Source organism: Pipra filicauda, unplaced genomic scaffold (assembly GCF_003945595.2).
Source record: "Pipra filicauda isolate LSUMZ 115617 unplaced genomic scaffold, ASM394559v2 scaffold250_size1122263_pilon, whole genome shotgun sequence".
NCBI lineage: Eukaryota > Metazoa > Chordata > Aves > Passeriformes > Pipridae > Pipra > Pipra filicauda.
In genome coordinates this window covers 767,232-1,048,026 of record NW_024104366.1, presented here as the reverse complement: position 1 = coordinate 1,048,026, position 280,795 = coordinate 767,232, and the positions used below count along the sequence as shown (strand labels likewise).

General features: G+C 51.4%; 8 protein-coding genes and 1 long non-coding RNA gene across 13 annotated transcripts; 5 read left to right on the top strand and 4 right to left on the bottom strand.

Annotated features, from left to right (window-relative positions):
* Positions 1 to 13,514: 13,514 nt before the first annotated feature.
* On the bottom strand, positions 13,515 to 26,034 carry SNTA1 (syntrophin alpha 1). Of its 2 annotated transcripts, none has more exons than XM_027729044.2 (8): positions 25,746 to 26,034; positions 23,243 to 23,428; positions 16,858 to 17,056; positions 16,558 to 16,765; positions 16,356 to 16,486; positions 14,863 to 15,059; positions 14,601 to 14,788; positions 13,515 to 14,324 (listed from the first exon to the last, which is right to left on the bottom strand). In XM_027729044.2, the coding sequence occupies exons 1-8, from the start codon at positions 26,011 to 26,013 to the stop codon at positions 14,232 to 14,234; spliced, it is 1,470 nt and encodes a 489-aa protein (XP_027584845.1). In that variant the 5' UTR covers positions 26,014 to 26,034; the 3' UTR covers positions 13,515 to 14,231. The 2 variants fall into 2 exon arrangements, with proteins under 2 accessions (XP_027584845.1, XP_039237959.1); XM_039382025.1 differs by lacking the exon at positions 25,746 to 26,034 and adding an exon at positions 23,913 to 25,653 and having other exon boundaries at positions 23,243 to 23,872.
* Positions 26,035 to 52,099: 26,065 nt separating this feature from the next.
* Positions 52,100 to 112,015, top strand: CBFA2T2 (CBFA2/RUNX1 partner transcriptional co-repressor 2). Of its 4 annotated transcripts, none has more exons than XM_027729037.2 (11): positions 52,100 to 52,217; positions 96,322 to 96,465; positions 99,590 to 99,831; positions 101,455 to 101,544; positions 102,256 to 102,437; positions 103,048 to 103,301; positions 103,942 to 104,027; positions 105,390 to 105,582; positions 106,980 to 107,048; positions 107,391 to 107,581; positions 109,464 to 112,014. In XM_027729037.2, exons 1-11 carry the CDS (start codon positions 52,190 to 52,192, stop codon positions 109,749 to 109,751), a joined length of 1,767 nt encoding a protein of 588 aa, XP_027584838.2. In that variant the 5' UTR covers positions 52,100 to 52,189; the 3' UTR covers positions 109,752 to 112,014. The 4 variants fall into 4 exon arrangements, with proteins under 4 accessions (XP_027584838.2, XP_027584840.2, XP_039237956.1 ...); XM_027729039.2 differs by lacking the exon at positions 52,100 to 52,217 and adding an exon at positions 74,305 to 74,671; XM_039382022.1 differs by lacking the exon at positions 52,100 to 52,217 and adding an exon at positions 91,205 to 91,320 and having other exon boundaries at positions 107,394 to 107,581; positions 109,464 to 112,015.
* Positions 112,016 to 114,447: 2,432 nt separating this feature from the next.
* On the bottom strand, positions 114,448 to 140,611 carry NECAB3 (N-terminal EF-hand calcium binding protein 3). The gene is made up of 13 exons (XM_027729040.2): positions 139,913 to 140,611; positions 135,265 to 135,289; positions 134,174 to 134,282; positions 128,178 to 128,203; positions 127,761 to 127,858; positions 119,424 to 119,560; positions 119,128 to 119,249; positions 118,626 to 118,705; positions 118,215 to 118,268; positions 117,509 to 117,621; positions 115,868 to 115,945; positions 115,497 to 115,588; positions 114,448 to 114,674 (listed from the first exon to the last, which is right to left on the bottom strand). Exons 1-13 carry the CDS (start codon positions 140,003 to 140,005, stop codon positions 114,646 to 114,648), a joined length of 1,056 nt encoding a protein of 351 aa, XP_027584841.1. The 5' UTR covers positions 140,006 to 140,611; the 3' UTR covers positions 114,448 to 114,645.
* ACTL10 (actin like 10) lies at positions 119,777 to 122,007 on the top strand. Its single transcript, XM_027729041.2, has 2 exons — positions 119,777 to 119,886; positions 120,697 to 122,007. Exon 2 carries the CDS (start codon positions 120,737 to 120,739, stop codon positions 121,853 to 121,855), a length of 1,119 nt encoding a protein of 372 aa, XP_027584842.1. The 5' UTR covers positions 119,777 to 119,886; positions 120,697 to 120,736; the 3' UTR covers positions 121,856 to 122,007.
* A 5,073-nt stretch (positions 140,612 to 145,684) lies between the features above and the next one.
* On the bottom strand, positions 145,685 to 149,894 carry E2F1 (E2F transcription factor 1). Its single transcript, XM_027729032.2, has 7 exons — positions 149,691 to 149,894; positions 148,992 to 149,082; positions 148,227 to 148,446; positions 147,650 to 147,802; positions 147,423 to 147,537; positions 147,123 to 147,327; positions 145,685 to 146,908 (listed from the first exon to the last, which is right to left on the bottom strand). The coding sequence occupies exons 1-7, from the start codon at positions 149,892 to 149,894 to the stop codon at positions 146,664 to 146,666; spliced, it is 1,233 nt and encodes a 410-aa protein (XP_027584833.1). The 3' UTR covers positions 145,685 to 146,663.
* Positions 149,895 to 159,189: 9,295 nt separating this feature from the next.
* Positions 159,190 to 161,888, bottom strand: PXMP4 (peroxisomal membrane protein 4). The gene is made up of 4 exons (XM_027729042.2): positions 161,743 to 161,888; positions 161,331 to 161,393; positions 160,577 to 160,775; positions 159,190 to 159,553 (listed from the first exon to the last, which is right to left on the bottom strand). Exons 1-4 carry the CDS (start codon positions 161,871 to 161,873, stop codon positions 159,290 to 159,292), a joined length of 657 nt encoding a protein of 218 aa, XP_027584843.1. The 5' UTR covers positions 161,874 to 161,888; the 3' UTR covers positions 159,190 to 159,289.
* A 190-nt stretch (positions 161,889 to 162,078) lies between these two features.
* ZNF341 (zinc finger protein 341) lies at positions 162,079 to 184,396 on the top strand. The gene is made up of 15 exons (XM_027729034.2): positions 162,079 to 162,330; positions 166,016 to 166,126; positions 167,195 to 167,382; positions 168,483 to 168,635; positions 169,530 to 169,766; positions 171,010 to 171,205; positions 172,396 to 172,480; positions 173,518 to 173,708; positions 174,605 to 174,798; positions 175,800 to 176,008; positions 177,816 to 177,912; positions 179,795 to 179,927; positions 180,850 to 180,961; positions 181,738 to 181,808; positions 183,323 to 184,396. The coding sequence occupies exons 1-15, from the start codon at positions 162,300 to 162,302 to the stop codon at positions 183,829 to 183,831; spliced, it is 2,517 nt and encodes an 838-aa protein (XP_027584835.2). The 5' UTR covers positions 162,079 to 162,299; the 3' UTR covers positions 183,832 to 184,396.
* A 4,447-nt stretch (positions 184,397 to 188,843) lies between these two features.
* On the top strand, positions 188,844 to 210,661 carry CHMP4B (charged multivesicular body protein 4B). Its single transcript, XM_027729035.2, has 5 exons — positions 188,844 to 189,164; positions 205,442 to 205,619; positions 206,321 to 206,435; positions 206,956 to 207,082; positions 209,821 to 210,661. Exons 1-5 carry the CDS (start codon positions 188,969 to 188,971, stop codon positions 209,886 to 209,888), a joined length of 684 nt encoding a protein of 227 aa, XP_027584836.1. The 5' UTR covers positions 188,844 to 188,968; the 3' UTR covers positions 209,889 to 210,661.
* Positions 210,662 to 236,779: 26,118 nt separating this feature from the next.
* LOC120323395 lies at positions 236,780 to 238,017 on the top strand. The gene is made up of 2 exons (XR_005563784.1): positions 236,780 to 237,616; positions 237,926 to 238,017. It is a non-coding gene; the product is annotated as an uncharacterized LOC120323395 (long non-coding RNA).
* Positions 238,018 to 280,795: the final 42,778 nt, after the last annotated feature.

The following is a 280,795-nucleotide window of genomic DNA, read 5'->3' as shown; positions in this document are numbered from 1 at the left end:
GATGATACATGGAACTGCTGCTCCCATTGCCCTGGGAATCAAAAGTTTCAACCAAAGGTTTCAACCAAAGGCTTGTGGACTTTTATGCTTGGAGGAACACGATGACACTCTCCCAGGCAGGTCCCAACCTCATGCCCACAGTGCAAAGCAGGTGTAAGTGGGGGCCAGTAGCTCTGTGCCCCAGGAACAGGCACCTCCTGAGGGCAGAGGGAAGGAAGGAAGGAAGGGAAAAGGATCATCTGTGTGGTTATGGTGACAACATGGCTTGAAAGAAGGCACATCAGCTCCAGGGACCTGGGAGTGCAGGAGCACCTCCCTGAGATGGAAACCTCTCTGGATTTGCCCTCCTGGGCCTCGAGAAGTTTTGTACACAGAGATAGATGTTTGAAGGGAGCTGGGAAGAACACAAAACTCCCTCTTTGGGGCCTGTTTTCCGTGCTAGCCATAAATGTTTGTTGGATGAAGACCACGCTCCCAGAGCTGTGTACCTAATGGCTCTCAAGGAGCCACCATCTCTTTGCTGATGGTTTATAAAGCTCAACTATTCAACCATCAGAAAAACATGAACAGGGACTTAATAAAGGCATATTTCCAATATACAAAAAATTAATGAATTTGTACTGTATCCTGCCTGCAAGATACATTAATTTCAATGGACAGCACTCAGGGCTTTAAGAGCCGGTGCTGCAGAGGGTGGACAGAATGAAAGCAAAGGAGAGTAAACAGAGGAGAGATTTCTAAGTGCCCATGACATTTGTTCAAATACTTTATTTCAATCAGCTTAAAAGGGAAACATAAAGCTGAGGTTGCTCCTAGGAAAGGCAATGAAATTGAAAACCGAGTAATGCACTGAGAGCAATTCAAAGGGAGCAGGGAGGCAGCCATCTGCTGCAGAGAGGGCACCAGCCGCCCTGCCGAGGGCTGCTTTGGCTCTTCTGATGATATTTTTGTCTCCCAAATGCCATCTCATGTTGTCTTGTCAGGAGAAGAGAAGCCACTCCAGCGCCTGAACAACGCTGGGAGAGTTTCACCTGCACAGACTAAGTGATTTCATGTTTATTTTGCCAAGTCCTTGGGGTGGGAGGTCCAGACCGGACGGAGGGAGCTGCCCTTCAGGAGACCATCCAGGGTTCAAAGCTCATGTTTAATTTGCTTTAGGAACACCAAGGACCATTAACAGGAAAAAGAAAAAAAAAAAAAAAAAAAAAGGAAGAACCAAAATACCATGTTGAAAAAGGTGTGAAATTCCACTTCATGGCTAAAAATTCCTCTTTCCGCTTCTCCAGCCTCTTCCACGTGAGTTGGGAGCGCACTGAGAGGAGGAGCAGTGTGTGATGCCTGAACTGGGTGTACTTTCCTGGGCAAAATCATCTGTTTCCACTCTGAAGCAAGACTTGATGAAAGCTGCTCTGATCCCCACCCCAGCCCCACCACGTCCCACGGCGAGGCAGGCGCTGGGCTGTCCTGCTGCCTGCACGGCATCAAACCACAGCTCCAAGGGGGATATTTAGGTGGAAAAGTGGATTTGGGGCAAAGTGATACTTGTGGCTTGGTTTCCAAGGAAAGTTGTGATTTTCTTACTTTAAAAATAGAAACCCATCAAGCTGGGAGGGAAGGAGAGAAGGCTCTTTGTGACCACCTTCTACAGCAGACTGTGGGGTAAAAAGTGTATTTGTTCAGCAATGTAATTTACTTTTAGTAACAGAAGAAAAAGGTGAGGCTATTGATTTATCACTATTTTTTATTTGTTTTCTCCTTTTTTACATCCATTAGCTCGCTGGGTTTCTTTTATCTGGGAGCTGCCTCTGACAGGATTCAATACGTTCAGCATTTCTATAAATATGTAAATATAAGATCTGTATGTGTAAACACACCCGCATAAATAAAACGGTAATGATGTGTGTATCTATATTTGTGTACATAGAAAAGCTAAATTATCTCCAATTTATCCAATGCCCTTTATAGCTCCTATGTGCATTATGTTCCTATGTACATACAATCTTCATATTTATATGAAAATGGCACCAATGAGGAATACAGATAAAATACTAAAGGGTGTTTCTGGTGGATAAGTCACTCCTAATTCCTTAATTTCTTTTTGCTTGTTCCCCTGAGCAAGCAGTGGAAGATACATAAATAAGTCTGCACATATTTATTTAACCTCCTTGTTTAGCCAGTTTTCGTGGGGTTCGTGTCCAAGATACCTGCACTGATGCCAAGGGGAGGGAGAGACTTTCCCAGGAGCTGGTACTTTGGTCCTGATCCAGAGCAAAGCTTGGAATTATGAGCAGGAAAATAAGGATGCACCAAACAAGGTAAAGGCTGAAAGAAATTAAAATACCCCAGGGAGACCTTGAGCTGAGTTTTCCTTGAGCAGAGTGTTCCCTGAGCCCAGGGAAGATGGGAGGCTCCCATGATCTCCCACTGATCCCAACCCAACTGCAGCATCCTGGGGACCTTCCCCTTTTCCCCCACACACCTGAACCATCTCTGGCTGGTAGGAAAGTAAATCAGATGGGAAAATTCTCCATCCATGTTAAAAAACGTGAGATTGCCAGGCAGTACCCTGAGATCCAGACTGTCTCCCAAAGGCTGATGCCTCAGAGCCATCACGGTCTCTGCTGCCACCTCCACCCTCTGCCCACTCCTGGGAAGTCTTTGCTGGGAAAAGGAGGAAAGATCCTCCAGTAAAGAGTAGCCCACGGTCTGGGGTGTTTTGTGAGTGTCACCAAGTGGAACTCAAAGGGCCAAACAGAGATTAAAGGGCCAGCTGTTGCTCCTGACATCAGAGAGATCAGTTCAGAGGGTGCATGAGCAGCATAAGCCCAAAAATTGCAGCTCGTTCTGGCTTGTTTCAGGATACAGCAGTGCAACCTGTGCAGTGTCTCACCACCCTCACAGGTAAAAATTTCTTTCTAATATCCAATCTGAACCCACTCTCTTTCAGTTTAAAGCCATTCCCCCTTGTCCTGTCACTCCAGGCTCCTGTAAATAGCCTCTCCAGATCTTTCCTGTCAGCCCCTTCAGGTACTGTAAGGACACAGTTAGGTCCCCTGAAGCTTTTCTTTTCCAGACTGAACAATCCCAATTCTCTCAGCCTTTCCTCACAGCAGAGATGCTCCATCCCTCTCATCAGCTCGGTGGCCTCCTCTGGACTCGCTCCAACAGCTCCATGTCCTTCCTGCGCTGGGTCCCCCAGAGCTGGAGGTGCTCAGGGTGGGCTCTCAGCAGAGGGGAGCAGAGGGGCAGGATCCCCTCCCTGGAGGTGATTCCAGGTAGTTGTAGGTGGCTTGCTGTGGGTGTGAGATTCTCGAGCCCCCCTGTAGGTGGGAGCTCTGTTCCTGGCCCCTGCAAACCCCTCTGGTTTCCCCGGCGAGTCGCCCACTCCGTGTTTCCAGGGCTCTGAGCACAGACGTGTTTATGTAACTTTGCCTCCCAATCCTCACAGGGAAGAATTCCTTCCTAATATCCCCTCTAAACCTACTTTCTTTCAGTGTGAAGTCATTCCCCCTTGTCCTGTCACTCCTCGAACTTGTCCAAAGTCCCTCTCCAGTTCTCCTGGAGCCCCTTTAGGGACTGGAAGGGTCTCTAATGTCTCCCTGCAGCCTTCTCTCCAGGTTTTCTCAGCCACCGGCTATCATTGACCTCCCAGAGGGGCTGTCCCAGGCGGCAGCGGGATCATTCGAAGCGAGGCGTCCTCATCCTGAATTTCTCCTCCGTTAGCTTGCAACACAGGGGACTTGGGCTCGGTTGAAGCAATGTTCTCTGAGCAGGAGGACGAATCCCATCGGGATGCGGAGGGATGAAGCTGCCGCACGGCACGAGCTCCCCCTGCAGCGCCCTGGGCAGAGCAGCTGCGCCCGGGCGAGCGATGAAGTTAAACCAAAAATCGCCTGTTTGAAGCCAAAAAACAAAACAAAAAAAATCCCCCTTGCCATTGGCATGATGCCAGTCCGGAGCACGAGTGACCCCCGGGGGGAAGGGGGACAGGCGATGCCCGCAGGATCTCCAGTCCCTCCTCTCCCACTTCACGCCAATTCCCGTGCCCTTTTCCCAGCATCACCCGAAGGAGAATCACAAGGTTCTGCTGGGAGGGTCCCTGTGGGGGGGTGGGCGGGGGACTGACCGAACCACCGCATCCTCCCTCTGCCACCCCCCTCCAGCGTCCACCTCCCTCCTTTCTGCTCCAGCCAAGTTTCAGGAATACTTTGACCAACTGCACTCGTTTTGTGAGTCTGGGGACTCACAGAAATGTGTATTTTGACTCCATCCTTTCCTGGGCTTACCCCAGCAGTTCCCTGTGCCTATAGATCTAATGGAAGAGAAAAAAAAGCCACTGATATTTTGGGATACCTGAAAGAGACATTTCCTAAATTTCCAGCGCCCTGGGATAATTTTGGCCTAGAGAGCCACACTCCAGCCTGGTGCTGGTGGCTTTGGATGCAATTTTGGATTTGCTCTCTAATGGAGCAGGGAAGTATTTATGTATTTATATATTTATAGTTCTGCTGGGCTGTGCTGGGCATTAACACTTTCCCGGAGCCAAGAACTTCAATTCCTGCTTTAGGCTAAAATAATCTCAGCGCCAGCCCACGAGGGAAAAGGGGAGCCTGAGGATGCTGAAAATCCTGCTTGGTGGGATCCAGAGCAAATCTCCCCTTGGCTGCAGGATATGGAGTTGGGGGCTCAGCCCAGGTTTATGGAGTTATAGGGATTCCCCAGCTCCCTGTTCCCAGAGTTTTGGTGGGAACATGAGCAAAGGCTGGCAGGGGGTGCTGCACTTGCCACTGGCCACAGTGGCACTGCCAGGGGCTCTGCAGGCAGCTTGTGCTGCTCTCCAAGATGCCTGTGGGATGACTGCTCCCTGCTGCACATGGATGCCCACGGAGGGCAGGTTATGTGAGCCCCTGCTCTGTGCTCTCCTCTGGAGAGGGAGATCTGCCAGGGGCACAGAGCACCAGCAGAACCCAGGGATGCCTTCTCCCTTCCCTTGGTGCCCAGGAGGATCCAGAAATATTTCCAAGTGTTTCATCAGGAGAGGTTTCCTGGGACGGGTGCTGTCAGTGTGCCCTGGGTGTCTGCAAGTGTGGAAGGGGTGGGTCACCACAGTCAGTGTGCAGCAGGAGGAGGGAGAAAGAACAGTTTGCAGAATCCTAGAATCATGGAATATCCAGTTCACAGAATCCTAGAATCATGGAATATCCTGAGGTGACAGGGACCAACAAGGATCATAAAAGTCCAGCTCCTGGTCCAGCACAAGACAACCCCAAAAATTCCAATGTCTCTCATTAGGGCATCTCAGCAGGCAGAGAGGTCACAGCAGGGATGACACAGCCTAAAACCCTTCCAGGGTCTTTCCCAGGCAGAAGGTGAGGTTATTCCCACCAGCAATCACTAATGATCCTACAGAAACATCAATGGCCAGGGAGGCAAGTGGGAAATACTTGGATCTGCCTCTGGGGATATGGTCATGGATGTAAGCACAGCAGGGAGATGATGGCCAGGGAGGAGGGGGGCAGTGAGATGGGAGTCTCCATGTCCTCCTCCTCCTCCAAGCCCTGGTTGCCCAGCTTCACTGGGGACTCACAGAAATGTGTATTTTGACTCCATCCTTTCCTTGGGCTTATCCCAGCAGCTCCCTTACCCATGGCAGGAGTGATGCCAGACCAAAACACCAGCTGTGGCAGGGCAGGGCCAGGGAAAGACACTGGAAAGAGGAGAACCAAGAGCAGGAACATCCCTGGCCAGCTGCCCTCACCCAGATGGGCACACAAATGCCAAGCCCCTGGCACTGCCCTGGGTGGGAGGGAGCTCACTCACAGGGAGGCTGTTTCCCCCCAGATCTGTGGGAAGCAGCACAAGCTGTGAGCTCCCCCCAGCTCTCAGTGGGCTGTGAGGGGGGACACAACTGACCCCCAAGTCTCCTGCCACCTGAGGTGCCTGGGACAGGGCCACTCCTCTTTGCACTTATATTTTTGGGTCAATTTTTTCCCTTAATCTCTCCATTCCCAGATCAGCTTCCCTGCTCCACCCTGCAGGGAGTACCCAGAGAAAGGGTTCAGGCTGGGGTTCCCCAAGGGGGTGTTTTTACCCAACACCTTGGTGCTGTCAGCAGTCAGGACCCCAACATGCACCAGACTGAACACCCCAAAACCCAGAGAGAGCCACGAAACAGCCCCAAACTGCTGAGCAGTCCCAGCACCTGTGGCTACCAGGACATCCCTCCTTCCCCTGTGCTGCAGGATCTGCTCCTCCACTGACTGTCCTGCAGCCACCAGGACAGGAGATGTCCCTTGTCTGGGGATGCCAGGGCATGGGCACGGGGACATGGAGGTTCAGCCAGGTGCTCCACACCTGGAGCAGTGTGTTCTCCACGGGATGTTCCAACCCTGCTTCCCACCCCAGGATACCTGGACTTTTACACTGAGCAGCTCTCTCCCACCCCTGCTTCTCACTGGAGACAAAATCCTGGGTATCCTATGGGGGAAATACAGCTTTTTTTTTTAACTCACCCTTTTCCCAAAGTTTCCTGCGAACTTCAACACATCCCTTTTTCACCACTGGGGAAATGCTGACTTGCCAGCACCTGTTTTTAGCTGCTTTACAAAATTCAAACCCAGGGAAAGTGCAGCCAATGTGCTGATTCTTCACAATTTTCTCTTTGCCAAAACCTCCAAGCCTTCCCCAAAAAGCTGCTGTAGCTCATTGCTGGCCACACGTGTCCCGTGCAATCCGGGGGGATGTGATGCCATGAGGATGCTCAGTGCTTACTGACACTGGGGCTGGGGCTGCTGCCACCAGAGCTCCCCTGCACCCCACACTGCCCTGCACCAGCACAGCCCCTGCATTTCCAGCCTTTGCCACTGGATTTGCACCACTCCAGGTACAGGGTTCACCTTCTCCATGGTGGTCTCCAAGTCATGTACACAGGAGATGGAGGCAGCCAAGTCCTGGATGGCAGAATATCCTGAGCTGGAAGGGACCCACAAGGCTCATCAAAGTCCAGCTCCTGGATGTGGCCATGGGATGCCCCCCCCTCCTCCTGCTGGGGCTGCATCCCCATCCCTACCTGCTGCAGGAAACAGAACTGCCAGGATCACTTTCCAGACTCCTCTGGCTCTTTCTTCACTTTGCTGCACAATATTTCATCACCCACCTCAGTGAAATCTATATTTCCCTTTTAAGAGCTCTCCTAGAATAATATATTTTTTTATTATCGTGACAGTGAGGGCTCCTGTTGCTATGGCTACGTGCCCTTTGCTGGAGCAGGAGCTTTCTGGGTGTTGGAAACTCCGCTATTTTTCCTGATCTATGTGATTTGATTTTCTTTCTTTTTAATTTGATGTTTACTCCCATTATCGTCTTCTGAAACAACAGGTCATTTATATTGCGTATGAATATGTCACCAGTACAGCAAAGCCTTCAGAAACAACCTTCTGCTTTCAGAAGGATTTTTTTTGGGGGGGAAAAAATCTGCTGTGCAGCATTCATAATATATATAGTATAACAAAAACATGGGAACTCTGAAAGGGTCTCATCTGTATCTCACCACATCATACATTAAATCCCAGTTTTGAGTTCAGGACTCTTGAATGAGTGTTATAAAACCAAGTCCAGTTTTCTGTGGTTTTCCATCCTGTTGCTGTAAAACAAACCTTTATATTCTGGTTGTCAACTGAGCTGCCTTCCAGTCCTGAGCCTCTTGAAACCTCATCTATTTGAGAACACACAGAGGTAAAGGAAATGGATGTATTAAATTGAGATATGGATGGCTGGGTAGATAGATAGATAGATAGATAGATAGATATAGATAGATAGATAGATAGATAGATAGATAGATAGATAGATAGATAGATAGATAGATAGATAGATAGATAAAACAAATCAGCTTTTTACTCCAGCATTTCCTTACAGGCGAGTGCTGTAACATTTACATTTGGAAAGGGATCACACATGCACAGAGACATTACAGGAACTTTTCCAAAGCTTTTCATGCCTTGGGATACTTAATGGTGAAGGACTGTGCTCTGATTCTGCTGTCAACACACACTGGGAGGAAGCAGGAATGGGCCTGTTGTACAGGAAGGGAAACTGAGGCACGGAGCCAGCCCATCCCTGCTCCCGAAGCAGGTGAGTGGCAGAGCTGGGATGAAAAACTCTGGCTTTGTGCTGAATTTGTGCTGTGTTTTCAGGGACAGCATCCACACCACTGCCTCCTTGTTTTATGGGGAGGATGATGATCAAGGCATCACCTGTGGGCTCATTTCCCTCTGTCCCATCAGGACCAGAGATGCTGCATGAGACCCATTTGCTTCCCTCTCCCTGCACTCCTGCCTTTTGTTGTTATTCTGTTTTTAACTAGAAATAGTAGAAATGAGTGAAAGCAGACCAACACCACACAGAAACTCCCGAAACAGCAAATACTCCAGAAAACCTCCAAGATTTGCCTACAACAAGGCAAGAGGTTTGCTCCTGAAGTTTTAAAAGGCAATGGTTGCAGTGAGGTGCCAAGTGGATTAAACAGTTCATATGAACTTGCACGAGCAGATGCTGATGCAGATTGGGTTCACAGGTTAGAGCTGAGTGGGAGGTGGTTTAGGTGGTGTCCCCAAGCCCCAGTGAAGCCCCTCACCCTCCATGAGGCACAACCAGCAGCCATGCAAGGGACCCCCTGTGCCCAGACTGGGCATCTCCTCAGGCATCGCCCACCACCTGGGTCTCTGCAGCATCCACAGCCCCCAGAGACAGCAAAGAGAGGGGGGAGGATGAAAACGAGGAGGTACCTCATGGTGGTTCATCCTGGAGGGCTCAGGAGGCTGCTGGAAGAATCTCTATGCAGTGGCTGGGACACAGGAATGCCCAGGTGATGCCAACAGGGAGAGAAAGGAGGCTCAGAGCCCCTTCACCTGCAGCTGGAGCACACAGGAGCATCCTGGGAAGGGATGCCAAGCTCCTGGAGAGTATGTGATGGCAGGGAAAGAGCAGATGGGAAAGGGAAATAGGGCCCAGCCCCATGGAGAAACTGGGGGAGTGGGAAACCAGGTAAAAGGTGTTTATATTCCCAGCTACAACTCGTGATGCTGCCAGAAACAGAGGCATGGAGAGGTGAAGGGATGGCCCAGTGGTGCTCAAAGAGATGCAGGAAAAGCTCCAGATGAACTAGAGGGTCTCACCTGGGCACAGCATTTCCCTTCCCACACCAACCAGCTCCGTCCCCACTCCCCAGACAAGCAGGTTCCCACCCAAGGATGTAGCTGAAAACTTCCACCAGCGGCTGCCCCGAGGGGTTCTGGGGGAGATTCTCCCTGAGATCATCACATGTTCAAACATCCCCCCCAGTTTGATTTACCTCTGACCAAGGGGAGAAGGGGGTGGTGACCCACAGCTCATTTCTGCCACCATCTGTGTCATTCCACACTCTGTTCCCACGGAGATGGCACAGGAGGTGGCTGGAAGGGGACTCAGCAGCTGGCACAACACCCAGCACCGGGGATCAGGGAAGGAGGAACAAGTATTTTCCATAAGGAGTGGAAGGAGGAGGAGCATGGGAGAAAGCAGCAGCCCAGCAGGCACAAGGGAAATTATTAATTATCAGGATGCAGCAATGAGGAGCCTGCAGGCTGGAGGCACATCCTTGCCTCCCATCCCTGGCCTCCAGCAGCACCCATGGAGCAGGATGGGGTGTTTGGGTGCCCCAAGCATCACCCCACATGTGAGAGCTGACCACATTCAAAGTGCAATTTTTAGGTGCAATTTGATAAAAGTGAGAAATAAGCATTTAAATATATATGAATATATAGATATACATAGCTTTTTCATAGAATCATAGAATATCCTGAGTTGGAAGGAACCCACAAAGATCATTGAGTCCAAATCCTGGCCCTGCACAGGACAGCCCCAAGAACCTGTAGCTGCAGACACAAATGCTGATCCCAGTTCTCATGTCAAATCACAATGGGATGTCCCCACACAGGAGGGGCTTCAGGAAAGCAGCACATGGAGCAGCACTGGGAAAATACAGCAACAAGTGTTTGGGACAGCTGAAGCTCTGTTTTCTGTAATTTAAACAATATATTAATTTATTCAAACCTCTTATCAGCAAAGGGAGAAAAGAACCCTGATTCAGAGTATTTTGGACTGTTTAAGCCTATTTATGGGACAAGGCTGTTCCTGGGAATGGCGAGGGGAAGCTGTGCTGTCCTGGTTTGCAGCCCATCTGCTTTGGCTGCTCTTTGCAGGAGGCAGGACGAGCACCAAACATGGTGAACTGCAACGTGGGAAACCTTGTCCAGATTTTTTCTTAATGGATTTAACTTAATCAAGTGGCTCCAATGGGAATTTATCACACGGGAGGAGAAGACACAGACACTGCTGTGTGAGGACGAGCTGGGGGAGCCACAGTGGGATGGGTGCAGGACCTGGGGGCTGCCATGGGTGTTCTGGCTCCCAGTATCCCACCAGCCCTATATCCTCACCAGGCAAACACCAGTAGATACTCAGGGCTTGGATGCCTCGGAGACAAGGCTGGAAAAGCCCATCCTTGTGCAGGGATTTGCACAGGGATGGCACAGCCAAGCTGCCACTGCGGGGCACGTGTGGGGCTGTGGAGGCACCAAGGGATGTGCCAAGGGATGTGCCAAGGGAGGCACTGAGAGGTGAACCCAGGAATGCACTGAGGGATGCACTGAGAGGTGAACCAAGGCCAGCACTGAGGAATGTGCAGAGGGATGCACTGAGGGATGCCCCAAGGGATGCACCAAGGAATGTGCCATGGATGTGTCCAGGGATGCACAGAGGGATGTGCCAAGGGATGTGCCACGGGATGCACCAAGGAATATGCCACAGGATGCACCAAGGGATGAACCAAGTGCTCGCTTTTCAGGCAAGGATTCCAGCCGAGGCTGAACGAGAGAAAACATCCTCATTACTGCCTTAGGTCCTTAACTTTTAAGTTTTCCCCACTTTCCCCACTCCCACAGGGCTCCTGCCTGTGTAAGATCCCTCCTGTTTACACCCATTAAACACCAAATACAGCTTCCCCGTGCCCCAGTCGGGTGATGTCCCTGGGATGCACAAACTCCAGGTGAATATTGACTTTGTACTGACAAGGCTCCAGTCCAAATACCACCCACTGCACGGGGCTGCCAAGGGGGCCGGCACGCCTGCGATCCAGCGATGGAATGATTTGATTCCCCAGCCCTGCAGCATTCTGTCTGCGAGGAAATTTTCATTTGGTCTCTCCAACTCGAGAACCAATTGTAAATGTCAGCGCTAAATGCTCAGATTTAAGTGTTGGGTTGTCTTGTTTGATTACGGCACTAAAAGGTCAGGGCTGACTAATGGAAAGTACAAGCGGTATCGGGAGGGAAACTGTGTTCTGCCGTGGCTGAGCAAACACCTGGGGACAACCTAATCACTCTTCCCGCTGCATCTCTCTCTTCCCTCTCCGGCTCCTTCACTCAGGGCCGGTTTTTTCAGGTCTTACGACCTGGAAAAGCCATTTCTGGGGAAAATTCCTGCTTGTGACGTTGCTGCCGGGGATGCCGGCAGTGCTGGGTTTCCTCCTGGAGGAAACGGAGAGCTCATCTCGCCATGGCCTGGCTGGATTTGCTCCCAAAGGGGAAGGGATTGCACCAGAGCCAGGCTGCAGCCACCCCCCACTGCCATTACCGAAGTGCTTTGGGTGCCAAAGTTTCTCTGCATCCATTCACATCCCCATTTTGGCCTCCCTCTGGCAACCAGCATCCCAAGAGCTCCACGTAGAGAGCAGAATAGGACTTTTTCCCTCCTCCTTTCCCATTTGCCATCCATTTTCCAACACTTGCAGCACCTTTAAATTCCCCCTTCCCTGAGTTGTTCCAGTCATGGTGGCCAAATAAAACTCCAGTCACCTCAGACTGAGCTCAGGAAACTGCTTTTTCCTGAGCCCGTTCTCATCATCCCAGCTCCATAAGCAGAGTTCGTTATGTTTATTTTAAAGCTGCTTTCAAAAATATTAGTCCTTCTGCCACAGAAGTGCCTGGCAGAACAAAACCCCGAGGAGCTGTTCCTCCTCTCTGGGGAATACTGTGGTGGGCCCAAGCAGGAGCACTCATTCCTCCCTACAGATGCCATCCCACACTGGGATCTGGTCCCTGCTGCCAACCCTTAAATCCCTCCAGGGATGAGGACTCTACCACTGTCCTGGGCAATATCTTTCAAAGCCTGACATCCCTTTTGGTGGAGAGATTTTTCCTGATTCCAAATCTAAACCTCCTCTGGCACAACTTAGACCATTTCTGCTTGTCCTATCCCTTGTTCCCTGGGAACAGAGCCCAACCCCCACCTGGCTCTCCCCTCCTGTCAGGGAGTTGCAGAGAGTGAGAAGGTCCCCCCTGAGCCTCCTTTTCTCCAGGCTGAGCCCCCCCAGCTCCCTCAGCCACTCCTGGTGCTCCAGATCCTTATTATAAAAGGCAGTTGTCTTATTCACAGGTCCCTTTGCAGGAGCATCCCTGGGGAAAGGGTCCCATTAAGCAGAGGATGGTGCCAGAAGGATGAAGGGGCTCAGAAACCACCAAAAATACAGGAGGGGAAAAAGTCCTCACACCAGCTCATCACCAATATCAAATGCAAAGAAATCCAAGAAAAATATCCATCTCCAAACTGAGCTATTTCCTTCACAGTCCAGGCATGGAGTGGGACAGAGCCTGAGCTGCACTGGGGAAGTCAAGGCAGCTTGTGGTCTGTAAGATTAATAGGAAATCTGCTCTGGACTGGGAGTGATTCCCTCTTTTATTGCAATGAACCCCAAAGAGTAATGGCTCTAGGGCAAGAAGAGGAAGGTAAATTGCAGTAATAATGTGTTTCCTTGTGCAGACATGCTTTTGATCATAGAAAATACACCATCTGTTTCTAAATTACTTGTATTGATTTAACAGTTAGAAACGTGAGGGGAGATCTTTTTTTTTTCCTCCTGCAAATCCATTTTGTGAGGTCGCCTGGAAATCTGACAGTTCTGGGCAATAAAAAGTACGGGCTTGTTCATCACAAAAGATTCCTGCTGCCAGGGATGGGGCTGTGGCGGGACATCCCCTTCCTCTCCATCACCCTGTCCCGCTGAGAGTTGAGCACCCGAGTCCTGATGCACCCCATAAGAACTATTTCTTTACACCAAATAAGATGTTCTTGTGTTTCTTCTTCCCTGTGAGGGCGGTGAGGCCCTGGCACAGGTTGCCCAGAGTAGTTGTGGACGTCCCATCCCTGGAAGCGTTCAAGGTCAGGTTAGACGGAGCTCTGAGCAACCTGTTTGTTCCCACCTGAATCCTCCCATAGTGTCCCCAGCACTCCCAGACCAGCACCACCAGCTCACAGCAAAGCCCCACAGCCTCCACACAAACTCCTTCCTCTCCCTGGTGGAAAACACCCCAAGCCCAGGCATCGTCCACAAACCGACTTTCTACTTTTCCAAGTGAAATCAGGAGATGGATCTTGGCTCCTGCTGGTTGTGATCTGCAAGGTTTATTCAACCCAAAAAAAAAAAAAAGGCATTTTCATGCAGAATCTTTTGGTTCATAGAAGAAGTTATTCTGCAGCAGCCACCTGACAACCCTCCCCCCCAAACCGAGAAATAAAGTGACTCCGGAGTGAGCAAAACCGAACGCGCTGTCCAATCCCGACACACAAAAGTGGTTCCTATCATTTCGTACAACATGGGGAAATTTGGCAAACACAGCTGATCTGCAGTTCCCATCTCTTAAGCACTTTGGGGCTGGCTTTGGCCTCCAATCCTCGGGTTGCCTGTCTGGAAAACAGACATGTGTCCTTGTGCTGCGGGACCTGGGGACCCTCCGGGGGGAATCCGAGCCAGGTGAGGGAAGAGCTGCCGTGTCAGCGTTTTTAAGTGGGGGATATAAATATAAAACATGGATACAAACGGGTTCTTCGTACACAAAATATCATCTCTCAAGGCACTGGGGTGACGGCCCTGCTGCCACTCGTGGGCTCTCACTGGGCTTCTGCAGCTGCTTAGGAAGGAGGGGAAGAAGGGACCGGAGAAGTCCCAGTGCTGCCATCCAAGGGGGATTTCACCCAGACACCCCAGGAGGGAGTTTTCCCAGCGGATGGTGCTTTTCCTTGGTGGGGGTGGTGTGATCCCACAGGGGCTTCAGTCTCCTTGGGATGGCTTGGGGCTGGGTTCGGCCAGGAGGGAGGTGCATAGATAGGCCGGGGGCTCGGGCTGCTCCGCTCCCTCGTCATGCCAGCAGCCCCAGCCGGGTCACCTTGGCTGAGAGGAAGGAGTGGATGATGAAGACGATGGTTTTGGGGCAGGAGTGAAGGTCCAATTGCTGCAAGAAAGGAAGGGAGGGGTGTTCACAAAGGGGAAGGCTGTTTCTGTAGCAGCTTTCAGCCAGGGACCACCCAGACCCCCCAGTCTCTACCACGGCCTTACCCTGGGGCCCTGGGAAGAGTTGTGCACCCTGGTTGGGGCAGATGGATGGGTCATGCCTCACCCCCATGCCAGGCAGGATGGGTGCTGTGCACAGGGCAGGTTCTCTGCTCCCCCTCTCCCCTGGGACTGGTGGGAGTGTGGGTGGGGGGTGCTGAAGGCAAAGCCAACTCACGATCTCTCCCTCCGGGCCACCAAAGTCCAGGTAGAGCATCTTGGTGCCGTCATCCGAGGACATCTGCAGCTTCTCGAAGGGCTGCTGGAGCAGGATGGTCCTGCTGAGCCCGGGCTCCGTGGTGGAGATGGTGAAGCCCTTGTCGATGTGGACGGTCAGGGTGCACTCCTGCCCCTTCCACGTGCAGGCTGGGGACGGGGAGGGGACAGGGGTGAGCCGGGGGTCCCCCCGCACCGCCCGGACCCCCCGGCCCCCCGCTGACCTGCCGACACCTCCTGGGCCAGCTCTGCGGCGCCGTGGGTGCCGTCCACCAGCAGCCGCGTCCACAGGGCGAGCTCCCGGGGGCTCTCCAGGCTGAAGAGGTGGGTCTGCACGCCCAGCCGGCTGCCGGCGCGCAGCGCGAACGAGCGCTCGGCCTCGTACAGCGCCGAGCCCTTCGCCGGCCCCGAGTGCACCAGCCTGCGCCAGGGACAGTGCTCAGCACCGCGCCCCGCACCCCTGCACCGCATCGTCCCAGCACAGCCCCAGCACCGCGCCCCGGACCGCCCCAGCGCCGCACACTCGCACCGAAATGTCCCGGCATCGCCCCCCCGCACCGCACCTCAGCACCGCACCTCAGCACCGCACCTCAGCACCGCACCTCAGCACCGCACAGCTCCAGCACAGCCCCGCAGCCCGCATCGCACCTCAGCGCTGCACCTCAGCACCGCACAGCTCCAGCACAGCCCCGCACCCCGCACCGCACCTCAGCGCTGCACCTCAGCACCGCCCCCGCACCGCGCTCCACAACGTCCCAGCACCCCGCACTGCTCCTCAGCACGAATCTTCAGCACCGCACAGCCCCGGCACCCCGCACCGCACCTCAGCACCGCACAGCCACAGCATCCCGCACAGTATCTCAGCACCGCATCTCAGCCCCAGCACAGCCCCAGCACAGCCCCGCATCCCGCACCGTCCCAGCCCCGCATCTCGCTCCGCGGTGGCGGTGCAGCGGGGCCGGCAGGGGGCGCTGCAGCCCCGCGGATGAGCCCCCGCAGCGCCCGAACCCCCGCACGGAGCAACGGGATGAGCCCCCGCACCGGCCCCGGGACACTGCCCCGCCTAGGGACACTACTACCGCCCCGGGACACTGCTACCGCCCCGGGACACTGCCCCTGCACCGGGACACTGCCTCCGCACCGGGACACTGCCCCTGCACCGGGACACTGCTACCGCCCCTGGACACTGCCACCGCCCCTGGATACTGCCCCCGCCCCGGGACACTGCACCGTCCCTGCACTGAGCCCCGCACCAGCCCCAGGGCTCTGCACCACCCTGGGACACTGCCACCACCCTGGGACACTGCCACCACCCTGGGACACTGCCACCATCCCGCACCGACACCCCGCACCAGCCCCGGGGCTCTGAGCCCACCGTCCCCAGCGCCCTGACAACACCCCTGGACATTGTCACTATCCCCAGTGCCCTGCAAACACCACCAGGTGCTCTGCCATCATCCCCCCACTGCCCTGCCACCACCCCGGGACTCCACCATCACCTCAAACGCCTCTGCCACCACCACGACCAGCCCCTGCCATCAGCCTGGGGCTCTGCCCTGACACACAGCTCCTGCCACCACTTCTGGTCACTGCCACCATCCCTGGTCACTGCCACCACCCTGGGGCTCTGCCACGACCCCCGGAGCTCTGTCCTGACTCCCAGCCCCTGCCACTGTCCCCATGCAGGGCAGGAGGGCACCGGGGCAGTGGCCCCTACCTGGTGGCGATGAGGGGGTAGCTGTGCGTGGGCTTGCCCAGGGCATCCCGGCTCTGGGGTAGGCTGCCGTACAGCAGCAGCTCCTTCTCCGTGAGGACGGCCAGGAGGTTCCTGGTGCCGGCGCTGGGGAGCTGCAAAGCGACTGGGTCAGGGCCACCAGCAGCGTGGTGGCACGGGGCGGTGCGGGGGGCGCGGGGGGTACCTGCTCGGTCAGCCAGCCCACGTGTTTGACATCCCGTCCGGCCGCCGTGCCCGCGCCCGCCAGCTGTGCCCGCAGCTCCTCCTTCACCCGCGGCAGCAGCGCGCCCGCGTTGGCCTGGATGGCGGCGAGCCAGGACTGCGCCGTGGCCTCGTCCTTCGCCCGCAGGAAGAGGGCGACGCGGCCGTCCGCCGAGCACACCTCCAGGTACCTGCAGGGACACGGCCCCGCTGGGTCCCCGCCGGCCCTCGGCCCCCCGGGCAGCGCGGCGGCATCGCCACCCCCCCGGCCCCGCACGCTGACCTGTGCTCCGGGTCGGTGGGGAGGCACTTGCGGGACACGTAGCACATCTTCAGGGGCACGGTGCGGCCCTCCCGGAGCTCCCGAGGGGGTAGGACGGGGGAGGATCGCTTCTGCGGGGCACCAGGAGAGGGGTCCCAGCTCACCGTGGCCCCCGCGGGGTTGTTCTTGAAGTAAGGGGAGATCTCCTTCATGTACTTCACTGGAAGAGAGGCAGCACCCGGCTGAGGGCACAGCATGGGCCAGGGCAGCCTCATCCAGCCCCGCTGAAACCTCCTGCACCCTCCCTTCACTGGAGCTGGTGTCCCCTCCATTACCTCCCCAGAGATGCCACCCATGGGTGCTGTGGGTCCTATGCCCTGCATGCCTGTGGTGGATGAGGTCACACCAGAGGGGGACACAGAATCACAGAATGGTTTGGGTTGGAAAGGACCTTAAAGATCACATTGTTCCACCCCCTGCCATGGGCAGGGACACCTTCCACTAGCCCAGGTTGCTCCAAGCCCCATCCAGCCTGGCCTTGGACACTTCCAGGGATGGGGCAGCCACAGCTCCTCTGGGCAACCTGTGCCAGGGCCTTACCACCCCCACACGACACCTAGGACGCTCCTAGTACCTCTGCTCCACCATCCCAGCACAAGAAGCCCCCCAAGAGGGACAAAAATGGCCTTTCCCCCCTTTTTTCTTCCCTTTAACCCAGATTAGTTCACAGACCCAAGCCTGATCAGGTCCCTGGGGCAGCACACACAGGCAGGGGTGGGGAATGGGAAAGAGTCCCAGGCCAAAATTACACAGTCCAAACTGTGCTGGTACAGCCAGTCCCGCTGCCAACTGAGTAACAGCTCTCAAATACCCTGGCCTGGCCCCAGGAAAAGCCATGGAGTGCGTGCTCAGAGCTCAGCCCTGCCCCGTGAGCCTCAAACCAGGGACGAGAAATCAGCTTTCAGTCCCCAGTGAGCCTGGCTCCAGAGCCAGAGCCCTCAGAGCCACGCTGGGATGGCAGCCGGCTCCTGGGGTTTAAGGGAAGGGGGAGATGAAAGGCACCACAAATTGATGGGACCCCACAGCTACATCCTGAGAATGTAGCTGGCAACACTGGCCAAAAAACTTTGGCTGAGCAGGCAGGATGCCAGTCCCAGTCCTGCCCTGGGGGAGCGTGGAACCAGCTAAGTGGCTCCAGGGAAAGGGCTTCCCTTTGGAGGTGCTCAGGGAAAACAGCACGGGGCAAACACGTGCCTGCTGCCACGTCCCCAGCCATCCCTGCTGGTCCCACTCCAGCTCCAAGTCAGTGGAGTGGGTGGCAGCAGTGGGGACACGAGCTTGGCTTTCCAGCCAACATCTGTAGGTGGCTGGATGGGCCCAGCTCCAATCGCTGCAGCCAAGCCACGGCAGCCTGAGGTGCCAGAAAGGAGCCCTTTTCCCACCAGGAGAGAGTCTGCACGCAGAGCCCTCCACCCCCAAACTTCACCTGCCCACCACCAGCCACCTTCCACCCCTCTTCCCCAGGGAAGGGGTCACAGCACCAAGCCTGACAGCTCAAGAAGCATTTGGACAATGCCCTCAGGCACGTAGTGGGGTTGTTGGGGTGTCCTGTGCAGGGCCAGGAGTTGGACTCAGTGATCCTTGTGGGTCCTTTCCAGCTCAGAACAGCAATTCTGAGACCTCCCCCTTCATTCCTATCCCGGTGAGCTCCCTAAAACCTCTAAATCCTGACACCCAGCAGGAGCTACGTGGAGGCAGAGCCCCGCGGGTGCCCCGCAGGACACAGCTATAAAAGGCCACGCTGCTGTGACACGTGGGCCGGGTCAGCCCGCGGTGGCCCCGGGGCCAAGGCGGCGGCGGAGGCCACCAGCCTCGTGCCCTGCGCCTCCCGCTATAAATAGGGGCCGCATTCCCGCAGGCATCCCAGCCACGCGGGATCCCACCCGGGCCATTAATCTTGGCAGCAGGGACCTGCCATTATGCCGGTGCCTGGGAACTAATTGGAGTTCAGAAAGATATCATTCAGCTGCTGAAACCCGAGCGCTGTCCCTGCGCCAGCCCCTGGCTCCCCCGGCACGCGGGGACGTCACCGGCATTCGCTGGGAGACGGTGGGGTCACGTCCCGATGGAGCCACGGAGGAGAGGAGCAGTGCCCAGCCCAGGATGGGGCACAGGGAATTAGGGAATGGCCCAGTGTGCGTGTCACTGGTATGTGGCTTTAAGGAGGATTTAAGGCCAAGAAGCACCAACGGGTTCCCACAGCACTGGGGGTCCTGAGCCAGCACAGGGAGCTGGGATGTGCTGGAAGCTGTGGGAGTCACAGTCCCATAGGAGCTGCTCTCTCCTCCAGTGACCCCAGCATTGGCTTTATAGCAGGTGACTTACACTTCCACCAGTTCCTTCACTGCAGCTGGTATTGAATGATTAATTAATTACCTCCATCTCATTAAAGCACACAACTCAGACCATATTACACATCACCTCTGCTGCCAGTAACTGTAATTCCTAAATTATTTTTTCTTTTTAACTAACACTGCTGGAGCTCCTGCCTGGTCCTTGTTTGTTAGCCTGCACCCTCCAAAAACCACTTGGCAGAAGCACTGCCTCACTGCTGTTGACTTAAAGCCACCTTCAGCAGGCACACCGCCATGGGTGGCTGCTGGGCTAATCCACACAGCCCCCAAAGCCATGTGGGCTCTCCACTTCCCAGAAGAGACAGCCTGTGCCACTGATCCTCTCCAGGATGGAGGAGATGGGACAAATAAAACCTTTACCTGCTCACTGAAGAACAGTTTCTGGGGGACAGCAAAAGTCTCTGGGCTTGTGGCCACCTGTGCCAGGATGGTGCCTCTGCAGGGGGGTGGTGGCACAGGGGCATTGCCAGAGCATCACATGTGCCCTGAACCCTGGAGCATGTTGCATCAGGGACATGGTAAAATAAAAGCCCTCTGTCTGCCCTGCTCTTCCCTCTGTGTTGCAGTTGGGGTTTTTTTCCTCCTCAGCAAGCCAGAAAGGACAGAACCATCAAAATTCCTTGAGTTTACTTCTTGGGCACAAATTCTCCTTCTCCTCCCAAGAATGGAGAATAATCACAAACCAAACACTCCTGCACCCTCAATCCTGAGCCTGCATGATGTGCCCCACACACCTCCCATGGCTCAGCATGACCAAAGCCAAGCTCCTGACCCCAGAGAGCTTCACTGAGGAGCCACAAAACCTCCTCCAGGCAGGAAAACAGTCCCAGCCACACGGACACCCAAGTTCAAGAGAACCCTCCTGCTGCTTGGCCCATGACTCTGGTGCTGGCACACTCTGCTCCAGCCCAGAGATCGTGGCATGGATTCAACACAAAGCTTCAGAGCAGCGAGGTGTGGAGGGGGGAGGAGGATGTGGACCCTCATCCTCTCTCTACATCATCTCCAGGGCAGGTCCAAAGCCTCTGTTTCTGCTTGGGTTCCATCCCATGGTTATGGCAATCAGCCTGATGGAGCTGGGTATCCCCAGCCCCACTCTCTCCTGGCACCCTTTTGTTTTTCTGAATTTCAGGCTTCCAGGCTATTTCTTGGCCAGGCAAGTCTTGGAGAGCTGCAACAGCCCCAGGAGCATCCCTGTGGCCAACAAGCCCTGAGCTGCCCCAGATTTGAGATGCCCGAGGCTGCCCCAGCTCCTCCTCCCCAATGCTCCCAGTTCTCCCCACGTGATAATGCAGCACAAGGGCCTCCCCAGGAAAACCACTTTTGTCACCAAAGCCCTTCCCAGGGCAGCTGGAAGGATATTTATCAGCCTTTCCCCTGCCATGGAAAATCTCTGGATTCCAAGCAATGAAAATAAGAAGAAAAAAAAAAACAAACAAGGGAAAAATAAGGCAAGGGAGAGCAACTCTCCCTGAAATAACAATGTAATATAAATACAGTCAAACTCCTCCTGCAAATATCAAGGGAGTAGTTTGGCACATCCAAAAAAGAATCTTGGCAGGACACACTGAAAGGTATCTGCGTGTCCTCACGCCTGGGCAGCAATGACAACCCAGGGGCCAGAAGCCAAGCTGAGCAGCCTGGGGTGAGACCTGGCACGTGGAGCCACTGCTGATCCTCAAATTAAAACACATCACCTCCCAGCTCTGCTGCTTTGGAGGGTCCCACCCCAGCTCACTGCCCTGTAAGGAGGTGCCAGCTCTCCCAGATTTGTTACCTGCTGCAGTGCCACTTGCAAGCTATCCAATAAACTCCTAATCCCAGGAATGACTGCAGCCAGGAGGAGCAAGGTAGCAGACACTGGCTGTGCCAAACTACTCTGTTTTGATACTTACAGCACCGTAAGGAAAGCTGGAGTCACACTTGGCAGCATGCAGGGACCAGGAAGTGTCTAAGTGATGTTAAGGTGTTTTTCTCCAAACTCAAGAGCGAGTCCAAGCAGGAGAAGAGAGCAGGGAATCCCCCTTTAACACCCTTCAGGCACCTTTAGGCCATCCCCTGCCCTCCAGCCCTGACACTCTTCCCCAGGGCAGGACACTTGGCAAAGCAGCTCCTGGAGAGCCACCAGGATGGCAGGTACAAGGCAGGGGACACCCTTTCCTGAGGCAGGGCCATCAACTCCACAGGGCAGTGACAGCCTGACGGGAACACTGGCACAGTGCCAGCCCAGCCATCCTCCATGGGAAGGGCTGTACAGTGACAGCAAACCCAGAATAGGGAGGGCATGGAGATGCACCGTGTTTATAGGTGACATTTGTGATCAGATGAGCAGCAGAGACCCATTCCCTGCTCCAGCTGTTGCCTGGAGCACCCCAAGCAAACACCACAGTGCAGAACTCCAACAGTGTCAGCTACCAACTTATCCCAGAGTCTCCAGAGTGCTGTGGCCTCCAGCCACAGTGCAGAGTCTCCAGCCCTGCCTCACTCTGCTCCCAAGGTACCTGCTGGGAGTTTTAATTAATTCAGAAGCCCAGTAACTCATACCTGAGCTCAGCAAGCTCCAGCAAAGGCCCTGCCTGCAGCTGCCTCACGGGAGAGCAACCTGGCAGTGCCCGGCTCCCAGGGGATGGAGGAGGAGGAGGACAAGGGGGTTCAGGGAGAGAAATTGTTCTCTACAGAAAGGGCAGCTCATCTCCACCTCTGGCAGGACCTCTCACAGAAAGGAAACCCACACCAAAGTAAAGGATGGACAGAAAATAACAAAGAGAGGGTGGTCCAAGAACAGCGGCTAGGGGGAGGAATTTCGCAGACTCACAAAGAAAGAAGCTCTTGTATTTCTCTTTGGTCAGAAAAAAACAACAAAACCACCCCACCACCAAGCCTATCTGCTCCCAGCAGCTGTGCAGAGCAGCACATTCCTCGGGCTGAATCGTGGCCCTGCGGCTCCCAGGAGAGGAGGAACCCACAGCAGAAAGGGCTGAGCGAAGCTAAAAATGAAAATCTGGAGCTGAGACAATCTGGGGAAGGCAGAGGAAAGCAGGAGCCACAGTGGTTGTTGGCAGCAGAGCATGCAGGACTCTTTCTTTGTCCAGGGACAGCCCAGAGAGCTGCCCCCAAATCAAACCTCCCTTTGGGATCTGCACAGGGAAGGGTCTTTGGTGCCAAGACCCTCACGGTTAACCAGGGCAACCCTACAGCTGGTTGGAAGAGAAGGGAGGGAAAGGGTCCTGTCCTGAGGGGCAAATCTGGGGTGCTCATCCCAGCCTGGCCAAGCTGGCAGAGGGGTGGGCAAACACGGACAGATGTGATGTAAAAGACAGTGGGAAAAGAACGGGGCCTCTCCCTCAGCACTCCCATGGTCACAACCCACCGCCCTCACCCACTCCTCAGGTGGGGCTGGGGGGCTCCTGCAGGGCTAGGAGACCCTGGAACTGGCTACCCAGTAGCAAAAAGCAGCCCATTCTGAGGGGACCAGCCCCAGTCTCTCCCAGGATGGAGAAAGCTGCATCCCTGAGATGTTTGTAGCCTCATCTGCCAAATCTGGGGTTCAGCTGCGAGGGATCCCATGGGTGGACAGCCCCTGCAGCTGCACCCCTGAGCTGGTCCTGCCTCACTCTCCACCTGCTCCTCCTGCCTTCCCCAAACCCACCCAGCAAATCCAAAGCTGTTCAGCAGAGGTAGGGGACCAGCACACCCCCTTCCCACTGCCAAAATCCCAACCAGGGATGTGGGTTTAAATTAAAATTGGGGGAAAAGCAGAAAACGTTTTCTGTTTCCCCAGGACCTGCAGACCTTGGGGTGATGCTGTGCAACACAAGAGCCCCAAACCCCAGAAACCTGTCCCACACCTCCCACCACTGCCTGACCCCAGTCCCGTAGCAGAGAGACGGAGCTGCTGGACATTGAGCAGTGGCACACATGTCTGATACGCCACCCCAGTGCCATCCGAGTAGAGAAGGACCCTTGTCACTCCTTGCACCCTTGTCTCTTACCTTCCAACACCACCTCCTTGCCCGTCTTCTTCAAGGCCTGCACGGCCTCGTCGTGCGTGGCCTCGGACAGGTCGGTGCCGTTGACGGAGAGGATGGCATCCCCCACGTACAGCGCCTCGGTCTGATCTGCTGCCAGCCCCTTAAAGATCTTGGAGATCAGGATGGGCATTTTATTCTCTCGGCCACCTCGAAACAGAAGAGACAGGAAGCAGTTGTGGCTGTTGGAGCTCATGGAGAGCAGGTGGGGAGGGGGATGCTCCGGTACCAGATGGCCCTGGTGAGGCTGAGCCCTTCTCCTGGCACTCAGTTGTGCTGGGTCAACCCCCTGCTCGTTCCCCCAGATGCCCACAGGACACCTGTACCAACCACAGCAGCCAAACTACCACCAGGCTTTACAGCAGATGAAGTGATTGCTCCAAAACCACTAGGAATGATCACAGATTAGTCACAGAGTGAACACGTAAACCTGGCCATCTCCCCATCAATTCTGGCAGGAAAGCATGTCTTTATTTGCATTATTAATCATGTGTGCTGAGAGACTATCCTTGCTCCAAGGACTTCATGATCTCAACAGATCAGACAGCTGAACGTTTTTGGAGAGGCCAAAGAGTCAGGGAGAGGTGAACCAACCTGGCTGCGTGTTCCTCTCAGCACAGCAGCCCTATCTTACCTGCTGCTCTCCTGACTAAAAGAATGCTATTCAGACTCCCGGCGGCTTCAGGAGATCAATTTGCACGTTAACTTTTGAACCCGCCGGGAGATCCGAGCTGCCTCCGTGCCAGGAAGCAGGGATGCAGCAGCTACTGCCCACGGCAGCCGGGGATCAGCAGTCCCCGAGATGCCCTGTGCCCCGGGACAGCCTGTCCCGAGGAGCCTCCAAGAGATGTTCTTCACCCCAGAGGGAGAGGTTGAGCCCAGCCTCTTGTCACTGCCCGCCCCGAGGCTGCTCCCAGCCAGTGCCACAGGCATTTCCTCGCTCAGCCGCCTGCCAAGCCCTGCGAGGGCTCTGGTTATCAGCTGTCAGAGGCCCCGGCGGGGGCTGCTCCGTCCTTGCAGCAGCGGCTCCTGTCCCAGCTGCCAGCACCGAGAGTCCTGCCAGGGCCCAGAGCCTCGGCCAGCACAGCTCTAGCCCAGCTTCCTGCTGTCCTGCCAGCCCAGCACCCCCAGCACCCAGACCCACACCCCATGGCAGGACACCTCACCCACAGCCCGGGTGGCGGGGAAGTGTCCCCGGGTGAAACGCGGTTGGCACGTGCACAACCAGGGATGTGCCAGCAGCCTGGAGAGGAGGAATGATGTCCTGTCCTACCAGAGCTGCCCCACCACTCACAACAGCTTCTACTGCCCAGTTCTGATGGCAACTACTTCTTTTCCACATACGTCACTGCAAAAATAAAGTCTTGACTGAACCAAGTGTAGTTTCTCCTTTCCTGGGAGAGCCACAGAGCAAGCAGTAACTTGGCAGCCAAAGGGTCGTTACGAAAGGGGTTTTATCCTTCCAAAAAAAAAAGGGTTGGCAGGCTGGGGCACCCTGGAGATACGGCCAGCAGTGTCGATCCAGTTCCAGCACACAGATATCCACACAGTAAAACCTCCCGACTTCAGAGGGAGCCGGAGTCTCCTCTGAGCTGTGAGGAGAAGCCACGTCAGGAGGCGAGAGCTGCCCTGTTGCTGCCCCCGGGGCTGCCGAGCCCGCCGCCTGCCCTGCCCGCAGACGGAGTCACGGCCCCTCACAGCCACGCTCCGTGACAGACCTTTCCCTGCCTCTTTGCTGCCCTTTTCATCCTCCTCTCCACCACGCTCGGAGCCGCGCGAAAAGCAAAGGCAGGCGGGACGCCAGGAACGCCATCCCTGCCCCAAGAAGTTTCCAGCCTGAAGTTCAGGCGAGACACCAAGGCAGTTTGGGAAGGAAAACAAGGATTACAATAGGGAGGCTTCCCGCTGCTCGGCTTCCCGGGAGCAGACGTCTCCAAGCCCGAGAGCGTTGGTTTAACAGCCCCAGAGCCTGGGGATCTCCAAGGGCTTTACGTCGTTTATCTGATAGTTTAAAAGGGCATCTCCCAGCTCAGGGACACGGGGGGACAAGGACACGCCGGCAGAGCCCTCGCTGTGGTTACAAAAGGGCAGCTTTTGTATAACTGGGTGCCCTCTGCATCCCACCTGCCTCCTGAGACACCACCCTACCCGTGGGCGCGGGGGGACAGCGGGAATCTGTCCCCTCCAGCCCCCAAACGCCGGGGACCCCCACTCCGGCCGGGGTACGGCGGGCAGGGCTGGCCGCTCCCCCTGCACCCCGAAGCATGGCCCCCTCCGTAGGGGGTCCCGTCAGTGCCACGCGTCCCCCTCCCCATCCCGCGCAGGGGCTGGGGGGTGTGAGGACCCCGACCCCAGCTCCGAGCGAGCCGCGGAACGGCGGCAGCAACAGGTCGCGGTGCCGGTGCCTCTCTGTCCCCGCCGCCCATCCCGGGGATGAGGGGACCCCCCCTCCCCATCCCGGCCTCACCTTTGATGCTGATGCCAAGCCCCCCCACGTCCTGCTTGACGACGCGCACGGTTCTCCTGATGTTGGCGAGCGCCTCGGGCGCGGCGGAGCCCGGCTCGCCTCCGTTCAGCTGCGCCGCCGCCGGGGCCTCGGGGCCCGGGCCGGGGCCGTCGGCAGGGCTGACCCCCAGCACGTCCTCGGCCAGGGTGAGCAGGACGCGGAGCCACTGCCCGCCGGGGCCACGCAGCTCCAGCAGCCCGGTGCGGGGGGCGCGTCTGCCCGCCGCCATCTTCGCGCCCGCCGCTCCGCGCCCCGCACCGCCCCCCCCGCCCTGCACCCGCACCCTGCACCCTCCACCGCCCCGCTCACCCTGCACCGCCCCGCACACCGCCCCGCTCACCCTGCACCGCCCCGCACCGCCCCGCACACCGCACACCCTGCACAGCCCCGCTCACACCCTGCACCGCCCCGCTCACCCTGCACCGCCCCGCTTCACCCTGCACGCCCGCACACCGCCCCGCTCACACCCCTGCACACCCGCACCGCCCCGCTCGACCCGGCACGCCCCGCTCACCCCTGCACCGCCCCGCTCACCCCTGCAAACCCGCCCCGCGCACCACCACCCACCGCTCCCCTGCACCGCCCCGCACACCATGCACCGCCCAGCACCGCCCCGCACACCCTGCACCGCCCCGCACACCCCAGGCACCGCCCCCTCACGCCCTGCACCGCCCCGCACCCGCCCCGCACACCCGCACCGCCCCGCCAACCTGCACCGCCCCGCCCCCTGCCCGCCCCGCTCCACACCCTGCACCGCCCCGCACACCCAGCACCGCACACCCTGCACCGCCCCGCTCACCCTGCACCGCCCCGCACCCTGCACCCGCACCTCACCCCTCACACGGCCCCGCTGCACCGCCCCGCACCGACCCGCACACCGGGCACCCCGCACGCCCCGCACACCCTGCACGCCCCTATTCCACCCTGCACCCTGCCCGCCCCCCTCACCCTGCACGCCCCGCAACACCCCGCACCGCCCAGCACCGCCCCGCTCACCCTCACCCGCCCCCGCTCACCACCCGCAACCGCCCCGCTCACACACTGCACCGCACCGGCACCGCCCCGCACACCCGCACAGCCCCGCACCCTGCACCGCCCCGCACACCCTGCAACGCCCCGCTCACCCTGCACCGCCCCCGCACTCCCTGCCCCGCTCCCGCAACACCCTGCACCGCCCCGCACACCGCCCGCTCACCCTGCCCGCCCCGATCACACCCGGGCCCCGCTCACACCGCCCCGCTCACCCCCCTGCAACCGCCAGCACACCCTGCACCGCCCCGCTCACACCCTGCACCGCCCCGAACCGCACCCCCCCGCAACACCCCCCGCACCCTGCACCGCCACGCACACCCTGCACCGCCCCGCTCACACCCCGCACTGCCACACTCCGGAACAGCACGGGGCACTGGGAGGGACCGGGACCCCAGCCCCCCCCCGTTCCGCTCTGGGACGGGACACAGGGGTGCTCCCCAGTGCTCCCCGCACCGGCCCGGGACGGGGCACCGGGAACAGGCACGGCTCCTCTGTACTCCCTGCGCCACCCTGGGACGCGGCAGCGGGAAGGGGCACGGCTGCCGGTGCCCCCTGCTCCATCCCAGGACAGGGCACTGGGGAGGACACAGTGCTCCCTGATGCTCCACAGCGCTCCCTGCTCCAGCCCGGATGGGAGGGCACCAGGAGGGACATGGTTCTCACCAGTGCTCCCCATTCCTGCCTGCGAGGGACACAACCTCCCAGGGCTCCCCTCTCCATCCTGAGTGCTGGGAGGGATCCAGTGCTCCCCATTCCAGCCTGGGATGGGGCAACAGGAAAGACACAGCTCTCCAGTGCTCCTTGCTCTGGACTGGATGGGGTATGGGGAGACACCAGGACACCAGGGCCCCACTGCTCCATCCTGGGATGGGGCACTGGCAGGGCCTGGTTTTCCCCACTCCAGTGTGGGACGAGGCACCAGGAGGGGCATGGCTCCCCAGTGCTCCTTGTTCTGGCTTGACGCAGAGCCCCAGTACTCCCCAGTGCTTCCCAGTGCTCCCTGCTCCGGCCCAGGATGGGACACAGGGAGAGACACAGGCCCCCAGTGCCCTGTTGCTTGTCCCACCTCTGGCCCTGGACATTCTGGGGGTCCCTGGGTCGCTGTGCTGGGGGTCTCCGTGCTGGGCTGTGTCACAGGAGGAGCAGCAGGAGCCGGGCAGGGGCTGTGGCTCTTCATGTGTCCCCAGCAGCCACAGCCAGGGCAGGAACCACCCAAGTCCCAATGGGTGTTAAATAGGAGCCAGGTACAGGGAGATGGTGCCTGCAGACACTCAGAAGAGTCTGCATTGCTTTTCCTTTGCTTGTCCAAGATCTTGAAAACAAGAATATTTTGACTCCCTTGGCAGACCTGCATTTTTTCTGCATTAATTAGGAGTAGTAAATAATCTCCAAGAGCAGCAAATGCCTCTTGGCACATCCCCTCTGCCCCTTCCAAAGTGCTTCAAGCAGCTCCAGAGGCCTCCAGGATGGGGCTACTGAGGTCTCAGACCCTCTGGAAAACACAAGGATTTGTAAGAACTCAGGAACATTTACGGCAGACTGGGAAGGGGACGGAGTGAGGGGCTCTGGGTTCATGGGGCAGGGGGGCTGCAGCGTGTGCTGCTCCACACAGCCCTTCCCAGCTGGGGTCTGCAGCCAGCCCTGAGCATCAGCCTCATACAGAGGGGAAAAATGCTCCCCAGGCTCCCTCCCACGCAGCAGCAGCTGTGGAATTTCTTGATGTTGCAGCAGAGGAAACCCTGAAGGTTATTTCTTTACAAAACAGACAGTTCACATATTCCTGATTTTCTTTCTGCTAAAAGGTCCGGGGTTTGGCTTAAATGACTCTTCACAGTACGATGCTGCTCGCTGTAGCAAGCAGTTCTACAGCACCTCAGAGATATTCCCCTGAGATCTCACCCCCTGCACACCCTGTGGGACTCTCCAGCCCTGCTCTGGCTGCTTGTGCCACTGGGTTCTTGTACAACAAGGGGAATTTGGTCTCTTGGTCCTTGAGCGCAGACAGCTCATTCCCCCTGTGCCACTCGCTCTGGGAGCACTCACTTTATTTGCCAGCCAGGCAGCTGCAGTCAGCAGTTTGTCCAGCTGTTTTTCCTTCCCAGGGCTGCTTTTGATAATTCCAGCCTCTAAGGCCACATTCCCATCTGAAACAGCAGTGGGAGTGCTAAATATTGCTTTTAGTGCAGCAGAACAGCACCGTTTGGGTTGTTTCCTTTCATTTCAGCTCTGTGCCCGGCAGCACGGATGCTGAGAAGCATGGCCTGGACTCATGGAAGCCATCCAGATGGTGCCAGTGCCTCTCCCTGTCCCACTGCTGGGATGGAGAAATCACCATGGGCCTTGGAGCCAGCACACAGCACTCTGACTTCACCTCCCTTGGGGAAAAAGCCACACCCCGCGGGTGCAGTGAGGAAGATGGGCAGTGATCCACAGTAGAGAGCTCATCCCACAGCCACTGCTTCTGCCCTGGACCCCCTGCACCCCCTTTCTTCAGCAATTAATATTCCTATGACAATTGCATCCATTAATTACGCTGGATGGAGATCCAAGGCAAGTATTGCAGGTGGTGTCTTCTAATGGAAACAGTGGGTACAAAGTGACCTTAAAGTCCCTGATCCCAAACTGGGAGGCTCACCCTGAGCAGGGGGTACGTCAGGAGGGCAGCAATAGGGCTGGAGGCTGGTACAGTACTGGCTCCAGCACTGGGGGGGCTTGGGCTTTATCAAAGACAAAAATCATCTGCTGGCTCCTCTGCACAGCTGGGTCTGTAAGAACTGTGGCCATTTGGACATGCCAGGACGTTCCTGGGAGTCCTGGTGCTCCCCCAAGCTGTTCTGGGGACTTTAAGCAGGCTTGGCTCTCCCAGGCTCCTTCCCCTCTTCGGAGCCTCTTCCTGTCCCAGGGCACACGGTGAGCACCGGGAGCGCGGCACACGGAGCGGTCCCGGCTCCATTTGACCCTCTGCAAGACACCGTGAGCGTAATTCCCATGACGTGGAGCTGCAGGACAGGCTGTGGGACGGGAGGGCGGGGGATGGAGGCTCTGTCCGGGGCTGGCACGCAGGAGTGAATCGCAGCTTCCAGGCATGCCAGCGGCGTTCGTCAGGGCTCCTGCCGATGGGGAGCGGGCGGGGGAGGAGCTGCTTGAAAAATTGCTATTCACAGAAATAGAAACTTCCTGCAGAAACACGTGTGCGTCGGTGACAAAAGCCCAGCTGGGAATTTCTCCCTGGCAGCAGGAGCGGTGGGAGGGGAAGGGGCTGGGGAGCATGAGGGGCTGAGGTGCAGGACTGGGGGTGCTGCCAGGGCCCTGACCCCGGCTCTGGGAGAAATCTCTGCTTTTTATCCGGAAAAAGCATCACTTGGCTCCATAGTCTCCAAACTGTCTTCAGGAGCAGGACCTGCCAGTGTGGCAGTGATGGGCTCCACACCCCCCATGCTGAGCTGTTCCCTCCAGCAGCACTTCCTTGGCCTCCTATTTGGATGCTGCAGAGGGTGGGGAGGCCCTGGCACAGGTTGCTCAGAGAAGCTGTGGATGCCCCATCCCTGGAAGTGTCCAAGGCCGGGTTGGACGGGGCTTGGAGCAACCTGGGCTAGTGGAAGGTGTCCCTGCCCATGGCAGGGGTTGGAACAGGATGAGCTTTAAGGTCCTTTCCAACCCAAAGCATTCCAGGAGTCTATGATTCCATGCTTCCCTAGCTGATTTCCATGGCAGGGTTGAGCCCATCCCGGCATTTTCTCTGCCTAATCTCTCCAGCCCCCTGAACTTCATCGTTAAGCAGCTATTATTAGTCTCATTTCTTGGCATAGCCAGGAGCTGTGTCAGAACCCACCAGCCTATTTATAGAGTGCTGTGAGCAGCTTTGTTACTTGTGTTAATTAGACTGATCCCTTCTGAAGCAAAGTAAAAGACTTTGAGAGCTCAAGTTTAGTCCTTGGGACAACATTCCCAAACTGTGGGGATCCAGGCAGCATCTCAGGCTGCTGGATGCCCTGACAGTCCTTAGCCCTCAGCACCAGGGAAAGTCTGCTCTGCTCAGTCTCCCTTGGGAATTTATGGAGGGGGATGGCACCAACCCTTGCCTGCAGGACTGAGCCCCATGAAACCCTGCAAGAGATGGGATGAAAGGGAAATAAAATAGCTTTTCCTATCTAGATAGGTTTTAATCTAGATAGATTTTAATCTACATAGGTTTTAATCTAGATAATACTAGATTTAGGTATGCAATATGTATTTAAAAAATTGATTAATCCTTTACTATGAAGGAAATGTAGTGAAATGGCATTATCTGGCTTTAAAATCACTGGAATCTCTGAGTCCTTTAACTTGAGAGCACTTTCTGTTTGCTTTGGGGCATAATTAGTCCCTACAAAGTTTTTTCCCTCTCATGAAGGCTTTTCTCTTTCCAGATCCCTGTAAGATAACCACAGTCAGCTGGGCTCTCACAGTGGGAAAATGCTTATGCTACTACATGGCAGATCATATGTTATCAGGGCAGGATAATTTTATCAAAGAACAAGAGACGGGACGGGAAAAAAGCAGCACCCTGGAGCTAAAATAACTTTGGAAAGGCAAAAGTTGTCACACATTAAAGCCCAGTCCTCACTGCCTGCTGAAGCTTTGGCTCTCTGATGCTCCAAGACCAAGTGGCATCAGTGGCAGGGATGTCAATCAGCCCCTGGGGTAAGTTAATGGACAGAAATTAATCATGAAGTCAGCACAGGAGCTGCAGGTTGTAAAATCCACCTTCACATTTGCAGTTCAGCTGGGCTGATTTGCCTCACCAGTGTCTCCCACAGGCAATGGGGCAAATTCCCCGTGGTTTTGGTAAATCTGCCGCTTGCAAATGAAAATGCTGCTGCCTCCCTGCCTGGCACTGGGAATAGGCATCTCTTGGACTGCAGAGTCTGTGAGATGCACTGCTGGAGATACCACCCATGATTCTGTATGTCCCCTGGCACGGTGGCTGCAGTGTCTGTGGCACCAGAGCAAGAGCTCGTGGGGAAACTGAGGCACAGAGGGAGGGCAGGTCCAAGCTCCAGCCAGGATTGCTGGGCACATCACTCCATGATTCCTGGCTCAATGGGTGATGCACAGGGGCTCAGAGATGGCGTCTGCTGGGCAACACTTGGGACATGGCCTCTCCTGTGGGCACGGGCAGCCTTTTCCCCCTGGGCAGTGCTGGGGTGTTTGATCTCCAGGTGCTTTATTTAGTGATATCAAACCCTCCCCTGCTTCCCAGCTGCTTCATCATGGATTTAATCACATTCTACGTGTTTGCTGGGGGGGGGGGTGTTGCTAAAATGCTGGAGCAGGTTGTGAGTTCAGGGGGGTGACAGACAGATGAACACACTTTCAATCAAAACTACAGAATCACAGAATATGCCAAGTCGGAAGGGACTCACAAGGATCATGCAGTCCAACTCTTATCTCTGCACAGGACCATCCCCAAGAGTCACATCACGTACCTGAGAGGACCATCCAAACCCTCCTGGAGCTCTGGCAGCCTTGGGGCTGTGCCCACTGCCCTGGGGAGCCTGGTCAGTGCCCAACCACCCTCTGGGGGAAGAACTTTTTTCCAATACCCAACCTAAACCTCCCCTGACACAGCTCCAGGCCGTTCCCTGGGGTTCTATCCCTGGTCCCCCCAGAGCAGAGCTCTGCCCCTCTGCCCCTCCTCAGGAAGTTGTAACTGCAGTAAGGTCTTCCCTCAGTCTCCTCTTCTCCAGCTGAACACACCAAGTGCCCTCAGTGTCCTCACACGGCTTCAAATCAAGGCCCTTCAAATTCTCCTTGTCCAATGCCGCCCCATTCATGAAGGGGGCTTCTGGATGTGGCCGTGCAGACAGTGACCCCACACCCCTCTTTCGGTGCCCCTGAGCCCATCAAATGCTGCACACCAGCAAAGCCCTGTTTCCTCCTGGCTCCACCATCCCATCAGGATGCCCACGGGAAAAGGCAGCTCCCATCAGTCGCAGCTCCCCTGGGCTTTTTGTAACTCGACAGATAGAGCTTTGAGAAATGTCACTTCTCTCCACTGCTGTCATTTCTCTCCAATGGCCTGTCAATGTGACACCACCGAGGCTGTGGACTCCCCATCCCTGGAAGGGTCCAAGGCCAGGTTGGACAGGCTTTGGAGCAACCTGGGCTAGTGGAAGGTGTCCCTGCCCATGGCAGGGGGTGGGATGAGATGAACCTTAAGGTCCCTTGCAACCCAACCCATTCTGTGGTTTATGATTCTATGAGGTTGTCTGGAACACCAGGAGACCTTGATGGATGTGATTTTGTTCCCTGGCTCAGGGGATGCTACAGGAAAGGCCTCCTGTCCGAGCACTGCACAGGAGGGATTGGAAGAGCCTTGTGTCCTGGGAAAAGGCTGGGTTTGAGCCCTGAGGGATGTTTGCCCTCTTCTAGCTGGAAGGCCACCTTCAGCATTAGGTTTTTGAGTTAAATGCATCCTTCTGTGGGGCTTCAGCTTCCCTGCAAGGGCCATATCCATGCGGGACTCTCCTGGCACATGGTTGGGTGATGGACCCATCAGCCCAGGGTCCTTCTGCTTCCCACGAGTGCGGCGAGGACCATCTCTCCGCCGAGCTTCGGTGTCGCTCCATGGAAACAGCAGCTGCAGGATCTCACGCTGTCAGCAGATGCCAGCAAAGAGCCGCTCTGCAGCCACCGGGGGCTGCCGTGGGCTGGGGGTGGCCGGAGCCCCCGACCCTCAGCGCTGGGGCACCTTCTGCCCCAACCCACCCATCCGGCTGGGGCACAAACCCCTGCGGGGAGCTGGAGGAGCTCGTTGGGGCTTTGCCACCAGCTGAGAACCCCACACTCAGCTCACAAATTGGAGCACCTGCAGCTGCTGCAAAACTGGTGGCACCAACCAGAGAAATGAGGGACGGGGTGACCCTCTGGCCCATCTCACCAGGCATGGCTTTGTGCCTCAGAGCCCCAGACCAGCCCCCATGGGGGACGGGGGACACGCTGCCCCCTGGCCTGGCCACTGCCTGCTCAGCCCGTTGGTTATCAGAGTCACAGAGTGCTTTGGGTTGGGAATGACCTCAAAAACCATCTAGTCCAACCTCCCTGCCGTGGGCAGGGACCCTTCCACTAGATCAGGTTGCTCAAAGTCCCACCCAGCCTGGCCTTGATGTCCCAACAAACGGGGCATCCACATCTTTTCTGGGCAACCTGGTCCCGTGTCTCACCACTCTCGTCGGAAAAAAATTCCTTGTCTATCTGGCTTAACGGGACACTGGAGAGGAATCCTCACCGCTTCTCACTGCTCGGTTATTCTGGGCGCTGGGCTGGCCCCAGCCCGGGTTTTTGGGGGGCGGTGTCCAGCAGGATCCTCCCACATGCCCTGACTTTCTGCTCAGCACCACGGGCACAAACCCCACCCTCCCTTTAAACCACCTTCCCCTTCCTCACCAGATTCCTCCTCTGAGGTCTCGGGAGGCGCCTGGTGCTCCCTCCCGGCTTGGCAGGCAGCCGTGACACTGCTGCTCCACAACAGGAGCTATTTTTACCCGCTAATGCATGCACGCTCCCCGGCTCAGCCTCCTGCCCTCCCCGTGCCCAGCACCATCCCTGGTTCCTGGCTGGGTCCCCGCTGCAGCTGGGACCAGGCTCTGCTTGTGTCCCCAAGCACCCCACGGCCGGGGGGATGCAGGAGGGGCCCCTTCCCTTCATTCGTGTGCATCATTTCTGTGGACCCCATCCACTGCTCCGTGAAAAGCTCTTTTTCCAGCCTGACAAGTAGCTGGAACTTGTTTTATAGGAGGATATATACATATAAACGTAGTCCATCCTATTTCCCCTTTGTCCCCTGCTATTTCCCCCTTCCCCATGGGCTTTTCAGGTCTCTCGAGCGAGCTCAGGGCTGCCCAGGGGATCAGCACTGCCCCTTTGCCAGGTCTTTTTGACAGTCAGGGAAGGGTGTTGGACCTAGAAAAGCCTCAGTTCCTTGGACTCGAGGGCCAGGCAGGGTCTGTGAGCGCTCCCCATCCTTTCCCAGGCTGCTGGACCCCTTGTGTCTCAAGGGGATCCACCACAGCCCCGAGCCCTGGGGTGCTGCCAGCCACGGGACACATGCTGCCCATTTCAGTGCCGCTTTTAAGGGCTCCCTAAACCAAGTATCAGGGCTCCAGGAAGGCTGAGCATGGGGGTCCCTCTGTATTCCAGGGTGAATGCTCCAGGCACGAGCCCTCAGGGAGCTTGTACAGAGACCAGAGGGGCTGCAGAAAGGGAATGGGGGGCATCACCCCTGCTGTGAGCTCTCCATCCAGGTCATGGCATCTCCAAAGGAGCCCCCCCAGCACGAGAGGGAAACCAGTGGAAGGACACCCTGAACATCGCCCGCTGCCCCAGGCTGGCCCCTGTTCACCTCTGATACAGCCCTTTGCTCCTCTCCAAAGGGAGGTTTTAATTTACCCTCTTGGCTGGCGAAACCCTATCCCGAGCAATTCCCCAGCCGTTCCTCCGAATCGCAGTAACTACCTCATTACTTTGATATTAATAGAATTCATATGGCCTGGAGAAGATAATTGAAATTAGCCCCGTGCCGGCGGCGAGGGGGAGCGGAGGGGGTGGTCTGTGCCAGCCCTGACCCCCAGCCGGATCCCGGCCTCCAGAGCGGGTCCTGGGGCCAGCAGTGCCCACGGGGCTGCAGCTCTGCCAGTTCCAGTCCCAGGGATGAAGTACTGCCTGCGGTTTGCCCACTGGTACCAGAAGTGGGAAGCAGGATGGAGCCCGTCCCGGTGTCCATCGGGCTTCTCTGAGTCAGACCAGGAGGATGCCTGGCCAGACCCTGCACTCGCTCTCAAGCCACTGACCCTCTTGTTGTCCCCTGCCTTGTCCCCTACTCCAGGCCAGGTCATCCAGCAACCCCCACCAGCACCATGGGGCCATTCCCATCTTTTCGGGGTAGGAAAAAAAAAGAAAAAAAAAAAATTCCTTATTTCCAGAGGCACAAGGGCAGCCCTGTGAACGGCTGTCTCAGGCCGTGCTGGGCCCGCAGCCGGTGCTGCCCGACGGAGCCGTCCCGCTGCCCCTCCGGCCCCGGGTCCCTCCGGCTCCCACCCCACCTGCTCCCCGTCAGATGGGAGGTGACCCCGACAAAGGCTGGGGCAGCGTCTGCCACCCTTGAGCTTTGCCCTGACACGTGTCTCCTTAACCTCTTCCTTGGGACCAGCTGCTACCAGGGGACCCTCCTTTGTGGCCCCGGCGAGTGGCAGACGAGTCTCCCCATCTGGCCGGCGAGGCCTCGTCTGTTGGAGACCCCCTGCCCCGGCTTATAACGGCATTAACCTCCCCCTGCACCCTGCCCCGCTCCCACCCCCTCAACTGTCACCAGGTCCCCATGGGGACATCGGCTTAGGGACAGACTGCATCCCACAGGGCCTTGTCACATCGCTCACCCACCCCTGGCACCTCACAGGGACCCAGGGACCCCTGCCTGCACCTCTGACCCTGCCTGCACCTCTGACCCTGCCTGTGGATATCCCTGCCTGCACCTCTTGCCTTGTCTGTTTGAGTAGACAAGGCAGGACAAGGCAGGATGAGGAATTTGCCTCCAGGGGCTTCAAAGGATCCCCGCACACCTGTGGCTGCAGGTGGGCTCAGTCCAGCCTTGCCTCTCACAGCACTGGGGCTCAGGACCAGGAGCCCCAGCACGGGGTCTCCATGCCAACTCACAGCCATTCTGTGTCTTTGCCACTTGTTTGGTCCAGCACTGAGCTCCCATGGGAGCTGGGCAATGCTGGGGCACCCCAGGATGCCTGGCAGGTACGGGACCGTCTGTGATGGGATGAGAGGAGCAGCAGTGTGCAGGGTCAGGCCCTGGAGCAGGTTAGGTGATGGAACAGGATAGTGACAGGATTAATCAGGTGGAGGAGCCGAGGTGGAGGCTGGCATTCCCTGACTGCCTGGCCAGCGGAGTCCCCAGGCCAGGACATGAAGAGGAGAGACCCCACCATCACCACCACCTCCCTCTCCAGCCATCCCCCAGGAGGCCTTATCTGCTGCTAATGCTTTGCAGGAGCCTCCCTCCCCAAAGCTTGTGGGCTTGGCAAGACGCTCTGAGCCTGCATTTGCTCCAAATGGATTGTATCAGGGGGAGAACAAAGCACTGGAGACTTTTCAAAGCGAAGTTGCGATCGCAGCCCACGGGGGAGGCAGCCGGTCCCCTCTGGCATTACCTCACTGGGGACTCAGTGGGGTCCAGGCCCAGCCCCAAAGCCCACCAGGCAGCGGCTGGTGCCCCTCAGCTCTCCCTCCCAGCCCTGGCTGTGCCATCCCAGAGTGCTGGCCAGGCAGGGGTCATTCAAAAAGTGCTGGCCAGAAGACAACGGCTCCATTTTCACCAAAAAATGTTCTACTGCAAAAATCTGGCCTTGCTCCAGCTGCAAATGAAAAAATTAGGTTGGCTTCTTTTTTTTTCTTTCCCTGCTGCAAAGTTTCTTGGAAAGCTGGTGTGGGGCAGGCTCTGGAGCAAACACTGGCCATGGCACCGTGCCCTTGCCTGCTTCTCTCCCCATCCCTGGTGCAGGCAGCTCCAGGCAGCACAGCTGGCAGAACATGGTTTTGTCCTCCAACACCTCAAGAACTTGGTGAAAAAAAGGCAAATATTCTCTCCTCTGTTGATCTGAGCATAAATTGCAGTCACAGTGTCAAGGGGTGTTAACGTGGAACTTCCCCTGCCCAGCCTGTGCTCCAAACCCATCAGAAGAGAAGAATGAAGGGGCTGCCAGGACTGACCCAGGGCACAACAGCCATGTGTTGCATGAAGCAGAGTGTGCTCAGTGCCCATGGTGAGGTGTCCCCAAGGGAGCACTGGCATGCAGGGAACTGTGTTTGTCAGGAAGGGCTGGAGGAGGAGAAGGAACTGTGTGGGCAGAGCAAGGAATAAGACCAAAAAGTCATGTTGGCTTGGCTTCCCCTCCGATGTGCAGAAAAGATGGTGTCAGCAGTGAGTCAGCTCCGGGAGGTATGTGAAATCATAATGGAAGTATGCTGAGAAAACAGCAAAATCCCACCAAAAAAAAAAAAAAAAGGAAAATGTGGGGGAAAAATATCCCAACAACCCTCAAATAAAAGTAACAGTGCTGGGGCAGATCCTGGAGCCTCAGCGCTGGGCAGAGACATGAAAAACAAGGGGTTTAGCAACTGGATGCACTTCAGGGTGCAATGGGATAACTGCAGGACTGCATCAGGGATGGGGAAAAAGGAAAACAAGCCCAGGAGCAGTGGCTCTCTGCTGCAGGACAGCCCCAGGGCACAACATGGCCCTGCAGCATCTGTCCCCACAGTGGTGAGATCCCAGAGACTCTCCCAGTGCATTCCCAATCCACAAGAAATATCACAGCCACAAGGGCTCCTTTGGACAAGTGTCTTTGAATATCTGGGAAAACAATACAGCTGCCCAAGGCCAGGCTCTGTGAAGTGCCTGATTCACACCCCATCACATCAGGAACTACAGAATCATTTGCGCCAGACTAGCAGGAGGGACAGGGGCAGGCTCCAACATCCCCATGACCACAGGGAGAGAGATGCAGAGCAATTGAGCAGCCTCCTGGAGAAGGACTGGGGTGGTTCCCTGAGAACCAGAGCAGAAAGACATGGGAAAATCAAGGAGAATGTCACAAATTCAGAAACTCAAAGGAAAACGAGGTCTGTGTGTCCTGTGGGGAGATGCTGTGAGGGGAGAGCAGCATGGAGGAGACAGTGCTGGACAGTGGGGGGATGGGGACAGGAGTCCTGCCCATCACTGCTGGGGATCACAACCAACCCCAGCCTTCTAGCCCCCCTGGAAAGCCCCGGACACCTGGCTGAGGAGGGGAGCTGGGATCAAAGGCTGGGATGTTGACAGTCCCGGTGCAAATGCAGCCCAAAGCAGAGAAACACGAGAGCCAAAAGATCCAAGCAGCACCAAAATGGCAGGAGAGTGAACTTTGCCTGGGTGTCCATGTAAACAGGGCTGTGAAACCTTCCCCTGCACACTGGACAAGGCCAGAGGGGTTGGGAAAAGCCCGATGAAACCTCAGTGGTGACATAAACCCAGACCATTCACACCAGGGAGGGCCTCAGGCTGCTGCCCCATCACAGCACCACCATGAGCTGCATCAGGTGAGATCAGGTCACAGCTGGGGACAGGAACTCATCCATGGAGACACAAGCCTCCCTTGCCCTCTGGATGCCCTGCAGCATCCCCATGGAAGTGTGAGCTGGGCACCAAACCACAGCTGCAGTCCCAGGTGGGAACAGGAGCTCAGTGCTGGGAGCCAAACAAGTGTGAAACAGCAACAAAAATCTGCTATTTTGTTATTGTAAGTAAATCAAATAATCCATCCAGTTCAATGTGCCCTTCAAAGAGTGTCCACTGGACACTGAGATGCTGCTCAGAAGGGCTGACATATTCCCAGCACTTCCCTCCAGAGGTGGACACTGGCCACAACTCCTGGAATGAGCAAAGCCCTTGGCAGAGCTGTGGCTTGGTGCTGGATCCTCACTGGGCTCCTCAAGGCTGGAACCTGCCTCCAAAGAGCTAAAAGCAGTGTTGGAAATGCCCAAAAGGATGCAGAATAGGGAGGCAGGACAGGTCCTCCTCTGGTGGCTGGAGCTCCTGCGTTACCATCTGTGACAGATTTCCCCTCCAAACTGTCCTGGCCCCACAGAGCTCTTTGCCCTCAATAGGAAGGATGAACAAAGAGGTTTTACATAATCCCACATGATCTGCATAAAGCATGGCCCCAAAAACTGCTGTTCTCACCCACCATGGCACAAGGAGTTCCTGGATGTTTCTCTCTCTGCTCAGCCTGAATCCTATTCCCTGGCCGTGCATCGCAGCCAGGGAATCCTTCACTGAGAGCTCTGCCAGCCCCCTGGGCATGGATACCCACATCCCAGCATGTTTGGGGGTGCTGCCAGAGGCACCCACACCCCGAGGGGAAGCTCTTGCTCCAGCTGTGAACACCACATGGTCAGCCGGGGAGAGACCAAGCATGAAAGCATGTGGAGGCATTTTCATGGGGACCCTCTGGGTGTGCCACAATTCCCATGGCTCATCCTGAAAGGTCCACATCTCCACTCCCCCCATCACCTCTATCCCACCTCCAGGGAAGGAAAATCCTGCTGGAGCTCCAGTGCTGAGCTTTAGCCGGAGCCGAGCATTTCAGAACCACAAAATTCAGCCACCTCGAGCCGAGGAAAAAAAAACCCCATCCCTTGGTGATTGCTGGTTTTGCTTAAAAATACAAAAGCAAAGCAAAAATCAAGCCTCAGCAGTCCCTGCTGCCAGTGGCTGTGATGCAGTGCCTGGTTGCTATGACCAGATGTGTTTGGAGGGCTGGGAATGGCTGGGAATGGCACATCCCTTCACCTCACTGCTATCCATGATGACAACTGTGAGATGGACACCATGCAGCTGGTTGTAATGGTGCCACGTGGAAGTGGCCAGGCACAAAAGCAGCTCTTTCACCAAAAATCACCCCAAAGGAAGAGTCCAACTCACAGCACCCAGCTGGGCATCACCTTAGGTTGCAGCAGGACGGGCACAAGCAGAGCCAGCAGCATCTCAGCATCTACAACCGTCTCCAACAATATCACCCCTAGGCTCCAAAATGTTGAGGATGAAATAAATATAGATCAAAGGAGGCTCAGAGATCGAAGGGAAGTGGCCATTATCAACCCTCCATCTGCAGTAAAGAGCCAGCCATGTCCGGCACTCTGGATCTAATGGGTTTTTAATATTCTCGTGGCACACACTGTGGTGTATATGGTAAGAGACACTTGGAGGTCTTGCATGAGCACCAGTACTCGGGGGGTTGCTCACAGAGTTCAGGCTTTTCCTTTCCTTGCCAGCTGCCTTGTAGTTGTAGATGTTTCAATTATTCTGTCAAGCTGCATATTCCAAATTAAGGCCAGAGAAGTGTCTCCGTCTCATATAGAAAGAAAGGGAAAAAATATATCCCTAAAAGGAAAAGAAATGAACTCAGAAATTAATAAGGCTGATTGACAATGCTGCTTTGGAAACTCTGGTACCATATGGCATCCTTGAATGGCTGCAGTGCTGTTAGGATGGAGCTGACCAGCTGGAGAGTTACTGTGGGTTGTTTGTAATTGTAATAATGGATATCAGATGGCTGGTGTGGAGCAGTTTATAAATGAGAACAGACAATGAGCCGCACTGTTTGTCAGGAAATCATTGCTGATATGGGCTTTGTGCTACCCACCACTCCCGGGTGGAGCTGCCTGCTCCCAGGGCACCCCGTGCTGCCCGTTGGTCTGGCTCCAGCCGGGAAAGGCACGACCCTGGGGCAGGTACTGCACCGGCCATCCAGGAGGGTGGTCCGGCCACGAGAACCGGCAATAAAACTCCTCGCCCTCCTGGTACTTTGGGCAGAGCCCCAGATGCCACTGGGAGATGCCAGCAAGGCTGATGTCCTTCTGCAAAAGACGTGACGTGCGGCCAAGGGGCCTCTCTGAGGAAGCCAAAGCAATGGGGACCCAGCCGGGATCCGCCACAGCCTCTGGAGCCAGCCAGGCTCGTGGGGGGCTCGGGTACTGACACTTCCAGATTGGTTTTTGTGCTGAGCAGCCAGAAAAATCATGGCATTTCAGAATTTGCCAGTTAATGGATTTTATTTTTTTTTTTTAAAGTCAGTAACAGTGAAATCCATTATTTCAGTTTCTGCTGATCTCCAGCTCTACAGTTTATCACATAAAGCGAAGCCTGAGTTTGGAATGAAAATGTCACATTCTTGCTCCGTTGTCTTTTCCAAAGTGAAATTCCATCCAAATTAACACGGGACATTTCATTGCCCAGCTGAAATGTCCCCTGTGCTCCAGCTGAAGCCACCCTGTGCCACATGGCCTGAAAGCCTGGGCCAGTGAGCTCCAGCCCGAGGGCTCCGAGGAAGGAGATGGCTGGGAGAGGAGGCTGCATTCAAGGCTTAGATACTACAATTATTTTTAATTCCTTAGTGGTCCTGGATTATTTTTTATCCTAAATCTTATTTAAAAAGCCCATGACCAAACTGGATTGTGCACATTCCCCTGGCACCTGAAGCCCCCGTGCTGGGGGCACCTACCGACAGCCAGCTGGGCATGTGGCAGGGCAGGACGAGCACACCCACGTGTCCTTTCACACTCAAGCCCAAACACAGCTGGGTGCTCTAGCTGGTCTTATTTTGGGCTCGCAGCCCCGACCCAGGGATGGAAGGAGTCCTGGCACTGCTGGGTTTCTCCCTGCTCAGCTCCAAGCTGAGGGCATCTCCGGTGCCAGGGCCAGAGAGCGGTGGGTGCTCCCAGACTGGCCGGCGGGCAGCAGGGAGAGCTTTCTAGGAAAGCAATCTCTGTGGGAAAGCAGCCAGGACTGGAGCTGGGGCCATGGCATGTGTCAAGCACCAGGCAGACATGCCCCTCTGCAGGGCATCTCCACAGCCTGGAAACACTCCTACCACTCCGGCTGGCTGCATGGAGCCATCGTGGGTGCTGTAGGGGTGTTTGGGGACCCCCACCCAGGACACTGGGTGCCCTGTGCCACCCTGCTGCTGTGTCCAGGGTGCACAGGGAAGGGTGGGCAGAGGTGCTGGCTGTGGAAGGGCAGAGCCTGTGGGGGTTGTGCCCAACTCAACACCCTTGGCAAAACCCCTCCCTCAGCTCCATCATCCTCGCTACCAGTAACAGAATTGCTGCTCTCAGATTTGTTTGGATAAGATATTAAATATTTAATATATTTTAACATATTTTTATATATTCATATTTATATGTTTTCTATATATTCTTATTTAAAGTTTTCTTTTATACTATTCTTCTGTAGTATAGAAACATTTCTTAGAAACCCCAGGGTGCACAAGTCCTCACACAAGTCTTGGTTAAGCTGGAAACAGGCAGGGCAAAGTGATTAAAATCCATGATAGAAATCAGCAGGCTGGAAGACTTGCTCTAATCCATCACCCCTAACCGAGCTCTGTGCTTAATTCTCTGAAGAAATAGGGAGTCCTACTCCCAGTTCTGAGAACATCCCTGTTTATACTGGGACATAGCTCTTCCTCCAAAGTCCAGTATTTCTTTTTTTCCAGTTCAGAGAGGATTATTTGAGTCTGCTTACTCGCAGCCTTGGTTTCTAGGCTTTCATATAAAATATGAGTTACTCATTCATTTTAATAGCAGAGATTCAAGGTTGGTCTTATATATGTCAACCACTACTTAGGGAAAATTGGCATTCCATTACCATGCACCAAACATCATAATGAAGTTTGAATCTGTAAGGGGATGCTGAGGTGCAGTGCAGACACAAGATATGAGAGTGTTTTGGACACCCCCTCTGGAGCTGGACCTGTTCTGGGAAGCGGGAGAGCTGTTGGCATCCCCCAGACTGATCTGCTGTGTCCAATCCCATGTCCCCACACACCTCCCACTGACCGGACCACATCCTTCCAGTTTTAGCCTGGAGTTGTCAATTGATAGGAAAACTCTCCTTCTTTCTCCAGCTCAACTTTGGCTGAACTCATCAGCAACCTGAACTAATTGAAGGAGGAGAAGTGGGAGAACATCCCCGCAGTCTTTCTTGAGGGGGCAATTGCTGTCAAAGCATGTTGGTCACATCACCCAGCCCTGATCCCATCACCCAGTCCTGATCCCATCACCCAGCTCTGATCCCATCACCAACCCTGATCCCATCACCTAGCCCTCGTCACATCACCCAGCCCTGATCCCATCACCCAGCCCTGGTCCCCAGCAATGAGCTGCAGGTCCCCATGTGACTTTGTCAGGGCAGATGCATTGCTTACCACTCACTATCACCTTTTCAATCACCTTCACTGCAAGCCCTGACAAGCACTGTCAGCAGTTTAAACGCAAGGAAGATTAGATTTCAAAAGAAAGAGGTGTTCAATGTGAATCCCTACTCAAATACACAAGCTTTTATGGCACGGCCATTCTGGAAACTCTGAGCACCCCGGGCTGGGTGCAGCCCTTCAAGCATCCTTTAGTTCATGTGGTTTAGCGGGTTCAGCCTGGCTTCACATGGTTTTTGGGGTGTCACCCGTTTAATCAGTCCCCATCACCCCCCGTTGCCCGTGGAGGAGCCCCTCTGGCAGCCACGCTGGCGTCACCGTTGGTTTTTGTTTTACAGGGGTAATAGAGCCTACCCACATCCTCCCGGGCCGGCCCACCCCGGCTCCCACCCACGCTCTGCCGGCATTAATGGGTTTACTTTGCCGTGCCTGGCAGGTAACGGCCTCCCAAAGTCACTCTGTCATCCCGAGCCGGCAGCTGCAGGGCGGGCGAGTGGCAGGTGGCAGCCCCGTGTCCCCTCGATGTTCGTGTGAGCTCTGCGTCCTGGAGGGCTGCATTCGGGGTTCCTGCCTCTCCACTCCCATCCCCAGCCCCATTGGCTCCCCATGCCCCTCTCTCCCCTTCCATGGGAGGCCGGAAAAATCCCTAAGAATCTGCTGGAGGGAGCTGAAAATCCAGCTGAGCCCCAGGATGGGCACACGGTGGCCGTGAGGGTCCCCACACAGCCACACCAACCCGAAAGCCTCGGCGAGCAGCAGGGTGGGACGAGGGCACCCACAGCCAGAGGAGAGATCAGGAGGGGATGAACACCACAGAGGATGAACACCACAGAGCTGTCCCCAGCTGGGAGGAAGAGGATGAAAGTACTGAACCAGGGATGAAGGTGCTTTAGGAGCAGAGGCCAGAAATAAAATCGAACAGTGGGTGAGGGTAAAGTGGTGAGCTGCAAGAGGCACCGAAAATTCCTTCTGCTTCAGACATTTGCGAAAAATATCCTGTTAAAACCAAAATTGAGCTCCTACCCCGGCCTCCCTCATTCCCTATTTACTGAGATCCCAAACAGCTCCATGGTGGCAGCTGACTTCTGTTTTCTGTCTGTGTGAGCACACGTGTCTCATCGCTGTAAAATGATAAAAATTGTTTAAAATAACATAGCAAACCCCAGAAAAGTGCTGGGTGCTCACATGAGGACGGGAATGGCCATGGGATGTCTTCATGGAGGAGCAGCAGAGTTCAGGGGCACTCCAGCAAGTCCCCATCCCCGAGCCTGGCTGTGCTGGCAGGGGCTTTGGCTGTGATTTGCAAAACGATCACCACTCCTCGGAGAAAGGATGGGATTTACCCCACAGGTGTAGGTCTGGCTGGAAATGGAGCACAGCTGCCTGGCTGGTGGCGATTCTGCCACCCAAGGAGCCACCATGGGATAGCTCTTCTGCCTCCCCAGAGCCCCTCTGGACAAGGGACCGCTCTGAGCATCCCCAAATCCTCCGTCCCCAGCCCATCCCCAAATCCTCCGTCCCCAGCCCATCTGCTGCTCGAGTCCCGCTCCCGGCTGCAACGTCAGGGTGGCTCCCACTCCTCATTAGAGGTCGTAGCCCCTGAGCAAAGATTAATCTGGCACTTGTGCGAATTTATCTGCTTGAAAAGAGAGGGACAGGCTCTGACCTCGCAGTCTGGAGACTGGTGGGGAGTTTACTGTCCCCTGAGCTGTCAAGCCAATTCCCTGCAGTACCAAGCTGTTGTTCTTGGCATCTGCTAGGCAGAAAGACTGTGAAACACCCCAAATATCTGTTTGTTTTAAAAGGTAAATATTAATTTCAGGATGCTGTTTACATAAGCAGACTCTCCGAGCTTGAACTCATTGCCTTTTGCTAGTGTCACATGGTATTACTGTGTATTTAACATTTATTTAACTCTACTTGGTCCTGCTTGTGCCAGATGGCAAACAGCCTGCACAGCCAGGCAGGGCTTAGCTCGGTGCTGCTCTGAGCATGACAAGGGGGTGGGCTGAGACTGCAAAGTTAAAAGTGTGAGCAGTTTTGTGACTGCAGGTTCCTGAGTGACACCAAAACACACTGTGGCTCTGATGTCCCTGAGGCTGGGGGATGACCCTGCCTCCAGGAGCATGGCAGAAGCCAAAAGCAAAATGACCAGGGAATCATCCTCTGACAAGCCCAAACCAGTGCAAGGGCTGGGCTTTCCTCAGCCCTGGCCGGGCTTCAGTCTGATCACCTTGGCCCGATCCTGCCTGGCACTGAGCTCCCTCACTGCTCCATAGGGAGCAGTCCCTGCCAGGCCATAACAGTTTGCATGCACTGGGTGGGAAACCCAGAGCTGAAAGGCTGAGCTGCACAAGTGGGGGGTGCCCAGCTAGCCGGTGACCTGGAGCAGATGACATGGGAGAGGACCTGCTCACTGGCTCCTGAGGTCCTGAGTTTGTTCATCTCAGTGTAGAGCTGAGAGATCTTGCAAAGTGATGCACAGCCCCAATTCTGGAAGCTCACATGTCTCTTTTCTGTCCCTCCTGTCATTTACTCTCCCAGCACATTTTTGGGGTAATGCAGCGCTGTCGGTGTCACTGCTTCCTCAAACAATGAAGAAATGCAGCCAGATGGCCTCTGGAAAACAAATATGGTATTCAAGACAGTATCACCCTCTTTCTGGCTGCAGCAGACACCCATCAGCTTGAAAATACAAATGAAGGAGATCTGAGATGGTTTCAGGGGCAGCATTACAGCCTCTAAGTTGGGCTAGACACTCTCGTGCTTCAAACATTTGTGTTTGAAGAAAGGGACCTGCATGACAAACAATGTCCCCAGGTTTTATCACAGAATTATTGCCTGTTTGGGCTTGATCTCTGCTGTGTGCTCTGCTTCCTACCTGCTGAACAGGACCCATCCCACCCTCCTCTCCTCTAGCAGTTCTTCCTCAATGAGATCCCATCCTCCTCCCCCCAGACACGCTTGTCTCTCTGGGCAATGCTGACCACTCACATTGTGCCAAGAGAAACACTGACCAGACACCAGGACTGACCTTGGGGAACCACCAGCCTCCAGACCTCCCTTCTGGCACCATCTGCCTCCCTCCCCTTTACCTTAGTTCTCACCCATGTTAATGATGCTTGTACTAAACTTCTTCATTTTGCCTTGTTTTGAAAACCAGTTCCTAGTGAAGAAAGCAGGCAGGTTACTCTGCCATGACCTGCCCCATGAGATAAACCCTTTATCTCACTTCCCACTCATTTTTATGACAGTAATTACTCTTTTTTCGATGTTTTTAGAGCTACACATGCTCATGAGATGAAAGATTTCTAAATAACGTTCCCTCTGTCTCTTGTGTTCACTGTTCTTTGATCAAAGCCATTAATCCTTGCCACTAGATTTGCCTTCCTTGTAGAGGAAATGGGAGGACCAAGCTGGTGTGGGACCTGAGAGGGGACAGCAAAAGGGTGAGGAAGAGACAGGACAAGGATGTGGGGATCAAGAACAGGCATACATCTTTGCCTGAGTGAGCTTTTTCCAACCAAGGGCTATGGTCATCAGCTGAGACCTTCTCACCCTCCAGCTCAACGTCCTGCTCCCTGCTCTTAATGCTGGTCTGCAGAGAGAACAACCTTCAGCTGCCCTCAGGTACCTCAGCAACTGCAGGGACAGAGCACCTCAGACCTGCTGGTGTCTCACCTCACTGCACACCCTGCTGTACAGGTAAGGACTCACACAAAGCCACTCTTTGGAAGAGCAGGAGCAGGGTTGCAAAGTCCTTCTCCCAGAGATGGAGCTTCCCACTTGCAGCCACCTCTGTCACGTTGGTTTTGTTCAGAGGGGCACTCAAGGCCATGAGGTTTCATAGGGCCATGGAAGGTTTGGTTTGGAAGGGACCTCCCCCTGCCATGGGCAGGGACACCTTCCACTAGCCCAGGTTGCTCCAAGCCCCGTCCAGCCTGGCCTTGGACACTTCCAGGGATCCAGGGGCAGCCACAGCTTCTCTGGGCAACCTGTGCCAGGGCCTCACCACCCTCACAGGGAAGAATTCCTTCCCAATATCCAATCTAAACCTATTCCATCAGTCTGAAACCATCCCCCCTTGTCCTAACACTCCAGGCCCTTGTAAATTGTCTCTCTCCATCTTCCTTGTCACCTCCTTTCACGTACAGAAAAGCCACAATTAGGTCACCCCAAAGCCTTCTCCAGGCTGAACAATCCCAATTCTCTCAGCCTTTCTTCATAGGGGAGGTGCTCCATCCCTCTAATCATCTTCGTGGTCTCCTCTGCACTCCCTCCAGCAGGTCTCTGTCCTTGTTGTGCATCCTGCTTCCTTTGGCAGGACCTCTGCAGCAGCTCAAGGAGCACAGTGAGTGGAAGGGGACCAAACCCAGAGTGGTGCTTCACATCAGTGCTTGGGTACAGCAAACACAGCTGAAAAAAACACCCTTAGAGCACAGCTCCCTCAGCACGGCACGAGCTGAGGTGTGGGATGCCAGCAAGTAATCAGAGCAGGTGCCAAATACCTGCTTGGACAGCAAGCACTGCTCCCCATGTGCACCAAACAGAGAAGTACTCCATGGAAAAACAGTCTGTGGCTCGACTGTCTGATATCCAATTAAATGTGCTAAAGATGGTGGGAGTATTTCTTGACTTGTGGAGGGCATGTATTAATATTTTTGTGGTTTCCTGGCCATAGATATATATCATGTATAGTGGCTGTGTATTTTTAGTCCTAAAAATGCTGTTTGCAAAACTGTGGATGCTCAGTCGGGTGTGATATATGTATATAAATACTTAGACATATATATATATATATATACCTCTCTAGCATGTGTCCCCACGTACTGCACTGGGCTGAGAAGTCTTTTTCTTGTCCCAAATACATTATGTTTAAATGAGAAAAAGGGTTCCAAATAAAGTCCACATGCCTGTAGAGCTTCTTCTCTAACACACAAGCCTATTTCAAGGACATACAGAAGCATCAGCTGAGTGAACAGGTGTTGCTCAGTTGGACACAGCACAGAAATCCATACTCATAAAGGCTGGGTGGGTTTTTTTCTCTTGGAGCAAATAAACCCTGCTCTGTCTACTAATGTACCAGCAGAACAAAAATTGCATCTGACACCTTTGTTTGACGGCTGTTGATGTTTCCCAAACTCGACTCCAGCTCCAGAGAGCATGAGACAAGCTCAGCCCACTGTATGGCTTAAAATCTGGGGGGTGGGAGGTGGGGAAAGGGTGCTCCCCACAGGACAGGCTATGGCTGTGTGTGTCTCACAGACAGATCCCGTGTCTCAGGATCTGGGGCTCATCCTCCCAACATGACCATGCCCACGCCCTGGCACCACTTGCCTCAAATATGAGAAAGAGCACAGAGAGCCTGTTCCTTGCTCACACCTCTCCCTCTCTGTAGCAGACACTTGCTGGAGGAGCAGCAGGATGGCCACATTTAAAACATGAGCTTGCTTCTGTGGGGAAGTCACATATACCTATGGAAATGTCCCCAAAACTGCTGTCTTGAGCAGCTACATCTTTCACTGGCATTGAGGCCTGCAAGATCAAGCCCTATGTGCACCTTTTCCTGGTATTCTGTATTATATAGACAATCCTCTCCTCTCTGGGGTTTCCCTCTGCAGCTGTTCCACCTTTAGAAACCAAGCAGCAATGCAGACCTTGCAAAAGAGCTCCTCTGTGCCCACCGTGCTTTGCCTGGGGCAAAGCTGTGGAACAGAAAGGAAGAGGAAAAATAAATTTGCTCCTCCTTCAAAGCCTTCCCCAGCACATCCCAGTTCTCTGCTTTGTTTTCCCAGCTCTCTTCACCCTGTTCTCATTCAAGACTGTGACACTTCACACCAGGGCATGTTCCTCAAGGCTGTGGTGCTCTGGAGGGATGCAACACAAAGCAGGGCAGCAACAGCCCCACACCATCATCACAGCAGTTCCCACCTCCTCCTCTGCACTCAGGCACACAGAGAATGGGGGAGCCTCAGGGAGATGCCAGGCTGTGGCCGAGGAGCATGTCCAGGTGGTTCAGGAAGCTGCTCCCATCACACTGGACTCTGAAAGAGCCCAGCCTGCCACTCAAGGGGTTTCACAGGCTTTGAGGACCAGCTAAATTAAAACAAAGCCCTTATCAGCACCCCACACAAGGGCCCTTTCTGCTCCACCAGTGTGAATTTGGCCACAGAGAGGCTGTAGATGACACTGGGATGAAGTGGTGGTAAACATAGGCCAGAGCCAAGCTGCAGGAGGTGAGAGCAGCGAGGGGGATGCAGGCTCTGGCAGACAGGGCCCAGGGAAGCACTGCTGCCTCAAAAGGGGGGGAGGCAAACACACAAAGTTAAAACGAGGACAATGGGACTAGAGAGATGGTCCTGTCATTTCAGTGCAAATTTGGATCTGCTCCATCCCGGGACATCTGGGCCCAGGAGATGCCTGCTCTTGGCCAGCAAACTCGAACGGAGCCTGTGGCTCCCTGGGAATCCACAGAGAATCACTGCCAAGCTGCAGTGCTGGGCTTTCCACAGGCTGCTCCCCTGCAACCACCAGCCCAGAACTGGGGTCAGGGCAGGTCAAACCCAGTTTTCTGGGAGCACAGTCCTATTGGGAAACAGCAGCCCTGACCTGTGTGCCCTTTTTTCCCCAAGTAGGGCTCACAGCTCTTGCTGCCTTGATCATATAGGCACCGACTTGAGGGGATAGACAGTGCCTTAGGGCAGCCAGTTTGGATTTCCTGCCCCATTCCAAGAGCTCTCTGTCACTGGAAGTGAGCTCTGCCAAGGCTGAGCCAAGAGATGGCAGAGCATCAAGAGCCACACTGGTACCAGCATGACTTGCTAACTGGTGGGAAACTGGGTCCTGGCTCTGCTTCCAGGATCACATATGTATTTTATTGCTGGGAAGAGGAACCCCGCCTATAACCCAACCAGCAGACATTTTTTTCTCCTGCAGCTACTTCCAAGTGTTTTGGGACATCCCTGACCGAGCTGGCCTATCTGCAGTTTCCCTAAGGAATCTACCATGGCAAATCCCTCCGGGATGGGAGCAAGGTTGTGCTTGGTTTTCAGATGCCAATCAGACTTCAACATGAGGAAAAGGTTCTTCCCCAGAGGGTGGTAGGCACTGAACACTCTCCCCAGGGCAGTGGGTACGGCCCCAAGGCTGCCAGAGCTCCAGGAGTATTTGGACAATGCTCCCAGGGACAGGGTGGGATTGTCTGTGCAGGGCCAGGAGCTGGATTGGATGATCCTTGTGGTCCCTTCCACCTCAGGATATTTCATAATTCTTTGAGGCTGCAGCCTTGACAAACCCCAGGTAGGACTCTCAGGCTCTCAGTGAAACTCTCATGATCCCAAACTCTGGCATTTCTGGGCTTTAAGGCACCTACCAGAAAGTTTTCATTTGTGGGAATGTCTCAGCTCTGACATGGATATTTGGCTGTGGCAGGACTCACTGGGACATTCTGTGGATGTGGTTTAGTGGTGGAATTGGAATGTAGGAAGTGTCAAGAGGGAGCAAAACCACTTTGGTTACAATACCTGTGGCCCTGGGGCTGGGCTGCAGATAAACATATTCCTCCTCAGGTATTGTAACACCTTTGGGGAGGGTGTACAGGTATTGTAACTCCTTTGGAGGGGGTGTACAGGTACTGTACAACCTTGGGGGGGCTGTGTACAGGTATTTTAACACCCTTGGAGGGGTAGAAGTATTGTTACACCTTTGGGAGATATAGGTATTGTAACACCTTTAGGGGTATGTACAGGTATTGTAACACCTTTTTTGGGGTTACAAGTACTGTACCACCTTTGGGGGGGGTGTACAGGTATAGTAACATCTTTGGAAAGTGTACAGATATTGTAACACTTCTGGGAGTATATACAGGTATTGTAACACCTGGGGGATTGTACCGGTGTTGTAACACGTTTGAGGGTGTACAAGTGCTGTACCACCTTTGGGGGGGTGTGTACAGGTACAGTAACACCTTTGAGGGTGTACAGGTGTTGCAACACCTTTGGGTGTGTGTGTACAGGTATTGTTACACCTTTGGAGGGTGTACAGGTATAGTAACACCTTTGGGGGTGTGTATACAGGTATAGTAACACCTTTGGAGGTGTGTGTACAGGTATTGTTACACCTTTGGAGGGTGTACAGGTATAGTAACACCTTTGGGGGTGTGTATACAGGTATAGTAACACCTTTGGAGGTGTGTGTACAGGTATTGTTACACCTTTGGGGGTACAGATATTGTTACACCTTTGGAGTACAGGTACAATACACCTCTGAGTGTAGCGGTACTGTACAACCTTTGGGGGGCGTGTGTACAGGTATTTTAAGACCTTTTGCGTATAGGTATTGTTACACCTTTGGAAGGGCTGGGGAGACCTCAGCGGAAGGCAGCAAAGGGGCCACACGGTTCTGAGGAGGCTACACAGCACAATGAGGCTGAACTCCATCACCGAACCGACACACCCCCACCTCCCCTGCCCACACATCCCCTTCCTGCCCGGCTCCCGGGGCGGGCCGGCCAAGCCGCGCCCCCGCTCGTCACGGGGAAGGGCCGGGCCGGGCGAGGAGGCGCCGAGCAGCCGGGCCATGGTGGGGATCCCGGGAAGCGGCCAGTGTAAGATCCAGGAGCGGGGGAAGGGGAGGGGAGGACCGGGAAAGGCGCCGCGGGGCCGGGGGCGAAGGTGCGAGCGGGGCTGAGCCCCCCGAGCGGGGCTGCGGGTCCGCACCGAGACCCGCCCGGGATGTGCGGTCCGGGGGTGCTCAGCGGGCTGCTCCGTACTGCTGGGGGGGACCCCCGGAGCCCCATCCGCGAACCCAGCCCGGCAGATGGGCTTGTGTTCCATTTCCAGGCTGCATGGGTGGCCGGGAACAGGGATTTGGTGGCCGGGAATAGGGGTTTGGTGGCCGGGAAGAGAGGTTTGGTGGCCGGGAACAGGGGTTTGGTGGCCGGGAATAGGGGTTTGGTGACGGGGAACAGGGGTTTGGTGACCGGGAACAGGGGTTTGGTATTTGGGAACAGGGGTTTGGTGGCCGGGAACAGGGATCTGGTGACCGGGAATAGGGATCTGGTGACTGGGAACAGGGATTTGGTGTTTGGGAACAGGGGTTTGGTGTTCGGGAACAGAGGACTGGTGACCGAGAACAGAGGTCTGGTGACCGGGAACAGGGGTTTGGTATCTGGGAACAGGATTTGGTGTCTGGGAACAGGGATTTGGTGTCTGGGAACAGAGGTCTGGTGACCGGGAACAGAGGTTTGGTGGCCGAGAACAGGGATCTGGTGACCGGGAATAGGGATCTAGTGACTGGGAACAGGGGTTTGGTGTTCGGGAACAGAGGATTGGTGACCGGGAACAGGGGTTTGGTGGCCGGGAACAGGGTTTGGTGTCTGGGAACAGGGGTTTGGTGTCTGGGAACAGGGGTTTGGTGTCTGGGAACAGGGTTTGGTGTCTGGGAACAGGGGTCACCATTGCAAGCTGTGAGTTTTGGCAGTGCCAGATCTCAGGTGTTGTGACCAAAGTGGTTTTGCTCCCTTCCTGGTGCTTCCCACATTCCAAGCCCACCACTAAAGCACATCCATGTCCCAGTGGGTCATGCCACAGTCAAATATCCACGGCAGAGCTGAGACATGAGTGTTTTTTCTTCCACCATCCAAAGGCACTCGGATGGGCAGTGACCTGTGTGCGTGTGAATCCTGTGTACATGAATCCCCTCCCTTGCAGCATCCTCTCCTGCCTGGAGCAGGGAAGGTGAATATCTCCAGCTCCATTTTCCTTAATTTCCCAAAGCAGGAGGTCTGTTGCCAGATCTGTGCTCTCTGAAAGCCGCGAGGTTGGTGCTGCTGCCAAGGAGCACAGCGCACGGTCAGTCTGTGCCTCTCACCATATCAGCCTCCTGAGCGTTTTCCTCATCTGTTTATTGTTTATCCACATATGCATCCATATTGTTTATCCACAATCTGGAATGGAGGGTGAGCCATCCCAGGATGAGGAGTGAGGTGCCGGACAGAGCCGTGGTGTCTGTGGGTAGTGGCTGTCCAAGGCTGGCAGCCTGGATGGGCCATTTATGCACAGGCTGGATCACAGCCTCGAGATGACTCTGTGGGTAAGTCATAGGTCAGGGAAGGAAGAAAAGCAGTTAAAAGCACATCCTAAAGCTCAGGAAATGAGGGAATTTTAAAACGAAGTGTGATTGCTCATAGGGAAGCAACGTAAGATAGTTACTGATGCTAACGTGGAAACCACCCTGGGAGCTGCATTCTCAATATGGAGAAGGAATTACCAAGTTACAGAAGTTGCAGAGGGTGGTTTTATACTTTATTGTGCTGCTTTGTGCAAGGTGTGTGGAGACGGTTGGGATGAGGTTGTTACCCCTTAAGGCAGTTACAAATACTAGCCTGCCAGAGCATGTGGACTTGACACAGCCGGGGGGCCCAGATGGCTGTGGCAGGAGGAGGGCACAGCAGTGGGCAAGCTGTGCCACATCCATGTGGATCTGGAGAGCCCTGGAACCCGGCTCCTAACCTGGCTGCCAGGGAGGGCTCTTCATTTTGTCAGCCTTGAAGAAAAGGCCCCACAGAAGGAGCTCGTGTGAGATCATCTGCTTTAACCCCGCTGTCCAAAGTCAGCCCTCTGTCCCTGATCTTTCTCCAAGCTCCCTCTGAAGTCACATCGGAGAAACAGGCTCTTCTGAGGGTGATTCCAGTCTTGGACATGTCTCTTTGGATGAGACAAATGACACACTGGAGGTGCCTGGGCTTTTTCATTGACTGCAAGGGGAGTTCAGGAGCTGGCTTAGGCTTTGGCAGCGAGGACTTAGATGAAACAAATGCCACCCAGCGTGTCTGCTCACGGTGCATCCTGATGATGTACAGAGAGACTGGTCAGATTTCCTGTTTCTCTTAGACTGAGCACTGGGAGGAGAGACAGACCTTTGAAATCCTGCTAAAAATAATTGAAGCTAAGGGAGAGAGGGATTTTGTCCCTCAATCACAGCTTCAGGGTGGGTATGTCAAACCGGTTCTTCTCTCAGCTGTGACACTTTCTGCAACACTGGGCAAGTGGTTTGAATATTTTATTGGATTGTGGCAGGAACGTCTGGATGTATATGTGGCTGCTCAGTTTTGCAATCTGATATTGAGAAGAAACACCTCCCTGTGAGGGTGGGGAGGCCCTGGCACAGGTTGCCCAGAGAAGCTGTGGCTGCCCCATCCCTGGAAGTGTCCAAGGCCAGGTTGGATGGGGCTTGGAGCAACCTGGGCTAGTGGAAAGTGTCTCTGCCAGCTATTGGACAGGCTGAATGCTGGCACAAGACATCACTTAGTTCTTGGGCCTGGTGTCTGCCCAAGAACACTGTTGGGTTTTATCTTTGGTCTCAAGAAAGTGAATAATCAGCTGTAGACTCCTAACTTTTATAAGCACAAATTATCTGTATTGCCTTGGTTATCTGCCCAGTGATTTCTGCTGTATTATAAACACAGATCCTGGCAGTGTCAGGAGGCTTTTGATTTCTTTGGGCGTGTGTTACAGAGAAATGGATCAGTGCTCAGTGTGAAACTAATAATCAGGAAAGAAAGAAGAAATGTGGGACTGCTTTGAAACTTTGGGATGTTCCATATTAATTTAAAGCACACACTGACTCTCATGAATATGCTTTTCTTACATAGATATTTCCAATGGGCAGAAATTAAAATGGATCATTTGGGGACTTAGTCTTGATTTTCACATGCTGTAAAATAAAAGGCTTAAGGTGTTGCTCTTCCCTTGTGCCAGTGTTCAGGAGAGTGAAATAAATTCACTTTTTAAAGCAGTCAGAGAAAAGAAAAAAGAGTTTTTTGATTTGCGGCTTCTCTGAGGATAGAAAAGAGCTTGTACTTCAGGTAGAGCTCATGGAGTTGACTCTGTTAAAGTGAGTTGAGTCCTCTCCATTGGCCTGAGCTGCCAAGGTGTCACAGCTACCTGGACAGCCTGCCATGAACCACTGGGGATGGGGGGAGGACTGCTGGGGTTTCCTTTTTGCTGGCAAGAATCAGAGGTAAACCCTTCCCCTTCAGAGGAAGGAGGTGGCTGTAAAACTCACAAAGGTGAGGAGTGAATCTGTCTCTCCCCAGCCTGATGTAGAAAGTCCCAGGGGAAGGGTTTCCACCCGAACAGGCAGTTTACTGGGAACTCTTCCAGACTGAAAACCACCTTCTGAGGGCACTTGTACAGCCAGTGCCTGGGGCATAAAACTTCTCCCGTGTCCCTGTCACCTTCCCATCTCTCCCTGCCACATCCCACGTGTTTGATTCAGCTGCAGAGGTGTCCTGGACATCATTTTGGCTGTATTTGTGCACTCCAAGTTAATCAACCCTGACCTTAGAGCTCAGCTAAAACAACCTTTACTCCATTTCATGTTTTTCTAGAGAGAGCAGCAGTAACTTCTACGGGTAGTAACTTTTCTGGCAATTGGACTTTGAGGTCAGAATCTGCACATCTGTTTTCCTCAAAGACATGCTTTGCAGTCTTGGTGTGATTTAAAGGATCAGACTGTTCGGGCAGGGTTTTTCTCCAGTGTAGATTTATGTTGGTATTTAAGATAGTTGTTGCTAATAGCCCTCAGCCTTGGGTTGCAGGGGTATTTTCAGAAGATAAATGGCATGCTCTTGGCTTGACTTTAGGTCCATAAGTGACACTTTGAAGCTTGTTGAAAAATATTTCAAAAATAGTAGAGAATTCTCTCATTACGGGTATGGTTTTGAATGGAAAACGTAGCATTAGCCTGTTTTTCTGTAGAAATAAAATAATCAGACAAATACTTAGTGAATGCTCGCAAACTTACTACTGCTTTTCCCCAAGTGGGCTTGACAGACACACTGGTTTGTTCACATGAATACCAGCTTCTTCCTGGTTATCTGTATTTTTTAATCCTCATGATCTCTGGTGCACCTGGTTGCTGTAGCAGGAAGTTCCTCCGAACATATAACCCGGGACACTCCCAGGTGATATAAAAGTGGGCGTTTTATCCCGCCTTTTCTAACAGGAGGCAGCAGGAGGTACCAAATGCTGAAGGAAAGAAAACAGGAAGGCTGTATGTGAGGGTAGGGTGGTCTGGCTAAGGACTGGTGAGGGATGGTCGGGTTGAGCACTGGCACCGGTGGGACTGGGCTGGTGGCAGGCAACAGCTTGGCAGCGCTGAGGAGCCAGTCCAGGGACCCTGCCTGATGCCCACCTGGCCAGCAAAGCCTCTTCAGTCACCTGAACAGCAGTGGTGAGCACACGGGTGAGCCCGATAACTCATTACATCCCAGCTATCTTCTGTCTGTTAGCCAGCAAATATTTGCTTTGTGCCTCTGAGCTGTGCATCCTGCCTGCGGAGCCTCTCGGGATCTGGCTGGAGGTGTTTGATCAAACGGAGGGGGAAGAGGGGCTGTGGTGTGGGGTACAGCTGTATGGTCACACGTGGTCCTGGGCAGGCAGAGCTCCTGGTTGTCTGCCTGGAGCACGGACAGCTTCCTTTTCTTAGGGGAGTGTTGTGGGCTGCAATATTTTGTGGCTGAGAGCAAACATTTTCCTGGGTCTTGGCTAAGCAGAAACTTAATTTAACACCTCTTTAAAGGCTGGGGATATCTCAGCCTGCGGCATTTCCAGGTGCAGGTGAGATTAATTTGCTTATCTTAGGTGAGGGCAGGTAATTGCTTGTGCAGGGGAGGTACCGGAGTCAGGATGTTAAAACACAAAGGAGTCAAATGGCTCCTCTGTGCCTCCCCTGCTGTGCAAACTCGTTTGCATTAAAACACCCCGCTTAGCAGAAATTCTGCAGGGTCCTCCCCTCCTCCTCCCCGATTAGCTTTGTTGGGGGCCAAGAAGCCACTGTTGAATTGTGACTGTGAAGCGCTGAACTTTGAGGGGAGATGAAAAAAAAAAACAACAAAACCCTTCGGAACTTTTGCGGCCCCGGCAGCGCGTCCGCGGGTCGGTGATGGGGGTTCATCCTCTGACATCACGAGGACCTCCTGACATTTCTAGTTTAGAAACAATAACTCGCCTTATCCGTCGTCATGTTTTTCTAATTAAAGACAAAGCTTGGTAAATATTTTTTAAATGATTGAATTTCCCAAGTATGGAAAACACATGTGGGGAGTCAGCCTGGCTGCGTCCGACGCGCCTTTTCCCATCGTGTCCCTCGGAGCACGCGAGCGCAAATGCAGATTTAGAGCTCCGGGTGACAGGTTTATCTGGGATGACTGGCAAGGATTTATAAACCAGGAGGGGATTTACTTTGCTCTCCCTCCCTCCCTCCTCTTCCCTCTTCTCCCCCTCCCTGCCTCCCCGACCCCCGTCTCAGAAATAGGAAATTGGGATCACATTAAACCCTAATTGGTTTGGCTCCAGCGCTAGTTCGGTGGCTGCCAAATAGTTAATTTATTGCGTGAGAGTTTGGCCATGTGTTGAGAGGCAAATTTGCTTGAAGCAAGGCATCTCTGTAAACTCTACATCCATTCCCGTGCCAGGTCCTGTTTATGGCATCTCCAGAGTGGGGTGCAGGAGGTGCTTTCCATACCCGTCCTGGCAGGACAGCGAGGGGGGACCCCGCCGTGGGGCTCTGCCTTCCCCGCTCCCCTGCCAAAATTTCAGGAATTGTTGGCCTAAAAGAGCTTAAAGTGGTTTTAGCTGGACTTGGAGACAGACCTTTGGGAACAGCCAGCCAGATAAGGCAGCCAGATAAGACGTGGGAGGCTCTCAGGAGAGTAAATGCATGTTTGGGAGACAGCAGCAGGCCTGGGCTGTCACATCCCAGCAGGGCCAGCTGGGACGTCCCCAGGGGTGGCAAGATGGCTCTTCCTGGGTGATGTGAGGAGGGGCAAATGGGAGGGCCTCTCCATGAGGCCGGTGGCTGTTGGACATCCCGGATTTGTCATCACTTGCTGTTGGACTGGAGGCACCTAGTTGTGTTTGTCACCTGTGAAGTTTCCTGGAAGTTGGGCTCCAGTAGAAGAGCTTGCATGGGCTTGAAGGACAAACATCCTTCGTGCTCCATTCACCAGCACTTGACAGGGAGCTGTTTGGATTTAAGAGGATGCTGCAGCCAGAGTTACAGACTCTCACTGTTAGCCTGTCTCCAGTTTGGATTGTGATTTGCAGAGGCTGTGTAAGGAATAAATCCATGGCTGTGGCATTTTCTTTCATTTCTCGCTGAGTTAAATAACAAACTTTGTGTAAGGGAGCTGCTTCCAGCTCTGAGGCAACAGAATTATCACCATCGGGCTCAGCGGAGCCCTTTCTGTGTCAGCTGCTATTTCCATTGTGAACTTGATACCTGAAGGCTCAATATTGTGACCCTTTAATTTTCAGCTGCTGAAACGTGCCCTGCGAGCTGGCTACAGGGGAAGAGCTCAGAGGGGAATTTGCAATAGTTATGCAGTGGGAGCAGTGTGTTTCTTTGGGTACTTCTTAAGTGCTGAGTGTTGAGGAGAAATTGATAGGTAGTAGCAAGGCACATTTAGCAATACTTTTCCTTCTGTAGCTCTTGCTTCCTGGGATGTAATAAAATCCATTAAGTTCTATTTATGATCCACGGCTCAGTATAGTAATAGTTTTATTTGGATAATTATGTCTGTTCTCCTGATAATGAGAATACTGAACATTTCCAGGCATACTGCAATGTTTAGAGGGGTACTGGGTTGGCACAGCCAAATGTTTGCCAGTTTTACTGAGGAGTCAGAGACACCAATTGAAAAAAAAAACCAAACTGGATTAAGCCAAGCCTCTTTGTAGGAAGGCAGCTCCTGCCCATGGATGCCACTTTGGGCTGTGCTGCCCTGGATTTGCCAGCCATAGCATGGAGGTACAGCAGGGTTAGACAGACCAAAGGGAGACAAATTGGACAGGTAATTTGGAAGCAAACGTGGTGGTTTGTTTTGGAGAGCACCTTTTAATCCCCAGGTCTGAAGGCAGGTTCAACATTCATCAGGGAGCAGCCGCTCCCCACTTGTGTATCTCCTACCTCGTTTGAAATGCAGCCACTTCTGGGATGAGCTACTGTAATTACTTTAAAGTACATCATACTTCCACTGCTTTTGGCAGGAAGGAAGGAGGAATACTGTGCTCCATCGCCAGACAAAATAGAAATCAACAATTGGGATTTTTCTCAAAGAGTGGATCTGTCTTCCCTGCCATTAAATCCGAGTTGGATGGGAGCCTTGTACCCATTTTGCTTTCACGGTGTGAGCGTGGCGTTCTGCAGCACACAGCCCGTGTTCACACGGAGATTTAAAGCAGCAAACTCGAGCCAGAAATTCTTTCTAGCACTTTGCTTCCCTTCTGCTGTTTGCTCCCCTCTTCGCACTACAGATGCTGATGGATCACCTTCCGCGGTGGGGAACGATACGCGCTGTACTTTACGTTGTGCCGTGAAACTGTGTCATCTTCCATCTTCAGGAACGTTCTTCCAGGGAGGCATTCCCGCTCCTAAACCATCCCAGCTCAGGAAGTACTAAAAACCTTTGAGCTTAGCTCGAGGTCACTTGTGTCACCTGAACACCTTCCTCCTGTTTGCACCTGGGCGCGTTTCTGAGTGTGTGTCCGTGCTTGTGCCAGGGCTGGGTGTGTGTACAAGCAGATGCATCTAGGTTTCTAGCTTCCTTTTTTCCCTAATCCCTTCTCCTCCATATTCACAGATGGAAATTGTGTTAAATTTGACATCCTTTTTATGGAGCCCTCCACTTCCCTGAACTTTCGTTCTCTACAACTCCCTGAAAGGAGGTTGTGAAAAGACAAGAGGAAGTGGCCTCAAGTTGCACCAGAGGAGGTTTAGATTAGATATTACAAAAGACATTTCACTGAAAGAGGGGTCAGGCATTGGAAGAAGTTGCCCAGGGAGGTAGTGAAGTCACTGTCTCTGGAAGTGTTCAAGAGGCACCTGGATGTGGCAGTTGGGGATATGGTTTAGGGGTGATAAGGGTGGTGCTGAGTTGACAGTTGAACTAGATGATCCTGAAGGTCTCTTCCAACCTTGATAATTCTGTCATTCTGCAGTGGTTGGGGTTTTTTTGTCAGATCTGCTTAGAAATGGAGAGAAAAGGCAGCGATCTTGAGGACGGTTTCCAGAAAAATATTGGGCAAATTTGTGGCAACCCTGAAGCAAACTAGTCTAGCAGATCTGGGAGGGCATCCCCAGGACCTTCACAGAGCTGGAATGGTTTAGGGCTATGGGATGGAGAAGCACAGGGGCAGGAACAGACCCTTGGCCTGTTCTCTGCTCTCATCTGTGCATCCATCTCTTGGGAGCCAAGTCACCTCTCACCTGTGCAGTTGTTCACAGAAAAGGGCAGCAAGAATTTACAGAAACATGCAGTGGTGTGTTCACAGCTTGTAAACCTGACTGTGGGCTATCAGGGACTGCAAATCAACATCAAACAAAATGGAATTTTGGGTGGATCACCTACATCCATTCACTGCTGTTTGTTTACCCCATGCTGCAAACACCTGACTCCAGGTTACTGCCCTTGGTCCACCTGAGTTTCCACATTCCAGAATACACTGGTCGGCCTTTTTTCCCCCCAGGGGATGATTTTTTTCTGTGAAATCTCAGTCTTACCTCTTTGTCTGCACCAAGAAGTTAATTTTATGGAATCTTTTTAGGAAGGAATACTCTTGGCCTTGCACTGGTTTTGCACTGCAGTACTGTGAAAATGTTCCCAGGCACTTACTTGTCTGGCCATTTTCTTCTTGAATATATTTGTCTCATGGAACAAACCTTTTTTTTTTTTTCCCCTGTGTAGTGAGGGAAAATAAAACCTCTTTGTGCATGTGAATGGGTAAATAACTATCAGAGCCCACAAACTGTTGAGCAGGTGATTTTTAGATCTTAGATTTTAAACTGCTATGAGTTTAATTTAAATGTATAGTCTTCAGTCCCTGCAGCTACTGTGTTCATCAGGTTTTATTTCCCATTTAATAATTACAGCAGCTTCCCTCGAGCCCTATACCTCTAATTAAGAAAGCTAAGTCTGAGATAAAGTTAATGAAATGAAATTTGTTATGTTTTTATGGTGAAATACATTCACAAAAAAACCCCACATTTGTAGACTTCATCACTTCTCCTGAATGTTGTTCACCACATCTCCTTGTTCCTCCATCAGTGCTGAGGTGGAGTAAGGACAGTTGAGCATCAAAGACTAGGATCTTGTGGATGCAGGAATTGTTGCCTTTGGTTTCACAGGTACCAAACAAGATGGTTTGGCTGGCACGGGATCTCTGCTTTTTCTTGTGTATGTGTCCATAAGAATTGCCTCAGTTTCCAGAGCCCCTTTTGGTGAAAGCCAAGGCGAGGAGGAGCCGGTGGACAGATCTCCCTGTGCACGTGCAGCACACCAGGAATCTCAATCTGTCACTGATGATCCCATCCAAGTGGCTGTGCTGCTCCCAGCAGCAGCTCCCTGAATGGAGATGCACCTCTTCACACCTGTTTTATAACAACAGAAGCAAAATATTCAGGGCATCCAAATAGTTTATAGCCCAACAAACAAATTCTGGCAGTGGGAGCGTGAGTTTCCATCTCATTAAGCTGTTGGCAAAGCTCTGGTAATTCCAGTCACTGATGCAGTGCAGGAATTATCCCTCAACACGACTGGCTGTGTCAGGTCAGAGCATCACTGTTCTTTCTCAGCAGTTGTGTGTTTGTACTTGAGGGTAAAAGAAAGTGTTGAAATGTCAATTCACTGGGTTCTTCTCTGGTGCTGGAGCAAGGTCTTGTGAGGTCAGGAAAAAAGTATCTGAGGATTTCTGTACCACGGGCATAGAGTGGATTTCTACACCTAAGTTGTAATGAGGAATTTTTTTCAAATCTAATATTTTTTTTTTTAGTACAAAACCTGACAGAGATTCTCAGTTTGGCAGAGGCTAGAAGGTTCATCTTGGAGCTCAGCAGCCGCACTCCAACACAGTTTGGCTTTGACTCAGTTCCTGCCATCTCCCAGCTCTTCACTGGGCTGTGTGAAATCAGCTGGAGCTTTTGATCCACTGTCTGGGGGCAGGTCAGACATATCATGGCCATTCCCATTTTGGGAAGTGTGCTGAGAGATGGGAGTTGGATGAGCTGGAGACTGTGATGTCCTCTGGTTCCTCCAGCAGGCAGAGGATGAGGCATTTTGTTGGAAGGGTGGCACGCAGATGTCTGGAGGCATGGGAAGTGTGTCTCCAGTGCTGTTACAGATTTTATGGTGTCTTGCAAACAAGAGAGAGCAGTTTGCTCTCCCTGCCACGTGTTAACCTTCCACAGCTTGAGACAGGCACATGCAAAATTCATTTCAGAGGTTGCTTGTCCAGTCCCAGAGACTAAGGAATGTTGTAGTAGAGCTTTTATAAAATTCATATGCTTTAGCAAAATTCCTATAGTTTCCTCATTAAAGCAGGATTATCCTTTTGTGATTAGCTGCTCTGCATGGGTGAGGAAGACAGCCACACTCCACTTTCCTAATGGACTTTTCCTGCCTGCAGAGATGTGCTGAGAAAGGGGAGAGGCCGAGTACCCAGGAGACACAGGGATGCAGGTGTTTGGAAAAGGGACCCAAGAGGAGCTTTTACAAATGTCTGCTTGATTTGACTTGACTCCTGAACACACAGAAGAATTGTAGCAGGCTGCACCTCCAGCACTTCCTACCATTCAAACATCCCATCTCTGAGACTTGTCCTGGCATTTAACAGCCTCTGTTGTTGGCATGAACCTTAGGGAGTGAACTTGCAGCTTTTCCATGTGCCGAAACAATCAGGCAGAAAAGCCTTTCAATTTGCATAAGGATGTTCCATAGTCAATAGAAGCTGATCCTGCAGGCTTTCTGGAACTAATTCCTGTCAGTTTGGCTTTGCAAGATCTAATGTAACCCTCAAATTATCTCCTTTTTTCCAAAAGTTTATTATGTAGAATCACAGAATGGTTTGGGTTGGAAGGGATCTTAAAACTCATCCTATTCCAGGCCCCTGCCACGGGCAGGGACACCTTCCACTAGACCCGGTTGCTCAAAGCCCAATCCAGCCTGGCCTCAAGCACATCTCATGGATTTTTTTTTTTTCCCAGTATGACTACAAGGCTGAATTCAGTTCAAGTCATCTAAAAATCACTGCTAAGTAACAAATAGCTTCTTCAACTGATGCTGTAGTTTCCAGACATTTGGAGCCGACTGGGAAGTGGGTTTGCAGGTTTTTTTTAGTGCACTATCTGCCTCTACAGCCTGTAGACACATAGTTACATACTTTTGTGTTCCTAATATAAATATTACCATCATTGACCAAGGACCTGCAGGAAAATGGTGCAGAGAAATGCTGAAGCAGCACTGCTAACCTGGTAGATGTATTACACTGCTGCTTTGTGGTGAGGAGCCTCCAAGAAGAATGAACTGTTGGACTAGAAGCCTGCCCAGACTGCAGTTTTAACCTCAAGAGAGGTGTTATTTGACATGACTGCTGTAAAAATCCCTCAAAAACCAGTTTTAGTACTTCTCTTGCTCTGCTGATAATGACATTCCCTATAGGATAAGTGTTTGTCATCTGTTTTTCTGGAGAAGTAAAATCCCGAGCACTCATGCTGTAGCTTGGAGCATCGGGTCAGACATCAGCAGTGAACAGCAGGATGCTCTTCCTTCCCCTATCCCAACTGGAGCATCCTGCCAGCCTGGAACCCATCAGGGTGCCTGGGCACAGCTGCAGCTGTTGTGCTGGTGGGGTTGGTGCCACCCAAAGCTGTTGTGTGAGGGGTGCAACTGGTTGTGAGTGTACAATGGCTGGGGCATCTCATGGTGGTCTGCTCTGAGAAGGACCAGTGGTGGATCTGTCACCCATCTTCACACCTTCAGGGGCTCCTTTTTGTTGAAAAGCTGCCCAGCTGAGCTTTTCAGGTCCCACGGGCTCAAAGCAGGCAGATTATTAACCACGAACACAACCTAAATACTGACAGGGCCTTGAGTAAGGCAGGAGCTGCTGTAACTCTGATCTCCCCCTGCAACACAGGGCAGGGCTGTGCCTGGCCAGGTGTTTGCCTTTAACTGCAGCTGCTCCATCTGCAGGAGCAGGTGGAGCCGTTCAGCAAAACACAGCTGGGAAGAGTTAAGAGCAGCCCTGGAGGTGCTCGTTCACCTGGGCAGAGGACACCCCAAAGCAGGATCACAGGCAATAAACTTGGCTTCACCTCAGCCACGGCTCTGGGTAGAATTAATGAAATGAAGAGGAAGTAGATGTATGCTCAAGCTGTTTTAGTTTTTTGGGTTTTTTTTCTCAGTAGCAACAGCCAAATCAAATCAGCTCTCTCCAGAACGCTGCTGTTTAACCGCCCCTGCCATCAACTCCTACCCCACTTTGGAGAAGCTTTGCTGGTGAATCTCTCTTTTTCATCTCCTACTTCAGGTATTTATTGCTGTTTTCTTAAATTAAGATGTTTCTTTCTTGTTCCTCCCCCTAAGAATTTTTTTTTTTTTAATAACTTAAGGTGTAGAAAAATCAAGATTTTGATGACTTTTGAAGTTTCAAGTTTAGTAAATCTGAGGTTTGGGTTCTTTTCTGTGTATGCTAATTAACTTCAACATACAGATGGTTGGCTTCTTCTGGCTCTTGAAGTTGTCTGAACATGTACAACCAGTGTGTGGGGTAGGAGATACCTGACTTCATTGATGTGATACTCTCAGTGCTTTCAACCTATTGGAAAATCTTCTCTTTGAGCTTCCATCCCCTTGCACAGGGACGGTGGCACCTGGGTGTGAAATGCTTGGATCCAGGGCAGGCAGCTCCTTAGAAATGGTTTCCTGCTAAGGACTTAGGGTGGAAAAATAAGTTTGGGGAACTTTGCATGACTCTCTGCTCCCTATCTCTCTGCCTCCACAGGGAGTTTTGTTGTTAGTGCTGCTGGGTTGGTGTGGAAAGAGCTTGGACACCCACCTCACAGCTCTGGGTGAGGTGGGTCACCCTAAAGCTGTGCTGGGGCAGCTACGGCTGGAAGGGTTGGGAACAGCTGTGGTGGTGTTGGAGGGACCTGAGTTCCCTCTTCAGCTGGGTTGTCTCAAGCTTCTGCATGTTAAACCTGAAAGGTTGCAAGGCTGGGTGGGTCAACCTGTCAGCCTGGTCTTGCTCAGCTGTTTCTCTCAGGAGAAGGTGGCTATGGTTTTCTGAGACCTGATTTTCTGTACCTGTTATGTTTTGTTAAATAAGGTTGTTTCAGAAGGGTCTTGTGATTGAATCATTCTTCTCTTGGAAAATGTCCATTTGTTAAGACTTTCCTTGGGACCAGAATGTTCTCAGGAGATCAGAAACGACCCTTAGGCGCTCCATATTTGTCTTTACTAAATTATACAGCATGGCCTAAATAAATATTTACTGATTTGAGTCTGGTCTTTGGCATCTTGGTAGAGCACTGGCTGCTTGACCTTTGGCTGTCCTGATGTCTTCTTGTTTTGTGTAATTCTGGAAAGAATATTGGGGTTTTTTGTTCGGTTTTGGTGTTTTTTTTAATAGCCATATGGAAGGAGATGATTTTAAGTCCAAGTGTCACAAGGTAGGGCTGTTTTAGGCCCAGGGCTCCTGCTTGCTGAAGGCAGTAAATGGTGTCCTCAGCTTGATCTGGGGGTGAGTTCAGGGGGAAGGGTGGATCCTGGCAGGTCCTGGTGCATCCAGCAGCACCACCAGACACCATTATGGTCCCACGTGTGCCCCTGTCGAGAGGGAAGGGCCCACTCCAGTGGGATCGTGGGCTGAGCTTGGCTGTGACTCTTGGAGGAACAGTGTAATGGGAATGACAAGAGAGTTGGACCAGAGGAGAAAAATTCATGTTAGCCGGAATATGGCTTTTCATCCTCTTAAAATTCTTTTGCTTCTTTGAAGTGTGAATCCCAGATGCTGCAAAAGTATTTTTCCAGACGTGGCTGTGCTGTCTTGCTGTGTATTTTCCACCAAATTGCTGAATTACTGTTTTCTTTCTGGTCTTCAATTTTTTTATTTTTTGTTTTTCATAGCTTTATCTTTTTGTCTGGATGTTTTACATGGCTAAAACTCATTCCTGCCTCTCCTACCCATCTCAGAACTCCCCCGTGAGTCAGTGTCCCCACCGAGCTATCGCGTAGGACAGGAATGCTGCCTTTTTTTCCAGGAAACTTGTAAATGTGAGTTTCCTGTTAACACGAGCTGTAAATCTGCAAATAGGCTCTGCTTCCGTCAGGAGAGGAAGGTAATAAAATTTCAGGTCCTCATTCCCTGTGCCTGCTCCTCCTTGAGCTGCATCCAAGCGCTCCAGAGGCACGGAAGGAAACCTGCTGGTTGCTCTGCACCTCTGGAAATGAGTCCTTCCCTTTATTTTTTTTCCCCTTTAGGCACCAAAATATGGATGCAATCCTAATAAAAGCCAGTTGGAGAATCTCAAAACCCCTGATGATTCCAAAACGATGCTTCACTGCTTGTTTTCTCCTTTCCCCCTGCCTCTTCCACCGCAGAGCTGATCTTGTTTTGGGGAGTTAACTCTCACCTACATCCAAACCACTTGGGATAATGAGCTGGCAGGTATTAGGAGACCAGGCTGTGTGTTTTTGGGAGGCTGAGGTATGCTTTATTTCTGGGTAGGTAGCAAGGACAGGTAGCAGACACCTGAGCAGGTGGCTGAGCTTGCTCGGCAGATACTGTGGACTTAGAGCAGCTGGGATGAGTGTGCTGATCTTTGGGATCAGCTGTTGGGAATGCTGGGGAATCTCTGTGCTGTTGGGGAAGGGATGGAGACAGGTGAGAGGCTGGGAGGTGGTGGGAGCAGAGTGTGGAGAAAGGAAGCGGAAAAAAAGAGGTTAGAAAAGAGATTAAAAGGAAGAAGTGGTTACAGACCATGGAAACAAGGAGCAACAACGGGCAGGATAAAAAGGAAGGCCTGGATGGAGGCTGAACTCTCTTAATAAGCATCCCATTAATGAACCGTTTCTCCTGCGGCAGCACCGGGATGTGGACGATATCCAGCTCTCTCCTCCTGACCTCTGCGCTCCCCTCGCTCGCCGCCCGGCTGGTTTTCCAGGCTGGTTTTCCCTTGGCTCCCTGCCCCGAGCCAAACCACAGCCTTTGCGAGAGCCCCGGGCGGGATGGGAGGCACATGGCAGCGGTGGAAGGGGAGCCTCTCGCAGCCGCCTGTGCCTGGGTGGGCGTGCTGGTTCTTTCGTAAACTAATAGCTCCCAGCAGTGCTACTAAATCAGACTTGGTGGAGCCGGGAGCGGAGCGCTGGAATGCCGGGCCAGGCGCAAAGGGCTGTGCTGGGTTCTTTCTTTTTTTTTTTTTTCTTTCCTTTTTTTTTTTTTTTTCCCCCCACCCCCCCCCCTTTCCCAAACCCAGCGTTAGGTCCAAAGGGTCAGCGGGGAAAGCAGGAGAGGGAGCTGGCAAGGATGGGCTGTGCAAAGAGCAATGGTTGAAAAATGAATTTTAAAAAAAAACAAAAAAAACAAACAACCCTAAAAAAGCGTGTTTTAAACTGGGGTTGTGGTTCTTTGAGGCTGGAAGGAAGGGAATCCTGTTCAGTGCTAAACCTGCAAAGCCAACAAACTGGGATGCTGCTGGGAAGCCCTCCTTAAAAATCCTGGGCTGGTGGTTTTAGTGGGTTTAATGAACAAAACAGCTGAGGATTTTATTTTTTTAAAGCGACTTATGGGCAGGCTGTGGTGTGGGTGAGAAATTGGGATATTTTTAATCAAGGTTAGTGACAACTAATTAATGAGGAAAGACCCCTCTTTTGGTGGCTGTGTGGTGGGGAGGTACCACCTTCCTCTTCTGAAGGACCAGGCAAGGAGCAGAGCCCCAGCAGCCCTCAGAGATGAGCAGTCCCAGGGACTGGAGGGGAGGGAAACTTGGGATGAAATTGGGGGAAAAGGCTTCTGTTAAAGGAGCCCAAGATAAAGAAGGAAAAGCCAGAGGCTGTAGCAGGGAAGTCACCGATGGAGGGAAGTGCTGGAAGCAAACTGGGTGCATGATGACCCTGCTGTGGGGAAAGGGCTTGGGATCCATCACTTACATTTTCTTGCTCACATTTTGATTGTCCTTTCTGGGACAAGGCCCAAAACACAAGTTCAGCTGAAGAGTCTTGCTTTGATAAGCTTTAAGCTGTGCTTTCTTAACTGTTCGATATCTTCCATATGGGAGGTGGTAGAGAGTACTCGGAGCCCGGTGTAGGGTGTCTGATCTAGGACACAGCTCTCAAGGCCCATTTTCTCACCTGCAAAAGGGAGGATTTCTGCTTCCACAGCTTGTCTGCACCATAAACTCGTGCTAAAGAGGATGGCCCTGCAAGGACTTGGGCAAAAGTGTCAGATCTAGGCAGGTAATTGGGTTTTCCAAAATTGTAGAGAGGTGCCTGAGAGCTGCAGTGGAGCTCCATCAGCACAGCTTCCCATGCCAGGAATGATCCTGATCGGGGTGTTGGGCACTTAAAGATGAACATCACTGAAATGACAATTGGAGGGGAGTGGATGTGTGTATTTTAACAAATCTCTGTAATCAAACAGCACTACTATTGATCTGGAAAATACTGTCAAGCTGCAGAGCTGTTGGACTAGAATTAATCCTCTGCAGGCTGGATTTTACTCTCTCCAAATAGGATTACTCATTTTTTCCATATTTTTGTGTTTCGTTTAAATACCTGTGACAGCTACAGAAGCTTGAATTTCTAATCAGAGCAAGGGTGTTAGATTTAGGAATTGGTTTGTTGTTCTGGGGGGGATGTTTTTGGACAGGATGTCAGTTACTGCCTGGTTTTTCTTTACTTTGTGGTCACAGGAATAAGGCAGAGTCTGCTTAGGTGACATGTGTCCCCCCCATCCTTAATGGGTGTCCAGAAGTAAAATTTCAGTAACTTCCTTAAATTGTGCCTGGGTTGGTTTTTTGTTGTTTTTTTTTTGCAATGTCTCTTTGTAGTTGTTCTGGGTGTAAAATTCTACCAGCTTAGTTAAGACCAACTTTTAATATGGTTTTTCCCTTCTCTGGGCAGTATTGAAATGGCACAAAAGCCAAACACTGCTTATGTTCACTCCTGAAAGAGGCAGTATAATTATATTTCCTTGAGAGATGGAGCCTCTCTGCTCTGGAGACAGGCTGACAGGAGCTGGGGGTGTTCAGCCTGGAAAAGAGAAGGTCCAGGGAGACCTTAGAGTCCCTTCCAGTGCCTAAAGGGGCTCCAAGAGAGCTGGGGAGGGACGTTGAACAAAGGCCTGGAGTGACAGGACAAGGGGGAATGGCTTTAAACTGACAGAGGGCAGGGTTAGATGGGATATTGGGAAGAAATTCTTCCCTGTGAAGGTGTTGAGGTTGGATGGGGCTTGGAACAACCTGGTCTAATGGAAGGTGTCCCTGCCCATGGCAGGGGGTGGAATGCGATGAGTTTCAAGGTCCCTTCCAACCCAAACCGTTCTATGATTCTATGACAAATTAAGCTTGTTAACATAATCTGCCATGTGCCAATTCAAATAATGGATGTATTGAAAAGAGGATGTTTGTTAAATGTGATATATTTGCCAAGAATGGAGAGGTCTAATCTCTGTTTTGGGGGGGTTTCACATTTGTCTGCTGAGCTTGAACTCAAGTCAGCCAGTCTCCCCTGCAACCCCACCAGCATCCCTTCAAAGGGAGCAGTCCCTTCTTGGCTCCACTGACTTGTAAGGCATAAAGAAGGCAATAAAATGTTTGACTTTCCTGCCAGACCTGAGCCTGGAGGAGTAGGAGGATCCCAATTGGTTTCCATCAGATTCCAGTTAGCATGAATTTACGGTTCCTACTTAGCCTGATAAATGGCTTTGGCTGCCTCGGTGCATTTGAATTTATTTTCCTGCGTGATGGAGAGTGGTCAGCTTGAAAAGGCCAAGGCTTTCCAGGGTTGCCGTGATTTCAAGTGAAGCTTCTTTCCAAGGCAAGAACACAGCAGGCAGAAAATAAAGCCGAGGCACATCATGAAATATGTGTGGAATAGCAGAGAAATCAGAAGCAGTTTGGGTCTCTTGTGCTTTGCTGTGGCAATGGGCTGTGATAGGCATAAAAATTCCACTGGAAACTGGAAAAATTCTTCAGATTTCCTCGCTTTCCTCAGAAACCACACTGAGCAGCAGGTATCAATAGCTCCCAGTGTTCAAACTTTGTTTGCATCGTTCTTTCCATGGAACATTCCCGGGAGAAGAAAGCAGAAGCAGATTAGCATGGCGAGCTGGGGAAAGCGGTTTGCCCCGTGCTGCCTGCAGTCCTGCTTCCTTCCGCTGTGCTGGTGATGTCTGGGCTACAAAATGTGGTTTAATACATATTTGGGGAGCAGGGAAGCCTTTTGGTTACAGTGAGGTGCTGCTTGGGGTCAGTAGATAAGTGGACTCTCCATCCCTGGAAGTGTTCAAGGCCACGGGCAGGGGGATGTAACGGGATGAGCTTTAAGGTCCCTTCCAACCCAAACCATTCTGTGACTCTGTGTCTCACTGTCTTCTCTTAGTGAGTTGCCTCTGCTTTCCACGAGCTCTGTTTGTAAAGGTGGTGGCTGAGCAGGACATGGTTTCTGGGATGCTTTCTCCTGGCTCACTTTGAAGAAACTGGAGCTGCCGTGTTGGTGTTCCTGGAGAGACCAGTTGGCAGTGGTGTGCTTACCTGTGGCTCCGTGGATCTGTCTCATTTGAGGGGTGGCTCATGTTTTGGATGAGCTGAGGCACATGGATCATGTGTCAGACACAATCCACGAGCCTTTCAAAGGAGGTTTTGCAATGGCTTCTACTCAGAGCACCCCGGTGACCCCACCTTTACTTTTTAGGCCTTGAGGGCCCAAAACCACACGTGCATCTTCCTTGTTCTGAGCCACGAGGTCTGGCATATTCCTGCTCCCCCAGAAGTGGGGATGTATTCCCCTGGGGATGTTGGGTTTTTGGTTGACATTGGGCTGTGGACACCATGGCAAAGAGTGTGAACCATTTTCATTAAGGTTTATAAAGTCACATCACTGGAACTTGTACTTGAAGTACTTGGAATAGTGTAAGTTTTCGACATTTCAAACTCTACTGTAAGTTGTAAAAATAGGGAAAAGATTTATTTGACCATGGGTTGACAAAGGATAGTTAGAACCCAGTTGTCATAGTTGGGGACTGCTTTTGTTTGTGTGAAGTGAAACGTTACAAGCTGTTCAGGTCCTCAAGTTAAAATATGATTAAAAAAGAAGTTGAGGGAACACCAGGTGCTAGTTACCTATCTCACATAAAGCCCCCAAACCCCAGGCTGTCCTGTGTACCTTCTGAGAGGGCTTTCTGGGATGACTTTGACCCAGAGACCTGCCAGCTGCCAGGCTGCATCTCTTGAGCACCTTCTGTTTGCCATCCAGCATTCAACCCTCTGTCTCACTGAGACCAGAGTCAGCTTTTGAATTCCCTGGCTGTTTTCAGGCTGGTTTGGCGATGTTGGGACAGGGCTGGACAGGGCACAACCGTGTCTGATGCTGAATGCTTAATGCCTTGAGCACAGGGCTGCATCCATCTGCCTGGTACCATCTCCACTGGGGACAAAGCTGCAACATGAGCTTGCTTCTTATAAGACATCAGAGAGTCCACATAAGAGCCTGTGCTGTCGGCACGACCCCGGCCAGGGAGGGCTCCTGTTGGGGACCTCACAGTGCGAGGCGCCGGGGAGCCGCTCTTGAGATGCAAGTTCCATAGGAAAATAACTTTATTAGTTCTGGTGCTGGTGGAGCTGCTTTGGGTTGTGTCTCCCTTCATTGTCTGTGTAATTTAGAGATGATTTTTCCATCTCAGCTTATGAAATATTGAGAGCTTCAGTATTTTGCGCAACCTCCATCAGAAGTGTCAGAAGCCCCAGCGAGCTGAACTTTCTGCAGTTAAGTGTTTTATTGACTTGCCTTGCCAGCAGCCCCACCAGCAGGGCCTGAGGTGCAGCAAGAGGTGGATGCCTGTTCCCAACCCACTTTGCTGCCTGAGCATCACCTGGTGGGATGCTCTAGGTATCCATGTTCTGATACTTGAATGTGATTCACTTTTTTTTTTTTTTCAACTGAAGCATGTGAAATTGCTGGTCTTGGGTTAAGTTTGGAGGTGGGAGAGTTGCTGTAAACCTGTGCCCCCTCTGCCTGCAGCCAGCCAAGGAATCAGCAGCTTCATGTGGTCCTACAGCAGACCGGAGTCCCTTCCAAAGTGCTCCCCCAGTTATCATCCAGCATCCTATACTGGGAGGCCTGTCTTTTGCAGGAGATCATGGCCCCTGTGTTCATGCCGTGCCTGCTCGTAGAATGCTTTTTAATACTTCCTTTAAAGCACTTTTCTCCCTTTACAGCCTTTTCCCCTCCCAGAGGGATGCAGAGGTACCTTAAACTAATTAGGAATAAGCAGCAGAGAAGCAGGGGGTGAAGGGTTAGGTGGGATGCGGGGGGGCAGTACCTCTAGAAGGTTTATGGACCTGGCTTGGCAGTTAGCAGTAGCCTGCCAGAGCACTGGGAATTTCATAAAAAGAAGAATTTTCTGTCTGTGAATGAATAAATATCCTGTCATGCCTACACCAGCTATGGAGAATTTGGCACGTGTGATTTCTGGACTTCTGAAAAGTCAGCATCCCTCAGCTTGGGCTCTTAGTTTCCTGCCCTGGGAAAGGACAGAGGGAAAGTACAGAGGTCCCTGGTTCTCCAAAAAGTAGCTGGAGGGAGAGGCGGAGTTGCCTGCAAAGATTTGAGAAGGATAGCAAGAGCTGAACCTGCTCAGCTATGTGGATTGGATTCACAATCCCTGCCGAGATCTTAAAATGTGTCTGTGCACGGTCTGCAAGCAAAACGCAAGTGTAGCTTTGTCCTCCTGGGGTGGTTTTATGGGAGCTGGGAGGAGGATGGTTTTTGGGCAAGAACCGGAGGGGTGGTTGCCCCTTCTCGGGGCAGCACAGCCGGCAGCCAGGGACGCCCATCTGCGTGGCCGGGAACGCTGCTGTGTAAATGCGTGTTTGCCCAGCGCCCGGCTCGAGTGAATGGTGCCGGGCTGATGGGATTAGTCAGGGGCCTCCAGTTAATATCTGTTGTTCGCACCACACCTCGGGGAGCGGCTATTCGGGATTACCGGGGGGTTCGGAGATGGCAGAGCCATCAGCCATGCAGTCTGTGCATTAATGGGAGGGGGAAATGGTCAAATGAGGCTGTGCCCGTGGGTTCCTGCCCAGAGCCTCCCTCGCTGCTCCGAGGTCCTGGTGGAGTTTGCTCCGCATTTCGGATTTACATTTTCCTTTAACACTTCCTCTTCGATCCCAGTAATATGTTACACATTTAATTGCCCTTCCTTTGAATTTTCCAGTCTGCTTTTGGTACCCTTGCAACATCAGTATCTTGTTATCTTGTTGTTGCTTCTAATTGCTAACACATGCCAGCTTTTCCAGCGCTGCAAACTCTGGCGCTTGGGCTTGTTGGAGCGGGGGGAGTTTACAGCGAAGATTTACGTGCGTGGGGAAAACCTTCAGAAAATTATTCCTCTGGTTTACCCAACAGCTTTATCCGGATTTCAAAACCGAGGTCTGAGCGGAGATGCACCCCCGGCGCCGCGTAAGGCAGAGCTGGTTTTTGGGAGGGTGGCAGCGCCCGTGTTGGTCGGCGAAGCCTCTCTTCCTGCCGCCGCTGTCTCGCTGTTATTGCCGGCCATAAACAAATTACGTGTATTTAACAAGTTAATGTCAGGCGGGCTGCGAGGCGCTGGTAGGTGTGTGCCTGGTGACATCAGCTGGCGAGCAGCCTGGCAGCAGCGCGGCACAGGCAGGGAGCAGGCAGGGAGCCGAGGGTGTGTTGCCTCTAAGCTGGGTATTCTGGCAAGGTGGAGAGCTGGTCTGTTTGGCAGGACCTTCCCATCTGGGATCCATCTGTGTTTCCCTGGAATCGGACAGGCGGCTCCAGGCAGTGAGAAATCGCAGATGTGCGGGACCTGACACATGTCCAGCTAATGAAAGGAGAAGGCAGGCTGGGCTCCGGCTGCGCTCGAAGATCACGAGCGGAGGAGGAGGAGGAGGAGGAGGAGGAAGAGCGCTTTTCTTTCTGTTTCAAAGAAACTAGGTGTATTCAACAGCAGCTGGATCCTTGCAACCTCGCCGGTTAGGGTAAGCGATAGCCGGGTTTATTTTTAAACAGCGCCGGGTTAGGCTCAGCTCATCCGGGCGCAGCGGGGGATGCTCGGGGGGGATGCTCAGCCCTTGTGCCGCCGGCAAGGTTTGAGGAGCGACGTGTGTTTTGCCGGCGGGCTGGGGAGACCCTCAACCTTGGGAGCAGGTAGAGGGAGAGGGTGGGAGCGGCGGCGGCCGCAGCGCTTTGCCTGCCTCGCTCCTCTGCAGTGGCTGTGCTGGGGAAAACTTCAATAGCCGAGCGGCTGCAAGCGAGGATTCTGCAGCTGAAAAAACACTAAACTCTCTCTGAGGAGAGCTGCGGTACAGCTTGTTCCGTGTTGCTATGGAATGGTTATTATTTTTTTTTTTCCTACCCCCCCAACCCCTCCTCCGTGAGCAGAGGGCTGGGATTCAGCGTTTTCTGGGGAAATGGCAAAGCAGGAAGGGTTTTGTGTGTTTTAGCAGAATGTGGTTTTTTTGCTGTGCCCAGCCTCACTCTGGTTTCTGCATGCTGGTATTGAAGCTCGGAGGGGGGGGGGTAAATCTGCAGAGGTGGATTTCTTCCATTGGCTCCCAAATTTCCTTAATTTTCCCCGTGTTTTCAGGGCTTCTCTGCATTGTGGCAGAGGCTGCTCCCTTTTTGTCTTTGCGCTCCTTGAGCAGCAACTGATGCTCCCAGCATCTAAATCTCCCGGAACAATTTTGTGATACCAGCACAGACCTCCCCCTGTATATTTTCGTGTTGGGCTGCAGACTGATGTATTTTCTGTTTTTCTCTTGTAATCCCTGGATCCTGTGTATTTAGTTTAAACCTGCTCTTTTCCCCCCCCACCCCGTCTTTTGGGAAGGTTCAGCAGTTGAAATTGCTCCTCCAACCCTCTGTGTAGCTTCTTGTAAAGATACTTCTGTTCCATGTTTGCTGAGCTGCTGCCCCAGGGCGTGCTCCCCAAAATATTACCAGCTTTTTCTCCCTCCTGCAGCACTCAGCTCCCCTGCAACAATACTCACAGTCCCTTTTATGTGCTGGAGAAATCCTTCCCTGCCACAGGAGATGCACCAAAATCAGCACTCAAAGTTTGGGGAGCTGAAATGTGGCTGAGCATCGCTTGCTGTCAGGCTGGAAAAAGAGAAAATATTTGCTAGGCTGTCTGGTGCAGGATAATTCCCGTTGGTGTTGCTTTGTCCAGGTTAGTTTTTAAGTGTGCCAGATGACAGGGTTTCCCAGGGGAGAGCCTGGCCAGGCTCCCTGGCTGGGTGCATGGGCTGCAGCTCTGTGCTCAGCCACTCTGTGGGCCACCTTAACATTTTCCTTCTCCTGCAGCATGCAAGCATTTGGGTATAGGCTTCAAAAATTATATATATATATATATAAAATCTGCTTCTGCAGACACAACAAACACCTCCCGTGTGTCCCTTGCTGTCCCCAGAGAGGAGGCAGAAGGAGCATGTGCTGCCCAGCGCTCTTCAACTTCAGCGTCTCAAAGTGCACCAGCACAAAGGAGGTAGAAACCCAAAAAGTGTCCAGCAAAGCCAGACAGAGTGTGATGATACCTAAAAGGAAAGGGCTGTGCTCCTCTGCTGCAGCTCTCCTGGAGACTTCCCGAATTTGTGGAGGCAATGCAGTGTGTTGGAGCATCTGCTCCTGTGGTCTCCTTGCAGGGCTCTGACTGAACCAACGGAAGTTTCGCCGGCATCGGGGCAGCGCGTTTGGCCATTAAACAACTCGTTTGCTGAAGTCTTGCTCAAGCCCTGCAGGAAACTTTGGGTTTTTTTTTTCTCAGGTTCCTTCATTTTTGGAAAGGGTTTGGGGTGCCTTATGAGCTGAGTGCTTAGGTGGGAGAAGTGATTGTGTTTTGGGAAAGAGAGGGGCCGGAAACTCGGCGGCCAGTTGTAATAATTTTATAGAAATGGTATAGGACATCCAAGTGAGGGCACCTTGTTTTTTCACAGTTGTCTGCTGGATGACATGATTTTCGCTATTAATGTGGAAAAGATGTTTAGTCTGATTTTTTTTGGAACTACCTGGGCTTCATCTAAATGACTGTGTGTCCTCCTCAGCCAGGGAACCCTACCCAGCACATCCAACAGTTATAGAAACACACAAATAACGCAAAACTAAGAGACTCCAGTGTGAGAAACAAGGAAAAAGGGGTAAAGCAAAGGCAGTTTGAGCAAATACTGCCAACAGGAAAGTGCAGTTAAGCCAAGGGAAGGATTTGAAAGGTTTGAGGAAGGAGCAGAATTGCTAAAGGCAGGGAGAATAAATCGTTAATCTGAGAACTCTATTACACAGGGAATGCCCCAAGGAAAAGAGCAGAAACTCCATTTAATAGTGAAAAGGCCAAACCGGTGCTGCCAAGTCGGGCTCTGCTCTGCCCAGGGACTGGAGCCACAGCCCCTGCTTACTTCCAAGATGCTGCTATTTTTGCAACTTGCATCTGCTGGTGTTGCAGAGGCTTGTTCAAACCCGCCAGAGCTGAAACGAAGGGAGCTTTTCTCACGTGAACCCTGGGTCAGGCTCTTGGGTTTGGTTTTCCTTTTGTCTTATTCCTCTTGGTCTTACAGGAGCAGTGTCCCCGAGAGAGAAGGGTTTCTCTTAATGTTGCCTCATCTGCCCTGCCGAGTGTGAGTCCCAGGTTATTTTATTGCTGCTTTACAGAGCTTTGTCACGTGTCACCCATGGTGGATTTTGGCTCGTTGAGGTTATCGCTGGTTTGACAGGTTTGTGTGGTTTGACTGAGTTTTCAAGGCAACCAGCTCTTTGGTCCTCAAACTGACCCATAAATGCAGTAACCACCAGCAGCATTTAGCAGGAGGCAGCGCTCTCCCACGGTTATGGAATGGGATGGGTGAGCCAGGTGGCCTCTTGTTTTTTTCCAGCTCTGTTTTTTTAAGGTTTGGACAAAAAACAAGATTTGTTTGATGGGTATGTGTGATGTTTATAGTATAGCTGGAGAGCTGAATACAGTGATTTGAGGATTTGGGCATATGCAGCAAATTTAAGGCAATGCTGGCTAGTTCTTACGTCTGAGCAGGAGATGGTCGTAATGTGTTGCCTGTTGGGTTTTTTCCCATTATAAGAGCTGGCTTATCCATACTTGTTCTGGGCTGGATTGTAAGCTTGCCTTTATTTAGTGACTATTTCCATATCTGATTGCTTGTTAGGAGCTAGGTATGAAATGTGTTTCGACAGACACTCCAGAGCAGTCCCTGGGGGCAGCGTCACTGCAGGTCTCTGGGAGCCTGTTCAACTTTTATTTAAACGATGGAGACTGTCTTAATTCATGCAGCGTTCAGGGAACGGCTGGAAAAACCTTTGTTTAGAGCAGGAGCAGCAGCCAGGAAGAGCTGGTGAGCGATGATCCCACAGTTAAAGTGCAGCATGGAGAGGCTTGGGTTCAGTGCCTGGGTCTGCAAGCAATTTTCTGAGGCAGGACCTTGACCTTAGCACCGCTTTGTGTGTCAGCAGCTTATGTCCGACAGGACAATAGCGATTTCAGAGGTTTCAAAGCATTTTAAAGTGTAACTATCATGCCTTTTATTGGGCTGGGCAGTGGCATTTTCGTAAGCCAAGCTTAAGGTTTTAGAATAATGCGTATTGAATTTCCTTGGCGCGCTCCTGGCCGCAGGATTCCCGTCTCTCGTGGCCACAGCAGGACCTGTGCTGTGGGAGGAGGACAGTCACAGGTGGCCAGAAGACCATTGAGAAGAGCCAAGACTTGCAGATGTGCTGCTCGGTTACTCCCTGGCCCTACAGAAACAACAAAACCGGGAGCCAGTTCTCCTTGCAGCAACAGGACGCCACAGCCCGCCGGTGGGATGCTGCTGCGCAACCACCCCTTCCGAAGACATCTCTTTCACCGGAAAAAAACCAAACCAAACAAAAAAAAAACAACCGAGAAAGCCCCAAAAGCATTGAGAGGAGGAGGAGGAGGAGGAGGAAGGCCATGCTGCAGCCCCGGAACAGCTCAGACCTGTTGCTGCCCGGCGGGCCGTGGATGCGAGCGGGGCCGGCGTGGCTCGGGATGCTGCCGGGGGGAGCGGGGCATTGTGCGGGAACAGATGTGCGGGGCGCTGCCGCCGCGTGCCGGCTCGGAGCCGCTGCTCCCAGCGCCAGGTGCAGCCATTGTTCCCGCTGGTCCCTATTCATCCGCCCTCGGCTGCCGCTCCGCGCCCGCTCCCGCATTGTTCCTCCAGGAAATTAGCATTAAAAACCCATCCGAAACCCCCACGTCCCTCAACTGCAGGTGACTGTTATTGGCCCCAGCTGCCACCCTTGTGCTTGATTACTTCCATATGGGGTTGTGGCAAGGAGTAGGATCCCCTTATTGATTTTTTTTTTTAAATTTTTTTTTTTAATATATTTTTTTCCCCCCTTTTTTATTTCCCCCCCACACCCCACACAGACACTTCAGCTCTTGCAAGGAACAAAACCCTGAAATCTGCTAAGCCCCCGATAGGCTCCAGTTGCTGTTACAACTGGGATGAACATTTTACAGGCAAAGCTAATTACACCCTCCCTCTGCTTTCTTCCTTTCTTCATACCCCACCCCATAAATGTAGAATAACCAGAGGGCAATTGGTAGTAAATTAAATCTTTGCAGTGTCCTCAGAGGAGGTTTCCTTGCTAGCAGGAAGAAGTCTGCCGGGCTTTAGATGTTTGGGGTTTTGGGTTTTTTTACTAGAAAATGGGAAACTGGCATGTTGCTGTGGCACACCTATTAAAGGGACACACAGATCCCAACCTGCGTCTGGATAGAAAAGGAAAAAATAATTGAACAAGTGGGCTGTTAATTTGTGAGTGTTGTCAGCTGTTGAGAGGAGCCAGAGAGAAACTGGGTGCCAACTGAGGCTACAAAATTCTAGGAACGATGTGATTTTTCGCCTGGTGCGATTTATCTGCAGGGCAGCAGGTTCTATGAAACCCCAAAATATTTTGTGGGGTACTCTGGCAGAGTGCCATGGAGCAGTCTGGGTTTGCCTCGAGGCGAGAAATGCTGCAGTTGGTAAGAGGAGAGAGGGAGGGAGGGAGGGAGAGAAGCATCTCTTGGTGCCCTAGCTAGGACTTGGAAATGAACCTGCCCTGCAGAGGCACGGAGCGTCTCTGGTGAGGAACACAGGTGGGTCGTGTCCCGTGACGTGGGGACCAGCCCACGCAGCCCTGACCTACTTTGTGCCAGGCAGGGATGGAGGGGAGTGGCATTGGGCAGAGCCTCCCTCCGTGCTCCTGCCCAAACAGCTTGGGTGGCAGAGCCCTGGGAGGGTCTGGAGGGCGCGTGGTCGCAGTGCACAGCTCTGTGGAGAAACGTTGTGCTTCCCTTGTGGAACACTGGGCCCCCCAAAATGAGTTTGGGTATGGTGATGAGGGTTGTTCTGGTGGCTCCTGACAGAGGAGCTTGCGGGGGGATGATGGTTCTTGGAGCTACTTGAGCGAGGTGTTGCCTGCTGCTGTCTGGGCCTCAGCAGGCTGCTGAAGGTGAAGCCCATCAAAGCCCCCCAAGCCTCAGCTGTTACAGCTTGTGAGGCTGTTCCACAGGGAATCAATGGGTTTTGTGTCTTAGCATTCTTGGTGGTGCCTCAGCAGCCACTTCCATGGGATCTGTCTTGTTCCTGCTGGTAATGCACTGGGAAGTCCCAGGCAGCATGTGCTGAGAGCTGCAGGGCACTCTGGTGTGACAGAGGTGCTGCAGTGTCCCACTGTGGTACAGATACACATAAGCAAACCTCTAGGTAGAAATGATCCTAGATGTGCTCATCTGTCCTCAGAGCGAGACATGGCAGACACAGTCAAAATGGAAATGACTTTTTATTCAGCAAATGCAGCCCCTTTGGGCAGAGTCCCTCTGGCTGGTCTGGAAGTAGGCACTGAAGTGAGTCTTTGCTCAGGTCTTTGGGGTTGGTTGACCTCTGTGTTGTGAATGTGAACTCACAGGTGGGGAATGGACTTGTCCTGAGACTGTCTCTCAGCGTGGGTCCTTTGGCATTTGCCAGGTTGGCCCCTACCCTGAGCTCCGTCCTCTCTTTCACAAGTGGGACCTGCCAGTGTGGTTTGTGAGGATTTAGAATAAAGACTCTGGTTGCTGTCTGAGAAGATGTGTTTAGCTGAAGTACTTAGCTTATTTACTGCACACACTTCCTTCCTGATGCAGAGCTCTCCTGGCTTGGCTGCCCAGCGTGGACCACCCAGATCTGCCTGGGAAGTATCCGTGCAGGTGCAGCCGTGAAGGTTGTGCACTTCTCAAAAGGTCTGGTTCTTAGGGGTGCTGTGCAGTGTGGGGAGAGCCACAGGTCAGTCGGGTCGGAAGGTGGGTGAAGGTAACAAGGCAACCTAATGGAATATCTTGCACGATTTTCCTCAGACTTCGTTTAGACCCTTCAAAGTCAAATCTCAAACTTAGGGGGTTTCTTCTCCCTAATTAAATTAACAGGCCATATGGTGTTTACTGTGAGCGCCTGCAATATGGAAGGAGCTACCTCCTGGATCACTTTCTTTTTTCAAAAGCTGCTGCTTTACCTGATGTCACTGTTCTGAAATGTTCTTTTCAGCAGCGGGCGCGAGGGGTTATTTCTGCCACCTCACTGCTGTTGGTGTCACCTTCTGATCCCGGGGCTGAGCTGTATCATAACCTGTTTCTGCAGCCTTCTTTGTCTTTTCCTGGCTTTAGGAATGTCATTTTGCTGCTTGGTGGGGAGTGTGCACAGGTCAGGGCTTTTTTTTTCATGCTTTTTCACATGCAGATAATGATTCTTGTTCTTGTGTTTGAGGAGCATAGAAAACAACTCGGGGTGAGTGTTTTTGGGGGGTACTGGTATTTTTTCTAGCGACTATTACTGATTTTTTTTCTTTGAGGGTCATGTGACCATCTCAGGAACGTGTGAAACTGAAAGTTTTGTAGAGTTTTGTTCTTTATTACTGGTCTATTTTTAAAGAAAGAAGTTACTTCGCATGTGCTGCTTTTATCTTCACGTGAAATCTGGAGGAGGAAATTAAGACCTCGAGGAAGAAAACCATTGGTTTATTATCAGACCCCTGCATTTAACTGAACAGGAAATAGGGTGAGAATCTCTAAACCTGCAAGAGAAATCAAGGAATGGAAAGTGTCAGATTTTGCTGTCTGTTTTGAGCTGCTCTCACTCCTTTAGCTGGGTTTTTTGGTAAGCAGCATTCTTGTGAGTGGACTTGCTGTGAACTCATCCTGTACCTCTCCAATGATGTAACTTAACCTTTCTCTGCGATTTTTAACTTGTTGATGCATCTTTTCTTTAGGGGCTTGGTGACCCTTCATCTTCAACCAGGCTCAGCTTGTTCTGGGGTGTCTGAGCTCCCAGGAACAGATCCATTTGTGTCCTCTGAAAACACCCTGCCACATTAGCATATTCCTGTAACGTATGCTCAAAGGGTGTTTCTTTGCAGAGAAGCCTCTCTAAAGATAGCATCGTGAAGTTCTGTGTTGTCAACCAGGGACACTTGATCTAAAAAACAACATTTGATACACAGACAAGGTTTGCAAGTGCCATCTGGATTCTAGGAGATGAGCTAGGTTGTCTCTGTTTTGCATACACTCACCAGGAAAAAAAAAGTGGGTGCAGGCAGATTAATTCTTTAGGATAACCTGAGCAGAACTGTTCAGTCCACATGAATGTCCTCAGTGACATGAGACACTGGTGTAATCCCACACCACTGGGTATCATGTGCCTGTGGACCTGCTTAAGGTGCTGGAAATAATTCTGTAGTTTAGCGGTATATTATTGAAACCCAGGTGGAATCAATTTAAATTCTCTGGGGCCAGAAATACTTTAATCTCTTTATCAAGCAAACTGCAGGGCAGAACCAGCAAATGGTGCAAAGCCCCGCAGAAGTGGGCATCTTTTGAGGGAGGTGGGATGCAGAGAACGCAGATGTCTTTGTCTGGCTTCAGTTCTGTGTGGTGGAGAGTCTGTCCCCAAACCCATGCCAGCACTGAGAGAAGCCTGAACACCACGAACATCCAATGTAGTCCTGGGCTGAGCAGCAAACTCAGCGTCCACATCTTCCCAGGGACATGTAGCTTATAAAATGTATTTTCCTTCAGGGTCTATTTCTTGATTTTTCTAGTTATCCTCTCGCATGCAAATCTAATTTGCCTAATGGGCTGGTGAGTGTAATTGGAAGGCAGCCTGCACTTACACGATAGTGAAAAGTCTCACCTGTGCCCGAGCACAGATGGGGCTCTGCCTCACTGCTGCATCATTAGAGGAAATTTATAGGCACTGTGTCACAAGCTTTGCTGTGACCAGAGGAGGAAAACGGCAGTTTCAGACAAACTTGGGGCTTTGTTGGGGTTTTTCGTTCCCTGGTCTTGCAATTTTGGTGGTTGAGCTTTTTGGTTAACGTAATTTTTGTCTTTCCCCTGTGCTCCAGTTGATGGGGGGTGGGTTAATGCGAGTTACTGGTAACTAGCTGAGGACACCCCTAAGAATGGCGAGTTGGAAAAGTCTTGTCTGTGCTGTGTTGCAGTGGGATGGTTTGAAAGCAAGCACAGCAGCAGCTGAGCCAACCTTCACTCTGCGGTCCCTGTGGATCACTGGATCTCCAGAGCTTATCCATGGAAAATCTCCACCTCCACTGCCCACAAGAGGGAGGGGAGGGAGGCACAGCAGAGACAATTGCTGCTGTGTGTCCATCTCTGCTGGGGTTGTTCACTGAACAGACCAAGAAGCTGTGGCTGCCCCATCCCTGGAAGTGTCCAAGGCCAGGTTGGACGGGGCTCAGAGCAACCTGGGCCAGTGGAAGGTGTCCCTGCCCATGACAGAGGGGTGGAATGAGATGAGCTTTAAAGTCCCTTCCAGCCCAAACTGGTGATTCTAAGCAGTGAGCTTTAACATCTGTCCTGTCTGTGCTGGCCTGTGGTGCTACAGGTGTGTAGAGGCCCATCTGCATCATCGGGCTCCTACACCCCTCCAAAACCCACCCCTAAAAGTGTTCTTCCTGTGCTTCCAGCCCTGTGGGATGGTGGAAAACTTTCCACATGCGGGCCAGGTTTGGAGAGAAGAGGAAGAGCAATTTGTGTGGTGGCGTGAGGAGCGTTTTTAAGAGGCAGAATTGTCGTCTTGGCAGGGCTCCTGTGTGTGCCATCGATCGGGAGGGACTGTGAGCTGGGCAGCAGTTAGTGCACTTAGCGCCCAAGTGAATGAAGTGTGCTCTCCACAGAGCTGTTGGGAGTTAGGGAGTGATTAGTGAGCCTTGGCTGCCTCGGGAGCATTGACAGGGCAGTGAGACAGGTGTTGGTGTGTGCAGCACTGCCAGCACAGTGCCAGGGCTGATGTGGGAAAGCCACTGTGGCTGTGGGGTGAGGGACACTTGTCACAGAATCCCAGAATGGTTCAGGTTGGAAGGGACCACACTGGGGCATCTGGTCCCTTCTCCCTGCTCCAGCAGGGTCACCCCAGAGCACATGGCACAGGATTGTGTCCAGAGGGTTCTGGAATATCTCCAGTGAGGAGATTCCACTCCCTCTCTGGTCTCTGTTCAGAGCTCAGTCACTGCCCAGCAAAGAGGTTCTTCCTCATGTCCAGGTGGAGCTTCCTGGGCATCAGTTCCTGCCCGTTCCTCCTGGGACATTGCTGGGCCCCCCTGAGCAGAGCCTGGGCCATCCTCTGCCCCCTCCCTGCAGACACTGACAGACATGGACAGGGTCCCCTCTGGCACCTGTGGGAAGTTGTAAATAATGGAGATGGAAAGGACTTTCCAAATCTTTTCCAAGTTTCTCCTTGATTTCTTGGATGAACTGCCCAGTTTTGGGTAAAGTCTGGTGGAACTCCAGCCCTGGAGCTGGCTGGCAGCGAGGGAGCTCCTGCTCTGCAGCCTCCATCCAGAGAAGGGAGACTTCCTGTTGGACTCTGCTTTGTATTTGGAAAAGAGACCAAATGATATGACTTCAGGGACCCAAGGGGGATGTTTTTCTGTATCCTTCCTTGATTGCTTCATACTGGGATTGTGGTAGAACTTGGTTAGTGGTTTGTTTTGCGTTGGATTTAGTTTTTGTTTTGTTTTTGCAAAAATGACCATTGTTTTCATCTAAACTGGCCCTTCTGCCTGGGAGCTTCTGGACTGCTTCCTTCTCCAGATGGTCAGGACTTGTACCTGTTCTGTGCTTAACAAACAGTTTTGGGGTTTTTTTTCTAGTTTAATTTAGGCTTTTTTAATAGTTTTGGGTGTCCTGGGTGTTATTTGTGCTTCTCTGTGGTCACACTGGCTGTTACGGATTAAATGTGGTTTTCTGTCTTGAGATTTTCTCACTTCTTTAAGGAATGACCTTGCTTTTTTTAATTGACATTATTTACAGTTACTGGTAGTGGTGCTTTGGGTCTGCCTTGTATGCAGAGACTTTTTTATCCCAGTTCCTGTATTACTCACTTTGAGTACTCTCTGCTCACTGAATACCCTCACCCACAGACCCCAGATCTGCTGGTTCTCATTAGCTCCAGATCCCCTTGTGCTCAGCAGCATTCATGGTGCTCTTGAGAAATCCAGATTTGCCCAGTACTGGGTATTTTTCAAGGTCAGTGGTGGTTTTTAAGGTTGATTTATAGTGGTGGGAACCAAATCATCAAGCAGCAGAGCTTGGAGGATGGAGGACCGTGAGAGGGATGTATCTTAAATAGTTGTTTTAAAGCTTCTGACTTAAACCTCCTCTATACATCTTTAATAACCACGTTTTAAGTTTTTAATATTCAGTTACTGGATAACTTAAAGGGGAATTTGTGGTTGGTTTGAAATCATCCTTTATTTTAAAAGATTTAATGATTTTCAGGCTGTTCCCCTTTTCCCTGCATTGTCTGAACTTCTGAGGTGCTCTGGGCTGGCTCTGCCCTACGTAGGATTCCTGGGATGTGTCTGTACTCACCTCTGGGTCAGGTGGAGCAGTGCAGGGAATGAGGACCTGTCCAAGTCATGGACAATATCCATGTTTGTTGCTCCCAGCGAGGCAGGTGAGGCAGGATCACTGTGAAGGTCCAGTCTGATCTCAAGGATACCCAGGGAGAAGAACAAGCTTGCACAGACAAGGGCTGTCTCTGCTGAAGGAGACTTGTGTTTTCCTCTTGCTCCTGTGGCTGAAGGATTTCTGGGTTCTCTGATGACACAAAACTTGAGTAAACCTTGCTGTCCTCCTAACAATCTGTGGGAGCTTCTGTACAGACAAACAACCCTTACATATCCCTGTAGGAACTGGTGCTGTGTGTGGCCAAATGGATTCCCAGCAGCAAAAAGGGAGCAGAGGGGCAGGGGTGGGCAGGACCCCCAAAGTCCCAGGAGCTGTGGAGTTGGGGTCTGAGCTCTCCTGGCACTGTAGCACGGGCATCACAACATCCTCAGCTGCTTGGGGTTAAAAATGCATTAGGAGGTGCAGTGGACTCTGCTCGATGTGATGCTTTTCTCTCAAACTCCTGAAGTGGTTGCCCCTGGAGAGGGATTCATCCTGCAGTGAGCAGAGTAGGATGCTGGTGGGAAGCCTTGAAGGAAAGGAGCTCACAGCGCTGATCCAGAATCGGCATCTTTTCTCAGCATCTTCTGAAAGTTTCCTCCTCTTCCACAACTTTACTTTTCCTACTGAAACTAAGAGCTGGGATGTAGAACGCCAGGCGGTGAAAAAGAAGGGTGGCTCGCTCGGTGTCTCCGAACAAACCATCACTGCTGGTTTTCCCCAGCTCCCAGGGCTGCACCAGGCTCGCAGCAGGACCCAGCAAAAATCCCCCGGGCAGGGTGTCTCCTGGGGAAGCCAGGGGAATGCTGGGCCTGCAGTGCTCACCTGGATGTTTTGGAGGAGGGCAGTGCTGCAGTGTTGGAGCTGTGGCCTCGCTGCGTGTGCAGCTCCAGCGATGCTGCAGCGCTGCTCCTGCTGGAATGTGCCCTTTGCAGATTGCCCTTCACTCAACTCTTCTGTGAAAGGATAAAGAAAGGCAGTGAGGAGGCTGGGGGTCCCAGGCTCTCAGATGGAGTTAGTGGGGTGGTGGTGAGATGAATTTGTGGCTTAAATCTCTTCTGCCAAGGTCTTGCTGGTGGATTTGAAGCAGCAAGCGCTGCTCGTGCACCTCTAACTGCAGCATCCGTACGAGAGACTTGTGCAGGAGAAGCTGCACAGCAGCCAGATTCCTCTGGGAATGCTTCCCTTGGGTGAGACAACCCTGTAGCCTCCCCAAGGCTCCTCCAGAACCTCTCCTGTGACCAGAGAAGCCCAGCCAGGGCTGCAGTGCTGGTGGCCCCATGTTGGCTCCTCCATGGGGAGCTGTGGTGGTGTCCTGGGTTTCCTGGGTCATTCCTAGGAGCCTGGCCAGCAGCTCCGCATTTCCAAAGCCCCTTTAAGTGAGTGGATGCATTCCTATTACCATTCTGAGCTGTGGGGAGCCCCTTGGAGCTAATTAGTAATTAGAGGATGCCAATTAACCACAGTTCCCCGGGCTCTACCACCGCTTTGCTGGTACTGCTGGGTTGAAGAGAGAGGGAACAAAATGGAGCCCAGTGGGAATGTGTTTCATCTGGAGAGCAGGAGAAGGGTGGAGCTGCTTGTTAAATGGCCAGCAATCCAAGTTTTAAAAGGATTTATGAGGGCTAGATAAAATCATGTCCTGAAGGCTGTCTCGAAGCCTCTGTTAAGGTGGAAAATGCTTTCTACAAGTTAAAGCTTGTTTCGCTGTGTTTTCCCTCTTTTGGACCTCCCAAAATTTTACAGGTACAAAAGTTCCAGCCTTATTTACTCTACGGTGTTTAGCCTAGGCAGGATGGAAAGCAGATTTCCACTCCCAAAATTACAGTGCTCAGTTGTTCTATATAGCCTGTGGGTTGTATGCCTGCCCACCTTTGGGAACGTGGTCCCTAAACTGTGACAGAGTTTAAGGAATGTCAGTAAGTTTGGTGCTGGCATTGCCAGGGGAGGCTTGGTCATTCTGCCATGTGTTTCCCACTTGTTGGATCACTTCTTACTCTCTGGTGTAAACTTGGTGTTCACTCTCTGGACCCTAGAGGGGCAAATGGCCCCATCCATGGCCTTCCTGCTCTGGGCAGGGAGCAATTTCCAACCTTTTAGGGATAACCCCTTAAAGCCAACTTTTTAAATGACTTTTCCTATCTAAAAAGTAGCTGAGACGGTAAAAGTGCTGCGCTGCTTTCATTTTATTTCACTTTTAATTCATATAAGCAAGATTAACTCACTTCTTGCTTTCACCACGGACAGAATTTACTGTTAAGAGAAACTCAAACTCTTTTTTTTTTGCCCTGACTTATCGTTTCTCCATATGTAGGAGCCCCACAAAATAACCATTAAATAAAAAAAAAAAATAATCTTTGATACCAGACTGCTGCTCCAAGTCTTTCTCAATGGTATCCCTTTGTACGTGTTGTGTCTGGGCTCCGCCGGACTCGGGAGCCATTTATCTTCCTGGTGTTTTCTTCCCTGCGGCAAATGAGACACAGATGTTCCCATCTGGAAAGTTTGCTCCCGCCACCGTCACTTCGCTCGGAGTTGGAGGCTTTTGGAGAGCAGTGCAGCAGGCTGAGACTTTTTAAGAACTAATTTTCCCCCGTGATTGTGATAATTGCCTGTTTGATATCTGCAACTGCTTTCGTTTTTCATTCAGAGTGCTTTAACCCAAAAAGTAAATAGTGCGGAGGAGTAAATATTTCTTAATATTGTTACAGGAGTGGGTGATTTAAAAAAAAAAACCAAAACAACATTGAATGGAACAATGAATTAATGAAAAAATACCAAAAATACTTCAGCAGTAACCAGGCAAATGAATCAGTTAGCATCTCTGGCTTTGCTGAATAACTGCCTTGTCCTGGGTTAAAATCCCGGCCAAAGGGGGCTGAGCAGCCAGAGGGGTGGTTTGGGGAGGGAGGATCACTCCCCTCAATCCCCAAAATGCTTCCCATCTTAAAATTGCAAGGCTGACCACGTTGTAGGCTTTGGTTTCCAGGAATATATTCTGCTGGGCTGTATTCCAGGAGTATATCCCTCCCTTCAGGGTGGCTGTCCCTGATGGGGGCAGAGCAAGCAGTTGGTGAGGATGAGGAGGGTTCTGTGCCCTGGGGCATCCATCACAGGCTCCCTGGCAGAGCTCACTGCATCCCTTTGAGACAGTGATGAGCAAAAGCTGCTGCCATGGACATCAAGGGATGAACTGGGGTCCCCAAAACTTCTTTGGATGGATGCTAGTGGTGCAGGAAGGGAATGGCTGCGGCATTTTGGTTAGAGAAGCAACAGCTCCCAGGTGGCTGCTGCACCGTGTGTGAATGGTTTTTAGGGTGGCTTTCGTGGTCTGAGTAACTATTCCCTGGCTCCTTCCTGGAAAAGAGAGCAGGAGAATGGGGGATACCACACCAAGGTGGTTTGTGTTCTTGTAGAAGCAAGATGACCAGAATAGGGGCACTTGATGTACACCCTGCTCGGGGGGCTGTTGGGTGTGAGAGTCTGTGGGATGAATCCTGCATCCACGGGTTTGCACCGCTGGCCCTGGTACAAATCCATGGCACAAGAGGAAAACAGAGCTAAGGAGGCAGGAATGTCATGCAGGTGGGCTTGTGCTGATGTGTCCAGCACAGCCACGGTGCAGGCAGAGCTGGGGCTCCATCCGTGTTGGCTGGGTGGGAACTGCTCCCGAGCCCAACCTGTGCTACTGATGAGTTTGTAGAGCCAGGCACGTTAATAGGATTTCATAAAAACCACTGAAGGGCAAGATGGATAAAGATCTGCAGTCTGCCTTCAGGAATAAATTATTAATCTTATTTCCCTTATTAACTGCTTTCTGGACTGGTTGTGAACGATAACATACTTTGCTCTTTCAAGTTCTTCTATCTGAGTTTCACGTTGAATTGAGATTTAAAGTGAAACAGCTGTGTGTGGGAGAGGACTAGATGGCAATGGAGATACAAGCGTTTATTTTTGATTTATAAAATGCCTCTCCAGGCTCAGCAGCTCCCTCCTGTGTGATGCAAGGCTCTCCTGCGAGGTGCCGAGCCCTCTCCACTCCCACAGCATCTTACAGCTCAGGAGCCGAGATGTGCTACAAACCCAAGCTGAACAGGCTAAAAATAGTCTGATCACATTTGGGGGAGGAAGTATCAGCACAGTTAACGTAAGTTACCCACTGCAACAGATGCTGTAGTATCATCTTGGCCAGCTCAGTGTGGAGGGAGAAGGATGGAGAAGGACCTTGTTGGACCAGCCCTTGCTGGTGACCTGTTTATGCAACTTTATCCCATTTCTGGTTGTAAATTATCATTTATTGACTGGAGCAAGGGGAAACCTGTATAAACCCCCCTACATGCAAATAAATGTCAATATTTGTATAGAAATGTCATCTTGACTGCAAACCTCCCAGTGTCTCACTCTCCTCCAAATTGGGATGGACCCAATCATCCTTTTTTTTCCTAAGGCTGCTGTATTGGCTGCCTTGTTGCTGATGCTTATCTTCAGTCTTCCCCCTCCGTCACTTTTTGATGTGGTGATGCTGCAAAAAGATAAAATATTGGCTCTTTCCTTGACGATGTGGTTTCAGTTTGGGCTCGGGGGAAGCTGTCTGGAAGCAGGTGAGGGAGGGACTGCAGTGGAGAAGCAGTAAATGGCATCTTCTGGAAGCCTGAGTAATGATACCCTTGCTTTGCATGTAGATCACCTCTCATCTGCATGCCTTGGAGAACTGCAAAGGTGCTCTACAGATGGCTTAGAGCCGTCAAGGGGAGGGAAAGGCAACCTTGGAGCGCAGGGAAGATGTTAATAAAATTTAAATGTAATTCTTCCCATTTCTCAGTTCCTAAATGTGAAAAATATTAGCTTGGTGGAGACTGAAAACAGATGGTGAGCAGTTGGAGCAGATAAGCATGTTATTCAAAATAAACATTCGCCAAAGCTGGGGAGGTGGCGAACCATATTTCATTTCACCCTATTTACATTATCAGGTCAGGTTACACTGATGCTGCCTCTCGTTTGCATTCAGACTATCAACAGGGAGCCCTGTGAGGAGCCAACTGCAGCCCGTCCTTCTCGGGGGGGACATGTCAGGGCTGCAGTGGGTGCATTGGGGCCCTTTCCCTGGCTTTTCTCCAGGGGATCTGTTGAGCTGGTTATGGAATCGCAGTTTGGGTCAGAAGGGACCTTTAAAGGTCATCCAGTCCAGCCCCCCCTGCCATGTGCAAAGAGCTGTCCTAGGATATAGGCAGGGTCCTGCCAGCCACTGAGGTCTGTCCTTCCTTGGTTTGCCTCTTTCCTCCCTGTCCATTTAGCCAAGCTTGGCGTTGCTTTGTCATAAACCAGGGAGGCTGATCCACGTGAGCAGTAGGGGAAAGAAGCCTCTGGTTCCAGGGGCTGTTGCTAGAAAATGTCCATCTTGCTGACGTGTAGGTGATGTATAATTCATGCCTCTAGTCCAAGTGGTCATCTGAGGTGGTGGGGCCGGTGGAAAGAGAGGTGTGGCTGGAGCGTGGCTTATCTCCCTTGTTTTGATGAATGTTTTGGGATGGGCTGAATTGTCCTTGTAGGATTCTGTCTGTCCCTTGGCTCCAGAACAAGCTCAGACCTGACTCATGGGTGACCAGAGGATTTCTCCTGCTGGATTTAACCTTGGTTGCTCTTACTGGGACAGTTCTCCAGTCCCTTGCTCTCAAGAGACAGGTATGAATTTGGGGCTTCTAATTTTTTGAGGTGAGGAGTGGCATTTTAGGTTATGAGCATATTCTGCCTGTTCTAGATGAAAGGCAAAAACATCTGCTCGGATTAAACCTCTTCTTTCTGTCTGAAACCGTTGCATACTTTTGCTCCTGAGACTCTGAACTACTGGGCAGACTCTTGTACACAGGCTTTCCCTCAAAAATATCAGCCAAACCCAAAACTTTGTCAATTTACAGGTTTTCAAATATGACCACTTAGTGGTCAAAGCTTTGTTGATGAGATCTGATTTTGAGTCTACTCTCTGTTCTGAAGTTGCCAAAAGGAAAAGCAAACCTTACCTGGGCATAGCTGCAGGGCTGTCTCGTGGTGGTTTTCTCTTATTTCTTCCAAGATGTTTCATGTTTTGACTTCTGCAAAAAGCCAGGAGTGCTCTAGTCCGGCAGATGGATTGGTGAGATGCATTTCTGACTCTGTGCAGCTTATTTATAAACAGGAGCTACAAAACTGCTCCCAGGGCAGGCAGGTTCCTCCTTCCTCCTTAACTCTGGTGCCGGGGAACCAAGGGGAATCCTACCCCTGCATCAGGAATGGCTTGAAGATGTCAGTATTCCTGCTGTACAAGCACTCCAGACACCCAGCCACGGGCTTTAAATCCCTGTCCCAGGGGGAGGAGGAAAGGCTGGACTGCTGATAGCAGGGTTTAAAGCCCGTACACACTCCATGTGCAGAGGTGACTGGATTAAATTGTGCAGACACTGCAGTGCAAATTCATATAAAGCACCCATGTTTTCTGCACTGGAGCAGTGGCTCTTCCTCTCTTCCCTTGATCTTGGCAAATTCACAGCTCTGCCATGGGAGCTGGGTCAAGGCTTTCTCTTGAGCAGGGTGGAACACCTCGTGGTGTTATCTTGCTGACTGTTGGAACTGTATTTTGAACTTTGGGAAGAGGATGGGGAGGAGACCGTTTGTGTCCATCTGCCCCCAGGGTTATTCCTATCGCTCTTTTCTGGTTATCTTGCTTTTTGAGGGAAGGTAACATCCAGTTCTCCTCATGCAGTGTTTTTGTTTCTTTTTCATGGCTTAGTCTATTCTTTAGCTGCCAAAGGAATTAAAGGATTAATTTGAATTCCAGTGTACTTGAGATACTCCCTAACTTATCACTATTTATTTTCTTGTGCCTTTTCCGTTTTCTCAAACCCACAGGCATGAAGAGATTAATAAAGCAGCTTCTTTATAGAGTTTACAGTGCAAGCAAATGCTGGCTGTTTGTCATAGGTTACCTGTCACAGCAACACTCTCTTTGTGCTAAACACCATAGGTGGTAAAGTTCTTGAAGAAGATAAATAGAATGAAATCTGTCTCAAGTGTGTGTTGAAACTGCCCCCTCTGAAATGTGCTGTGGTGTTGGAGAGCTGGAGCCTTAGTCCCTTGGACTGCAGGAGTGAGACTTCCCTGAGGGTCAGTCAAGACCCCAGGTTTTCTCCTGGCATCTTGTCCTGTTGTCTCCCTTTGCTCTTTCTCCTCTCCAGAAAGGAAAACCATCGGCTGAACTTAATCTCGACATATGTTCCTTTTTAGTTTTGTTACGCCGGGAGGAGAACTGGAGCAGGGAAGGAAACAGGGTGGCGTGGGGGCACATGAAACAGGGGCTTTGCAGCGTGTCACAGGGGGGGGAAGGCTTCCAGGTGTAGTCAGAGCTCTGGGGCTTTCTAGTCCCTTGCACACCTGGGCTCCTTAAATGGGACACACGAGTATCTAGGGCAGGAGCACAGAGTGGGCTGTGCCTGCAGCTGTCCGTGCCCAGCTGGCAGCTCGAGCATCTGAAATCTGGAACTCGGCGCTGTGAAATCTGCTCTGCAGCTCCACCACCATTTGGAGAAGACGGAATTCTTGCATCAAGCCAAGACTAAAACAGCACCGTCACGATCGGGTTTTGTTTTACTCCGGTTGAATCGTCTTCCCGTGTGAATCTCCAGCGTTCCAGGCTGGGAAGGCAGCTCTCCCACCCGCCTGGGTGGCCGTGTCACTGCTGCCTCTTTCCCTGGTTAACCTGGGCAGGGCCTGGTGCAAAGCTGAGCACGTGTCACTGCAAAGCTTTGGCGTTTGGCAGCTCGACAGCAAAAGTATTGTGCCATAAACAGGTTGGATCCGCTCCTGCAGGCACTGCTTGGAAAGTGGTGACAGCACTGTGAGTGTTTCTAACCCAGGTGGGGTTTGGAAGGAATTTTTGAAGGAAAACAGCCCAACGTTTCCAGTTTGGGCAGGTGTCCTGCTGTGACACTTGGTGTATTCAGTCATTGACAAGAATTATTCTTCTTAGAGCATCATCCAAAATCTGTGACAGCATTTGACTCTTTAGGAGTCAGCTAAGTGACACGGTGGAGTGACTTGGAGACATTTGGAGGAGCATCTCAGCATCCTCCCTGCACATCTGGAGGCAGCACTGAAATGTTGTTGTTGGTGAGCCAGTAAATATTTCTGAGTGGTGAAATCAGAAGAATGAGGCCGGGAAGGCAGCGTTTCCCCAGGGATCAGCTCCCTGGCTCATTTTTAGCCCCAGGTCAACTCAAGGCTGACTCAAGCCCTTGGTCACAGTCTGGTTTGCTCACGTGATTCTCATTAAATGGATGTGTTTAGGCTAAAAAAGGGGAGCTTTAGAAAGATGGTTTTTATCTGCATTTATAGATGCCCCAGGTCATTAGCAGGAAGCTTTTAAATTTAACAATCCTGTTTGCTTCTTGTCTGTCGGAGTGGGCTTGGAAAAGAAGGTGTTGGCTTCTTGTGGGCTTTGGTTTTGGTGTCTCACACAGTAGCTGGTTTTATTTTTGGGCTGTAAACTCCTTTTGAAATTTATTCCCCCCCCGTAAATTAACCAAATTAGTTCTGCTTTTGTAATGTGCCCTTGGAGCATTTTAGGAGGAAGGAGGAGAAAACTTAAGGATTAGTTTCATGCTGTTTCTCTCTAAGGCATGGCAATATCATGTTGGCCACGTACACCTGGAAAAGGGGTTTTCCTGGGAAGAAGATCAGAGGAGGCCGGAGGGTGGCAGTGGGTCCCTGAGTGGTCATCAGGCAGCTAACACTGAGTGCTGGATAGGCACAATTAGTGCTGTTTTGATTGAAAAATATAGGTCATTTAGCAACATGGTTGTTCATTGGAACATCATATTCATGCACAGGAATGACAGGAAGAGTCTGCACTCAAAGGTTCAATTGTATGAAAGTTGGACCAAATGTATATGAATAGTGGTTTGCAATATGGCATTAATATGGGGGTTATATGCTAGCAGTAGTTTCCTATGGCTTCAGTATCTCCCCACCTCATGAAAGAAAAGCTTAGAATTTTTTCCTTTCTTTTTGAAAACAGGCTTAGACAGATGAAGACACAAACGTTCTGGGATGTGGCTCTTACAGCAATTCCAGCCCCACTGCCCCTGTTATTCCACCTGCACTGACAGGGCAGGAAAACATGGGTTTTCAGTGTGTATCATCTCTGCTTCCCCTTCCTGCAAAGAACAAAAAAAAAACACGTTAGGAATAACAAAGTTCATTTGTTACCTCTCTGGCATTACCCACGACTTGCCATAAGGAGAATAAATGAGGCAGCTTGGTGGCAGAGCAGGTGCTGGGGGCTGACAGAGCAGATCCCAGGCAGCAGCACGAGGGCTCAGGTGCCAGTTTGTGTTTTCTCTGCTCTCCAAAGCAGCGTTTTTGTTGTTGGGAGTTGAAGTAGCAGGTTTTGTGGTTGTGTTTCAGCGCACAAGTTTGCCATGTATTCAGTGCTTTATGGGAATACAGCATTTAATCGCTCTGCCAGGACTGGAAAGCTGAATTTCTTACAGCTGACAGATACTGGTTATAACTGTGGGTTACAAATCAGACTGTAGCTGTCCGGAGCCCAGCGTGCATCACCAGAGAGGTGGAAGTTGAGTGTCTGCACCTCCCTCCCTGCCTGAGCTGGGGTGCATGCAGGTGGATGTGCTGGGAACACCCCGTGGTGTTCCCGTGCAGGGCGTGCTGGAGCACGGTCACAGCTCGTTAGTGAGCTAATTGAACGAGGCGAGGGGCAGCTCGAGGAGCAGGGAGTGGAGGCCAGGATCTCAGAGGGATGATTTGTTGGGATCAGGGACACTGGAGACACTGGCAGTGCGATACAGAGCACCCCTGGAATGGTGTTGGCTCCCACAGGAGCTGTGCTGTGGAGATCTTTAGGCTTTTTCTGCTGAGTTGTCTGGATTTAAAGAACAAAAAAAATACCCCGGAACACACCCCTCCAAAAAAAAAAAAATGTCCCCCAGAACCCCAAGACTTGCTTAAACACATATTTCCTCCTTTTTTTTTGTTTTCATCCAAGGATGTCTTGTGAAGCTGATCCCAGCCACCAGAGCTGGGAGTGTGGTCACACTGTTCCCCTGAGCTGGGATGTCCCTCAGAGGCTGGAAGGGAAGCCACAGTGTGAGGTGATGTGTCAGACCCTAGAGACTGCACGCAAGGGAGAGGATGTGAATGGCTGATGTCAGTTCAGCTCTGCAACCCCAGGCCCATTCTGGTCCCTTGCTGGCACAGCACAAATCCAGGTTACCTGTTGCATGGCTCTGAGAGGTTGTGATCCCTCTGGAGAGGCTCCGTGCTGGTGAGGAGCACGTAGACACATCTGGGGAGTCTCAGGGGGATCTTAAATGGGGGCAAAGTGAAGCAAATGTGCAGAAATACTTTGAAGAAGCATCTTCAGGCATGAGGGGTGAGAAGATGCTGTCAGGAGACTGGAGTGGTGGGCATGGACACGGTGAGCATGGACCCAGGGTGCCTGTCCCAGCTCGGGACCGTATCCTGCCTCTTCCCTGCAGCAGCTCGGGGCCACACGGAGCAGTGTGGGAACCTTGTGGGAACCTTACGTGCCTCCCCTCCCGCCTCTTATCTTCACCCGTGCGACTGCTCGTGTGCGGGGCGGGGAGATGCGTGTCCCTGACTGTCACTAAGCCTTGCCACCTTCTCTTGGTACAGTTGCTGGTGAGAAGAGGGTGCCAGTGATGCCCGGATCGCCCGTGGAAGTGAAGATCCAGTCCAGGTCCTCTCCTCCCAACATGCCGCCGCTGCCCCCCGTGAACCCCGGCGGGCCCCGGCCCGTGTCCTTCACTCCGACTGCACGTAAGACCCCAGTAGCTGTGCTTTTCCCAGGGATTAGCCCTAGCCAGGAGGGAAGGCTGTGCTCAGAGCACTCATTGGGGGTGTCTCAGCTGTTAGCATTAGCTGTGGGTTGCTGCTGTTAGGAAGGTGGGACTGGGGCTTTCCTGCTGTTCTGCAATGCAAGAAGGATGTCTGTATTCCCCCTCTGCCCCCCTGCCTGCTCCTATCTTGCTCCTGGTGCTGCCTTGAGTCCTTCTCTTTGCAGGTGCAGCTTTGATTTCCACCATAAACTCCTTAAGAAATTGAAGTCTTTTATCAGGTCGGCTTCAAACAAGCCAAGTGCTGGGCTTTTCACTCTATCTTCTGGGGGAGTTAATTCCCACTCTGCTGTATCTCACTTTGCAGACAGCATTCCTGCAGCTGAGATTAGAAAGTTTTTCTTTTTTTTTAATTTCCCAGCCTTGAAAATTCCTTGCTGTCCATCCAGATTCTCTTTTCTCCATCTTCTCTGTATAATCTTTCCTATTAAGCCACAGTCGATCCTGAGCCTGCCCAGCCATAGCACAGCCTTGCACCCACTTTTTCTAGCAGGGTGTTGCTTAGAGGTGATCCACAGATGGGATGAACCTCCAGCCTTTTTGTACAGCCTCTGTTTTCCTCCCTTAGCCAACATTTAGGCCATTTAACGTCTTTTTAAAAGCATCATTTCGTAGCAAAGCTGCTTTACTTTGTTGGTCGTGGAGTTATCTGACCCCTGCACATGGCGTGTACATATTTTCCAGGCCCTTCTTGCCCCTTTTTCCCTGCACAGAGTGTTCCCTAGCTGGCTCTGCATTGCTCTGCTGTCCATGACAGCGTCTGGGCTATCTCACAGTTCCACACTGGCAGTGGGATTCGGGGATTTACAATCCAGCCTCTTGGAGGACACACACTGATGTACTGCGTGATGCTGGCAACAGCACTAATCACTGGGTTATCCCGCCAGACACATTGTCCCCATCTTTATGTGCTGAGGGATTTTTAATGGCTCTCCTTTTGCTCAGGCAGAAAAAGACCATTAGCAAAGTGACAGAAATTAATTTTTCCAATGAGGATGCTTGGCATGCTGTTAAGGGCCAAGAAACCTGAATCTGCTGATTGCAGATGACTTAATTGCCTCTATCCAAGACAGATGAGAGCTGCGACCTGTGGTGAAGTTCATCCTTGCTTTTTTATTTCTCAGTTGCACCAGAGGGGCTTGGTCAGAGTCAGTGAGTGTGTGTCTTGCCCTGTCAAAGCCCACAGCTTGGGCAGGTGAGAGGAGCATGTTGGAACAAAGCCTTGCCTACCTGTGGATCACTAACAGAGTTGGAGAAGCAGCAAAACCTTGTGACTTTTGAGGACCTAAGGCAGAATTTAGGTGTAGCCCGAGAGGATGACTTTGTTCCCAGGAGTTTATCATCCTCCTCTCCCCACACCAGTAATCCCCCCGGTCTGGGGACGTTCGCTTCAGTGCTGTCTTCTCACCTGGAAGGGCAGGTCCCAGCCCGGCTGTGAGGGCTGTGGTGGAGCAGCTCCTGGTGATGTGCAGGATCAGATAACTGCCAGCTGCCCTGCGGTGACGCCGTTGGCAGAGGGTCAGGAGGGGTGAGCCCAAAGACGGGGAGCGGTTACGGGGGCTGCGTGTAACGACAGCCCCGGCCCGGCTCACTCCGCTCCGGGGATCACCCCGCGCTGGCAACGTCCCCTACTCCCTTGGCAGCCTCTCCCAAGGGTCCCCTGCAGCCCCCAGGGATTGCCCAGCCCCTGCTTCTCCCAGGGTATAAATAGAGCCCGTTGCTCTCCTCAGGTTTTCATCTGAAAGAATAAGAGGAAGTGAAACAGAGAAGGGGGAAAGTGCCTCAGTTGTGGCTGTCGGAGAGCGTGGGGCTGCACAGCCCTTGGCTGTTTGAGGGGAGCTTCTCTGGGCGGCTTCCCTCCTATTTATAACACTTTTATTGGGAAATAAAAGTCTTCATGGGTAATTGTCAGGGGCCTTGCCTTTCACATAGCTCTGGTTTTTCTGGTACTCCATGCTAACTAACCCTGTGGGTACTCCCTGACATCCTTGTACCTTTGCCACTTTGGGGAAGCCAGTGTGGACAGTTTTCCAGGTTACTTTTCTCCATAACAAAAGGCATGAGCTCACTTTGCCTTTGCACCTCCATCCTCTCAATCCTGGCTTTCACCTTCACCTTCACCTCATCATTTCTCAGTCTATGAAAGGCCACGTTTTTGTTATCCCCCAAAGAACCTGTCAGCCCTTGGTTAGTAGGAACCACCTTTGATGGTCTCAGTAGCCTTATCTTTCCTTGCATCTTAACTGACTCTGGTTAAGTTTCCCTCCTGTGCTCACCACTAAGGTCCAGGTGTGTGCAACCTTTCCAGCCTCCGACCCTGGTGTGCCCCAGAGTGGTTTAACTGTTCCAGTGCCTCCTGTCTTCTCTGAAAAACCCCTCACTGGGTTCAGCACGATTTGATATGATCCTCGTGAAGCTGCAGTGGAAGTTTTGGCTTTTTTTTTTTGTTTTTTGGGTTTTTTTCAAATTACTGCTCCTCCCACGGGCCAAAGGCAATGCTGCTGGGTGGCATCAGGGCTTCTCTTGCAATGGTTTTTACAGCTTGTGGCCTCTTTGTTAGCACTTACATCCATAAGGGATTCAGGGCTGGGCTTTTAAGGATAACCCAGTGGATCAGCAACAGCTATATTTCCAGTGATGTGCTTTTCACCTCTGAAATCCTGGGTTTATACCAAGTTGGGGCCCTGGTGCACAGCTGCTCATCAGACAGGACTCGGGATTGCACAACCACAGCCCAGGGATGTCAACAGTTTATTCTAATCCCTTGCTGAGTTCCCAGACTTCCAGCCCTTCAGTCTGTTTTGACGTGCTCACCACTTACAGGAGGCAAAGCTGCAGATGGGACCAGGTTGTTAAAAACAACAATGTTTGTGAAATTCCCTGTAGTAAATCCCTGGGGACGGGTGGCGGGCACTGCTGGGGCAGGATCTGTCAGCGCCCCTTGGGGTGAGGTGGAGGCACCTGAGCTGCCATCCTGAGTGGAAAGCACCAGACCACAGGGATGTGCCCACCTGATGCTCAGTGTTGCTTCCTTCTCCCGTTTGCAGTGCCCAACGGAATCAACCATTCCCCCCCGACGCTGAATGGAGCACCATCCCCGCCCCAGAGGTTCAGCAACGGTCCTTCCTCCTCGTCCTCCTCCTCGCTGACAAACCAGCAGCTCCCAGCCACGTGTGGTGCCCGGCAGCTCAGCAAGCTGAAGCGCTTCCTCACCACCCTGCAGCAGTTTGGCAACGACATCTCACCGGAGATCGGGGAGAAGGTCCGGACCCTCGTCCTGGCACTGGTGGTAAGTCCTGCGCCAGCCCAGGCTGCCTGGGTTTTCCCAGAGCACTTTGGCCATGGGATCTCAGCAACCAACACGTGCCCCCATCCCACAATGTTCTCTGTGTCTTTGCAAGCAGAGCTGGGGGCTGAGCAAGACTGTCATGTTTGTGCTTTCTGGGAAACTTGCTGACTTCTTTTTTCTTATCTCTAGTGGGTTTCAAAAAGCTGTTTGTCCAGTGGCTTTGATGTGAGCCTCGTGTGCAGCTAGTCTTGAGGAAGGATTTGCACAAAGCTTTTCTGTAAATCATAGAATCACAGAATGGTTTGGCTTGGAAGGGACCTTAAAGATCATCTCATTCCAACCCCCTGCCATGAGAACACCCTTCCAACCCAAATGAATGGGTGTAGCTGTGGAGTTGTACCCAGTATTTGCAGTTATACAGACTGAGAGAAGTGCTGTGCAGCGTGTTAGACATTATGCTCTACGTGCTTTACAAGGGTGTGGAGTGATAGGACAAGGGAGGAATAGCTTTAAACTGAGAGTAGGTTTAGGTTGGATATTAGGAAGAAATTCTTCCCTGTGAGGGTGGGGGGGCCCTGGCACAGGTTGCCCAGAGAAGCTGTGGCTGCCCCATCCCTGGAAGTGCCCAAGGCCAGGTTGGACAGAGCTTGGAGCAACCTGGGCTAGTGGAAGGTGTCCCTGCCCATGGCAGGGGGTTGGAACGAGATGAGCTTTGAGGTCACTTCCAACCCAAACTATTCTAGGATTCTGTGACCTTGGACTGAGGCCCTGGAGCCCAGCACCACGCAGCCTGGCCAGCTTCGGTCCCATGGGGCACCCAGTGGGGCTCCTGAGCTGATCTCTGCTTTTTGGCACATTTCTTTTGAGGCTCAGCATGCAGTGAAGGTCACTAGACTGCAGCAGCCTGGAGCATTTCTGCTTCCAAGGTTGGAATGGGCTGCAAATGTGGGTCTGTCCATGTCCTCAGGAGCATTCTCAGTGCTTGAGCTGCTGCTCATTTATATAGCATAGATACTTCCATGGGTAGTATCTTAGCTTACCCTATTGGAGAGGAAATGATAAGCTGTCCAGGTCCATCCTGGATTGTGGTAATTGCTACAGGGATGACCTTTGTACAAGCAGGTTACTAAATGCTGCTTGTCCCAGGGAGCCCCCAGCCTGAACAGCCCCAGGGGGTGCAGGGCTGGGCCAGGGGAGGATCATGGTGAGCTGATGGAGACTTCATGGATGGTCCTTAGGTTAGAGGAGGAGAACTGGAAGGAAGGAGAGTGTGCAGCTCTGAGCAGCTGGGATCACTGGCTCCCTGCAGCCTGCCCCAGGCCACTGGGCCAGCATGCAGGAGATGCCAGCTGGGTTGTGCTGCCTCCCAGAGCCAACCTCTACCTCCCAGCCCCAGAGCTGGGAGGATGCTGGGCCAGGCAGTTCCCACCTTCTCCGGGTGCAGTGTTCCTGCTCCGCTGGCCTGAGCCTTTTTGACCGCGCTCGGCAGGATCCGATGCAAACATTGCCAGCCCTGTTGTGGCAGATGCAATCACCCTCCCGGTTCTGTTCCTTTGGAGCTGTTTCCCATATGTCTAAAAATAAGAACAAATTGTCATTTCATCTCTTAATTTCTTTTCTCAGAACTCGACGGTGACAATTGAGGAGTTTCACTGCAAGCTGCAAGAGGCGACGAACTTCCCCCTGCGGCCGTTTGTGATCCCCTTTCTGAAGGTGACAGGGAGCTGCTGGGGCTTGCTGGTGCTCCGTGTGCCAGCCTGTGCTGCTTGGCAGCGTGACATTGCTGGGAAAGCTCTCCTTGCAAGCACCACAGCGGTTTTGTTAAGGTCCAAGACAGACTGCACAGACCGCGGTGGTGGCCATGTGGGACTGGCTCGCGGCAAGCTGGAACGTGTGCCACTTATGTCTGCTTGTGTGCTGGGGATAAAGGAGACAAACCAAGCTCCATGTGGCAGCTCAGATCTAGAATATTTGAAGTGCTGGCACATGGAGCATGTCTGGGGTGTGCAGATTGCAGAATCACAGCGTGGTTTGGGTTGGAAGCGACCTTAAAGCTCATCTGGTTCCAACCCCCCTGCCACGGGCAGGGACCCCTTCCACCTGACCAGGTTGTTCCAAGCCCCTTCCAGCCTGGTCTTGATCATCTTCAGGGATGGGGAGTCCACAACCTCTCTGGGTAACTAGATGGTGGAAGCACAAAGTGATTCCTGTGACACTTGGGTTTTGGGTGCACCGGTATCAGACCATCCTCAGTTCCTGGGAAAATACAGGTGAGTCTGTCAGTGCAGACACCAGGAGCTGGAGGATCCTGAGTGGGGGGCACAGGCGTTACTGCTCTGAGGTATTAATGAAGAAGAGCAAACCTTCTGGAACGGCTGGAAACTCCTGCCCCCTCTGTAATCCAGACCCGTGCTTGTTTTCCAGGCCAACCTCCCGCTGCTGCAGCGGGAGCTGCTGCACTGTGCCCGCGCTGCCAAGCAGACACCTTCCCAGTACCTGGCACAGCACGAGCACATCCTGCTCAACACCAACACCACGTCCCCTGCCGACTCCTCCGAGCTGCTCATCGAGGTGAACGGCAATGGGAAGAGGCACAGTCCGGACAGGTAAAAACAGCTGTTGTCATTCCCTAAGTCGTCGAAGTCGTGGTTTTCATTTTCAGGCAGCATCCAGGGTCTTATCATTCCCAACAACTATTCTGGCTGTTGAAAGACACCAATGACTCCTCCTCCTGCACTGTGAATTCAGGTTGTGTTCCTCTTTCAGGCAGGTTCTGTCCCAGAGGGACTTTTGGGTAGCATTTAAAAGCCAGAGCTGGAGAGCTGAGCGGTTTTCCACCACCCCAGCAGTAAATGGAGGCACTGGCAGGGCTGGGAGAAGGATGTGGTTCATTTTCACCACTTTTTATTCCAAGATAAAAGTTGTTATGTAATTATGTGGAGCATGCCTCAAATTCATAAAAACTGTGAAATTTTAATTTGGTCATGCTCAGAAAGATGAATCACAACACTCGGGCATCCTGAGCCTTTCCTTTGACAGGGTCACTCTGTGCGTCGCTTCACAAATTGAGTGTGTTTGTTTGAGCTCCCTGCATTAACCCCCTGGTAAAATCATCGCTGCCCAGACTCTGCTGATTCAAAAACTGCGTCTTCTTTCCCTTTCTGAGTGCGTTTGTGGGATGCTAATGAAGGCCTGTCCGTGCTGGTGTGGTTGCAGGAGGGAAGACAGCAGCTTTGAGAGGGAACCACTGCCGACAGAGCCCCCGGCCAAGAGGGTGTGCACCATCAGCCCCGCGCCCCGGCACAGCCCTGCCCTCACCATCCCCCTGATGAACCCCAGCGGGCAGTTCCACCCCACCCCGCCACCCCTCCAGCACTACACCTTGGAAGATATCGCCACCTCCCACCTCTACAGGGACCCCAGCAAGATGTTGGAGCACAGAGAGATCCGGGACAGGCACGGAGGGCTTGGTGAGAGAGACTGGAGGGCTCTTTGTTGAGCTCTGGTGTCGGTCCCCGCTCGGCCGCCCAAAGCTGTGTAGTGCTGGGCACGTCCTCAGCAGAGTTTTTGCAGGGAATTCAGAGGAAACAGCTCGCCATGGAAAGTTAAAAACAGGAAGATTGAAAGTTTGTATTTCCCTGTATATGTGTGAAGACTAGAGCCACTGAGGATGAGGAGGAAGGATCTGGTGTGTGAGTTGAGTGTAGCCAACCCAGTAGGACAGGGAAGTAAAAGTAACGTTTCCAAGATCAGGAGAGCAGGGCCTGACCTCCTGCCCCGTTTCTCCCTTAGGTGTGTGGGAGATGCATGCTGTTTTTCCAACAGGACAGCCTGAATCACAAGCTCTGAGCTCTCTTGTTTGTAACAAAGGAACCAGCTCCACAGGCAGGTCAGAGCCAGAGCCACAAGTGGATTGTAGCACTTTCCAGACAGTGACACAGACAGGGATGAAAAAGCACCAGCATGGAATTGCCCCTGTAGAGCCACCGCCCTGAGATGTGTTTTAAGATCCCAGCTGTATGGAGCTGGAAGTAGAGCTCTTTTATTGTCCCTTGGAGCACTGCAAACAGTTGGTCCATCTAATCCCTCTCTGGCTGTGGCTCGTTGCAGGTTTGAATGGAGGGTACCAGGACGAGCTGGTGGATCACCGCTTAACAGAGAGGGAATGGGCTGACGAGTGGAAGCATCTCGATCACGTAAGTGATGGCAGGAGGTGTGGGAAGCTCTGTGGGATGCAGCAACCCGTTGTTCCACCTGCTCCAGTTTGTGATTTCCTTGTTGTTGGCGCTATATCCAGGCTCTCCTGGTGGCTGGTAGAGGAACGAGCTGCCACAAGAAGGTGGATGGTGGGGAGGGTGGATAGGAACTGTAGCACTTCCTTGGCAGGTTTTCTCTGCCCATGGTCAGGGGAAGCCAAAATCAGTGTGGATGAAGTGTCTGGAGCTGGAAAGCTTTTCCTGCAGATCACAGCCATGGCTGTCTGAGCGAACAAACCTGGCCTTGTCCCCAGGTCTCACAAGGTCTCTTGGTTTTTTGGTCTTTCCTGCCACAGCCCTGGCTAGCATGGGACCAACAAGCATGTAGATGTGCTATATGCCATCAGGATATGGACATTAAAAATGAGTAAACCCATCATTATTGTTTTAAATACTTTCTTTTCTGAGATGCCAGCTTTTTATGGGCCACAACAAGGCACTGACAGCAAGACTTGGTGCTTCTGGTGGACTTTAAGCTGAGCTTTTTCCTTCTGAGCAAGGCTGCTCTTCCAAGCACTTCCCTGGAGTGTTTCCCTGAAAGAGATGGGATTGAAATTCAGCTTTGATCATAAATGCAGAGACATATCATGATCTAAAGCTAATGGTTTTTTTGGAGGGGATGGGGTTGGGGTGGAGCAGAGGCCCTATAGCTGAGTATTTGGAGTTAGCTGTGGCTGTAGAGAGCTGGCACCAGGATCACAGCCAACCCTTGCATGGACACCCTATTCCCAGAGGAAAGTGGTGGGGTTTTCCCCTCTACCTTCCGGAGGATGGCCTGGAGGTGTTTAGCCACTTTCTGTGGTGACCAAGGCCTTAGGGTGCAGGTGTGACCTCCTCCTCCCCACCTGGTGCTGCATCCCTGGCTGTGGCACCCTGTCTGAGTTCTGCATCATCCCAGATACCAAAATTGCCTCCCTGGTGTCTCATCTGCCTTGGGTGGTCCCTCCATGGCACCTCTGAGACATTTGGGATCACAGAATATGCTGACTTGGAAGGGACCCACAAGGACCATTGAATCCAGCTCCTGGCCCTGCACAGGCCCATCCCTAAGAGTCACCCCCTGTACCCCAGAGGATCAGCCAAACGCCTCTTGAGCTCTGTCAGCCTTGCTGCTGCGCCCACTGCCCTGGGGAGCCTGGTCAGTGCCAACCACCCTCTGGGGGAAGAACCTTTTCCTGAGATCCACCCTGACCCTGCCCTGGCACAACTTCAGGCCGTTCCCCCGTGTCCCGTCGCCGGTCACCACAGGGCAGGGAAACGACCTCGCGAGCGGGACCGTGAGAGCGCCGCGTTCTCCCGCAGGCGCTGAACTGCATCATGGAGATGGTGGAGAAGACGCGGCGCTCCATGGCCGTGCTGCGGCGCTGCCAGGAGGCCGACCGGGAGGAGCTCAACTACTGGAAGCGGCGCTGCAGTGAGACGGCGGAGCCGCGCAAGGCGGGCGCGGAGCTGCTCTCCCGGCACAGCCCCGGCAGCTCCGACTCCGTGGGCAGCGGTGAGTCCGGCCCCTCCTGAGTGGGTGTTCTTAATTAGCACAGAGATAGGTTAGGCATAAGTGATACGGTAATAATATGTTCGAATTGTAATGCAAATTAAGCAGCGCATAACTGTTCTCAGAGCTTTGAGGAGGGGCAGGTCGTTGGATACGTGGAAGCTCCTGAGTGAGCTCCTGGAAGCAGCACTTGTTTGCATCTAAAGGCACCATTTCTTATGGCAGAGAAGAGTCTCTCTTCCTTGTCACAGAGCCATGTTTACTGACCAAACACAGCCAAGTTGATCTAAAGCTGAGAAACCTGGGGGTGAAAAGGCAGGAGAGGTGTTTGGCTCTGCCTCTCTTCCCCTTACAGTCCTTCCTGCCTAAAGGATTCTAAACTTCAAGGTCTACTTATTCTAAAAATACCAAAGACTTTTGTAAGTATAATAACTACCTTAATTCTGGTTTTGTACCATGAGTCAACTTAACTTTATTCAAGCTGACTAGTTTTCCCCTCCAGTGTGCAGGGGTTTGACCCTATACAAAAAACAAGTCTAAAATTATGAGTTGGTTTATTTGGATGTAATTCTAATTTCCATCCTAACAAATATGCTGTAAATCAAGTCCTGGGGAAAAAAAAAAAGCTTTGATCATTCAGTAGTAAAAATGGATTTTTTCTAACAAGAATAGATGTCAATTTGATATGTATTCCACTTGTTTGTGTACAAACTAAAGAGTGAATCCTCCTGCAAGAAATTCTAGTGCCCATGGCTCCAGCTGTCAGCATGGAGTGGCTGGGTGTGTGTGACAGCCTGAGGGGTACAGCCAGCTTTTAGCCCTTCTATATTTAAGTATATCATGACTAATACACTTACAGCTCCATGTTGTTAAAGGTAATATATTTTAATATAAATTTGGAACGCTTTTGATGCTTTTCCGTTAATGGGACCTAGGGATAATTTTCAAGCTCCATTGCTTTTGTGAGAAGGTGCAGTTAAACATCAAGCAGCATCCCCAGGTGTCTTTGGGGACAGTTTGTCCATCAGTTCAAGCCTCTGAATTAATTGCCCAGGGAGTGGGAAGTGCTGTGCTTAATGTAAACTGCTGGTGCTCAGGGTCTCTGGACAGAGCAGATGTTGAGTGACATATATTTATAAGTATTGCCTGTTTCTATAGAGTACCAGGAGATGGAAACAGGTTATATAATGTCATAAATTATGCAAGGTGCTAATTAAATGTTGTAATTTGTCATCTGAGTGTTTGAGGAACGGCTTTAACCCTCGGAACCCTCTGCTTTGAGTTTTAGCTGGTCAGTCCTACCCTGCCCCCCGATGTCCCGAGGTACCTCTGGGCACGTAAGCAGCAGGTGGGGGAGATGAGGCTTTGCCAACCTTTCCCTGTGTCCCTTATTCCAACAGATTCACTGCGGGAGTTCAGCAGCAGGTCGGGAACGGGCTACGTCACTGAGGAGATTTGGAAAAAAGCTGGTGAGTGTTTGCTGGTGACCTCGGCCAGGGATTCTGCCGGATCGCCTGGGGTAAACACAGATGCTGTGCAGAAACAGCAGCAGGCCAGCTGCAGGAACGCCCCAGGATGTGCACATCTGGCTGCCAACATCCCCGCCCTGGGCCTTCCAAAGGGCTCTGCTCCTCTGTGGTGCCACTGGGGATCCCGTGGGACTGAGCCTGGCCGGGCCGCTCCCGGGAGCGGTTGGGATGCTGGCGCTGGCATTCCCGTGACTCTCTGGGAATGCTCTGCTGCACCTCTCTTTCCCTGGGAGGCTCGTCCCGCTCCTCGGGCAGGGGGGTGACGCCGCTCTGTCCTTCCAGAAGAAGCTGTGAACGAGGTGAAGCGCCAGGCCATGTCGGAGGTGCAGAAGGCGGTGGCGGAGGCGGAGCAGAAGGCGTTCGAGATGATCGCCTCGGAGCGGGCGCGCATGGAGCAGACCATCGCCGACGCCAAGCGCCAGGCCACCGAGGACGCCTTCCTGGTGATCAACGAGCAGGAGGAGTCCACGGAGGTAACGTGGCCAGGGGATGTCCCCGGGAAGGGGCTTTCCTTCCAGGCCCTGCCCGATGGTGGCTCAGAGCCTGCAGGTCCCCCATCCCTTGTCGTGGAATCATAAGAGCGCACAGTAGTTTGGGTTGGAAGGGACCTTAAAGATCATCTTGTTTCAAACCTCCTGCCATGGGCAGGGACAGCTCCCACTAGACCAGGTTGCTCCAAGCCCTGTCCAGCCTGGGCTTGCGCACCTTTTCCTTTTAGAAGTTTCTCTCTGATCAATAACTAAAGGAATGCACGGATATCATAAAAAATCCCTTTTGCTTTTGATTTTGCTGGCACGGAATCAGCCTAAACAGTGTCTGCAGCACCTGTGTGTGTGTGCAACAGCCACATGAAGGTACTGCTGGGGATCCTGAGCTGAGCCCAGTGTAATGACCATGGGTTTTGTGGGATTGAGGGAGATGTGGAAGCAAAGAGAAAGTGATGCTGGTGGATGCAGCTCTCTGTTTAGCTGTTGAATGCACCGGTCAATAAACACGTGATGGGAGTGGGTGGAACTGCTCAGTAAGCCACAGGAGGAATGAGACAAACAGTGATTTCTCTGTAGGGGAATACCAGAGGAGTGTCTTCCTCCTCCAGCCATGCTGGGAAGCAGTGTGGGACCTTGGGAGCTGTCGAGCACCCCCTGTGCAAGCCCCAGAGCACGTCTCTAAAAGCTGTCCTGTGTTCTGGCACATCATGTAACCTTTGCAACACAGTTTAAAAACAGTTCAAGTGTAAACAGCTGTGAAGCGGTGACCCAGTTTTCCAAGAGTTACCACAGCCTTTGGTGTAGGGGCTTTTTGGTCACAAGTCCTGCTTCTCCTGGAGTGGAGGAGCCTTGGGGATGTGCTGGCTCTGGAGCAGCTTGCTCGCAACCCACTCTCTTTGGTGCTTTGCTGCCAGACTGTAAATGATCATCAGGAGCTGGTGGCTCCAGTGCAGACCCTGTGAGTGGGGAATCTTGCTGCCCTTCCCCACAACAGGGCTGCCTGGCACAGCCCAGCATCTCCCACCACCCCACTTCCCTACTTGCCCAGCTCTTTGCCGGGGGTCGCAGCAGCGGTGCCCCCACAAAGGTGCCCCGCTGGGCAGGATCAGAGCAAGCTGGCTCTGACGGAGGCTGCGTTCCCACAGCTGAGCTCGCCCTCCCCAGTATGTGTTTGCTGTGCCTGGATCCAGCTGCAGGGAAGCTGATGCACCAGCTCCCCTCCTCGGAGCAGCTGCAGCCGCCGCTCCGGCGCTGGCCCTTTGCCCCGCGCTCCGAGGGAAGCGGTGGCACGCCAGGAGCCCACCAGCTGACTCCTCTCCCGGCAGCCAGAGGGGCTTTGCTCTGCTTCCAGATTGAAGCTCGGGCTCTGGCAGTGCTTCCACCTGGCTGGGAGGCTTTCAGATGAGCTTTCTCTTTTCCAAATTGGCCTGTTCCAACCCCTTGTGCAGCTAGGCAGGGTGCGGAGCAAATGGTGCCTGTGCAGCGTGTTGTAATCCCAGCGGAGAGCGCTTGGCTGGGAGCGATACCAAAATAGAGCTGCTTCAAACGGGAAATAAAAAGACCCAACAGCAGCATCTGCAGCATGTTCTTCAGTCTTTGCTTGCTGTTTCCTCTCTGCATTTGGGTGGATCTAGGGGAGAGGATGTGACCGGAGCAGTCTGGCAGCAGCTTTGGGCAGAGAAGAGGAGCAGGGGTTAGAACCGTTGGCAAAGAGCTGTGAAATAGCAGGAATTAATGGATTGCTCATTTTAATATTACCAGATCTGGGTCAGAGGGGATGGACAGTCCCCTCCAGAGCTGAGTCAGCAGCATCCTGCAGCTCTTGGAAACTAAACCCCTTTCAAGTGTGGTGTCTTTGGTCTTGCAGAGCTGCTGGAACTGCGGTCGCAAAGCCAGCGAGACGTGCAGTGGCTGCAACATCGCCCGGTACTGCGGCTCCTTCTGCCAGCACAAGGACTGGGAGAGGCACCACCGGATCTGTGGCCAAGGCCTGCATGGCCAGAGCAAGCCCCTGGCTCTGCCCACGGGCCGGGTGGCAGCAGGTACCAAGAGCCTCGACGGCGTCCCCAGCCCGGCCCTTGAGAAGACTTCGGCGACCACCTCCCGCTCCTCCACCCCAGCGTCTGTGACAGCAATAGATACAAACGGGCTCTAGGAGGGAGGTGTTGGCTCTCTCTATTTGATTAGTTTCATGAGTTTTTTTAAGCTGAAAAGAAACCCCACAACAACTGTTATCACTTGACGCGTTTGACCCATCGCGCCATCTCCTCGGAGCGCTGACACTCTGGCTTTGCCATCTCATCCTGCCTTTTCCTTTGTGGCTCATGAACTGGGACAAGCCTTGCCCACAGCAGCTCCCTGCCCCTCTCTGGGGGGGCACCAGAGCATCGTCAGGACCTGGGGAACATTGGCACCCACTCGGGGGACCTCGACTGTGGGAGAGTGCTGGCACACACAGGAGATGCTGAACGTGTGGTGCCCAAGTAGGGAGCCCCATCCCTGTGGTGTGCTCAGGCTTCCCGAGGTGTCTGAGCTGCCTCCTTCAGCCACCTTTCTTCCATAATATCCCTCTGTTTTTTTCCTTGCTCCCAGCAGTGGTGCCTCAGGTGGCCGTGCCAGCCGGTTGTTGCTGTGAACAGACCGGAGCCGATTCCCCAGCAGGAGCATCCCATCCTCTAGTGCCGTGGCAAAAGCTGAGCCCGCTGCTTCTGCCTGCAGCTTGGCAGCTGATGGCTGCAGAGGGGGAGGAGAGGATTTGTCTGCTTTAAACCGAATGTCAATGCTGGGGAAGTACTGTGGGATGGCCTGGATTTCATCCCGTTCTGTGGTGGGACAGACGGTTTTTGTGCTTCCTGGGTGGGACCTGTGCTGAGGTAACACGTGCAGAGCAGCTCTGGTTTGGGAGCAGCTGCCCTTTCCACCTGGGGGCTGTTTGGGTGTGCAGAAAGCGTTGGGTTTTTTTCACTGCCTAGAAGCTGTTGGTTTGTGAGTTCCTGCCGTTGTTTTTGAGCCCAGGGATCCTCACGGGGTGCAAGGGGGTGATTTACAGCCTGTGCTCTCTGCACACATCGGCCAAACTGCTAAAAGACAGGCAGGACTTGGTGTCCTGTGTCACTTCTCCCCCCCCCCGGCCCTGGGAGTCTCCTGTGGTGCTGCATCGGGAGATGCCCGGGATCTGCCTCATCCAGCCTTTGGAGACCATCCCAAAAATGCAGGCTGAGAGCGAGGGGATGCTGTGATCAGCCTGGGGAGATCTGTCACTTGGAGGTTCCCTGCTGTGGAGTGGAAGGAGGGATTGGAGGGATTCAGGGCAATGATTAACGCAGACCTGCAGCAGGGCTGTCCCAGGGCACAGCAGGGCTGCTCTTGGATGCCTCACAGAGGTCAGCAGTGGTGCAGCCCGTGGGAGGGATGGGCGTGTGCCCTCTGGGAGCTGCTCCAAATTCCCACAGTCGCACAAACAGGCTCTGGAAATCCACCTATTCAGCAAAGCCGTGTTTCCGTGACTGTGTGTGTGCAATTGGTGGGCTGGAGCCCAATGAGGCGAGTAATTCCCAAATTACTTTTGATCACTTTCTCGACTGGAGGTGAATAATGGAGCTGTAATGAATCGTGACGGAGCTCGCGGCGGGGATGAACGGGAGACCCCGCTGCACCAACCCTGGCTCCTGGGGAAGGCTCTTTGGGAAGCTGCTGTTGGGGGATAGGATGGGTGATCCTGTGTCTGCAAGGTTTTGTTATGCAAAAAAGCCACCGTGGCTGGTGTTGAAGCTGGGTTGGGAGTAGCAGAGGGGAGTGTATCCCCCGTGTCCCCAGGAGTCGGTGCTGGGAGAGCCCTTTGCATGGGAGCCCAGCACAGCCACTGGGATTGAGGCAGCCCCCAGTGGGGGAGGCACTGGAGCCACCCTGACCTGCAGCAGCCCAGAGGTGTCACCCAACCTGGGGCGGGTGGAGGTGGCCAGGGAGCCCCAGGTGGCCCTCACGAGGATCCCAGAACGCAGCTCTGTCCGTGTTTGCTGTGCCCAAATCCATGGCATGGAGAAGATGCCTCAGTGGGGAGGAGCAGCACTTGGGGCTCGTGAGAGCACCAGGGCCAGGGGCTGCCCTGGCACCCCCACTGAGCCAGGGCTGAAGGGTTTTCCTGCCCTAAGGGGCACATTTGGAGCAGCCTCAGGTAAGTTATGTGCTTGTGACATCCCATCCTCACCCACAGACCCGACACTGTGGGTCAGTGGGGGCCAACTGTGCCAAGGTGGGATGGGAAGGGAGAGCAGGGCAGAGCTGGAAGGAGTTGCTTGTAAATAGATTGTCTTCCATAATTCTCATGCAATGTTGATGGCTGTGTATTAAAATTAACCCCAGTGTAAATGAATGGAATACTAACAGTCATGATTAGAATGATTGCTTCTTTTTTTTCTTTTTTTTTTTTTTTTTTTTTTTTTTTTTTTTTTTTTTTTTTAAAAAAACATGGAATGATAAATGTGAACTTGGGACATGGGAAGACATTGGGTTGAGGTTTCTGTTTGGGGTTTTTTTTGACATTTAATTCTGTAATAGAAATTTGTTACTTCATTCCTGTGCATAACTTATTTAATGTCCTGTATAAAGGAACCCAAACTGTTACAGATGTATTTAGTTTGTTCTACTCAAAAGTAGTCAATAAAAAGACTATATTCATCCTCCAGCTCCCCCTTCTCTGTGGGCAGGGGCAGAGGTGTTTTCTGCAGTGCTTAGGCTGTTGTTGGGTTTTTTTGGGAGATGCTGCTAGACCATAACCTTGGCTGGGGACCTGCAGGGACAAAAGCTGCCTCCCCTGCAGTGGTGATGCTGCTGCAGGTGCTGTGGGGAGCCCGAGCAAAGCCTGGGAGCAGAGCTGGAGTTCAGTCCCATACTCACTGATGTTGGAGTTCCTGGTTAAGTGTGTTCTTTTCTGAGCTTTTTTGAACTTACTTTTTTTTTTTGAGCACAGACCAGCCTGCAGGGTTGGTGCTGTCACAGCTGGCTGGCACTGCCAGCCCTGTGCCCCCAGCCCCCTGCACACATGTTGGCCTAATCTGAGGATTTTGCTCTCCAGGCTCCTGCAAACACTAATCCAGGGCTGAAGAAGCCCAAACCTGAGGGGCAAACCCCATGTGGGGCTGGGGAGGCAGCTCAGGAATCCCAAATCAGTGCCTGCTGCAGCTGTGCCCTTTGTGGATGCTCTGGGTACCCATCTCTAACCCACCCTGGCTGTGCCCTGTCCCTTTACCAATGGCCCGTGGCCCCACTGTGGCCCTTGTGTGTAATTCCCGTGGGGGGAAGGTGGCCCTTGGCAATGGAGCTGCTTCCCCTGCCCTGTGACCATGGTTTTGGCAGTCAGCAGTTATCAGTAACAGGGTATGTAACTGGGCACTTGGAGGATGGGTCCCCAGGGAACTGGGAGGAGCATTTGTGGTTTGGTTCCTGAGTCAGCCGTGGGACGTAGGACAGGGTTTGTTGGTGCATATCTGAGCTGCTGTTCCTCCCCTCCAATGAGGAGCTTCCCTGATCCCATTTCTGGGCATCAGCAGTGTCACCCCCGTATCTCAAACCCAGGGGTTGCCCTAGAAAGCTTCTGCTGGGGCAAAACAAGCACCCCAAACCCAGCAAGCCCCTCTGTGTTGTCACTCCATGGTACCAGGGCAGGGGCTGACACCGTGTCAGACCCGCCCAGCACAGTGTGTGTGAGGTGTCCCCAGGATGGAGCTGCACTCACTGCCCCTTCAGCCACGGATTTTACTTATTGCCTCCAGGGATTGGGGAAGAAACAGTCAAAATTAGTATTTCTGGTGGAGCAGCACCAGGGAAAAGAGGTTGAGGGGTGGTAACAACCCTGAGTGTGTTGAGGGTACAGGCACCTGTGGTGACCCATGTGGGTGTGGGGGCAGACAGGGGTGCAAGGACAGTGGTGTCCTCCATGCCAAGAGTCCCTGGGGTCCCTGCCTGCCCCATGTGCCCTTCTCCCCACACTCCACACTGTTTGTGATGATGCATTTCACCCCAGCTCAGTGAGGGATTTGCTGCTCCAGCACCAACAACAGAACCACGAGCACGACCCATGGACCAGCTGGGCTTGGGCCACTCCAGCCCTGGGCCTTTCCCCCTCATTTTGTGCCCCCCCCACCATGGTGCCCATCACCATTAACTCAGCTACAGCCTCTCTGGCAGCACTGCCTGGTGCTAATGCCTGTTCATGTGAACTCATGAAGCAACAGAGACAGAGCCACACTGGCCTCCCCAGGGACTGGGATATGCTGGGACTGGAGCCACTCTGGCCTCCCCAGGGACTGGGATATGCTGGGACTGGAGCCACTCTGGCCTCCCCAGGGACTGGGATGTGCTGGGGCTGGATCCATGCTGTCTCCCTGAGGAGCAGGGTGTGCTGGGGACGGGCACAGCTGGGGCACACAAGGTCAGTGTCAAGGCCACTGCAGTGGCTGCACAGGCTGCCAGCGTGCCAGGGCCTGATCGGGCACACCTTGCCAGAAATAGTTCATTAAATACTTTTTTCCCTATAAAACACTTATTCACAATCCATATGAGGCCACCTGGCTCCCTGGGCAGAGGTGCTGCTGGCCCAGGGTGGCTCTGGTGGGCAGGGCACAGGGATGTCACAGCTGGCCCCAGCCATGTCCCCTTGCCCATCCCAACACCCCATGGAGCCTTGGGCAGCCCTTAGAACCGGGAGGAAGAGGAGCTGGAGTGCAAGAGGGGCTGAGGGGACACAGCAACCAGACCAGTGGTCCCCCAAGGGCCAGGGTGTCACCCCCAAACACGGCTCCCCCCAGCACTCAGGGAGTGCTCCGCTCTCGCCAGGCAGCTCAGAGACTGTCTTGGGGTGGAAATAAATAAGTAAATTAACAGGAAAATAGCAGGGGTGAAACACTGGCAGGGCCAAGGGCAGGCAGCCCTGCTGGGCAGCAGGAGGGGGTGAGGGACAGGGAGAGGAGGAACATGAGGGAAGGTGAGGGCTGTGCCGAGGGCTCCGTGTCCTCCCGCATGCTGACGGTGTCCTGAGGTGTCTGCCTGGGTCAGTTGTTGTTCATGATCCACCAGGAAGCTGGGGAGAGAGGGAGAGGGGTCAGGGATGTGAGGGCAGTGTTAAACAGGAGAGGGATGTAGGGTGGCAGGGATGGGGGTCCTGGCCCTGCAGGTCCCTGGCATCTGGCCCTAAAGCACCCAGCCCCCTCCCAGGGCAGGGAGCGCAGCCATGGGATGGCCTGGAGGGGGGTGATCCCCCTTGAGCTGTGGCAGCTTCTGCAGGAGAGCACTGGGAATGCGGGCAGTGGGACTGGCAGGTCAGGAGCAGTGCTGGCAGCAGAGGGTTCGGTCCAAATTAATCCATGTTTTATGTTATTTTACACAAGACCTGAATGTGATCCCTGAAAGTAAACTGGGGCTTAATGTGGACCCCAGTTCCCACATCTGGTCACATTTCTATTGGTACCACAGGAATGTGCACATTCCCTGTGTTGGCCTCTCCCCTCTCTCAGCACTGGGCTGAGCCTGGATGCAGCCACTGGGACTGACCCAAGAGCACCAGAGCTTTGCAGAACAGGTTCAGGGCTCAGGTGAAAACCAAAACAAGGCACCAGGTGTATTTGAGGCAGGGCCCAGCTTATCTGCTACCTGGGAAGTGCCCCTGCTGCTTGGCTGTCCTGGCCGAAGAGCATCCCTGGGCAGGGGACAGACCCTGCAGCACCACCAGCTCACACAGCCAAACCTGCCGGGGACAGTGGGTCTCACCCTGGCTTGAAAAACCCGATTTAAATCACCCCAAACCAATCTTCTGCTCTGGAGGGAGTCCCTGTGCCTGTTCCTGCACTGCTCCTGCCCTCTGCAGCACACCCGGGGCACAGCGTGGCACTGGGGGACCCCTCACCTGGGAAGAGCATGGTGGTCAGCAGCTCCGGGGACTCCAGCAAGCTGATGATGGACTGCTGGAAAGTCTTGCTGCAGCTGGACTGCAAGTGGCTGTAAAACAGGGAGCAGGGTCAGAGGGGTGCAGGGGGTGCAGCCTCTGGTGCCAGGATCCCTGTCCACGCATGGGGACAGGGCTGCTGCTGCACCAGGCACACTCTTATGCTGCCAACAGCCCCGGGGGTGCACACGAGGGTGTTCTGAGCAGCAGTTCACAGTTGTGAGCAGTGCCAGCAGCAGGACAGGCTGGGCAAGGAGGGGGAGCCCCGAGAGGAAACCCCTTTGAGCCCCCCCCAGCCTCCGGCCCCAGCCCTGCCCACGGAGAGCTCCCACCTTCTCCACGAGGTCACGTCCTGCCAGAACTCGTACAGGATGAAGCAGGCCTCGTCTGTCAGCTTGCAGGCAGAGACACTGTGGGGACAGGAGCAACCCTGAGCTGGGGCTGGGTGCTGGCACAGCCACATGTGCCCCACCAGCCCGGGCACATCAGTCTCCCCACGAGGCCTCCAAAGCACAGTTTGGATGCATCCAGTTTGTGGCTGCTGGAGCACACAGTTCCAGGGGATTCCAAACCCAAATCCTGCCTCACAGCTCCTGTGTTCAGGCGGCAGAGGAGCTTTAATGCTTTTAAACTGGTCTTCACTGCTTCTCAGGAATCAGCACTGTCAGTGTTTTATTATTTCCACATATCCCCAGCACTGGCACAGCTCATCCTTCCAGCCCTTTGGAGGAGGTGTCACCATTCACATGGAGAGAAACTGAGGCACAAGGGCAGGAGCTGAGCTCACAGCACGAACCCAGAGCCTGCTACCCCCAGAGCAATGCCATTACCCCAGTGATGCTCCCCACACTCCCTCCTGCCACAGGAACAGACTGGGCCTCCAGCCTTTGGGAAGATGGGGGGCAGCAGGAGGGGGGTGAGAGCACAAGGCTTGGGGTGCAGGGCTGAGGGAACCAGGCTGCACTCGGCTGCAGCAGCAGCAATTCCAGCTGAGGATGAGCCTTTCCTCCAGCTGCTGCCAAGGGCTGCTGGAGGGGGCCAAGCTCTGGGGGGACAGCAAACAACTCCCCCAGCAGCTCTGAGGTTGCATCCCCCTGAGGGGCCACGATGGGCTTTGCAATTCCCTGGAGTGAACCAGGACTGTGGAGTCTCCCTGGGCTTGGCTCCAGCTTTCCACTCACATGGAGAGCCTGCCCGTGACACGCCACCCTGTTGTCTCCACAAATAGCTCTCATGACAAAAAAGCCCATCAATTCCATAGAAAAGAACTCCCATTCTCCCCGTCACATGTGTCACAACGAGCGTCTTCCTTTTGTTTGGACTGAAAACGTGCATTTATGCTGCTGAAACTGAAGAGCTGAAAAACGACGCTTTAAATGGGAACAGCATGAACATTCCCTGCTGAAAGCAGCTTGAAATCTCCCACGGGAGAAGGGAAGTGGCTCAGGGAGCAGCTGTGGCATCTCAGGGACAGGCTGGCAGTGATGTGTCCCTGCAGGCAGAGCCCTGGAGCAGTGCTGGGGGCAGCCTTGGCCTCACGCAGGGTCAGCTTCAGGTGCTTACAGCTGCTTCCCACACACACTGTCCATAAATCAACGCTCTGCATGAGCTCTGCCCTTGACCTTTCCATTGCTTTCGAGTCCTTCAGTGCTGGAGGAGTTCATGCACTCACTTACACGCACGTGCCATTCCTGCTGGCATAAAACCCACCCCCTCCTTCCCAGACACTGGTTCTTACTGGGAATACCTGCAGCAGGAGCTGGGACAGTACTGCAGGCAGGGACAGTACTGCAGCCATGACATACTCACCCTCTCTGCAAGGTCCAACCCCTGCGTGCTGAACCCACCCTTGCACCGACCAGCACACGAAACACTCCACAAAAACCCTTTTGTCCCCCCTAAAGGTGCCATATTAAAGCCTCCATTTCTGGGGGAGCCACCCCACAAACCACCCCACAGACCCCCCCACTTACTGCAGGCAGCTGCTGTGCCCGGCGGTGCCCTCGGTGTAGGAGCGGAACGCCTGCCGGAACTCCTCGATGCTGCTCGTGGCCACCGAGATCTGCCTCTTGGCCACCAGGATGTGCTGCCAAGGGACAGAAGGGCATCAGGGACTGGCCTGTCCCATCCTGCCCTCCCTGCTCCCACCCTGCTGCGGGACACGGCGGTGCCAAGCAAGCACAGCACCGCAGTGGGACTGGCACCACAGTGCTGGGGACAATGGTGACATGAAGTGGCTTCTTCCCACCTGGGTAGGTTACCTTTACACCGAGGACTGCACCAACAGGAGATGCTCCATCCCCTGGTAGTGGGGTCCTGCTGCAGTTCCCAGTGCCCTTCCCGCAGCAGAAAGGGCCTTGGGGATCCCTCCACCTGGGCTGTGCATGGAGCACACCTGGGGGATTTGGGCACTCACAAGCAGAGCATCACCTTCCTCTGGGCTGGCTGTGGGCACTGCCCAGGGCTTTCAGGGGCCTGAGGGAGCTGCATTTGTCCTGGGCATGATCCCACACCCAGCTCACAGCCCTGAATCCCACCCTGCTCCATCACCAGGCTGCAGACTCCTCATCAGCCCACAGGCAGAGCTCACCCAGTCTCGGGGCACAGGAGCTGTGGGAGGGGGGATCTGTGCACATTTTGGGTTACCTGCAAACAAGGAGCAGTAGGACAGGGACTTACTGCATCTTGTCCTTTGCACATGGATTCCTCCTTCAGCGGCTCCAGGCGTGGGCTCTGCATTCAACACCACGAGGAAAATCAGAGTTACTGCAACAAGGCAAACCTGGGAACCCACAGCCCAGCTCAGGGGACAGGGGATGTTCCTGGGGTACTTGGGGGAGGACAGGCGTATGACCTGTGGGGTTGGTGGGTCCTGACTGACTTGTCAGATCAGCAGGACCATGGGAGGGTCAGCAGAGCTGAGAGAAGGGTGGCTCTGGAGACTGCAAGTCTGGGTCTGGTGAGTGGGTGGAGCTCTGTGATGATGCCAGGACCGAATATGGGGGGTGCTGGCACAGGGAGAGGTCCCAGCACCGACCTGGCCGTGCCAAGGTGTGGGGCAGCCCCCAGCAGCTCTCCTTGGCCACACACCTTGCATTCCAGCTTCTCGATGAGCTGCTGGAGCCTGTTGATCTGAGCCATCCACTGGCTGTTGTCCTCGACACAAACACCTGCACGGCAAAGGGCACGGAGATGTCACCAAAAAAACCCTCAATTTTGTCATTGCAAAAGCTTGCTCAACTCCCAGAAAACCACAGATCTTCTAAAAACTTCTGATTTAAACCAAAAACCTGATATTTCTGCTGAAACTTCTCCTACTGCCCAAGGGATACAACACCCCACAGAAGCTGGCATCTTGGTGAGATGCTCCAGGCTCCATCCCAGAGCTGCCCAGTGATGCTGTAGATGTGGTACTTGGGGACATGGTTTAATGGTGGCCTTGGCAGCGCTGGGATAATGGTTGGACTCGATCATAGAGGTCTTTTCCAACCTTATTGATTCTGTGCTGATCCCACACCCATTCCAGGTTCCAGGGGGGCACAGACCAACCCCAGGGACACCAGGGGCACCAGGGACACCAGGCTGCAGGTACCTGTTGTCAGCATCCCAGAATAGGGGTCTGTTGGAGACAGACAGATGTTTTTCTGTCCTCTGCGCCCACACCGTCTCCCCGACCTCAGGCCAACTGAAATCTCAGGGTTTTTTATGTCCTTTCTGGAAGGAAAAAATGCAGAACAAGGGGCTGAAGTCATTCCCAGAGGGATCAGCTTCACGGCAGGCTTGGAAAGAGCAGATCCTGCTCTGGGATGTCCCTCCCGGGGAGACCCTGCCCCATCCTGCACTCACACGAGCGGGGCTGGGAAGGACCAGCGCGTCCCACCCCATTACCTCTCCCGTCCCGCCTGCTCCTCCACGGTGTCCACAGCACACTCCAGGGATGCCTGCAGGGACTGCAGTTGGTGCATGGTTTCCCGCAGCAGGAATCGGGTCAGGAACTGCTCTATCTTCGAGGAGGTCTCATACCTCTGTGGGGAAGAGGAGAGGATCTGTCAGGTACCTCTGACTCCATGCGGGGGGAGCAGAGCCACACCTGGAAGGGGTTGGCCCTTAAATAAACTCAAAGAGGTGGATGTCAATCAAATGTTTAGTTATTTCAGAAAAAAAGTGACACTATAGGGCAGAAGAACCCTCTGGGCAACTGCCTGTGAGATCACAACAGGGAACGCAGGCATGGTTCCATCTGCACTCCAGCCAAAGGACCCTCAGTCCCGGCCCCAGCAGTCTCAGCCCTGGCCCCAGCACTCTCAGCTCCGGGAGCTGTGGAGGAGAGCAGATGGACACAAGCCACAAGGTAAAGGGACTGTCCCCAGCTTCAGGGAGGGTTCCAGGGCTGGCAGAACATCCCTCGTGCTCACTCGTTCACACACGGCTCTGCTCGCACCAGGGCTCTTGGGACAAGGTTGGGACCCCACGGCAATCCCCCAGGTACAGGAAGCCCCTTCCAGGGATCCCTCACCACTGGCAGGCCAGGATAGGGGCTGGCTTCATGCCCTCTCTCCCTGGGAAGACACCGCCAAGCCCCTCTGCTCCCACGGGAGGTTCTGTGATGAATGTCTGACACGTGCTGGTGTTCAGGGTCACCCCACAGACCTTCCCCATGTCACTCGTTGAGTACAAGTGAGTGACAGTTCCTGTGAGCCCCAGCCCACCTGCCCCCTGGCACTGGAGGGGTGTCCAGGAGGAATATGGGTCTGTGTGCCCATTCCCCACCACTGTCCTTCTGGATCAGAGCTGCGGAGTGAGCACCAGGGGAGAATCGCCTCCTTTGACCTCCTGGGCACACTCCTTTGGATACAGCCTTGGATTCGGTCCAACCACTCGAATCTCCTGTCCAGTTTTCCCTTGCTTCCTTAAAACCACCTGAAATTCTGTCCTTGCACTGCCAGAAAATCTCCAGGCCCGCAGGGAGGGAGACAAGGTACCCAAGGAGGGATACTCAGCGAGACATGGAGTGAGGAGACAGGAGGAAAGGCTGAGACACATACCCAGACACTTCTAGAGCAGGCACTGCTGTCCTGCAGTGGGGCTGAGCTGCTCTCCCTTGTAGAGCAGGTACTTGGGCCTGGTTTGGCTTCACGAGACCCCTCTTGTCCCGCTGCAGGCTCTTCCTCCCTCCCCGGCATCCCTCCGGAGTGCCAGCCATGCTGAAGCCTGCAGTCATCATCGACAGCGGCAGCAGCTTCACCCGGGGTGGCTTTGCGGGGCAGAGGCAGCCCCAGTTTGTTCTAAGGACTGTGCTGCTGCACCCCTGCAGTGCAGGCCCCAGGAGGGACAGCCAGCAGCATCCCACTGCCACGGGAAGCATGGAAGGCCTCGCGGCAGCACCCAGGTCCTGCCCGCTCCAGCACGGCATCGTTGAGGACTGGGATGGCATGAAAAGCCTGTGGGGCCACCTCTTCTCCTGCAGCCTCAGAGTTCCGCCAGAGGAACACCCGGTGCTCCTGGCTGAGTCCCCGTCCTGCCCTGCCACCGACAGGGTAAAGGCAGCCGAGGTGCTTTTCGAGAGCTTCGGGGTGCCAGCCCTGCACATGGCCAACACCGGGTTCCTGTCCCTCTGCGCCCACGGCAGAGTCACCGGGCTGGCCGTGGAGGCCGGGGCGGGAGTGTCCCACGTCACCACCGTCTGCCTGGGCCAGACCCTGAGGAAGGGCACCCAGCGCCTGGGGGTGGCCGGGGAGCTCCTCTCCAGCCACCTGCACCAGCTGCTGCTGGAGAGCCCCAACCAGCCCGCGGCGCTGCACGCCCTGACCAGGAAGACGCTGTCCCAGCTGAAAAAGCAGTGCTGCTACGTCTCCCTGGACTATGAAAGGGACCTCCAGGACCAAGGTTGCCATCATCCAGCCCGATTCCAGACGCCAGATGGGCACTGGATAACCCTGGGCAAGGAGCGGTTCTGCTGCCCGGAGCCGCTCTTCCAGCCCAAGCTGCTCCAGCACGGCTGCCCCGGGCTGCACCAGCTGGCCTGGCAGAGCCTCCAGACGGTGCCCAACCACGCCAGGAGGGACGTGCTGGGCAACATCGTGCTCTCAGGTGGCTCCTCCATGTTTCCTGGCTTCCCAGAGAGGATGTGCTTAGGGTTGAACCTCCTTTCCCAAGGCACGGGCGTCCAGATCGATGTCCTGGCGAGCCCGGAGAGGGGCACGGCGGCCTGGCTGGGGGGCTCCATGGCAGCGTCTCTCACGTCCTTCCAGCGTGCATGGATGACAAAGGGCGAGTACCAGGAGCATGGAGCTGAGTATGTGCACACCAAATTCCAGTAGATAGATGGCAGCCATCCCACCTTCAAGCTACAGGAGGAGGGACTCCAAAATACCACCTTGCTCCAGGCAGAGCTGAGGCAGCAGTGACCGAGGGCAGCTCCCGCGCTGCTACAGGGGTGCAAAGTCAATTAAAGCGCTCCAAAAGGAACAAACTGCTTCTCATTGACACTCTGGGTTATTTCCGTGCCCATCCATGGCAGCAAAGCTGTCCTTTCCTAATGGAAGTGGAGCTGCCAGCACAGGGAACAAGGCTGCTCCAGCTGTCAGCACAGCAGGACCCCTGAGGTCTGTGGGGAGCCAAGGAGGGGAAGGTCCACATGGTGCCTGCACTGCAGCCACTTTACTACAGCAGGCAATTCCAGATCCCAGCACTGAAGCAGCTCAGGGCTGGGTATGGAGATGAGCTGAAAACCAGGGAACTGAACTCGCTCCTTGTAATTTTGGCATAAAGGTCATTTGGTGCTTCAGGGAGCCGATTCAGCTCCCTGAACAGGCATTTCCTCACCTGGCTTTGCTGCTGCTTCAGTGAACTGACTCAGCTCAGCAGATGATTAGAAAAGGATTGGAAGTTGCAGGGGGGAGCAGCTGGGGAACACAGCCCAGCTGTCACAGCAACTCCCTTCCCTACAGCCAGACCCATTCCAGCTCCTCAAGGGACACGGGCGGGACTGCAGTGGGAAGGAGTCTCCACAGGATGCAGGAGGGCTGGTTGCTCCACAGAAGCATCCACCAGGAGAGGTCAACCCCTCTCCTTGACAAGACAAGGAGACAGACCAGCATCCCCTCTTCCTTCCCTGTGGTGTCCTCACGTGACCCCAAGGCACAGCCCCAGAGCCAGGCTGCCTTCACCCCCCCGAGCTCCATGAGCCATGTCCAAAAGAATGTCCAGCAATGCCACCACATTACTCAGGTCAAATATTTCCGATTCCTACTGTGTTTCTCTCCAACACACTGAGGATCTGGAATTCCAGAAGCTCTGTACAGAAGCATGTGGACATAACCCTTCCATTGCTGGTGCCAAAGGAGGGGAGGAGTGGGGAAGGCCTTGAGCCCCTCGTGGTTTTCTGGTTGTTCTGTGCCACAGCCAAGCCACCAGCCTGGTCCAGGAGCTGCATCCAACTGGGCACAGCTGTGGCTGGCTGGGATGGGAAGGTAAGTGGAGAAAGTGGAGAGGATACTCATCCTCTGAGCACTGCCCTGGGCTCGTGCTGGAGGTGGCAAAGGAAGGCCCCAGCCACCCCCCAGCACCACGGTAGGCAGAGCAGCCAGGGGGGTTTTCATCCCTGGTGGAAAATGAATCCCATTTTCCTGCCAGAGGAAGAGGATGGCAGTGGAGCCGACACGATGCAGCCATGGGAAGCTGAGCTCCAGCTCTGCATCTCCGGGCTCTCCCCAGCCAAGCATCCCACCTGATCCCACAAGACTTCCTTCCCCACAGCCCCAGCAATGGAGAGCACAGGGCTGGGGACCCCTGCCCAGCCCTTCCCCTCCCCACTCCCAAGGGGGGCAGGAACCAAAATCCCTGACAGCACCACTTATCTGTGCTTGCCCAGCTCCTGCCAGCCCAGACACACATTCCCTGCTTATGAGGGAACAACCAACACTCCAATCTCCCCAGGACACACCTGAGAAAGCAGGTGAAGAGGAGCACAGAGGATCCATTATTCACCCCCCACATGGCCTGGCACAGTCTGTGTCACTCCAGGAGCATCCAAATCCAAATACTGTCACCTCCCTGGCAGCACAGAGGGCACTTCCACCAGCAAGCAGCCTCCACAGCCTCCACAGGTGAATGAGGTGTGTTCTCACCTCCAAGGTGTCCTTCCCAGCACCCCCCCAGCCTTGGCGTATGGATCTTCACCTTACATGGGGTTTGGATGCTTCTCCCCCAGCACATCACACCCCTTCCAAGGGCCAGGTGCAGGGAGAAGCACCAAGCAAACCTTCCAGCACCCTCCATGCTCTCAGCTTTCACCCTGAGGGGGCCCAAGCCTCGTGTCCTTCCTAGATGATGTGGGTGGATGGAGTTTTACAGCAGGAGCAGGCGCTGCTCCCACTGACATCACAGCTGTGGGGGGCACCTCGAGCCTGCCCCAAGCCCCACAGCTCCCCCAGTGCAGTCCTTGCACCCCAAACACACAGGCACAGGCATCAGCCTGAGGTGCCACCCCCCAAAACCCAACTGCCAGCCTGGGGCACACTGTGCTTGGAGGGGACTTGGCCCTGGAGGGTCCCACGTGGACACGTCAGCACCACACAGGATGAGCAGCTGCCTCCTGTCTCTCGCCCTGTCACACACAGCACACCCAGGGGAACGTGCTGGAGGGAAGGATGGAAATAACCAGCCCTCCAGAGAGCCCCAAATGCTGCTTCACCCAAATTCAGCTTGAAAACTGTCATGCCAGGCGAGGGAATCAACTGAAAAACACACCTTTGCTTCAGGCCAGCTGCCCAGCCCTCCTTGCACTCCTCATCTGGGGGCAAACAAGCAAAATCCTCTCATCAGGAGCTGCCCCACGTGGGTCAAACCCTCTGTAAACAGAGGTTCAATGAAAATGTGCTCTGGCTCACAGTGTTTTCTGCCCACAGGGAAGCCCCATGGATAGGAGTCACAGAGGAAATAACCCAGCAAGCAGGAGACATGGAATTCTGGTCATGGGCTGGTATTTCAGCTCTCTTTACCCAGATGAAAATCCCCAGGTTGCCAGGAGCTGCTATAATGCTGCTTTTGAGAGGTTTTATTAGTTTCTTACGATGATAGTTAAGCTCAGGACAGAATGGAACAGGTGGTCACGTTCCTGCCAAAGGAGAAATAATAGCACCTGGCTTGGAGAGGTATTTATGGGCTGGTTTGCAGTGTTTGCAGACTGGAGAATGGAAAGATTTTAGCATACAGGCCCCCTGGGAGAAACATCAGGCTGTTTCCCAAGGCATTTCCACAGTTCACTTCCTACTCTGCTGCTATTCTATTGCAAACGTGAGGTTCAGCCACAAAACAAGGTGTCATTAGCACACTGCAGCACAGCCATCAAGTTATACTTTACAAATATAAGTGGGAATTACAGGATTTGGAGAAAAACCCTCTTTTCTTTACCATGCTTCTACCAGCCCAGTGAGGGAGGATGGAAGCTTGGGGACCCCTAATGATTTGGTTTCCTCCTGCCAACCTGCAGGCACATAAAAGTGGCCAAGAGCAGCTTTACTGCCCACACACACACAGAGTCCTGCAGTCCCACAGCGAGGACAAACCCAGCTTGCATTTCTCCTGCTTTATCCCAGCATTTATCCTGCAGCTGACAAGGGGCATGGCAGCAGATCCAGGAGCCTGCCAGCCAGGGGACAGCTGTGGAGACATGACATTGGTCCATGCCAGGAATCCTGGCCCACAGAGGTGGGAATCCTCCACACCAAAAGGGCTTTTGGCACCACAGCTCCCAAATCCAGAGAATACTGCAGAATACTCCCTCCAAGCTTTGCTTTCCTTGTTTCCTTCCTTGCTGCAGCTCATGGCCCTGGCATGGCCCGAGCAAGGCCAGCACATCCCCCAGGCTCTGTTTCTTGTGCCAATGAGACATCTCAGGATCTCTGAGACTTTTCCTGGTTGTAAAGTAGGGTTTTATTGACATGAGCCTGTTTACAGCTGTGGGGAAGTACCTGGAGGATGCAGGGGTGAGAAATCTTGTGGCAGCAGCAGTAAGAAACTGGAGATGGATAATGCCCTGAGCAAGAGATGCTGTGACTCAGCTGGGGAGACCCAGCACGAGTCAGAAATCCCCTTCCCCTTCTTCCAGCCAGTCTGGACATCACTGCCTGCTCAGGAGTCATGTGAAGTCCTCTTAAATACAGCCTGGGAAGAACATCTGCTGCCTGCACAGCCCTGATCTGGAGGCAGAGCTCTGTGGGGAGGGTTTTTGGAGCAGGCAGGTCTCTTCCAGTCTCCTCAGAGCACTATGGCTGCAGCTCCAGCACAAGCAGCTCCCTGGGAAGGATTCACCTGGCTCTTCCATGGGGTGGTCTCTCTGCCCAAGTGAGGCTCTCAGACCTCAACCCGGGATATCACAGCAGTGAATCAACAGGAACAAGGGGCAGGTGTAACAGGGGAAGTCTCTGTTCTCTGTCCCCACCCCTGGCTCACAGAGAGGGGAGTTCTGCCCAAAATCCAGCTGAATAAAGCCACTCATCCCATAGTAACTCAAGCTCGAGTCCAGTTCTGGAAATACAAATCTGGGAATATATTCAGGTCACAGCAGGTAAGAAGGCAGCATTTATCATCTCTGGCAGCCTCTAGAATGGCAGGTGTCCCACAGCTCTGCAAGAGCTCTGCCCACAGGGTCAGAGCATCGTCCCTTCCTTCCTTCTCCCCAAACCAGAGCCCAGCAGACCAGGAGAGAGCAGGGAGATGATTCCCAGGAGAGTCAGTGTCTGCATCAGGGCACTCAGGAGCTCAGAGCACCTGATCAGCACAGATCTCACCTGGGTGAGAGCAGTGCTGTGAACACTGGGTTGCCCCAGCTCTGGGCAGATCCAAATGGGTGGAAAAGTGAGTCCATAAAAATCTGTTCCAACAGGGAGAACCTGCTTCTCCTTTCCAGGGAACACCAGTGGCACCAGAAACTATGAAGTGAATGAATGCATCACACCAATACTGTGAAGCAGACAGTGACTGTGCTGTCCTTTGGAGAAACACATGAATATACACATTCATTACACACAGAAAACCAGAACAGAGAAGAATTGAAATAAAGCTTAGCTCTCTGGAGAGGATTCCTTCTCTCCCTCTGGACTTGCAGTTAATAACTCTGAAGGGGGCAGGCAGCTGAACCAAAGAGAAAATGCATTTTCCAGTGATTCCCTCTCCTGGCATGAAATTTCCCAAGGTACAGGGAGACACTGCCGAGTCTGGGTCTGGGCAGAGGAAAACTCAGAGAGAAGGACTGACACTACAGAGGCACAAACATCACTGTGATGACTGTGGGACAGATCCCCCTTTGCCTCTCTGGCAGATCAACACGTCAGTGGATGATGCCCCTCATTCCCTCCCAACCAAGCATCAACCCACTGCACTGAAGGGAAGGAAAGGGCTGGCCCTTCCCCAGGAGGTAACACAGCATCAGCCCCAAGCACATTTAATACATTTCAGGGGCAAAGGGGGCTGCTGGTCACCGAGAAGGGTCCTTCCAGCAATGGCCACTGCTTTTCCCAGCTGTCTTTAGCTGGGCACCACAGCCCTCTGACACACGGGCGGGGGGCTCAGAGCAGGAGGCTGCTTGCCCTAATTAGCAGCCTCCAATCTGCTTCCCATCAGCACAAGCTGCAGGGAGAGGGAGAGCATTCCCAGCAGGGATGAACTCTGCATCAGGCTGGGAGTCAATGAATTGCAGCCTTTCCTAGCTGTCCCTGTAGCCTGGCTGTTCCCAGACAGTGCTGCTGCTGCCCCTGCCCCTCTCCAGTGCCGGGGTTTGTGGCTGTGAGCGCAGGCTGTGCCGAGCAAGGGCTGCTGGGGTCCCTCCAGAGCAGTCCCCATTTTTCAGCACACTGCTTTGTGGAAAACACCTTGTTTTGGCTCAGAACTCGACACAGATTATCAGCGATGCCCCCACAAACAGTGGCCGCAGGCAGGACCCTGCAAGGAGCTGCTGGAACAGCCACTACCAGAGCCCCATGAGGAGGAAGATAATGTCTCCAGAGCACAAAAGCACTAGATTTACCCTTACTCTCCTCAGTCTTGGCTCCCCCTCCTCCAGGCTGTGCAGCTGCAGCACTCACCAAGCACGCACAGGCACCCCCTGGATTTGGGAGGCACCACATTTGCTGCCTCCAAACCCCACATTTAACACTAAGCAAGCAGCTAAGATCACCACAGCTTCTGTTTCACCCTGCTGCCCTCCCATGGCCCCCTCCTTACCAGCTTGGTTTTGTCCATGGCAGCCAGCACAGCAGCATTGAGGGTTTCAAGGGCAGACAGCACATTCCTGTATTCTCCGAGATATCCCGAGAAATAATCTGAAGCAGGAGAGAAGACCATGGTGAGGTACCTGAGCACCTCCATCTCTGCCTGCCCTGCCCTTTCTTCCCACACACAGCCCAGTGCTGCAGGGGGACATTCCCCCCTCTCTCCAGTCATGCTCCCACTTGCACTGAGATGAAGATTCCTTCCCCATCCCCTTGGGAAAAGCACAGACACCCTCAGAGCTGGGCTTCAGGCACAGGGACTGGCAATGCCACCTGACTCCCCTGTCCTGCCCAGGTCAGACACACACAAATCCCACCACAGACCTTCAGGAGAGGGAGCCCTCCAGGGCAGGAATACCCCTTGACTTACCACACAACTTCTCTGTGTCCACGTTACTGCAAAAACAGAAAAACAGGCTCTTGTCAGATAACAGGGCTGGTCTGGGAGAAACAGGTATGATGAGCAGGGTCTTGAGGGCTTGTCTTGAGTCCCAGGGGATTTACTGCTCATTCCATGTATTTTCAGAAGGTACATTAGAAAAATAAAAGCTGCACAAGTTCAGAGCCAGCAGCTCAGAGCACCCAGGCAGGGTTTCGGGGGCTTAAAGAGCAAGCAAAGCTGCTCCAGCATCTCCTGGAGCTGGAGTGTGGTGGGAAAGTGTCTGTGACAGCAGGATGGGGCCAGGATGGAGGCTCCCCACACCACTAGGCTGGCAACCCCACTTCTGAGCCCAGCAGCTGCTTCTTCAACCCAACCTCTTCCCCCAAAAGTGGGAAGCACCAAGCCAGGGCTCTCTCCTTGTGTCTCCCTTGACCCCGCCCAGGTCCTCCCCCATGGCTGCCCCCTGGTACCAGACCCCCTCCCCTTCCCTGCCTTCAGAGCCCAGGTGATGTGGAGCTGCCTGCAGGCTCCCAGGGCAGGGGATGGATGGTTTCACAGCCCGTGAGGAGGGTTCTTCCTGCCATGAAGGCCAGTAAAGCAGGGATCTGAGTCTAAAAACCTGGAAGCAGGGACCAGACCCTCACCCCTTTTCACTAACAGAGGGCACTGCACTGCAGAATCCACGCTGGCACCCTGCAGGGCTTGGGCATGTCCCTCCTGTGGATGATAAAGGTGCTGCTGGGGTGGAGAGGGAGGAGGAGACACCCAGAAACAGCCACAGGTTTTTGGGAAGGGATGTCAAGCAGAACCAAGGGTTTGCATGATGCTGTCAGATCTGCTCAGGTCTGCAAAGCCACAGAGACAGAGCTGCTCACATATCTGGCATCACCCAGAGCCTGCAGGGACATGTCCCAGGGTGTCAATTATTCAAATCAGCCTCTGCTCAAGGCATTGTGCTGCCTCAAAATCCCCTAAACGATTACAACCGTTTTTAATCCTGATTGGGAAAGTGGGAAAGAGCACAAAAGAGAGGGGTTTAAGTGTTTTCAAAGTGTTTTTCAATCGTTTAAGTGCTGTCCCACGTGGAGGAACTGGTGATACCTGGAGTTTGCTGGGCTCCAAGCACAAGGACAGTTGCAGTGCTGCTGACCAGGGGATGTGAAACCAAGGCCACATCATCCTGTCCCCCCTCTGACACTGCTCACAGGGCAAAATGAGAGGAGAGTGTGTGAAATGTCCAAAATGCCATGTGAACAGGTGAAATGATTCAAGCAAAATCTTCCTATAGCTTCTCCTCCGGGTATCCAAGGCTGGTTTCTGTCTCCCTGTTTCTTCTGGGGGTCCACTTAGTGTCCTTTAATAACAGGCAGTCCTTCAAAGCATGAAAATATTTTGGTGTGACCCATGGCAGAGGCAGGGCAGTGGGACTGCAGCCCCCTCTGCTCAGGTAACTGCATTAGGTGCCTCTGTAGCAGCAGAGAGGGGCAGTGTGAGGCTGTGATTTGGCTCAGCTATTTTAAACATACAGGAGCTGATTTAGGCAGGGCACTGACCTGGCACTGCAGGCAGCTTTTTAAAGTGGATTAAAAAAACAGTGTTTCCCTCGAGACACAATCCAGACAAATCTGCAAAACCGCAGCCCCTTCTTCTGCCCACTGCACTCCATTAAAACTTTGCTGATCCCATCCCAGCTCTGCCAGACAGAGTGACTGAGGTTTGAAGCACCAATTTACATTGGAGAAACGTTTTTTTTGCTCCTTCTTAATTTTTCCACTCGCTCCTGAAAGCTGCCTGGAGCCTGCAGAGCTGCTGCAGTGCTGCAGGAGCCTTGGCACAGCAGCACCCACGGCACAGCCTGTCAGACCTGTGCCCCAGGGCAGTGACTGCAGCCACCCATGCCAGAGATGGGGAAAAAAAAATCACTGCAGAGGGGATGTACGGAGATGGGATAACAAAATAGCCAGTGAAACACCTCATGCACACATTACCCAGGCATTTGCATCTGTCCCCAGTGAGGACCTGGGGCTGGGAATGGTTCCACCAGGAAGAAGGAGCCACCAGCTCAAACCACTGCCCAGTTCCCACCACGGCTCCAGCGAGGTGTGACAAAGAGCTGCAACCAACACCCACCTCGTGGCTTCTAAGGAGAGGCCAGGGGTTATTAATAACTCTTTTTATCTTCTCTGTTTGCTGCTTAAAAATAAGCACTGGCTAATCAATCACTAAAGCACTGAACAGCTGAACACTGAACCAGTCGATGAGATCTTGTGGCAAAAATCAGCCCCCTGGGAGTTGTCCAGGGGAAGATCTGCTCCCTTCCCTTCCTGAGGCAGCCTGCTCCAGCATCAACCCTGCATGGGAATCTCTTCCCACGTTCTGCATCCTGCAGCAGCCCCCAGGGCACAGCCAGGGGCAAGACAGAGCACAGCAAGCAAAGCACAGGACTGGTGGTGCCATTTTCGTGCTACCAGAGCTAATTCACCCCAGAAATCAGGAGGAGCTCATGGGAAGACCCTGAACATCAAACCCTGCAAGGCTGCAGGGGGCAGCAGGTTTTTCCTGCTCCTCTCTGCCATCCCCACTCCCACTCCAAGAGAAGAGCCATCCTCTGCCTCCAAAGCACTCATCCTGAGACTCTCCACATCTCCCATAACTGTATTTTGACTGTGCTCAAACCACTGATTAACTGTAATTAAGCTTGAACTGATGATGAAGGATCTTGTCATCATTATGCTGTTGGGATTTTGTCAAAATGTGCCTGGAATTTATGCAAGAAAACAGCAATCAGCTGCTGAAAAGCAGACAGGATTTTGCTTTATTTTCATCGTTTATCATGTTGGGAACCCCCTCTGCCATCACAGATCAGGTTTCCAAACCTTTTCAGTGCAACACAGAGGGTTTCAGTCACTCTCCATCACTCAGAGACTGGCAGATGCTGCAGCTCTGAGTAAAGAGAGGGGAGGGATGTTCATTTAAATCCCTTTTTTTTTCCACAGTACCACAGGCTTGAGGTTATTTCCACTTTAAGAGCCACCAGGTCAGCACTGCCACCTCTTTCACTTCTGGCTCAAGATCAGAGGCTCTGGGTTGCCTGCACCCAATTCCTGAACACCCTCATGGAAAGAAGGATTTTCCAGACCTTATTTTTCCAAATTTCCCCAACAGATGCAGGACAGGAAGACATGTAAGGTCCACACAGCACTTCCCTTGGCAGGTTTCACTGTGCCCTGCAAAGAGCAGCAACCTCTGCAGCACCACAGCCTTCAGCCCAAAGCCCTTTGTAACCAACTCCCCATTGAGTTGTCCCGATGAGACCCTGGGATCTGCTTCCTCCCACCCAGCTGGGCTGCAGAGAGCAAACCACACCTCTCCAGATGCTTCTGCAGCTATGGAGCTCTCTCAGCCCTCCAAAAACATTAGTCCCTTCTCACCCAGACGTTTCAGTGGATGAAAATGCAGCTGTCCAGGAAGATGAATCCTCCTGTGCCACTGCCAGGGCTGGTGTGGAGCTTCCCAACGAGCCCCAGGTGTTGCACCAAACTGCCACCAAGAGCTGAACTTGGTTTCCACATAAACCCTTGAATGTCACAGAATTAAAGCAGGGAGATATTTTAAGCCCAAATGCGACAATTTTCAGAAATGCAGAACAAAAAAAGCCTCATGTGGGAAGGTAAAATCTGAAGTGAACCCTACAGAGGTGCCTGATTCAGAGATCACAGTGTCCCACCTCAGCACCAGGTGGGTGGGAAGTGGAGGAGGGGAGAACATGGTGCTGTGGGCTCTCTGGAAAGAGAACAAGTAAATGTGGAAGACCTCTGAACTCTCTCCTCTTCCCAGATGTCACCTCTGGGGCCCAGAGCAGCTGCAGGTTCACAGAGATGGGTGAGGAGGTCAGGACAGCTCTGGGCAGTGCCAGACATGGAAAAGGCCTGGATATAAAGGTCTCTGTTACTGTCTGTCCTCAGGTCAGGCTGACACGGACAAGGAAACACAAATTTCAGCCTAGACCTGACAAACATAACACCAAATCCACCAGCTGGATGAAGGGTGAGACCTTCCCATTGCCACAAAAGCTACAGGACACAAAAGAAGCACGCCAGGTATGTCTGTAGAGCTTGTAGCTGCTTTTCAGCTTTCTAATACTTTATTACCTCAGGTAATAACCCTTGAATCTGGCAGAAAATTTCAACCAGCTCTCTAAAATACTAAGTTTTGCAAGTGCAAGCCAAGCCCAGAGGAGAGGGGCTGTCCAGCCCCCCACCACAGGGACAGCAGGGCACCAGCACAGCCTTTCCATGACACCAGAGGCTGCAGAGAGGAGCAAGTGCCCCCACACATCCCAAAAACGGTGTCTCCTACATTGGCTTGAAGCCACCAAGTGCAGGAATTTGGAAACAGCTCTGTCTGAGGGTCCCTTCTGCTCTTTACAACAGGAAGAGAACAAAGACCCGAGGCTCATGCCCCACTAATAGATGTCACCAGCTCGATGCTGCAACTGCCACGTTGCCATGGTTACGGCACCATCCTCACGGTGAGGAGCTATCAGGAGCACCACTGCAGCCATGGCCCTGCTCAGCTGCTCCAGACACGTGGGATAAGCCCAGTCTGAAAGCAGTGGGAAGCCAGGAGGTCTCCCCTGTTCAGATCAGGGCTCGGTGAAGTCTCCTGGCTTCGCTGCACCCCGTGTTTTCCAGCAGTACTGGACGGGATGGCTCCAAGGTCACCCCAACGTGCAGCAAGAGGAAAGGAGTATTCCCAGAGGAGAGGGAACAGCTTACTGCTAACTTCCTGGGATCACAGCCCAAACAGAGCTATTTTCAGGAGACATGTCCTGCTGCCCACATCCACAAGCCCAACCAGCAGGACAGGCAGCAATGGGCAGCCAGGCTCCAAAGAAAGCAGCACCAAAGCCACCCACACCAGCCCACTTCTCTGCCCCATCACCAAAGTGGGAGCATCAGATAAACCCACCACTTGAACACCATCAGGAGTCCATCATCCCCACTGCCCCAGTCCCAGGGGGGTGATGTGGGGACCTCTGGGTATCCTCTGTCAGTGGCTTGGTGGAATTCAGTGTGACAAGGGCCTTCCGTGCCACTGCCCTGGCTCCCTGCAAAGCCCTGGGACCAGTGTGTGCAGCTCAGGCTGCTCAAGTTTTCTCTCCCTGATGGAGATACTGCCCTGGTCAAGGGTGTCAGAGGTGCAGGAGGTGCTTCCCGGGGAGCTGGGGAAGTGGCACCAGCCAGAGCCAAAGACCAGGAGGAAGCTGCAGCCCCTTCTCCCCCAGCAGCACCCCAGTGTTTGAACAGACCCCACACATGCAATTCATGAACACCCAGTTTCTCCCAGTGCCAGAACACACTCACCCACAGCAGACAGCCGGGCAGAGGGATCCCAGTGAGGCCACACTGGTGTCCAAAACACTGGGCTGAGAAACCTTGCCCAGCCCAACAGACTGCTCTGGACAGCACCAGTCAAGAGCAGACCAGGGCTAAGCACAGTTCCTTCTCCTGTTCGTTGGGGGTTTCTTTTTTTAAAAGCAGCTGGCCTAAATTCCCAGTTCCATGCACCAGGCCCACTTGTGTTGGAAAGCAGCTCTTATGTAAGTGAAAAGCAGTTCCCTGTGTCAGCAGTGGCAAACTCTGCACAGTCTGTGCCTTGTCCTCACACCACCACACGCTCCTGCAGACACACAACCTGCTCCACGAGCTGGGTATTTCTGGAATACATTTTTCAAACTACAGTAATGTCATCTTAGATGGTTGCTTTGCTTTATGGAACTACAGTAAATCTGCTGACTGTTCTCAAAATGTCTGACCCCCCTCTTCACCAATGGTGTTCAATGGGTTTTAACATCTGCGTGTTGCAAGAAGTGGGTTGATCTCACCCTGACTATTTATCACACCCGCCCCCAAACGTCCTCCATCTGCACTCAAGCAGGTTTATATTCTCCTTCGTCTCCTCGGTGCCACCGCGGGACTTACTCTGAGTGACGCCTGTCAATGCCACTGAACAACTCCCACAGCTCCTCCGAGCTCAGGATCCCATCAGCGAAATAGTTCTTGAACTCCTCGAATGACAGCTTCCCGTCATCTGCATTTAAATAAAAGGGGGAGAGTAATTATGTATCCGCACAAAGCAGCATCCAGGCCCCAAGGTCCTCCCAGCAGCCGCTCCACCGGGAATGTGGGACAGCTGGGAGTGTTGTGCATGATAATTAGAGCAGATATCTCACTGAAAGCATGTCCCACCATCCCAGCCAAAGCCCAGGAGTGTTGGCAAGCAGGGACACTGCTGCTGGAATTTCAGGTGGGGATTTCAGCACCTTCCCAAAGAGCCCACTGCAGTGGTTTCAGAAATGCATGCAGGCACTCTGTTAGATGACTGTGCAAGGAGAGAGTCCATTACAAACAGCACGGGTTTTTATGGTAAGAAAATCTCTCCATTGACTCTAGAGCTTTTCCCTTCCTCTCTGTGGAGGACTTCAGCTCCTGGGCTGCATTTTGATCTCCAACAAAAGCGGTTCCTGGAGCTACCACAAAGGAAAAGAGCTCAAGAGAGCTCTGAGAAACGACTTGCGATTTTGGACCTCTTGGTTTATTGGTGCTGCATTAAAAACTGGGTAACAGAGCCTAACGCCCAAATGCCAGAGGCTCCAGGGTTACCCAGACACAGAGTCACCTGTAAAACCCTGGACTGAGCACAGAGGTTGAATCAATCCCACAAGGGATGGAGCAGAAGCCTGATGGCCCCTGGGCCTGGGCTGCTTTCCCATCCCTTGTCGCTGTCAGCAGCACAGAGGAGAAATCATGAGCACACAGGCAGGAGAAGGGCTTGGAAAGGGCTCTGTCCTGTGTGGTGCATGGATGGTGAACTGGCAGAGCCCACTCCCCTGCCCCTGGCCAGGGCCCTTGGCTCCAGGCAAAGCAGAAAAGCATTTTCCTTGCAGCCAGAGCGCTGCTTGCCCTTATCCTCCCTCACTCTTTCAGCCAAACCTCTCAGTGGGAACGAGCCACACTGCTTCACCCAGAGCCAGGCAGGGAGGGGGAGGCAGCAGCAGGAACAAAGCACTCACCGTTCTTGTCGGCTCGCCGGAAAATCTGCAAGAGAAAATACAACAGAGCTCAGTGTGGCAGTGGGGAGAGAAGGGCAGATGAGCTGGGCAGCACTCAGCACCATGGAAAACCACCTCCTGGAGCCCAGGGGGCCATGGAGAAGCCCCTGCTGCCAGGACTGCACAGGCTGCTCCGGGAAATTGCCCTTTGCCAGTGATTAAACCCATTTCTTGCCTCTAATGCACAGAGCCCTCGGCGCAGCTGCGGCGACCGAGCGAGCCCGGCGCTCCCAGCGAGCGTCTCTCAGAGAACACGGAGGGAGGCGAAGCAGAGAGGGCTTTGCTACACCCTTGTGATGGCAGATGTTTAATTTTTCAGAGCCTTTAAATGAAAGAACATTAAGTATAAAACCACTCCGTACGGAAGCACTTAGGGCATCACCAACACCCCGACCGCCTGCACCGAGGAGCAGCTCCTGCCCTGCGCTTCCAAACCACCCCTCACAACAGCCCTGCCTGCAACATCTCCATGTGCACACATGCTGTAATTAATTATTAATGAGTCAATTAATCTGTAACTAATTCTGACACAGAGCACAGTTGGAGACCTCAATTCAGGGTCTCAATGCGGGTTCCCAACCACGAGGCTTCTGCCCAGGATGCAGGAGAGAGCTGGGGTTGCTCATCCCTGCCAGGATCTGTTTCACCAATAATTATTGAAGGTCTGGGGCTGGCTCCAGTGAGGAATGGCATCATTTCCAAAGCCTTGGAACATCTTCTCAGACCAAACATTATGAGGTTTTGGCCAGCACAGCCCAATGGAGCCAATGACTGAAAGTTGTGTGTGTGGCAACTCTTTCCTTTATATCATCCTGGGTGATGTAGAAATCCACAGGTCTGAAGAAAGATCAGGAATGAAAAAGGGCAGGAAAAGGAGAAAGAGGACTTCTATATTCTTGTCCACACATCCCCACAGAGCAGCAGGCAGAGGCATCACTGCCCCAGGCTCTTTCCTTCTGCGCTGCTCACCAACAGCTCTGATGTGTGTTCTGAGATCCAGCCACCAAAATCTCCCTGGAAAACTGCTCTGAGGTAAAGAGAGAGCTGCCCAGGAAAACCTGCACTGCTCATTCCTAAGCCACTGGCTTGTGACTGGGAAGAGGCTTTTCTGCTGCTGGTCCCAGCAGGGAGCTCCCTGGTCCTTCCCTGCATGAAACCAGGAGCAGGGACACCTCCTGCAGGAGCAGGGACCCCTCCTTGGAGGATGCTCTTCTGAACAAAGTGAGCTCCTCTCGACCCGAGCTGCTGCAGGAAACAGAGGCTGCCTTGGACTGACCATCCCTCTGGGATTCCATCCCACCATTCCTGCCTTCCCTTGCAGGAGAGCAGGGCAGGCGCTCCCTGAGCACCCCACAGAACTCGCTGGATGCACTTTGGAGCTGAGATGGGAACCTGCAGCTTCCAAACAGAAGAGATTTCTCTGGATTTTAAAGAAAAATTTTCTCCAGGCTAACGGGCTCCTTGTGGGGTCTCCCAGCTGCAGGGTCACACATTCCAGGGCTCCCTGGCTGCAGGGGCAGCACCGGTGGGTCCCATATGTCCTGCCCTGGGAATGACACTTTCCATCAAGGGAAAAGCTTCATTCTGCAGGGCTCTGTGTCATCAGGGAGACACATGGCTCATGCATTGACATCTCATGGCTCCAGATGTCACCGAGGCCAGTTAGCTCATCCCAGAGACAGTCAAGTGTCACCCAGGCACTTAACAAATGCAGACTCAGGTGAGGGCAAACATTCCTGGCCTTGCTCAGAGGGATCTGTGTGCAGACTATGAGGGAGAACATGGTTCTGGGGGGGAATCTATGGAGATGAGAAGGTCTCTAATCCAGGATGAGCCCATCCTGGATTTAGCAGGAGCCTCAGCAGACGGAGTGGATGCTTCTCCCTCACACTCAGGTGAGTGATGTGTTACACAAGCACTGCCAGTGCATGTATGGCATCAGCTGCTTGAAGTGATTTTAATATGGCACAAAGCAGGGAGCTGTGAGAGCCCCACAAGGCAAGGCCACACCTGCTCCATGGCCCCCAGGAATGGCAGGGCTCCTCACTATCACCAGTGAGCCCATCCCTGGCCGACCCAGGCGCAGAGGTGCCTCCGCGAGCGCTGCTCATGTTGGAAAACGCCAATGGATCCTGTGCATGACACAGGATCCAACTCTAGCCAAGCACAAACGGTGCAGAGACACTTCCACACTCCGCAGGGTAAATCCTGCCCCCTCCCTGGGCACAGGCATGAGCTCAGCAATGGCAGGTAAGCGCTGCTTCCCCTGTGGGCAGCAGCCCTGGAACAAAGCCAGGGAAGAGTGATGCAAAGCCAGGCTGGGAATGGGATCAGGTCTGTGTTGACTGCTGAAGAGGCCCTACAGGCAATCCCTCACTTGCCTCAGGGAGGACTGGCAGCCTGGACTGACACTGCCTGGAGCCCACAATGTTCCCTTGGCCCCCAGCTCCTGCGCTTGGGTCCGAGCAGCCACAGCCCTCCTCGGTGCCTGATGGAAGAACTGAAATGGCATTTATGTGGGAGATGAACCCCCTACACACCTCAGGAAGGAGGGACATTATAGGACTTCTCCCTGCCTGCAGGGCTGGGAGCAACGGTGGCTGCTGGACAGGCAGGCAGGGACACAGTGACTGCTGGGGAGGGGACAGTCCCTGGTGACACCGTGTGCAGGCTAAGGCAGCTGCACCAGGCACTGCCGGTGAACGGCGTCCTTCCTGAGCCTCCCGTATCCCGGGAGAGCAGTGAGGAGCCCCGGGCACCAGCCTGGGGGACAGACCTCCCCAAGGCTTGAGATGCTGCACAGGGGAACAGCAGCGATGGCAGCTCTGCAGTTTATACCGTGCCTGCGGCGAGGAGTCTCGGGCAAAGTCCTCTTCCTCCTCCTCCTCCTCCTCCTCCTCCTCCTCCTCCTCCTCCTCCTTCTCCTCCTCCTCCTCCTCACCTCTCCCAAAGGCAGGCCATCTGCAGGCAGGTCCCAGGGGAAGCAGCAGCTGCCACCTGGAATCCGTGGTGGGCAGTCCTGCCGGGGAAGGCAGGCTGGGCATCCTTCCTTGTTGATGCTCACCCCAACAAGCCTGGGGGGCAGCTGGACACCAGCCAACCGCCCAGAGCCAAAAGTGGAGATATTAAACTCGCCCTGCCAAGCTCTGGAGCTGAGGTGGGAGCAAAGAAAGCCACGGGGATGAGGAAGAGAAGCCGTCAGAACAGGAAAGCAGCTGCTAGAGTTGTTAACATTTCCCATTTTAATTGCCTTGATGACACCCTGAGGGATAGATGTGGGACTGAGCGAGTGCCCCGAGGAGCTGAGCTGGAACACAGCTGTCATCACCCACCCCCTCCAGCCCATCTTCCCTCAGCCAAGTAATTAGCGTGGTAATGATGCTGTGGTAATGATGCTGGCTGGAGAGCCTTCCAGCCCGAAATCCCCCCAGGCAGGAGAGAGGCCCTGACTCCCAGCTGGAAGCTTCAAGCACCACCCTCACAGAGGGAGCTGTGCTTCCCAGTGGTGCCAGGGAGATGCCAGGAGGTCTTGGACCAGACCAGGCATGGCACTCATATTCCTAAAGTGCTGCCTGAGATCTATCGTTCCCCTCCTCTGGGATGAACTGAGACATGGGGGTGAGGCTGGATTGGGACAACATGGAGATGACAGCTGGGGAATGACAGCTGGGGAATGACAGCTGGGGGATGACAGCTGGCATTGACCTGGGCTGTGCAGGTGCTGGGGCACCACCAACCCTCATCCTTAACCCCTGCTGGCTTTCTTCTCCTCGGTCCTGCAGCTAGGCAGGGGCAGCACCTCCACTCACACGTCTCCTTGGCTCCACGGGGTTGGATTTAGACCGCAGTGGTGTCGGACACATGGGAACAGCAAGGGCTAGTGGCCCATCGGGGAGATTTGGGCACTGTCCCCCCGACCCAGGTCACAGCAGACAGGCAGGGGCAGGAGGGCTGAGCACCTCGGATGTGCTCCAGAGGTGGGCTCTCACCCTGGGAGATGGCCAGGGATGCAGCCTTGGCCCCAGGGCACCCGGCTCCCCCTCCCAGGAGCACACCGGGCTGGAGGGGAGGCGGTGTGACGGGAGGCACTGTACCAGCACCTCTGGACACGCAGACAGCCACTCTCTGCGTCTTAACTCCCCCCGGCCACTCACAGCTGCTGGGATGCCCGGCCGACCCCCAACCTGCACGGAGCATCCTCCTCCACACCTCCCGGCGCGTCGGGAGCGGGCAGGGACGGGAGCTGCGCCCGGGGGCTGCAGCAGGCAGCGCTCTGCCTGTTGGATCCCACGGCTGCGAGCAGCTCCACGGAACCTTCCTGCCAGACACGCGCAGCTCCGCTCCGGGAGTCACGACAGCCAGCTCTGGATGAGGCGTGGGCTGTTTCCAGCCACCCGGAGGCCCATAATTCATCAGAAGGACACGACACCATTATTTAAGCCATCACGACTCCACACCTCGATGCGCAGCTCCAGGCTGGAGCATCCTTCGGGCTGGTTCCTCCGGGAAGGGGCGGGAAAGAGTCTCCCCCTGACACCCACCCCCGAGGGGAGGCACGGCGGCCCGGGGGGCGCGGGGGGGTGGCGGGGAGCCGGCCCGCGGTACTCACGTCGTGGAAGATGGGGAGCGGCTGGCGGAGGGGCGCGGGGCCGCGCTCGGCGGAGAGCAGGCACACGGCCAGCAGCTCAGCACAGGACATCATGGTCCCGCCGGGCGCGGGCGCTGCGGGCTCCGGGCACGGTGCGGTACCGGAGGGCACGGCACGGCGCGGTACCGTGAGGTGCGGTGCGGTACCGTAGGGACGGGGGCGGTGCGCTGCCAAGGGGCACCGTAGGGCACGGTGCGCTGCCGTAGGGAGCGGTGCGGTGCGATGCGGTCCCTTAGGGCACGGTGCGGGGCGGTACCGTAGGGATGGGTGCGGTGCGGAGCGGTACCGTGGGGCACGGCGCGCTGCCGTAGGGAGCGGTGCGGTGCCGTAGGGCGCGGTACCGTAGGGATGGATACGGTGAGGTGCCGTAGGGACGGACGCGGTGCGGTGCCCTAGGGGCGGATGCAGTGCGGTACCGGAGGGCTGGACGTGGTACGGTGCTGGAGGGATGGATGCGGTACCAAAGGGATGGACGCGATGCGGTGCCGGAGGAACGGATGCAGTGCCGGAGGGATGGATGGATGCGGTGCCGGAGGGATGGACACGATGTGGTACCGAGGGGACGGACGCGGTGTGGTGCCGGAGAGATGGATGCGGTGCAGTAGCGGAGAGATGGATGCGGTGCGGTAGCGGAGAGATGGATGCGGTGCGGTAGCGGAGAGATGGATGCGGTGCGGTAGCGGAGGGATGGATGCGGTGCGGTAGCGGAGAGATGGATGCGGTGCGGTAGCGGAGGGATGGATGCGGTGCGGTAGCGGAGAGATGGATGCGGTGCGGTAGCGGAGGGATGGATGCGGTGCGGTAGCGGAGGGATGGATGCGGTACCGAAGGGACGGTTCGGTGCGGTGCCGGAGGGACGGACGCGGTGCGCTGGTCGCGCCCCGCAGATCCCGACTCAGTCGAGCGGCTCCGCCGCCGCCAGGCAACTTTGGCTCCGCTGCGGGCCCGCCCCCGCCGCCACCCGATTGGCCACGGGCCGTGATTGGCATCCAGGGCCACCACTGCGGGTGGCGGAGGGGCGGGGCTGGGTCCCGGTGCCCGGGGCTGCCGCAGGGGGATCCCAGTTGGACCCAGCGGTGCCTCCGGTTGACTCCAGTAAAGCCCACCGTGGTCCCACCCGTGGGCTGTGTGACCATCCCCGAGTGCCCCAGTTGGTCCCAGTTTGACCACAGGTTATCCCAGTGCTGGCCCCAGGATAGCCCTGGTTGTCCCAGTGCTGGGCCAGTTGGTCCCAGAGTGGCCACGGGTAGTCCCAGTGTGGTCACTGTTGGCCCCACTGTAGCCCTGGGTGCCCCAGCTGGCCCTGGGGATATTCTAGTTTGGCCATGAGGGGTCCTGGTGTGGTCACTGTTGGCTCCAGGATTAAGCCATGGACACCCCAACATAGCCCCAGTTGGTCCCATTTTGGCCATGGGAGGTCCCAGTGTGGTTGCTGGTGGCCTCAGGGCAGCCCTGGCTTGCCCAGTTGTGCCCAGTTTGGTATGGGTTGTCTCACTGTAGTCACTGTTGGCCCTGGGGCAGCCATGGTTGCTCCAGTTGGTCGTAGTTTGGCCAAAAGTGGTCTCAGTGTGGTTGCTTTTGACCCCAGGGTAGCCCTGGTTGCCCCAGTTGGCCCTGGAGCTGCCCTGGTTTGACCATGGGTGGTCACAGTGTGGCCATGGTTGGCCCTAGCATATCTCTGTTTGTCCCAGTTTGGCCACTGGTGGTCCCAGTTTGGCCACATGTTGTCCCAGTGTGGACACTGTTGGTCCTGGGAAAGCCCTGGTTTCCCCAGCTGGCCCTGACTTGGCCTCAGTTTGACCACGGGTGGTCCCACTGTGGTTGTAGTGGCCCTGGGGTGGTCCCTTGACAAGCAGGGTGGCTCCAAATGCCTCCCTTCAATGCCCACGGTGCCAGGCAGCCTTTGCTCCCCACTGCTTCCCTCCAGTGTGGCATATACTGATTGTGGAGGAGGAGGAGGAAGCAGGAGCTGCCTCCATCCCTGCCTGACACCCGGAGGTCTGTGCATGCAGAGAGGAATAAGACAGACATCCATATCCATATCCCAGACTGTCCTCAGGGGGTTTCCCAAATAAGAAACAGATAATTAGATAAATAAACCAGATAAAGCCATGGCCGGGCAGAGCTTCACATGCTCCCGGGGTACACAATGTGCAGGGATTTCTTGGGGCTGCTCCCTCTCCCTCTTGGAGCATTCCAGGATTTTACTTACAGAGAGAGGGACATGAACTGGTTTTGTTCGGATGGAAAATCCCAGGGAAGCTTTGCCTCCATGAGCACCACCTCTGCTTCCACATGGAGCTCCCAGCAACATCCTGTTTGCTGAGCTCAGCTCCGCTTAACCCAGATCTCAAATCCAAGATGCTTCCCCATCCCAACACAGCTGAGCTGCGGCACATGGAGTTTGCTCATCTCCTCCTCCCTCGGGCATAAGAGGCTCCAAGCTGAGCCTGGAGCAGCTGCAGGATGCATCGCAGCTATTTTTACCATCTCCCAGCTGTTCCAGGTGTGTGCAAGGGAAAAGAGGTGGAAAAAGCACACCTGGGTCCTGATGGGGGGGTGTCCAAGGGCTCTGGAGGGCACGTGCACTTACCCACACAGCACAGGGCTCTCCCCACCCCAGGGAGGCAGAAAGAGGTCCAAGGACTGGAGCTTTTGAGTGTGGTCATCAAATCCAACCAAAAAAGCAAAAGGAAAAAAACACAGGCAGGAGACACAGCAGGAACAGGGATCACCTCACCAGGGAGTGTGGGAAGGCTTGTGTGATGGTGGGGCTCTGTCACGGATCAAAGCAAAGCCTGAGAGGGCCTTCCCACACTCCTGTTTGCTAAAATCTGTTCTCTGTCCCCATCGGGATGCCTCAGGGTCAGCATGAGTTAATGTGTGGGAAGGAGCAGCTGGGTAGTGAGGGAAAGCAAAGCTCAGGGCAAAATTGCCAGTGGCAGGAGGGAGCTGATGCCCCCAGCTCCTTCCACAGGTGCTTCCAGAGCACCCCGAAAGCCACAGCTGGGAATGGTGACGTGGCTCCAGCTGAGGGGGACATCAGGGCTCTGCTCTTCTCTCCAGGACCACAATGGGCTGGAATTAAGGGAAGCACCCACTCACCAGAATTCCAGAAATAAACAATGCTGCGTTTGGCCTCCTCAAGTTCCTTCCTCACGGAAGAAACACGGGAGATGTTTGAGAGTGGAAATATGGAAGTTTGGGGCAGGATGCAGAGGTGGGGCAGGCAGCATCAGCACTGGCAGGGGCAAGACATCCCTGCCTAGAGAGACCCCAAAACCTGCCCGGACCCTCTGGGGGGGATTAGGTTAAAGGTACAAACCCCTTGTGGGGGGCACCTAATTCTGCCCCCCAGCCACTGCCAGACTGTCACAGAGCTCATCCCACTGAGGGGCTCTCCTGACTCCCCCAAGTCCAAACCTCACAGTACAGGGGCAGGAGACTCCATGGCTGCCTGGGATCAGCACCACAGCCACATCCTGCACAGCATTTGCCAGTGCCAATGGAGCTGCCCAGGGCTGGAGGGACATGATCCCTGTGGGGTAACACTGCCTGGGAATGGGAGATAGGAGCAAACAGGAGCTGAGAGCCCATGGAGCAACCAGGATGTGTGCAGGATTCTCATCTCCTGGACCGTGTTGGCTTCGCCTGACAAAGAAAAGCATCTGTGGAGCAGATAAATAAAACCAGGCAGTGCCTGGGGCCGCTTCCCAAAGCTGCCATGTGCTCTTCCAAACCAGCTATCATCAGCTCCTTCTCCAGTGATCCGAAATAGCAGGAGGGAAGCCCTTCAGCTGCATCATGAATCATCCCTGGGAGGCAGAGTGGTTATTTTTATGGTTCTGTGGCTCACGTGGAGCTGCCAGTGCATCCCTCAGAGATGGGCTGCGGCAGCGGGACATACTCCTGTCCCTGCTGGGGGCTGCTTCCATGGGGACCAGGAATCCCAAGGGCCCAGCATCCCAGGAGGTTCACTATGAAGGGAATGGGATGGTGAATGTCATCACAGGTTTGCCTTTGCTCAGGGGAAAAGGGAAAAGCTGTGCTGCTGGTGGGGGCTTGGATGGGCACAGGAACAGCCCCGTGGAGCTCAGGATGTTGGTGTGAGTCCTCTCTCCTCTCCCTGAGCCTGATGGCTCCCATGAAAGCCACTCCCTGTGCCAGGGTCTCTCCTCTTTGGGCAGCATTTCAGACCACCATCACCCTCCACCACAGTGGAACTAAACAAGAGAAGGAGGGGTGGATGAGGAGGAGTTGGCATATGCCTGAGCTGGGCACCCTGCAGGAAACCCTGCAGCACCTGTCACCCCAAGGTGACAAACATCGACTCTGTAATGAAGGAAACAGCAGGCAGGGACCAGAGCCCATGCCCACCCACCTGCCATCCCATCCTCCTGCCCTGGCTCTGAGGGGTAGGAGTCCCACGGATCAGAACAATGGGAATGTTCTTCCAGTTTGCCTGGAAAAGCCCCATTTGATGTAGTGACAATGTGACAACAAACACGAGCTCCTCCCTCTCAGACAGAGGGGTCACTCAAGACAAGCTGTGTGTGCCACTGCCCTCCTGGGCACTAGTTCGGGGGTGCCAGGGCCTGGCTGGCCCTGCTGCCCAGCTCTAGAGAGCTGGGAAAGGGGAGGGTGCAGGAAGCTGAGCCATAGGGTTTGGCACCTACACCTGCACACCACGATCCACACGTGTCCGGCTGAAAAAACAACCCAGTGGCAGCACAGTGAGCCAGGGACTGTGCCCAGATGTGGAAACAGAGGCACAAGGATGCAGACAAGAGGCCAGGCTGTGCCACCCAGCACCCACCAGCAGCCCGGCCAGAGCCTGTGCTCCCGTTACCTGCTGGCACAGGAGCAGGGTGAGCTTACACAACATGGTCAGGCTGAAATATTTATCAGGCTGTTGAAAGGCAAACCAGGCAGGAGGCTGGGCAGGAGGGGAGCAAGCACACAAACATGGGGTGGTGGCCATGGCCCCCCTGAGCCCGCTCCAGGCTGCCAGGGGGTCCTTGGGAACTCCAAACATCCCTCCCCGAGTGCCCCCAATGTCCCTCAGTCACAGTGTGGTGCAGAGAGGATTGGGGCACGCAGGGTCAGGGCTGCCAATGGCAGCCAGTGAGCTGGACACAGGGAGCTTGAACTTTGGGCCAGGAATTGGTGCCAGCACGTGCCTTTAGGCAGCACCAAGAGGTGCTGGGGCAAACAGGGGAAGCTGGGAAGTCACAGGGAGCCTGCTGGCGTGGTGGATGCATGGACTGTTTTCACGCTGGCCCCATGCTCTGGCCACACTCTTCCCAGTGCAGGTGCTACAGCCAGGGACCCTCTCCATGCAAATGCTGCCCCAAAACCAGGGGGAAGGCAGGGAGGGGGCCAGGCAGGAGAGCAGCCAAGTGGGGACAGGGGTTGCCAAAAAGAAAAGCAATCCTCATGCAGACCCATCACCACATCCCCCTGCAGCACAACCTCTTTGGAGAAGCAGTGGGGGCAGGATCAGCCCCAGCTCCCACCCCACAAATGGGAGTGTGTGGAGTTGAAGGGGGGAAAAAAAACCCCAAGGACCAAAGCACCTCCTGCAGCCCCAGACATGGATAGACCTGGTCATGCATTTCAAGTTTGAAATGGCAAAAAAACCCCAAAAAATCACGCCAAACCACTTTGTTTCTCAACTAGGGGCCCCACCACTCCTAAAACCCCCAGGCACCTCAGCACAGCCAAAGAGCAGAGTCAGTAGAAACCTTTATTAAACACGAAGCTCAGAGGAACACAAGCTTATTAAATGGCAGTAAAAGTGAAAGTGCGTCTCCAGCCTGGCCCCAGGGGGACCCCAGGACCCCCCTCTCCTCCCCTCCCCTCCCAGTGGCCTGGGGATGGGGAGACAGAGCTGAAAGGCTGAAAGGCTGCACGGGGAGGGGAAGAAAAGCCTGGAGACAGCGTTGGGTCCTTAATCTGCAGAGATGCACTCCCTGGGACACCTCTGTGTCCCCTAAGGGGACAAGCCCATGGTCCCGGGGCCACCAGCCCCATCCAGCCCCATCCCCCCTCCTGCAGCCACTGCCACAGCCGTGGCCTTGCCAGTCTCATTTTGGACACGAGCAAAGCCAGGATGTGCTGGCAAGGCCCCGGTGGCCTCCTGCTCCTTCCTGCCCCCTCCATGTCCTGGGAGAGCTCCCACACGCCATAAATAATAAATAAATACCCCATGCTCAGCCAGGCTATGGGCAGCTCCCCACACAGGGGGGACAGCCCTGACCCAGCACCCCCCACATCTCCACCACCCCCTTCCAACAAAACAAACCCTCTCAGCACCCTCACTCTGCTGTACAGCCCCCCCCAACCCCCATGGAAATGAAACGCTGTCCCCAGGGGACAATAATAAATTAATCAAATCTATACACAGGACTGCTTAAAGCTCTGGAATGGGCTCCTGGGGGGCTGCCCTGGGCAGTTCCCCCGTGACCAGGGCCCTGTGGGAGGGGTCCCCCGAGATGGGAACCCCATCCTGGCATCCCCCCTTGTGGGGCTGGAGCTGGGGATGCCACTGGCCCCCCGCCTGGCTGGGGGGTCTGGAGGGAGAAGAAAATATTGCAAAAAGGGGATGGGAGAGGAGCGGCGGGCGCTGCAGCCAGAGGGGCCGCCTGCCCTGCCCGCCCTGCCAGGGCTGCCCCCCTCGCCTGGCAGCTCCCCCGAGCACCTGGGCAGAGCTTCAGAAGTCCAAGGGGGTGAAGTCCCCAAAGTTGCAGTCGAAGAGCTCGCTGATGCCCTCGCCCTCCTCCAGCCCGAAGTGATAGTCCTGCGCCTGCGGCGGCGACAGGTTGATGAACTCATCCGCCAAGAAACCCGCCAAGTCCTCCCTGCTCTGCTCCAGGAGAATGTCCATGGAGGCCAGAGGTGACAGGCTCACCTCCTCCACCTTGCTGGGCAGTGTGCTTGTCCCTGGCAGCAGCGCTTCTGTGGGGATGGGAAACAGCTGTAAATCCCACAGAAGTTGCCAAATAAACCCCCCAAAAAAACATTTTTTAGGCTATGGAGAACCCAGCTGTTCCCACCTCCCTGCCTTGCTGGGGTGCCCAAGCACCATCCCAGCTCCTTGCTTGTGCTGACAGCTACAAACACAGCCAGAGCCACCGTGACATCACATCAACATCCCTGTCCCCAGCCCCACCTTGCTCTCCGGGAAGCAGTGGCATGTTCACATCCTGGGTGGGATGCAGGAGTGGGGAGGCTCTGGACTGTGAACACCTGGGAGACGAGTCCTCTGTGGAGGCTTTGAAGGGGCTCTTGACAGGGCTGCAGACCCCTGAGCTGTCCTCGGGGCAGAGGAAGACATCGATGGGGCCCTGAGTGCTTCGCATGGAGACCTGGAAAGCCTGGGGGAGAGAGGAGAGGAGTGAGACGAGGAGGTGCAGGGATGCCCAGGGAGCACTGGGCTGTGCAGAGGGGTCAGAGGGTGACCCCAACTCACCTCTGCTGGGTCTGAGACCTGCAGCTGGGTCTCTGGGGGGGCTTTGATAACCATCACCATCTGCTCCGAGGGGTCCACGATGCTGCGGAGATCCTGGCAGGTCACATAGGCTGCGGTGGGGCGGGTCAAGGAGCAAACCCAGGCATCCTTCCCTGCAGGGACCGCAGCCGGCCAGGCTCACCCACATCCCCCCACCCAGCCAGTGCCATCCCATAACCAAAGGATATTGCTGGTTGGCGGGGTCCTCGGTGAGCAGGCGCAGCTGCACCGTGCACATCTGGATGAGCTCATCCAGCTGCCTCTCGGCCGCCTGCAGCTCCCGCAGCTCCTTCTCCAGCAGCCGGTGCCGGCCGGGCGCTCCCACGGTGGCCTGGCTGCCCCTGGGGAGCACCGTGTCCGTCAGGAGCCAGACCCCACAGCTCCCTCTGTCCCCACCCAGGCCAGGCTACATCCCACCCCACACCCAGGGAATCAGCCTCGTCCGGATTTCCCGGTAGGGCACAGCCCTGGGGTCCATTCCCTGAGCCTGGATGCAGCCCCCCTGCTCCCTGGGATGACTTGGGGAGCCCGAGGGGGACTCGCAGTGTTGGTATTCCTGTTTTGCCTGCTCAGGAGCCACCTGCCACTGAGCACAGCCCTTCCACAGGGAGCCACCACTTGACCTGTGAGCAGATGCTCTGGTGACCCTGCTTTGAACTTCTCCACCCCGCTAAGACCCTGCTCTACCCTGAGCCTGGCCCAGACGGCCCTCCCAGCCCAGGGAACAGCCAGACACAGCCCCGTGAGCCCAGCCAAGGGACATACAGCCACTGGATGTGGTTCTTGGATTTCTTGGTGATGAGCTGAATGCCCTCCAGGACATTGGTGATGTCGTAGATGCGCCTCTTCTGCACCTTCAGGACCTCGGCCGCCCAGTTGAGATCCACCACACCATCAGGTGACTGGCTCAGGAGCTCCAGGAAGCGCTTGGTGGTGAGGTTCAGGGAAGTTTCATAGCGGGACTTCTCTCCAGGAGACTTTGCCCCTGCCAGCCAACGAGGACAAGTGTGATTTTAGCCACAAGGCTAGAGCTGAGAGGTCCCAAAAAATCCCCCATGCTTGCAGGTGGCTTGTGCACCAGGGACCAGGACCAGCACCCCAAAACAAATGTGCTTTCTCAGGGCAATGGGGTGAGCTCCCCAAACCCTCCACGGGAAGGATGCTGCAGGACCTGGCACAGGCTCTGACACCTGTGCTCCATCCTGACCACAAACTCAGCTGTGCCAGGCGGGGCTCAGGGGGGAGATAACAGAAGGTCCCCCCGGGACACTGCACCCACCCCGTGTTGGCAGCTACAGCTCCACCCCACAGGGAGGGATGGAGCAGGTGTGGTGCCCAGCAGCTGGGCAGGACAACTATGTCACCAGCCCAGGGGACAGCAGCAGCTGTGGACAGCGGACAGAAAGAGGTCAGCCCCAGGAACAAACTGACATGAAGGAAAAGGAAGAAGCTGCCTGTGGGAGCTGAGTGGGGCTGCAGCACCCCTGCTCTGGGCTGGGCTGTCAAGGGGGGGGTCAGGAGGAGCAGTACCTTTAGCAGGGTTCCTGGCCTTGCCCCGGACCACCGGCAGGCTCTCTGCTATGTACTGGTGATCTGTCTCCAAGTTCAGCTTCCTCTTCACCTGCAAGGGATGGGGCCATCAGAGGGGCAGCGACCATCCCACTGGTCATGGAATGTGACCCGAGGGATCGCCCCAGGGTCACAGAGGCCCGGCAGGAAGGGACTCACAAGAGCAGCTCCGCGGCTGCCACGCATGGGGGGCTGTCCCCGTCGCGGGGGCCCCGCCAGGCTGCGGGGAGCGCCCCAAGGCCGGCGCAGGCCGCGGCGGGGGAGGCAAAGCACGGCCCAGCGCCCGGGCCTGCGGCTTCCGGAGCGGCAGCGGGGCAGGGCCGGCCCGGCAGGTGCTGCGTGGCACGGCCCGGCTGTACGGCAGGGCACGGCCGAGAACGGCCTGGCACGGAGCAGGGCATGACATATGGCACAGCACGGGGCAGAGCAGGCAGCAGCACGGCCCGGCCCGGTTCGGTGTACAGCACGGCTCGCTATACAGCCCAGCTCGGTATCGCACGGCTCGCTATACAGCTCGGCCTGGTAAATAGCCCAGCTCGGTGTACAGCCCGGCTACACAGCACGGTCGGTACCCAGCCGGCTCGAAGCGGCCCAATACAGCCCGGTCCCCGCAGCCCCCGCCCGCCCACCGCCCCCCCCCGTCCCACTCGCGGGGGTTACCGGCGGGCGGCCCAGCGTGGGCCGTCTGGGCGCGGCGCCGGGGCGGGCGGGTTGCGGCGTGGCGAAGAGCAGGAGGTCGGTATCGGGGTGGCCGCCGCCGCCCGCGGGCTCCTCGGCGGCGGCAGCGGCGGAGACGATGAGGAGGTGCGGGGAGGCGCTGCCCAGCAGCGCCGCCAGCCCCGCCGCGCCGCCCGCCGCCGCCATGGCTCACATGGCAGCCGGTGCCGCCGGGGCGGCGGGCGGCGCGGCGGGCAGGGCGCGGGCTGAGGCGCGGCCCATGGCGGGCGCGGGGCCGCTCCGCTCCGGCTCCAGCCCCGGCTGCAATCCCAGCCGCGGCTCCGCTCGGTGCCCGCCGGCTGTCTCGGCGTCCCGGCCCCGCGCGCCTTTGCGCGCCAAATCCTTTTTGCCGCGAAAAGCGGCGCGAGCCGCCCCGCCGCCCGCCCATTGGCTGCGCCCGGCGTGGCGGGGGCGGAGAGGCGCGCTCCCATTGGCTGCGCCCGGCGGGGCGGCGGGCGGTGCCGCGCGCCCATTGGCGGGCGGGGGGCCGCGCTGACAGGCGGCCAATCGGCGACGTCGCGCCGGGGGCGGCGGCCAATGGGAGCGCGGCCCGGGGACGCGGCGGGGGCGCCGCGTGGGTGCGGAGCGGGCGGGGTGGGGTGGGGTGCGGTGGGGGTCGCCTCCCTTGTGTCCCCTTCTTGTGTCCCCTTCTTGTGTCCCATCCTTGTGCTCCCCGTGTCTCCTCTCGCGTCCCCTCTTGCGTGTCTCTCATATGCCCACCCTGTGCCCCTCGTGTGTGTCCCCCTTTTGTCCCCCCATGTGTTCCTGCCATATGCCCACCCTGTGCCCCTCGTGTGTGTCCCCCTTTTGTCCCCCCATGTGTTCCTGCCATGTGCCCACCCTGTGTCCCCCCGCGGATTCCCCGCTCCCAACCGGCCCTGGTCACTCCTGCTTTTCCCAGCCATGGGAAAGCCTCGGGCAGAGCCGCTCCCTCCCGGGCTGACGGGCTTCCGGCTGCGGGCACGGCCGTTCCCCGCTCCGGATGGCCCGGGAGGGCACCGGCACACACCCACAGCGAAGTTCGTACCGCTTGCCCCACCCTCGGGTAGCACTCGTGGCACACAGGGTGGGTTTGGGCTTTGCGGGCTATCCCTTTGCGTCCCCTTTCCCCGGGGGTGACCCCAGCCCATGCATAGATGAGCTCAGTGTTATTCCTCTCCCTCGTTAAAAGCACGACCCCGAGACTCCAGACGAGGCTATCGGAAAGCCTGGAGGCTCTGACCCTGTTCCAGGGGTCCGGCTCGCACGGAAAGCCTGGGATGCCGCAATCTGCTCTGTCCGTTTGCCGGGTGATTCACGGCATTCTGTGTTTCCAAACACCCACCAGCTGTGGATCTCGGCGGCTCCTGCAGCGCTCCTTGATAACCCCTTGCAGGGCAGCGCGGAGGGAAAGCTCTGCTGGGAGCACAGCCCGCACTTGGCCGTGCCGGGAGCGATCCCTGGCCGTGGGACCGCGCGATCGGGGAGGGGCAGGGACAGAGGGGTGGCAGACGGGGCCGGGAGTGGCCCCATATGCTGGGAGGGATGATAGTCCACCCCCAGACAGGCACAGGCGGCTCCCACCGCCGGTATCTGCTGCCTGCAGGACACCGATAACCCCCCACTGCATGAGAAGGCAGAATTAAAAATGAAAAAAAAAAATACATACTGCTATTAAAATAACCTAAAAAGCACTTAAAGATTAGACCTTTTGCAGGGCCCAGAGATGTTGAAGCTCGTGAGGGAAGTGTGGAGTGAGGGGGTCTCAGCCAGGCACCCAAAGCCCCTCTGAGCCGAGCCCAGGGTTTAACCCCTCTGTGCCCCCCAAAAGCTGCCCCACAGGTCCCCAGGGGGCCTCCTGGTGGAGCACAGTGACCCCCAACCCCTTGGTGCTGCCAGGCAGGGCTGTGGGCCAGTGCTGGCTCCCACCCCGGCCCTGCTGCCGACCCTGACCTGCCCTGGATGAGGAGATGGGGTGTTTTTTCCAGCAGTGCGTGGGATGCAGGAGGCATTCCCAGGGCTGAATTAACTCCTGTGCTGCAGAGCAAATCCTGACATGCAGTGCCCCTGCTCCGGCCTAACAGGTTTCTGGCTTCAAAGGATTTTCTGCTGGATACTTTGGCAGTGGCTGTAATTCCCCCGAGGACTGTCAGTGCCGTGATTTCCCCGGATCCCCACATCCTTAAATACACCAGGAACATATTGCATGTCCGTGACCAATCACATCAGCTCGCTGTGCCTCATTTCTTCATCAGCGGAGAGCAAATGGAAACGCTGCCTTGCTTACAGGAAATTAATACAGTTAATTAACACTTGGCCCCTCTAATATTCCAGGGCCCGCTCTCCAGAGCCCTTCCACTGCAGTATCATCATTACCGTGATGCACAAGCAACAGTTAGACCAGATGTTTTGCACACAGTTAATGCTTCTTCCATCTGGGGAGGGGGAGAAAAGGCAGCCCCACCAGCCTGGGGGGAGTGCATGGCTGGCAGCGCTTTCCCCATCCCCGGGGAGCCCCAGCCAGGCGCTTCCTGGGCTGCAGCGGGGTTTGGGACACAGCTGCTGCACCAGCTGCTCCCGCTCTGCTCACAAAGGCTGGGTCCTCCCCTAATTCATGCGGGAGCTTATCCGGGGGGGGCAGCAGCTCTGCCCCCTCTCCCCGGAGCTGCTTGGCTGCGCTGCAACTTCTCCAGGGCTTTCAGTGGCGCGAAAAAGGGCGGCTGTGGAGACAAATGAAAGGCGAACGCTGGCGGGAGAGGGGCGGGCAGGGGCTTTCCTTGCATGTATATGAGGGGAAGCAGATGAATCCCGTCTCCTGCACAGCTGCAGCCTCCCCCCTGCCTCGCCAGCCCTGCTAAGGAGTGCAGACGTGCTCCCGAGATTAGCTGTCTGGCGGGTGCTCCACGCAGATAAAGCCCTGTCTCCACGGTCACACTTGGTCCTGGAGAGGATCAGGAAGGATGTTTGGACAGTTTGTACCACAACAGGATTTACCCCACCACAGTCCCTGAGTTTGGGTGGGTTTGGCTGCCCTGCACAATGGGGTAGACGCAGGTCAAGGGGTGTCTGCTGGTCTCTGCATGGATAGAAAAATGTGGAGCAGGGCTGCAGGTGGAGCCAGAGCTGGTGCCATGGAAAATCATCTCCTGGCAGCAGGAGCAGGCAGGATACAAACCTACATCCCTGTGCTCAGTTAAGTGTAGCATGTGGGTGTCCCAGGAACACATTTACTGTCCTTGTCATCGCAGTTGGTTGGTCCTGTCTTCAGCAGTTCCCACATGGAGTGTGCTGAGCTGTCACATGGAATGATTGCAGTAGGGCTTCTCCCAGGGTCTCCTGCCAATGCTCCTGTTCCCAGTGCTTTGATTTGTTCCCATGAGGGTGCAGCTCGCAGTGCAAGAGGCCCTGGAGACCTCACTGCAGAGGGGACAGACAGCTGGGGAAAGCCCAGAGCCCCCCAGTTCTGTCCTGACCTCACCCCCTCACCTGTTCTTGCTCCACCCTCCACCACCTGAGCCACTGCCTTTGTCCTACAGGAACCAAAGCGATTTTCTGGTAGCACAAATTACCTAGAGTATCTAAGCTTGCTTGTGGCAGAAGGACAGCATCCCTGGCTTAGGTGTCTCCTCCTAGAGCCCAGTCCCAAGAGCCAGGAACTGCCTATTCCCTTGCATTGTTTACAGATGATTATGCCAGCTACTCTCTTGGATGCTGGGCACAACAGACTCAGCAGTGTTAGTTCCTCCTCTCATAGGATGGCATCTGTTATCAGAGCTCACACCAATCCATGGAGTCTTTCAGTGGAAGCAACAGGGGCACAGAGCTCATTCACCCCCCACTCTGCTCTTCATGCCCAAACAGGACAATTTTGTCCCAGCCTCTGTGAGGCAGAGAAGTACAAACACACACTTCCCAGCCTCATGGCTAAAAGCCACTCCATTCCACAGGGCTCTTCCATTTCCTTCACTCAAGCCTTGTGGAGGAATGGAGAGGCTGAAGTGCTTCTTGGGAGTCATCAAGGAGTAATTTGGGAATATACCCCTTGATGTTGCCTTCTGTGCTTCAGCTTCTACTCAGCTCTAGTGACAAAGCAGCCCAAGTTCCCTTCCCAGAAGGCTCAGAGCATGGTCACTGGAAGTGGGAACCCAAAAAGCAGGTGAAGAGTCAGAGCAAAACCTGTAGGTGACTCAGAGCTTCACCTGGAGCAGAAGAGGAGCTCAGACACAGTATGATGCTTTGTGAGGAGGTAAAAAAATCACTTCAAGGCAGGACTGGCACCAATTTGAGGGTGTTAATTTGGCTTCTCACAGGCACAGGCTGGACACTCCAGTATCCCAGCAGCTACAAAGCAGGAGCTTTTGTCTTACAGACACTCAGTGCTCCCCTGGCAAGAGGGACCTCCTTCCCCTGCCTGTGCCATCTGTAGGGAGCTCCTCACACAGGGATTGCTTCACCCCCACTCCCATAGCAGTTACCTTTACAGCTTGGAAGAAGCAGTGAGATCACCCACATACATCCTTATTTTCCATATTTGTGTATGTCCCTATTTTATCTGAGGGGCAGACCAGGTACAACCTCGTGCCCAGTGCCCTGTACCTGTGCCCTGCTCTGGCAGAGGGTCCTGCCCCAGGCTCCTGCCCCAAAGAGGAGTGTTTGGTAAGGGATGACAGCCACCCCAATTTGTTCCTGCAGTTGGCATCCTTATCCCAGCCAGCATTGCAGGAGGTAAATCTGAATGTGTGGTCAATGCTGGTAACACAGGAGCAAAAGTGATGCCAAAAATGCACCTCATGCATTGCTCTTCTACATACAGGACCAGAGACACGCAATAATCAAGCATCACTTCATATATTTTAGCTTAATAATGATGACAGTAAAAAACCCACAAAAAATTAGGGTTTTTTATTTTTATAGAAAGCATGGTATTGTAATATTCAAAGAGTGATTATACAGATAAAATCCACATAAGAAATCAATTCAGAGTAGACAGAGCTACATCAACAACCCACTGCCCCCTCTTTTGCATGTTTTGAAACCAAAAACTGAGATATTCCTACAAGCATTTTGATCAGTGTCATACAAGTTACCTGAGTTTATAACTTTATTCTACACCATCAGAAAATCAGGGCTTGGATTACACAGCAATTATGAGTACAAATTATACACCAAAAAGAGAGGTAATAATACTTGTATTAGAGAGCTTTTAATTTGCTTTTCTCCTTTCCTCATCACCAGGGACAGATGAAAATTCTTCGAAGTAAAGAAAAAAGTTACCTCCTCCAGCAATCTGGTATGAACACACACACAGGTTGACAATTCAAGATTAGCACCCCTGAAATATTAACAGTGGCAGACAGACATTATGCCTTATTTTCCCTCCCCCTCCTTATCTGCTGGATTTCAAAAGCAGCATCAGAAAACACATTCTGCTCAGGTTGGCAGGAGCCAGGAACACAAACACAACCTGAGCAATAGGAAGCAGCACACGGCTCGGGGTATTATCCAAAGGTCACATTTGTGCTGATGCAGTGAAAATCAGCTGGAATCCCAGGAGTTTCTCCTGTGTGAGGGTATCTCCACAGGGTTCTGGTCACTCCACAAGCTCAGTGTGCACAGGGGGTCATGGGGGTCCCCATGGATGCCTGGCTTGGATCTCTTTAACAAGCCAGGGATCATCCCTGCATTTCCACCCACACCCAACCTGGTCTAAAGCAGAGCTTTGATCTATTCTACCAGGGCAAGGAAGTCTCACAGCACTGACATCAAAGCTCTTCTGCAGCCTCTCCACCCTGACCAGGTTGCCAACAGAAGCTGTGGCTGCCCCATCCCTGGAAGTGTCCAAGGCCAGGTTGGACAGGGCTTGGAGCAACTTGGGCTAGTGGAAGGTGTCCCTGCCCATGGCAGGCAGTTGGAGTAGATATTTAATGTCCCTTCCAACCCAAACCATTCCATGATTCTATGATACCTGTCCTGAACATGGACATTTATCTGGTTATTGTTGTCATGCTACAAACACAGGCTCACACCTTTTCAAGAGCTTCTCTGTGGCACTTATTGGACAAGCACAGGTTTTCCTTTCAGAAATGCACTCCCCTTAGCTGACAGGATCAAACACAGCACAGAAAACCTTAGCTAACCCAAATGTCAGGCACCCATTTAATTTTCACCTTTGTTAAATAATGTAATTGTCCCGGAAACGGTTCTCCAGCCATCCTGAGAGCCAGCACCAGTACACAAGGTGTCCTCCAAAGGGAAGGGAAGCACAGTGGGTATGCCAGGGCAGCAGGCAGCATCAGTAAACAACCCTGAGCCTGCTTTGTTCCTCCATAAAATAAATGATTAATAGCTCAGGATAGTCAGCCTGCTTGAGAAGCTCAGGCTTGCTGAAAACTTTTGATCAGTTTGATTCATTAACCTTTAAAACTGCCTCTAAAAGAGGCTTAAAATCTGAAGAAGTATCATTTTAAACATTACTTTTATCCAGTAATCCTAATTTTTTATGAACTGAGCTAAGATTGAGACACTTTGCTCCTCTTTAGAGACACTCAGCATAAGCCAGGTGTCAAAGAAGAAATAACAGGAGAAAATAAACTGGTGTAGACAAACAAACCCATGTTCATCTTAAAATTCAAAAACAGTCAGGGCTGGGGGGGGGGAGGGAGAAAATGGCACTTCTTTGTGATCCTTAAGCACTTGGCTGATTCGCAGGTGGCTTCCCAACTGTCTCTTTATTTCTTCTAGTTTTAATGCTAATAAAAAAAGGAACCCAAACAGGGGGCTCAACTCCCCACACAATGGCCGGGGGGAGGGCAGGGAGTGTAACTTACGTATCCCAAAAGTCTGACTCAGACAAATTACTTCTAGTTCACTTCCCTACTACACGCCCGCATTGTTCCGACACCTTGGCGGCAGAAGGGGCTCATCCCCAGCTATCTGGTCCCAGGGACAGCACTGGGGGCTGATGTCATTAAGGAGCTGTTCCAATTACTTCCCTGGGGAAAGCAGTGACTTGCAGCTTAACGTCCTGCCCCCGGCGCAGCGGGAACGCCAGCGGGAACACCAACGGTCCCAACGCCCGGCTGGGCAGGCAGGGACCAGCCGCGGCTCCCAGGGATGGCAGCTGCTTCCTGGGGCTCCAGTGCAGATGGCTGGAGGCTCGGGCACAGTGTGCTCGCAAAGTGAGACTGGGGGGACATTCCCAGGAGAAAAAGGGTGTTTCTTTGAACCGGTGACACAGTGGCTGCTGCCAGGTTGATCCTATAAACTGGGTATTGGCTTGGATTCATCTTCCAGAGAGTGCAGACTCTACGTCTGGGTACAAAGGACAGGCCACTTGTCCTTCAGAACTTCAGCAGCAGCCACTCGGTTGCAGTGGTACAACTACTAGCAAAAGGAAATCATTTCGCCTCTAAGGGAATCACAAGCCTTTCTCAGAGGAAGAAAACACCAGCTACAAATTAAACAAGATTAAAAACTCCTCACAGAACCAGCCCCGTGCCATCTTTGGCTGCAACAATTACACACGGTCAAGGATTTGTGAGTCTAATAGTTTTAGGGAGAAATTCCCAAGCCACAGCTGTCAGGTTGTGGAAGGGTTTTCTGAAATCCCATCAAAGCTCGGAGGAATTCAGCAATATTAGCAGAATACAAATGTTCTCATTTGGAACAACACTGAGGCTTCTGACAGCAAAATCGTGATGCTTCAGCTACCCAGCAAATAAAGATGTTTATAAAGGAATCAGACCTGATCTGTAGCTTCAGTAGTTTTTCTGTATCTGAATCTTTAAGCTTATTTATGCCAAGAAAAATATTTAACCACAAAGAAACAAACCCAATTCCTGACTTTTATAACTTTCCTGGGGTCTGATTAAATGCTGATTAATGTTCCAATTGAAGTATTTAGTCCAGACTGTAATAGCAGGTGAAACTAGGAGTTAAAGGTACCTCAGACAGTTACTATTGCAAAGAAGTATCTTGTTTTTTGGACACCGTGTACAATCAGGGGTTTGCATGGCACGAGCTCAAAGAAAAGTGGGAAGACAAAGAATAAAGCAGCACTCTGAATATGCATAAGAGTAACAAAAGAGTTTAGGAGGACAAGGAAAAATCACTTAAGAAGAAATTGGGAATTTTTTTCTACTCAGAAGCCACCTGAAGTTCAATGTACTGTTTCAGTTGTACCTTTGCATAGGACAAATTGCCAGAGCCTGGAAGGTAAAGAGTTCAAAACATGATGAAAACAGCATCAGCACGATTATGCAACAACATGAGCAGCTCAGGAACAAGCAAATGGACACAGGGAGAGCAAACAAAACAGTCCCAGCCAAGCCAAAAGGGAACAGGGAACTTAATGACTCTCTTGGAAACTTCACCACATCAAACCAGCGCGTCAGGAATTATCTGAATGCACATCATCGAGTGAACCGTGTAGTGTCATATGGCAGTGTATTAACAGCTTGAATTTATTAATTTTAAAGCAGTTTTTGCGCTTTCTCAGTTGTTTAGTCAATCTTCTGCTACAGCCCAGGGTGTGCTGCACCATCCTGGGGCTCAGCAGTTTTAAGAGTCACTCATATATTCATCCATGGCCCAGCAGCAAACCTGCACAAACTACAGGTACATTCCAATTTGATTACAGCCAACCCCTGCCACTCCTGTGCAGGGCAGATCCTGGCCCCAAGAGAAACCCATGTGTGCCTTCCCCCAAAATAAAAGTGCCTGTTCAAAGCTCAGTGTGAGATCTGAGGGCGGGAACACGCCCCGGCCTGTTTGCAGAGGAGCCCAAGTTGCATAACTGATTTCGGTATTTAGTCCAAGCAGCTTTTAAAAACTTTACAAGTAAGTTTAAAATAATTACAGGGTATTAATTAGTGCACTTTGCAGAGGCACAGATTCAGCCCAAGTGCATGGGAGAAACTGAGCAAAAATAGTCCTGCCAAGCATGATTTACCAGGCTTGTACAAGACAATCTTAACAGTTTTATTCTGAAATATTTTATTGTCTCCCAGAGGGAAAGGTCCAGATAAACTCTCTCAAGGAGCACACAACTTGTAATGTGTCCTTGTAACAGTTTAAGCAGGATTTCCAGCCATCCACAGCAATGAAAAAATAACATCCCTGCTTTCATGATGTCCCCCACTCTCACCACACCACGGTGAGCACAGCAGCACAGAGAAAAAACACTTGTTCAGGTGAGCCCTAGAACGTGTTTTCATACTCTCCACTTACTGTCAGGCTGTCTCTTTATAAGTTATATTTAGTTTCTTAAAAAACAATACCCAGAAAACCCCAAACCCAAACACAGAGGGAAAAAAAGGCCTTTAAAAAAGACTGCAGCAGGTTTCTGTGGGGTGTGCGTTTCTGCAGACAGTTTCTGTGGGGTGTTTACTTGCTCTAAACAGAGCCAAAAGACTAATCAGAACATTTTGGCCGGGATACAAGAGGCAACTCTGCTTGATAGATGTTAATTTAAAAAAATCCCAGGTCAAGAGCAACAGAATAACCTTTTCCCCTCAGCTGCCCAGAGGTCCCATCCCATCCAAAGGTGCTTTGCAGGGAAGCACCTACTTGCTGTCTGTCCTTTTGTTGTAAAGGAGGAAGTCAGACAGGTCGTGCCACACCTCACTGTCCTCGTACAGGTAGGTCATGGAGGACTGCAGGGAGGGCTGCAGAGTCTCTCTGTGGTACTCAAAGAGCCACAGCACTGTCCCCCACACCAGGGCAGCCACAAGGGGGAAGGGATCCTGCCTGGGCTGTGGGATGTAGCCCTTCTCCACAGCCAGCCGGGACAGGCCGAACAGGATCCGGGACAGCAGGTACATGATGATCTGCAGGGGAGAAACCCAGAGAGCTTTGGGTGAGCAACCTGAGCTCACACAGCAGCCGGGTTAAGCTGAGCTCACACAGCAGCCAGGCTGAGATTCAGAAGCCATAATCCACCCGAGAGGGGTGGGAACGATTCACCCGACTTAAAAGCAAACAGGCTGTGGTTCACACCCCAACAGTCTGTAAAACCACAAGTGTTTGTTGTCTCCTCTGCATCCTCAAAGTCCTGCTTCTCTGCTGCTGCTCTAATTTAGCAATCGACAAGTCAAACTTAACGCAACACATCTTCGCAGTTGCACAAATTTTTCTTTGCTCAGTTAATGCCACCTCGGAATAGACCCAGAGCAGCTCTGTTCACCTGCCAAGCAGATCTGAACTCAGGAGCCTGGACACAGCCTAAAACCAGGCTCAAGAACACTCTGGACTAATCTGCATCTCTGTGTTTTACTCATTAATCTGTGACTGTGTGTTAAGAACCAGCTTTAACTCCAATGTCCCCTGAGCAGCTTTTGTCAGTGTAACCTGTTTAGCTGTCCCAGAATATTCTGAGTTGGAAGGGACCCACAAGGATCATCAAAGTCCAACTCCTTGTCAGTTTAACCAGTTCAGTTTATCAGTTTAACCAGTTTAGATCAGTGCAGCTCAGTAACTGATCATGTTCCACACTCACAACACTCAGATTCAAGGGTTTAACCCTGCAATGGGCAGACCAGGAGCAGAGTCAGTGACCACAGATCAGGCAACAGCTGGGATAACCCAAAAGCTTTGGATCACCTGCCTGCCTCCCTAGGAATTCAGTGCAGCTCTGAAGGTAAACATGAGCTTTTAGCACTCCAACTGCTCATGGAAGGACACAACCACCTCTGGGACTGGAGTGCAGAGCAGGCAAAACAAGAATCTGTGCAAAGAACATGATAAAAGAGTAATTGCTGCACAGTCAGAACCGCCTGGAACAAGCCACCAACCACTTCCTGGCACACTTGCTGTTTTTCCTGGTCAAAGAAACTTCCAGCGAGTGCATTTACCTGGCTGTTGATGGGATTGTTCTCACCAAACACCAGCCAGCCCCCAATGCAGGCTGCAAGGAAAGCATGGAATGGGATTTTCTTCCCCTGCAGGCGGGACTGTGCTGCCATGAGCCCCTTGTAGGTGAAGACAAAGTAGGCCAAGTTCCGGGAGTGGGCGTAGGTGGCCTGAGCAATCGCCTTCAGCTTCTCCCTCAAACTGAAGAAAAGGAACAGACAATTAGGAGAGGGAAAAGGCACGACCCCTGCACTCAACTCAGCCTGGTCACTACACCCCTCACCTACACTGACAGCTTGGGCATCCCGCGGAATATCTTGTGAGGGAGGAGAAATCCCCTCACCTCTGATCCCCCCATCAGAGCACGGACTGCAGACTGTACCTCTGTCTCATTCTCTGAACAGTCAAACAGTCCTTTTTTTAAAATTTTTGCCTAAATGTAAACCTCTGGCATGAGCAGAGAAAGCCACAATGTGCTCTGCTCTACTCTAGGTTCCCATATTTCCATGGGGAGCAGAGCACTGCTGTTGGCATCTTCTAATTCCTCCCCTATCCACTGGCTCTCACCAACCACCCTATGAGTAGTTAACTCCCCCCAACTCTGTATATTTGTGTGTGCTTCACTAATAGAGCAGGCTCAACCACGGCTCACGTACCTTTCTTCTTTTTAAAACCCCTGGAAACATGAAAAAGAGACAGCTGGAGTGAAAACATTCTAAGTAGTGACGTAAAAAATGCAAGAATTAGGGCTTGTACCTTCCGCTCTTGAACAGGAAAGTCATCACCAGGGCATGAGGGGCACGGATTTTGGCTCCATAGCTGCAAGAGCAGACAGACACTTCAGAGTTTTTGCATGATACTACGAAATAATTGTGTTGCTATTCTGACAGATTAAAGACGTTATTTAACAAATATATATTACTTTCAAGCCGACCCAGCAGCAGCAGCACAACAAACCGGGAGGAGCCCAGCCCCAGGGGGAAGAGCTCACACACACAGCGAGCCAGGCCCAAAGGAGACCCCAAAACCAGTTAAAACCACCCCGACGGCAGCTGAGAGAGGCGGAACCACCTCCGCCGTACCCCCTCCCCCCCGCCACCGCATCCCCGGCCTCCGCACAGCCCGGGGTGGGCCGATACCCCAGGCACCCCAGGGGCCCAGCACTCACACGGCGCCGTTGCGGAAGCCCTTGATGACAGCGAGCGCGGCATGGTAGCGGCGCTGCTGCAGGAGCTTGTTGGCGGCGCGGAGCAGAGCGCGCAGCGAACCCTCCCCGCCCGCCATGGCCCCGCCGGCCATGGCACCCCCGCCACCTGCCGCTTCCGGGGCCCGCGCCCCGCCCGCCACGCCCATAGGCTGCTCCGCCTGTCCATCACCGCGGATGGCGCCATCTCAACCGCTCATTGGCGCGGAGCACCCGCCCGGTAGCCAATGGGCGCCGCGCACTGTGTCCCGCCCACCCCTCTCCCTGTGGTTGCCGCTGAGGGCCCGGCCCGGCATCACCCGGTTATGGCGCGGGGGGCGCGGCGGGAGCCTGAGCGGGGCGGGGGCAGCCGCGGCGCGGTGCCTGCCCAGTCTCCGCGGGCTGTAGCGGCGGCACCGAGTTAAACGCTCCTCCCTCCCCAAAACCAGCGCCGGGGCCGCCTCCGCCCCTCCCGCGCTGAGGGCGCGTTGCGGGCGGAGGGCGCCCCCTGGCGGCGCGGCCGCTCCCGCCGCCGCTCCAAGATGGCGCAGGCGATCTTCGAGGCGCTGGAAGGTAACGGGGCCGCGCCGGGGCCGCGCCGGCACCCGCGGGCTGCGACCCCCGCGCCCCCCGAGCTCCCGCTGCCCGGCGCTGCCGCCGCGAGGGGCGGGGGGCCGCGGCGGGGCAGCCCCGCCAGGCCCGGCCCGGCCCGGCGCGGCGTGGGGCGCTCCCGGCAGCCCCGGGCTGTGCCCCCGCGCTCCCCGCGGCGGGGACGGCGCCGCAGCCCCCGCCCGCAGCCCCCGCCGCAGCCCGGGCATCCCTGTGCCCGGCTCCCTGCGGTGTCCCTGCCACCTCCGGACCCCCGGCCCGGTGCCACCTCCTGCCTATGCGCCGGGACATGCCCGCACTGCCCATCCCTGTGCCCTGTGCTCCGGGTAGCCCTCGTTGGCCACGGACGCTGTGCACCACAGCCCCTCCCTGCCCCAGGGCCCGATACCGCGAGGCACACCATCCCATCCCATCCCTGTCCCTGTGCCCGATGCCCCAATGCACCCCTTGCCCTCCCTGCCCCTCTGCCCTGCACATCGGGGCACTCCCACCACCCTCCTCTCTGTGCCCAGGAAACAGGATCCCCAATCCCCAGGGCACCGTGTGACTCGTGTGCCTCTCCCCCTTCCGTTGCCCTCTGTCCCTGTGCCCAGCATGCCGGGGTCCCCCATCCTCCCCTCAGCCCAGGGCTCACACTGCTGTGCCACGCTCCCTGCCAGCCCCAGGGATGGTGCCCAGGGAGTGATGGCCCCTGCATGTGTATTTTGGAGGTGTCTGTGCCCTCTGCACAGCCCAGACAGCGCCCATTGTGTGGGTGAATGGGTTGTGCTCAAATTCATCTCAGTTTGGCCGGGACACTGTCACAGGCAGGTGCCATCCCAGGGGGACTCCTGGACGTGTCAAGCTGTGCCAGTCTGAGCCTGTTTGGGGAAAAACTATTTCCCAGGCGTTGATTTCTTAATCTGGATTACAGATGTATTTTCCCTTATGTGGGGGCACAGCTGACATGGAAGGCCTGGCATCATGATTGTCACCCATGCTTTCAAACATCCCCTGTGGTTGCAGCAGCAGGGAGAGGAGCAGAGAAGAAATATTTCTCTGTTTTGTGAGGTTACTTGGTGCATTTGGCAGCACCCTGTGCAGAATCAGGTCCCTGTTTCCTCACTGCAATCAGCTCCTCGTGGTGTGAATTTCCTCACAGAATTCAGGAGAGCAAAACCTTTTAGCAAATTTTAGCAGCTTTTGGTGTCTGAGCTTGTTTGTTTTCTCTTGTTGATGTGATTACAAGTAGATGGTGACTTGGCATTTGTGTGGATGCTGAGAGCAGGCTGTGGGGCACAGGGGCATCTTCACCTGTCACCAAAGCACCTGGTGCTGGTGTCAGCAGAGAAGGGTCAATGCATGATGGAAAAGTAGCACCTGGGTGAAATGGACACTCTTGTTTCACCTCGAGCTGAGAGGAATTTGAAAGAGAAAAAAAAAAGCACAAATCAGTAGTCCTGTACTTTTATCCTAGCTTCCCCAAATCACCCTGCTGTTGTCAGGCTCTGGGCACCTCAGCTCCTGCTGTGCCAGGAGAGAAGTGGCTGGGTTTTTTAAGTTTCATGATGCATACTGGTGCTGGCTGCAGGCAGGGCAGGCTCCATCCAAAGGTTTCTCCTGGAAGTCTGTGGGTGGTTGAGAACAGCATCTGCTTAACCAAGTAACTGCCAGCTTGTGTTCGTGGGTTACTAACCTTGACCTCAGGGGTTTCCCTCTAGGAAGTGTGGTGTTGTGCAGTTACTCTGGGGGCATTTGCCTGAATTGCCAAATAAATGAGGGCAGCATATTTCTCTTGTCCTGGGCCTCTTTTCCCCATCAAGAGGCTGAGTGCAGCATTGACAATCTTGCTGCATCATTGTCTTCAGGTCTTGGCCTCTCCTCAAGCTTCTTCCTCTTAAGAGGATCAAGTCTTTTGGCTTTTTTCTTTGGAAGATCTGACTGTGTGCCAGAGAGAAACCCAGTTGTCCAGTGCCAGGCCCATCAAGAGTGGCACCCTTGGCACAAACTTCTTAATTATCCCCATTATCCCCATTTTATACTTAAGCTGAGTTTTCGATCCTTCTTTTCCTTTTAGCTTATTTCTGCTGGAGAAGGGCTGCTCCATTTCACTCTCTGGTGTGGCTGTTGCAGCAGGAGCCTGCAGTGCTGCCCTGGCAGTTGCCCAGGGGTTATTAGAGGAGATGTATTGTGGAGCAAGGCTTGGGATCCTCCAGGAGCATTCCAGCGGTGTTCTCCCAGCGGGGCTGACCTGCAGGGCTGGCTCCAGCTCTCCAGGCAAGCCAAGGCTTGCAGAACTGGACCTGCAGCTTTGCTGTGCCTCCCTGTGATTTATGTGAAAGGCTTCCCATAGGCATGGTGGGAATTTTGTGGTAGTGTGAGATGTAGTGCTCTGCTCCCTGCCAGGAACATCAGCAGTGTTTGCGACCTCTCCTCAGTGAAACGATGGAAAAGGTGTTCACAGAGTCTCAGTTACTTGCTTCACACTGGAGATGCCAGAGAAACAAGTTTTTAGGGTATCTTTAACAGGCTGTAGATTATATGGGCACTCCCCATCAAGAAGGTAACATCCCAGTTGTTCAGGAGAAATTTTAGAATTACGAGAGGAACTTGGAGTGGTGGGTTCTCCTGCTGTGCTGGTCCCTTGTGCTGGGCTCTGCTACATTGTTCCACTGTCCTTCCTGGTGCTGTTCTCTTCTCAGGAACAGTCCTCACCTCAGGAATGGCCTGCACCTCCCTGCTTGGGAATAATCAGAGCAACAGAATTGCTTTTACTGGGGCACATAGTTCTGAGCTCAGAGCTTTGCAGTTTTAGTTTGCAAAGAACATGAAGAAAAATGAAAAGCAACTGAAGAACCCCCCACTTGTCTTCTCTCCCTTAATCCACAAGGTATCACATACAACCCTGCCATGCCATTTGTTTTATTTGTGGGTTCCTTGTCATAAAGGAATGGCAGGGAGGAGTGGAGCATAAAAATCCCCAAATCAGATTGTCCTTTACATCTGATTTCTATAAAGAAAGAGTGTCTCAGGCTTAATCCACTGGTCACATGCTGCTGGCCAGGTTGTCTCCCCAGATGAGCAGTCCCCATCTCCTGTATTTATCTGTAATATTTTAGAACATTTTATCTGTAGTGAAAAATGTTTGTGCCAAAGTGAGTAAGCTGATTCTGACAACAGATCTGACCGGGGGTGTGTGCCCTGGGTCTGGTCAGATCCGGGAATGCTGGCTTTGAAAACAGGGAGGCATTTCTAGCACTGCTGCTGAGGGAGTTGCTGCACACAAGGATTTTGTCTGTGCTGTATCACGCTGTGTCCCCAGGCAGATCCACCCAGACTGCTGCTCTGTGACATCCCAATACCTGCTTTTTAGCTTTGGTTGTAAACATCCTTCCTCTCTGCAGCAAACCAAGCCCTCTTTTGGCTTTTCTTGCCCTTCTTCCCTTTTCTTCCTGTGCCAAAGGAGTTATGGAGACAGGTGGGAGTGTTGCTGTGGTGTGATAGTTGATGCTGTGGGTAGAGGGTGAGAAGGTGAGAGTGGCTCTGTGGGAGGAGAGAGCAGCAGCTGCAGAGTTGCTTCCCTCCATGACCTGGGAGCAAGCTTCCAGTGCCCAAGCACTCCATGTTTGGCTGTGTTCAATTCACCATCCGTGTTTGTGTCTCCTTTCAGGAATGGATAATCAGACAGTGCTGGCTGTGCAGTCCTTACTGGATGGTCAAGGAGGTGTGACGGATCCATCGGCTCAAAATGTCAACTCCTCCAGTGCCATCCAGCCCATGGGTGAGTCCTGGTGGCACTGGGAGAGAGAGGAGAGGGGTGGGAGTGCTGCACATCCCAGAACAGCTGGATGTGTAGGGGCTGCTACAAGTGTTGGAAGCCCTCAGCAGGACCAGAGCAAGAGGAAGGGGCAAGTGCCTGAGAGAGCTTTTGGAGATGGTCATGACAACAGACTTGACCATGTGCTTCCAATAAAGTCACAAAGGGAGGGAGAAGCCACTGTCTCCACCACTACTTGTTACTGTTCACATTTTTTATTTAATTAGCCATTCCTTATCCCCTGGGGATACTCCAGCCCTTGAGTATCTCATCTGTGTGAGTGAGTATGGGAACTGGTCATTTATGTGCACATGGGTACTCACAGTGCTTGACTAGGACTCGCTGGGTGGACACCAAGTTATCCTCCAGAGGATTTACAGTCTGTGTCCCCAGAAACGTTCTGCTTCAGGCTGTGAATCAGGAGAAACAGCCTTGTGAGTCCAACTGGATCGTTTACAAGTGGTGTGTGCTTTGCTAACGCTGCAGATTTCAGCTAGGACGTGTAACTGGGTTGTCTTCTTTCTGCTTTGGGTGTCAAGCAGAGGTGCCAAAAACCATCAGTCTCGTGGAAGGGTGGCTTTAGGACACAAGCTGACAGTGACTCTGTGCCTGATCCAAGTTACTTCTCTTCCTTTGTGCAACCTGAGTAATAAAATCTGCCTCAGCCAGCAGAATGTTGGTGCTTTGGAAGAAGCTGCTTTGACTAAAAAGCAGAGGGTGCTTCAGGAGCAAGGCTGGGTTGGTTGTTCCTGTCTTTGGGGTGAGAAGACAGACAATGGGATTCAGTGTGTCCCAGGGAGACGGTGGGTTTTGTACGTGGGAGCAGGGCTGAGATGGGCTCAATCACATTAGTTGTCTTTAGGGAGAGCTTGGGACTGGGGAGGAGGGACAGCTTGGCCCTTGCAGCTAATCTCTCTGGATGATGATGTCCTTGAGGTGCTGAGATCCAAAAGGTGCCAGTTTTCCTACATTGTGGTTGTTGGGTGTAGCAGGAGAAGGCCTGGAGCAGTGATCTGACCCTCTTCCTTGCAGATGACGAAGACGTGTTCCTCTGTGGGAAGTGCAAGAAGCAGTTCAACTCTCTGCCTGCCTTCATGACCCACAAGAGAGAGCAGTGCCAGGGCAGTGCCCCGTCCCTGTCCACAGTATCTCTGGCCACCAACAGCGCGTACAGCCCGTCCATCACCTCGGTGCCGCAGGCTCCGAGCGCCGGCCGGCAGGTACCGAGTGCAGGCAGAGCCTCTGCCCTGCTGCTGGGATTTTGGGAGGGAGGGACATTGGGGTGAGGCTTTTAGATCCAGTGGTGCCTCGTGACTGACCTCTTTTCTAGGAGGCTCAGTTGTGGTCCTGTTGGCTTTTCACCGTGTGGTTGAAGTGAGGTCCCCTGCAGCGAGGTGTCCTCCAGCATGAGAGTCTGACAGCCCTTTTTCAGGACAGGAGGGGTTTCATCTCCTGGCTGTGCTGAAGAGCCCCAGTGTCACACTGCACAGTACTCAGGTGGCCATGGCTCCTGCTGTCCCCTGGGCTTTGGTCTGGCTCGTGGGCAGAAGAAGAGAGCAGCTTCATCCCTCCTCTCACATTCCTACACATAAGCCCACATCATCATCGTGGCTGGGCTTCGCGAACGGAGATTCCGGAAATAAACCCACGTAATGTGGTGTGATGAGCATTGAGGGAATGTCCTCTCTGGAGTAACTCCTTCCACAGAGAATTCTCCAGAGTGATTCCCTACTGCAGGGCATGTACTGTGCCTGCAATTGTGCTGTTTTCCAAAATGCTTTCAAACCAACTGCTTTTTTCAAGTTAACATAGTCCCAGTGGATATGGCTTCTTCCCAGGGCTGCAAACACAGGTTGTTTCCACCCCAAAAAATGTGACAGGCACCCTCCCCTCCTATAATCCGAGTCCTGTCCAAAGAGATGAGAATGTTCACCATCTGCAATCAGAGCAGCCTCCCTCAGCTCTCCACCTTCCTGAGCTGGGGCAAGCACCCAGGAGAGGCCTGAACTTCTCTGTGACCAGTTTGTCCTGCATATCTTGTTTAATAACCCCTGATTTGAATTGTAGCTAGTGGCCACTTTCACCAGCTGCTGTGATATTCTTTGCCTCCTTTCTGAAGAACGTTTCTGAAGCTGCCTTGTTGTTATGGCTAGAAACTCCCACGAGCTCAGCAGGAAGCTGCAGATAATTACTGTGGCTCACTGCTGACCAGAGCCTGTGAGAGCAGAGACACTGAGGTTCAGCAAAAAGCAGCATCATCTTTTTTTGGTTATCATTTTGTCCTGTTGCTGCCCAACAATGCATCCTTTTTCCCTTTCAGCAAATCTCTACATACATCACCGTTCCCCCATCACCTTTGATCCAGACCCTGGTGCAGGGGAACATCTTGGTCAGTGATGAGGTGCTGATGTCAGCCATGTCTGCTTTTGCATCCTTGGACCAGCCCATGCCAGCGGTGCAGCCCCCGGTGCAGGTAAGGGGCACATGTGGGCCCAGGGAGTCTTGCTTAAAGCTCATCCAGTTCCACCCCCTGCATGGGCAGGGACACCTTCCACTAGACCAGGCTGCTCCAAGCCCTGTCCAGCCTGGCCTTAAACACTTCCAGGGGTGCTGCCCCACTGCTGGGGATGCAGCCCAGGACACAGTTGGCTTTCAGGGTTGCAAGTGCTCATGGACAGGTCATGTTTGGCTTTTCATCCACCAACACCCCCAAAGTCCTTTTGCCCTCAGGGCCGCTCTCAGTCCATTCTCCCCCAGCCTGTACTTGTGCTTGGGATTGCCTTGACCCAGGTGCAGCACTTTGCACTTGGCCTTGTTGAACTTCATGAGATTCACAGAGACACACCTCTCAAGCCTCTCCAGGTCCCTCTGGGTGCCCTGTGCCTTCCTCCAGTGTGTCAACCACACCCCACACTTTGGTGTTGTTGGCAAACCTGCTCGTTGCTGGCTGATCAGATCTTTGTAACGTGGTCTCTCCAGTTTTTGTTGAGGCCCTATATAATGATTGGCTTCCAGACCCTTGTCAGTTTGCTCCAGGGATTCCCCTCCTCCTGTGGTTAGGCTCTCCCCAGGCTGTCTACACTTTCCATGGCTCTGAGAATCTTCCTTGTAACCGGAAGGATTAAAAGCTTTAAAAACAAAGCAATAAAAGCACTTGGATTTTGGAGGAGACAGCGTGTACCTGTAGGTCATGCCAAGCCTCCAGCACAATCTGCTCCAACCTGGAGCTGGACACGCTGTGTTGTGCCGAGACATCAGCAGGTGCTGTTCTGAACTGGGATTGGGAAGGTGTGTGAGGGAGCAGCCCCTCCAGCTCCTGACTGCTGCACTTTCAAGGCGTTGTGTGTCTCTCCCTGTCTGGTTGCAGAGCAGCATGAGTATGCACACTGGGGCTGGATACCTGTCCCAGCCCCCCCCGCCGCCGCCTCCCCCGCCGCCGCCCCCTCCTCAGCCCCCGCCGCCTCCCCCCCCGAGCCTGGGGGCTCCGGGGCAGCCCGGGGGCGCCGCCGGCGTGGTGGAAGTGTACAGTGCCCCTCCTCCCATGGCACCAACCAGCACGGTGGAGATCCAGACGCTGGGCATGCAGCCCTACCCGCCCATGGAGGTAAGGCTGCCCCCAGGGATCCGTCCTCTTCTGACAAGCGAGGCTGCTCGGGAGTCACCCGGGCTAGAAATCATGAGCTGGAAGGGACCTTAAGTGTCATCTCATTCCACCCCCTGCCATGGGCAGGGACACCTTCCACTAGACCAGGTTGCTCTGAGCCCTGTCCAACGTGGCCTTCAGGAATGTGGAATTAGAGTGTAGGAAGATGTGTTAGGTTATTTGACAATGTTTACTTCCTCTGGGAGAAGGTACCAAACAGAAGGGTGTCAGCAAGATGATGAGGATTCTGAGGAGAAACAGCTAAGAGGGACAGAGACTTGGCCAGCACAGGCTTAGGAGACCTGAGTGTTTGTTGTAGTTGAAGAATACCTGCAGGTGTTGGGAGTGAGGGGGAGCTGAGAGGAGGGATCTCACCTCCCAGAGAGGTACAGAGCACCACCCTGCACACTGCAGGCTTATGTGGAGAGAAAAATTCAGTCTCAATCTCAATGAGCTTGACAAGGTGGCTTTTCCTAAAGAAAGGCACAGGCAGAGTGGTGCCTTGGTGGGTCAGCTGTTTGCAGTCTCCACATTTGTATTGCCATTCACAACAGAAACTACTGGGTGTAGCTGAGGTTTGTCATCCTTATCTTTGTAGCTGGCATCTGATCTGGAAGTGCCAGTGGTCAGAAGTGGATGGGGATGTTGGATATGTTAATTTATCAGGGTGGGCAGCAGGAACACCCTCAAACCACGTCACCCCAGACTGATGCCTCTGTATCTAAGTGTCCTTTTCTAACCTTGGTGCTGACACAAACAGTCGTGCTTTGCCACCTGGAGTTTCCTTGTGCCTTCCTTTCCTTATTCAGTCCTGCCAGGGCAGGCAACAGGGTCTGGAAATGCATGTCTGGGGTCACTGGAGATCCCTGCCACTGGGTCAGCAGTAATCCTGGTAACCTGCTCCAGAGGGATAAGAAGCTCTTATAGGTGAGGGACTAGACAGCTCATTTGGTGTTTCTTTGCTGTACTCTTCCTGCTGTAATAACTGCTGGATGCTTTTAGATGTTCAGCAGGAACACTGGGCAAGGTGCTACCTTTGGTTAGAGACACATTGTTGGGCTGGTGAACTGGAAATTTGACCCAGTTTGGCAGAGGGCAGAAAACTCAACCAGATTAATAGCCTGATGTTGCTGGAGATGGAGGTTGGGGCACAGGATAATTCTGTGTAGCAAACCTGTCCCACTGATGAATTTCCCTGTCACAGGTACCAAGCCAGTGTGTGGAAAGTCCCGTGTACCCCTCTCCCCCCGTGTACAGCCCTGGGAAGCAGGGGTTCAAGTCCAAGAGCACCAGTGCTCCCACTGCCCTGACCAGCACAGGAGGAGGTCCCATGGTTGGTTTTGATTCCCCTGCTGCTGCCAAAACTCGACGCTGCAAAAACGAGAGCGGGCTGCAGGAAGGTGAGTGTCCTCACAGCACCTGCCCTGCACTCGCCCTGCTTGTCCTGGAGGGGGCTGCTGAGCCACGGGCTCACCAGGCCCCGAGGGGTGGCACTGGCTGTGCAGCTCTGAGGGAGGAACAGGATTCCCTGCATGAAACTGCCAAAAGCAGCTCCAAGCGTGGATGTGCTTCTTGCCTGTCACCTGTGTGTGCACGTGGAAGGACTGTCACTGTGCTGCTGCATGGGCAAACCTGTGCCAAGTCTCTGCAGCTACGAGGTTACTGCATCACACCTGAAGTGGGCACATCTGCCAAGTAAGGTGTTACAGCTCGTTCTACCCCAAGAAGACTGTCCAGCCACAGGGCTGGTGGGCTGGATGTGGCCTGGCCCCAGACACTCTCTTTCCAAGGGCTGAGGAGGCCCATCCCTCTTGTGTGTGTCAACAAAGAAAACACACCTGTCCCCAGGTGAAGCAGGACAGGAGTGTGCCCTGTCCCAGGATGGAGGAGCCCCAGAGCCAAGGCTGACCCGTTGTTGGTGTCCAAGCACACCCAGCTGGGTGACACAGGAGCTCCCAGGTGTGAGGTAGAGGAAAGGCACGTGGCCTTTGGCCCCAGGAAGGCTGGGCCTCTGGAGTTACAACCATACAGATCCTAGGGTTTAACCTTGTTTGCAGAGGGGAGAATGGCCATGCATGCTGCAGTTGTCAGTCCAGAATTCCTAGAGCAGCCCACAGTTCTGCTGTTCCCCGTTGGTTTAGACCCCGTCAGAGTAGATAGAAGATGTGACTGACTGACCTTCTGGAAGGGAGGAATGTGCATGTGCTCTGGCTGATGGCTAACCTGGTGAGTTCACAGCAGAGACAGAGCTGGGGCCCTTCCTCTCTCTAGTCCTGTGTCTTTCCCAATGCCCAACATGCCTTTAAAGTGTGTGCTCTGTAGCACAGAAGGGGAAAGGGAGCGGTTAATGCCTGAGGGGGATGCCCTGCCCCACCAGCCTACACTCCTTAGTGCTATTAGAGTTGGCTCAGGCTATGTTAAATGTATGTTTGTGCCCATAACCTCTCCCTAGTCTGGCCAGGCAGATCCTACCTTTTCATAAGCCCTTTCTTGGTCCTGAGTAGTCATGTCTCAGGGTGAGAGCCCTGTGACACAGTGGGGACAGGGCTGTGCCACGTGGTCTCATTCTTGTCTGTGTTCTTGCTTGCAGGTAAACCCAAGTCCTCCAAGCTGAAATGCACTTACTGTGACAAGGCCTTCACCAAGAACTTTGACCTGCAGCAGCACATCAGAAGGTAACAGTGCCACTGACCTGGACACAGCAGGGTGGCTGGGGTGGAGCTGGGCACAGTTCTGCTGAGGGAGTCTGTGCAGTCCAGTTTGTCACGCCCCAGAATCTGTGCTGCAATGGGAGGGGATTCTTCATCCTTCTCATTCCAGGACACCTCCCCAGTGACTGGGGTGAAGACTGCAATCATGGATATAACCTTCGTGCTGATGATGTGGTGGGACTGGAGGCTTGTTTCCCTCACTGATGAGACTTTGACAGCCTTGTCACCTGATCACCAGAGCAGCAGCATCTCCACTGCTTGTCCATGCCCTTCCCTTTTCTGTGCCTCCTAGCAAGCTGTAGCCCTTGTGTTTGGTGTTTGCTGGTGTTAGCAAACCACGCCAAGCTCAGTGTTTATACAGGGAGGTCTTATAAGAGAGCTTTTCTTTGGCAGGAGGCAGCTGAAATCTTCAGTTTCCCCCAGCAGAGTCTGCTGGACTCAGATGAGAGGGAACAAGTGGTGGGCTTGTACCCCTACTCAGCCTGGACTCTTCACGTGATGTACTGCATGTGTTGGAGTCCAGTCTTTCTCCTGAAGCAGAAGGGCAGGGTAGAAAGACCTTTCTGCCCTGGACAGGAGAGAGCAAATTCAGGGAGATGAGATGTCTGCAAGCTAGAAGAGATGTGTGCAGGGGAAGGAAGGGTGGCAGGGAAGGAAAGGCTTGTACCCCTGAGAAAGTGATGGGGGTCCCCAAGATCTGTGCAGAGACCCTGACAGTGAATGCCTTGATGTTGCTGCAGAGCTCTTTTCCTCTCCCACTCTTCCTTTGACCCCTCATCATCCCCAGACCACAAGTGTTTTGTCTGGCTGGTTTCACCAGGCCTCTCACAATCCACCTACTCTGGTGAATGAGGTCTCGAAGCCCTTGTTTGGCTGGCCCAGGTGTGATGTGCCAAGCTGAGTGCCCAGCATTGTCCTGCAGCAGCCAGCCCAGCACAGGCCCTGCCTGGGGGCTGCCTCCTGTCTCCACCAGCTGCTGATTTGGTGCCTTCTGCTTTCAGCCACACAGGTGAGAAGCCCTTCCAGTGTATCGTGTGCGGCCGAGCCTTTGCCCAGAAGTCCAACGTGAAGAAGCACATGCAGACCCACAAAGTGTGGCCTCCAGGGCTGGGCTGCACCATCTCCCGCAACTCCATCACAGTGCAGGTCATGGCCTTGAATCCCAACCAGCCAGAGGACGAGGAGAACACAGGTTTGCTGGCTGGGGGTGGCATGAGCGTGGGGCAGGGCAGTGATGTGGGGAGGCTGCAGGTCCCTGCACCTCCACACGGGGAGGGAGGGGAGGTGGGAGCTGTGTGTGCTGTGGACAGTCCTGGGTGGGGTTTAGCAGCTCACACTAAGCAAGTTTCATTTGCTCAGGTCTAGCTGGCAGGTGCATCCTTTTGTACCCCGAGCCATGGTGGATTCAGTGCTGGTGGAGACAGTGACTCCAAACTCTGTGCCAGTATGTGCGTGCAGACAGGACAAAGTGTCTTCCCCTCCTCACTCCCTGGCAGGTGCATGAGCCACCTCTGACAGCTCTGGTCTAGGGGCTAGACAACCCAGTGGTTTAAGGTAGCCCAGTGCCCTTGCTTGATTGCAACATGCATGTTATGCCTGGGCTGGATCTGCCACAGCAGCCACCTGGAAATACCTGAGGCAGAGAAGAGCTCCTTGGTGGTGTCTGGATGCCCTCTCTGCTGGTGGCCCCAGTCCTGGTAGGGGAGTAAGGGCAGTGACAATGTCATGCCTAAGACAAGGCCTCACTGGAACTGCCCTCTGCAGACATCATGGACTGAACTGGCTGGATCTTAACCTCCTGTCTTCTACTGGAATGGGAGTAAATCTGGCTCTGGTTCACTGGTAGAGGCCTGTTCTCTGACTGCTCCACAAAGCACAGTTATATCCATGGAAAAAGGGAACGGGTTAAGGAGAGGAAGACACGGTAGTCAGGGCCCTGATGTATCTCTTGACAAATTTAAAACCACTCTGTTATTGAGATCTAAAGAATCTGTCTTTGAAAGGGAGGAGGAGCCTGGCCTGACCTGGCTCTCAGAGCAACCTTCAGAGCTGTCTCACGTCAGGGTGTGACTTTCTCCCCTTCTGCAGGTTTGCCTCAGCCCTCAAGGAACCCCATGCTACCACCCCAAGAGCTGAGCCCCTTGGAGGACAGCGAGGCAGGCAAGCTGGAGGCCAAGCAGGTTGTCTTGATCGACAGCTCTTACCAGTGCCAGTTCTGCCCCAGCAAGTTCAACACCTATTTCCAGCTCAAATCACACATGACACAGCACAAGAATGAGCAGGTAGGGACAGAGGGTGCCCTGTGGGGTGGTGAGGTTGGGATGGACATCATATAGCGCACCAGGGGCTGTCCTGAGCCTCTTGCTCTGTAAAGCTGCCAGTGCTTCCCATGCGGCTCAGCCCTCAGGGTTGTAGCTGTGTGGTCTGGACAGCTTTGAAAAGCTCCTCTGCCTCCACCCTGCTGAGTGAGAAGTCAACTGAGCAGGTTTGGGTGGCTGGAAAAGAAGCAAAGAAGTGAAGTGTGTCCAGTTCTGGGCCACTCACTTCAAGAAAGACATAGAGGGGCTGGAGTGTGTCCAGAGAAGGGCAACGATGCTGGGGAAGGGTCTGGAGAGTCAGTCATATGAGGGGGGGCTGAGGGAACTGGGAGGGCTCAGCCTGGAGAAAAGGAGGCTCAGGGGGCACCTTCTGGCTCTCTACAACTCCCTGACAGGAGGGTGGAGCCAGGCTGGGTCAGGCTCTGCTCCCAGGCAGCAAGGGACAGGATGCGAGGAAATGGTCTCAAGCTGTGCCAGGTGGTTTAGTATAGCCCAGGGGAGGTTCAGGTTGGACATCAGGAAGAATTTCTTTCCAGAAAGGGCTGTCAGGCATTGGAACGGGCTGTCCAGGAAGTGGTGGAGTCGCCATCCCTGAAAGTGTTCAACAAACAACTGGACATGACACTTAGTGCTGTGGTTTAGTTGACAAGGTGGTGATCTGTCAGAGGTTGGACTCGATGGTCTTGGAGGTCTTTTCCAGCCTTACTGATTCAATAACTCTATGAAGTCCAAAGTTTTCAGTGCAGGTGTCATGGGACAGTCACCACTGGGGTGTTGTGGTCTCACCCACCCAAGTGGTTTCAGGCCCTCACACCAACACCCCTTTGTCCCGCCTTGCTTTCTCAGGGGAGTGCCCTGAGAGTCCATATTTCTTCCCAGAAAGGAAGACCACTCTGCCTGTTGGCAGAAGGTTTTCCCTGGCTGTTTCCATGTTGTGCTGCTCCAGCCACTCTCCCTTCTCCCAGGTGTACAAGTGCGTGGTGAAGACCTGTGCTCAGACCTTCCAGAAGCTGGAGTCCTTCCTTGAGCACATCAAGAGCCACCAGGAGGAGCTGAGCTACCGCTGCCACCTCTGCAGCAAGGACTTCCCCTCCCTGTACGAGCTGGGTGTCCACCAGTACTCGCACAGCCTGCTGCCCCAGCACAGCCCCAAGAAGGACGTGGCCGTGTACAAGTACAGTAGCAATCGGTGCTCACAAGGCTTGTAGGAGTGAGTGGGTGCAGAGTGTGTTTGGTGGGGACCTTAGAGGGAAGAGGGGGCCCTGTGTGATTAGTGGCTGTGGTTCTTTTGGGCACCCAGATAGCAAGTGGCGGGCCCCTCCAGCTGGTTGCTAGGGCCAGGCACTTGGAATGTGTGGCCAAGAAGGCCAATGGCATCCTGGGCTGGCTCAGGAACAGTGTGGCAGCAGGAGCAGGGCAGTGATTCTGCCCCTGGACTCAGTGCTGGTGAGGCCACCCCTGGAGTGCTGTGTCCAGTTCTGGGCCCTCAGCTCAGGAAGGACATGGAGGGGCTGGAGCAGGGCCAGGGAAGAGCAATGAGGCTGGGGAAGGGACTGGAGCACAAGTGCTGTGAGGAGAGGCTGAGGGAGCTGGGGGGCTCAGCCTGGAGAAGAGGAGGCTCAGGGGAGACCTCATCGCTCTCTACAACTCCCTGACAGGAGGTCGTAGCCAGATGAGGGTCAGTCTCCCAGCAGTAGGACAAGAGGGCACGTCCTTAAGCTGTGCCAGGGAAGGTTTAGGTTGGACATTAGGAAGAAGTTCTTTACAGAGTGCTCAGCCATTGGAATGGGCTGCCCAGGGAGGGGGTGGATTCACCATCCCTGGAGGTTTTCAAGAAGAGACTGGATGTGGCTCTTAGTGCCATGGTTTAGTAGGCCAGGTGGTGTTGGGTCATAGGTTGGACTGGATGATCTCAGAGGTCTTTTCCAACCTGGTTGATTGTGGGATTCAGTGAATGCTTTTGGAACAACTGTGAAAGGCTGGGATTGATTATGTGGGAAGATCCCATCACTGCAAGTCTTCTTATCACCAGTCGAGTAAGATGGGCACAGATGAACCTGCACTTGGCTGGGTCAGAGACCCAGGGAAGCCCCTTCTCAGCCTGTTTTCTGTGGTTCTTTAACACCTGCAGCAGAGGGAGTATGGAGTGTAGAAGCTGTGCCCCCAAAAAATCTATCCTTTGCTGCAAAAGGGTCTGTTCCCTGGGAAGCATTTCTACTTCTGGGTGAGAACTCCTACAAAAACCTCCCTGGAACTTTTGAAATGCCTGTAGAGATGTTCAGGAAGACTAGGAAGCCCAGAAGATACTGAAGTGACCTAGGAGCTTCATGGAATACTTTTTGCATAGTCCATGGTTTCTAGTTATCCTTGCACTATGGAGTTTCATCCTGCAGCTTGCTAGTGGGGATCCTTGAGATTAGAGCCCTGCTTCTGTTTGAGGAGGTGTTAGTCTGACCTAAGGAGAAGGGGTTTCACAGCAGGTACACCCTGTGAGTGCCTCTGTTCCCATTGCTGGTGGTGCTTCTCTCTGTCAGCTTTGGCAGAGCTCTCCAGCTGAAATACTGCCAGGATATGTCAGCCCTGTCATCCTGTACCCTCCCTCTCAGCTCCTTCACCGGAGCAATAAAAATGGAAGCAGTGAAGGTGGAAGGAGGTGTTTTGGGTAAGGTGAAGTCAGTACTTAGGGCTTGTCTCCACGAGGAAGCAGTGTGGAATATGTGCCCATGGCAGTCTGTGTGGAACAGCATTGGAATTTAAAGGCTTCTCCACCCAGTTTTCCAGCATCTCCCCCTCTGAAGGGTGCTGAGTGTGAGTGTGAGCTGGCATGTGGGTTGCTGAGGTTTCAGAGCACCTGAGAGATTATTTTCTGTACCAAACCAACCCTGTCAGGGATCACCCTGGAAGGTGGCTGGGCTGGGCAGTGGTGTGGGGTTTGCTGAGGAGCCTTGCTCACAGGCTCTGTCCTTTCTCTCCCCATCCAGGTGTGTGAAGTGTGTCAATAAATACTCCACCCCGGAAGCCCTGGAGCACCATCTGCAGACGGCAACGCACAACTTCCCCTGCCCTCACTGCCAGAAGGTGGGTGGGTGATCCCTCCCTGAGCCAGGCCTGGACACCTGGCAGGGGCTCTGAGGGGGCAGGAACCCTCAGCTCCCTTTCTTCTCCCTTTCTTCCTCAGTATGGACTGGCAGGTGCCCACAAGCTGCTTTCCGGGGGACAGAGGTGGTTGCACCCCTGGCCTCACACAGAGTATGTTCCTCCCTGCAGTGTTGGCTTTTCTCCTGGGTCCTGTTTACTGAACAGGATTTGTCAGGGCAGCTCCCTTATTCCCACAGCAACACAGGGCACTAGGCTGCTGTCCTTACTGCTTAAAAGCAAGTGTACCAGGAGGAGCAAGGCTGGTTTTGGGAAGTCTTTGACCTATCATTCTGGGCTATATCTGGCTGGAAGGGTTGGGCACGGAAAGCTCCAAGTCCTGTGGGAGCTCCTACACCTCCATTGCCATCCTCATCTCCCATTGCCACACAAGTCTCTGAGTTCCCCCTCGTTCCTCTCTTTTGGATGAGTGCTCTGTGTCCTTGGCAAAGAGAAACCTGTCTGAGTGATGGGACTGGGAGTGGAACGATGCCTGGGTAGGTTTTGGCTGGAAATATTCTCATCAGCACAGCCCCTGAGGGAGTTTGAGGGGCAGAACTTTGTGGGGCTTGAATTCTGATGAATTATTTTTTGAAATCCAGACTAAAATTTGGACCCTTGCTCCTCTGTTTATAGCAAAGGAAATGAAAATCCTGCAGTGGGGGCAGGGACAATCTCAAAGGAGTGACCACTCTGTACTGAGGTAGCTCAGGAAGGGGAAACACACTCCTGCCATGGTTAGTAACCCATCTTTCTTACCTGTCTTCTCTCACTTCCTCAGCCAGGTGACAGGTGCCCTTCTGAGCCCGGCTGGGACTGTCAGCATGCAGCACATGGGTTTGAGAGCCCATTATCTGCAGCAGTATTTTTTATTTCTGTTTGAATTCATACTAATCTTGCTGTTTTCTAGAGATCTGAGAGCACGGTCTGGGTGCCAGAACTCTGAAGTTTTCCTTTGCTCCCCTCAGGTGTGCTTGCAGCACGTTCATTAGGAATTCCCTCAGCTGGCTGTTTCCAGTATCCCCATTAGCCAAAGGAGCCATTCTTCCTGGCTTTATAAAGACCATGAATGGGAATCTTTGGTAACAGATTATGAGGAAGCAGAAAGGGAGGTTAACTGGGTGGGAAGGTAATAATTACAGGGGGTCATTGCCCAGCACATCTATTGCTGGCTTGGCTGGGGGACTGGGCATCCATCTGGAATGCTGGTTCTCAGCACTGTGGTAGTACAAAATTAACAGCAAGGTATCAGATTATGTGTTTCTTAAGGATAAGAAAGTTTTGGCTTTGGGTTTTTTAGTGTTTTGGTTTGTGGTTTTTTTGTTTGTTTTTTTTGGGGGAGTTTGTTTTGTTGGTTTGTTTTGGGGGTTTTTTGTTGGGGTTTTTTTGGGGGGGTTGCTTTGTTTGTTGTATTGGTTTGGTTTTTTGTTTGTTTTCTGTTTTGGGGTTTTATTTATTAGTTTGTTTTTAGCACTGTATCTGTGTTTTCCTTATACAATCCTGAAGGTTTTCTCAGCGCATCCTTCCTGAGAAAGCAGTCACCTTGAGTTTCCTGCTCAGGTTGCCCAGAGAAGCTGTGGCTACCCCATCCCTGGAAGTGTCCAAGGCCAGGTTGGACAGGGCTTGGAGCAACCTGGGCTAGTGGAACGTGTCCCTGCCCATGGCAGGGGGTGGGACTGTCTGATCATCTGATCCTTAAGGTCCCTCCCAACCGGGATTCTATGATTCTTATGTTTTCTCCACAGGCCACACCTCCCTCGGCAGTGCCAGCTGAGTGATGTCAGGTGTGTCCTGCTGGCTCAGCCTTGCTCCTGTGTGTTCCCAGGTGTTCCCCTGCGAGAGGTACCTGCGCCGCCACATCCCCACGCACGGCGGGGGCAGCAAGTTCAAGTGCCAGATCTGCAAGAAGTTCTTCCGTCGGGAGCACTACCTCAAGCTGCACGCCCACATCCACTCGGGTACAGCTCCCACAGCTCCCAGTGCCTGTCCTCTCTGTGCCCCTGTGCCCCTGGCTCTTTTCCTGATAACGGGAATAACTCTGAGTCATTTGTAGGAACGTGAGTTCAGGACATGGGTGGTTTTGCCTCAGCCTCATGCCCAGTACTACTCCAGTTAGAAGTGGGACACACAGGTGGCCTCCCCCGATGCCTTAAAGTAGGAGAAATAATTCCCTGGAGTATTTTTGAGTATTAAAAGGCAAAAAGCACTCCTTTATAATGGCACCGAGGGTGCACAGGAATATTTTGCTCACACTGAGTTGCACGGGCTTTACAAGTTTATACTGTCATCTAATTACAATATTCAGGATCTAATTACAATATTTGGACATTTGGACATCTGTTACACCGAATTCCAAAACTGTCCCTCCCATATCCCTGCCCTCACCACACCCCCAACATGCCTCCTGAATCTGAGTCGGAGGTCCCAAAAAGACCCCATTTTCATCTTCTCTTCCTCTTCCTCATCTCCTTTGACACCGTATCATGCCTTCTGGAGCGGTTTCAAGGCTCCTGAGTAGCTCTGACTGGTTATATCAGGTGTTACATCTCTTTCTCAGTACATTTTCACAGATAGAAAAAACCCTTTACCTCATTCTGTCGAAGCTCTTAACAAAGAATGATAAAGAGCATTTTAGGAATTTTGTACAAAGACAGTAACAAGCTATACTAGAAACTTATATAATATAGGTTTTACGGCTCCCCCCCCTCCTGTGGTTGCAGAACTGTGGAATTTGGCCCTGGAGAGCAGGAGCAATGTGCAGCATGGATTGTACCCATCGGGCAGGGAAGTTTGGGGAAGTTTATATTGGGCACAGCCACCATGGTGGATCCTGTCCTGTGTGGCTGGACCGTCCCTGACTCTCGGCCCCTCTTTTCCCAGGTGAGAAGCCCTTCAAGTGCTCGGTGTGCGACGCCGCCTTCAATCGCAAGGACAAGCTCAAGCGGCACATGCTGATCCACGAGCCCTTCAAGAAGTACAAATGTCCCTTCTCGTACGTAGTGGGTCTCCAGCGTGGTTGGGATAGGGCTTGGGATGGAAGGGATGTCTCCTGCAGGTACCCCAGGGTACACTGAGGCACCTTCCAACCCACTGCTTCTTGGGGAGGTGGGAATGCTCCGGGCTTTTGAGTTGGGAACCCAAGAGTTCTTTGTCGTTGTCATCCCGTGGGATCACATCATTTCATCCCAGTTCATCAGCCCTGCAAAATAACACCTGCCTTCATGGGAAGCTTTGGGGAACACCTGGGGAGCACCAGGGCAGAGAAGGAGCATTATTGACCATGGAGCACAGGGGTGCCTGAATGATGGGCTCTCCCCAGCTGCCACTTCTCCAAAGGCACTTGGCAGTATAGAACCTAATGTGTGAGCCAGAAAAACCCAGGTTTGGAAGGTACACCTCCAAATCCATGGCACAGCCATGGGCCTTCTGAGATAACCAAGTCTGATGGGCTTGTCCCTGCTCCAGCCACCTTGTAGCTCCTTCCAAAGTACTTCTGTCTCCAGCTGGGATCTTGAACCTGCTGGTTTTAGGAGCATTTATAGTGAGACACAGACCGTGTGTAATAGAGGAAAAGCCACGTGTCCCTGTAGCAGCCTGCTTATTCCTTGTTCCTCCCCAGAAAGGCTGGGAGCTGAGCTCCTGCTGAGGGAGCCATCTGGGTGTTGCTAAGGAGAAGGGTCATGGATCTGTTTTTGGTCCAGGATCTGTTTATACATCGATCCCCAACTGCTCATTCATGCTGCTCACCAGCATTTGTTGTTGTTGCAGAAGCCACACGGGCTGCAATAAAGAGTTCAACAGGCCTGACAAGCTGAAGGCTCACATTCTGTCCCATTCAGGTAAGGGGTTGGGAAGGCAGGGACTGGGATTTGCTGTGGTGCTGCAGGAGCATGTGATGGAAGGAGTCAGCCTGAGAAAGAAGAATAAATAGTTAGCTTTAGATTTTTTTTTCTCTGTGTTGTTGCAGGCCTGTTTAAGTGAGCTTGTATTTAGGACTATGTCTAAGCTTTGGGCTGTTTTCTAAGACAATATGTAGGCAGGGCCTGCTGGTGAAACTCTGAAAAAGAGCTGATTGCTCAGTGTGTTTGCTGTCAAATCAATATCCAGAGTGCTCTGTCCACTCCTCCCTAGTCCCATCTCACATGCAAAAGGATTTGGGATTTGTTTCCCTTCTCTCTGTGTTCCAAAAATGATGTTCCCACTCCTAATAAAGACAAATCATTTATTCCTATGCCCTAGGGAACATTCAGACTTTTGTCTCTTGGGGTAAAAATAAAGTCTTTCCTTGTTCCCAAAGCCCTGCAGAGTGGGATCAGATGGGATGTGCTGACAGTGCAGTTATGGGTTGTTTCAGACTACACATTCCCATAATTTGGAAGGAAAAAAAAGTGAAAATTTCTTTACTTACCAAATACACTTAGAGAAAATAATACTTTAAGATTATTTTGCATTTTCACCACAATTACCTGACATGTTTTTCTGGTATTTTAATCCTCTTCTTTGAGGCAAGAATACTCTCTACAACTCCCTGACAGGAGGGGGGAGCCAGGTGGGGGTTGGTATCTTCTCCCAGGAACCAGCAGTGAGACGAGGGCATGGTCTGATGCTGTGCCAAGGGAGGTTTAGGTTGGACATTAGGAAGAAATTCTTTACAGAGAGAGTGCTCAGCCATTGGAATGGGTTGCCCAGGGAGGGGGTGGATTCACTGTCCCTGGAGGTGTTTAAGGTGAGACTGGATGTGGCATCAGTGCCATGGGCTGGGAACCACGGCGGGGTTGGATCAAGGGTTGGACTGGATGATCTGTCAGGTCTTTTCCAACTCAGTTGATTCTGTGATTTTGTGAATGTTTATTTGCAGTCAGCAGCTTCCTCCTGAGGGGCAGTGCAGAGGCAGGCACTGATCTCTGTGAGCAGTGACAGGACCCAAGGGAATGGCTGGAGCTGTGTCAGGGCAGGGTCAGGTTGGATCTCAGCAAAAGGTTCTTCCCCCAGAGGGTGGTGGGGCACTGACCAGGCTCCCCAGGGCAGTGGGCACGGCCCCAAGGCTGCCAGAGCTCCAGGAGGGTTTGGACAACGCTCTGAGGGACAGGGTGGGATTATTGGGGTGTCTGTGCAGGGCCAGGATTTGGACTGGATGATCCTTGTGGGTCCCTTCCAGCTCAGGATATTCTCTGATTCTACAAACAATAGTTAAACACAGCCATTTAAGCTGTAGCCACCCACCCTTTTCTGCCTGCAAATTTGCCTGGCACGACATCTCCTCCCATTCACCAGGGAACATCTCCTCGGAGAGGAGGTGAAGCTCTGCCGTGGCGGGCTGGGCGGGTCTCTAACGCAGCTCTGTCCTGTGCAGGGATGAAGATCCACAAGTGCCAGTACTGTAACAAGTCCTTCAGCCGCCGCGCCCACATGGTGGAGCACCAGCGCTCCCACACCGGCAACTACAAGTACCGCTGCCCCACCTGCAGCAAGGGCTTCACGCGCCACAAGTACATGAAGGACCACAAGTGCCGGCTGGGCTCGCCCAAGGACAAGGACCTGCAGCTCAGGAAGCCCCAGAAGAAGCGGGTGGCGCGGGGGGGGCGCAAGGCGGGCCTGGCCCTGCCCGGGCTGGCCGAGCTGAAGGACGGCGGCGCTGCCGGGGAGAGCCCCCCCGAGGGGGGCCCCGACAAAGAGCCCTTCCAGGAGTCGGACGCCGTCCTGTCCATCGTGGTTGGGGGGTCAGGAGCTGCTGACTCGGACCTTGTCGCTGGGCAGCCCAACAGCATGGCATCCAACCTGGCCCTGGCAGAGCTGCAGGCGGGCTCGGACGGGCCCTGCACCATGCTGGCTGTCCCTGTGTACATCCAGACCACCGAGTGACCGTGCCCAGAGCCACTGTGTGGCTGTTGGACTCGGTGCTCAAATCTATCCCAGTGAAAAAGACCAAAGCTCTGGTGGGGAGGTAGATGGATATGGGAGAGGATGACTTTCATCTCCACTGAGTCTTCCCATCCTTGAGCAGAGGACTGCTTGGAAGCCACTGGTGGCTACGAGGCACTGAAGAGGGCGGCTCCATTATTTCTTGTCCCTCTGCATCACGGGTCTGCTTAGGGCAAGAAAGACAAAGATCCCTGAATCAGGGTAAGAAGAAGGAGCGTGCAAACCTGCAACACACAGAGCTGCTGAAATCTGGTGGCTTTGCAAATCACAGCCTGTCCCATCTGTGGTTTTTCTGGCCTAAAAGCTGTATTGCCCAGTATTTGGGTGGCCCTTCTGAGAGCAAGCAATTGATCCTTCCTAGTGGAAGCGAGTTCATCCTGAGATCCTTTGGGAACACTGTTCAGAAATACCCTGGTAGACTTGTGTCTGGTATCTTCTCTCTGTGTCTCTCAGTAGAAAGATCACCGTGTCTGTACCACACGAGTTATAAACACCCTGGACCTCACGTGCCCTGTGGAGTCTGTGTGGGAGCACATGCGTGTGTTGGCTCTTCTCTCAGGTTGCTCTTCTCTCCACAGTGTTTTGTTCATGGTTTGTCCACATATCCAAGGATCTCTGAGTGCCTTTGGCATCAGTGAGCCAATCCCTGGGAACAGTTAAACATGACCCCTGTGTACAGTGGCCTGGGTGAGGTGACCTGTCCAGGAAACCTGTGATACATCCAGGAGCTGGTGTTCCAGTGTCAGCTCTGGGCTAGGTGCTGCAAAGAAGCTCTGTCAGCTGCTTCCCAGCCTCCACCTTCCCTTAGCTCAGTCCTGTGGGCCAGTTGTCAGCAAATTCACTGGGGAGTTCGTGTGGTTAAACAGCAAGAAAGTCTGGTATGAATGGGACAGTTCTCTTATCCACTTGGATTCTTCTCTGATTTCCCAAGTAGGAGTCCCAAAGTCTCACTGCCCTGCCAGGCTCCTCCTGTACCTCAGCCTCCATTTTTAGGCTGCCACAGGATGCACTGGCTGTTGGGGAAGGGAACTTGACCCAGACCTGCACATTGCTGCTGCCTCCAGGTCCTCCTGGGATGCTTTCTCCCTGTTCCACGTGTAGGTGAGCTGAGCTGGGCTTTCCCCTGGTAAATCTGTGTAATGAGATGCTCAGCTGTCTGTGGATGCAAAGTGCTGTATTTCCAGCCTGTTTATCCAGAGCGTGGGTTCAGTCAGTCCTGGGTACTGAAATGCTGGCTGTGGAATCCCAGCCTTCCTCTCTGGGAAACGGTGGGTGTTTGGCCACTGGAGCCAACTGGTCTGACTGGGCTGATCCTGCAGCCTGCCTGAGCTCCAGCCCTTGCTTGACCTCAGGGTGCTTTTCTTGTCTCCTTGCTTAAATCTTAAAAACTTTAAATCTCAAAAATAGCAGCTTGCAGAGGGCAGTACCCATCGTGTGTCTCCTGGCGTTCCTTTTCTGCCAGGCTGGGATGTCTAATGATGGATTACACTGTCACTCCTGGGCCACTGTCACACAGTTCCCTTCAGGATGGGTCCTGCCAGCACTTCACTCCCTCACTTTCCTAACTCATTTTTTGCTCATTTGACTTTTTTCTTGTGGTGTTTCTGCACCTCCAGCTGTTGTTGGCTGTGAGGAAATGGAGCTCAGGGCTTACAGGAGGAGGCTGGAGAAGGGGTTGCTGAGGGTTTACAAGAGGTTAAGGAGAGGTCTTGCTGCTGCCTCACAGGATGAGGTGGAGAAGATGGAGCCAAGCTCCAGAGGTGCACAGGGATGGACCAGAGGTGACAGGGACACATTGGAATGTGGCAACTTGCAGCACCTGAAGGAGCTTACAAGAAAGCTGGAGAGGGACTTCTCATAAAGGCTTGGAGTGATGGGACAAGGGGGAATGGCCTTAAGCAGAAGGAGGGCAGGGTTAGGTAGGATATTGAGAAGAAATCCTTCCCTGGGAGGGTGGTGAGGCCCTGGCACAGGTTGCCCAGAGAAGCTGTGGCTGCCCCATCCCTGGAAGTGTCCAAGGCCAGGCTGGACGGGGATTGGAGCAACCTGGGCTAGTGGAAGGTGTCCCTGCCCATGGCAGGGAGCGGAACTGGATGATTTTTGAGGTCCCTTCCAACCCAAACCATTCCATGATTCTAACTTCTGATTTGATATGAAGAAAAGTCCACCATGGGTGGTCAAATAAAGGAGAGGCTGGGAGACCCCAGTACCAAACTGGTCAGAGCATCCTGCTCTGAGCAGACGTGCTTGGGAGGAGCTGGCTGGGCCGGGGACATCCAGGTGGCCCTTCCTGCTTGGGTGTGTCTGTGCTGCTGTGAAACTTCCTGCCTGCCTTGAAGGGCAGAGTTTATTTACCCACAGTGTTTGTTTTAAGCACTCAGCTCTCCCACAGGGGGAACAGTATCAGGAAATAGTTCGCTAAATATACTTTTCCTATTCCCCTTCCCTCTGTACCACTCTGTACATGTCATTATGTGGTCTCTGCAGTCGGGTTTATTTTGAGATGACGATGGTGGCACTGTCTGGAGGCCTGGTCTTCCCTTCCCAAATCCTGCTTTCCCCCAGCTCGGCGCAGGCTCAGTGGGATGCTGGAACCTGGTCTGCACTGGCTACACTGAGTGTAATTCAGAGGGTGGGAGCAGAGCCACAAAACAGCCAGGATGTGACTGTTGAGGAATACAAGACTGGGAAGTTTCCTTAACATGACTGTGGGACTCAAAGATGCCACCCTGGCTGGTGGATACGTGTTTGCATGTGGGGTGGTGTTGAACCAAAACAAGTTTTATCTTGGGCGTACGACTGTCCTCTCAGACTAAACCTTGCACTGATTTTCCTCCCTGTCCTAGTCTTGTCCAGTTGCTTCAGCTCCTGCAAACCTGGCATGAGCTGAGCTATCTACAAGCTCTTCTTCCCTGGAGGGAAGAATTCTGCCCAGAATTTCCCCCTTGTTTCTGTTTCCTTGGAAGAGCCCTGCCCACTGCTCAGCTGCAGCGTGGGCCGAGGTGGATCGAAGCTGCTCAGGGCACTGGTTTTCCCCCCAGCACCTTTCCACAGGGTTGGTTCCATCCTGTGTCCTGGGAACAACTGTTTTCTTTACAAACCCACCAGCAGAAGCATCTTGCCATTTTCTGGAAGTTCCAGAGCCAAAGCCATCCCCTGGGAGCACTGGAGCAGAGCAGAGGTCCGTGGTGCTCGCTGACAGCAGATACTGTGAGAGTGAGAAACAGGCAGGTAAAAGCTCTTCCTTACCCTGCTCAGCCTCCCATGCTGTCAGCTGGGAGCTTTCCTGCCCTGGGAGTGATTCCATCAGCCTCAGTGGGATTCTCCTGTGTATTTATTTGCCTTTCCCACCTGTCTTCAATGGCAATGTTACCAAGGTGGACCAAGGCAGGAGCCCTTACACAGCTCAGCTGCTGAACTCCCACCTGGTACATGGGAAGCTCCTTGTATTTCCCTTGCAGTGCTTTTCCCTCTTACTCCTGGCTGGGAAAACCCTCTGTTGCCGGGCAAGCATTTGTTTGGTTCATTTTTCCTCTTTTCCCTGTGGTGTGTATATCCCAGCCTGTTCTACAGAGCACCAACTACTCCAGCCCGGCTCCAGATTGATTTCCTTGGGCCATTTCCAGTGGCAAACACTGTTATTGTCCGAGTGTGTTACTAATTAACTTGTTTTCACAACCCCGCTGACTGGAGATAGGGGTTTATCACTCTTCCAGGTGGTTGAGGCCAAGCACAAAGGAGCAGAATTTGAAAGTATCCAGGAAATCTTGGCACCAGGCACCTCAGTTTTCTCCTGGGACTTTGTCCATAGGTACTGTGAAATTATGGATTCCAGCATGGAAATATGACTGTGCTGCCTCCACAGCTCGGAGGGAGTGACTCAAGTGTCCAGGAAATGAGCTCACAAATAGTCACCACCAATGAGGCAACAATACCCCTGGATTGAAGAACTGCTTTGGGACAGGTGGCAAGTTAGAAAGGGAAGTTTAAAAGGATAAATTTTCCCGTACATGATCTCGCCACCGGAGGCGGCTGTGCCTGAGGGGGGGTCACTCCAGCAGTGAGGATGGAGCTAGAGAAGGAAGGGTTTGTCCGGGAATCACACCCAGCCCACTCCTGGCTCCCAGCTCTGGCACCGGGAAGGCTCCCACGGTCACTTCTTGGTCACTTAAAGCATGTCCAGGGAAGGGGACGGAGCTGGGGAAGGGGCTGGAGCACCAGGAGCGGCTGAGGGAGCCTGGAGAAAAGGAGGCTCAGGGGGGACCTTCTGGCTCTGCAACCCCCTGACAGGAGGGGGGAGCCGGGGGGAAGTCGGGCTCTGCTCCCAGGGAACAAGGGACAGGAGGAGAGGAAACAGCCTCAAGCTGTGCCAGGGGAGGTTTAGGTTGGATATCAGGGAAAATTTCTTCCTGGAAGGGGTGGTCAGGCATTGGCAGGGGCTGCCCAGGGAGGTGGTGGAGTCCCCATCCCGGGAGGTGTCCCAGGAAGGCCTGGCCGTGGCACTCAGTGCTCTGGGCTGGGGGACAAGGAGGGGATCGGGCACAGGGTGGACTCGGTGACCTCAGAGCCCTTTTCCAACCCGCACCATTCCATGACCCTCCACCTGAGCCGGGTCCCCCCGGGCCCCGTGAGCCCCTGCTGTCCCTTCCCGTCCCTGCGCGGTGAGGGGCTCCCGGGGCGGCCCCACGGCCGGGGGTGCTCCCCTCACCCCCCGGCTGTCCCCGCTCGGCTCCGGCCCCGCCCTTCCTCCCGGCCCCGTGACGTCACACCCGCTCTGACGTCACTCGCCCGCCGCTGCCGCGTTCCGCTCGGCGGACTCCGCCTTCCCGGCGTGCCCCGCGCGCCGCTGCGCCCGAGCCTCCACCTCCCGGCACGCCCCGCGCGCGGGGCCCGGCGGCGGGCGCTGCGCGGGCGCTGCAAGGCACGCCGGGAGTTGTAGGCGGCGCGGGGGCGGCGGGGCGAGGCGGGCGGGCGGGGCCCCGGCGGCGGCCTCGGGCCTCGGGTCTGGTGCGTGAGGGGAGCGGAGCGGCGGGAGCGGCACCGCAGCTGCACGGCCTCGGCCCGGCCCCGCGCAGCCATGTCGGGGCTCCTGGGGAAGCTGTTCGGGACGGGCGCCGGCGGGAAGGGCGGCGGGAAGGGCCCTTCCCCGCAGGAGGCGATCCAGCGACTCCGCGACACGGAGGAGATGCTGAGCAAGAAGCAGGAGTTCCTGGAGAAGAAGATCGAGCAGGAGCTGGCGGCCGCCCGCAAGCACGGCACCAAGAACAAGCGCGGTGAGCGGGGGGGCTGCGCCGGGCCGGGCCTGAGCTGGGCAACAGGTCGGGAGGGCCGGGGCGGGGCCTGCACGGCACAGACACAGCCGGGCTGCCGGGCTTCCTACCGCAGTGCCTTTATTTCCTACCCTAATGCCTTTATTTCCCACTCCAGGGCCTTTATTTTCTCCCCTAATACTTTTATTTCCTACTTGATGCCTTTATTTTCTACCCTAATACCTTTATCTTCTACCCTGATATCTTTATTTTCTATCCTAGGACCTTTTTTCCCTACCCTAGTGCCCTTATTTTTTACCCTAACGTCTCTATTTCCTACCTTTTGCCTTTGTTTTTCAGCTTATTACCATTATTTTACAGGTCATTTCCCCCTCTCCGGGCTGTCCTGCCCCTCCCCGCGGGGTTTGTGCCAGGGTTGTCCCCACTGGGGAAGGGGGGACACCTCCCTTTCCCCATGGGGATGTCCCGTGTGGCTGTCGCGTCACTCCCTCGTGATTCTGAGGTCAGAACAGTGCCCGGCCCCTCTGTGGTGTTCCCTTCCCGTCCCATGTTCGCCTCACTTCGGGGAGAGGTCAAGGAAATATATTAGAAAAACAGGGCATCGCCTGGGAATCAGGCCCTGATTTACCACGGTGGTGTTTTTTAATTCTAGCAGACAAAACTCTCCACCAAATCCCTGCTTAAGTGTGAGGGTTTGGTTAAATGTATGTGTTCGCTGTTGTCAGCTTTTATCAAAAGTTCTGAGTGTGTCGGGGGGGCCAGTTGTGGCTTTAATGTGCATGTTATTATTTGTTGTCCATGAGATGAAAAGATGCCGAAATTAGTCACCATTAAAAGGGTTTCTTGAAAACGGGCAAGTTAATATTCCCTCTTCTGAGAAGAACTTGAGTTGGGCTTGTGCTTTGTTTTGTCTTGTGTTCTCATGGAAATGTTCATTCCTTTGAAAACACCGTGTGTTTGGGGTTTATCCCCACCCCTCCACCCACTCCAACAAGCTCTTCCACACACACTCCTGAAGTTTATAAATGGATGTTAGGAACTGGCGTTTCCCTGGGCAGGTCTGGCTGTCTTTCAGGCAGTGCTCGGTGTGTCTGTCAGCCTGGAGATAAGGGAGTTGTCCTGTTAACCTATTCCAGTGCTCTCAAAACAAGCTTCTTGCTTGTTTTTACCGCTAAAAGCCACGTTTTCAGGGAAACACATCCTGATTTCTGTGTGGACGTGTCCCTTTCTGTGCCGTGTAGCAGCGGGGCTGGAGCAGGAGGGGCTCTGCCCGTGGTACAGGGACCTGCAAACACAGCACTTTAAGCCTCCTCTCAGACTCCAGGACATGGTGCTCCCTCGGGGTTTCTCCCTTCCCTGTGTGTGGGTGACAGCACACGATTTGAAGATGTGGCCCAGGGGTCTGCTGGAAGACCTCAGCAGAGCCTGACTTTAGGCTTAGCCAAGTCACTTCTAAATCAAACTTATTGCAACAGTTCTAATAAGTGAGTTCCTGCTGTGTTTCTTGGCCTAGTTTGGTAGTGAGCTTAAAAGGAGAAGTAAAACTTATCTTTTTCTAACTTTCCTCATCTTTTGCAGTTTCTTCACCTTCTGGCTCACACTGGTCCTGTTTAACTTCCTAATTTCTCTTTCTGCTGGTTTCTGCTCAGGTCTTTGTCTCCACTGTAATGCCATCCCTCCCTCTCTGCTGCCCTTCAGAACTTAGGGGAGGGGAGGGATTAAATTTCCTCGGAGGTGGAGGAAGGAGAAAAACCTGCCCATTCACCAGCAGGATTGTGGGTCAGACTAATTGAGGGCTTGCAGGAGAACACAATCCTGAGGAGTAATTAAGGAGCTGGGAAAGGGAGAAGGGCTGGGATGGTTTTCTGGTGGAAAACGAAACCTCTTTTTTTCCATTTCTGGAAACTGTCCTCATTGGGCTGTTACTAAAGGCAGCCAATTGTCTGTGGCTCGCTGGAAAGTGAGTTCCCCTCAGACACACTAAGGCACTGCTCAGCTATTCTGGGTTCAAGTTGTCAGTCACCAGCTGAACTGGTGCATTTTTTTTATATCCCGTTGTTTGGATATTTTCCTCTCTGACTTTAGGCTGTTTTATAATCCATAAGCTTCGTGATTTTTATGCAAAACCACTTTAAATCTATAATTTAAGTGAAAATAAATATGTTGAGTTTATATGTAAAAGCCTGTATTTTTAATGGAAATATTTCCATATGGTTGAAATGTTTTAAGTAAAACTAAAAGAAAGCTGATTAACTCGAGGATTTTGTTGGGGTTTTTGTTTGTTTGTTTTAATACAGCTTGAAGAATCCTTAAGCTTTCTTAGTTCTCTGGTAGATTTAATCTTTCTTAGTAGATTTAATCATTTCACTAGGGAGATCCTGTGTGTCCCTGCTGTTCCTGCAGGATCTGTGGATGGTGCCCGTGTGTGATCCCAGCTGGACAGTTATGCTGATGTTAATGGAAGCTGCTGTGGGAAAGCCAGCAGAGGAATACACAGCGGGGCAGGGAGCTTACCTGGAAGCTTAAAGCCACCTTGGGAAATCCTGGAATGGTGTTTTTGCTGTCTCAGAGGAAAGCTGGGTGTCTGGCACACTTGGGGTGACAGAGGGAAATGTTCTCTGCTCTCCAGCACACTGGGTGATTGTTTGGGTGCCAAGTGAGCTGCTTTCCAAAGGCTCATTGACTCAGTCCTGCAGCACTTCTGAAGTCTAAGGAAAGCTTAAGTCTAACAAACTTAACAGGCTTCTGGTTCCTGTGCCTGCCCTAAGCAAGTGCAGGGTTTTGTTCATTCATGAACTTATATGTGTGTGTTTTTCATAATCTGCATTTAGGGTATCCAAGCTGTATAATCAGACAACTCATGACTAGAAGTTATAGTAAGTAACTCTCTGGTATAAATTTCTTTAGTCTGTGTTGTTTCTTGCCATGGGAATCTTTCAGCTTTTATCAGAAGTTCTGAATGTGCTTGGGAGAACAGCAGTGATGGCTTTAATGTCCATGTCATTTGCTGTCCGTGGCATAAAACACTGCCAGGGAGAAGACTGATCATCATTAGAAGGGTTTCTTGAAAGCAGGCAAGTTAATATTCCCTCCTCTGGGAAGAACTTGGGTTTTACTTGTGCTTTGTTTTGTGTTCTCATGGCAATGTTCATTCTTTTGAAAACAGTGCTCTGGGATTTATTCCCACCCCTCCAAGAAGCTCTTCCACACGTCACGAATAGTGGACTTACAACTCTCAGTGAGTTTATATAAGTAGCAGCAGTACTGACTAGTCTGAACACTACTCAGCCAGTATCCTACTGGATTTTAAGTGCCCTGGAAATCAACTTTGCTTTAACAAAAGCCGAGCCCAGCTGTGAGCTGGCGGTCTGGGAGCCCTGTGCTGCTGCTGCAGCCTTTTATTCCGCTCCAGTTTTTCACCATGACATTGTTTCATCCAGTCTGGGATGTTTTCTCAGCCACGCAGGCCTCGTGATACACACTAAGCTGCTCCATCTCTGCCAAGGATTCTGCAGTTGTGGAGCTCAGGATGTTCCTTATGGTTCCTGCTTCCCCGGGGCTGTGCCCGGTCACACAAAGCCGAGCTTAGCACGGGGACACAGAGGAACAATGGGTTAATTCCTTAATCTCTGTTTACTTTGGGTATGACAATTCCAGAGTCTGTTTCTCCTGGAAAGCCAAAGCTCAGGTTGATCTCAGTGATCTCAGAGATCTCATCAGGGAGAGAAAGTTGATGCTGTTTCAGGGTTCTAAGCAGCTCACTCCAGTTTAGATCCCGGGTGAATGGACCTAAATGGATCTTTATGTGCCTGCCTGCTACTGATTTTACCTTTCTGTTAATGAACATCAGGGCCACAAACAGTGGAATGGGTGAAAAGCTCATATCATACCAGTGTATATTCAAGCTTTAGCAGGAGACTGATGTTTCATGGATTCTCTCTCAGCTCTGGTTCTGTTAGCGAGGGGTTTTTCTTCTCTGATGTCAAAATTAGTCTGTCACTGTACATAAATATAATGGTGGGGGTTTTTTTCAGCACTGAGTACACAAAATAGATGCAAACCCTCTGCTAGATTCCTGCTGTATAATTCAGGCTTTTCCTGGAAAGAGAACACTCCTATTCCCCACCCTGCACCAAAACCAAACAAACAAGGAAGTTGGGCGTAGGCTGAAGGCAGAAGTCCTAACTTTATGCCCACCTTGGGCTCTCAGTGCTGCCTCAGGTAAGGCAGCTCAGCTGCTGATGTGATGGAAAGTGAACTGGTTACCATCCCTTTACCTTTTTTAATCTGTCACATCAGTCTGTTGTCCTGGAATGTTGAACTGGGCCTGGCTGATCCCGGCTGAGGCGACTGCCAGGAGCGGCCGTGCCTTGTCCTGCCTGTTCCTCTGTGCTGGAGTTGGTGTTTGTGTGGGCAGGGCATGAGTTGGATTAGTTTGCTGAGCCAGACAAAACCCAGCTCTTAAAAGATGAAAAAAAATAAGCAAAGTTGTTTTCCACACTTAACCACAGAAATGCTGGAGCTGGCGAGAGAGGGAGGCAGGAATGTGACGAAGGAGGAGGGCAGTTCTGCCTCTCCTGGCAACAGTCCCTGCTTGGAAGCACTAAATGTGATAAAATCTGAGCATGACGTGGGCTCTCCCAGCAAGGGGCCAACGGCTCATTAATTAAGGCATGGAATCATGCCAGCAGGATGGCCTGGACAGTCTTGTTTAGAACACTGAGTGGTTCAGTGTCGCAATGGTCTGGCATTGAAGGAAGGGAAAGCTGCAGCCTCAGGTCTGGGCATGGGCAAAGACTCAACCGACCTGTGACTGTGTGTGCAAGGCCTCAAACCTTAATGCATTGCCTTTGAATGTGGTTTAAAGATCCTGCTTGACATCTGGCAGGAGAAGTGACTCGGCTCCCAGAATCAAATAACGAGAACCTGGTTTTGTTTCCACGAATTGTGAGATGCCGATGTAGGGGAGGCAGAAGTCCTGCAGTATTTCCAGCCCACCTTCAGTCCTTCAGCCTGCCTGTTCTCTGTTTTAAGTCACAGTCTAATGCAAAATGCATGTCTGAGTTCCAGGTGCTTATCACAACCCAGGGCTTCAGTGCAGGAGTCCTGGCAGCAGCCCTGGCCTGATCCTGCATCTCTGCCGAGGTCGATGGGATGGGCACAAACCACCTGCCTTGGGAAAAGTGTGATAGTTACTCTTTTTAATTAAATCTTTAAAAATAAGAGGAAACTTCTGGTTTGGAATTCTACCCTACCTATGTTTAACAGAGGTTTTTGGAGGCAGACTCTATAGTATAAAACAGTTTGGGAAGGGGGGGCATTCACAAACACTTTTTAAAAACAGCTTTTAAAGGTGGCATAAACAACACTAAAAACCCCGTGGTTCTGCCAGATGTGTTTTGGTAACTGTATTTGATGCAATACATCCTTCCTCTGTCCCTGTTCTCTGTCAGGCCCTCTGAGGAAGGAAACCTGGCATATTCACAGCCCCTGACTTTGTGTTTAGTTCTTCCCTCTGGATTAAATGTTGAATTCTAGTATCTCATTATGCTCCAGGCCTAGTTACTGAATTCTGCTTCAGGGCTTCTTTTATGACCCACCCCAGAAAAAGGGGAGGGGGGTAACCCAGGTTCTTATCAATAATTCCCTTGGGGTGGATTGGAGTGAAACGACACTAACAATCGGTGTCTGAAAACATAGATAGGTAGGGTTTATTTTAACAATTTTGTTTTAACAGGTATGTCAGCATTTTGGGTGTTGTCATCTATATTATCATAGGGATAACCCCTGGGGGGAAAATGCATAAGGGAGAGAAAGAAAAGACAGGGTTAAGGCTAAGGGAGAGTAAGGGAAAGAAAAGCTGAGAGTGGACACATGTCTGTAGTCACCGCCCACAGTGACACTTGGGAGTTGCCCCTTCCATGCCTGCCAGTTGAAGTGGTGGCCTTGATGTGCTGGGGGTGAAGGAGGGAAGCCCCCACACTCCAAGAAGTTATGAGTTATTATATCCATGGTCGGTGTCACGGGCCAGGCCTCGAGTCTCCAACCTCTCCCTGGGCCTGCGCAGAGTTTCTGTGTCTGGCCTGGATCCCCCTTTCCAGATTGGCAGGGGGGGGATGGGCTTTGATGGGCCATCAGAGGGATAATGCAAAAGTCAAAAGCCTGAAACTCGTGCTCTTCCTGCCTTTTCAGGGCTTGACACCTTCAGCACGGGAGGGAGGGATGGGCCCAACTGCCCATCAGAGGTATAATGCAAAAGTCCTGCAGAAGCCTGCAAAAGTCCCTTGGCAATCCTAGAATGCATAAATCATTAACCATTTCAGCCTCTGGCAGCTTCTCAACTAGTTCAAAAACTAAAATTTGCAGGTGATGCAAATTGCTTATTTGATTTAACCCTCTTTTAAGTAGATTGTGCAAGAAACTGCCAGGTCAGGATTATACCGAGTTGTGGAGTGTTTATCTGGACTGGGATGTTGCTGGGCTTTGCACTTGTATCATTCAGGCCTCTCTGTCAATCCCTTCCTGCTTGTTCTGACTGGATTCTGATAAGTTCCTGTACTCGAACATCATGGGGGCCGTGCAGGAGCATCCCAGCTGGACTCCTGGGATACTGGGAATGGCCAAGACCTGTGCTCTGTGGTCTGATTTTGGCAGCTTTTTGCTGCCCCCTGTGAAATCCCCATTTGTTTTGAAAAAACCCCCAAAGTTCACAGAATTGCCCTTTATTTTTTTTTTGGGGGGGGGACACAGGTGGTGCTGCTTGTTCCAGGGACTTTGCATGGGATGTGGTGTGAGCAGGAAAGATGTGGCTGGACCTTTTGCAGCCAGCAAAGTGTGAGTGGGGTGTAAAATAAAATCTTGGTTTACTTACAGCACTTAGAAATGGATGACTTTTGCCAAACTGAAGTTTGGAGCAGCCCACGGGCCTGACTGTCCATGAAGTTTGCAGACGAGTGTCCAGCAAACTGGAACTCCTGGCACAGAGTGCCTGTAACAAAAAGGATGCAGTTGGAGAATCCTAGATAGGCCACACCTCAGATGTTGATAGACCTTTGCCTTTCCCTCAGACAGTCCAAGGCCACAGCATAGAGCTGGTGATAAGGAGGTTAGTGCTGCTTGGAATCGTCCTGGTTGAGGATACAGTTGCTGAAGATAGGGCTGGAGCTCCTCTGCTCTGGAGCCAGGCTGGGAGAGCTGGGGGTACTCACCTGGAGAAGAGAAGGTTCCAGGGAGACCTGAGAGCCCCTTCCAGTGCCTAAAGAGGCTCTAAGAGAGCTGGAGAGGGACTTGGGACAAGGGATGGAGTGACAGGACAAGGGGGAATGGCATCCTACTGCCAGAGGGCAGGATAGATGGGATATTGGGAAGAAGTCCTTCCCTGTGAGGGTGGGGAGGCCCTGGCACAGGTTGCCCAGAGAAGCTGTGGCTGCCCCTGAATCCCTGGAAGTGTCCAAGGCCAGGTTGGACGTGGCTTGGAGCAACCTGGGCTAGTGGAAGGTGTCCCTGCCCGTGGCAGAGGGGTGGAATAAGATGATCTTGAGGGTCCTTTCGAACCCAACCCATTCCATGATTCCATGTGGCCTGACTGCAGGTGAGGAACCCTCCTGGTGGCCAGTACTGAGGGCAGTGCAGTGGCCACAGCGACCCAGCACTGGTGGGAACACGGGAGAGCAGGAGAAGCTCAGTGCCAGGCTGGGGCACAGGCAACAGCAGTTCTGCCCACCATGGCCTTCCAGCTGGAAGCCTGGGTGGAAAAGGTCTGTGGTTTCCTCCAGGTTCATTGTTAAACAACTTAAAACACTTAAAGTGAAGCCTATAATATTTCATATTATTTATTATGTTTATATATACACCTGCCAATAATATTTTATAGTAGGTAATACAAGTGTAGGGTCATTACACAGCCAGCTTTTGTCTTGCAGCTCTCAACTGATCCAGCAGCAAATGATGGGAGGTTGAGGTCCAAATAACCAGTATCACCCTCTCTCTTGCACATCCTGGGATGTGCATGTTGATCCTTCTATACAGCTGGTTCCCTCCTGTGGTGGTGTGTAAGTGTTCCCAAACACCCACATTGCATGTGCTCCTCAGGGCTTGGCAGGATTTTATTCAGATTTAAGGACACTGTGTTTACTTCAGGTGAGTGCACAGAGGTTGCTTAGATGCAGTGGAACTGAAACAAAACATGAATTCCAGGGTGACAGGAACATCAGCTGCTGGTATCCAGAAACTTGGAGGTGATTTTTGTTAGTTATGAAATAAAACAAGTTGATATAAAGCAAACTTCATAATGGACTTCCCCCCCCCCAATAAATACAGCTTGTCTTATTTAGTTCATAACTTTGGCTTTCTAAGGGTTTGTGTTTTCAGCTTTTCCCCCTGTAGTCGTCAGTGTTGGAAACTCAGCATTCAAGGAAAAAGTGATTTTTCACGTCTCAAAATAGCCTGACTTCACCAGATAAGATGTTAAGAGAAATGCTAAATATTATGACAGCCTCCAAGAAATTCTTAGACTTGGCAGTGCTCTAATAATTATGGTCCAGAGCTGGAAAATGCAAAAACCCAGGCAGCCACTGGTTTCACTCCCCAGGAAGAGAAGCTCTTCAAACGGGCCCCTTCGGGGTAGGATCTTCTGAATTTAGTGACTTAATCACAATAATATTGTTCAGCGTAGGGAATTGGGTTGTTTGGGATTTTTTCCTGTGAGAAAACATTTTGAGACACTTAAGAAGAGGCACTTCTGTTCTTGCAAAGCTGAACCTCTACGTGATGCATTTCTGGCAGGGATTCAGAGGAAGATTATAAGTTTTCACTGGCATTTTCTTTAACAAGGTACCTTCAGCAATCAGAAAATAAAGAAGAAATCTCATAAATATTTGCAGGCTGTGAGAATTCCAAGGAGTCTTTAAGAAACATCTTTAAGTCTTTAAGATCCTCATCCTAAAAGTTTCAACTTTGGTTGAAATCTGAATAATTATCTCATTTCACATCAGTTTTACACGTCCATCAAAGAAGGTGCAGAGTTTTAACAGCAGAGTTACAGGGCTTATTCTAAGAGAGCATAATTTACCCCAGCAACCCTAGAAAATAGTTTTATTTGGGAAGGACAAACGTGTTTTGGTTAGATCAGCTTTGGAGATGCCTTGCAATCCCCTGCCATCATCCAGGGACACGTAGGACTGCAAGGAATGAAAACTGGAAATTGGGAAATACAGCTTTGCTTCCAGAGGGTGGATCAGATTTCAAGTAATCATTTGAAGCATTAGGCCTGGATGTTTTTGGCTGATCCAGCATTTCTTAGCCTCATTCCAGCTCCTGGGTGGAACAAAGCTGTCTCTGTAACTGGGATTTCTCTTTCCTGCTTTTCTCATTTGAGCTTCAACCCTCGCTGTAGGTTGACTTTTTTTTCCCCCTTTTCTTTTGGACAGAACTGTCCCACCCTCACCTAGAGATTGTTTAACAGAGGATTATTGGCCAGAGGAGCATTGCCTCAGTGTTCAAGGGACAGAGGATTCCAGTTCCAAGGCTGAAGGCTGGTTTGCCTTCTGGACCACCCAGCTCCGAGCTGTGGATGTGGAAGAACATCTGCAATCCCTGGGATCCTGGTGATCCCAGCCCTGAGCAGGGCCAGTGCTGGGCTGAAGGTGGTGCTTCCTCTTGTGTTGGGTGTTCTGCATCACAGCCCTGATTGCTGCTCAACAGATGCTTTTTTATCTCCTTTTCCCCCCCTCCTTTTTATATTTATAGATTTTTAGACCAGGAATGTTTATTGTTTTGTTGCACAACAGGCTAACTGGCACTGCTTTGCTCAAGAGGAAATTGTAATCTTGTGTTTTAAATACAGATAGGACAGAAACCTTCTTGTGTTCTCTGCCTGGGTGTGGGTGCTTTGCTGTGGAGTAGTTTTAATGAGTCACTTCATCTCTGAGCTGGGAATAGTTGCTTTCCTTTGAGGAATGGGTTTGGGAACTTTATTGGAGGTTTACGAAACACATGGAAAGACCAGGGGAGGACCAAGCCTGGACTCTGCCCACGATCCCCTGCTTTTGTATTGAACCACCATGAACATTCCTCAGCTGTTTGACAGTTCCTGGAGCTGTCAAACCCCTGCAGGAAGATATTTATTCAATGGTGTGAAAGAAATTCAGCAAGTCTGTGGTGGGTTTGTATCTACCTTTTTATCTGCTGGTAGCATTGGAGGATAGTTTGTGAATTGCTTTAAATTTGCTTTTTAGGATTTTTTTGGAGGGCTTTTAGGCAGTTTGCTGGTAGAATGAGGGATGAGCAGTTGCTGCCTAAGATAAAGCTACTCAGTGCAGGCAAGGCAGGCAATTACTCCTCACACCTCCCTGTGCCCCTTGTTTATCCCGTTTCAAGGACGGTGAGGATGTTGTTCCTGATTAAATCTGCTGCCCGTGCGAGTGCCAGGAAGATGGAATGGGATTTTCAGAAGCAGCAAAAATAATGACACTCCTTTCTGTTGAGCAAATTACAGCTGAATGCACACTGTAATGTGGAAAATGGGCTTCCAGGATGAAGTTGATTATCTCAATCCTGTTTAGTGCCCGGGCTTGCTGCTCGAGGGGCCAAGGGACCCCAATTTGGGAAGCTCCTCTGCAGCTCTCTTGCACTATTCATTATTTTGGTGGGGCTGACATCTGCTGTGTGTTACTTTCTGAGGCTGCTGCAGAACTTTCTCATCCCATATTAATGCTGCTGATGTCCTTTTGCAGTGGTGTATCTGCTGCTGCCATTTCTTCTCTTGGTTGCCACCAAGAGCATAAGAATTAGATGTGAGATGAAGTTATTTTTCCCCTCAGTTGGAGTAATCAGGGCTGTTAACCCCCATGTCTCCCTCTGGAGGAGGAGCCTCTCTGTTTTAGGTGTCAGTGTGATTTTTTTAGCAGGATTTTGCGGAGGCAGGAGACACTGTGAGCCACCAGCTGGGACAAATTCCCTGGGATCACCAACACTTGGACCTTGGTGCAGGTGTATGTTTGAATTCAGTGAAACTCCTGAATTGTATTCCCAGTTGTCCCCAGCTGCTCCCCCTGCTCCTCTCAAGCTGAGCTGTGTTTTATCAGTAAATCTATACTTTCCTACTAATAATATTTCAAAATATTAAACAGAACTCTTGTGTGCACAGAGATATCCCATTAACTGTGCCTGTCCTACAAGTGTGCAAGCAGTATTTATTTGCAGGAGGGCTGATGACTTTTAGCAAAATCACTGACATTCAGAGTCAATTTTTCCTCTCTGAATGCAGTACCGTGCAGCAAAATGGTATTGTTATTATCCTGCCAGCTTCTTACACAGTGAACATTTGTCTCATTTGACCAACAAACTGCTGCAAATATTGTGAAGGAAATAATAAGACTGACAACAGCTCGTTTAATAATGGTAATTTGCTTTATACACAGGTTGAAATAATTTAAAATACATCCAATTCTTACAGATAGCATTTCTTGAGGACACAGTGAAATTACCTGGGTGAGCAGTCATGCTTTTCAGACTGATCTGCTGACAGAGGAGGGGAGTCTGGCTGAATGACTCTGCTTTTTCATTTGTGAGTGTTCATGAGTCAGGGGTGGTGACTGAAAACCATAACACGAGCTCCTGAGGGCTGGGTATCCCAGGGAAACCCTGGGCTTCTGGGGAGTCAGGGTAAAACCTCTTCTCTAATGTCTAGGGGTGATTATTGCAGAATTTCAAAGAAATAGTAAATTAAAATATTATTTCACAGTTCAGTTGGAGACTGGGAATAAAAAAACATGACCGAGGACAAACCACCCCCAAGAAAAAAACCCAAACCAAAACAAAAAGCAGAGGAAGGAATCACTTTTTATGTATTAAAAAGTTTGAAAAGTATTCTTTGAATGTAGTTTTATGCGTGTTTTTACCTTCAGGAAATTGAAGCAGTAAGTCCAGATCTACCTGGACTCAGCTTCAGTTTTATTCCTGGATTTCCCCTCCTCTCTGGAAGCTGTTGTTTGTGAGCATTTCTGTGTGTAAATGAACTGCAGAGATCACAGTCTGATGCTCGTTAGCACTGAGGCATTTTATATGACTTTGCCAATGGAAAAGAGGTCATAAAGCTCTGATATAAATCTTAATTCATCAGAGCTCTGTGGTGATATATTTATGAATAAAAATTGGCTCCAACATCCCCGCTGTAGCTGATAATAAAGACAATTAATAGATTAATGTGTCATATGGAGAAGATCATTATGAGACTGCTCACTGTCTCCTAATGGATGGCAGGAGTCTCCCAGGTAGTTTTAAATGTTTTAACTTTAACTGTAATAATCATAGATATAAAAAACTGTTTTTCCCCATCTGTACTTTTTTATATATTCTCTGAAAACTTTACTAAAATTCAATTAAAGTGCAACTAAGCTTTGTTACCTGCTGTTGGTTTTTTTTTAGAGGATCTTTTAAGTGCTTGCAATTCTTGCTGCACATTGGACTTAAAAGCTAAAACACACCTGTTAAGGATGAGGTGTGGGTTGTAAAGGTTGTCTAAAACACTGTTTAGTGGCAGGTTCTCGCTGTTTTGTGAAAACTTGACTGCCAGTGGAATATTCAGATATTTTTGCTGTCTTTGGGTTTGCATTGAGGGTTGCCTGAAATGTTAAATCCCTTCCTAAACCAGCCAGTGATGTGAGCTGGTACTGCTGGGTTAATGTGTAATAGGGATATTCCATAAGTTATCCCTCACCAAAGGCAGGGAGCTCTGGGAGGAGGAATTGGAGGTGTTGCTGGGAGACAAGTGCTGCTCAGGGCTGCTGCCTGTCCCTGCTGTGTGCCTTTCCTGGCATCCCTCCTTGCTCATCCCATGCCCTGGAGCTGCAGAGGGTTTCTTGTGGAGCAGTTTCCTCCAGCTCTGTGCCATGGGGAGGGACTGTGCCCTGCCCTGGACTCACCACCTGCAGCACACTGGGATTACCAGCTGGGTTTGGGGAATTCATGAATGTAGATGGGCTATTTCTGAGCTTTATTCTGTATAAGGGCAGGTATTTCCCTAAGAAATCCATGGTGAGAGCAGGCACCAGTCCCTGTTTGGAGCCCCTGGGTATCAGGCCCTTTGCAGAAGCTGCTGTGACACTCTGGCCCAGCAATCTCGAAATCTTGCATGGCTTTTGACTCCAAGATAAGCAATTTGTCACACTCTTGGAAAGCTTAGATCAGCCCTTTCTAGAGAAATATGCTTGTGATGTCTCTAGCAACATGTTCTAGGTTGTGAGTGAACTCTGGCTGGCCAGAGAATAAAAGCTTTAAACATAATATATGGCCACAGGTCCTGCTGAAGCAGTTCCACAGCATTTAAAGCTGGGTATAAATTACATTGCCTTGACTGTGTAATTATTATCTTGAAAGCAGTAAAGGCATAATTAGGGGTGTGGGGCCTGAGAAGAGCCTCTTCCACGGCTGCCTGATGTGATAGGGCAAAGATAGGCTCTGTTACACTTTGACTTCACACAAACACATGATTCTTGCCTGTGCATAATGCCAGAGGACGTATTTGTAACCCACTGTCTCTGTTTTATGTTTACTTCAAACTCTGCAAACCGGTATTTCCTTGGTCTGAAGGGGTGGGAAGTGTTTCCAGACAGTGCCACAAGTCCACGTTAAGTTTAAGGGTGGTGCAGTTCTGGTGCACCAGTGGGGAGGGTGGGAATGGGAGGGATAGTTACCCACAGCCCTGATAAAAACTCCTCATCACAGCCTCTTTTACAATGGTTCTTGCAGTGTCTGCTGTCTGAGCAGCTTGTTTTAAAGTACCTGGCCATGAAATGTAGGCAAACTTTAGTTATTATCAGAGAAAGCTGTAATGGGGAGCTGTACATAAATTGTAGTACTTTACTTGGGTATTATATGTAATATAATTTGTATAATGGCTATAAAATCTGTTTTTGCCAATAATTCTCCAGGATGCACGGAATCCTCAGTAAAGAATGTCCTGTTGCTCTCTGTAGCTTTTCCAGCATCTGTCACTGTATAAACACAGCTATTAACAGTTTTGTTTTCCTAAGAAAACTTTATATATCCTTAATTAAATCATTACTGCAAAATTAACCAGCCTAAATATCCCAGTAATGTGTTGCTCATCACTTTATGATCTGGCATAAAGCTGGAATGTTTCAGATATTTGTGTTGTGCCTCGTTCTGCAGAGCAAACATTGTCCTTTGAAAACCTACTCCTGTCAAACAAGTGGATGTTGGACTGGCCCCAAACTGGGGAGATTTACTGGTCACTGAAGTGAAAGTCAGTGCAGGGGCTTGTTTTGGGTCCCTGGTTTCTGTTGGAAAAGTTGAGGTGACCTGTGCTTTTGTGGGTTTGATCCCTCCTGCTGAATCAAGCTGGGATACTTCGTGTGCTTGGCACCCTTGGCTGGGCCTTCCCTTAAAAAGTGCCTTTGTGTTCTCTAATACATTTCTTCTCTGTAGTTGGAAAGTAATCAAACACAGCATATTTATAACCAGTTGTAGGGCTGAAGCTGTGAACAGGGCTTCTGGATAGCAGGATTTTGTCTGTGCTGCAGGAACACACGGATCACGTCACCAAGTTATCATCCTTCTGACAGGGGAGATAAGGGAAACTCTGTGTGCTCGGGATTTCCTACTCCTTGTTTTCTGCTCCCCTCCAGAAATTCTGCTGAGGCTCCAAATAACATCTTTAAAGATTTAAAGCCTTCATTTGCCACCATCCGTGGTGCGTGTGACTGAGCTTTTGGGAGGTCCTGGACTGATTTTTAGCAGAACTGATCCTGTAACATGTTAACTGGTTTTTGCTGTGAGACTCAGAGATCAGAGACCTGAAGAAACGAAGTGTGTGTGTGTGTGTGTGTGTAGCTGAGTTCAGAAACAGAGAAGTAAGGCTGTTGGAGCAGCAACTCGTGTCTAAGTTGAGTTTTTAAAGTATGTACTATATGACCAAGGTTGTCATGCAGAGGATGTGTGTTCATTGCAGAAGGGGAGGTGGAAGTGCCACGAAGGGGAGCTGTTCTTGTCCCTGAGTCCATGTGACACTGGGTGTTTTCTTATCAGCTGGCAATTCTTGGGCCCTGGTAGGTCTTGCCCACACTGCAGCTCCTGCCAAAACTTGTAGCCACATACAGAAAGGTTATTATAGAATGATCTGGGTTGAAAAGCACCTTAATCATCCAGTTCCAACCCCCTGCCATGGGCAGGGACACCTCCCACCAGACCACATTGCTCCAAGCCCCGTCCAACCTGGCCTTGGACAGTCCAGGGATGGGGCACCTCCAGGGATGGGGCACCTCCCAGCTCTTGTACACCTACAAGTACATGTGGATGTGGTTTGTGTTCACTGTCAGTGTTCCAGGAATGGGCAGGTACCTGTTGTCTGCCCCGGTGTTTTGGGAAGAGCTGGATGCACTCCTGTCTGGGTGGGTGGGTGGGTGGAGCTGGAGCAGCCTGGCTGTGCAGCAGGTTGGAGCAGTCCTCCCACACGGGCTGGTCCCCGTGGGAGGGAGCTCTGTGTTGGTGCTGTCATGGGTGGGCTCCTCTTGCCAGAGCCCACGTTGTACAAGTGCTTGCAAGCAGCAAATTGCTCAAACCACCGTAATCTCTCTCCTTACACCTCTCAGTTCAGACTGTTGTGTGGACAGTGCCTTCCAGCAGGAGTAATATGAAACACACAGATATAAATGCTTTTGTAATGTGTATTTGACAGCACTAAGGGTAAAGCTGAAGGAACATTTGTCTTTGCATTGGAATGAGCTGCTTCTCCCAGCAGCTGCAGCAGCACCACAACCTCACCTGGCAGGAGCTACACCAGCAACTCTGCCTTCCTGTGTTGGAGGTGATGTGAACAGGGGTGTTTTTAGGTGGTTGAGCTCGGATATTAAAGCCTGTTGGATATTGATGGATATTGGATATTGATGTCTGTTGGTGCATGGTCTGTGTCTGGGGTGAGTTACGAGTGACTGGACTCAACCTTTGAGCGACTTCTTGGCCTCACATCCTTGAGATGAGATCTCATCCATGAGATCTTTCTTTGAGGATGTGCCTGTTGTGCATGGCTGAGTGTGACAGGCAATGGTCAGGAGACATCTGGCCACCTTGAAACAGCTTTGTTGAAGGAGGCAAACACAAGGGTTTATCTTAGTTTTATCTACTTAGTTTATCTAGGACAAAGAGTAGACAACCGTAGAATGTTCTAAATATTTCTCTGTGCTGAGTGGCACTTGGTGCAAAATCTGAATGGTGTTTTGGGCATAAATCTCACCAGTCCCACCCTCTCCTGTGCTGTGCAGCTGCCCTTCAGGCCCTGAAGCGTAAGAAGAGGTACGAGAAGCAGCTGGCACAGATCGATGGCACGTTATCAACAATTGAGTTCCAGAGGGAAGCCCTGGAGAATGCCAACACCAACACTGAAGTGCTTAAGAACATGGGTTTTGCTGCTAAAGCCATGAAAGCTGCTCATGACAACATGTAAGTGATTCCCTTCTGCAGTTTGTCATTTGTTTGATCTGCTGAATGCCAAGTGTTTCATGAAGGTGGAGCCAGAGTAGCAAAATCTTTTAAAAGGCTCTAACTTAAACTAAAATGCTAGAAACATTTTCATATTGAACAAAATATGCAAATGTGATGCTTCCTCATTGTACCACCATTTATTCTGGACTCTGCCTTTGTCCAAAAGCAGGGTAGCACCAGTGTAGTCTAAAGCAAATGAGTGCCTGTACCAGTTACAGATCCACCTGGTGGTAGCCTCACAGGGAGACTTAAAAGTTCTTTTCTGTGCAGTGGAGTTGGTACATGTAGCAATAATTAAAGGTAAACTGCATTATGGGAACATTGTGCTTGCTCCAGAAGCAAATATTGTGGCTGTAATAATGCTGAATCAGGAAAGAGAGCAAATTCTTATTAATACCAGTAGTGCAGAGCAAAACCCCTTCGTTGGTGTCTCTGTGTCGCTGCTGCAGGCTAAACTTGTTGGAAAGACCAAAAAAACCATGTTTCATTGTGTTCAGACCAGGGGGATAAAATTCAGACTTGCATGCAAAGAGTGTTTTGGGAAAGGGCCTTGTGAATGTCACCATGGTGTGGCATTTCTACAGAACCCAAGAATCACAGTCTGAAGTGTTGATTGGGAACGTGCCTGATGATACTGAATTCCTTCCTTTCTTTTACAGGGATATTGATAAAGTAGATGAATTAATGCAGGACATTGCAGAACAGCAGGAGCTGGCAGATGAGATTTCAACAGCCATCTCAAAGCCAGTAGGATTTGGGGAGGAATTCGATGAGGTATGTTTTGAATTTGCTTTTTTTTGTATCAGTGAGTCACAGAATCCGTTGGGTTGGAAAGCCTTCAGATGATCAAGTCCAACCACTGCCAGGGCCATCCCTAACCCTTGTCCCTGAGCAGCACATCTGCATGGCTTTCAGATCCCTCCAGGAACTGTGACTCTGGTGAGATCTTTCTTTGCAGATGTGCATGTTGTGCGTGTCTGGGTGTTCTCCTGGGGTATGGAATCTCTCCTGGATGTTGTTGTAGCTGTTGCCACCAGTGCAAACAGCAGCTGTGACTCAGACTTTAGGCTGAGAATGGTCTGGATGGCCTGACCTGAGAATGTTTGGACTTAGATTTCTCCTTTCCTTCATCATGTACAGGAATTGATAACAGTCAGACTCCTCATTTTGATTTGCTTCAATCCTGTAATTTAAGCTGTTTTCTTTAATAATATGATCAGCTAAGTCTACTTTTTGATAAATATGACTTAAAGTTCCTTCCTTTTTTTTTCTTTTTTCTCCTTTAACAACCTAGGATGAACTCATGGCAGAACTAGAGGAACTAGAACAAGAAGAACTAGACAAAAACTTGCTGGAAATCAGTGGTCCGGAGACAGTACCACTACCAAACGTGCCCTCAATATCGATACCCTCCAAGCCAGGTAGGGATGGACCTTTACCTGAAGCAGTTTGGATTGTTAAAAGTGTGGTTTTTCATCTGCCAGCTCCTTGGACTGGGGAGATCTGGCTGCAGGCAACACAGACATTTTGCTTGAAATTGCTTCCTGAATCCCAAATCCCATCCAGTGCCGTTTCTCTGGAGGGGAGAACCTGCCTTTGACAAGCACCAGGAAAATCACTCCCTGTTACAGGGCAGTTATTGTCTGTTCTGGCACTCCCAGCTTCTCTGCAGCCTGGATGATGCTCAGGGAAGAGTGGAGGTCTGGAAAAAGGGAACCTTCTTCCAGGTGCTGCCTAACAGGGATGTAACCTTGACAAACATATCAAGGCTGTAAAAGGGAGTGGAGAATAAAGTAACTCTGGAAATTAGAATCACAGGATGGTTACGGTTGGAAAAGACCCCCAAGATCATCCAGCCCAACCATTAGTCCCAGGCTGGTTTGGATTCCCCCATGGAATCACTTCTTGCTGCTGCTTTGGTGTTTGATTTGATCCCTTCTTTTCTGGCTTTTGGGAGGATCTACCCTTGAAGTCCCCTCTTTGGGGAAGGCCGTTGCCTCCTGTGCAGTTTGCACAGGCAGGACCAACCTGAGGGTCATCCCAGTCCTACAGCACAAATATCCAGGGAATTGCAGTTAGTGTGAGGATTTTAGATGGAGAACAAGCAACAAATGTTTTTATTTACAGAGACAGTTCAAAGCTGCTGTTCCACCTGATCTGATCCCTGTGGTATGAAGGGGAAGTGGTACCTCCTGGAATACAGCTGAGCTGGGACACCTCTGGCAGCATTAATGGGATATGAGGCTTTGCAAGCCTGTTTGGCTGAGTCTGCCTGAATGTATTATGGATAAATTGTGGACTTTGCAGCTCTATTCCATGTCCTTACTTAGGAAAAAAGCCCAAAAAGCTAGTGAGTGAAAATAATCCCAGTTGGTTGCTGTATCTGTAATTATCCTGCTGCCTTTCCAGGCTTGGATGGACGTGGGAAGCAGCAGGCACTGCCAAACCCAAGGTTCTGCTTTATGTGCTCCTCGTGTGTTACAGTCCTTTACTTTTGACATCATTGATTTTGTGTTTTTCTAGCTGTATTTTGCAGAATTGCTGACCAGGGTTGATGAGAGGGGGCTGATTTGTATCGAAATACCCTAAATCAGAGACTTTGCCTAGACTTAGATCCAACAGCAGGAGAAACAGGTTAAATAAACCTGTGAAACTTACTGAAACTTCCCAAAATAACAAAAACAGGGAAGGTTTTCGTAGTAAAAATTCTGAGCATAAAGCTCAGTGTTTTATAGGATTTATGCTAAGCTGCTTTTGGATGGAAACTAGAATTCCACTAATGTATTTAAATGTCATGCTGCTTTTTGCTTCAGTAAAGCTGCCTCCAAGACTGGCACTTGGGAAGATTTGGGATTCTGGGGTGGTGGTGGGTGGGGATTTTGTGTGGATTTATTTTTTTAACCTAAATTGGTTTTCTCTTAGAATTGACTTAATAAACAGTGGGATTAAAAGTTTGTTTGTGGTCACCATGGGTCGAACTTCCAAAGGGAATATTTCCCTAACAATGCAGGTTCATGTGTAATTATTTTGGGAATAAGTGATGTGTCTTTTGAGGTAGAGATGACTCTGTTACCTCCTTTTTATTCATGAAATGAAAAATGAACACGAGCTTTCCTGCTTTTCCAGCTCTCAGGAGCTGTCTGGATTTTGACTTTAATCACTCTGAATGAGGAATTTTTTGCTCTTGCCACCAGCTGGGTTGATGTCAGGAGAAATTCAGGCAAAAGCTGTTTTTGTTTAATGGAGGCTGGAAGGGCTTCATATAGAAAAACAAATCCCAAATTTGTACAAATGAGAGAGGTCTTGAGCTTGACTTAAGAGCTGACTCAGTTCTCTTTGTGTCAGTGTTTCATTTGGAATGACACAAACCAGTTGGAGTATGAATTATTTGACTCCCCCCTCCCTTGAAGCAAAACCACTCTCTGAGGAAATGACATCTTTTATTGGTATTTTCTAAAATTATTGCAGCTATTTTTGGGTTAAAACCTTTTTTGCTGAGTTGATGGAAACTGGACTTGTCCCATGATGACAAATAGCAGCATTTGCTCTTCTGGAAGGAGCAGAAATGATGAGAAGGCAGCATTTAGGCTGCTGCCTCCCATCCACATCCCTCAGCTGCCAGGGGAGTGGGAAGAGGAGGGGAATGGGATGTTCCCAGGGCTCTTCAACCCCCTCCAGGAGCCTCAACTGACACAGGGCTGGAGGCCCCCAAATTCTGTACCTGCCTGACCAAACACAGGGACCTCATTTGTTGTACTTTGAGGACTTTATGGTGAAATAAGGGATTTATTTTTAACGGAGAAGAGATTGTGATAGTGGAGACATCAGATGAATTTCTGTAAGAAACTGCCTCCCTCTGAGAGGGGCTTCTGCTTGCAGGCTTGGAGATGATGGGAAAACATCACACCTTAACCTTCATGTACATTTGCATTCTTCCTGTGTGAGCTACTGTCTTTTCCTACCAGAAGTGGGAATATCAGGCAGTTCAGCCCATGCTGGCTCTCTCACAAGGCTCCTTTTATTTCAATTCAAGGAGGTTTTGTGTATTTTTTGCCCTCTGCTGGCATTTGGTGCTTCATTTACTGGTTTGTCAGTGGCAGAGAGGCCACTGGGTTCTGTCAAGATTCCTGCTCACCTGTTTTCTTTCTCTGTTTTGCAGCCAAGAAGAAAGAGGAGGAAGAGGACGACGACATGAAAGAGCTGGAAGCTTGGGCAGGAACCATGTAACCACAGCAGTAACTGGCTGGGAAAAAAAAGACTTTGATTACCTATTCTGGGTACAAATGTGTTGTGTTGAGGAGAAAACATAAGCAAAATGTCTTTATCTTTTAATTTTAACCCAGAGCAGTGGGAACTGCATTGCTGTTTTCTGCATAGCATGGTCTGCACAGAGGAAAGATGGGGAGCAGGGGGAGTTGCCTGCAGTCGATACGGTTGAATTTCTGTACAAAGGTCTTTGCAAAATTCAAACATTCAGCTTTTGGACTGTGCTACTGCCACTGCTGGATCTTCAATTTGGGCCATATTGAATCGAAATAAGCTGAAAAAAAAAAAAAAAAAAGCACTCTCTGTAATTTTAAGTCAGTCTAAATGTGTCTAGAAGTCTTGTAAGGCATTTAAAAACCAGGAAAAGTCCTAAAGCCACCGTTGGCTTCTTATTGTGTTTTAGGTGCAAGAATGCTTTAGGTTTTTAGTTTTTGCCAGTTATATTTATATCCCTTGACTGATGTGTGGCCAAGGCTTGTGTTTGTCACCGCCAACGATGTAGTCACTGTTCCCATTTTAATTGGTGATGATGATTTGCAATCGATAAACGCTCTGTTGGACATAGGGAAGATCTCAAGTTCAGTTGTACATTTTTCTACATAGCACTACAATGTTTATTGCTTTTTTTTTTTGTGATAATTGATAACCCATTCAGATACATGCACACAATTATTTTAATTAAGAAACTACTATGGATTGCACTGTATTAAATATCTCGATTAATTTTCACCCGTGGCTGCCGTTGTCGATTCTGTGTCGTGTTTGAGCAGTCTGGCTGCAGGAGGAAACAGGGAGGGTCAGGTTGGACATGGGGAGGAATTCCTTCATGGAAAGGGTTGTCAGGCATTGGCAGGGGCTGCCCAGGGAGGTTTGGAGTCCCCATCCCTGGAGGTGTCCAAGGAAGGACTGGATGTGGCACTCAGTGCCCTGGGCTTGGGGGACAAAGTGGGGGTCGGGCACAGACTCTTTGATCTTGAAGGTCTTTTCCAAACTTAGTGATTCAATGATTCTATTTTGTGTCAAAATCCCCCCACTGAGGAGAAATCAGAGCTGAATCAGCAGTAGAAGTGACAGGTTTAGAAACAGAGCTGGGGATTTGGCTTTATGTTTTTTGTTGTGGAAATGATCTCTCTCGTGCACTGTGCTAACAAATGTATGTTAAAGCAGCAGTGTTTTCAGCCAGGAGTGGTGGGTGAGCATCTCACATGCAGTGGAGTGTCCCAGCAGGAGCATTGTGGTGTGGCTGGGAGAGGGTAAAGCAATCCCATCAGCTCCATTAGTGCTTTAAGGTTCCTGGTGTGGGAGCTCAGGAACTGTGAGTGGCAGAGGCACCACCTGGCAGCCCAGCTGTTTCCTGGGATGTGTTTGCTTTCCTGTTCATTCAGCTTTAACTAAACAAAGGCCCTGCTTTGCACAGCAGGAGGAAATGGCAGCAGTGAGGGTGTGCTGTGGTTCCTGGTTACCTTTACCCACACAGCAAGGACAACCTCAGTTCTGACAACATCAGTTCTTACAACCTCTTTTTTTCTTGATTCTTTTAATAAACAATGGGGTGGTTTCTTAATCCTGCAGTTTATTAATATAATGGCTGAGGACTGATCACCTTTCTGCTTTGGATATCAGCTCTTTGATCTGCATCATGTCAGTGAACAGCTCTGCCTTGCTCACACTCACTCTGAGGCAGAACTCAGCTGCACAGAGCCCCAGGGGCAGTGGGGAAGGAGCCAGCTGTCCGTGCCAGCAGTGTCTGTAGCTGTCCCCTCAGTGCCCAGGGTGTCCCTTTCCTGGGAAAGGCAGTCCAGTTCCTGTTGGAAACTGTTCTCAACTAACGTGCCCTCATCAGACAGCTCAATTCACAGCTGTGTCAGTGCTTTCTTATGGAGCTGTTCAAGGAAGCAAGCAGAAATCTGGGATCCAGGGGGTTTCAGTGTGTGGTAAATCCTTGTTTTTCCCTACAGGGAAGGTGGAAAGCATTATCACTATTGCTGTACTAAAGCAGGGCAAAAAGTTGTGGATTCCTCATCCCTGGAAGTGTCCCAGGCCAGGTTGGACAGGGCTGGAGCAACCTGGGCTAGTGGGAGGTGTCCCTGCCCATGGCAGGGGGTGGAATAGGATGAGATTTAAGGTCTGTTTCAACCCAAACATTCCATGAATCCGTGAAAAATACAGACTGGGCTGAAGGACCTCATCCCTGATTCCCCTTGGAATGATTTCAGCCTTGTACAGGGGGAGGGGGTGTTGTCTCTGCCGTGCAGGTGGAGAAACCAGGCCCTGGCATTTGCACTTGGTCCTGAGGGAAGCACAGGGCCAGGAGGGTCAGGATCTGTGTTTGTGCCTCTGGAACAGAGTGAACACTCAAAGAGCACTTGGAAAAGCTGGGCCCGAGAGTGGCTGAGGTGGTTTGCTAATGCTAAACCTCAGCAGACATCCTTCTCCAGGGCTGGAGGGCCCTTGTGTTGTACACCCATGGGGGTATATCCATTATCCTGCGCCCTCCCAGAAATAATGGAAATCCATACTCTGCCCAACACTGCCTGCCATGAACCTCATCTCCAGTGCCACTGGATCTGTACCTTTCCAGGGGTATAAATGGCTTTTCTGTGCCCTTCCTGCTCTTCTCTCCCAGAGATGCTCTTTCCTCTTTAAAGACACAGCCATTTAACTGCAAGAACTTTCACTGCAATGTCCAACAGGCAGGGAAGGGGGGGGCTCCATCAGCCTCTGCGATGGAAAATCGATCTCCAGTTGCTTAATGGGTGATTTGTTAGTCATGTGTTAGTAATGGGTTGTGGGGAGGGGCTCGGTGGGACTTGCCAGTGCTGGGAGCTCTCTGGGGAGCCTTTGGCCTCACATGGGTACAGAGGGTACCAGGGGCCCCCCCAGGGTGCAGTGAGGGGCAGTCTCCTCACCAAAATCTAGAATTTACTACCTGGTACTTGATGCATTTGAGGGAAAGCCCATCATCTCCAGAAAAAGCCATCGGACCCTTGTCTGCTCCTCCTGCGAGGAAGTGTCCCCTGAAGCGAGTGCCTGTCCCTCATGGACCTCCTGTGGGCCAAAGGTTTTGCTGCTGGACACGTTGTGGTGCTCACAGATCTTCCTGCTCATGGTCTGTGTTGTGTCAGCAAGGAAAACAGCTCCAGTGCTGGGAGAGGGAAGAGCTATTTGTGTCCTGCTGCAGCTTGAGGGTGTCACATCCAGCTTGGATGAAGCTCCACACACCGACAGCTGTGTCCAGGGAAATCCCTGGCTGTGTCCAGTGGGTCAGGCACAGCTCCAGCACCAGCCACAGTGGCATGAAAGGGGCTTATGGCTCTGGAAAGGAAAAATTGCACAGCTCAGGAGGGTGAATGTGGGCGTGGTGGGAGGCAGGTAGATTTTTGAGAGGGGCCAGTGTGCAGGCTGGGCTGTGTTTGTCCGTGCTGTGATGGGAGGAGCAGGAATGCTTTCCCAGCTCTCCAGGAGCTGCTGCACCCTGTGTATGCACAGAACACGGCATTTCATTAGGAGTGACAGGTCACGGCTGCCACTTAGTGGCATAAATCAGCTGCCACTCTTCCCCTGGGGCCTTCCTTTCCCCTGTCTGCAGTGCTGGCTGTCCCCTCTGCCACATCCTCCCTTCCTGTGCCATCTCACCTCTGCTTGTAGTGCTGGATTCCCTCAGGACCTGGTCCTGATCTGGGGCCAGCTGACCTTGTTCTGCTGCCAAATAAACCCTCTCAGCAGCTCTCACAGCAACACATCCTTGCCCCAACCTTGTCTCATGTGAGTTACTGTCTGGTTATGCTGCCCCTCATTTTCCTGACCCTGAAGTGACCCCCAAGCCCTGGACTCCTTCCCGTGTTTCCCTGCAGGGCTTTCTCACAGGACTGAAGGGTGCTGTGGTGCTGGTTCCCTTGGGAGCAGCCCCTGTGGGTGCTGTGGGGCGTGTGCTGTGCCAGAGCTGGAGCTGGGAGCCCCTGCCTCGCTTGCTCTGGAGGGAGATCAGGGCTGTCATCAGATTTTGGCACTGAACTGCTGTTTTCTGGCCAGCCTGGCCTGGAGGTCACAGCTGCTCGTGCTTCTCTCATCCTCCTCCTCTCTACCTCAGACCTACCCTGCCTGCACACTCTTGAGCCCCATTATGGACACCCACCAGATGCTCCTGTGATGCTGCAGCTCCTCCATCCCCTCCCAGGGTGCCAGGGCCACCTCTGTCACAGCACTGGTGAGTGTTTAACAGCACAGGTATCCAAAAAGCACAGCAGGCTGGGTGCCCCCTCAGCTGCACCGGGGTGGCCCCTCTCTCCCCGGCTCCCTGGGATGCACTGGGGGTGTCTCCCCACTCTGGGGGTGCCCCCAACCTGTGCCAGCCTGTGGGGTCACTGTGGCACTGTGGTGTCAGCCCTGCGGGTGCCACCACTGATTACAACTCTCTCTCATCCCTTTGCAGTTTGTGAATTTTAAATCTCAGCCCTCCCAATAAAACCACTCAGCTTCTTGAAGCCCCTGAATGTAACGTGTTCATGGAGTTACCCTGTAAGGATGAGTTTGTTTTCACTCAAGAGGTGTGACACCACTAATCAATAGAACAGGTTAAACTCTTTATTAGGGCTCTGAGAGCACCTGCAGGTTGACATTTGTATGTGCTGCTCAGCACTCCCTCTCTCCCCTGCTCGTTATTTTTATCATTATTTTGGTTCTTAGGACAAAATTGCACTCCGCTCATCTGGAAAGCTCTTGCCCTTCTAAATCCTGCTCGTGTTTGGCTGATGCTCAGCCCTGTGGCAAATAAAAGAGCTCTCTTGACTTACTTTTCAAACATCAAGGTCCATTAAATCAAAGTGATGCTTTCCAGACCTTGTGGCTCTCGGCAGCTCAGTCCCATCCCTCCCTCCCTCCCCCTCCCCTGGCTCCAGGCCTCGAGCTCTCCCGGACATCTCCTGAGCTGCTCAGCTGGCAGGATTTTGGGGCCACATTTTAGGTGTTATCAAAGGTTTCCCTTGCCTTGACAGTGCTGTGGGAGCTCAGTGACATCCTCCTACATGTCACCTCGGAACTGTGGCCGAGAGCTTCCCTTACTGGCTGTCCCATGGCTGGGAGAGAGGGATAGGTGGTTGGATCCAGCTGGATTTGGGGCTGGCTCACGTCCCCCTTCTGCTGTTCTTGGGTTCCTCCTGCCCTTTGCTGAACTGTTCAGCTGCACTTGTGCTCCTGCTCTTGGTCCCCATCCTGCTCCATGGCTGGCTCCATGTGGGCACTGGGAGGAGGTTTGGCAGAGGGATCTGGTCAGCAGGAAACAGGGACAAGACACGCAGGGCCAAATGGCTCAGACAGATCTTCCCCATCCACGGTGAGCTCTTGGAACTCTTGGAGCTCTTGGAGCTCTTGCAGCTCCTGTCCCTTGGGACTCACCCCTGGGCATTAGGGAGGAGAGATGGCTTTGGGATTAGGTGGAACAGAGACTTCTAGGGCTTCCTAGGGCCCTGGGTTGGCAGCACTCTGGCTTCAGGATCCTGAATGTCCAAGGCACCAGAGGGGTTTAGGTTGGGCTACCAAGCACAAAAGTACAACCAAAAAGCTTGTCCTGCTGCCCTGGATTGTCCCATCCTCTCTGCTGCCCTTGCACAGAGTCCCACAATGGTTTGGGTTGGAAGGGACCTTAAAGCCCATCTCATCCCACCCCCTGCCATGGGCAGGGACACCTTCCATAGCTCAAGTTGCTCCAAGCCCCGTCCAACCTGGCCTTGGACACTTCCAGGGATCCAGGGGCAGCCACAGCTTCTCTGGGCAACCTGTGCCAGGGCCTCCCCACCCTCACAGGGAAGAATTCCTTCCCAATATCCCCCCCTCCATGGCGGCTCAGCCGCCGCAGGGACACACAAACGCCCTTTCCAAGCAGCGCCGGGACCGTGGGTGCAATTTCCCACTCGAACACTTGGAGGCAAAGCTGCATTTCTGGACAGACGGACGCGGGACACCGCGAGGCCCCGCGCGGCTCTGCCTCCCTGTTCGGGGGCTCCTGGCACAGCTGGCACAGCAGCAGCTCCTGAAGCAGCAGTGGCTCATCATCCAGGCGTCCCCTTGCTCTGGAAAACCTCTCCCAATAAGATTTGCAACCACAAAACACTTTCTGTGCGTCTCTCCTGAACTGCATTAAACTTCTGTAAATTGGAGACCGTTATTTCCGCGCTGCGCCAGGATCGCTGCTGTCAGCTTTGGATGAAAAAGTTAAATTTAATTTAAATTTTCAGCTCCCTCTTTCCTCAGGGGTGCAGCCTGGCCCCTGAAAGGCTCCAGCCCCCGTTCCCAGTCACTTGGCTGCCTTCCTGGGCACCCAGCAACCCGTCCCAATCCCTCCGGCTGAGCCCAGTGGTGCCCCCGGGATCCGGCCCTGGGGATGCTGTGGGTGCCCCGACGAGCAGCCAGAGGCAGTGGAGTTGCTCCCCGGGCTGTTTTGGCGGAACACAGCCGAGGAAAGGCTTATCCGAGAGGGATTTGCCAGCAGAGGGCAATGCCGGGATGGATTTCCATCGCCGCACACTTCGGGAGTGTTAAACCAGGGCTGGCCCAGCTGGGACGGGGAAGGCGGCAGATGCAGCGCCCTCCCCGCAGGCAGGAGGGGACCTGCCCAGCACCCCCTGTGCCAGCGGGGAGGGTGGGGATGGCACTGGGAGCTGTCTCTCTGCAGGATTGGGGTATCCCAAATCAGGAGGGGGTAGATCCTGGATGACCACGAGTGTTTGGGCTGCTCTCACAGACCAAGGCTTGGGATTTACTTAGAGATGTGGTCTAGTGGGAGGCTTGGCAGTGCTGCGTTAAGGATTGGGCTCCATGATCCTGGAGGTGTTTTCCAACCTAAATGACTCTGTGATTCCAGGTGCTGGAGTCCCTGGGGTTTGGCACAGCCTCTCCTGGCTCTTGGACTCGCCCATGCCAGGGAGGGTTTGGTCTCAGCTCTACCTGACCAGCAAAGACATGGAGATAAAATGCAAAACGTGCTTATTTATTGCAGGGAAGACACAATCCAAGGGGTTTCTCTCCCACATCAGCAATGACAGTGGGATTTATGTCCTGCAAAAGGTAGGAGGGCTATAAATGGGAAGTGATGCAGGTGGTCCCATGATGCAAACCCTGGTCCATGCAATAAATCCTGGGCAGGTTTGTGATGGGCTGGGTGGATCTGGCTGTGATTTGGGGACACAGGGAGATTCTCCTGTCCCTCCTTGCCCTTGTGAGTTGGAGTCTTTGCAAAGCCAGGCTGTGCCTGACACTCCTGCCCAGCTCTCCTGGCTGGGCTCAGGACTGGGCTGTGGCTCTCATGCCTCTGGTAAGGAAACCATCAGCTGATGTTTGGGGGCACAGGGGGCTCGGGCTGGGCACAAGGGGTTACACTGGTTATGGGTGGGGAAACTGGGGCACAGAGGGCAGTGCTGCCCCGTGGAACAGCTGTCAGGGAGCACAGCCCCATCTTCAGAGGGATGTGCCACCACTTGTTTTATTTTTGCAGGCATTGAAATCCGTCCCTCAACAGGGAGCAGCTCTGCCTGGCACGTGGGGCTGGGTGGGCACCATGTTGTCCTGGCTCTTCCAAAGCATCCATGTCTTCCCAGAGCTGCTCATCCTCGTGAGCCTCAGACAAGGGCAGCAGCAGCATCTCAAATGCAGCAGAACAGCTGCACCAGATGTTTTTAAGTAAGTTTTCCTCCCCCCAGGGCATATTTGGGTAAGAAATGTTCACATTTTAGATCTGTGGTTCTCACTTACTGCTTTTGTGGCTCTTTCCACACTGCTGGAGAGGCAGGTTCTGGAGCTCAGGGACGTCAGGGGGTATCCAGGGGGAGCAGGGGGTGAGCAGAGCCCTGTGCTCAGCTGTTGGGGTGCAGGGTGGGGTGCAGGAGCTGCAGCCCACGGTGCCCTTGGTTCTGGTTGTTGCTTTTCCCTTCGTTACTATGAAGCAGGAGTGTGGATTAGCTCGCCCTGCTGAGCATGTTTTTGGTTGGCTTTGTGGCTGTACAATGGGTAATTCACAACCAACTAACCTAAAGTTAAAATACAAAGAAGGGGGAGAAAAAGGAAAAAAAAAAAAAGCATTTTTAGTTGAACAGCTGGTGATGCCTCAATAGCTGTGGGCTGTCACAGCTCTCCCCAGCCCAATACCTGATATTATTTCTTAGCCTTGTTCAGTTCTGTTTCACTTCAGTCCTGAGCAAATATTGACAAACCTCAGATAATCCAGCCAATACAGTCCTGGAGAACTTCCTTTTGTTTGCTGCACACTTGGTACCATCCATATCCCCTGGACAGGAGCCAAGGGACACGAGCACAAAGTAAAACAGGAAGAGCAAAAGGACAGAGCAGAGAGGGTGTGTGGGTGGGTGTGTGTGCAGTGTGCTGGGAGGGCTTTTTGGGGATCAGGGATGCTCTTCCCACGTGTCTGCCCAGCCCAGAGCTGTCAGGGCTGGGTGACTGTGGCACACCCCCTCGTGGGCCCTGGTCTCCTGGTCCCACTGCAAAATCCTCCATGGCACATTTCTAGTGTTCACTATTGGAGAGTGTGACAAATCTTCCCACTCCCACCTCTTCCACCCCTCCCCTGACATTGTTCTCCCCTGCCAAACCATCTCTCAGCCAGGCCAAGAGGTGCTCAATCAGCTCCTTCTCAGCACCACGGCTCATGTTATTGCTTGGAAGGTTTGGGGTGCTTTTGTTTTACCAATCCGTCAAAAAGCAATTCCAGGTCAGGGAGAGTGATGGGAGTGTTGGGATAAAGACTGAGTGAGTGCTGCAGCTTCTCCTGAACACGTGCTGTTGGGGTCCCCATCACTCCTGGTGGCCAGTGAGGAGCTGGGGACCATCCTTGCTGCAGCTCTGGGGCTTGGAGACATCACGGGCATGACCTGGCTCAGGTCTGTTGCCTTGAATTGTAACCAAAGATTTTGGCTGAGGCAAGGGGAAGGTCTCCTGTCTCTTCTGCTCTTCCCCCTGGAGGGGATGATGGGTGCTCAGTGCTCAGTGCTGAGCTGATGTCTGGTTCAGCAAAGCTCGTGGCAAAACAGTGCTCAGGGACGTCTGTCCTGGACTTCTCCTCCTTGTCCCTGGGGCTCAGGATGTGCCAGGAATGGCTGAGTCCTCTTTGGGACTGCACCCCACGGGCAGAACTGGGCCAGCACTGAGCCTTGGGGGTGACATCCCAGCGTCTGACTGGGAAATCCCTGCCCCAGTTCTGCTCATGGGAAGTCTGCAGACTGCTGGGTGCTGTGGCAAGGCTGGTGTCCCCCAGCTCTCATGGCAAAGCTGATCCCCAAACGTGTCACAGCAACGCTGCAAGGAAAGGGACCTTCTTTCCCAGGGTGGGTGCTGTGGTGTCACCCACTGCCTCCTTGCCCGGTGCAGGTGAGTGTTTGCACCCCCCATTCTGTGCCAGCATGACCATGCCATGGTGAAGCTGTCGTGGCAGCTCTGTGGGGGCTGCAGCGGGGCAGGACCTGCACCCCAGTGTCCCTGTCACACTTGGGTCTCGGCTTTGTGGTTTTGTCCCCTCTCTGATCAGCTCTTTGTGCCCTGCCCTGGCCTGGCTGGGGCTGGGTTAGTGCAGGGAGGGGCAGTGCTGCTGGGGCAGGGAAGCAGTGTCAGGGCAGGATGAGCCCATTGCAGGATAAGTCATGGGGGGAGCAGGGACATTTGGGGGACTGCAGTGCCTGAACCCCACCAGACCCCAGCCAGTGCCGTTCATTTGTCAGCACTACGAGTGCTAAAATAGCCCATCTCCACCAAAAAAAGTGCTTTTCATGCAGCCAGGCAACTGAACTTCTCCCAAACAGCATCTGCAGCATCTTCACCCTGCCCAAATCCTGCTGCAGGAGGGAATGGTGCCGGGACACCCAGATGGATGCACGGAGCTGGGAGTGATGGATGGATGGGCACTGGCAGGGAGGTGGCAGTGTAAGGGAAAACTGGTTTCCACAGACTGGCTAATGACTTCATAAGGTCTTGTTGACAGCACCTGGCAGTTCATTTTTAACAGCAGAACTTCACTGCTCAACCTCAAACCCGGACATTCCGAACTCAATCAGCAGCTCTAGGGCTGAAAATAAACTCAATTTGAATCACATCACACTCTTCCCTGTGCCCCATCCATGCTCTGTGTGCTGCATCCTCACCAGCCCCCAGCCCTGATGGAGGAATCACTCTTTTCCAAGCTGTATTAATCATAACCCAGTACCTAAATCAGCCTGTTCCACATCCAACTGCTGGGGGCAAACAGCAGCTGTGGTTTGAAGTGGACACAGCATTCATCTTTCTCGCTATGTGTTTTACCCCCTGCTCACCTGTAGCATGGAGGAATTGTCATCCCCCTCAGTTCTCCCCTCCCCAGCCAGGAGTTCTGTCCCCAAACTCAGAGGGATCATTTCTCTCATTGCATATCTACAGCACATCTCCTGAAACACTTGTAATCCAATTTAATCTTTTCCAGGTCCTGCAGCGTTGCTTGGTGAAATGCTGGGTATTAGCTCTAATCCTCCTGCTCCCTGCTCAATTAATTATCTTCCTCCACACTTCACCCCTGCCCTCTCCCACCCCTGAGCCACAATCCGTGGTGGCTTCTCAGCATGGGCAGAAACACTGACCCTGCAGCTTCATCTCCAGCTGTTCACTGTGACTGCAAAGTCTCATTTGAAGTCTTCACCTTAAATACCTTTCAAAGCTTCCTTCAATCTGCCTGTGGCCTGATCCCACCTTTTGGGGTGTCCATCCCTGTAACACCTCACTGTTCCCACAAACCATCCCAGCTTCTCCTGCAGGTGATTGTCACTCCTGGTTAAAAACCCAGGACAAGGCAGTACTGAGGGCATCCTTTGTCATTTGTTTATGGGCACGGGTACAACGAGCAGCCCTGTGTTTAACCAGCTGGCTGCCAGCAGCCTGGGGGCCATGGACTGTGTTATTCCATGGTTATGGAAGCGTGGGGTTACAGCCATGGTGAGGGGCTGGCTGTGGAAGTGTGGAGGAGATTTTAGCCTGGGACAGCAGGGAGGCAAAACCCATAAAGACCCTCAAAGGAATGTGGCTGCTGAGAAAGGAGCACCTGCACAGGTGGGGCAAAGTAGGGGAGTCTGGATGGGGTTGGCAGCACCAATCTGTGCCAGGGGGCATCTGAAGGATGAAACCCATCCCTGTGGTGCAGGGGGAGGCTCCTGCCATGCCCTGGGGGTGTCTTTTCCCCACTTCCTCAGGCTCCAGCCCAAGCAATGTTCCTGTTTTTTCCAGCTGTTGGCACAGGAGTTGGTAGAGCTGGGAGGTGTGTGTGGGCAGCAGGACACCCAGCCCAGCCCCAGGTGGAGAAGGGACATTGCTGGACCACTTGAGCAGACACTTGAGCAGGGTGAGGAGAGGTCCCCTATCAGGTTGGGATGGGGGCAGGCCCCTTGCCCTCTGCTCTCACCTTCTCCCCCCCCTCTGTTTGGGCAGGCTGGCTCCTTGCCAGCCAGGCTGGAAGCCCTGCTCATATGGAAGCTAAATAAACAGTGGAAGTGGATATGAAAGAGGATACATAGAAGAGAATGGGGAACTTGTTGTGGAAATAGAGATAAAGGAAGAAGGGAAAAAGAAAAAAACCAAAGTTGTGCGGTCACAGCCCAGGTACCATGTGGAGCTGCCAGGGCCCGGCGACGAGCACAACGCAGCCATTCCCCTGCTGCCAGCGAGCCCTGAGCAGCTCCCAGTGCTCCCCTGTCACCTGGTCCAAGGCAAACCTTCACCCTGCTCCCAGTGGAGTGTTTTCAGGTGCTCTCTGCTATGTCCATCAGTCCTGACTCTGCCTGCAGTCTGGGTATTGTGATCCATGCCAGCAGGATGTGCAGCCTTGTCCCAGTGAATGTCCAGTGCCAGTCCATGGAGGAGGGCACCAACTGACTGCCCAGGAGGGCTGGAGCTCAATGGGGCTGGGGTGGGACAGGCCCCCTCTGTGAGGTTGTTCTCCCTGCTGCAGGGTGTCAGAGACAGCGAGGAAGAGATGGACATAGATGTAGTGTTGGACATGGAGGAGAAGATGGAGATGATGTGGAGGAGATGGAATTGGATGTGCTGGAGGAGATCGAGGACATGGATTTCAATGAGGAAGAAGAGGAGGAGGCCATGGTGCTGGGATGAGGACAGTCCTCCAAGCAGCAGGTGAGGCCCGTCCTGGCCGTGCCCTGCCCCGGGGACAGCGGGTCACCTGCCGCCAGGCTGGGGCTGGGCTGGGTGGCCCCGCTCAGGGACACGGTGCCCCGTGCCCTGGATTGTGGCGGCACAACCCCCAGCCCCGGCCTGCCCTGCGCCTGCTTTGGGCCACACAAGCCCCGTGCCAGCGCCTGGGGCCCGGCTCCCATCCCCAGCCGGGCTCAGGCCTGGCGCCAGAGTCCCGCTGGGCCCAGCGTGGGCCAGGCTGGGGGCACAGGGAACGGCCAGCAGGGCCCGACTGCACTGACCGTGCCCTGGCTTTTCTTGCAGGACTGACGGACGTGCCGGCCACGGAATCGGCCACCTGTACATATGGTTTCCAAGGTGCTTCCTGTTTTTTTGTACATATGATTTATATTTTTATATTTTAAGAAAATATTTGGTTCTATAAAGAAGATAGTTGTTTTATTAAGAAATAGATTTTTTTATGAGAAGATAGTTTAATTAAGAAGACAGTTTTTTATAAGAAGATAGTTCATTAAGAAGATAGTTTTTTAAGAAGATACTTTTTTATTGAAAAGGTAGTTGTTTTAATAAGAAGATAGCTGTTTTTAATAAGAAGATAGTTGTTTTTTAAGAAGATAGAAGACTTTTTTTTATTAAGAAGATTGTTTTTTATATAGAGAAAAGTTTTTATAAAGAACACAACTGGTTTTATAAGGAAGATTTTTGGTTTTACTAAGAAGATTCTTGTTTATATAAAGACTTTTTACTGTAAATCCATTCTGTATAGCTGTTTACTGTGTTGTTGTTTTATTGTCCTTGTGTAACTGCGTTGTCTGGGGGTGCTGGCACGGCCCCCCCGGGCTGGGGGTACCTGTGCCCAGAGGGGTCCCCCTTGGGAAGGTGGCGGCCCTGGGCACTGCTGGTGTTGCTGGGCTGGGGCAGAGCGGTGTCCCCAAGAGCAAAGCTGTCCCCAGCACACAGGGGGGTCTGACATGAGCGGCCCCTGCAGAGCTGCCCCAAAGCAGGCAGGAAAGCTCCTGCTGCCCTTCCTGCTGCAGCCAAAGGGACTGGTGGGGCGAGAGCCGGGATCAGGCCCCAGGGAGGCCAAATGCCAAGGGATGCCCCGAAGGCCATGGCAGCCTTGGGAACGGCTGGAGGCAGGATGTGGGGAGAAGGTTTTGGAGCTGGAGGGGCTGATGTTTAAGGCTTTGAAGCTCCAAGCACTCCAGGCTTTGTTTCCCATCCCCATGGCATTGCCTGGGCCATGGAAGAGCCCAAAGGCCAGGGAGGGATCCTTGCCCTGCCCGGATTCCTGCTGCTGGCAGCGGGCACAGGCCCATGTCCCCCACTCGGGGGGACACGTGGAGTGGGCAGCACAGGCTGTGTTGGGGAGAACCCGGGGGCCTTTGGTGTGAGGGTGCTGGTGGTGGGGTGCCATGGGCCCCATGGGTGCAGGGTCCTGGAGGGGGTGCAGGGTGTGGGAACCGTGGGTGCTGCAGAGAGTGCCGGGGGATGCGATGCTGGGAGGGGCAGGGCTGGGGGATCCCGGGGCTGTGGGAGCAGGGAGTGGGCAAGGGGGAGTTGCTGGATACTCATGAACCTCAGCTCAGCCCTTTTCTTGTTAGAAAAAAAGGGAGAAAAATACAAAGCTTTAAAGAAAGAGAAAATAAGTCTCTATTTGAGTATCAAGAATTCAGGGGGAAAAGATGATCCAGGTGTCCTCAGGTCTGTTGCAAAGAGCAAAAGACAGGGACAATCAATGCAGGTTCCTATTGGCTACGAAAGCCAGAGGAAAGCTGGAGACAGAGTGTTCAGCAGGGCCTGGGGAGAGGAGAAGGGGCGATGGCTTCACACTGAAGGAGGTGGATTTAGGTGTGATTTGCTTTAGGGAGGTTATATTTAGCAAGGAGGGTGTTGAGGCCCTGGCACAGGTTGTGCAGAGAGGTTGAGGATGCCCCATCCCTGGGAACATTCAAGGCTATGTTGGACGGGGCCCTGAGTAACCTGGTGTGGTGGAAGGTTGACCAGGTTGGAACAAGATGATTTTTCGTGTCCCTGCCAAGCCAAACCATTCAAGGATTTGAGCATTCGACAATCCCAATCTCCCACTGCGGAGTGGCCCTGGACCTCCTGTGACATCCCAGCTGCCAGAGCTGTGCCCGTGTTCCATGTGGAACTGCCAGGGCCCGGCGACGAGCACAACGCAGCCATTCCCCTGCTGCCAGCGAACCGTCAGCAGCTCGCAGCGCAGGTGGTCTGAGACCACCCTTCACCCTGCTCCCAGTGGAGTGTTTTCAGGTGATCCCTGCTCTGTCCGTCAGTCCTGACTCTGCCTGCAGTCTGGGTCTTGTGATCCACCCCAGCAGGATGGGCAACCTCCTCCCAGTGAAGGTACAGTGCCAATCCATAGAGGTGGGAACCCCCTGACTGCCCGGGTGGGCTGGAGCTCAGTGGGGCTGGGGTGGGACAGGACCCCCTCTCTGAGGTTGTGCTCCCTGCTGCAGGCTGAGAGAGACAGCGAAGAGCCAATGGAAGTGGACACGGCGAGAGATCTAAAAGACGATGTAGAGGAGATGGAGGTGGACATGAAAGAGGATGTAGAAGAGGAGATGGAAGTAGAGGAGGAAGGCGAGAAGGAGGAGGCCATGATCCTGGGATAAGGACACCCCAGCCCATCAGCAGGTCAGGCACGTCCTGGCCATGCCCTGCCCCGGGGTCACCTGCTGGGTGTGCCAGGCTGGGGGCACAGGGAACACCCAGCAGGGCCCGACTGCACTGACCGTGCCCTTGCTTTTCTTGCAGGACTGACGGACCTGCCGGCCATGGCATTGGCCCCTCTGTACATATGTTTTTCACCCTTTTCCCAGTTTTTCTGTAAATACGTTTTATATTAGTGACGTTTTAAGAAGTTTGTTGTTTTTATATAGAAGATAGTTTAAGAAGATAGATTTTTAAGTAAGAAGATAGTTTTTTATTAAGAAAATAGTTTTTAAGAAGATAAGTTTCCTTTTTAAGAAGATAGTTCTGTTCTAAGAAGATAGTTTTTTTATTTAGAAGATAGTTGTTTTTATTAAGAAGATACTTTTTTTATTAAGAAAATGGTTGTTGATATTAAGACTGTTGTCATCAAGAAGACTGTTGTTTCTATAAAGAAGAGTGCTGGATTTAATAAGAAAATTCTGAAAATGTCAATAAATTCTGGAGACGTGTCTTATCTGTTGTCGTTTTATTGTCCTTCTGTAAATACATTTCAAAGACTGTTGTTGTTCCATGGGCCCTGAGTATGTGCCCTCTCAGCCCAGACCCCCCCGTGTCCTGGGCTCATCCCCAGCCCTGGGGGCAGCAGGGCAGGGGGGGTTGTGCCGCTCTGCTGCGCTCTCAGGAGACCCCACCTGCAGTGCGGCCTCCAGCTCTGGGGTCCCCGACACAACAAGGCCAGGGAACTGCTGCAGCAAGGCCACACCAGGCCAACAAGGGGCTCAGGGACCTCGAGCACCTCCCCTCTGCACACAGGCTGGCAAAGTTGGGGCTCTTCAGCCTGGACAAGAGAAGGTTGTGTGGAGACCTGGGAGAAACCTTCCCGTCTGGGAAGGGGCCTCCAAGGAAGCCGGAGGGTGACTCTTGGTCAGCAACTGTAGTGACAGGACAAGGGCTTCAAACTGACAGAGGGGAGGGTTAGATTTGATGTTAGGAAAACATTGTTTCCTGTGAGGGTGGTGAGGCCCTGGCAGGGGCTGTGCAGAGAGGCTGTGGCTGCCCCATCCCTGGCAACATTCAAGGACCACTTGGATGGACCCTGAGCAACCTGGTCAGGTTGGAACAAGATGATTTTAAGGTCCCTCCCAAGCCAAACCATTCAAGGATTCCATCATTCCATGATCCCCACACTGCTGAGTGGCCCCACAACTCCTGTGACATCACAGCTGCCAGAGCTGTGCCCGTGTTCCATGGGGAACTGCCAGGGCCCGGCGACGAGCACAACGCAGCCATTCCCCTGCTGACAGCGATCTGTGAGCAGCTCCCAGGGAACGCTCGACAGGTGATCTCTACAAGACCTGTCACTCCTGGACTCTCCCTGCTGTCTGGAGCTCAGCAGCCATCCCAGCAGGATGGGCAACCTCCTCCCAGTCAAGGTACAGTGCCATTCCATGGAGGTGGGAAACCCCTGACTTCCAAGGAAGGCTGGAGCTCGGTGGGGCTGGTGTGGGACAGGGACCCCTCTCTGAGCTTGTGCTCCCTTACACAGACTGCCGGAGATACCGAGGAAGAGATGGATGTGGATGTTGTAGTGGATACTGAGGAGATGATGGAAGTGGACATCCAAGAGTTGGAAGAAGAGATGGAGGTCGATGTGGTGGAGGAGATCGAGGACATGGATGTCGACCAGTAAGATGAGGAGGAGGACATGGTGCTGGGATGAGGACAGTCCCCCAGCAGCACGACAGGCACGTACTGGCCATGCCCTGCCCTGGGGTCACCTGCTGGGTGTGCCAGGCTGGGGGCACAGGGAACACCCAGCAGGGCCCGACTGCACTGACCGTGCCCTTGCTTTTCTTCCAGGACTGACGGACCTGCCGGCCATGGCATCGGCCATACTGTACATAGTTTTTCATGTTTTTCTGTAAATATGTTTTCTATTGTTGATTTTTAAGAAGATTGTTGTTTTATAGAGAAGATAGATTAAGAAGATAGATTTTTAAATAAGAAGATAGCTTTATTAAGAAGATAAGGTTTCGTTTTAAGATAGTGTTTTATTAAGTAGATAGTTTTTTTAGAAGATAGTTGTTTTTATTAAGAAGATATTTTTATTAAGAAGATGGTTGTTGATATTAAGACTGTTGTCATCAAGAAGACACTTGTTTCTATAAAGAAGAATGCTGACTTCATTAAGAAAATTCTGAAAACATCAATAAATTCAGGATCCGTGTCTTATATGTTGTAGTTTTGTTGTGATTCTTTAAATACATGTCAAAGATTATTGTTGTTCCATGGGCCCTTAGAATGTGCCCTCTCAGCCCAGACCCCCCCGTGTCCTGGGCTCATCCCCAGCCCTGGGGGCAGCAGGGCAGGGGGGGTTGTGCCGCTCTGCTGCGCTCTCAGGAGACCCCACCTGCAGTGCGGCCTCCAGCTCTGGGGTCCCCGACACAACAAGGCCAGGGAACTGCTGCAGCAAGGCCACACCAGGCCAACAAGGGGCTCAGGGACCTCGAGCACCTCCCCTCTGCACACAGGCTGGCAAAGTTGGGGCTCTTCAGCCTGGACAAGAGAAGGTTGTGTGGAGACCTGGGAGAAACTTTCCGGGAGGGTGACTCTTGGCCAGCAACTGTAGTGACAGGACACGGGGTTCAAACTGACAGACAAGAGGGTTAGATTTGATGTTAGGAAACTGTTGTTTCCTGTGAGGGTGGTGAGGCCCTGGCAGGGGCTGTGTAGAGAGGCTGTGGCTGCCCCATCCCTGGGAACATTCAAGGACCACTTGGACAGGACCCTGAGCAACCTGGTCAGGTTGGAACAAGAGATACGGAGGAAGAGATGGACGTGGGTGTTGTGTTGGATACCGAGGAGATGATGGAGGTGGATGTGCAAGAGTTTGAAGAAGAGATGGAAGTCGATGTGGAGGAGGAGATCGAGGACATGGATGTCAGTGACGAAGATGAGGAGGAGGACATGGTGCTGGGATGAGGACAGTCCCCCAGCAGCAGGACAGGCACGTACTGGCCATGCCCTGCCCAAGACTGGCAGTTTGAGCACAGGGCTGAAAAAAGCAAACAACAGCCCTTATCCCCAGGAGAGAAAGCCTCAAACCCTTGGCTCTGTGGTGCAGTTGGTGTCCCAGACTGGGCACTCCATTGACAGCAAGAGCTTTGTGTCCTGGCACCTTTTGTCTGGGAGGAATCTTTGTCCATATGCAATTTTGAGAGTCAGATTGTCCATTTCAGCACAGGATTCCTGAAATTCAACAACATCACTTTTCCACAGGTAAGAAAGCACTTACCATTTTGGTTTGTGGTGCAGTTGGTGGGACAGCCCAGGCACTCCATGGGCAGCAAGTGCTTTCTGTCCTGGTACCTTTTGTCTAGGAGATATTCTCATCCATATTCAATTTTTGGAGCTGGACTTCCTATTTCAGCGCTATGATACCTGCAAGCAAACATCAGTCTTTTTCCCCTGGAAAGAAAACCCTTACCTTCGTGGTTTCTGGTGCAGTTTGTGGGCTAGCCTCAGCACTCCATGGGCAGCAAGCGCTCTCCATCCTGGCATCTGAGCAGACTAGCTCAGCTCAGCTGCCCTTCGAGGCTTTCTGAGGTGACCAAGGGAGAAGCCAAGGTTCTTTGTCAGAGATTTATAGTCCATGGAGAAGCTGCTCCACGCTCAGCCCAGCTCAGCCCAGCCGCCCTGCAAGCTCTAATCATCTGATCATTGGATGGAGCTGAGAGTGTCTGTGGGAGATTTAAACTGCAGGGAGAAACTGCTCCCAGCTCAGCCCAGCTGTGCCCAGCTGCCTCGCGAGGCCTAATCAGCTCACCAGGGGATGGAGTCCAGGTCGTTTCTGGGTGACATAAACTGGTCCAGGGAGTACAAACGACCTGGAGCGTGGCCAATAGGAGGAGGCAAACAGGGGTGTGGCATGTCAGTGAGGACGTGGCAGGGCACTTTGGGCAGGGAGAGCAGGAAGAACACAGCCACTCTCCCAGCTCTGTCTGATGGCCTGTGAGGTAGGTCTGTGACTGTCTGTGTTTTTGTGGAGTAGGACTGGCAATTTAAGTGGAGGGCTTCAAAAACAGAATGAGGGCAGTTCAGCCCTTTACCCTTTGTCTCTCATGTTCAGGTGGTGGGCCACTCTTGGTATTCCATGGGCAGCAAGAGCTTTCTGTGGTGGCACCTTTTGTCTGGGAGGAATCTTCGTTTGTATTCAGTTCTGGGGAGGTGGGAGCAGCAATTGCAGTGCAGGGCTGAAAAAAGGGAAGAGCAGCCCTTTCCCCCAGGACAGAAAACCTGGAACCTTTGGCTTTCAGGTGCAGTTGGTGGGGCAGCCTGGGCACTCCGTGAGCAGCAAGAGCTTTGTGTGGGGTCACCTTTTGTCTGGGAGGAATCTTCATTTGTATTCAGTTTTGGGAAGATGAGAGCAGTAATTGCAGCATAGGGCTGAAAAAAGGGAACAGCAGCCATTTGCCCCAGGACAGAAAGGTTGGAACCTTTGGCTTCAGGTGCAATTGTTGGATCAGCCTGGGCACTCCGTGAGCAGCAAGAGCTTTGTGTGGTGGCACCTTTCTTCTGGGGGGAATCTTCGTTTGTATTCAATTTTGGGGAGGTGGGACCGGTAATTCCAGTGCAGGGCTGAAAAAAGGGAACAGCAGCCCTTTCCCCCAGGAAAGAAAGCCTGGAACCTTTGGCTTTAGGTGCAGTTGATGGGGCAGCCTGGGCACTCCGTGGGCAGCAAGAGCTTTGTGTGGTGGCACCTTTTGTCTGGGAGGAATCTTCATTTGTATGCAGTTTTTGGGGAAGTGGGAGTGGCAATTGCAGTGGTGGGTAGAAAAAAGAGAAGAGCAGCCCTGTGCCCCAGCAAAGAAAGCCTAGAACCTTTGGCTTCAGGTGCAATTGCTGGGCTAGCCTGGGCAATCCATGGGCAGCAGGAGCTTTGTGTGGTGTTGTCTGGGAGGAATCTTCCATTTGTATTCAGTTTTTGGGAGGGTCACCTACCGCGTGTGCCAGGCTGGGGGCACAGGGAACACCCAGCAGGGCCCGACTGCACTGACCGTGCCCTTGCTTTTCTTGCAGGACTGATGGATGTGCCGGCCATGGCATCGGCCACTTGTACATATGTTTTTCACACTGTTCCTTGTTGTTCTGTAAATACGATTTCTATTGTTGACTTTTTAAGAAATTTGTTGTTTATATAAAGGAGATAGTTTAAGAAGATAGATTTGTAATTAAGAAGATAGTTTTTTATTAAGAAGGTAGTTTTATAAAGAAGATGAGGTTTCTTTTTAGAAGATAGTTTTTTATTAAGAAGATAGTTGTTTCATTGAGAAGATAGTAGTTTTTATTAAGAAGATAGTTTTTTCATTGAGAAGATAGTAGTTTTTATTAAGAAGATTGTTGTTGATATTACGACTGTTTTCATAAAGAAGACTGTTGTTTCTATGAAGAAGAGTGCTGGTTTTAATAAGAAAATTCTGAAAATGTCAATAAATTCTGGATACGTGTCTTATATGTTGTAGTTTTGTTGTGTTTCTGCAAATACATTTCAAAGATTATTGTTGTTCCATGGGCCCTTAGAATGTGCCCTCTCAGCCCAGACCCCCCCCATGTCCTGGGCTCATCCCCAGCCCTGGGGGCAGCAGGGCAGGGGGGGTTGTGCCGCTCTGCTGCGCTCTCAGGAGACCCCACCTGCAGTGCGGCCTCCAGCTCTGGGGTCCCCGACACAACAAGGCCAGGGAACTGCTGCAGCAAGGCCACACCAGGCCAACAAGGGGCTCAGGGACCTCGAGCACCTCCCCTCTGCACACAGGCTGGCAAAGTTGGGGCTCTTCAGCCTGGACAAGAGAAGGTTGTGTGGAGACCTGGGAGAAACCTTCCCGTCTGGGAAGGGGCCTCCAAGGAAGCCAGAGGGTGACTCTTGGTCAGCAACTGTAGTGACAGGAGAAGGGAGAATGGGCTCAAAGTGACAGAGAGGAGGGTTAGATTTGATATTAGGAAAATATTGTTTCCTGTGAGGGTGGTGAGGCCCTGGCAGGGGCTGTGCAGAGAGGCTGTGGATGCCCCATCAAAGACCACCTGGTCTGGTGGGAGGCTGGTCAGGTAGAAACAAGATGGCTTTTGACTCCCTTCCAAGCCGAAGAAACTGCAACTCCCATCATACCATAAACACCACCCCCGCCCATGGATTGCTCCCGCAGTTCCATATCATATCTGCCAGAGCTTTTCCCGCGCTCCATGGGCCCGGTGGCGAGCACGCCGCCGCCATTGCCCTGCTGCCAGTGAACCTTGAGCAGCTCCCAGCGCACCGACAGGTGATCCCTGAGAGTCCCGTCAGTCCTGGCCTCTCTCTGTTCTCTGGAGCTCATCATGAATCCCAGCAGGATGTGCAACCTTGTCCCAGTCAAGGTACAGTGCCATTCCTTGGAGGTGGGAAACCCCTGTCTGCCCAGGTGGGCTGGAGCTCAGCGGGGCTGGTGTGGGACAGGGACCCCTCTCTGAGGTTGTGCTCCCTGCTGCAGGGTCAGAGAGACAGCGAAGAGCCAATGGAAGTGGATGTTGTGTTGTATATGGAGGAGATGATGGAGATCGATGTAGAAGTGGATGTGGAGGAGGAGATGGAATTGGATGTGGAGGAGGATGTGGACAAGATGGAAGTGGATGAAGAGGACGAGGTGGAGGACATGGTGCTGGGATGAGGACAGTCCCCCAGCAGCACGACAGGCACGTCCTGGCCATGCCCTGCCCCGGGGTCACCTGCTGGGTGTGCCAGGCTGGGGGCACAGGGAACACCCAGCAGGGCCCGACTGCACTGACCGTGCCCTTGCTTTTCTTCCAGGACTGACGGGCCTGCTGGCCATGCAATCGGCCATAAATATGTTTTATAGATAGTTGATTTAATTAGAAGATTGTTGTATTTCTTTAGAAGATTGTTGTATTTCTTTAGAAGATTGTTGTATTTCTTTAGAAGATTGTTGTATTTCTTTAGACGGTTGTTGTTCTTATATGGAAGATTGTTACTTTTATTAAGAAGACTGTTTCTATTAGGAATATTATTGTTCTTATAATGTAAATACATTCTGAGTATATGTTTTATATGTTGTTGTTTTGCTGTCTTTCTGCAAATACCTTTCATAGACTATTGTTGTTAAAGACACCCTTAGAATTTAAATGTGTTTTGTAGACCATTGTTGTAATAAAGATTCTTATAATTTGAATATGTTGTGTCGTTCATTGGTTTTGTTGCTCTTCTGTAAATAAATAATCATTGTTTTCACACCCCAGCTCTCTTTGTGTTTGCTTTGGGTACTCGCAGCTTTTGCAGAGTTCTGGTTTCCACTTGCTCCGGGTTCCCATGGCTGGAGGTGTCTGGGGGTGTTGGAATGGCCACTCCTAGTGTGGGGTCCCTGTGCTCAGAGGGGTCCCACTGACAGAGGTCCCACTCTCCTGGCAATTGCTTTGCACGTACTTGGGATCTGTAGAGGCCAATCCCACAGGGCTCAGTGCCCTGGGATCCCATGTGGGAGCAGGGCCGTGCCTGCGTGGTCCTGCAGAGCCTCCTCAATGGCTCTTCCCTGGGTGACCCCAGTGCTGAGGAGGGTGCACTGGGCTGGGGGCACCCCCTTCTCTTGGGCACCCCGAGGGGCTGGAGCTGGCCCGGAGGGAGTGTTAGCACAGGGGACTCTGGCTTTTGCTCCTGCTCCAGAAATCCCTGGGGAAAATGTTTGTTCTGGGGGCTCCCCAGGATGCTGCAGGCCCAGCCTCAGCTGGAGGGAGCCAGCGGGGCACAGACGCTGTGTCCCCATTGCCAGGGTTTCCTTTGAAGCCTGGGCTTGTGGGAGCACAGGGAGCTCGGAGCTGAGCTGGGGGATGGACCCACGGCCCGGCCCAGGCACCCCATGGAGCCGCTCCGGGCTGGGAGCTGGGCCCAGGGGACAGACGGGATCTGCTCCCGACGCATCCCTGCAGACTCCACAAAGAACAGCCCATGGCAGCAGGACTCTGCCCAGCACAGCCTTCGCTCCGGGGATTTTATCCCTCAGCACAGGAGTGTGTTTAGTTCCTGTCCAGGGATAACCAAACCTTCCCCCTGTTCCCCAGGAAACTGCAGCCCCCACAGGGCTCATCCCGGCCTCCAGCTCTGGGCTGCTGAGCGCAGGAAGGCCGTGGAGCTGCTGGAGCCAGTGGGGAGGAGGCCCCAAAGATGCTGCGAGGGCTGGAGCCCCTGTGCCCTGAGGAAAGGCTGAGAGAGTTGGGGTTGCTGAGGCGGGAGAAGAGAAGGCCCCGGGGAGGCCTCAGTGTGGCTGGGCAGGAGCCGAAGGGGCCCAGAGGAAAGCTGGGGACAGTGTTCAGCCCTGGGAGGAGAGGAGAAGAGGGGATGGCTTTACACTGAAGAAGGGAGATTCAGGTTTGATTTGATTTAGGAAGATGTTTTTTTGCACTAATGGTGGTGAGACCCTGGCAGGGGCTGTGCAGAGAGGCTGTGGATGCCCTATTCCTGGGAACATTCAAGGACCACTTGGATGGGACCCTGAGCAACCTGGTCAGGTTGGAATAAGATGATTTTAAGGTCCCTCCCAAGTCAAACCATTCAAGGATTCCATCATTCCATAATCCCCATCCCCACTGCTGAGCGGCCCCACAACTCCTGTGACATCACAGCTGCCAGAGCTGTGCCCGTGTTCCATGTGGAACTGCCAGGGCCCGGCGACGAGCACAACGCAGCCATTCCCCTGCTGACAGCGATCTGTGAGCAGCTCACAGCGCGCCCTCGACAGGAGATCCCTGAGAGACCCGCGAGTCCTGGACTCAACCTACTCTCTGGAACTCTGCAGCCATCCCAGCAGGATGGGCAACCTCCTCCCAGTGAAGGTACAGTGCCAATCCATGGAGGTGGGAAACCCCTGACTTCCCAGGAAGGCTGGAGCTCTGTGGGGCTGGTGTGGGACAGGGACCCCTCTCTGAGCTTGTGCTCCCTTACACAGACTGCTGGAGATACGGAGGAAAAGATGGATGTGGATGTTGTGGTGGATGCAGAGGAGAGGATGGAGGTGGACATCCAAGAGATGGAAGAAGAGATGGAAGTCGATGAGGTGGAGGAGATCGAGGAGATGGATGTGGACCATCCAGATGAGGAGGAGGACATGGTGCTGGGATGAGGACAGTCCCCCAGCAGCAGAACAGGCACGTCCTGGCCATGCCCTGCCCCAGGGTCACCTGCTGGGTGGGCCAGGCTGGGGGCACAGGGAACACCCAGCAGGGCCCGACTGCACTGACCGTGCCCTTGCTTTTCTTCCAGGACTGACGGACCTGCCGGCCATGGCATCGGCCATGCTGTACATATGTTTTTCATTTTTTTCTGTAAATATGTTTTCTATTGTTCACTTTTTAAGAAGACTGTAGTTTGTATAGAGAAGATAGTTTAAGATGATAGATTTCTAATAAGAAGATAGTTTTTTGATAATAGTTTTTTTAAGAAGATAAGGTTTTATTTAAAGAAGATAAGGTTTTATTTAAGAAGATAGATTTTATGAAGATGATAGTTTTTTTAAGAAGATAAGGTTTCTTTTTAAGAAGATAGTTTTTTATTAAGAAGATTTTCTTTTATTTAGAAGATAGTTGTTTTTATTAAGAAGATATTTATATTAAGAAGAGAGTTGTTTTTATTAAGAAGATGGTTGTTAATATTAAGACTGTTGTCATCAAGAGGACTCTTGCTTCTGTAAAGAAGAACACTGGATTTATTAAAAAAATTAGGAAAAAGTCAATAAATTCTGTAGACGTCTCTGATATGTTGTTGGTTTATTGCACTTCTGTAAATACATGTCAAAGATTATTGTTGTTCCATGGGCCCTTAGAATGTGCCCTCTCAGCCCAGACACCCCCCCGTGTCCTGGGCTCATCCCCAGCCCTGGGGGCAGCAGGGCAGGGGGGGTTGTGCCGCTCTGCTGCGCTCTCAGGAGACCCCACCTGCAGTGCGGCCTCCAGCTCTGGGGTCCCCGACACAACAAGGCCAGGGAACTGCTGCAGCAAGGCCACACCAGGCCAACAAGGGGCTCAGGGACCTCGAGCACCTCCCCTCTGCACACAGGCTGGCAAAGTTGGGGCTCTTCAGCCTGGACAAGAGAAGGTTGTGTGGAGACCTGGGAGAAACCTTCCCGTCTGGGAAGGGGCCTCCAAGGAAGCCGGAGGGTGACTCTTGGTCAGCAACTGTAGTGACAGGACAAGGGCTTCAAACTGACACAGGGGAGGGTTAGATTTGATGTTAGGAAAACATTGTTTCCTGTGAGGGTGGTGAGGCCCTGGCAGGGGCTGTGCAGAGAGGCTGTGGCTGCCCCATCCCTGGCAACATTCAAGGTCCACTTGGATGGGGCCCTGAGCAACCTGGTCAGGTTGGAACAAGATGATTTTAAGGTCCCTCCCAAGTCAAACCATTCAAGGATTCCATCATTCCATGATCCCCATCCCCACTGCCGAGTGACACCACAACTCCTGTGACATCACAGCTGCCAGAGCTGTGCCCGTGTTCCATGTGGAACTGCCAGGGCCCGGCGACGAGCACAACGCAGCCATTCCCCTGCTGCCAGCGATCTGTGAGCAGCTCACAGCGCACCCTCGACTGGTGATCCCAAAAAGACTTGTCAGTCCTGGACTCTCCCTCCTGTCTGGATCTTAGCATCCATCCCAGCAGGATGGGCAACCTCCTCCCAGTGAAGGTACAGTGTCAATCCATGCAGGTGGGAAACCCCTGTCTTCCCAGGAAGGCTGGAGCTCGGTGGGGCTGGTGTGGGACAGGGACCCCTCTCTGAGGTTGTGCTCCCTTACACAGACTGTCGGAGATACGGAGGAAGAGATGGATGTGGATGTTGTGGTGGATACCGAGATGATGGAGGTGGACATCCAAGTGTTTGAAGAACAGATGGAGGTCGATGTGGTGGAGGAGATCGAGGAGATGGATGTGGACCATCAAGATGAGGAGGAGGACATGGTGCTGGGATGAGGACAGTCCCCCAGCAGCACGACAGGCACGTCCTGGCCATGCCCTACCCTGGGGTCACCTGCTGGGTGTGCCAGGCTGGGGGCACAGGGAACACCCAGCAGGGCCCGACTGCACTGACCGTGCCCTTGCTTTTCTTCCAGGACTGACGGACCTGCCGGCCTTGGCATCGGCCACTTGTACATATGTTTTTGACTTTGTTCCTGTTTGTACTGTAAATACGTTTTCTACTGTTCACTTTTTAAGAAGCTTTTTGTTTTTATAAGAAGATAGTTTAAGAAGATAGATTTTTAAGTAAGAAGATAGTTTTTTATTGTAGATTATAGTTTTTTTAAGAAGATAAGTTTCCTTTTTAAGAAGATAGCTTTTTCTTAAGAAGATAGTTGTTTTATTTAGAAGATAGTTGTTTTTATTAAGAAGATATTTTTATTAAAAAGACAATTGTTTTTAATAAGGAGATGTTTGTTGATATTAAGACTGTTGTCATCAAGAAGACTGTCGTTTCTTTGAAGAAGAGTACTGGTTTTATTAAGAAAATTCTGAAAATGTCAATAAATTCTGGACACATGTCTTATATGTTGTTGTTTCATTGTCCTTCTGTAAATACATTTCAAAGATTCTTGTCACTACATGGGCCCTTAGAATGTGCCCTCTCTGCCCAGACCCCCCCGTGTCCTGGGCTCATCCCCAGCCCTGGGGGCAGCAGGGCAGGGGGGGTTGTGCCGCTCTGCTGCGCTCTCAGGAGACCCCACCTGCAGTGCGGCCTCCAGCTCTGGGGTCCCCGACACAACAAGGCCAGGGAACTGCTGCAGCAAGACCACACCAGGCCAACAAGGGGCTCAGGGACCTCGAGCACCTCCCCTCTGCACACAGGCTGGCAAAGTTGGGGCTCTTCAGCCTGGACAAGAGAAGGTTGTGTGGAGACCTGGGAGAAACCTTCCCGTCTGGGAAGGGGCCTCCAAGGAAGCCAGAGGGTGACTCTTGGTCAGCAACTGTAGTGACAGGACAAGGGCTTCAAACTGACAGGGAGGAGGGTTAGATTTGATGTTAGGAAAACATTGTTTCCTGTGAGGGTGGTGAGGCCCTGGCAGGGGCTGTGCAGAGAGGCTGTGGCTGCCCCATCCCTGGCAACATTCAAGGTCCACTTGGCCGTGGCCCTGAGCAACTTGGTCAGGTTGGAACAAGATGATTTGTAGGGTCTGTCCCAAGCCAAAGCACTCAAGGATTCCATCATTCCATGATCCCCATCCCCAGTGCGGAGTGGCCCTGGACCTCCTGTGACATCGCAGCTGCCAGAGCTGTGCCCGTGTTCCATGTGGAACTGCCAGGGCCCGGCGACGAGCACAACGCAGCCATTCCCCTGCTGCCAGCCAGCCCTGAGCAGCTCCCAGCGCACCCTCTGGCCCGACCACCTTTGGTTCCAAGAGTACCCTTCGCCCTGCTCCCTCTGGACTGTCCCCACCTGCTCCCTTGAACATCCGTCAGTGCTGACTCTGCCTGCAGTCTGCAAGACTGTTGTGATCCATGCCAGCAGGATGTGCAGCCTTGTCCCAGTGAATGTCCAGTGCCAGTCCATGGAGGAGGGCACCAACTGACTGGCCAGGTGGGCTGGAGCTCAGTGGGGCTGGGGTGGGACAGGCCCCCTCTGTGAGGTTGTTCTCCCTGCTGCAGGCTGAGAGAGACAGCGAAGAGCCAACGGAAGGGGACACGGCGAGAGATCTAAAAGGCGATGTAGAGGAGATGGAGGTGGACACGCAAGAGGAAGAAGAGATGGACGTGGAAGAGGAAGGCGAGAAGGAGGCGGCCATGATCCTGGGATAAGGACACCCCGCCTCAGCAGCAGGTGAGGCCCGTCCTGGCCGTGCCCTGCCCCGGGGACAGCGGGTCACCTGCCGCCAGGCTGGGGCTGGGCTGGGGGGCCCCGGTGCCCCGTGCCCTGGATTGTGGCGGCACAACCCCCAGCCCCGGCCTGCCCTGCGCCTGCTTTGGGCCACACAAGCCCCGTGCCAGCGCCTGGGGCCCGGCTCCCATCCCCAGCCGGGCTCAGGCCTGGCGCCAGAGTCCCGCTGGGCCCAGCGTGGGCCAGGCTGGGGGCACAGGGAACGGCCAGCAGGGCCTGACTGCACTGACCGTGCCCTGGCTTTTCTTGCAGGACTGACGGACGTGCCGGCCACGGAATCGGCTACTTGTACATATGTTTTACATGTTGTTCTGTAAATACATTTTATATTATTGAATTTTTAAGAAGTTTGTTGGTTTTATAAAGAAAATAATTTAGGAAGATAGATTTTTAATTAAGAAGATAAGTTTTTTATTAAGAAAATAGTTTTTTTAAGAAGATAAGTTTCCTTTATAAGAAGATAGTTTTGTTCGAAGAAGATAGTTGTTTTATTTAGAAGATAGTTGTTTTTATTCAGAAGATATTTTTATTCAGAAGACAATTGTTTTTTATAAGATGTTTGTTGATATTAAGACTGTTGTCATCAAGAAGACTGTCGTTTCTATAAAGAAGAGTACTGGTTTTATTAAGAAAATTCTGAAAATATCAATAAATTCTGGACACATGTCTTATAGGTTGTCGTTTTATTGTAAATCCGTTTGAAAGATTTTTGTTGTTCCATGGGCCCTTAGAATGTGCCCTCTCAGGCCAGACCCCCCCCCCCCCCATGTCCTGGGCTCATCCCCAGCCCTGGGGGCAGCAGGGCAGGGGGGTTGTGCCGCTCTGCTGCGCTCTCAGGAGACCCCACCTGCAGTGCGGCCTCCAGCTCTGGGGTCCCCGACACAACAAGGCCAGGGAACTGCTGCAGCAAGGCCACACCAGGCCAACAAGGGGCTCAGGGACCTCGAGCACCTCCCCTCTGCACACAGGCTGGCAAAGTTGGGGCTCTTCAGCCTGGACAAGAGAAGGTTGTGTGGAGACCTGGGAGAAACCTTCCCGTCTGGGAAGGGGCCTCCAAGGAAGCCGGAGGGTGACTCTTGGTCAGCAACTGTAGTGACAAGACAAGGGGGAATGGGCTCAAACTGACAGAGGGTTGGATTTTTATGTTAGGAAAGTATTGTTTCCTGTGAGGGTGGCGAGGCCCTGGCAGGGGCTGTGCAGAGAGGCTGTGGATGCCCCATCCCTGGCAACAGTCAAGATCAACTTGGAAGGGGCCCTGAGCAACCTGGTCAGGTTGGAATAAGATGATTTTAAGGTCCCTCCCAAGCCAAACCATTCAAGGATTCCATCATTCCATGATCCCCATCCCCACTGCTGAGCGGCCCCACAACTCCTGTGACATCACAGCTGCCAGAGCTGTGCCCGTGTTCCATGTGGAACTGCCAGGGCCCGGCGACGAGCACAACGCAGCCATTCCCCTGCTGCCAGCGATTCGTGAGCAGCTCCCAGGGAAAGCTCGTCAAGTGATCCCTAAAAGACCTGTCACTCCTGGACTCTCTCTGCTGTCTGGAGCTCAGCAGCCATCCCAGCAGGATGGGCAACCTCCTCCCAGTCAAGGTACAGTGCCATTCCATGCAGTTGGGCAACCCCTGACTTCCAAGGAAGGTTCGAGCTCGGTGGGGCTGGTGTGGGACAGGGACCCCTCTCTGAGGTTGTGCTCCCTTACACAGACTGCCGGAGATACGGAGGAACAGATGGATGTGGACGTTGTGGTGGACACAGAGGAGAGGATGGAGGTAGACGTCCAAGAGTTTGAAGAAGAGATGGAAGTCGATGAGGTGGAGGAGATCGAGGAGATGGATGTGGACCATCAAGATGAGGAGGAGGACATGGTGCTGGGATGAGGACAGTCCCCCAGCAGCACGACAGGCACGTCCTGGCCATGCCCTGCCCCGGGGTCACCTGCTGGGTGGGCCAGGCTGGGGGCACAGGGAACACCCAGCAGGGCCCGACTGCACTGACCGTGCCCTTGCTTTTCTTGCAGGACTGACGGACCTACCAGCCATGCAATTGGCCACTTGTACATATGTTTTTCACCCTTTTCCCAGTTTTTCTGTAAATACGTTTTATATTAGTGACGTTTTAAGAAATTTGTTGTTTTTATATAGAAGATAGTTTAAGAAGATAGATTTTTAAGTAAGGAGATAGTTTTTTATTAAGAAAATAGTTTTTAGGAAGATAAGTTTCCTTTTTAAGAAGATAGCTTTTTCTTAAGAATATAGTTGTTTTATTTAGAAGATAGTTGTTTTTATTAAGAAGATATTTTTATGAAGAAGACAACTGTTTTTAATAAGAAGATGTTTGTTGATATTAAGATTGTTGTCATCAAGAAGACTGTCGTTTCTTTGAAGAAGAGTGCTGGATTTAATAAGAAAATTCTGAAAATGTCAATAAATTCTGGAGACGTGTCTTATCTGTTGTTGTTTTATTGTCCTTCTGTAAATACATGTCAAAGACTGTTGTTGTTCCATGGGCCTTGAGAATGTGCCCTCTCAGCCCAGACCCCCCCGTGTCCTGGGCTCATCCCCAGCCCTGGGGGCAGCAGGGCAGGGGGGTTGTGCCGCTCTGCTGCGCTCTCAGGAGACCCCACCTGCAGTGCGGCCTCCAGCTCTGGGGTCCCCGACACAACAAGGCCAGGGAACTGCTGCAGCAAGGCCACACCAGGCCACCAAGGGGCTCAGGGACCTCGAGCACCTCCCCTCTGCACACAGGCTGGCAAAGTTGGGGCTCTTCAGCCTGGACAAGAGAAGGTTGTGTGGAGACCTGGGAGAAACCTTCCCGTCTGGGAAGGGGCCTCCAAGGAAGCCGGAGGGTGACTCTTGGTCAGCAACTGTAGTGACAGGACAAGGGCTTCAAACTGACAGGGAGGAGGGTTAGATTTGATGTTAGGAAGATAATGGTTCCTGTGAGGGTGGTGAGGCCCTGGCAGGGACTGTGCAGAGAGGCTGTGGCTGCCCCATCCCTGGGAACATTCAAGGCCCACTTGGCCGTGACCCTGAGCAACTTGGTCAGGTTGGAACAAGATGATTTTAAGGTCCCTCCCAAACCAAACCTTTTAAGGATTCCATCATTCCATGATCCCCATCCCCACTACCGAGTGACCCCACAACTCCTGTGACATCACAGCTGCCAGAGCTGTGCCCGTGTTCCATGTGGAACTGCCAGGGCCCGGCGACGAGCACAACGCAGCCATTCCCCTGCTGACAGCGATCTGTGAGCAGCTCACAGCGCGCCCTCGACAGGAGATCCCGGAGAGACCCGCGAGTCCTGGACTCAACCTACTCTCTGGAGCTCTGCAGCCATCCCAGCAGGATGGGCAACCTCCTCCCAGTCAAGGTACAGTGCCAAGCCATGCAGGTGGGAAACCCCTGACTTCCCAGGAAGGCTGCAGCTCGGTGGGGCTGGTGTGGGACAGGGACCCCTCTCTGACGTTGTGCTCCCTTACACAGACTGCTGGAGATACCGAGGAAGAGATGGACGTCGACGTTGTGGTGGACACAGAGGAGGGGATGGAGGTGGACGTCCAAGAGTTTGATGAAGAGATGGAGGTCGATGTGGTGGATGAGATCGAGGACATGGAGGTCGACCAGTAAGATGAGGAGGAGGACATGGTGCTGGGATGAGGACAGTCCCCCAGCAGCACGACAGGCACGTACTGGCCATGCCCTGCCCCGGGGTCACCTGCTGGGTGTGCCAGGCTGGGGGCACAGGGAACACCCAGCAGGGCCCGACTGCACTGACCGTGCCCTTGCTTTTCTTCCAGGACTGACGGACCTGCCGGCCATGGCATCGGCCACCTGTACATATGTTTTTCACGTTTTTCTGTAAATATGTTTTATATTATTCACTTTTTAAGTGAGTTTTTGTTGGTTTTATGAAGAAGAAAGTGTAAGAAGATAGGGTTTTTACATCCGAAGATAGGTTTGTAGTACGACTGCATACTTTTTAAGAAGATAAGTTTTCTTTTAAAGAAGATAGACTTTTATTTAAGAAGACAGTTTTTTATGAAGATGATAGTTTTTTAAGAAGATAAGGTTTCTTTTTAAGAAGATAGTTTTTTATTAAGTAGATATTTTTATTTAGAAGATAGTTGTTTTTATTAAGAAGATATTTTTATTAAGAAGAGAGTTGTTTTTTCAAGAAGATAATTGTTTTTAAAAGAAGAAGATGGTTTTTGATATTAAGACTGTTGTCATCAAGAAGACTCTTGCTTCTGTAAAGAAGAACACTGGATTTATTAAGAAAATTTGGAAAAAGTCAATAAATTCTGTACACGTCTCTGATATGTTGTTGGTTTATTGCCCTTCTGTAAATACATGTCAAAGATTATTGTCATTACATGGGCCCTTAGAATGTGCCCTCTCAGCCCAGACCCCCCCCGTGTCCTGGGCTCATCCCCAGCCCTGGGGGCAGCAGGGCAGGGGGGTTCTGCCGCTCTGCTGCGCTCTCAGGAGACCCCACCTGCAGTGCGGCCTCCAGCTCTGGGGGCCCCGACACAACAAGGCCAGGGAACTGCTGCAGCAAGGCCAGACCAGGCCACCAAGGGGCTCAGGGACCTCGAGCACCTCCCCTCTGCACACAGGCTGGCAAAGTTGGGGCTCTTCAGCCTGGAGAAGGTTGTGTGGAGACCTGGGAGAAACCTTCCCGTCTGGGAAGGGGCCTCCAAGGAAGCCGGAGGGTGACTCTTGGTCAGCAACTGTAGTGACAAGACAAGGGATTCAAACTGTCAGAGGGGAGGGTTAGATTTGATGTTAGGAAAATATTGTTTCCTGTGAGGGTGGCGAGGCCCTGGCAGGGGCTGTGCAGAGAGGCTGTGGATGCCCCATCCCTGGCAACATTCAAGGACCACTTGGATGGGGCCCTGAGCAACCTGGTCAGGTTGAAAAAAGATGATTTTAAGGTCCCTCCCAAGCCAAACCGTTCAAGGATTCCATCATTCCATGATCCCCATCCCCACTGCCGAGTGGTCCCACAACTCCTGTGACATCACAGCTGCCAGAGCTGTGCCTGTGTTCCATGTGGAACTGCCAGGGCCCGGCGACGAGCACAACGCAGCCATTCCCCTGCTGACAGCGATCTGTGAGCAGCTCCCCGGGAAAGCTCATCAAGTGATCCCTAAAAGACCTGTCAGTCCTGGACTCTCTGTGCTGTCTGAAGCTCAGCAGCCATCCCAGCAGGATGGGCAACCTCCTCCCAGTCAAGGTACAGTGACAATCCATGCAACTGGGAAACCTCTGACTTCCCAGGAAGGTTGGAGCTCAGTGGGGCTGGTGTGGGACAGGGACCCCTCTCTGAGCTTGTGCTCCCTTACACAGACTGCTGGAGATACTGAGGAAAAGATGGATGTGGATATTGTGGTGGAGATGATGGAGGTGGACATCCAAGAGTTTGTAGAAGAGATGGAAGTCGATGTGGTGGAGGAGATGGAGGACATGGAGGTCGACCAGCAAGATGAGGAGGAGGACATGGTGCTGGGATGAGGACAGTCCCCCAGCAGCACGACAGGCACGTACTGGCCATGCCCTGCCCCGGGGTCACCTGCTGGGTGTGCCAGGCTGGGGGCACAGGGAACACCCAGCAGGGCCCGACTGCACTGACCGTGCCCTTGCTTTTCTTCCAGGACTGACGGACCTGCCGGCCATGGCATCGGCCATGCTGTACATATGTTTTTCATGTTTTTCTGTAAATACGTTTTCTATTGTTGATTTTTAAGAAGATTGTTGTTTTATAGAGAAGATAGATTAAGAAGATAGATTTTTAAATAAGAAGATAGTTTTTTATTAAGAAGATAGTTTTATTAAGAAGACAAGGTTTCGTTTTAAGATAGTGTTTTAATAAGTAGATAGTTTTTTTAGAAGATAGTTGTTTTTATTAAGAAGATATTTTTATTAAGAAGATGGTTGTTGATATTAAGACTGTTGTCATCAAGAAGACACTTGTTTCTATAAAGAAGAATGCTGACTTCATTAAGAAAATTCTGAAAACATCAATAAATTCAGGATCCGTGTCTTATATGTTGTAGTTTTGTTGTGATTCTTTAAATACATGTCAAAGATTATAGAATCATAGAATCATAGAATCATAGAATCATAGAATCGATTGGGTTGGAAAAGACCTCCGAGATCATCGAGTCCAACCCTTGGTCCAAATCCAGTCCATTTACTAGATCATGGCACTCAGTGGACGTACTGGCCATGCCCTGCCCCGGGGTCACCTGCTGGGTACCCGTGCCAGGCTGGGGGCACAGGAAACACCCAGCAGGGCCCGACTGCACTGACCGTGCCCTTGCTTTTCTTCCAGGACTGACGGACCTGCCGGCCATGGAATTGGCCATGCTGTACATATGTTTTTCATTTTTTTCTGTAAATATGTTTTACATAATTCACTTTTTAAGGAGTTTGTTGGTTTTATGAAGAAGAAAGTTTAAGAAGATAGGTTTTTAAATAAGAAGATAGTTTTTATTAGAATGATAGCTTTTTTAAGAAGATAAGTTTCCTTTTAAAGAAGATAGATTTTTATTTAAGAAGATAGCTTTTTATGAAGATGATAGTTTTTTAAGAAGATAAGGTTCCTTTTTAAGAAGATAGTTTTTTATTAAGTAGATATTTTTATTTAGAAGATAGTTGTTTTTATTAAGAAGATATTTTTATTAAGAAGAGAGTTGTTTTTTCAAGGAGATAATTGTTTTTAAAAGAAGAAGATGGTTTTTGATATTAAGACTGTTGTCATCAAGAAGACTCTTGCTTCTGTAAAGAAGAACACTGGATTTATTAAGAAAATTTGGAAAAAGTCAATAAATTCTGTACACGTCTCTGATATGTTGTTGGTTTATTGCCCTTCTGTAAATACATGTCAAAGATTATTGTCATTACATGGGCCCTTAGAATGTGCCCTCTCAGCCCAGACCCCCCCCGTGTCCTGGGCTCATCCCCAGCCCTGGGGGCAGCAGGGCAGGGGGGTTCTGCCGCTCTGCTGCGCTCTCAGGAGACCCCACCTGCAGTGCGGCCTCCAGCTCTGGGGTCCCCGACACAACAAGGCCAGGGACCTGCTGCAGCAAGGCCACACCAGGCCAACAAGGGGCTCAGGGACCTCGAGCACCTCCCCTCTGCACACAGGCTGGCAAAGTTGGGGCTCTTCAGCCTGGACAAGAGAAGGTTGTGTGGAGACCTGGGAGAAACCTTCCCGTCTGGGAAGGGGCCTCCAAGGAAGCCGGAGGGTGACTCTTGGTCAGCAACTGTAGTGACAGGACAAGGGGTTCAAACTGAGAGAGGGGAGGGTCAGATTTGATGTTAGGAAAATATTGTTTCCTGTGAGGGTGGTGAGGCCCTGGCAGGGGCTGTGCAGAGAGGCTGTGGATGCCCCATCCCTGGCAACATTCAAGGTCCACTTGGATGGGGCCCTGAGCAACCTGGTCAGGTTGGAACAAGATGATTTTAAGGTCCCTCCCAAGTCAAACCATTCAAGGATTCCATCATTCCATGATCCCCATCCCCAGTGCCGAGTGACACCACAACTCCTGTGACATCACAGCTGCCAGAGCTGTGCCCGTGTTCCATGGGGAACTGCCAGGGCCCGGCGACGAGCACAACGCAGCCATTCCCCTGCTGACAGCGATCTGTGAGCAGCTCACAGCGCGCCCTCGACAGGAGATCCCGGAGAGACCCGCGAGTCCTGGACTCAACCTACGGTCTGGAGCTCTGCAGCCATCCCAGCAGGATGGGCAACCTCCTCCCAGTCAAGGTACAGTGCCAAGCCATGCAGGTGGGAAACCCCTGACTTCCCAGGAAGGCTGCTCGGTGGGGCTGGTGTGGGACAGGGACCCCTCTCTGACCTTGTGCTCCCTTACACAGACTGCCGGAGATACCGAGGAAGAGATGGACGTCGACGTTGTGGTGGATACCGAGGAGAGGATGGAGGTGGACGTCCAAGAGTTTGATGAAGAGATGGAGGTCGATGTGGTGGATGAGATCGAGGAGATGGAGGTCGACCAGTAAGATGAGGAGGAGGACATGGTGCTGGGATGAGGACAGTCCCCCAGCAGCACGACAGGCACGTACTGGCCATGCCCTGCCCCGGGGTCACCTGCTGGGTGTGCCAGGCTGGGGGCACAGGGAACACCCAGCAGGGCCCGACTGCACTGACCGTGCCCTTGCTTTTCTTCCAGGACTGACGGACCTGCCGGCCATGGCATCGGCCATGCTGTACATATGTTTTTCATTTTTTTCTGTAAATATGTTTTACATAATTCACTTTTTAAGGAGTTTGTGGTTTTATGAAGAAGAAAGTTTAAGAAGATAGGTTTTTAAATAAGAAGATAGTTTTTATTAGAATGATAGTTTTTTTAAGAAGATAAGTTTCCTTTTAAAGAAGATAGATTTTTATTTAAGAAGATAGTTTTTTATTAAGATGATAGTTTTTTTAAGAAGATAAGGTTCCTTTTTAAGAAGATAGTTTTTTATTAAGTAGATATTTTTGTTTAGAAGATAGTTGTTTTTATTAAGAAGATATTTTTATTAAGAAGAGAGTTGTTTTTTCAAGAAGATAGTTGTTTTTATTAAGAAGATGGCTGTTGATATTAAGACTGTTGTCATCAAGAAGACTCTTGCTTCTGTAAAGAAGAACACTGGATTTATTAAGAAAATTTGGAAAAAGTCAATAAATTCTGTACACGTCTCTGATATGTTGTTGGTTTATTGCCCTTCCGTAAATACATGTCAAAGATTCTTGTTGTTCCATGGGCCCTTAGAATGTGCCCTCTCAGCCCAGACCCCCCCGTGTCCTGGGCTCATCCCCAGCCCTGGGGGCAGCAGGGCAGGGGGGGTTGTGCCGCTCTGCTGCGCTCTCAGGAGACCCCACCTGCAGTGCGGCCTCCAGCTCTGGGGTCCCCGACACAACAAGGCCAAGGAACTGCTGCAGCAAGGCCACACCAGGCCACCAAGGGGCTCAGGGACCTCGAGCACCTCCCCTCTGCACACAGGCTGGCAAAGCTGGGGCTCTTCAGCCTGGACAAGAGAAGGTTGTGTGGAGACCTGGGAGAAACCTTCCCATCTGGGAAGGGGCCTCCAAGGAGGGTGACTCTTGGTCAGCAGCTGTAGTGACAGGACAAGGGAGAATGGGCTCAAACTGACAGAGGGTTAGATTTTTATGTTAGGAAAGTATTGTTTCCTGTGAGGGTGGCGAGGCCCTGGCAGGGGCTGTGCAGAGAGGCTGTGGATGCCCCATCCCTGGCAACATTCAAGGACCACTTGGATGGGGCCCTGAGCAACCTGGACAGGTTGGAATAAGATGATTTTAAGGTCCCTCCCAAGCCAAACCGTTCAAGGATTCCATCATTCCATGATCCCCATCCCCACTGCCGAGTGGTCCCACAACTCCTGTGACATCACAGCTGCCAGAGCTGTGCCCGTGTTCCATGTGGAACTGCCAGGGCCCGGCGACGAGCACAACGCAGCCATTCCCCTGCTGACAGCGATCTGTGAGCAGCTCACAGCGCACCCTCGTCAGGTGATCCCTGAGAGACCCGCGAGTCCTGGACTCATCCTACTCTCTGGAGCTCTGCAGCCATCCCAGCAGGATGGGCAACCTCCTCCCAGTCAAGGTACAGTGCCAAGCCATGGAGGTGGGAAACCCCTGACTTCCCAGGAAGGCTGGAGCTCGGTGGGGCTGGTGTGGGACAGGGACCCCTCTCTGACCTTGTGCTCCCTTACACAGACTGCCGGAGATACCGAGGAAGAGATGGACGTCGACGTTGTGGTGGATACCGAGGAGAGGATGGAGGTGGACGTCCAAGAGTTTGATGAAGAGATGGAAGTTGATGTGGTGGATGAGATCGAGGAGATGGAGGTCGACCAGTAAGATGAGGAGGAGGACATGGTGCTGGGATGAGGACAGTCCCTCAGCAGCACGACAGGCACGTACTGGCCATGCCCTGCCCCGGGGTCACCTGCTGGGTACCCGTGCCAGGCTGGGGGCACAGGGAACACCCAGCAGGGCCCGACTGCACTGACCGTGCCCTTGCTTTTCTTCCAGGACTGACGGACCTGCCGGCCATGGAATTGGCCATGCTGTACATATGTTTTTCATTTTTTTCTGTAAATATGTTTTACATAATTCACTTTTTAAGGAGTTTGTTGGTTTTATGAAGAAGAAAGTTTAAGAAGATAGGTTTTTAAATAAGAAGATAGTTTTTATTAGAATGATAGCTTTTTTAAGAAGATAAGTTTCCTTTTAAAGAAGATAGATTTTTATTTAAGAAGATAGCTTTTTATGAAGATGATAGTTTTTTAAGAAGATAAGGTTCCTTTTTAAGAAGATAGTTTTTTATTAAGTAGATATTTTTATTTAGAAGATAGTTGTTTTTATTAAGAAGATATTTTTATTAAGAAGAGAGTTGTTTTTTCAAGAAGATAATTGTTTTTAAAAGAAGAAGATGGTTTTTGATATTAAGACTGTTGTCATCAAGAAGACTCTTGCTTCTGTAAAGAAGAACACTGGATTTATTAAGAAAATTTGGAAAAAGTCAATAAATTCTGTACACGTCTCTGATATGTTGTTGGTTTATTGCCCTTCCGTAAATACATGTCAAAGATTCTTGTTGTTCCATGGGCCCTTAGAATGTGCCCTCTCAGCCCAGACCCCCCCCGTGTCCTGGGCTCATCCCCAGCCCTGGGGGCAGCAGGGCAGGGGGGTTGTGCCGCTCTGCTGCGCTCTCAGGAGACCCCACCTGCAGTGCGGCCTCCAGCTCTGGGGTCCCCGACACAACAAGGCCAGGGAACTGCTGCAGCAAGGCCACACCAGGCCACCAAGGGGCTCAGGGACCTCGAGCACCTCCCCTCTGCACACAGGCTGGCAAAGTTGGGGCTCTTCAGCCTGGACAAGAGAAGGTTGTGTGGAGACCTGGGAGAAACCTTCCCGTCTGGGAAGGGGCCTCCAAGGAAGCCGGAGGGTGACTCTTGGTCAGCAACTGTAGTGACAAGACAAGGGATTCAAACTGACAGAGGGGAGGGTTAGATTTGATGTTAGGAAAATATTGTTTCCTGTGAGGGTGGCGAGGCCCTGGCAGGGGCTGTGCAGAGAGGCTGTGGATGCCCCATCCCTGGCAACATTCAAGGACCACTTGGATGGGGCCCTGAGCAACCTGGTCAGGTTGAAAAAAGATGATTTTAAGGTCCCTCCCAAGCCAAACCGTTCAAGGATTCCATCATTCCATGATCCCCATCCCCACTGCCGAGTGGTCCCACAACTCCTGTGACATCACAGCTGCCAGAGCTGTGCCTGTGTTCCATGTGGAACTGCCAGGGCCCGGCGACGAGCACAACGCAGCCATTCCCCTGCTGACAGCGATCTGTGAGCAGCTCCCCGGGAAAGCTCATCAAGTGATCCCTAAAAGACCTGTCAGTCCTGGACTCTCTGTGCTGTCTGAAGCTCAGCAGCCATCCCAGCAGGATGGGCAACCTCCTCCCAGTCAAGGTACAGTGACAATCCATGCAACTGGGAAACCTCTGACTTCCCAGGAAGGTTGGAGCTCAGTGGGGCTGGTGTGGGACAGGGACCCCTCTCTGAGCTTGTGCTCCCTTACACAGACTGCTGGAGATAGTGTAGAAGAGATGGACGTCGACGTTGTGGTGGACACACAGGAGATGATGGAGGTGGACGTCCAAGAGTTTGATGAAGAGATGGAGGTCGATGTGGTGGATGAGATCGAGGAGATGGAGGTCGACCAGTAAGATGAGGAGGAGGACATGGTGCTGGGATGAGGACAGTCCCCCAGCAGCACGACAGGCACGTACTGGCCATGCCCTGCCCCGGGGTCACCTGCTGGGTGTGCCAGGCTGGGGGCACAGGGAACACCCAGCAGGGCCCGACTGCACTGACCGTGCCCTTGCTTTTCTTCCAGGACTGACGGACCTGCCGGCCATGGCATCGGCCATGCTGTACATATGTTTTTCATGTTTTTCTGTAAATACGTTTTCTATTGTTGATTTTTAAGAAGATTGTTGTTTTATAGAGAAGATAGATTAAGAAGATAGATTTTTAAATAAGAAGATAGTTTTTTATTAAGAAGATAGTTTTATTAAGAAGACAAGGTTTCGTTTTAAGATAGTGTTTTAATAAGTAGATAGTTTTTTTAGAAGATAGTTGTTTTTATTAAGAAGATATTTTTATTAAGAAGATGGTTGTTGATATTAAGACTGTTGTCATCAAGAAGACACTTGTTTCTATAAAGAAGAATGCTGACTTCATTAAGAAAATTCTGAAAACATCAATAAATTCAGGATCCGTGTCTTATATGTTGTAGTTTTGTTGTGATTCTTTAAATACATGTCAAAGATTATAGAATCATAGAATCATAGAATCATAGAATCATAGAATCATAGAATCGATTGGGTTGGAAAAGACCTCCGAGATCATCGAGTCCAACCCTTGGTCCAAATCCAGTCCATTTACTAGATCATGGCACTCAGTGCCACGTCCAATCTGCGTTTAAAAATCTCCAGGGATGGTGAATCCACCACCTCTCTGGGCAGCCCATTCCAATGCCTGATTACTCTCTCTGTAAAGAATTTTCTCCTGATATCCAACTTAAATTTCCCCTGGCGGAGCTTAAGCCCGTGCCCCCTTGTCCTATTGCTGAGTGCCTGAGAGAAGAGACCAACCCCCACCTGGCTAGAACTTCCCTTCAGGTAGTTATAGACGGTGATGAGGTCACCTCTGAGCCTCCTCTTCTCCAGGCTAAACAACCCCAGCTCCCTCAGCCTCTCCCCATAGGACTTATGCTCCAGTCCCTTCACCAGCCTTGTTGCTCTTCTCTGGACCCGCTCCAGCACCTCAATATCCTTTCTGAACTGAGGGGCCCAGAACTGAACACAATACTCAAGGTGTGGCCTCACCAACGCAGAGTACAGGGGAAGGATCACTTCCTTGCTCCTGCTGGCCACGCTATTTTTGATACAGGACAAGATCCCATTGGCCTTCTTGGCCACCTGGGCACACTGTTGGCTCATGTTGAGCTTCCTGTCAATTAGTACCCCCAGGTCCCTTTCTGCCTGGCTGCTTTCCAGCCACTCTGTGCCCAGCCTGTAGCGCTGCAGGGGGTTGTTGTGGCCAAAGTGCAGGACCCGGCACTTGGCTTTATTGAACTTCATCCCATTGGAATCAGCCCATCTCTCCAGTCTATCCAGATCCCTCTGCAGAGCCCTCCTGCCTTCCAGCAGGTCGACACTCCCTCCCAATTTGGTGTCATCAGCAAATTTGCTGATGATGGACTCAATCCCCTCATCTAAATCATCAATAAAGATGTTAAACAGGACTGGACCCAACACAGACCCCTGGGGAACACCACTGGTGACCGGCTGCCAGCTGGATGCAGCTCCATTCACCAGCACTCTCTGGGCCCGACCCTCCAACCAGCTCCTAATCCAGGAGAGGGTACACTTGTCCAAGCCATGGGCTACCAGCTTTTCCAGGAGTAGACATCAGAAGACATCAGAACAAACCATTCAGCTCCTATGTAAGCACCTCAAAGATAAGGACACGAGCAGGGATTTTCTAGTAGCAGTCTAAGTTAATTTTCTTTAAGGCAAACAGCAAGCCTAAAATCCAGTGAAGATATGAGTGATTGTTGCTTTGTTAAGGCTTTGACGCTGTATCACATAACAGTCTCACAGGCAAGCTATGACAGCATCTTAAGACAGGTGCAAAGTATGGAAAAAATTTATTCAGAATGATGAGTTATCAATGAGAAATTGTCCAGCTAGAAAGTATATCAACCTGTGTTATGCAGAACACTGCTCTAGCACACTAGCTAGTCAATATATGTATTTGTGATCTGAAAGCTGGTAGAGACTTACTACATCTGCAAACAATGTCAAACTGGAGGGAGCCGCAAGCACTCTGGGAGATTACAACTGAAAGCAATTGGGACAGCAATGAATAACTGCTTTGGGTCTCTTCCAGTCCTGTTTTCTATGACCATATTTTTCTTCATATTTAACCCTTCTGCAAAACACAACCTTTAATCCCCTAATTTAATAATGTCCTAAAAGCTTCTCCTTATCCATGTTGTGTTTTCATTCAATGCCTTTTGGCCAAATCCAGACAACCGTGTGTCTCCTCTCAGGCTGTCACAACTTGCCGCTTGACTGCAAGTTCCTTTGGAGGGGGGCTGCTTTTCACTGTATTTGCACATCCCAAACCTTTGCTGTGGTTTCTAGCAGTTTACATGTTTACAAGTCAGTTAAAAGAAAAGAAAAAAAAAATTACATAAACCAGGCAGGCCTCTTCTTTGTCAAAAGTGATAATTGTTGTTTTCAGCATAAAAGTATTCTGATTGTTTTATAACCGGGCAGCACACTGGACAGGAATTGAATTTAAATTTCCATTTGCTTCATTTTTTTTCTTTTCATACAATATCTAAGGAAGAAGTATCCAGCCCTGGTATGTATTAATTGTGCACGTACTGAGGGTTGACATGTGGAGAACAAAGCGAAGTCCGCATAAAATGAAATCATTCCATACAAGGACACCAGGGCCTAAGGGATGGAATTGCCAGCCCTAAATGGCACAGCAACCATCTTCTCCAGTGTCTGATCTTTTAAACATTGAACACACATGCTCAACTTGACTATGAATAACCCTATTAAGTTGAATGGAATTATTTACAGTAGTAAAGTTAAGTACATTCATAAGCAATCACAGATTTGGCGTTTAGCACAGGGCATAAGAAAAAAAGAGGATGAAACCAGACATTTCCTGTGCTACAGAGAAGTTTTAGTCCAGCAGATCTGCTTAGACCCTGGCCCAGAAAGAATGGAACTTTCTTTTCTGTAAACACCCACTGTGGAGTCTTCCTAGCAAGCAGATGGGGTGGAGCTCCCTTGCATCAGAGGCACTGAGATACCTACCCTAGCACCTACACAGCCGCCAGAGTGCTTCTGGATCTAAGGTGTCAGCAAAAAGCACTCTCAGATTTGGCATCTGTGGCCTTTTCACTCAGTTCAGAGAAACTGAATCACTGTATTTTCATTGACAGTGAAAACATACAAGCCAAGAATAAAATCACACAGGCTTTTACAGACTGCCCTGTACTACCGGACTACCCACCATACCGGTATTTTCCAAACTCCCAGCCAAATGAATACACATGTCCACGGCCTTTGAAGGGCCAGCCTCCATACTGCGATGCTTCTCCTCTTCACGGTTTTTGTTAAAAGTCTTTTTTTTTTTTTTTTTTTTTTAGGGAATAAAGCAATTCACTGTATCCTGGCCTGGACTCTCTATTCAGTAATGTTTTATGATTTAATCACTGGAATGAAGAATGGATGATGCCACAGTCAAAGCAAAGGATTGACACTTAAGAGACATGGCCTTTATCACCAATTGTTACAAATATGCTCTGCGATTCTGAGCACATTATTCATATTCTTTGGCTGAATTTCCATCAGTGATCCACATTCAGGCCAAACCTTCAAGCCTGATACTTAGCCACCTTACACTCTGTATTCTGAAAACCTCCTACGTTTCCTATCCCATAACTGACATTTTCAAAGGAAGTAGGCGTGAAGTGGGGGGAAATTAGTTCAGAAATCAAAGCATTTAAGTTGTAAACTGGGGCTGAATTTCAAATCCTATGGCTTAATTCGCTAATGAAAACATCTGACAGGAAAGTGTTCTGGACGCAATGTGTTATTTCATACATTTTCCTCTCTTGAGTTTTTTTGCCCCAAAAACCATGTTCACATAGAAGCCCCTGTAATGTCAACATAAAGGTTTTGCAGTTGTGGAATGACTGGAACTGAAATAGCTTCACTAGGAGAGTGCTTTACAGCAGAATACCTTTGACTTCTGCATGGGAAAATAATACCAACAACCACTTTTAGGCTAATACTTGTGCATCGTGTAACAGGAAGTGGTATGTACAGCTCTCACAATACTCATCTACCACACCAGTTTCTCTAAACAGGAGGCACAGCAGAGCACAAAGCATAAGCCAAAAAGCTTTTATCCAGGTTCACTATCCACCCTGCTAAGTAAGGCAGCTGCACACAACAGGCAGGGCTGAGATGACGGCAGCAGTGCTGTCAGGTACAGCACTGCCCCGTCTCCTCCTTTGAAAGTAGCAGGGCACCGATGCAGAACACACTGTGAGACAGCGGCACAGAGGAGGAACCATCTAAGACAATGTAGAGTATAATTAAAATTAATCCATCCTGACGTAGCCAGACTCTGTTCAGACGTCAGTGGCAGAAGTTCAGTTTTGCATCTAGAGCTTGTTTTGCTGAGGTGGGCTAGAATAAGCTGAAACACAGCTTTGCTGTCATGAACTGTGGCCACAATGGGCAACTGTTCTGGACCTTAATGGTGCAATAAAATGAGTAGCAAGCACCTTCTCCAGAGAGACAGAACCTTTGTGCAGACAACCTGTTGTTAGGCTATCTGGTTCTCATTTCCTTCTGTTTTCTCTGCCTAAAGAAACTCAGAGGTTATAGTCAGCATCGTCAAAGACACGGTGAATTATTTTCATCAGTCATTTTGCTAGTAATAAGTCCTGAAGCCTTCAATTTTTTAAAATATTTTTACTCTGATGAAAATAATGTTAGAAAGTCCTCACTGATTGCATTTTATTTCAAAGATGTCTGAAAAAGTATTTTTGAGAAGGGATGATCAATAAATATTCATCGGGATTATTCTGAACTGAAAAGTGGGTTTAATTTTGATCACTCTTCTTTCATAATAAAAAAAGAATTGTAAGAAAAGACCTTATGTGAACAGACATGTACACATCCTTATGATATCCTGTCAGTGCACTGTTTCATAAGATTATACGGTCATATGACAACAGGCCTATTTGTATCACAGGCTTCTTTTGAACAGAGAACGTGTTACAGCAGTTCGGACTCCAGTTCATGGGTGAGAGTTTGTCAGAGAGAGAAGATAGCGGTGGGCCTATTTAAGCAAGTGGACAGACAGAAATCGTGGAATAATACTTAGGTACACAGCTAACAGAATTTGGTCCTTTCATAAGAATACATATAAGAATATAAAGGAAGTTTCTTATTTTTGCACTCCACAGATTACTCCAGTTGGCCTCAGGGAAGCTGAAGCAGCCATATCCAACAGCAGAGAAACGGGTTACAACCTGCTGTTCCTGATACAGCTAAAAACTATTGTTGGAGAACTTGGTAAATGCAAGCAGAGGTGGCCACAGACCACAACTTTACTGGAAGGAACTACTTCCAGCATGGTACATATTTGATTTCTGGCTGTGGGCTTCCTTTCTTTCAGTCACTCTCAAGACACGGATCCAATTCAGAAAAGGGACTTGTATCAGCTGCTGATGTCAATACAAACTTTAGTACAGAAGGGAGGAGGTGGTAGAGGCAATCCACACAGAAGAGTTTATAATGGCAGTCGCTCATTATCCTGGGAATGAGACTGAGTGCTTTGTTAAGCAGAGGCAGTTCCAGAGCTTTGATAGGCATGAAACACCCCTGAGCTAACAATTTTGAACAGGACACCAAGTACAAAATGGCAGGCACTGCATTGCCAAGAAAGCTTAGGGTAACATACAGGAACCTCAAAATGCCCATGCAAGGCAGTTGGAAGTCCTGGAGCTGTTGAAAAGTCTCTGTAGTCCATCATGGCAGAGCAGAAGTGCCACATAAGCAAGAATCTGAGTTAGCCTCACAACAAAGATATGTCATTTGCATTTCCTGGTATTTAATATTTATGTAGAATATCTGTGTGGTTTCTTCACTGCAATGTCATCTGCTAGTTCTATGGTTTCGGCTACAATAGTTTCATACAGCTGAAATGTTTTTCCTGGCCACAAAAGGTTTGCCTTGCCCAGATAGAAATCCCCTCAAATGTTTATCTTGAGCTCTTAGAATGTTGGCCCAAGAAACAGAAATAAAAAATTGCAAATAATGAAACAAACAAGCATAGAGGACTGAAAAAGAAAACTGGAATACAAAGATCTAAAGAACAGAACAGTGAGCCAACTTCAAAGGTATCAGATGCAACAATAGGAAGGTGTGGTGATTGTTTACTTTTGTATATAATAATAGAGGAGAACCAGAGCAATTCAGTAGAAGGCATTATTACTGCTTGTGTGTAACAGCACACCTGAAACAACCAGTAAGGAGTTTTAACTTTACCAGACTCAGCTCTTACCTGAAGAACTCTCTTCATCCATCCCCTTGAACTCCCTTTGCTAGCACCCAGTAGACTGGCATTTTGGCATCTCTCGCATCCTTTAACAGCATGTTCATGACTCCACAATGTGTGTGGAAATAAAAGTCAAGCTCATTGTTTTCAAATGCACTAAAATGAATGCCAGAAAAGTCAACTGTAGGGCATTTATGTTCTTATTTAAAAAAGCAAGGATCGGGCACTACACAGCTAAAGTCTCTTAGTCACTTGTCTAAGCCAACATGATTTCTTTGAAATTTGGATAGGTGCATGGCATGGTCAGTTATTGCAGCTCCACAAACAGCTGGCAACTACTTAAACTGCAGCAAAGTATCCACTCTGTATCAAGACAACAGTGCAAGCCAGACCGATGGAGTCCACAGGCTTCCAGCTGTGGCACAGGATCAGGAGCACTAAGTATTATGCCTGACTGTAAGGACTAAAGACTTTTAAAGGTCCTGCTCAATGCCAGGCTTCATATAAGATATTTCATCCTGTGATTCCATTGCCACAGAGGAACTGAGCACCTGCCTTGCTAGATCTAGGCTTTCGCGCCTGTTTCAGTATTTCTCAGGCTGTCTCAGGCTTTCTCATCTGTTTTAGTTAGACAGGATGTTGGCTCCCTTGTCATAGTTCATTTTAGAGAAAAGATTAATTGGGCAAGGTGATACAAGTACAGAACATGTCAGCTCATTTAAAATAAAATAAATTGGTAAAGTAAGAATTTCCATTATCTCATAGCTAAAGAACCAAGAAAATGCTGAAGCAAACTGCAAGGTGATAAATTCAGAGCTGATAAGAAAGTTTATATATATATATATATATATAATTTAAGAATTTCAGCCAAATCCAACAGTCAGACAGTGTCACTGAAGCTACAAGTTAGGCAAGACTCTACCATGTTTATAGAACAGAGTTGAATAGTTACAGTAACCATTTTTTAAAGGGGAAGGACAACTAACTACATGCTCCCAGGCTCACTATTTAGAGATTGCATTGCAATGGGGAGGAGGCTCCTTTGAGTAACAGATAATCTCACAAATACTAATTGAAGGCTTGCTGTGCCTTCCCCTACAGCGTCCCATACTGACCACTGCTGGAGGAGAGCAACTGTCATGCTGAAGTAGATCTAAAAATGCAGCAACTCCCATGACTTATGTAAGGGTGCTGTTGAGGTCTGTGGTCAGGCAGTGAGGGACTGCAGAGAGCTGGAGACCAACTCTGTGACACCGTCATTGGAGCAGCAACCGACAGCCCCAGGCTGGGCTGAAATGGGGGCCTGAGCCATGGGCAGGGTGGGGGTAATCCCTTGGGGAGGCCGGGCATGGACATTAGTGCCCTCAATGCCCTGAGAACTCATGAAAAAAAAAAAATTAGTCCCAGTTGGTAAATAGTTTTTCTATGACCAACTCAAATGCGGTTTCCCAAGTTACTCTCAAAAATAAAAATTAATTGACTTTTATGAATAATATCTGCATCTGTTCCAAAGGGTGGAAGCGTTGGAGTGGGAAAAGCATACAGACCCAAATTCTGCTCCTGATCTTGCTAATAACCTGCAGAGGGTAGGTCACTTGCCCCCCAGTTTTACCATTTTAGAATGAGGGGACAGTGAAACAGTCCACAGCTGTAAGCAATAGGCATTACACGTGGCCACAAGAAATAGGATAATTTTGCATCAAGCCATTTTTGAAACATTAAGAACTGAGGTTGAGAGGGTTGCTTTGTTTGTTAATATATGCTATATTTTGGGGCTATTTTCTAGCTAATTCATACCCAGGCACTGTTAGTTGCCAACAGTCCTAACAACACAATTCTAGGAAAAGAAAACTATCTCCTCAATGCATTTGTAATCTGTTAAGATTATGTAGAATAGTTTATCCATATCTAGATGTCATTATTAAGACCAGTAAGACAAGTGCATCTAGAACTGGATCTGTGCAAGCAGTACTCCTAAGAAAGAAAGATTAAAAGTGAAAATACAGGCAAGGTGGTCAAAGCACAGGATAGATTATTTTGGTTTTAATCAGGTTACTCCACAATTTAGCACAACTATGTCCTTCCACACACTGAGTGCTGTTATCTTAGGAGTCAAGCAGTAAACAAAGAAAATCTCTGCTCTGCTGATTTCAGAGTTGTTTTTTTCAGATACATTTTTTATAGATTATCATAAGTTTTACATTGGTCATAAGAATAGATGTTGTCACTGTTCCAAGAATCTATTAAACATACCTAACCATCAAACACAATAAAAGCAGAAAAAATTTCTTGAAGCACTGCTGACATCTGTAGCTGATAATTATAGGCAGCTTTTCTGAATAAAAACCTAAAAATTTGAAATAATTTTCAAGTGAAATTGGATAAAAAGACAGAAGTGTCACTTGGGCATGAGAACTGTCAGTGTCCTCACAGACATACAGCATGAGAGAAAAATTTAGATAAGGAAAATGGAAAGGGTCTAGTCCAGTTTCACTGATGTTAATGAAAGATTTTCCATTGACTCCGCAGCTAATATGACCAAAGACAGCAGTCAGAAAGAAGGCCTGTAAAGAATAAGCACTGGATAAAGGGAATAAATAATAAGGGCAGATTGGGCTGGAATTATAATGAAGTCAGGATAAACCTGAACTTTCACAAATAAAGTGTTGAACTGATTGTAGGGAGGGTCTCTAATATTTTACAGCCAAAAAAATGATCATTCTCTTTAGAGCTTTCCTTTAAATCAAATTATGGGTGATATGCAACACTGCTGACTATTACCTTCTTAGAAAGGTCTAAACTCCAGTTGTCTCAAGTACCTTCAGCTCTTATTGGCCTGCCATTTTATAATAAATACTAGAAGCAATAATCCCCACTGAAACTGTGCTATCATGATATCAAGAGGTTGGCTTGCATGGATATTTGGTCGTTGTCTGCCAGGGAGATAGTCAGAAAGCAATTAAAGCTGTCTGGCTGTGCTGACATTTTACTCAGTCATTTTACCAAGTCTTTAACTTCTGTAAGTGTACATTAGAATTTGAGCTGTTGATGAGGAAGGGAGAGAAAAAGATCAAGCCCTAAAATCTCTCCTGTATCGGGTTGAACTTTTTCTTTAAAATCAAGCTTGATCAGTTCCCTATCATGGGTAAAAGTCCTGTGTAAGAGGCTATGTCACTCTCCATTCGAATGGCCAGAAGCCATAGTTTCCACAAGAAACAAAAGCAACTAAAAGCTTTAAATCCTATCCCATTGTAGGAACACAATTGAATTCTCTTGCCAACATGAGGACAGAGTATACATAGTCACTGCATAGGACTGACAGTCTGTGTGGGAATTACTGAAGTCTAGCTGCAAGATTTCCATATACAGACATTTCCTGCCACGAGAACGTTACAGTACTAAGTCAGCATCCAAAGTAATCTAAAGAACAAAAGGAAAGCCTCTAAAATAGCGAGAAGGAAAAAAATTATACACAAAGATCACTTCATACATTCAATACAGGCATTTAAAGTAGAAGATATCAAGGTCATATTCTGCAGCCTTTATTCAGGCACATCAATAGGAGTGGGTTGTTAAAGTAAAGCCTGAGGCAGTATCTGACCTTTTTCAATTTTTTTTTTTCCTTTGGATAAGATGGTTATGAGATGCTGCCCAAGAACAGAACACTAGGACATACCAAACTCACACATTTGCAACTGAATAATATCTATGTTTCAAAGTGTAGTCCCAAAGAAGCTCTATTAGTATCAGTAGAAGAGACAAAAGATTTTTGAGTCTATATGCTGTTAATATAAAAATAATTTAATCTTGCTATAAACAAAGGGAGTTTGATTAATCAGCCATTACCTCAGCCACATTTTAAGTGAACACAGCAATTCCCATGGAGGTTTGATGACTTTCCAAACTGGTAAATTAATTTTGTGGCGAAAAGTGAACTAATACAGGTAACACATGCTGAAGCCACCCTTCCCACCCACTTCCCAAGAAACCTTGCTTAGCATAAAAGAGAGAAGAGAGGTGTAGTCTGTGACTGTATCAGCTCCAAAATCCAACTCATCATTCTGACCTTGAATCCTGTTGCTCAACACATGGAGAGAAACAACAAGATTTCCCAAGAATTGTCATGATGGAGAGCAAGTCCTTCTTCCACAAACAATTTAGGCTAAATAATACTTTCGTGTCTCCATATACACGAAAGACATCTGAGAGGAAAGCAGCCATCATCCGTGTCAACTCCCCTTCCATGTTGCCTCAGCTCAATCCCACTATAAAGAAAGACAAGAACTATTAGGTCTGCAGTGATTTTCCACTGTTCTCTTACTTCCCTTTTCCCTTTTGCAATGGCTAATGACCTATATTACCTATAATAAAAAAAACCCAAAACCAATAAACTGTAATAAATTATTGCTTTTCTATGTGCCCAGGTGGTACACCTGTGCAGGGAAGCAGAGTGATAGTGTCCCAAACTCTAGCTCTGATGTTATTATACAGCACTAATATTACAACACTTAGTAGCTGTTCCATATACTTCCTGCAGCTCACTGCTACCGTTATTGATCGTTACTTCATAATATTAATCACAGTGTGATATAACAGGCATCTGAAAACATTTGTGTGCCATTGCAAATGGTATACCTTGATACCTATTTTGCCTGAGCACTTATCTGCTTGGATAAATGAATAAACTCTTGCTTCTTTCAGTGTGTGCTTAGAACAACTTGGTTTTTACTGAATTTTCCAGTTTCAGCTTCTTCCAGAAGAAAGAAGCTTTGAAAAGCATACTAAAACAACCACGACATGCATGGAAATAGGAACCCCTCCATCTGTGTGTGCTGGGCTGGGCTTGGTGCCCCCCGCCAGGAGCACAGCAACCTCATGCAGAGTATGGGATTTACACATATGTAACATCTCCCTCTACTGGCTAAAATAGTGGGAATGCTTTAATTTCCAAGCAGGAGGTTTTACCTTGGGTGAGAATCCCTAGATCAGGTCACCTCTCATCCTCCATTTCTCACACACTTGTAATCTCTCTCTGTAGCCCTAAAGCAGACAAGGATTGCGTGATGGAGCAGGCAACGATGAACTGGGCATGGTTCTCCTGAAACCCTGGATGCCTCAGTGAAATGCTTTGAAGACAATGAGACAGTAAGCAAGGGCAGTAGAGCCATTCCTGGGAACCCGGGACTAGAGGGGACAGTTGCTTTGCAGAACTTTTCATCTTGGACTCCAAGCAATGTCTGATTTAGCAAGATTGCTTATTAAGTGATTATCAAGTGATGGTGATCCTTAAGTCTCTTCAGTAAAATCAGAGCCTAGTGGTTAAATATGGAAGTTTTACCAAATCTCAGTCTTTTACTCTTTGAAGACCAATGAAGCCATAACTCAGTGTTATTGTGTACCCCACACTAAAAGTATTTTTGTATCTGTATTGTTTTTTAAATGCTCAATAGCTGACACAATCGATGAAGAATTATCTTGATATGTTCTGGGAACAAGAAACACTCACCTATGCACACACTCCAGATGGCAAGGCACAGCTGGGATACTCTGTCAGGAGAATTTCACCACACAGCAACTTACATCCACGTTAAGTTTCCAGCACTGCATTACATGCTTTCTTCACATCCGAGAGAACTGATAGTTTTCACAGAGCCTTTAGGCTACAGCTAGTAGCCTACAGCTACAACTAGTTTGTAGCTGCTACAACTGGGAGGGTACAATTCACATATACTCCAACACCAAATGGCTTTAAACTGACATAATGACATTCTAAAGTTAACCTTCTCTTTTGTAAACTGCTGTCAGAGTTGCCCATGTAGATCTCCTGTAGTCAAGAAAAACTGAAAAGATTATACATGCCGATAAAAACGGAGAATTCGCTTCACACCAACCTTCTGAAATGTGGCCTAAACTACAAATTCTTGATCTATAGGCTACAGACACTAATATTTTTCCCGCTACAAGACTGTCAAGTTGAACAAATAATTAAAAAACTACTTCTATTACAATTTGCACAATTGTAAATAAGGTAAATAATGGGAAAAATTTAAGATATTCACAGTAAGAGAATTATATCCTTTTCTTTGTTCTCCATCTTTTAAAAGGCTTTTTAATTCACCATTCCTTCCCTTTTATTTCCCTTCTTCCTTTGTTTGATAAGCTTTTTCTAAAATTCCCTTCCCTGCATCCTGCATGCGGGGCAAGACCACTCATGCAGAATTCATCACAGGAAAACAAACATAATATCTCATTCTCATATTCCCAAGAGGGAATTAACTAAAATTACCAGTTCTTGAGAAATCGGCATAGAAAATAAGCAGGAGAAATTACTATAGCCCAGTTGTCACGGAAACTGTTAGCACACTGGTAGCTCAGGAAAATGGGCTATTGAAACACTTTCTACCAAGTACCCAAGCAAACTATAGGGTCATTTGTGGGCATAGGAGGCGCACAAAGCCTGAAAGCGTTATTGCCTTTGAAAAGCTTAGTAACTCCTGGCTGTTGTGGGGGAGGTCCCTGCAGAACGGAGGCTTGCTACCTTTTTCAGTACAGACATAGGGTTCTATGAATAGCACTTGGCTAATTCCCCCTTTGTGGAAGTCTTTAGGAAGCTTTTCATTGTATACCCCATTCTATAGAATTCCTAAAGCCAAAAGATAAGAGTGACGTTTTCTAAGGAAATTGTACAATTCTAAATGGTCTTTTTAAAAACTATTTGTGCCCAGCCCTGTTACATTTCCTTTGCTACTCAAGGGACAGCAATTATCACAGCCAGCAGCAGACAGACTTTTGCGACAGAACTTTGTTACTTTTAGTCCTGCATGAGTACATTAAAGAACAGCACTTTACCAATTCCAAACACCCAGGCAGCTTCTCCAAGCTACAGCTAAGTCGCAGAGATAAAGTGCAGCACGAGGCTGTGAGGATCAGTACCATACTCTTCTCTGCCCTCTGCTAGGAAAGACTTCAGACTATAACACGACCTGAACTTAGGGCACGCTGGGAACATGTTGCTGGGATATAAAAATGGCTCCAACAGCCCTCCCTACGCAGATGCACTCACACTTAGATGATGTCTTGTTTTGCTGTGCTACTTTCCACAAACACACACAACTACAAGTATGGACGGAAGAGCAGAAAATGACTGTTAGACTGGGGGGGCAGGGGAGTTGTGCTATAACTGCACTTGAAGTAGTATTTTTGTGAACACAGTAACGCAGATAAAAAGAGCAAAAGCAACACACCTTTGCCAACCTATCTTTCGAGTTGATCTTTCTGTGAACAGCTGACTATTGACAGCACGTACATTAACTGTGCGCCAGGGCAGACTGTGGAAAGAGGGACAAGAAATCCTAGGCTTTAGCCTGACCCAGGACTGAAATGGATATGTAACAAATAAATAAATAAATAAACGTCTTTATATATTATGTGAGGAAATGCCTCAGTTAAAGGTGTAGACCTCTCACAAAACATGCCTATCATCATGTTCCATAAATTTAAACAGCCAGTAGCAGATTTCACATTATCACTGCATCCACATGGATCAAACAAAGAGACTCCTGGTCAAAAATACATGAGGCAGTTTAGGTTATTCTAAACATATTCCTTGCAAGGGGGGAAAGCCCAAGAGCTAAAAACTTGCTCACAAAAATAGCAACTTAACATAAGAATCAAAATTAAGACTTGGGGGGCTATCCCAAGGTTTTTCTTCCCATTTCCCCCCTCTCAGAAACACAGTCAATGCATACCAATAGTTATTTGGTTACAAATCTGGAAACCTGCTAAAGACAAAGTTTTGTGACCTAATTTTACCTTCTATTTTGCAGGTTCTGGAAAGTTTTCTGCATGGCTCACTCACAGAGTATTAAAGTATTCCTCCTTCTCCGATTACTCAATTTGCCTGCTTGAACTACAGATCTACCAGCCCTGGAGATCCATCCAACTTGTACCTACTTATCCTCTCCAAAAGTGCTTGCTATCTCTGGCTCCCTTTCACCTTTGAGTGTGAGGATGTGCACGCACATATACAAGGTGTGTTAAGAGGTTAAAAGGGTGAATTTGTGCTGGGAGCATCATGTAGATGATTGGAGTCTCAGCTTGGCACAAGAAGAAAGGCCAAGACATGCCAGAATTTGCAGAGACATATTCCTCAATTTGCTTGAACTGTACTTGGCACTCAGACTCCCAGCAAAGACCACAGGACTGAAGGTCACCACGTTCATACAGACAGTTGTTAAGCACCCGGGCGCACGCACAGCTGATTCAGTTCACATCTGAGGCCCTGCCACCAAGGGCACTTTGCCACAAGCATTCCTCCCTCCCTGTACAGGGCTTCTCCTTCCCCTGACAAGGAGCAGCCATTACACTCAGCTCATTCATTTCATTGGCTATAAACCTCCAGAGCAGAGCAGCCTAGCCTGCAGTTTTTCCTTTCTCTGCTGTGAGGAAAAATGTTCATTGTAGTTCTCCAGGTTACCAAGCACATATTAGAAAACTATTAGGGCTAAAGAAGCATGGGAAAAAGACTGAAACCCAAGTCTGTAGCCCCAAGGGCAAGAATGGATTGCACAGCACTGTCTGGACAGCCTGCCCACAACACGACTTTTCCCAGCAGTGCTTGCACTCACCTTCCTTCTAAATAAACCTGCTTAAGCCACCCATGCCAAGTCTTGAAAGAAGAGCTGGCAGACACCTGCAGCAAGGATACTCTTGCAGAGACTTAGACTCTGATTCGCTTTAATTCACAGCTCCACAATAAATTTCCATAGTGGGACAGGGAAAGGCACTCTCTGTGCCTCACCAACCAATGCTTAACAGGATACAGTGCAGCCTTTCTCCCAAATACACCTTTTACTGGTCTGCAGAGCTAGACTCTAAGGTTACAGATACACAGCATAATCTAGAAGGACTTTGAAAGATCTGAACTAGCTCTTGAGATTAAATTAGAGTGGAAGACAGTCACATTAACAGCACATTGGGTCAGTTAGCCCTGATGAAAAGCAGGATCTGTGCTATAGGATGCCAGCTGGGTACCCTTCTCTTTCTACCACTAACCTCAAGACCCTTGAGAAGAGTAAGAACCTGGCAAATGTCCCTGGCACAGGGTGACAAGGCAAAGATAATGCCTCCTTAAGATGATCCCTAAGCCTCTTGGTGAATGATCCCCTCTGGCATCTCATTCCCATTACCTTTAATGGGAGTTATGCATCTAACTGGGATTTGGTAACTACTTCCATGCATGTCCCATGAGCCTGCACTGAAGTACAGATAAGGCCATTAGTTTGGACAGCATATGTCCAGAGGATGCTAGGTCTAGGGAAAAAAGACAGCATCACTGTATCTGGGAGCTGCTAGCTCCAAAATCATGCTGTGCCTTAAACATATGATAACTTTCAAAGTCAGTTTTGTTTTTTTTCTTCAGGCTTATTCCCTAATGGTATCACCTACTGCATGTTCTGGCTTGAATTAAGCAACACCCTCTTTAGAAGTAATTCTGCAAGAAATTGAGGTGATTTCAGCATATTTCAAAGTATTAAAATCAGTTTAGCATGTATCAAACTCCAAAATAAAGTAGATAATAGGCATTAATCACCCAAGTAAATCCATTAGTCAGTTGCACGGTGTCCATGGCTGTTCCTGTACCTACAGCATCAATGAAGTCAGAGTGAAACATGAGCCTTCTCCAACTTGCTACAGCAAATCCGTGTTACTTGAACGAAATAAAGAATTTCAGCTCCTGTGATCTCCTCCCTTGCTTTTGCTAATTACTTTGGTACAGAGATTTCAAAACTATTTTTATGCCATAATAAAAAGGTAATGGCTCATCTGGCCTGCAGAGGCATAATTAGTACAAATATATTTGTTATGCAGATAATGATTCTGAATAGCATGTTTCCACGGACAAAACCAAGCAAGCAGACTGATGACTGTCACCTGACCGCCAGTCTTCTAGAACAGTGCCCCTCCAGAAAGATCAACACCACTGCCTAAAAGCTTTAGGAATGTGTCTTAGGCATCACCTGATATTTTGTCTTTCCTCATATTATCAGTTGAAGTTGTGTATTTTCAGAGGGGTGGGGGTTTTTTTTCATGTTTTGTCAATTTTGCTGATTTTAAGATCACTAAATAAACACTGTCTTTCACCCTAGAAAGTCAAATTTCAGCCAACTGTTCACCACTATGGAAATAGTTGTTCAATATTTGTACATATTTAATGAATAGGATATCTAAATTGATTAAAAAGCTAAACAAAATACGATGTGGATTTATATGTTTTTAATTAATTTACATATACAACCGGATTTACCAATCCAGTTGCATGATATTGCAGACAATCTCCGTAGTTTCCTAAAATCACAAAGAAAGTTCCATACCTAGAAAATAAATCCAGGTTCTTTAAATTCCCTATTTAAACTACCCCTGCTTCTGAAATGCAAGAGGAAAAATTTGGGGAAGAAGGAAAGACCAAAGAAAAACAACAAAAAATACCATTCTTCCTTTAAAAATGGAAAATAGTCTAATCTTAGTAAAGAAAGTGTTCCGGAAGTTTAAAGTTCTACATGTAAAGGATGGAGGGATTCTGAGGAGTTCAGACGGGTATTTTTATCAAGCCACAGTTAATGACTGTTTTCATTTCTCTTAGTCACAATGTCCAGAAAGATTTTACCTTAAAAAGACCACAGCAACCATCTTAAAAACCAACTGCTTCTGCTACAGAGATCTGCTGCTCAATTACCACCAGCATTGCATGTATTTACCTCAGCACATGCCAATTCAAGAGTCAAATGTTGTCTTTCCTGCTACAAATAGTCAAAGATAAGAACATCACAAAAGCAAACTCTCAAGTAATACCTCTGCCCTTGCCAAGTGGCTGCAAGTTTGAGGTGCTTCCAGACCTTCCCCCTCCTTTGAGGTGAAATGAAAGCTGAGGAGACAAGATACCCATCATGTAGGTAGCTGTCTAGCAAACAGACACAAGCCCATTTCTTGACAGCGCTCCCATACTGCACACAGGCAGCCTGTTGCAAAGCCCCCAGGCAACATACTTCTGCCAACCACCTACCTTGGAGCCATGTCCTTCCGGGCACTATAACAGAGAAACTGGGTAGTAGCAGTTTACATTACTTCCACGTGGCCCTCGTCTGCTCATACCTGCTGCTACACCATCCCTTTCCTGTGCCAGGACACCAACTGCACCAGGGCCGCACAGTGAACCACACCGGGACCTGACTCAAGTTACACAGCCAGGTTATTTTTCAGGCAGATCAGCCTTCTGATCCTACCCACAACTCCACCCCAAACACTGCTGTAGCAGCACAACTTGTAGGGGCACATGAGGAGGCTGGGAAAAAGAACTAACACAGGAAAACAGGAGCTACTTAGGCCATCTCCATTGCCAAAGTAAGTAACTTGTTAAGTAATTTGTTTACAACCCATTCTCAAACAAAGATTTAAAACATCTGAATTCCTGAACTCTGAGCCTTACCCCTTCTCCTCCATCAATCTCTGCTTCCAAGAAATCCATAAGCCTAAGCTTAATAGCCGTATTATGAAGTTTTCTCTCACTTGCAGTGAGGGTTAAGTAACCAGTCTCACATCGTCTCTCTCTCTCTCAAGCACGCAAAGCCATCCACAGTACAACCATGCCAGGCAGGGGTGAATATTGTTAACTGGTTGGGGTTACTCATTCATGTTTGAAATAATTTATCTTGCCAGATTCCTTTGGTACTTCCACTTCTGTCTCAAGGAAGAACTCAGGAACTGTTGAAAACACACAGAGAGATGGACAGCAAGCAAAAAAGTAGACAAAAAGGAAAAAGAAAATGGACAAACAATAAACATGTTTGAGTCTCAAATTAAAATGGGTGAGTTTCCAGATCATGTCTAGATTTACTCCTGGACGATGTGTTTGCCTGATCCAATATGTCCATCGTCAGCAAACAACTGGCAGTCAGCAAACACTTCAATAGTCTTCTCTTGAGTTATTTTGTACATTCCAGCTTCTTCACTGCCAGCTGTTCAAACCTATTTGCAATGATTTGTTTTTCTTTGTAGTTTGAAGAATGTGACGACAGTCAGTGCAAAAAAGTCGTACAATAGTTAATGTTGTGCAAGCACTGGAATGATGAGAAAACTGTTGTCGGTAAACATGGTCATTTCGCTAAAATGTATTTATCCAGTTGTTAAGACTCGCTTAGTCCATGCTGGTGTGGACTACTGGAATTACTGAATATTAAATCTGTGAAATGTTTATTTAACTCTATTGGTAAAATAATAAAAATGAAGCTCAATACATCAGGATCAGATGGGCAGTCTTGAGCACAATGAAGAGCACATTCCCTAGAGAGCAAATGGAAGATCCTAGCTATCACATACAGGGCTCATAAACCATTAAGGAGACAGAACATTGTCTGTTCACAATTAAGTCAACAGCAAAACTTCACTGGGATAAGAATCAGCACCAACATAAGAGCTGATCTGAAACACACGTCCAGGCCTAACAGGCTACCTTGACAGAATGGTTCACTAGCAGTATTTCACTGCTGAAAAACAAAGGCAATTTTTAGTAATATAACTGCAAGAAAGGAATAACAGAAATTCCACCTCCTAAAAGCTCTCTTTTCTTCCCACCCACTTTGAGTGGATTTTTTCTGCTACTTGTCTCTGTCTCATTTCTAAGTCAAACTCCTAGCAGCTGCTTATTGAAGACTTCAATGGTAATTCTGGCTGGCTAGTGGCAGATTTTTTCTTTCAAAACAACAGACGAAGAAAGATACACAATAAGAAAGATTTCTTCACAGTTTCCAACACAGTAGATGAGTAATTTGAAAGGTATCGAGAATTTCTTCCATTTGCAGTATTGCTCTCTTTGGCTTTATTTAGAGGATACAACAAAAACTAACGTAAGAGATATCAACAATGCTATACCACACAGAAGAATCTCCTTTGCAAGGGGAAGGATGTAATTAACAGCTGTCACATATAAAAGTTAATTGCACATTATTCTTTTGCAATGGAAATTCCTGAATCCATTTCAGTAGTTTATCAAGATAAAACACGGTAAACAAAACAAGATAGAACCCTAACAACTCCACCCATAATTTATTCAAATGTTTAAACACTCTTTAAAAGATAACTTAGCTTGCTCCTGAGTGACATGCACACGGTATGTAAATAACCACACACATAGGCTGTGCTCACTTTAAGGCTTTGATTTAAACCTCAGAGAAAATTCCAGAAGAAACAGCAAACTGCAACTTGCCACAAGTAAACTACACTCTTGAAAGCACACTGCATTCACCATATGGTAAGATCAGGGAGTGTTCATGGTGAATCTCTTGTGATACATGAACATGCACAGCCTACACAAAGCTTATATTCCAGAGGTCTGGATTCAGTTTCAATGTGCTGTTGATCTTGCTCGCTTTTGCAAACATTTGATAGAACTGCTGTTACTTAATCACGACCACAGATCCAATACCATGTGCAGATAGATCAACAAGAACATTCTTGTTATTCTGGCATGCCTTCTGTTAGCTCTTATAAAAGAGGTTTCCATTCTTGCATGCCTAGGAATAAAAGTTCCATCAATCAAAATCATTCATCAGTTTTGTAATGCCCCTCTGCCTGACCCTCATTGCCTCATACAAGCAACCTGCTGCATCTTCTTCTGTAAAGAAGCCTATTCATCTAATCCATCAAACAGAAAAGGAGTAGTTGTGTTGGCCAAATTCACGCAAAAGGCACATTGTGGTAGCTAACTGAACCCCCAGGATCCACATCACCTTAGAACTCTTACCTTCTGGCACAGAACAGGCAATACTGCAGTAACCAGACAAACAGGCAGCTGACAACTACATTTAAACAGATTGGGCCTGATCATCTTTAGGCCAAGGTTGTAATGAAAAGACTACAAGCAAGATTTTAAAATTACACACCTTAGATGCTGCTTATGATACAGCTTTTCAAGAATGTTTACAGTAATATTCTCCTTTAGGGTAGGCAGCATAGGGTTTGTTTTACACTAGCCTACAGCATCTGAAATCTTGGAGTTGGGTAAGACATAAAAGTAGAATTGAAATGGATTGACCGACTTTACACCTTTAGTGATTTATTCACATTGCAAAACTACTGCTAAGAGAAGGCTGACCCTAGCTTTTGATGGGGGGGGCCCTAATACAGACACTATTCTGAGCTGAGCTTTAATTATACATAAATAGTATCTGGAAGAGATACTCTGTTGGAACTAACCCTTTCACACCTTGACTCATATATTTTTCCTTAACCAACAGAAGACATTTAATAGATTAAACTACTAAATATTACTCTGGTCCAGACCTGCATCGTAAATCCGAGACAACATTTTCAATTAGGACAGCCTGAAATTACTTGTTTTTCAATGTCAATTATCTGATATACCTTTAATTTACTATTCTAGTCATGGAGCTTGTTAAAATTAGGTGGCATATCAGAATCTAAATTATACATTAGGAAAACCCTGGAACTATATAGCTTTGCCTCTTTTCCAAACCTCTCAACCTCATTTTCCTAAATCCAGCCTGACCAAGGATTTCCCTAGGTTATTAAATTGTTACCATTTCACAGATTTTTGTATTAGTGGCATGAAACTACTAAAAATATGTCATGAGAAAAGCAGAGGCTACCACAGATGGGGAAGTAGTGGCAAGAACTGGAAACAAGAACTAGAAAGGAACTGTTTTGAGTTTTAGGACTGACAAAAAAGATTCACCCTTTCAGTATTCATTCTGAAGGAGTTCAGATTGCTTTGTATTTGAGGAGGAATATTAATTTACTCATTCCCCATTCCAACCTAACTTACACTGCAAGTCTTTCCCCAAAAACTTGCAATTATAGTAAGGAGGAATAGAATGGCAGCAGATTCTATTTTATTGTATATGACTCTACAGTAATACACACATACCAGTTTGTCTTAATGACTTCAAAAATTCAGTAACATCTATGGAGAGCAGCTGAACATGTAACACCCCATATCAGGGAAAACAATTTCATGTTTTGTACTTTTAACAACTTTCATGAATGTTGCTTTTCTCTGTCAATTTTATATCCATTTTTCCACTCTTCCAGGTCCTTCACAGACACTTAAGTTACAATACGGCTTAACCTCAGATAGAATCCAAGGCACTGCACCAGGAACCGTTAACTGTTTCAAAATATGATCTCATTCTGCTTTTTTCTTATTGCTTAACCAGTTCCTCATCTCACGCTCTCTCTCCCATGTTAAATGAAAAATAGGACTCTGTGAGGAGCTTTGTCACAGGCTTTTTGAAACATGATCTCCACATAAAAGTTGCTGCAAAGATGTGGATTACACCAATCAGAAGAGGGATCAGAAGACCAACTGCCTGGCCATGACTCATTTTCTGCCATACATGTAAGCTATGCCTTGAGAGAGGCACAGAGACAGAGATCAGGAGGTCTTTGATAAAATGGGTTCTGTAGTTTAATGATTGGCTCCAAGTAAGAAACAGCTTCACTACTCTGAAAAGGAATTGTTTGTGCAAATCATATGGTGACTCCCAGCAGACCCTTTTTGTCTAAGTCATTAAGACTCTCCCTCCTACCACTGTTAGTCATGCTGAGTATTAATATTATTCATTATTACTCATAGTTTACTCTTTGAATAACCTCATTAATTTCAGTGAGACATTTGTAGTAGGAGGTATTAGATAATCTATGCATTTATATGTGGTATGCATGTCTAATTAAAGGCTATCAAATGAAACAACCGAGTTTCTCTTGCTGACTAAGCCGATCCTTGAAACTCTGGACCTAGAGGTGAAAGCATTTGTGGCTGCTGATGGAGACATGCTAAGTCAAGCTTTCAAAAGTACCTGTGGCAGAATCAGTCTTCGCAGCAACTTTCACAAGGATACTGCGAAGTTACACCAGCCTTTCACCTCCAGGATCTAAAGCTTGAAAAGGGGCAGCTGCCCTCAGTAGTCCCAGTACCCCCAGACATTGTATTAGTAACAAAATTAGAAAGCAGATTTAGAAGAAAACACACGCAGGCTGGTACCTCACAGACCATCTTCCTGTTTTTTTGTGTATGCCACTGATGTTCAAAACATTTCTCCTCTGCGGATCTTCCTGCTTCCAAAGCAAGAGAGAAGAGCAAGCCAGTTTAACCATTTGTTACAAAATCAAACTGTACTTTATTTCCCTCTGTAGGCATCCTGTGATAAGACCATCTGGGAGCAAAGGGAAGACTCTACTTAAAGAAGTAAAGGGCCCATGGGAGCATCTCAAATCATCCAGGTTGTAAATAACAAAAGTGTTGTTTTATTTTTTATTTTTAATAAAAAAGAGAGTTAATTTTCTCAGTGACTTCAGTACATTTCAAAATGTCATGTATGACAACATTAATTCTTTGATTATATTTCTAAAGAGAAAAATTCTGGTGATAACTTTCTACAGAAATAAATTGGGATAGTAGTGTTACAGGCAGCAGGAAACTGGAGGGGGATGCTGTCTGAAAACAGGACAATGAGTCAGAAAAGCATGACTTATGTCTGCTCCCTGATAATTTCCTTCAAATGCTAAAGAAATTACTGCTATGCATGAGATTTATAACTTTTTACACTGTCCCCATGTCTTCCCCTCACTCCCCTCCCCCAAGCAAAGATTACTAGAACAGCTACAAAGTCATCACCCATCCTGTTTTCTCACCACTATCCACCTCATCCCTATGAAAGCCAGCTGGATCAGGCAATGCCTGTGAAGCCAGGCTCCTAATCCCATCAGGGGAGGGTGATAGCAATCTCAAAGTGGCAAGGCAGGACACTTTCTAAATACTACCACCCACAGGAAAAATTGTACTCAGCTGCCTACAGACTATGAAAGTCTGTCTGCTCTCCTGGCCTGGCAAAGGAGCAGGGAAACAAGGAGAGGATCAGTCTGTGCTGTTCAGTGACTAGGTCTTTGAGAAGCAGACCCTGTCCTTCCCACAGCTCTGTGAAGCACATCTTGAATGTCAGCCCTGTACTATTGAATTTGCTCAGTCTCATGCACTAGACATGTTGGCTCACATGAATGATTCCCACTTCACTTTTGTCTGAAGCCAGGGTTAAACTTCATGATCAAGACAGAGCCGCAGGCCAGTGTGACATCTGACGTCAGCTCAGTGGATCACAAAGAGGCTACAGCTCTTTTGCCACCAGATCCCACTTACTGTGTTCCCATGTTCAATGAAGTCCTACTACTGGATGCACCTGATCAACATTGGCCCCTCTTCCACCTTCACAACCCACTGCATGGAAAACCTTCCTCCTGTCCAAGCCTGGCTGTGGAACATTTGAGAATAAATCAGGACACGGCACACTGGATGACACAATGCTGCCTTCTTCCTCAAATTGTAAACATGAACCATCCCCTGCAGCTGGGGACAATTTTAGTCACCACAAGCTCTTAAGAAATAACAGTCTGTGCACCTCCCTCAGAACTGGTGTATTTTGCTCTGATACAGACACGTACTGAAGCTGGAGAAGGAAATATTTATCTCTTTCATAGTGGAGCCTGACTACTACAGTCAGGCACCATCTAATCCAAAGCAATGAACTAAGGGATCCTACCAGTGACTGAGCTCTCAAATTCTTCAAATACAAAGAAGATATGCTTCTTCTTCACACACGAGGAAGAGCAGAGTTCTTCTCAGACTTGTAAATATTATCAGAGGTACATTAAAGATATCGATTGCTAGGATGTGTTTCTGGACAAGGACCAATGCCAACATGGACCACAGCTGTGTACAAACCCTCCACTGCTTCTTTCTGAGATCAGTCATAATCTCATAGAGACTGACCAAGGCTGACATACTTTAGCTGAAAAAAAAATCAGCTCCAGGGCATTTGCAAATAATCAGTGTAAGAACCAGAGCCTATCAGACAAAACCAGGATCTTCCACACCTGTGAAACTCAGGTCACATTACTAAGAATTCTGTAGGTTCAGTTATATTGTTCAGTCATATCAGTCAGGAAATTCTGAATTAATATATTTCTTTGTTTGAGAAATAGAGGAAACAGATATTTATCTATCACATAAGAACAGAGTGAAGAAATATTAGGTAACATCTGTCTCCCAGGTGATTTGTGTGATCGTCACACAAGTACCTAGATGTATTAGGACTTTAGGGTTTTTTTTCCCTGAAAAACTCATCACATAATCTGTCTTCTACACATACACTCATGGTAATTCTCATGGATATAATAAAATTACCTGTTATAATCTTTTAAGAAACATGTTTCATCAGGGGTTCAATGAACAAATACTTTTTAATGGAAAACAAAACACTAAACCCACTTTAAAACTATCTCAATTTTGATAATGAGAAAAGCTGGGTCAGTCCTATGCCCAGATACTGGTAAGCAAATGGCAAATTGACTTCATTGACTTCAGTAGGAGAATGATAGTCCCTCAAGGCAATGTATTTTAAGTTACTGATATTCACAGGAATTTCCCTGCAAGCACAAATGTCATACAGTAACCACTGGGCAAGAATAAAATGGTGACATTATTACTAGTGCAGAATAATGGTTCATGATCTTTGCACTGTGCCCTATAGTGCAAATGTCACTACATTTATTAAGATATTTCTTTTCCTTTGTGTTTGAGGGTATGGATCACAGCAGGAAATATTTTTATTTTTACAGTGACCTTTGCAAAGCTTGCACAGCTAGATTATGTTGTGGTAATGGGACAACCCAAAGGTCATGAAACATTATTCTGCCCTAGTAACTATTAGAAATGTGATGGGAGTTAGAAGAGGTATCTGTCCCTAGGGCCAGTTTTTCTAGTCTTCCACCTCCGGAGACCTGGGTTCAGTATTGGCCACAACAGTTACATGCTGGAGGCTGTTAAGAGTCCTCGCTAATATTTCACCAGTTAACTGAAGGCTATGCTTCCTGATTTGGTGAAGTTCCTTCACTCTTTAGATACTACTGATTCATCCAGTTAACAAACTTAATGTTTACACTGGGGGGAGTGAGAGCCAATTTCCAAATGCAAAGGAAAATGCTTGCCATCCCCCTAAGAACAGACAACCTGAAACTACAAAACCAGCTCGAAGGTGAGGAAGAGGCATTATCCTGGATAACACTGACAAATAAAAACTCCTAACGCAGCAGTGCACAGCTTGTTGGCAGCAGGCTATACTGGTGATATTTCAAAGTGATTGTCAAAACATTAGACTATGATGATGAGTACAGTACTTATTGTGCTAGTTCATACTTTTCAAAATTACACAGATCTAAAACGCAGTGCATGAAAAAAACGATATTTTTTAAGATTTGTATAGCAGATAGGAAAGTGAATCGCAACACTGGCTAATAGATACAAATGCCTGCGATATGTGTGTATTTTCATCACAATGTCATTTGGGGGCACGGGATGCAAAGTGACAACTGGAAAAAAAAAAGTAAAATCCAAGGCTCAAAATCACATGAAAGACCAAAAAAAAAAAAAAAAGGCAGTGCTGAGACACTAAGGAAGCAGAAATTGGTGCGTCCATTGATGAGTTCAAACTGCCTTGTTGATTCACGCATAAGCAACACAAGGTGAAGTAGTTGCATCAGAAAGAACAGGATTCCTAGGGCTGACACATGAATTAGAAAAGCATTTGCCTCCTTTGTTTCAAAACACCCTGTTCTGGCACTGCCACAACATGTCACTTTGAAACCAAAATGGCATTGAGAAAAATTACACAAACATGGGCATGTGGTTAACCCTGCTCGGGCTTGTTACCAATATGTAACCACCTGATTTTTTTCCTCAATGTTTTGCATGCCAGGATTATACAATTATTTTTTTTTTTACAATTTTTAGCCTCCGGGCTGTAATTATATTGTTGTTTTGCTGGTATGACAGTATCGTATGCTATATAACTTTAACAGAACACCACCTTGTCATGTCTATGCAACAGTAAGTGCATCGCTTGGTTCTCTTCACATGAAGCTGAAGCTGAAACCATTTTAGATATTCCACTGTGATAGAAAGAGGGAAGAACTACACTGAGAGAAAAGAACCAATGGCAATTTCACAACAATTTTAGAAAACAAGAGGAATGCGTTTGGGGACTAGATTTTTAGGAAGATTACTAATAGGATTCCATCCAGTTTTTTTATTTTGTTCTTAAAAAAAACAAAACCAAAACAAGCAAACAAACAAAAATCCAAAACAAAGCCCTCAACCCCAAAAAGAAAGAAACAAACAAACCAACCCCTCAAAAAACCCAAGAAGACCTGATGTATTTTCAAGGAAAATTACCATAGAATAAGACTTTTTTTCTGACAAGGACTGAACGTGCCCGGTGAACTTCACACTGGATTCTGGCACGGTCAGCAAGCAGTTTTTGTGACACAAACCTGCCCTCTGCTGGAAGAACAAGAAAATGGTAAATACAAAAGACAATCCAAATATATTTCAAAAAAGGTATCTTTGATATTTTTTGTACACAGGCAGTGCTTTTTCACGTTATATGTTCACTTTCTGCAAATGAAAATGAACTAATTTTTCAAATTGCGAATAATTCATTTCACTCATTCATTTCATACAGAACAATGTACAAACACCTCATCTACTGAGAGAACATTATTGATCCTGCATAAACCTAAGTCTATGAAAGAAGGCAAATGTAGGTACAGTGGAGAGTCTGCAGGATGCACTGACCAGACAGCAATATCTGTGTCTTTCTTTCCTCATGAAATTCACCACTGTCTGGTACATGTGTGCTTCACTTCTGGGAATTTTCATCTTCCTCTAATATTTTCACTCTCCATCGACTGTCAAAGTCATATCAATCCCTGCTGTCTTGTTCCACTTCTATATAATCAATTACTTTTTGCCTTAAAAAAAAAAAAAACAAAACCTGTTTCAACAGCTCCAGCATATATGTTGTATTCACGTACACAAAACCCCATGCGTATTAAATAGACACTTAAATCCCTTCAGCCTGATACAAACACATAATTTTTCTTTTAAATAGAATAACCTTATTAAAACTCAGTTTCCTTGCAAATAAATTACCATGTAGTCCAAATAAATGAGAGTGACCAGACTTTCCTTCTTGGAAAGCTGCAGATGCAGAATGTTTGTAAATATATGGTTTGTAAGTACTATTTGCTTATTGCAAAAGAAAAGCCCTATTTCTTCCAGCAGCCACTTACTCTGAGCTTAGAGCTAACTTGTGACTTGTTCTTAAATCCTCTGGTTCGTTGCCCCTAGGTATTGCAAATTGTCCAACATGAGCACATTGCTAATAGAAGCTATTGATGCCCTTAGCTCAAAAAACTTTTGTGCCAAGAGATGAACTGCAGGCCCACTCACCTTATAGCCTCTGTTTTTTACGTAGACTTTATGCCAGCAAATAGCTGTCCCCAGGTGCTCCTGCACAAACACAGGGTTACTTAAAAGATTCTACCCACAATCAACACACTTGTCCCAGAACCTGCCAAGTTGTGGTCATCCATGTTTGAAGCCGACATTCCTGTAAACGCGATCCGCAACATGGTTTTCCAATGGGGCAGATGGGACTTCAAACGACCGTGGATCTCAGGTGATCAAACATGCTTTCAGGCACCTTCTCAGCTTTACAGGGCACATATATTCAGATTTCACAACTTTCTGGGGACTGATAGCTCACCTCCCTGAGCAGTACCTACAGTTGTGTCATTATTCAGCCGTGTTTTTACATCAGCTGGCATGTGTCATTTCCATAGGCAAAGGTGTCCACTCACTTCCTGCTAGGTCTGAGCTCCTTCAGAGCTGCATTTGCATAGAGCTGCAAAGTGCTCAGTGACAGCTTATCCCTGGCAGGTAAGTAAAAGTATGGAGGATGGCCTTGCTGAGATCAACTCTGTGGTTTTCTCCTGTGTGGGACGGGACCTCTGGGATCCTACTGAGGTCCTTCCTATTCCAACTGGAACCAGTGTCCATCGTGAAGAACAAAACGGACAACCTGGAAGATCACTTTGCTCTTCTGAAAAACAAAGGCTTTCAGCTGCTGCATTGCACAACTTGCTCTGATTTCAACAGCCAAAAAATCAATATGTCCATGTAGGCATTGGTGATGCTGCATTTGAAATAGGAAAATTTCTCAGCAATATGAAAGTTGACCTGCCAAGTGGCAAATACCTCGGAAACGCTGAAACCTCTGGAAAATCCTTATAAGTAAGTTTACAGCCACATGCTTGGAACAAAAGACTGCAGCTGGAAATATGTGATGTCATCTTATTCCCTTGCCAAAAAAAAAAAAAAAAATTAAAAAAAAAAAAGGAAAAAAGTATGTATTTATTGCAGAGTTAAACTTCCTGGTTAAGCACTCTCTAGGAAGGTGTTTCAGTCTAAGCACTATTCCAGGAGAATCAGAGCTCATGTCTCCCCTTACACCTTTGCACTGCACAAATAAGTCAGTCTGGTCTTCAGGACAACCCTCAGCAGGCAGAGGCTTTACCAGTACCTTGTGCTGATATAAGCAGTGTACTTAAGGTGGAAAAAATACAATTCAATAAATATGGAACATAACAAATACATTCTTACATTTTCATTTTGCTGAGCAGCACTGGCACTTAATAAGATCCCAGGATGAAAAAAGACTAATTAAGCCAAATTTGTGATATTTAAGATAATTATTAACTGAGTGCCTTGCGTTTGACTAGTAACAAAACCTATCTTTATTAAGCACAGTGGTGAATGAACTAATTTTATGGCACACTCACTTTCTTTCTGTGACAGGGCCCTAACCTTCTCACCCTTCTCAGGTGAGAAGACACGGTATTTCCAGCTGACTCTCACGTTACCCACCTTATGGGCTGGTGATGGTACTTTCAGGTGCAAGTCTAGTGCCCAACAAGGACAGACTGTAGACCATGATGGGACACACAAAGAGGACTGGAAGACAGGGGCAGGATGACAGCATTTTAATAGCTGAATTCTGTTCCAAGTTACTTTCATACAGACGTTCTGGCACACTGCCAGACTATTTTCCAGTCAGGATACCATCCTTTCCTTCTTTCTCATTTCTCTGCTCCTTTCTGTGCTGCTCAGTTCAGTTTGTATTTCACCTTACTAGCTCTCTCCTCTTTTTATATCTCTCCTCTTTTTATATCTCTCCTCTGTGGACTCTCAGTCAAATATAGTTAGGGTAGAATTCTCACAGTTTATTTCATCAAGAGTAAATGTTTAGAATAGAATGTTTAAAATGAGACAAAAGTGGGTTTCTGAATCTACATGCTAATCGAGGAAAAGTGTGGTAGACCAAAAAAAAGCAAACAACTCCTCCCCCAAAATAAAAAATTTAAAAAAACCCAACCAAACAAAAACAAACAAACAAACAAAAAAACCCAAAACAAACAAAAAAACCCCAATCTGTTTTTTTCATTGACTGCAGAGATACTGCGTGTTTCCTCTTCCCATGGACACTTCAACTGAAGTGAAGGCAGGTAACACTTGGAAAGACATGTGTCAAGTCCTTTTTTTCTAGGTTTGTACAGTTTGATGGTCTCTATTGAGGAACTAGGTTTGAATTTTTCACTTTTTAATGTTAATATTCTTGCTTACACATTTCAAGTCTTGGTAATACAGTGATAATATTCTTCCTTAGTTGTCACTGTCACTTACAATCCCCACAGTTTTGTCATCAATTATACCCCCAAAAGGGTAGCTACCCTTTTTAGAATGATCAAAAGGCATTTGATCACATGAGTGGGATACATCCCTGAATTTTCTATGTTACAGTTAAACTTATTTGCGTAGGCATGTATTTGTTTTGGCTTACAGTAATCTTGAAACACTGTGGTCACAGCAGATTTTTGCTTTGCCATTTTCAAATGATAATGTGTCAAAACCCTCCTGGGTCTGTCCTGCTCACTTAGTTCTGATCACTGTGCCCTTTCTTCCCTTTAAGTTTTCTCCTTTTTTTCCAATCAAGACATATTAATTCAACCTCTCTAATTTCTGAGGCAGATGAAGTGCAGCTGACAGGTTTGAGGTGGAGAGAGGAGGAAACTTCTGGGTTTTTTTCTGCATAAGAATAACCAGGCTTGGTTACTTATTTTTTCCTACACGGTTGAAACTCCACAGCACTGCAAAGACCCAGCCTATGAGTTTGGAGACAGCACCTAGCATATCCAGGAGCTCCTCTCCATAACAGATCCTGTGGGCATTACTGCAACAGAAATAGTAAATGTTCATTTTCCAGCTAATGCCAAAATACTAGCAGAATGCAAAGCCCATTTTAAGCTGTAACAGCTCAAAGGCTGTCCTTATATTTGCATTGTATCACAGGACCAAATAAATTGCTGGTTAAAACACAGCTGCAAAAGGTCACAGCCAGAAGAGGATTTTGTCTTCCTTTTCCTTCCTTCTCTGGCAGCCAGGTGTTTTGGAGAGACCTTTTGAATCAGCCGCTGTTTACCAGCGCTCAGTTGCACAAGAGGGCACTGTAGCCCCACACATCAGTGCACAGTGCCTCAGCCCAGCAACCTGTTCCTCCGCAAAATCAGGCTTTAAACAGGTCTTCCCCGAAGTTAAGAGCTCTTGTCTTCTCATCCAGGCTGGTAGCAGCAACAGCACTATGTGTAAAATGTATTGCTCTGGAGTAAAATATACCTTTCAGTTCCAAACTTGAAAAAATTTGACAGTTATGGTTTACCTGCATCCCCAGGGAGTTGAAGTCAGAGAAACTATCATAAGCTTCTTTTAAAAAAAAAAAAAAGTTTAAATCCTAGTTCATGCCGTTGAAAGAAAAAATCTTCTGTGCTTGCAATAATGTAAATATTTAGATTATACTTACAAACCGAAACCTAGATATCCATTTACAGAGCAAAGTGAAGAGAGCTCATGGCAGTTTGAAATGAAGGGTATTAAAAACTTATTAGCGTGTCTGT

Coding starts and splice junctions, on each gene's coding strand:
- ACTL10 (XM_027729041.2), top strand. CDS start 120,737: ATGCTGAAGCCTGCAGTCATCATCGACAGCGGCAGCAGCTTCACCCGG.
- CHMP4B (XM_027729035.2), top strand. CDS start 188,969: ATGTCGGGGCTCCTGGGGAAGCTGTTCGGGACGGGCGCCGGCGGGAAG. Junction 205,620..206,320: donor AAAGCTGCTCATGACAACAT/GTAAGTGATTCC, acceptor TTTCTTTTACAG/GGATATTGATAAAGTAGATG. Junction 207,083..209,820: donor ATCGATACCCTCCAAGCCAG/GTAGGGATGGAC, acceptor TCTGTTTTGCAG/CCAAGAAGAAAGAGGAGGAA.
- ZNF341 (XM_027729034.2), top strand. CDS start 162,300: ATGGCGCAGGCGATCTTCGAGGCGCTGGAAG. Junction 166,127..167,194: donor CAGTGCCATCCAGCCCATGG/GTGAGTCCTGGT, acceptor TCTTCCTTGCAG/ATGACGAAGACGTGTTCCTC. Junction 173,709..174,604: donor AGAGGACGAGGAGAACACAG/GTTTGCTGGCTG, acceptor CCCCTTCTGCAG/GTTTGCCTCAGCCCTCAAGG.
- CBFA2T2 (XM_027729036.2), top strand. CDS start 91,233: ATGGGTGACCAGAGGATTTCTCCTGCTGGATTTAACCTTGGTTGCTCT. Junction 99,832..101,454: donor CCCTCGTCCTGGCACTGGTG/GTAAGTCCTGCG, acceptor TTCTTTTCTCAG/AACTCGACGGTGACAATTGA. Junction 107,582..109,463: donor AGCAGGAGGAGTCCACGGAG/GTAACGTGGCCA, acceptor TTGGTCTTGCAG/AGCTGCTGGAACTGCGGTCG.
- SNTA1 (XM_027729044.2), bottom strand. CDS start 26,013: ATGGCGGCGGGCAGACGCGCCCCCCGCACCGGGCTGCTGGAGCTGCGT. Junction 15,060..16,355: donor TACCCCCTCATCGCCACCAG/GTAGGGGCCACT, acceptor TCCCTGGCGCAG/GCTGGTGCACTCGGGGCCGG. Junction 14,789..14,862: donor GGCCCAGGAGGTGTCGGCAG/GTCAGCGGGGGG, acceptor CCCCGTCCCCAG/CCTGCACGTGGAAGGGGCAG.
- PXMP4 (XM_027729042.2), bottom strand. CDS start 161,873: ATGGCCGGCGGGGCCATGGCGGGCGGGGAGGGTTCGCTGCGCGCTCTG. Junction 161,394..161,742: donor GGCTTCCGCAACGGCGCCGT/GTGAGTGCTGGG, acceptor CTGCTCTTGCAG/CTATGGAGCCAAAATCCGTG. Junction 159,554..160,576: donor ACAATCCCATCAACAGCCAG/GTAAATGCACTC, acceptor TCTCCCCTGCAG/ATCATCATGTACCTGCTGTC.
- E2F1 (XM_027729032.2), bottom strand. CDS start 149,894: ATGGCGGCGGCGGGCGGCGCGGCGGGGCTGGCGGCGCTGCTGGGCAGC. Junction 147,538..147,649: donor GAGGACCCCGCCAACCAGCA/ATATCCTTTGGT, acceptor GACCCGCCCCAC/CGCAGCCTATGTGACCTGCC. Junction 147,328..147,422: donor AGGTCTCAGACCCAGCAGAG/GTGAGTTGGGGT, acceptor TCTCTCCCCCAG/GCTTTCCAGGTCTCCATGCG.
- NECAB3 (XM_027729040.2), bottom strand. CDS start 140,005: ATGATGTCCTGTGCTGAGCTGCTGGCCGTGTGCCTGCTCTCCGCCGAG. Junction 127,859..128,177: donor GGACACAGAGAAGTTGTGTG/GTAAGTCAAGGG, acceptor CTCCTGCTTCAG/ATTATTTCTCGGGATATCTC. Junction 118,706..119,127: donor TTCTGGGATGCTGACAACAG/GTACCTGCAGCC, acceptor TTTGCCGTGCAG/GTGTTTGTGTCGAGGACAAC.